The 288358-nt window shown below is 36.6% G+C and overlaps 4 long non-coding RNA genes and 1 other non-coding gene across 5 annotated transcripts; 4 read left to right on the top strand and 1 right to left on the bottom strand.

Annotated features, from left to right (window-relative positions):
- Positions 1 to 68502: 68502 nt before the first annotated feature.
- Positions 68503 to 202533, top strand: LOC145530933 (uncharacterized). The gene is made up of 3 exons (XR_014072105.1): positions 68503 to 68712; positions 200363 to 200535; positions 202425 to 202533. It is a non-coding gene; the product is annotated as an uncharacterized LOC145530933 (long non-coding RNA).
- Positions 92200 to 93798, top strand: LOC145539821 (uncharacterized). Its single transcript, XR_014077976.1, has 2 exons — positions 92200 to 93107; positions 93608 to 93798. It is a non-coding gene; the product is annotated as an uncharacterized LOC145539821 (long non-coding RNA).
- LOC145530938 (uncharacterized) lies at positions 169988 to 177698 on the bottom strand. The gene is made up of 2 exons (XR_014072108.1): positions 177495 to 177698; positions 169988 to 173637 (listed from the first exon to the last, which is right to left on the bottom strand). It is a non-coding gene; the product is annotated as an uncharacterized LOC145530938 (long non-coding RNA).
- TRNAC-ACA (transfer RNA cysteine (anticodon ACA)) lies at positions 173235 to 173306 on the top strand. The gene has a single exon. It is a non-coding gene; the product is annotated as a tRNA-Cys (tRNA).
- Positions 202534 to 276203: 73670 nt separating the features above from the next.
- On the top strand, positions 276204 to 282354 carry LOC145539681 (uncharacterized). The gene is made up of 2 exons (XR_014077901.1): positions 276204 to 277524; positions 279003 to 282354. It is a non-coding gene; the product is annotated as an uncharacterized LOC145539681 (long non-coding RNA).
- The last annotated feature ends 6004 nt before the right edge of the window (positions 282355 to 288358 follow it).

The following is a 288358-nucleotide window of genomic DNA, read 5'->3' on the forward strand; positions in this document are numbered from 1 at the left end:
GAGCCATGTCATGTAGGACATCATAAGACAGATGGGTCATAGTGAAGAGTTATGGCAAAACGTGGTCTTCTGGAGGAGGAAATGGTAACCCACTCCAGTATTCTTGCCTGGAGAACTCCATGAACATTATGAAAAGGCAAAAGTATATGACAACGCGAAATGAGCCCCCCAGGTCAGAAGATGTCCAATATGCAACTGGGGAAGAGCAGAGGGCAATTACTAGTAGCTCTAGAAAAAATTAAACAGCTAGGCCAAAACAGAAACAACAGTCAGTTATGGATATGTCTGGTGGCGAAGGTAAAGTCCAATGCTATAAAGAACAATATCACATTAAAACCTGGAATGTTAGGTCCATGAATCAAGGTAAACTGGATGTGATCAAGCAGGAGACATCAAGGAAGAACATCAACATCTTAAAAATCAATGAACTAAAAAGGACAGGAATGGGGGAATTTAATTTAGATGACAATTGTATCTATCACTGTGGACAAAATCCCTTAGAAGAAATGGAATAACCCTCATAGTCAACAAAAGAGTCCAAAATTCATTCAGTTCAGTTCAGTTCAGTCGATCAGTCGTGTCCGACTCTTTGCGACCTTATGAATCGCAGCACGCCAGGCCTCCCTGTCCATCACCAACTCCCGGAGTTTACCCAAACCCATGTCCATCGAGTTAGTGATGCCATCCAACCATCTCATCCTCTGTCGTCCCCTTCTCCTCCTGCCCCTAATCCTTCCCAGCATTAGGGTCTTGTCCAATGAGTCAACTCTTCCCATGAGGTGGCCAAAGTATTGGAGTTTCAGCTTCAACATCAGTTCTTCCAATGAACACCCAGGACTGACCTCCATTAGGGTGGACTGGTTGGATCTTCTTGCAGTCCAAGGGACTCTCAAGAGTCTTCTCCAACACCACAGTTCAAAAGCATCAATTCTTCGGTGCTCAGCTTTCTTCACCGTCCTACTCTCACATCCATACATGACCACTGGAAAAACCATAGCCTTGACTAGACGGCCCTTTGTTGGCAAAGTAATGTCTCTGCTTTTAAATATGCTATCTAGGTTGGTCAAAATCTTCCTTCCAAGGAGTAAGCATCTTTTAATTTCATGGCTGCAATCACCATCAGCAGTGATTTTGGAGCCCAAAAAAATAAAGTCTGACACTGTTTCCACTGTTTCCCCATCTATTTCCCATGAAGTGATGGGACCAGATGCCATGATCTTAGTTTTCTGAACATTGAGATTTAAGCCAACTTTTTCACTCTCCTCTTTCACCTTCATCAAGAGGCTCTTTAGTTCTCCTTCACTTTCTGCCATAAGTGTGGTGTCATCTGCATATTTGAGGTTATTGATATTTCTCCCAGCAATCTTGATTCCAGCTTGTGTTTCTTCCAGCCCAGTGTTTCTCATGATGTACTCTGCATATAAGTTAAATAAGAAGGGTGACAATATACAGCCTTGATGTACTCCTTTTCCTATTTGGAACCAGTCTGTTGTTCCATGTCCAGTTCTGACTGTTTCTTCCTGATCTGCATACAGGTTTCTCAAGAGACAGGTCAGATGGTCTGGTATTCCCATCTCTCCCAGAATTTTCCACAGTTTATTGTGATCCACACAATCAAAGGCTTTGGCATAGTCAATAAAGCAGAAATAGATGTTTTTCTGGAATTCTCTTGCTTTTTTGATGATCCAGCGGATGTTGGCAATTTGATCCCTGGTTCCTCTGCCTTTTCTAAAACCAGCTTGAACATCTGAAAGATGAGGAGCTAGCCTGAGCCCGAGGCGGTGGTGGGGTGGGGAGGCGAGAGGAGTTACCCCAGGTCCAAGGAGTGGCGACTGCGTGGGTACAGGAGGACCGAGAGGAATTACTCCACATTCAAGGTCAGGAGGGGGCTTCGTGAGTAGATACCCCTTGTCCAAGGTAAGGAGCAATGGCTGCACTTTGCTGGAGCAGCCGTGAAGAGATACCCCACGTCCAGGGTAAGAGAAACTCAAGTAAGATGGTAGATGTTGCAAGAGGGCATCAGAGGGCAGACACACTGAAACTATAATAACAGAAAACTAGCCAATCTGATCACATGGACCACAGCCTTGTCTATCTCAATGAAACTAAGCCATGCCATGTGGGGCCACCCAAGACGGATGGGTCATGATGAAGAGATCTGACAGAATGTGGTCCACTGGAGAAGGGCATGGCAAACCACTTCAGTATTTTTGCCTTAAGAACCCCAAGAACAGCATGAACAGCATGAAAAGGCAAAATTCATTACTTGGGTACAATCTCAAAAATGACAGAATGATCTCGGTTAATTTCCAAGATAACCAGAATAACAGGAAAGTTTGGTCTTGGAGTACAGAATGAAGCAAGACAAAAGGTTACAGAGTTTTGTCAAGAAAACACACTGGTCAGAGCAAATAGCCTTTTGCAACAACCCACGAGACAACTCTATACACAGACATCATCAAATGGTCAATACTGAAATCAGATTGATTATATTTTTGCAGCCGAAGATGGAGAAGCTCTATATAGTCAACAAAAACCAGACCTGGAGCTGACTGTGACTCAGATCATCAGCACCTTATTGCAAAATCCAGGCTTAAATTTAAGAAAGTAGGGAAAATCACTAGGCAATTCAGGTATGATCTAAGTAAAATCCCTTATGATTATACAGTAGAGGTGATGAACATATTCAAGGGTTTAGATCTGCCTGAAGATCAATGGATGGAGGTTCATAACATTGTACAGGAGACAGTGACAAAAACCATCCTAAAGAAAAAGAAATGCAAGAAGGCAAAGTGAGTGGCTGAGGAGGCTTTACAAATAGCTCAGGAAAGAGGACAAGTAAAATGCAAGTGAGAAAGGTAAAGATATACTCAAGTGAACGCAGAGTTCCAAAGAATAGCAAGCAGAGATATGAAGGCATTCTTTTTTTTCTTTTTCTTTTCTTTCTTTCTTTCTTTTAGTTGGGGGCTAATTACTTTACAATATTTTAGTGGTTTTTGCCATATATTGGCATGAATCAGCCATAGGTTTACATGTGTTCCCCACCCTGAACCCCCTTCCCAACTCCCTCCCCATCCCATTCCTCAGGGTCATCCCATTGCCCCAGCCCTGAGCATTTGTCTCATGCATCGAACCTAGAATGATGTTCTGTTTCACATATGATGATATACATGTTTCAATGCTATTCTCTCAGAACGTCCCACCCTCACCTTCTCCCTCAGAGTCCATAAGACTGTTCTATGAATCTGTGTCTCTTATTCTGTCTCACATACGGGGTTATCATTACCATCTTTCAAAATCCATATATATGCATTAGTATACTGTATTGTTGTTTTTCTTTCTGGCTTACTTCACTCTGTATAATGGGCTCCAGTTTCATCCATCTCAATAGAACTGATTCAAATGTATTCTTTTTAATGGCTGAGTAATATTCCATTGTGTATATGTATCACAGCTTCCTTATCCATTCATCAGCTGATGGATATCTAGGTTGCTTCCATGTCCTGGCTATTGTAAACAGTGCTGCGATGAACACTGGGGTACACGCGTCTCTTTCAATTCTGGTTTCCTAGGTGTGTATGCTCAGTAGTGGGATTGCTGGGTCATATGGCAGTTCTATTTCAGGAAGGCATTCTTAAATGAAAAATGCAAAGAAATAGAGGGACACAATAGAATGGGAAAGCCTAGAGATCTCTTCAAGAAAATTAGAGATACCAAGGGCACATTTCATGCAAGGCTGGGCACAATAAAGGACAGAAATGGTAAGGACCTAACAGAAGCATAAGAGATTAACAAGAGGTGGAAGAATACACAAAAGATCTATACAAGAAGGGTCTTAATGGCTTGGATAACTGAGAATGGTGTGGTCACTCACTTACACTCAGACATCCTAGAGTGTGAAGTAAAGTGGACCTTAGAAATTGTTAATACCAACAAAGCTAGTGGCAGTAATGAAATTTCAGTTGATATATTTCAAGTCCTAAAAGATGATGCTGTGACAGTGCTGCACTCAATATGACAGCAAATTTAGAAAACTCAGTTTTCATCCAATCCCAAAGAAAGGTAATGACCAAAATATTCAAACTACTATACAATTGCATTCATTTCACATGTGAATAAGGTTATGCTCAAAATCCTTCAAGCTAGGCTTGCTTCAGCAGTACATGAACCGAGAACTTCTAGACTTACAAACTGAATTTCAAATAGGCAGAAGAACTGTGCACAGATCATATTGCCAACACTCACTGGATCATGGAGAAAGCAAAGAAATTGCAGAAAAATGTCTACTTCTGTTTCTTTGACTATGCTAAAGCCTTTGTGTGGCTCACAACAAATTGTGAAAAATTCTTAAAGAGATAGAAGTACTAGACCACTTTACATGGCTCCTGAGAAACCTGTATGTGGGTGAAGAAGTAAGAGTTAGAACTGGACATGAAACAATGGACTGGTTCAAAATTCAGAAAGGAGTACAATAAGACTGTATTTTGTCATCCTGCTTATTTAACTTATATGCAGAGCACATCACACTAACATCCATACTAACCATACACCATACTAACATCCATCCATCATACTAACATAGCATACATCCATGCTGGGCTGGATGAATCACAAGCTGGAATCAAGATTTCCAGGAGAAATATCAACAACCTCAGATATACAGATGATACCACTATAATGGCACAAAATGAGGAGGAACTAAAGAGCCTATTGATGAGGGTGAGAGAGGAGAGTGAAAATGCTGGCTTAACACTCAACAATCGAAAAACTAAGATCATGGTTCCCAGTCTCATCATGTCATGGCAAATAAAAGGGGAAAATGTGGAAGCAGTGACAGATTTTATTTTCTTGGGCTCCAAAATCACTGCAGACAGTGACCACAGCCATGAAACTAAAAGATGCTCTCCCTGCTTGGAAGAAGAGCTGTGACATACACTCAAAGTTTCACTCAGGTAAAACTATTTCTGATTTTATTTGTATGATCTTGAGTTTTTAAGCCTCCTTCATATGCTATTTTCACAGTTTAAGGACTACAATTAAATGTTTAACCATTTGCACTTCCTATATGTAAACCAGATCTTGAAATTTAATCTCCTAATTTTATATATTTTAAAATTCTATCTCAGTTGTGAAAATCTGTAGCACAACAAGCTTTATTAGACTTTTCATAGACTGTTTTAACACTATACAAATTTTATTTTCAAAGGAAATTTTATCTCCTATAGGATTACACATATCTTGATAGCTTAAAGGTATATTCATGTTGTAAGTACCATGTTCAATAACTAATGCCTTGATATGCCCTCATACCAAGGGCATGGTATGAGGGCATACCTTGGTATCTCCTGGAATGAATTTGGGTGAAGGAATACAAAAAAAGGTGAAGAAATACAGCACTACTTGAAAAAGATATAGAGATTTTGTAGCTCATCCTTCAATTGGGATATTAAATAATTCAGATCACTATTAAGACAGCAGAAACTGTAAGTTTATCCTAGTCAGATGTTGTTTGTGGTAAATTCAATTTGTTGACAGGAAGAAGGTATAATATTTCACTTTAAAATAAAGAAAGTCAGATTTTTTCTTGTTAAATCAATAAAATGAGCCATTAAATGACATATTTCACAAAAGACTATGATTGCTTCTTCTACATGTCTCTCCTCTGTATTTGAACCTAAATGATAGAAGCAGCAGGAGTCTAAGGAAAACTATAGTCAAGGATGTGCTCTGAGAAATCAGTGGACTGCTTTGACTGGTCAGGTCAATCAAAACAGCCTGTGCATAGTGAAACATTCTAAAATAATTGTAGAGAGACTGGCAACTTGAGGATTATAATTGCCAAAACATGTTCTGTTGTTAATTTTATATTTCTTGAAAGGAAAGAGAAGAGAGAATTTGGCCACAACTTTAACCCTCAATCCAGGAAGGGATTAAGATATGCTGTTCTAGCCAGTAATTGAAGTCTTGAGTCATCAGACCTTTTGCAATCAACTATTGATATATTGCTCTTCAATTTTCAATCAGACTATGCATCTCTTTATATTTGTTTTTTGCTTTAATAGTTGTGTTAATATTTCCTTATGTTCCATTTAATTCAATGGAAGTCTTGTTAGTTGGAGACAGCAATTAAATCGTTGCTGGTTGATCTTCACTTAATTCAGATATAATGATTGTTCAATATGCCTGATAAACTTCTACTGTGATAATTAAACATTCAATCATGTGAATTATATCAAACTTTAAACTTATTATAGTTATATGTTTAATTTCTTATGGTCCCCTTGAGTACTCTTTCCACAACAGACAACTCTTTGGTTTCTGAATTAGTAGACATGCTCTGAAAATTAATTCAATTTCTTTTCAAAGGGAAGAAGATAGCTCAACTTTTGAGCACCAGTGTTACTTTTAGGGCAAGAGTGACACCAAATTAAAATTGATTTTACATTATTCATCTAATGAAATATATATATTTCTAAAGGTTTTTGCTGTAAAACTTGAATGCTCCAATTATTATTACTGATAGTTAGATGATAAAGTGCTATGTGGTGTTTATCCAAATCCATAACATGACGCAGTGCTTTTAAAAATCACTTTGCTTGTTGCAATACTAGCTGTCAATTTAGTAAGTGGTGTGGATACCAACCACTAATTTTTGCTCATCTCATTATCTTTGAAACCGAGAACCTACTTGAGCACAGAGCAAGGTATTTTCTACTGTTAAATTGGGCATAGACAAGTCTGTGACTTGTTTCACAAGTAGAAAAAATGCACCAAATGAAAATGAATGATTGCTAATAGTTTCTCTCTGTTGTTCCCCCCATTCACATTCCTTGAAATAAGGTGTGTGTTACATCCAGAATGAACAAAAATCCTGTGGGTCAGGAGCTAGTAAACTGTTTAACCAAAAGACTTGAACTAAATAGTTTTTATTCATCATTTGAATTTTAGGTGACAAAGACTCAAATTATTGGTTATTATAGAGGCCTCACGATATGGTAGAGATCACGTGATGCCTTACCAAATAATTATATTTTACTTCTGGAAAATCAGAGCGACCAAGTTTCCCATACTTGCATCTAGGTAGAGCTGTAAGAAAAATTCTAATCAATGGAATAAGAGCAGAACTGATCTCAATCTTCCATCACAGATGTCTAAAGGCAAGAGATGTATTTAAGGATTCTGAGGTCCATGTAAGTGAACCCCTTGGAACCTAATCACTGAATCACTTTATGAACATCCAGATGGTTCAATGCATGCTTCTTCATGATTATTACCAGAACCATTGAATGTGTATCTTCCAATATGTCATTCCTTTATAAGTAGTCTATATTTAATTAAGAGATTAAATTAAAAAAAACCAAACAACGACAACCCGCGTATACACTTGCATAAAACATAGAACTAATATCATACGCTTATGTACACTTTGAACATTATTAGGCAAACAAAATCTTTAGGTATTCATTTATTGTACTATAACCAGGAAGCTATAGTATATAACTGATATTAAAGGAGTATATACTATTCCTCCTTTTGTTATTTACTTATGAGTATATAATGAACATATAATGAAAGAGTATATACTATTAATCTTTTTGTTATTTACTTATGACTTACTGTTAGAACTTGTTTTAGGGATAGAACATTTCCCAGATCTTACAACCTCTCATTTCCTCAACTTGCTCACCACTTTATTAAATATCTGATTTTTGTTCTGCTTTGAGTTCCAAACCCAGACTATAATTAGGAAGGGACAATTGGTACTGTGACCTAGTTCACCTAAATTTAGAGGGTGCAGGCATGAAAATAATAATTCTAAAGTGTTAGTACCTATTTAGCAAGAATGATTAGCTAAAATAGGAAGTTACCAGATGGCACACATGGTTAATAACAACCATCTGTGAGCCACATCATGAATAATCGAGTTTATTTGAGGGCACATTAGTGCTGCTTATACCAACATTAAAATAGATTGTCAAACCTCTGTTGGGCCATGCTCTACCTGAAGTGTGTTACACACTTATTCCTTAAGTCTAACCCTAGCATATAGCCCAACCCTATAAGTTTCTATTCTTGGAGGAAGGAGGAACAAAACATAAGATTTATGGGAACAGGGAAACCATCTTTTCACAACCTCTGTTGGCCCTGCTTTGTATTCTTTCTTATGACTACCTGTGTTTAAATCTCATCTCTATTTCTTGCCATCTGCGTGACTTAGACAAGCAAGTTAATGTCTCTGCAGTCAAATCACTCCCTCTTATGCCACATAGAAAGTGGGGTTGATGATAATTATATTGCCTACCTATGAGGGTAGTCGGGAAGTGGAAATATTCAATTTTAAGATATTTAGAACAGATTTTTGAACATAATAAACATCATGTTGGTTTGACTGACTTAAAATCTGTGATTGGCTTTATTCTACTTCTAATATTTAAATAGAATAGTTGGCTGTGTGAAATCTGTAATATTTTCTAACAATGTGATGAGTTAAAGCTAACTTTCAAGTGCACTCTACAATATAACAAAATGCATTAGCATGTAACTAATCTGGTGTACATTGGCAGAACAATATAATTTGACCCATTATCCAAGTGAAACAAGCTTGGAGACCATGGAATCTATAAATTTATATATATTTCATAATAGAGATGCAGATTTATTTTTATCCTGGTTATGATGTAAGCAATAGCCTCTGTCACTACAGTCCATTTGATTTAGTTCCTGCCATGAAATACACTAGAAGCGACGAAAAGGTGAATGCTACCTAGGTTAATTGCCAAAGCCTTCTTCAGGTTTCCAGAATAACTTAACCTTGTGATACAACCAGAAATATCAATATCACCTTGTTTTCAACTACAGAGTATCCCCATTACCATAAAAAAACATAGACTGAATGTGCGTGCAGGTAGAAATTTTTTTTGTTTTAAGTTTGGAAGACTATACTCTATAGCCATTCATTATAACTGTAAAAGTGAAAGTGAAGTCGCTCAGTCGTGTCCGACTCTTTGCGACCCCATGGACTGTAGCTCGCCAGGCTCCTCCATCCATGGGATTTTCCAGGCAGGAATACTGGAGTGGGTTGCCATTTCCTTCTCCGGAGGATCTTCCTGACCCAGGGATCGATCCAGGGTCTCCTACATTATATGCAGACGCTTTACCGTCGGAGCCACCAGGGAAGTCTATAACTGTAAAAGAGACTATTAAAATAAGTCATAAAGCACTCATCAGATTTGAATAAACTTAAAAATTTTTACTAAGGGGTATATATTAGAATAGTGTTTTAGGGTAATATTTGTCTTTTACTTGGAAATTGCATTTAAATTTGTTTTGATTGCATGCTGCTTTTTGCCTATAAATATATTAAAGTTATTACTTTAATTTTATATGTAAAATCACACATTTTGAACTTTGAAATTTTCAAGTCTATAGAACAAAATGAAAAGTAGTCTCTCCTTTTTAAAGCAAATATGGGTCACTGTTCACTTTGTGATTTTGAGGAGTAACTTCTATTTTCTTACTTTAAGTATGAAGTTTATAATTTAAAAAGAGCATAAACAAGTGATCTGGGTTCATTTAAGGTACATATTATGTAGAAAGAAAGTATTGGATCTTAGGTAAAATAAATGTAAATATATCTGTGAGAGAGTGCATGTATGTGTGTATGTGTGTGTATTTAAATTCACTATTCAGGTTAAGTGAAAATCACTTCTATAGCTCCTCAACTCATTTTCTTCTTTCTCTTTCTTTACCTAATTTGCCCCTATCTTTGCTGTTCCACCATAAAAAGATTATAACTTGGACATATTCATTACAAATATTTTGTGGCATATTGCTACTGTAACTTTAGCATAAGTGGATGGAAATGTACCAAAATGTGTTCTCCATATATCCTCAAGAGATATTTCTAATTGCTCTATTTGGTAAGGTTAGAAAATCATGGTGGAGCAGTAAGATGGGATTCAATCTGACTATGTTTATAAGAGAATTGGTTTTATTTCCTAAAACATTAAGAGAGAGGTGAAAGGAAAAACAAGAAAGCCAACCAAAGTATCTAATTAATATAAAAGAAGTTCTATAATATGGGATGAATATTATAGTCAAATTTAAGGTAGGAGGGAGGATAAAATGCTTTTTTATTCAGTGACCTGGTATAAGTGAGGAGAGTATCGGTTATAAACAACCCCAACACCTTGCTCACTTAATGTAACAAAAGTTTATCACTTACTTCTGCATAGCCAGCTACTGGGTTTGGTGACTCTGCAGGGCACTGCTTTCAAAACATGCTTTCATAGTGACTAAGAAAGAAGAGAAGTCCGGGGAGATAAGCATCAGCTTTGAAACACCTACTTGGAAGTAACACATACCACTTTGTTCCTTGAACAAGTAGGACCAAAAGCTTTTATTAAAGCAAGAGGTTAAAAGGATTTCTTTGTAAAAATCTAACCAAATTTTGTGTGTGTTTGTTGCTGTTGTTGTTCAGTTGCTAAGTTGTGTCCAAATCTTTGTGACTCCATGGACTTCAGTACACCGAGTCACTGATGCTATATAACCATCTCATCGTATGTAATCCACTTCTTCTTCTGCCTTCAATCTTTCCCAGCATGAGGGTCTTATCCAATGACTCAGTTCTTTGCATCAGGTGGCCAACGTACTGGAGTTTCAGTTTCAGCATCAGTCTTTCCAATGAATATTCAGGACTGATTTCCTTAACGAGTGACTGGTTTGATATCTTTGCAGTCCAAGGGATTCTCAAGAATCTTCCCCAGCACCACAGTTCAAAAACCCCAATTCTTCATCACTCAACCTTCTTTAAGGTCCAACACTCACATCCACACATGACTACTGGAAAAACCATAGCTTTGACTAGATGGACCTTGGTTGGCAAAGTGATGTCTTTGCTTTTAGAGATGCTGTCTATGTTTGTCATAGCTTTCCTTGCAGGGAGCAAGCATATTTTAGTTTCATCGGTGCAGTAACTAACCAAAGTGATTTTGGAGCCCCCCCCCAAAAAATCTGTCATTGTTTCCAAATTTTTCCCCTTCTATTTGCCATGAAGTGATGGTACTGAAGGCCATGATCTTAGATTTCTGAATGGTGACTTTCAAGCCAACTTTTTCAATCTCCTCTTTCACACTCATCAAGAGGCTCTTTAGTTCCTCTTCACTTTGTGCCATTAGAGTGGTTCAGTTCAGTTCTGTCACTCAGTCGTGTCGGACTCTTTGTGACCCCCATGGACTGTAGCATGCCAGGCTTCCCTGTTCATCACCAACTCCCAGAACTTACTCAAACCCATGTCCATCAAGTTGATGATGCCATCCAGCTATCTCATCCTCTGTTGTCCCCTTCTCCTCCTGCCCTCAATCTTTCCCAGCATCAGGGTCTTTTCCAATGAGTCAGTTCTTCACATCAGGTGGCCAAAGTATTGGAATTTTGGCTTCAACATCAGTCCTTCCAATGAATATTCAGGACTGATATCCTTTAGGATTGACTGGTTTGATCTCCTTGCAGTCCAAAGGACTCTCAAGAGTCTTCTCCAACACCACAGTTCAAAAGCATCAATTGTTTGGCACACAGCTTTCTTTATAGTCCAGCTCTCACATCCATACATGACTACTTGAGAAGCCATAACATTGACTAGATTGACTTTTGTTGGCTAAGTATTGTCTCTGCTTTTTAATATTTTTTTTTAATATGCTGTCTAGCTTGGTCATAACTTTTCTTCCAAAGAGCAAGTGTCTTTTAATTCCATTGGTGTAGTCACCACCTCCAGTGATTTTGGAGCCCCAAAATATAAAGTCTGTCACTGTTTCCGTTGTGTCCCCATCTATCTGCCATGAAGTGATGGGACTGGATGCCATGATCTTTGTTTTCTGAATGTTGAGTTTTAAGACAACATTTTCATTCTCCTCTTTCACTTTCATCAAGAGGCTCTTTAGTTCTTCTTTGCTTTCTGCCATAAGGGTGGTGTCATTTGCATATCTGAGGTTATTGATATTTCTCCCAGCAATCTTTATTCCAGCTTGTGCTTCATCCAGCCCAGAATTTCTCCTGATGTACTCTGCATATAAGTTAAATAAACAGAGTGACAATATACAGCCTTGATATACTCCTTTCCTGATATGGAACCAGTCTGTTGTTCCATGTCTAGCTCTAAGTGCTGCTTCTTGACCTGCATGCAGATTTCTCAGGAGACAGGTCAGGTGGTCTGGTATTTCCATCTCTTGAAGAATTTTCCACAGTTTGTTGTGATCCACACAGTCAAAGGCTTTGGAATAGTCAATAAAGCAGAAGTAGATGTTTTTCTGTAACTCTCTTGCTTTTTCAATGATACAGCAGATGTTGGCAGTTTGATGTCTGGGTTCTTCTGCCTTTTTTAAAGCCACCTTGAATGTATTGACGTTCATGGTTCACATACTGATGAAACCTGGCTTAGAGGATTTTGAGCATTACTTTGATAGCATGTGAGATGATTGCAATTGTGCAGTAGAGTTTATGCGTTCTTTGGCATTGCCTTTCTTTGAGATTGGATTGAAAAAAGACCTTTTCAGTCCTATGGCCCCTGCTGAGTTTTCCAAAGTTGCTGGCATATTGAGTTCAGCACTTTCACAGCATCATCTTTTAAGATTTGAAATAGGTCAACAGGAGTTCCATCACCTCCACTAGCTTTGATCATAGTGATGCTTCCTAAGGCCCACCTGACTTCACATTCCAGGTTGTCTGGCTCAAGGTGAGTGATCACACCATCATAGTTATCTGGGTCATGAAGATCATTTTTGTATAGGGTGGTATCATCTCCATATATGAGGTTGTTGATGTATCTCCTGGCATTCTTGATTCAACTTGTGAGTCATCCAGCCAGGCATTTTGCATGATGTACTCTACAAAGAAGTTAAATAAACAAGCTGATAGTATATAGTCTTGTACTCCTTTCTCAATTTCTAATCAATCAATTGTTCCAGTAAGCTTCTAACTGTTGCTTCTTGACAGGCATGCAGGTTTTCCAGGAGACAGGTAAGTGGTCTGGTATTCCGATCTCTTCATGAATTTTCCACAGATTTTTGTGATCTCCACAGTCAAAGACTTTAGTGTAGTCAAAGAAGCAGAAATATATGTTTTCATGGAATTCCCTTGCCTTTTCCATGATGTAACACATGTTGGCAATTTGATCTCTGGTTCCTCTGCCTTTTCTAAACCCAGTTTGTACATCTGAACATTCTCAGTTCATGTACTATAGAAGCCTAGCTTGAAGGATTCTGAGCATAACTTTACTAGCATGTGAAATGAACAGAACTATACAGTAGTTTGAACATTCTTTGGCATTGCCTTTCATTGAGATTGGAATGAAAACTGCCTTTTTCCAGTCCTGTGGCCACTGCTGAGTTTTCCACATTTCCTGGCCTATGAGTGCCACACTTTAACAGTATCATCTTTTAGTATTTTAAATAGCTCACCTGGAATTCTATCATTTCCACTAGCTTTATTTGTAATAATCCTTCATAAGGCCCATTTGACTCTCACTCCAGCATGTCTGGTTCTAGGTCATTATCCCATTCATTAAGACTTTTTTGTATAGTTTTTCTGTGTATTCTTGCCACCTCTTCTTAGTATCTTCTGCTTCTGTTAGGTCCATACTCTTTCTGTCCTTCATCATATCAATCTTTCATGAAATGTTCTCTTAATATATTAAGTTTTATTCAAGTGATGTATAGTCTTTCTCATTGTATTGTTTCCCTCTATTTCTTTGCATTGCTCATTTAAGAACACCTTCTTATCTCTCCTTGCTATTCTCTGGAACTCTGCATTCAGCTGGGTATATCTTTCCCTTTCTCCCTTGCTTTCCACTTCTCATATTTCCTCAGCTATTTTTAAAGCCTCCTCAGACAACCACTTCGCCTTCTTGCATTTCTTTTTCTTTGGGATGGTTTTGGTCACCACTGCTTATACAATCTTATGAACTTCTGTCCATAGTTCTTCAGGCATGTCTGTCTACCATATCTAATCCCTTGAATCTATTTGACACCTCCATTGCATAATCATAAGGGATTTGATTTAGATCATACTTGAATGGCCTAGTTTTCCCTTTGTTTCTTTAATTTTGCAATAAGGAGCTGACAATCTAGCTCCAGGTTTTGTTTTTGATGACTGTACAGAGCTTCTCCATCTTTGGCTGCAAAGAATATAATCAATCTGATTTCAGTATTGACCATTTGAAGATGTCCATATGTAGAGTTGTCTCTTTTGTTGTTGGAAAAGGCTGTTTGTTATGACCAGTGTGTTCTCTTGAAACACCTCTGCTAGCCCTTGTCCTGCTTCATTTAGTAGATCAAGGCCAAAGTTGCCTGTTACTCCAGATTTCTCTTGAATTCCTACTTCTTCATTCCACCATCCCTATGATGAAAAGGTTATCTTTTTGGTGTTAGTTCTAGAAGGTCTCATGGGTCTTCATTGAACCAGTTAACTTCAGCTTATTTGCAATCAGTGGTTGAGACATAGACTTAGATTACTGTGTTGATGAATGGTTTTCCTTGGGAATTAACCTAGATCATTCTGTCATTTTTGAGACTGCATCTCCATAATGCATTTTGGACTCTTTTGTTGACTATAAGGGCTACTCCATTTCTTCTAAGGGATTCTTGTCCACAGTAGTAGATATAATGATCATCTGAATTAAATTCACCCATTCCCACCCATTTTATTTCACTAATTCCTAAAATGTTGACGTTCACTCTTGCCATTTCCTCCTTGACCATGTCCAGTTTACCTTGATTCATGGACCTAACATTCCAGGTTCCTATACAATACTGTTTTTTTACTGCATCAGACTTTATTTTCACCACCATAGACATCGACAATTAGGCTCATTTCCACTTTGGCCCAGGTGCTTAATTCTTTCTGGAGCTATTAGTAACTGCCCTCCACTCTTCCCCTGTAGCATTTTGGACACCTTCCAACCTGGAAGGCTCATCTTCCCATGTCAGATTTTTTTTTTTTTTTTGGCCTTTTCATACTATTCATGGTGTCCTATTGGCAAGAATCCTGGAGTGGTTTGCCATTCCTTCCTCCAGTGCACCACTTTTTGTCAGAACTCTCCACTATGACCTGTCTGTCTTATGTGGCCCTGCAGGTGGCCCTGCACAGCCTGGCTCATAGTTTCATTGAGTTATACAAGCCCCTTCACCAGGAGAAGGCTATGATCCATCAAGAGATTTGTGTTTGTAAACATGTACATATACATGCACATATTCATATATATATAGCTTTGAACCCTCCTTAGGAGATTCCCTGGATAAAATCTAAACTGGCCCCTGTGCAGGAGGGCAGGGAAAGAACAAAGGAAAAAGGCAGACCCCTCCAGATTGGTAAATGGCATTAATAAAAAGGACAACTTACTTACAAGGTTTGTCTTGAATAGCAACAAGACGAGCAGGTTTCTGTGAACACTACCAGTGCCATACAAGTTTATATAAAGGTGTTAAATGTCTGTGTTCATTCACTTATACAGGAGATTTTAGCTGAGTTCAGTCACATAACAGTCCAGAGATCCTCAACATCACATTTCTATTTCAAGGCTGTATTCATGGAGCAGTATTGTGGAGCAGGAAAGGCAGATAGGTCACATCTTCCAATGACAGAGGAGAAAGTGCAAAGCCTCCAATTGCTTGGGTTCAGCTTGCAAGTCAAGCTGATGATCACGTGATCACTGGTGATCACGCCTTTTTGTTGGCCTTCTCCAACAGTGTGCATGCATGCATGCTCAGTTGTATCTGACTCTGCAAACCCAAGGACTGTAGCCCTGTAGGCTCCTCTGTCCATGGAGTTTTCTAGGCAAGAATACTGGAGTGGGTTCCCATTTTCTCCTCCAGAGATCCTTACTCTGGGACTGAACCCGAGTCTCTAGTATCTTTTGCACTGGCAGGCAGATTCTTTATTGCTGTGCAACCTGGGAAGCCCCTCCAACAGAGTATATGCATATGAATGTACATATATATATACTATTGTACATATATGTATACAATCTCTGTGTGTATATAGAAAAAAACATTATATATAATATAAATCATATACTCTATTATTTATATACTGTATGTTATGTAAAATTTTAACATGTAGATTTATTCTTTTATTTATCTTTGAATTGGAATTTAAAAAAGAAAAAAAAATATTCTTCTGCTCCTAGACTAACAAGAGCAGGGATCAACAGAATATGCTCTTAAACATCGAATCTTTCAGTATTATGAAAATGTAATCTACAGTTATGGGCTCCCCTGGTGGCTCAGATGGTAGAGAATGTGCCTGCAATGCAGGAGAACCAGGTTTGATCCCTGAGTCAGGAAGATCCCCTGGAGAAGGGAATGGCTACCCACTCCAGTATTCTTGCCTGGAAAATCCTATGGACAGAGGATTCTGGTGGGTTACAGTCCATGGGATCACAAAGAGTTGGACACAACTGAGTGACTAACACACTCTACCCATGTTATTTCTATCACTTTCTTCCAAATGTTAATGTATGATAGTCTCATTCATGTTTCCTAGTGCTATAAAACCTAACCCGTGTTTCTTTATTCCCCATTGATTGGACTTCTCTGACAGTTGACATATTTGACCACAACTTCTACCCAAATCTTTTTCTTCCCTTGATATCTTTGACCCTGACATTTTTGCTTCTTCTTTTACCTCTTCAGTTTCATTCTCTGACTACTTTTATATTTAGAGTTAAATCTACCCCAGAATTATTTTAAATCCCATTCTCTTCTCATTTATCATTTTTTGTTTTTATTTTATTCACTAAGATGTGTCCGATTCTTTCATGACCTTATAGACTGAAGCCCACCAGGCTCTGCTGTCCATGGAATTTCTAAGGCAAAAATATTGGAGTGAGTTGCAATTTCCTTTTCCAGGAGATCTTCCTGATCCAGGGAGAGAACCTACATTTCCTGCATTGGCAACTGGATTCTTTATCACTGAACCACCAGGGAAAACCATTATTGGCAGCGGGGCTTCCCTGGTGGCTCAACAGTAAAGAATTCACTTGCAGTGAATGATACATGGGTTCTATCCCTGAATCAGGAATATCACCTGAAGAAGGAAATGGAAACCCACTGAAGTATTCTTGCCTAGGAAATCCTATGGACAGAGAAGCCTGGGGGACTACAGCCTTTGGGGTCACAAAGAGTTGACACAACGGAGCACGTATCCAAAATTGGCAGTACCTCCAAATAAGACATGAATGTTTCCACTACTAAAGATTACAAATAGCCTCTCTTCATATTTTATCATGGGTTGATTTTGCAATAAACTTTCAGAAAACAAATAAAACAACAAAATAAAAACTCAATTTTCAGAACTGTGAACTTTAGAATTATAGAAAAGTTATTCTCACCTAAATATTTTCATTTTAGGGTGTCCTTGGTGATGCAGACTGTAAAGAATCTGCCTGCAATGCAGGAGACCCAGGTTCAATCTATGGGTCAGAAAGATGCCCCGGAGAGGGGAATGGGTACCCACTCCAATATTTTTGCTTGGAGAATTTTGGTAAAATATTAAATCACTATTATTACTATTAAATCACTACTATCATTATTATTATATTTATAGACTAGAAAACTAGAATGTAAAGAAAATAATCTACAATATGTAAGTAGCATATGACAAAGATAGGGTTTGAATCTAACCTCTTAGCAGTCCATTCTTTCCATTATCCCCTCACTGTAGTGCCTCAATGAGGACATCCCAAGAAACATGAAAGCTTTTAAAGCAAATCTCTATAAACTATATTGTAAAAGTATCTAACTGCACACATTTGAACAATCTTTATAAACCTGTGACTTCTAAATCCATCTATGGATATTCTGTCTCACTGAATGTCTCTAGGCCCATATTGCTAATTTCCTAGGTATATATCCATCTGCATGAATCTTCATGCTCCTCTAAGCCCATAAGTTTGAAACTCTACCAGGACTTTTGCTGCCATTTGAGGATCTTCTTTATCTTCTTTATCTTATATCTTGGTTAATACATTTTCCAATTTTGAATCTCAGACTTCCTTTTGATTGTTCCTTCTAATAAAGATATTATCCTTTTGTGGTTGGATTATTTCAGTTAAGGATATACTTCTTCAAGTTTTCCCTCTTTAATTACTACAACAATTTTGTTTAATTACACTCTTTAATAATTAATAATTATATAGGAATAGCATTAGCTTCCAGTATCTACAGGAGAAATTTAAAATTCCTTAACAAGCCATAAAATAGGTTTTTAGGTCTTATACATTTTGCAATTCTAATCACACATCATATCATCCCCACAATCTCCTCTATAATCCAGTCATACTGAGCTTCCAGCTGGTTTTTGCTGTCTGTGCTGTTTTGAGCTGTTTTGGGCCTGGGTATGTTAGTATATAGTTCTGTGGTCTGGATTTTCTCTCTTCTATTCTTCCTGATTAACCCATTTCTCAAAACCCAGGTCATATATCACTTCTGGCATCCTCATAAAGCCCTGGGATAGAGATAATGTTCTCACTTTTAGGCTCAGAGGGCACTTTATTCAATATTTGAGATAAGAATTATCACACTGCATTTTACTTATTCAAGTGTCTTGATCACTCATTATTTGAGTTTCTAGATGACAGAGATCAGTGAAAATCTAGACTTTCATAATCTTTGCTCACAGATAATTAAAAATATAGTACATGTTTGCTAAATAGATGAATTACAATTTTAATTTAAATTATGCTATTATGAATTATACCAGCTAGAATCCATAGTCCACTCTCAATTACCTTTGATAATTAAACAAGAAAAAAGAATTAAAAAAAAAAACCAAACAAACAAGAGTTAACTATAGTAGATTTTAGACTACTGTGACCTAAAGAAATCTTAGAAATTCTCAGGAAAATAACTCTCTGCACCTGTATGTTCCTATTCTCATCTCTACTTTTATCAACATGAAAGCTACCTAGGTATGAGGGTAATGGATAGTTCAACATGGAATTATCTAGAGTTGCAGTGTATTACATAAAATAGATATTTAGTTAAATTTGCAAAACTAAAAGTGGTAGATTTGCTTTTAATAATTCAAAGCAAGGCACTGAAATGCCTTTTGGGTAAAAATTAGTGACAGTACTTTAAATTTATATGAACTAGTTTCACAAAATTTAAGATATTCAATATGAGATGAGGTAGTCTACTTTTGCTTATCATACAGGGAAGAAAGTGATACTTCTTTACCATTTCAGGAGCATTTTCATCTTATGTTAGTAACTCTTCTACCATGATGTTAAAATGAAAGCCATCAGCATAGGCTTAAAGAAAATAAGTACTAACACAGAAGTAAATTTTTAAAAAAGTAAAGCAAAATTAAATATTTATTTTTTTTGGTGAAAATTTCTATTGAGGAGGGTTAATCACAATTAAAATTTATTCAAAATGAAGTTTTATTTTAGAAAAATGGTTATTTTGTATATAAAGAAGAACAAAATTAAATTTTAAGGCGATTAATGTATTAGTACATATGACATATGACAGTCTATTATTACACAATGTATTTTATTACAAATAAAATCTTCTAAAAGTAAACAGTGTGCCATTTTTACTATATGTTCTGAGATATACATATATATATATATATATTAGTCTAGGTCTTGTTAGAAGCTGACAAAAGGATGGGTTTATTGGGCAATCATTATATTTGTGCAAAACCTAAGGGTTTGTGAGAAGAAATGTGGAGGGGCTGAAAATTCTAGGACAGTCATGAGATCATGATGCAAGTCTATCCCCAAGTAAAGGAGAGAGGAAAACAATAGAATGGGAATGTCTATAGATCTCTTAAAGAAAATTAGAGATACCAAGGGAACATTTCATGCAAAGACAGACACCATAAAGGACAGAAATGTATGGGCCTAACAGAAGCAGAAGATATTGAGAAGAGGTGGCAAGAATACACAGAAGAACTATACAAACAAGATCTTCAAACACAGATAATCACATGGTGTGATAACCAACCTGGAGCCAGACATCCTGGAATGCAAAGTCAAGTGGACCTTGGGAAATATCACTACAAACAAAGCTAGTGGAGGTGATGGAATTCCAGTTGAGCTCTTTCAAATCCTAAAAGATGATGCTATGAAAGTGCACTCAATATGCCAGCAAATTTGGAAAACTCTGCAGTGACCACAGGACTGGAAAAGGACAGATTTCATTCCAATCCCAAAGAAAGACAATGTCAAAGAATGCTCAAACTACCACAAAATTGCACTCATCTCACATACTAGCAAAGTAATGCTCAAAATCCTCCAAGACAGGCTTCAATAGTATGTGAAGCATGAACTTCCAGATGTTCATGCTGGATTTAGAAAAGGCAGAGGAACCAGAGTTCAAGTTGCCAACATATGCTGGATCATCAAAAAATCAAGAGAGCTTCAGAAAAGCTTCTTCTGCTTTATTGACTATGCCAAAGCTTTTGACTGTGTGGACTACAAAAAACTCTGGAAAATTCTTCAAGAGATGGGAATACCAGACCACCTGATCTGCCTCTTGAGAAATCTGTATGCAGGTCAGGAAGCAACAGTTAGAACTGAATATGGAACAACAGACTGGTCCAAATAGGGAAAGGAGTACATCAAGGCTGTATATTGTCACCGTGCTTATTTAACTTATATGCAGAGTACATCATGAGAAACGCTGGGCTGGATGAAGCACAAGGTGTAATCAAGATTGCTGGGAGAAATATCAATAACCTCAGATATTCAGATGGCACCATAGTTATGGCAGAAGGTGAAGAAGAACTAAAGAGCCTCTTGGTGAAAGTGAAAGAAGAGGGTGAAAATGTTGGCTTAAAACTCAACATTTAGAAAACGAAGATTGTGGCATCTGGCGCCAACACATCATGGCAAGTAGATGGGGAATCAGTGGAAACAATGACAGACTTTATTTGGGGTGGGGGGAGGGCTCCAAAATCACTGCAGATGGTGACTGCAGCCATGAAATTCAAGGATGCTTGCTCTTTGGAAGAAAAGTTATGATCAAGCTAGACAGCATATTAAAAAGCAGCCATTACTATGCCAACAAAGATCCATCTAGTCAAAACTATGGTTTTCCCAGTAGTCATGTATGGATGTGAGAGCTAGACTATAAAGAAAGCCGAGAGCCAAAGAATTGATGCTTTTGAACTGTGGTGTTGGAGAAGATTCTTGAGAGTCCCTTGGACTGAAAGGAGTTCCAACCAGTCCATCCTAAAGGAAATCAGTCCTGAATATTCATTGGAAGGACTGATGTTGAAGCTGAAACTCCAATACTTTGGTCACCTGATGAGAAGAACTGATTCATTGGAAAAGACCCAGATGCTGGGATAGATTGAAGGCGAGAGGAGAAGGGGACGACAGAGAATTAGGTGGCAGATGGCATCACTGACTTGATGGACGTGAGTTAGAGTAAGCTCTGGGAGTTAGTGATAGATAGGGAAGCCTGGCGTGCTACAGTCCATGGGGGTCTCAAAGAGTCAGACACAACTATGCGACTGAACTGAACCACTCTAATGGCACAAAGTGAAGAGGAACTAAAGAGCCTCTTGATGAGGGTGAAAGAGGAGATTGAAAAAGCTGGCTTGAAAGTCACCATTCAGAAATCTAAGATCATGGCCTTCAGTACCATCACTTCATGGCAAATAGAAGGGGAAAAATTTGGAAACAATGACAGACTTTTTTTGGGGAAGGGCTCCAAAATCACTGTGAATGGTTACTGAAGCAATGAAACTAAAAGATGCTTGCTGCCTGAAACGAAAGCTATGGCAAACCTGGACAGCATCTCTAAAAGCAAAGACATCACTTTGCCAACAAAGTCCATCTAGTCAAAGCTATGGTTTTTCCAGTAGTCATGTGTGGATGTGAGTATTGGACCTTAAAGAAGGTTGAGTGATGAAGAATTGGGGTTTTTGAACTGTGGTGCTGGGGAAGATTCTCGAGAATCCCTTGGACTGCAAGGATATAAAACCAGTCACTCGTTAAGGAAATCAGTCCTGAACATTCATTGGAAGGACTGATGCTGAATTGAAGCTCCGGTACGTTGGCCACCTGTTGCAAAGAACTGACTCATTGGATAAGACCCTCATGCTGGGAAAGATTAAGGCCGAAGGATAAGGGGACAACAGAGGATGAGATGGCTGGATGGCATCACCGACTCAATGGACATGAGTTTGAGTAAGCTCCGGGAGTTGGTGACTGACAGGGAGGCCTGGAGTGCTGCAGTCCATGGGGTCGCAAAGATTCGGACACGACCGAGTGACTGAACTGAAAGGAGAGAGAGAGAGAGAAGAGTTTGAATGGAAGCATTCTCGGTTACTGCAAAATTTGAGGAAAATTCAACAGGGCCATCTGGAGGCCATAGCCAACTTCAGACATGATCTGTCAGTAATGAGCATGCCTCAATCTGTTTGCTGCACTCAGTCCCGGGGTGAGATCAACCTGTGCTCCCCGTATGCACAGGACTGTGAAGTGCATTCTCATATCCACTAAAATATCTTCCTCACTTCTGTTTCTTTGAGATGCAAGGCCACAGGTTGGAACAATAGAACTGGTAGTCAGATGTTCAGAATTCCACATTCCTAACTTTGTCAACTTGGAGAGATCAGTTTCTTTTTTTACAAAGTTCAGATGAGAAACTATCTAAGGCATCAATGAATTTAGTGAAATGTGAAACTTCTCTGCTCAGTTGACAGGGCAATACCTGGCAAAGGGAAAATTAAACTTTGGACGTTTCACTTAGAATCATTCTTATGTTTGTTTTCCAGTAGATGCCCTAGGATGGCAGCTCATCATAATCTTTTCATGATTCCCTACTTACCTTTCTCTTCTCCTATAGAGACTGTGGAGATTAATATTCTCTATCTCAGGTTCCCTTGCAGGCAGGGGAGATAGATGAAACAATTATGGAAAATGAAATATAAAGGAATTATATTTTGAAGAGAAGATTTAGGGCTGGTAAAAAGAAACACATATCCCTAAGTGCTGCCCCTTCCTCTTCCTTTTTGCTCTGAATATAGAAGGTATATCTCAAACTGCAATTGCCAACTTGCAGCCATAGTGAAAAATATGTTAACAAAAGTCACCATGCAAGGGACAGTATGATGAAAGATAGATCACTGAGAAGCCTGATACACATCCAAGTATTTAGCATTCATATTTCCTCCATACAGATACTTACCCCTACAAATTCTATCCCTGAAACAATTTAACTTTGTTCTCAACCAGTTGATATTTCTATGATGTTTTTAAATTGTTATTCACCACACCCAAAATTACCTTATAGGTGACTAATTCCTTCAATAATGTGTAGCATTTTGAGTACATAGCTAGCTAGTATGATACATAAATAAGTTAGGGTATTAAAAGATTATAGAGTTAATGTAATATATTTGTACTTTAGAGGGCCTTCTGAAGAATGGGCCTTATCTCTGAGACAGTTTTTAAAACAAGGAAGCATCATTTAAAAAATGCTTCACCTCCCACCAAGATGTAGTTGTATATTCTGTATTTACAAGGACTCATTCTAGAACCAAAAATATTTATCAGATTTCTGAGGCTTCTATGTTTAAAATAGTTTATTTATATGAGTTTTGCTTGGGTTGAGTACATTGAGTCAGAAATATGTTTCTGAAGGAATTAGAAATGGAAGTAAAAAATCATTCCAGAAGTTGTAGGTGTTATGTTGGAAGTGTTTTGTTTTTCTGATAGGAAATACTTTTTTATTTTTAACTGCAATTCAGGGTATTTTTATTTAAAAATTTTAAAAGTAACAAAGGACTAATTACACCATCTGCTTTAGTTTCACTCTAATGCAGATTTTCTCTCTATTTTTTTCTCTTTATATAGAAATTCTGTTTGACATCTTGTGCTTAAGTACATGTCTTTGAGTAAAAAATGTAGTTTGACTGACTTCCTGTCAAACCAATATTTGTTCACAAATATCTGTTTTGTTGCTTTCTTACATAAAATCATATAACACTTTTCCCATGTAAAGAGTTGGCTAGTTGGTTGTAGTATGAGCTGCCAGCTGGAGCTTTTACAATTTTTAGTATGCCAGCTGCTTTCATTCTGGGCAAATTGTTCCCTGACTTTAGTTTTACTTTTTCTTTCTTTCTTTCTTTTTTTTAATAGGAGTGCACTTCTTTTGCACTAATTATGAGAAGAGAGGATACTGCATCTAACATTCTACATTTACATGTTTTAACTGCTCACTTAATGATAACAATAAACTTCTTTTGAAACTATTATCCTTTGTTCCTGAGACAAAGGCCAGCCAAATACCTAATATGCATCTTTTTGTAAGATAAATTTCAAGTATCTTAGAATAGTTCATTGGAAGTTCTTGTTAAGATGTGACATCTTAAGAAGACAGATATGAAATAGCTGGACAAGTAGATGAGAATATTTTACTTAAAAATTTTCTCTAGAAAGATAGACCGTGGTATTTTACTCATGAAGGTATATTTTGTGTAGAATTATTGCTGTGTGATGGGGCTTTCCAGGTGGTACAATGGGACTTTCCAGGTGGTGCAATGGTAAAGAATACACCTGCCAGTGCAAGAGATGCAGGAGACAAGGAAAAGTTTCAATCTCCTGGTCAGGAAGATCCCCTGGAGTAGGAAATGGCAACCCACTTCAGTATTCTTGCCTGGAAAATTCCATGGACAGAGGAGCCTGGTAGGCTACAGTCCTTAGGGTTGCAAAGAGTTGAATATGACTGAGCATGTACACACATATTGCTGCAGAACTGTAACATTTTTACCTGTCCCTGCTGTTACTCTCGGAGAAGGCAATGGCACCCCACTCGAGTACTCTTGCCTGGAAAATCCCATGGACAGAGGAGCCTGGTAGGCTACAGTCCATGGGGTCGCTAAGAGTCGGACACGACTGAGCGACTTCACTTTCACTTTTCCCTTTCATGCACTGGAGAAGGAAATGGCAATCCACTCCAGTATTCTTGCCTGGAGAATCCCAGGGACGGCAGAGCCTGGTGGGCTGCCGTCTATGGGGTCGCACAGAGTCGGACACGACTGAAGCGACTTAGCAGCAGCAGCAGCAGCTGTTATTCTAAGAATATGAAGCTCAGACTTGCCTATCTTGATTCAGTTTTGGACTATGTTACAGTGAATCAGAATATTAGAAATTATTTGAATATATTTCTGAAAAAAACGTTTAAATATGAATTGTAAGTAAGAAAAACCCCAGTATACTCAAAATGTACCTAGTTTTCTTGTCTATTTATACGTCTTCTGTAAGAATGCTTCTGTTGCTGTCATTTAGTGACAGTTGGTACACAAACTAATTTTAACATTGATTAAATGGAAAATTCTTAGTTTTCAAATTCACAATATAAATACCCATTACCTTAAAGAGTCTTACAACTGTATCTATTAGCAATAACACTTCTATTAAGTTAAATCAGAAAAAAGTTAAAAACTAAATCAGATTATATAAATAAACTTGAGTTTGGAAATAAGGATATTACAGAGTAGCATATTGAAAATTTTAGAAAAAGATGTTTCTAAATCTTGCATGATTTAGAATATAAAATCTTATATGAATAAAGACACACAAAAAATGTACATTTTTGATTATGAAATATTTCTCTAATACATATGACCTAAATGATCTCCAAAAGAAATTGAAGAACTATTTCTTTCCCTTTAAGTGAAATTTTTTAGCCAAAGAATTTACCACAGGATACAGTATCCACAAAGTAATTCATTAATTCACTCCTGCATTCAGAAACACTGCTATGTAAACAGCTATGGACATCAACTGTGTACATACCCTCAAATAAGTTTTACTCCAAGGTTTTAGATGTTGCTTACATTGTGTTAACTTAAAAATTGGATACATGATTGGGATAATACTTTGGGGGGTGTGATGTTGTAGATCTGAATTTACCTCATATATACTTCAGATAATGAACTTAAGAGTTGATAGTCTTCTTTACGCTGCTATTCAGAAAATGAGATTAATATGATACTATCTTGAAAATTTCTAAAGATTATGAGAACTGATTAAATGAAGGTAAAAAAGAAAGTTACACCTAATGATACTTTATTCTCTCTTTACAAATTTTAAAATGTGGGATATATTACATTTGAAACTGTACTGAATCTGGCTGAATGTGCGACAAAAGATTGTTTACATTTATTTTGCTAGGAAGGAAAGTATGCTCTGAAATGATCCACAGTTGCAATGCAACTTTATGACTGTTGTTGCTGTTCAATTGCTCAGGTGTGTCCGACTCTTTGTGACTCCATGGATCGCAGCACGCCAGGCTTCCCTGTCCTTTACCATCTCCAAGAGCTTGCTGAAACTCACGTACATTGAGTTGGTGATACCATCCAACCATCTCATCTTCTGTCATCCCCTTCTCTTCTTGCCCTCAATCTTTCCAAGCATCGGATCTTTTCCAGAGAGTCAGCTCTTCACATCAGGTGGCCAAAGTATTGAAGCTTCAGCTAAGAATCACTCTTTCTAATGACTATTTAGGATTGATTTTCTTTAGGATGAACTGGTTGGATCTCCTTGTAGTCCAAGGGACTTTCAAGAGTCTTCTCCAACACCACAGTTCAAAAGCATCAATTCTTTGATGCTCAGCCTTCCTTATGGTACAATTCTCACGTCCATACATGACCACTGGAAAAACCACAGCTTTGACTATATGGATCTCTTTAAGCAAGGTAATGTCTCTGCTTTTCAATATGACTCTTACAATTATATATTCCTTACATATACATACATGTACATGTATATAATATAACTGCACTTGCATTTTGATTATCTGGAATTTAATAAAAGAGTATTTATGGAGTATTATTCTTGATCTAATTAATGGATTATAATTGAATGTATTTTAAAAATTGTTATCTAAGTACCCATGTGAAAATATCTATCTAGACATAGATTTAGATATGTTTTATTTTTCCTTCATTTTTGAGTCCATAATATACAAATATCAAACCTGCATTAAAAACCAAGACTTTAAGAACTATTATCAAATTATTTGAGTTAATATTTAAATTTATGTTGGCAACTATATAACACTAATTGTACTTTTGAATGTTTAGACTTGCAGTGATAAATTGCAGAACAAATATGTATTACTAAGACAAAAATGACATTTGCTACCAATTTATACATGAACAAAGCAAACACTGAGATAGAAGTAAATTGTTATAAATCCTGTTTCCTGCAGACTCAGCATTTGTTGTCACCATTTATCCAACTTCTATTCTTACAAAAAATCATGCATAAAAAGAAAAGAATCATAACCCAGGTATCTTGGTTTATAATTTATTTATGTTTGATTTAAATATACTTTCAAATTTGTAACTGCTATGGAACAAAAAAGCAGAACCCACACCAGGCTAGGAAGACACTTTCTCTTAGTTTATCATTTTGAAATACTTTATATATTAATTAATTGGTCTAGTTAAATATGCTGCTCTGATACACAACACTTTTGGAGAGACATATAAATTAATTTTAAAGATATATATAACATATATATCAGAAGCTTATCACAGAAGGGTGGCGGCTGCGATGGTTTGTGCAGAAGCGTGGAGGTTGTGACGGTCCACGCAGAAGCGTGGCTGAGAGGAGCTACCCCATGGCCGAGGCCAGGGGCGGTGGCCGAGAGGAGTTAACCCAGGTCCAAGGAGCGGCAGCTGCGTAGGCACAGGAAGGCCAAGAGGAGTTACTCTACATTCAAGGTAGGAGTGGCGGTCGTGACTTGATACCCCTTGTCCAAGGTAAGGAGCAGTGGCTACACTTTGCTGGAGCAGCCATGAAGAGATACCCCATGTCCAAGGTAAGAGAAACCCAAGTAAGACGGTAGGTGTTGCCAGAGGGCATCAAAGGGCAGACACATGGAAACTATAATCACAGAAAACTAGCCAATCTGATCACACGGACCACAGCCTTGTCTATCTCAAAGAAACTAAGCCATGCCGTGTGGGGCCACCCAAGACGGATGGGTCATGGTGGAGAGGTCTGACAGAATGTGGTCCACTGGAGAAGGGCATGGAAAACCAATTCAGTATTCTTGCCTTGAGAACCCCATGAACAGTATGAAAAGGCAAAATGATAGGACACTGAAAGATGAACTCCCCAGGTCGGTAGGTGCCCAATATGCTACTGGAGATCAGTGGAGAAATAACTCCAGAAAGAATGATGGGATGGAGCCAAAGCAAAAACAATACCCATCTGTGGATGTGACTGGTGATAGAAGCAAAGTCTGAAGCTATAAAGAGCAATATTGCATAGGAACCTGGAATGTTAGGTCCATGAATCAAGGCAAATTGGAAGTGGTCAAACAGGAGATGGCAAGAGTGAATGTTGACATTCTAGGAATCAGCAAACTAAAATGGACTGGAATGGGTGAATTTAACTCAGATGATCATTATATCTACTACTGTGGGCAAGAATCCCTTAGAAGAAATGGAGTAGGAATCATGGTCAACAAAAGAGTCTGAAACGCAGTACTTGGATGCAAACTGAAAAACGACAGAATGATCTCTGTTCATTTCAAAGACAAACCATTCAATCTCACGGTAATCCAAGTCTATGCCCCGATCAGTAATGCCGAAGAAGCTGAACTTGAACGGTTCTATGAAGACCTACAAGACCTTTTAGAATTAACACCCAAAAGAGATGTCCTTTTTATTATAGGGGAGAGGAATGCAAAAGTAGGAACTCATGAAACACCTGGTGTAGCAGGCAAATTTGGCCTTGGACTACAGAATGAAGCAGAGTAAAGGCTAGTTGAGTTTTGCCAAGAGAACACACTGGTCATAGCAAACACCCTCTTCCAACAACACCAGAGAAGACTCTACACATGGACATCACCATATGGTCGACACCAAAATCAGATTGATTATATTCTTTGCAGTCAAAGATGGAGAAGCTCTATACAGTCAGCAAAAAAAAAAAGACCAGGAGCAGATTGTGGCTCAGACCGTGAATTCCTTATTGCCAAATTGAGACTTAAATTGAAGAAAGTAGGGAAAACCACTAGACCATTCAGGCATGACCTAAATCAAATCCCTTATGATTATACAGTGGAAGTGAGAAATAGATTTAAGGGACTAGATCTGATAGACAGAGTGCCTGATGAACTATGGACAGAGGTTCGTGACATTGTACAGGAGATAGGGATCAAGACCACCCCATGGAAAAGAAATGCGAAAAAGTAAAATGGCTGTCTGAGGAGGCCTTACAAATAGCTGGGAAAAGAAGAGAAGTGAAAAGCAAAGGAGAAAAGGAAAGATATTCCCATCTGAATGTAGAGTTCCAAAGAATAACAAGGAGAGATAAGAAAGCCTTCCTCAGTGATCAGTGCAAAGAAACAGAGGAAAACTGCAGAATGGGAAAGACTAGAAATCTCTTCAAGAAAATTAGAGATACCAAGGGAAAATTTCATGCAAAGATGGGCTCGATAAAGGACAGAAATGGTATGGACCTAACAGAAGCAGAAGATATTAAGAAGAGGTGGCAAGAATACACAGAAGAAGTATACAAAAAAGATCTTCACGACCCAGATAATCACGATGAAGTGATCACTCACCTAGAGCCAGACATCCTGGAATGTGAAGTCAAGTGGGTCTTAGAAAGGATCACTAAGAACAAAGCTAGTGGAGGTGAGGGAATTCCAGTTGAGCTATTTCAAATCCGCAAAGATGATGCTGTGAAAGTGCTGCACTCAATATGCCAGCAAATCTGGAAAACTCAGCTGTGGCTAGAGGACTGGAAAAGGTCAGTTTTCATTCCAATCCCAAAGAAAGGCAATGCCAAAGAAAGCTTAAACTACTGCACAATTGCACTCATCTCACATGCTAGTAAAGCAATGCTCAAAATTCTCCAAGCCAGGCTTCAGCAATACGTGAATCGTGAACTTCCAGATGTTCAAGCTGGTTTTAGAAAAGGCAGAGGAACCAGAGATCAAATTGGCAACATCCGCTGGATCATCGAAAAAGCAAGAGAGTTCCAGAAAAACATCTATTTCTGCTTTATTGACTATGCCAAAGCCTTTGACTGTGTGGATCACAATACACTGTGGAAAATTCTGAAAGAGATGGGAATACCAGACTGTCTGACCTGTCTCTTGAGAAACCTGTATGCAGGTCAGGAAGCAACAGTTAGAACTGGACATGGAACAACAGACTGGTTCCAAATAGGAAAAGGAGTCCATCAAGGCTGTATATTGTCACCCTGCTTATTTAACTTATATGCAGAGTACATCATGAGAAACGCTGGGCTGGAAGAAACAGAAGCTGGAATCAAGATTACCAGGAGAAATATGAATAACCTCAGATATACAGATGACACCACCCTTATGGCAGAAAGTGAAGAAGAACTAAAGAGCCTCTTGATGAATGTGAAAGAGGAGAGTGAAAAAGTTGGCTTAAAGCTCAACATTCAGAAAACTAAGATCATGGCATTTAGTCCCATCACTTCATGGGAAATAGATGGGGAAACAGTGGAAACAGTGTCACACTTTATTTTGGGGGGTTCCAAAATCACTGCTGATGGTGATTGCAGCCATGACATTAAAAGACGCTTACTCCTTGAAAGGAAGGTTTTGACCAACCTAGATAGCATATTTAAAAGCAGAGACATTACTTTGCCAACAAAGGTCCATCTAGTCAAGGCTATAGTTTTTCTAGTTGTCATGTATGGATGTGAGCGTTGGATGGTGAAGAAAGCTGAGCACCGAAGAATTGATGCTTTTGAACTGTGGTGTTGGGGAAGACTCTTGAGAGTCCCTTGGACTGCAAGGAGATCAACCAGTCCATCCTAAAGGAGATCAGTCCTGGGTGTTCATTGGAAGGACTGATGTTGAAGCTGAAACTCCAATACTTTGGCCACCTGATGCGAAGAGTTGACTCATTGGAAAAGACCCTAATGCTGGGAAGGTTTGGGGGCAGGAGGAGAAGGGGACGACAGAGAATGAGATGGTTGAATGGTGTCACTGACTCGATGGACATGGGTTTGGGTAAACTTTGGGAGTTAGTGATGGACAGGGACACCTAGCGTGCTGCTATTCATGGGGTCACAAAGAGTCGGACAGGATTGAGCTAATGAACTGAACTGATATATGCTTAAAATGAATTTTCACCAAAATAAAATACGTGCATGGTAAAAAATAAAATTTCACGAAGGATTTTATGGAAAAAAAAAAACCGCCATGTTCTTTCAACTTTACTTTTCCTATCTTTGCCCACTCCTATGAGTTAAATATTTCATATTTTTCTTATTTTAGTTCTAATGATCACCTGCATAACTCTTGAAAGTATACTTAGTAGTTCCTTACTAATAAATCAAATTCAGACAGTACATGCCTATATCCTGATTTATAGATAAAAGTTATATTTAACTTTTACCACTTCTTTTCTTCTCAGCTTTCATATTTATATTTTGAGTTTTCCATTACTAGGAGAGTAGCCTTAATTAATGTAATGAATCTTCTTTGTCTGTTTCACATACTTTTGACAGTATTTTTAAGGCTTTACTTTACCAGAAATTCTGTTAGAAACTCTGCCCTTTGCTCTACCATTCCTGACAATCTCAAGTCTCACCTCTTTATACTCTACTTTGCAGCTGCAATCAAATCTTTCTGTTTAGGGGACTTCCCTGGTGGTCCAGAGGTTAAGAATCACCTTGCAACGCAGAGGACACAGATTCTATCAGTGTCCGTAGAGCTAAGATCCTACGTGCCACAGAACAACTAAGTCTATCTGCTCCAACTACTAAGCGTGTGAGCTCTCCCATGAGCCACGACTATAGAGTCCATGAGATGCAAGGAAAGATCCCATAAGATGCAAAAAAGACCCTGAGTGCCGCAACTAAAATCTGACAACCAAATAAACAAATGAATAAATATTTTAAAAGATTTTGTTTATCCTTTTGTTGTTTCTTACATTCAAAAACTAAGATATTATGATTATTCCAATATTGTCAAGTATGTCACTAAGATTGCATTCCTTCTCACCTATGCATTGTCTTAAACCTGAGTCATACTAACTGAATATCTATATTCATTTTTCAAGCTCATTATTTGCTAAAAGACATGACATAGTTTCATTTTTAAAAAAATGGCAAACGTTTTTGTGTTGCCTGTTTTGATATAGTTTGAGTTTTTAGTTTAAGAGTGTGTGTGTGTCTTAATCATCATATCCTCAAGCCAGTTAACTTTTTGTACTGCTAAGCATACTAGATCCTGTTTCATGGAACTCTGCATTCTCCTGGTATGTTATTCCTGGTATATTCATCCTTCTAAGCAATGCTTGAAAGCACTTATTAGGTGTAAATATTTTAGGCACTTGAGTTATATGAGTAGCTGGATGTTTACTCCATCTTCATTTTAGGACTTATTTTTAACTGCATTTATAGTTTAGATAATGCTTTTCAAGATTCTGTGCCTTCTAACTTCATGACTTTTGTTTCACTTTACTGGAGAATATCCTGAAGTAAGGATTGGTTTATTGGAGTTCACAATTTTGAACTCATCAATATTTGAAAGTAGTTTAATTCCAACCTCACAAATTAATTTGTATCTGTGTCTTCTAGCCTCCAAACTATCCTTCAGAAACACCAAGACATTTCTCAGTTGTCTGTCTTCTCACATTAGTTTTTTTTTTCTGATGGTTAGTTTGCTAGTGCTTTGTAGTGGACTTATTTTCTCACATTTAGATGGATTTTAGGATCCTTTATTTAGAAATATATTTCAGAAATTTTATGAGACTAAAGTTTTCATCCCTTATTTGCTTTTGAAAGCTTTGTTTAGTATTTCTAGTAATTACTAATTTCTATTGTATAGTAATTATCAATTACTTCTGTCTCTTTTACTGCTCTCTTATTCAAGGACTTTTTATCATATTTTAAATTCTAAGTATTTGTTTTTATTCTCTGGTATTTACTCCTATTTATTAAGATACTAATATTTTATGTATGTCTTACATTGTCAAAAAGCCTGAAAATAACATGTAGAGTTTAAAATATGATTGTGAGAGTTGGACGTTGAAGAAAGCAGAGCGCCGAAGAATTGATGCTTTTGAACTGTGGTGTTGGAGAAGACTCTTGAGAGTCCCTTGGACTGAAAGAAGATCCAACCAGTCCATCCTAAAGGAGATCAGTCCTGGGTGTTCATTGGAAGGACTGATGTTGAAGCTGAAACTCCAATACTTCGGCCACCTCATGGGAAAATTTGACTCATCATAAAAGTCCCTGATGTTGGTAAGGATTGGGGGCAGCAGGAGAAGTGGATGACAGAGGATGAGATGGCTGGATGGCATCACCGACTCGATGAACATGAGTTTGGGTAAACTCTGGGAGTTGGTGATGGACAGGGAGGCCTGGCATGCTGCGATTCATGGGGTTGCAAAGAGTTGAACACGACTGAGTGACTGAACTGAAATTAACTATGGGAGAAACTGATGAAATTTCTCAGAGCATGATTAAGATTTAACAGGAAAAGAGGTTAAAAGACTACTAGCTAGAATAGACATATGTGTATGGGAACAAAACATGTTGTGTAGAGAATAATAGACAGTACATTCATGTGTACTGGATACAGAGAAATGTGGCATAGGTTGTGAGGTTGGCATTATGAGCAAGGCTAAGTCATGGGGCCCTTCGCCTTATCTAATTAGATTGGAAAAATGAACTCTGTTAGAATATCCTATCATTTTCCAGGTGGAAACTGGCATGGAGCTGAGCTATAATTAGTAAAGAAAAATATAAAAAGTATTACTGAACCAGGCAATTAGTAGTGAGAGATTTAACTTAGGCAGGTTGATAAGGAGGCTAAGCCTAAGGCCCCTTTAAGAAGGAGGTAAATTTTCTTTCCTTTTCATTCTTTTGCCCTAGACACGTAGGCCTCATAGGCAGTAGTATCTCTTGTTCAAGGACATGCTCTTCGAGCTCAGAATGTATGTTATGAGAGAAGGTCTGGGTAAAACTTCCACAGGCTTGAGCTCTGGGTTAACCCATTTCTTCTGGCTAATTTGTGCTGATGTCATCCCAGGGTGTATGTTATGAGAAAGGGTCTGGGAAAAATTTTCAAAGCCTCAAGATTTTTTTTTTCTATGCTCAACAGTTAACACAAAAGTCTATAATGCCCTGATTGAAACTAGCAAGACAGGTAATCTTTCTACCTCCTTCTGATGTCTATGTCAGAAACTCTTTTTCTGTCACTATTACTTGGATAAAATTTCTACTACACAAAACTCTGAGTGACTGAGGCTATCTTTGGTCCAGGAGTTAATTTTTTTCCTTTGGAGATCATGAATCTGGGGAAACACCACAAGCTTTAATCTATCAGTAGCATGTGATGGAAACTGAAAAAGAAAAAAAAAATACACACATCATGGAGAAAAAAAAAATGACTAACAAGAGGAAAAGTGGATCAGTAATAACTTGAGGTGTGTAACTTGGGTACTTGAACAGTTAGTTTTGCTATTGATGATTATTGTCTATTCATGAAAAGAACTTATTAAGGATAAAAGATGATTGATTCATATTTGAACATGTTCATATGAGGGAACACTGAGGCATTCAGGTGGGATATATAACAAATACTGAATTTTAGAATTTTGAAATGTACTAAGAGTAAATGTATATACTTTAAATCTTCTCCTGTGAGAACTCCAAAATTGCAACTCACTGCTGAACAACTGTCAACAGGAAAATGTTAGATCCCACTAAAAAAAGATACCACACATCCAAGGGCAAAGGAGAAGCCCCAAAAAGATGATAGGAGGGGTGAAACTGCATTTAAAATCAAAACCCATACCTGTCAGAGATGCTCAGAGGGATCAAACAAAATCTTGTGCATACCAGCACCCAGACACTGCACAGAGACTGAGCCAGACTGGCCTTTGAGTGTTTGAGTGTCTCCTATGGAGGCATGGGTCAGCAGTGGCCTGACATGGGGACAGGGACCCTGGCTACAGCAGACCTGGGACATGCAGTGTATAGCATAAGCCCTCTTGGAAGGGGTAGCCATTAGCCCCACCATATAGCTACCAAGCAGACAACCCACAAATTGCAGAACAACTATACAAAGAAATTCTCACACTGTTAAGAAACACACTGTTAAGACCCAAAACAGATTCCAAACCTGGGGATTGGGCAAAGAGGAGAACCCCCAGGGAATTTGACTATGGAGGCCGGTGGGGTTTGATTATAGAACTTCCACAAGCCTGGGGAAACAGACTCTTGAAGGACACAAACAAAACCTTGTGCACACCAGGAGCCAAGAGGAAGAAGTGTCACAAAAAGAGACTGAACCAGACTTGCCTGTGAGTGTCTAGGAGTCTCCAGTGGAGGTGTGGGTTGAGGTGGGCTGCTATAGGTCCAGGAGCCCTGAATTCAACAGTGCTGGCCTAAATTCTTTGGAAGAGGGAGGGAACACAACCCCACCTATCAACAGAAAATTGGATTAAAGATTTACTGAACATGGTCCCACCCATCAGAACAAGACCCAGATTCCCCCACAGTCAGTATCTCCTATCAGGGGGCTTCCACAAGCCTCTTATCAGTATCCGTCAGAGGGCAGAAAGAATGAAAATCAAAATCACAAAAAACTAACCAAACAGACACATAGATCACAGCCTTGTCTAACTCAATATAGCTATGAGCCATGCCGTGTAGGGCCACCCAAGATGGATGAGTCATGGTGAGAGTTATGACAAAACGTGGTTAACTGGAGAAGGGAATGGCAAAACAATTCAATATTCTTGCCTTTGAGACTCACGGATAGTGTGAAAAGGCAAAAAGATATGACATTGAAAGATGAACTCCCCAGGTTGGTAGGTGCCTAATATGCTACTGGAGAAGAATGGAGATATAACCCCAGAATGAAGAGCTGTAGCCAAAGCGAAAACAACGCCCAGTTGTGGATGTGACTGGTGATGGAAGTAAAGTCCGATGGTGTGAAGAACAATATTGTGTGGGAACCTAGAATATTAGGTCCGTAAATCAAGGTAAATTCGAAGTGGTCAAACAGGAGATGGCAAGAGTGAACACTGATATTTTAGGAATCAGTGAACTAAAATGTACTGGAATGGGCGAATTTAATTCAGATGACCAATATATCTACTAATGTGGGCAAAAATCTCTTAGAAGAAATGGAGTAGCCCTCATAACCAACAAGAGTCCAAAATGCATACTTGTGTGTAATCTCAAAAACGACAGAATGATCTCTGTTCGTTTCCAGGGCAAACCACTCAATATCACAGTAATCCAAGTCTATGCCCCAGTGTCTAATGCCAAAGAAATTGAAGTTGAATGGTTCTAAAATGAGAACCTACAAGACCTTGTACAACTGAAACCAAAGAAAAAAAAACAAGTGTCATTTTTCATCATAGGAATGCAAAAGTAGGAAGTCAAGAGATAACTGCAGTAACAGGCAAGTTTGGCTTTGGAGTACAAAATGAAGCAGGGCAAAGGCTAGCAGAGTTTTGCCAAGAGAAAACCTGGTATAGCAAACTGGTATACACTGGTAAAGCAAACACTGTCCACCAAGAACACAAGAGACGACTCTACACATGGACATCTCCAGATGGTCAATATCAAAATCAGACTGTTTATATTCTCTGCAGCCAAATACAGAGAATCTCTATACAATCAGCAAAAACAAGACGAGGAGTTGACTGTGGCTCAGATCATGAACTCCTTATTGTAAAATTCAGACTTAAATTGAAGAAAGCAGGAAAAACCATTAGACCATTCAGGTATGACCTAAATCAAACCCCTTATGATTATACAGTGGAAGTACCAAATAAATTCAAGTGATTAGATTTGACAGACAAAGTGCCTGAAGAATTATGGACTGAGGTTAGGGATATTGTACAGGAAGCAGTGGTCAAGGCCATCTCCAAGAAAAATAAATTCAAAAAGGCAAAAGGGTTGTCTGAGGAGGTCTTACAAATAGCTGTGAAAAGAAGAGAAGCAAAAGACAAAAGAGAAACAGAAAGATATACCCAACTAAATGCAGAGTTCCAAAGAATAGCAAGGAGAGACAAGAAAGTCTTTCTCAGTGATCAATGCAAAGAAATAGGGGAAAACAACAGAAAGAGAAAGACCACAGATCTTTTCCAGAAAATTAGAGATGCCAGGGGAACATTTCATGTAACGATAGGCACAATAAAGCACAGAGAGGGTATGTATCTAACAGAAGCAGAAGATAGTAAGAAGAGGTGGCAAGAATACATAGAAAATCTATACAAAAAGATCTTAATGACCCAGATAACCACAATGACGTGATCATTCACCTAGAGCCAGACATCGGAATGAGAAGTCAAGCGGGCCTTAGGAAGCATCACTACAAACAAAGTTAGTGGAGGCGATGGAGTTCCAGTTGAAATATTTCAAATACTAAAAGATGATGCCGTTAAAGTGTTGCACTAAATATGCCAGTAAATTTGGAAAACTCAGCAGTGGCCACAGGCCTGGAAAAGGTCAGTTTTCATTCCAACCCCAAAGAAAGTCAATGACAAAGAATGCTCAAACTACCACACAATCTTACACTAGTAAAGTAATGTTCAAAATTCTCCAAGCCAGGCTTCAACTGTACGTGAACCATGAAATTCCAGATGTTCAAGCTGGTTTTAAAAAAGGCAGAGGAACCAGAGATCAAATTGCTAGCATCTGTTGAATCATCCAAAAAGCAAGAGTTCCAGGAAAACATTTACTTCTGCTTTATTGAATATTCCAAAGCCTTTGACTGTGTGGATCACAACAAACTGTGGAAAATTCTGAAAGAGATGGGAATACCAGACCACTTGACCTGCCTCCTGAGAAATCTGTATGCAGGTCAGGAACCAACAGTTAGAACTGAACATGGAACCACAGACTGGTTCCAAATAGGGAAAGGAGTACATCAAAGCTGTATATTGTCACCGTGCTTATTTAACTTATATGCAGAGTACATCATGAGAAACGCTGGGCTGGATGAAGCACAAGCTGGAATCAAGATAGCCGGGAGATATATCAATAGCCTCAGATATGCAGATGACATCACCCTTAATGCAGAAAACGAAGAAGAACTAAAAAGCCTCTTGATGAAAGTGAAAGAGGAGAGTGAAAAAATTGGCTTAAAACTCAACATTCAGAAAATGAAAGTCATGGTGTCTGGTCCCATCACTTCATGGCAAATAGATGGGGAAACAGTGGAAACAGTGGCTGACTTTTTTGGGGGGGCTCCAAAATCAGATGGTGACTGCAGCCATTAAATTAAAAGATGCTTGCTCCTTGGAAGAAAAATAATGACCAAGGTAGACAGCATATTAAAAGCAGACATTTCTTTGCCAGCAAAGGTTCATCTAGTCAAAGCTATGTTTTTTCCAGTAATCATGTATGAATGTGAGAGTTGGACTATAAAGAAAGCTGAGTGTCAAAGAACTGACGTTTTTGAATTGTGGTGTTGGAGAAGACTCTTGAGAGTCCCTTGGACTGCAAGGAGAACCAACTTGTCAGTCCTAAAGGAAATCAGTCCTGAATATTCACTGGAAGGACTGATGCTGAAGCTGAAACTACAATACTTTGACCACCTGATGCATAGTACTGAGTCATTGGAAAAAACACTGATGTTGGGAAAATTGAAGGCAGGATTAAAAGTGGATGATAGAGGATAAGTTGATTGGATAACATCACTGACTCAGTGGACACGAGTTATAGCAGGCTCCAGAAGTTGGTAATGGACAGGGAAGCCTGATGTGCTGCATGCCAAGGGGTTGCAATGAGCACAAACTCTTTGACTGAACTGAACTGAACTGAAATGTACTAAAATAGCTAAGGTTTAAATTATAGAGTATGGAGTCAGTTCCACGGAGATGGTAATCAAAATCCTAAAAACATCTGAGTAAACACAGTAGGGACTAAAAGAAAAAAAAAAAGAATTTGATGGAGAAATCCTAAAAAAAAAAAAAAAAGTTGAAAAAGTGGAGAAAGGTATCAGAAAACTGAAATATGAGTATCAGAAAGGAGTGATAATATAGGACATGAGTTTATGATAACTGAGTGAGAAAACAGTTTCAGATGGAGGATGTAGAGAACATTTTCTGATAGGAGTATTTTGTACCAATGGTCTCTTCTACTAGTATTGTTTTGGTACCTGAAAATGAAATGAAAGTGTTAGTCACTCAGTCCTGTCCAACTTTTTGTGATCCCATGGACTGTAGCCCACCAGACTCCTCTGTTAATGAGATTCTCCAGGCAAGAGTGGATTGCCATTCCCTCCTCCAAGGAGCTTCACAGCCAGGGATCAACCCCGGGTCTTCCACATTGCAGGCTTTACCATCTGAGCCACAGAGAGGTCTTCTACTACTACTCAGGCAAAAGTAAGACTCATTATTATCCATTTTGTAAAAACTGGATCTTTTATTTAAGTAAGTTTTCCTATCACAATGATTCTCATATGAATATTTAGTTGTTTCTTTCATTATTTGTTCACCATTGTTCCCTCTGATTAAAGAGTCATTGAGAAAGCAGGGTTCTTTATTTTGTTCATCATTATATAAATTTATCTTAATTTTTGACACCTAGTACTAATTTCTCATTAACTATTTATTGAATGAAAATACAAAATTATAGTATAGGGGAGAGGAAGATAGAGAATATATTTCCAATGGATTTGAAAAATAAGAGATTATGGGATACCTAATTAAGAGGGTGGCAGTTGGACTAATAGTAATAATAATGGGGGAAAATTCAGCTTTTACTGTCTTTCAGGCACTGTGTTAACTACTTCTTATATATTCTCTCATTTAGTCATCAAGGCAAGCTATAAGATTGTTATTACTTACATCTCAATTGAAAACATTAGATAACAATGGGCAGGAAAGTTTAAATTTCAACACTAAAGAAGTATTGAGCTCAGGAATCAAGTCTATGTTATCTTTGTAGATACCATGTCTTTAACATGCTTTGATTTTAGTGGATTACAAATTAAATGAGAAGCAGTGAAGAGACTGAGACTATCTGCTTTTGAGAGTCTTAAAGAAAGAATAAACACATGTTTATATTAAGGATTTGGAGAGGGTACATTAGAGAACCTGAACATATTATATGCTAAAACTAAGAAGTAGTCAAATTCTTGTCAGTAGATGTTGAAACAACAAAGTCAGTTAATGATGTAAAACTGGTGAGCTCAGCTGGCCATGAAATGATAAATAAAGATACCAATAAATACTCTCATATTGAAAAAAAAAACATATTGGGAGTGGGCGTGATAAATTTATAGTTGAAAAGGGACACCAAGTTAAAAACCTATGTTCATACAGACTTCAGGGAATTTCCTCGGGGTGGGTGGTGTGTAGAAGAAAAGGCCATATAATAGATGACAACACAATGGAGGAATAAAAATTCTGGTCTTCGCTAAAATGTTACTAATAAATAAATTATTGGTACTGAAGATGTGAGAAAGCAGCTGGTTGATCATCTCCCAAATTTCATAGTGTTGGGAGTAGAAATCAATTAAATTACACCTGAGATAAATAAAATGACCTTCAGAAGAGTTAATTGTTGTTTTTATGATCTTTCTATGAGATAAAATTTAGATATCACATTGTACAGTAGAGGACCTTGTGATTGATAACTATTACTGCTGCTCAGTCGCTTCAGTCGTGTCCGACTCTGTGCGACCCCATAGACGGCAGCCCATCAGGCTCTGCTGTCCCTGGGGTTCTCCAGGCAAGAATACTGGAGTGGGTTGCCATTTCCTTCTCAAGTGCATGAAAGGGAAAAGTGAAAGTGAAGTGGCTCAGTCGTGTCCAACTCTTAGCGACCCCATGGACTGTAGCCTACCAGGCTCCTCTGTCCATGGGATTTTCCAGGCAAGAGTACTGGAGTGAGGTACCATTGCCTTCTCCGATAACTATTAAGATATTAGAATTGTTTGATTTATAATGCTCTGTGATGTTATCATTCCCAGTATGTGGACTAGACAAAAACAAAAACAGAAAAAAATGAAGGAACTCTAGCATATGTTCAGTTAATTAATATTACAATTCTAATATAATGACATTTACGCAGCATTTTATATTCATAACTGTTACAAAACTAAATTTGAAGAGCTTTAGTAGTGAAATATAAGGAAACAGTAAATCAACATTTTTTATTGCTTTTTGCACACAGTGTGTGTTCTCAGCTTAACAGAAGTTACTATTGCAAATACATATGTGTGTATATGTTTGTGTGTATATATGTGTATGTGTGTATATATATATATATATATATATATATATATATATATATGGGCTTCCCTCATTGGTAAAGAATCTGCCTGCAATGCCAGAGACCTGGGTTTGATCCCTGAGTTGGGAAGATCCCCTGAAGAAGGGAATCACTACCTATTCCAGTATTCTTGCCTGGAGAATTCCATGGACAGAGGAGTCTGGAGGGCTACAGTCTATAAGGTTGCAAAGAAACGGATGTGACTGAGCTACTAACACTTTCTTTCACTTTCATATAGAATATAGAGCATCACATTTGCCTTCAAGAGGCTAATGATGCATCTGTAGTGACAGTAGAAAAATTATGAAATAATTAGGGAACATTCATGGGAAAAACTGTGAAACTGAATTACACATATAATAGAAGAAAAAGAAAGGAAAAGTAAGTAACAGCTAGAGTAATCAAAAGAAGGCTACAATGAAGCAGGTTGAACTTATTCTGGATCTTGGGAAATATGTAAGATTTAGATAAACAGAAGGTGGATTAAAATCACAATAGAATAATATCCAGAGTTGAGGGTTTAAGGTGTCAAAGGGCAAGGGTCTTGAAGGATGCCAAAGCTTCTGCAGGTAGCTGAAGTCATCAGATCACAATCAAAAGCAACTGCACAAAAATTCAGCAAGAAATAACCAGAGGCACTGTGGCAGATATTCTGGCTGTTTGCAAAGTGAAGAGTAGCAGATCAACCAGATGGGACTACAAAAACCAAGATAGGGTAGATATTTTTAAAAATAGGCATCAAGCTACTCATTAAATTGAAAAGCAGATCCTATGGTGGTGACAGGTTTTGAAAAGAATGGGTGGAAAGAAACATAAGCTGCAGTTTTGCTTTTCAAAGCCAAACTTTTACAGATGGAAAATATTTTCAAATATGAAAGATGAGAGTGCAGGACACATAACAGAGACCTTCATGTTGCAGTTTGAGTTTTCTCTGTGTTTTTACACTTAAAGTCTTAGATGGAATACCATTTATTATTTCAAATATTATCCTCTGATATTTGATTGTATATTTAACATCTCTAATGTGCTAAAACTTAAAAAGTTCACTTTGGATAATAAATCAGTAATAAATAATATTCATGAGAAAACAGTGCTGTTTAAGGTGACTGACATTTGAAAAATGTGCATCTACTCTGCGTATTTACAAATTTTTGTAGTTATTGCTATTTTATATCACGTATAACTTTTTTTGTGGCTTAGATATGACTTTTTTTCTTTTGAAGTTTTTCACTAATTTTGTTATCCCTTTCATGTATGGTTGAATTTTAAAATAGGTTATGACTGATTTTGTTGGCACTGCAATTAGATATATGTATGCCTACTTTATGTTATTGATAAGTCACCATGAAGTCGATTGAGAATTTCAAAGTTTCAATAGATTCTGTCACAAGAGATAAGAATAATGACTAAGTGTGTAGATTGATGGAAAAATAAATTTTATAGCACATAAATGTTTTTATGAGATTAATAACCTAATGCTAATGAAATATAAGTAGATTATAATTTTTTGCCATTTTCTTCTCTCCAAATGGGAAATTACAAAAATATATGAGACTATAAGTTTATTATTTGTTAGAGTGGTCTTCATGAGTGAGCCTTAATTTAAATGAATATTAGTCCAGAACAATGAGTAATTAAAGCCTTTATGCCAGAGTGATGAGAGGTTTTAGTTTTATTTGGTCCATACCTACACCCTAAAGTAAAATGAATAAAATTAAAATGTAATAATTAAGTATTTTATAGTATATAGAGTTAGTTAATGCTACACAGAGTTAGCAAATTTCCCTTTATTTGAATTATTCTAATGCTTGAATGAATTATAACTATTATTCAAAAGTGTTTTCTGCTAAACTCATTATAGAAAGCAAACATAATTTTGCTACTAGAACCTTACTAAGGTCAGAAGAAAACTATACAACAACTTCTATCATAATTACAGATAAAATATAAACCTAAAAGACATTAACAAATAGAATCCAGAGATATTAGAAGAGAACACTATATAATTTGGGTTTCCCTGGCAGTTTGGTGGTAAAGAATCTGTCTACCAATAGAGGAGACAAGGATTCTATCTCTGGGTCAGGAAGATCTCCTGGAGAAGAAAATGGCAACCCACTCCATTATTCTTGCCTAGGAAATCCCATGGACAAAAGGGCCTGGTGAGCGACAGTCCATGGGGTTGCAAAAGAGTCAGACATGATTATTGACTAGACAACAGCTATGTAATTCCTAAGCTGACTTTATTCTAATAATGCAAGGGTTGTATAATGTTTGGAAATTAATATAACTCACATTAATAGTATAAATAGAAAAATAACATATGCATAAAACATATTTCATAAAACTCAAAAAAATATAGTAGAAATGTTTATTAAATATATAATATTTAGGAATGTTTTATTCTGATAGAGTATCTCAAATAACTATACAGCAAATATGGTATTTTTTGATGAACTATTGAAAATTTTCCCTTTGAAACTGGCAATGAAACAAGGGTGTCTTCAATTACCACTTTTACTTAGCAAATATTGCTGGTAATACAGCAACAAAAAGCAAAAGTGGTGATAAAATATAATTGCCTCTACTATCAGGTGACATGAGAAAATCTCAGAAAATCTAAAATAATCTATAGGCTAATTATCAGAATTTAAAAGCAACTTTTACAAAATTGATAAGTCTATAAAATACCCAATCATATTTTCATATACTGGAATCAGACGGAAATAAAAAAATAATAATAAAAGATAACATTCTCAATAACAGCAAGATTTTCAATTACTTACGACATAATCTAATGAACAACACTAAAACATTCCACATATCAGGAAATGTTCATTATATTACCAAGAAATATCAAAGAAGATCTAAATAAATGGAAGGATTTGTTACATTTATTGATTGGATGATTAAATTTTCAAAAGCTGCCAGTTCTCTCTCTCTCTCTCTCTCTCTCTCTCTCTCTATATATATATATATATATACACACACACACACACACACACATTTATAAAGTGAAAAGTGAAACTGTTAGTTGCTCAGTCCTGCCCGACTATTTGCTACTCCATTGACTGTAGTCTGCCAGACTCCTCTGTCCACGAAATTATCCAGGCAAGAACACTAGAGTGGGTAACCATTCCCTTCTCCAGGGGATTTTCCCAACGCTGGGGTTAAACTGGAGTCTCCTGTACTGCAGGAAGATTCTTCCCCATCCAAGCCACTAGGAAAGCCCTATATATCTATTAAACCCAATGCAATTCTTGTTAAAATATAAGGGGTTTTTCTTTCTTTCTTCCCCCCAAGGGGAATTGATGGGTTGGTTCTCAGTTTTAAAGAAAATCAGAGGGGCAAGTGAAGCCAAGATAATTTTTGTTGTTGCTGTTCAGTTGCGCAGTCGTGTCTGACTCTTAGTGACCCCATGGACTGCAGTATGCCAGGCCTCCTTGTCCTTCACCATCTCCTGAGGCTTGCTCAAACTCATGTCCATTGAGTTGGTGATGCCATCCAACCATCTCATCCTCTGTTGTCCCCTTCTCTTCCTACCTTCAATCTTTACCAGCATCAGGGTCTTTTCTAATGAGTCAGCTCTTTGTATCAGGTGACTAAAGTATTGGAGCTTCAGCTTAAGCATCAGTCCTTCCAATGAATATGCAGAATCGATTTCCTTTAGGACTGATGTGTTTGATCTCCTTGCAGTCCAAAGGAATCTCAAGAGTCTTTTCCAACATCATAATTCAACAGCATCAATTCTTCAGCATTCAGCCTTCTTTGTGGTCCAACTCTCACATCCATTAATAATTTTAAGTTAGAACAACAAAATGGAGGCTGCCAGTGGCATTTGGCCTTCCTTGTAGATGCATCAGTCCAATCTTCACATGGTTTTCTTCTCTATGTCTCTGTGTGTACTTTTCTGATTTTTGTAAGTACACTTACTGAATTAGAGGCCACCAGAACACCATATGAAATCATCTTGATCCTTACATTAAATTTATCAGCAAAGACCCTATTTCCAAATAAAGTCACATTCCACCTTTTTTTTTTTTTCCCCTCGTCCATGCAGTGGGTGAGATCTTAATTCCCTGACAAGGGATTGAACCCACACCCCCTGTATTGGAAGCATGGGATCCTAACCATGGGGCTGCCAGCAAAGTCCTTAAGGTCACATTCTAATGTTCTGAGTACATGTGTACTTTGGGAGAGAAATTATTCCATCCATTACAGTTTTGCTTCAGTAAAGTATTTACAGAAAAAAATATATATTAATATACTATCAATATAATATTAGGTTAATACTCATGGGGTATATTATTAGTTTTAGCTAAATTTTTTTCATGAGACATTAAAATTTTATCTCAGGTCCCTTTTTATCAATAAAATTATATAAACAGGCATATATATATATATGTATATTCTTGTTATATATATGTGTAATATATACATATATATATTATTTTTACAAAACATTTCTATTGTATTGAAATATATGAGTGTTTTCCACTTTTTGTGTTATGTTTATTTTCCTTTGCTCTTAATATAATCAATTTACAATTTTAAATCTAATAAAATGAAAAAACAAAATGAATTTTGTGGATATTGATTGACTTCAAATAACTGGGTACATAAGCTTAAAGTCAGTGATCACAATATAAGTAGACTGTTAAGATATTGTTAATAATTCTACACCTTATTATGCTATGGAACTCTATAAATTTGAAATTCAAAAGTTAAAGAGGATTTATTTCTTATATTGCAACATGATTAAAAAAAATCTTCAAACAAATATCAGATTAAAGACAATAATCACATAAATGTATAATCACAGTAATCTTACTGATAGAGCCTGATTTTTAAAATCTAGAGATAGTTTAGGATTTAGTCCTCACTTTTTCACAAACCAATTTCTTTCTATTTTACATGCAATATGATCATCATGATTTTCTGTGTGATACATTAAAATAAAGAGTTCCATCTTTAATCCATACAGCTTTTAAAACAATCTCAATTTCTAAATTAAGAAAGGAGTGTTTTAGCATTGCTTGTTTATATGTAAACCAAAATATCTTCTTATCTTGGTTTTATGATGTTGTTTGTAAGCTCTGGAGATACTAAGGCTAATTTCATCTTTGTTACATTCTTGGATAATCTGTTCTGAGGCTTTGTGTATTGCTGACATACAATGTTCAGATTTTATTTTTCCTTAGTGGAGTTTGTTGTTTAGCCTTGCTATCACTAAATCTTGTTATTGTTTATCCTGCTCATTCAGCTACAAGGTTCAATCCCTGTTCATCATGCTCTCTAATGCTCAATGTCTGCAGTTTCTTGCAGCTTTTTTGTTTTTGTTTATTGTCATAAGCTCTTTTTCCTCTTTGGGAAGATCATAGCTCATCTTATGAATAAGAACCATTTAAAAATATTCTCTCATTTTCAAAATATAATTTAGCATTTATAGAGAAAGAAAAAAGGAAGTAAATATTTCAGTAACAATATATTTGAAATTAATTAGCAAAACCAATTAGAAAAGAAATTTAGTCAGTATACAGTTATAGCATTAGGGAAACAAACATAAAAAATGTTTTTAAAAATATCCAAAAAATGGCTTCTCTAGTCATCTACTAGGAGAAGTATTAAGACACAGAACTGTCTCAGAAAATCTACACCCCCAGTAGTATGAGGTCCAGTTAATAAGGTTTTGTGAAATAGACTCTGTCATCCCAAAATGCATAGATTAACAAAAAATATTTGATAAAACAACATGCTTCAGATACAGAAAAATCTTCCATTCTATACCATTTATGTATAATATAGCAAATGATAGAAGATAGTTGTAAGGTGAATGGCAGATTTTACAGGTATCCCATTTCATATCACCTTGGCACTCACTATAACAGACTTCCAGAAGTTGTGTTACTGCAAGAGCCTACACATCTACAACTGATGACTTTCTAATAAGCATTTAGCTTGACAGTAGGCTAGAAATGCTAGCCAAGTGAATGTCCATGGAGCATTCTTCATCCATTGACAGAGCAGGAGAAGAATTACAGCAGCTTCCTTAGTTTATGGTTGGGACAAAATATACGTACACACATTCAATGTGAGAGCTTCACACTGGCAGCATCAGCATTAGCTAGGGGCTGGTCAGAAGTTCTAGGGACCCATGCAAGAACTAATGAGTCAGAATTTCTGGGGAACAACCTTCAGAAACTGCTTTAACTAGATATTCAAATAGCCCTTGTATCTACTAAAATTTGAGAAGCATTAATTTATACGTAGAGCCAGACATCCTGGAATGTGAAGTCAAGTGGGCCTTAGGAAGTATCACTATGAACAAAGCTAGTGGAGGTGATGGAATTCCAGTTGAGCTATTTCAAATCCTCAAAGATGATGCTGTGAAAGTGCTGCACTCAATATGGCAGCAAATTTGGAAAACTCGGCAGTGGCCACAGGACTGGAAAAGGTCAGTTTTCATCCCAATCCCAAAGAAAGGCAATGCCAAAGAATGCTCAAACTACAGCACAATTGCACTCATCTCACACGCTACTAAAGTAATGCTGAAAATTCTCCAAGCCAGGCTTCAGCAATACGTGAACTGTGAACTTCCAGATGTTCAAGCTGGTTTTAGAAAAGGCAGAGGAACCAAAGAAAAAAAATTGCCAACATCTGCTGGATCATCGAAAAAGCAAGAGAGTTCCAGAAAAACATCTATTTCTGCTTTATTTATTATGCCAAAGCCTTTGACTGTGTGGATCTCAATACACTGTGGAAAATTCTGAAAGAGATGGGAATACCAGACCACTTGATCTGCCTCTTGAGAAACCTGTATGCAGGTCAGGAAGCAACAGTTAGAACTGGACATGGAACAACAGACTGGTTCCAAATGGGAAAAGGAGTACATCAAAGCTGTATATTGTCACCCTGCTTATTTAACTTTTATGCAGAGTACATCATGAGAAATGCTGGGCTGGAGAAACACAAGCTGGAATCAAGATTGCCGGGAGAAATATCAATAACCTCAGATATGCAGATGACACCACCCTTATGGCAGAAAGTGAAGAAGAAAAAAAGAGTCTCTTGATGAAGGTGAAAGAGCAGAGAGAAAAAGTTGGCTTAAAGCTCAGCATTCAGAAAACTAAGATCATGGCATCTGGTCCCATCACTTCATGGGAAATAGATGGGGAAACATTGGAAACAGTGTCAGACTTTATTTTGGGGGGCTCTAAAATCATTGCAGATGGTGATCGCAGCCATGAATTTAAAATATGCTTACTCCTTGAAAAGAAAGTTATGATCAACCTAGACAGCATATTAAAAAGCAGAGACATTGCTTTGTCAACAAAGGTTTATCCATTTAAGGCTATGGTTTTTCCAGTAGTCATGTATCAATATGAGTGTTGGATTATAAAGAAAGCTGAGCGCTGCAGAATAGATGCTTTTGAACTGTGGTGTTGGAGAAGACTCTTGAGAGTCCCTTGGACTGCAAGGAGATCCAACCAGTCCATCCCAAAGGAAATCAGTCCTGGATGTTCATTGGAAGGAATGATGTTGAACCTGAAACTCCAGTATTTTGGTCACCTGAAGTGAAGAGCTGACTCATTTGAAAAGATCCTGATGCTGGGAAAGATTGAGGGCAGGAAGAGTTGAGGACGACAGAGGGTGAGATGGTTGGATGGCATCACCGGCTCATTGGACATGAGTTTGGGTAAACTCTGGGAGTTGGTGATAGACAGGGAGGCCTGGGATGCTGCGGTTCATGGGGTCACAAAGAGTTGGACACGACTGAGTGACTGAACTGAACTGAATTTACACAAGGCGTCAGAAAATTTTTGTGTAAAGGGTCATGCATTAATTTCTTATTGCTGTCATAGCAAATGACCACAAACTTACATGGTTTAAAAACAATATACTTTTATTATTTTGCATTTCTGTAAGTCAGAAGTCCAACATCAGTCTTACTGGGCTAAAACCAAGATGTCAGTAGGGTCAGTTCTTTTCAGAGGCTCTAAAGGAGAATCTGTTTCTTTGCCTTTGCCAGCTTTAGAGGCTATATGTTTGCAGTCTTACTGGGCTAAAACCAAGATGTCAGTAGGGTCAGTTCTTTTCAGAGGCTCTAAAGGAGAATCTGTTTCTTTGCCTTTGCCAGCTTTAGAGGCTATATGTTTGCATTGACTTGTAGTCCTTTTACCTTCAAAACCAGCAGTGTGGGGTCATTATATCTGCTTCACTATTTTTGTTGCCACATGACCTTCCTCTAACTTTCCTGCATTCCTCTCATTAAGAACCCTTGTGATTGAATTGAACACAATGGATAATGAGGATAACCTCCACATCTCAAGATCCCTAAATTCATCACACTGTGAAGTCCCTTTTGCTAAGTAATGTAACCTATCCACATTTTCTGGGGATTAGGACATGGACATCTTTGGAGGGAGCATTATTCTGCTTTCCATAAGCCAGATCATAACTATTTTAAGTACTGTCTGCCAAGAGGCAAAATTGGGGATATTCTGTAGGAACCTGTATAACAAAAGAAAACTGTTTTCCACATTTTCCAGGGATGTGCTATCCACCCCAGATAGTGGGTCTACTTTGGTTCAGTTGAAGAAATCCTGCAAAGGAAGAACACCTGGGTCAAGAGGTGTATATGGTAGTGGAAAGCACTGGGTACACCCTTTTTAGTTTCATTCTCTACCCCAAGAATACTCAGGAATACTCCTTTCTCATCTCACAGAGTTTTGAAAATTCAATTTGGGCAGCTGGACAGAAATAATATTACTTTCTAAGTCCCTGAAACCCAGACTAAGATCCTAATCTTGGTGCCCAAACATTGCCAATAGAGGAGTGTCCAATGTGAAGCTGGCAATTGGCACAAGTCCTGTGTATCAATAAAGTGCAGTCACTGGCTGAGGAGGCAGGTGCTAGGAGCAGAGGAGAAATATGGGAAAAAGGGAACATCTAGACTGATCTCCATGGCTTATAGAGCTGGACTGCTGGAGTTGTGCCCCCGAGTGCCAGGAATATACAAACAGATGGTATGCCATACTTTACCCAAGGGCTGTAGTTTGTTAATCTATACTGCGCACCATCTCCTAGAAATCACATTGGAATTGAGCTCCAATTGCCCACAGCAGTGACCTGTATTCTCTATTCATTGCCTCCCTTTCCGGTCTCACTGCCTATTCCCTCCATGAATGCTTCCTGGAATAACTCCCCAAATAAACTACTTGCACTTAAATCCTTTCTTCAGGAGCATTGTTCAGATAACACGACTAGTACATGCTATGATCAAAGATGTTTTTTTAAAGTCAATTCCATTTGTCAAAAGTATACCAATTATAAACTTGACAATCACATATATTAATAATATCAGCTTTTTGTAGATAGAAAGATATGTTATGTTTTTCCCAAATATCTGTGCTTTCCCCACTTATTTTCTCATGTGTTTGTTTATTAACATGGCACTGTCCATAGATAGGAGAGTATGCATGAGTGCTAAGTCACTTCAGTCATGTCTGACTCTTTGCAATCCCATGCACTGTAGCTTGCCAGGCTCCTCTGTCCATAGGTTTCTCCAGCAAGAATAGTGGAATGGGTTGCCATGCTCTCCTCCAAGGGAGCTTCCCAAACTAGGGGTCAAACCAGCATCACTTACATCTCCTGTATTGGCAGATGGTTCTTTACCACTAATGCTACCTGGGAAACCTATCAGTTCAGTTCAGTTTAGTCACTCAGTCGTGTCCAACTCTTTGCAACCCCATGGACTGCAGCATGCCAAGCTTCCCTGCCCACCAGGGACACCCATAGGAGACTATGGTAACATTAATAAAGAAAAATCAATGGAGACCTCTAAGTGAAGCAACAAATAGAAGGGAACAGTATCCACGAATATCAGAAAACTATCAATGATGACCAAAAGACCATTCTGCACTGAAATTTGTTGCTTGACAACTAACACTTAAAAAATGTTTTAGAAGAATAAGGTGATAATCATGTTTTGCTCACTTGGAGGGGTATTTTCTAACGATACTAGTAGCCAGTTCTCTGCTGAAGGTGTGGATAATGTCTCTTTAGAACAAAGTTGAAATACAAGTTTGAAGTCAGAAAAAAAAAAAGTTTGCTTTCAACTGGATAAAATGAAGGACCATTTTAAAACAAACTTCATATTTATAAAAATAAAGTATTTTCCTGTCCTAGATCAAAATAAGTATAAAATACCAGAGATGAAATGTCCAAGAAGGTAATTCATACATTTCAGTTATGACAATTTGTTTTGAGTAGAAAATAAAAGTTGAAACTTAATCCAACACTAAAAGCACTATATTTTTCAAAAATAAGAAGCTCATGAAACAAGAATTCACATTTTACACGTTTTAACTAATCAAGCTAACAGTTTTCACAACATATCCTCGTCTAATATCATAATTAGGAAGGAACATTTAATGTAGTGCAATTGTCACCAGCTAGATTCTGGTTTAACTATAATAGCATTAGTGAGTAACAGGGCATGGAAATGAGTTCTACAAGCTGGCGACATAAGGAAAAGATTCTATATCCTCTCTCTGTTTAGCATGTGATCACTACCATCTTAGTGCCCCTGTGATTGCTCTGTTTCTCAGGTAAAAATAAACTTAACATGTTTAAATAGTTAACATTTAAAATGAAAAATCCAAGTCTATATAGAGTCAGAGTTTGAGGCAAGTGTACAATAATTCACATTTCCTTTACCTACACATCCTCATATACACATAACTAAAATCACATGAATAAGATCTATTGTCTCAATTAATAGTAAATTTCATATAGACTAAATTTCGTAAAGACTAAAATATTGATTGATTCATTCATTCACTCATTCAGTTTATTTTCTCAGATTTTCAGTGTACTTTGTTATATGTAGGTATAAAGATTAAATATTTAGATTAAGATAGAAATCTGTAATATAGGGATTTATGCAGGCATGAACAAAGATACAATGGTGGAAGTAAATATATTTAATAATTGCAATAACTATTGGACATGTGACACAGCATAATTCCCAGCTGGGAAACACTGTTGCTATTTTTCCAACCTGTGCATTCTGAGAGAGGTAGCTTTACTAGCATATCAACTGATAAAATATATTTGAGAATAAAATAAGTGAAATATTGTTTTTATAAATCGAACCATAAAAATTGAAATGTACTATATTCTCACCTGTGGTGAGTTATTAAAGATTAATACCTCTGTGTATCTCAATGGAACAGGAGTTGAATTTCAGAAAATTTGCAGGTGTGTAAGATATTTGCATTTTCACAAGGGATCACGAGGAAGAAAATAACTGACAAACACTTCTCTGCTCTAAGGTTTTTACGCCCAAGGAATCCTTAATTTCAAAAGGAGTCAAACAGTGTCTCTTGTTCCACAAGTACGACAGATTTGGCATGCTGATGTTTCTTGTAGTTTCTCTATGACTTGTCAGTAATGTATAAACACATGTGTCTTTGCCTTCACTTTTGGTGAACAGGCATTTTATTTGTTATTTCCATGATAACTCTTCAAATTATCCAACAAAAAGCTGTCTACACAAATGGGTACAGATAATTCTTTTAATCTCACTTAACATAATGCTTATTAATACTCAGTTTCTCTACCATTTTGCATAAAGAAATTGTAATTAGAGAAAGCATATAAGCTATGTTTCTTTTTAAAACATAATTTTTATTCTCTATAGTTTAAAATGGAATTTTAATATATCTACATTAATTTTTATGCTATTTTTATTTTTTTGAGATGTAATCAACTAAAATCTCAGTTCAGTCCATTCACTCAGTCACGTCCAACTCTTTGCGACCCAATGGACTGCAGCACGCCTGGCTTCCCTGTCCATCACCGTCTCCAGGAGCTTGCTCAAACTTATGTCCATCGAGTTGGTGATGCCATCCAACCATCTCATCCTCTGTCATCCCCTTCTCCTCCTGCCTTCACTCTTTCTCAGCAGTAGGGCCTTTTCCAATGAGTCAGTACTTTGCATCAGGTGGCCAATGTGTTGGAGTTTCAGCTTCAGCATCAGTCTTTCAATGAATATTCAGGACTGATTTCTTTTAGGTTTGACTGGTTTGATCTTCTTGCAGTCCAAGGGGATCTTGTGCACTATATAACTGTACACTATAAATATATACTAAAATATAGTCTATGTATTTATAGCGTACAATTTGAAAGGTTGCTCAGTGTATACAGCTATGTAAAAATGAACATAATCCAGATATTGAAATCACCTCCATAACGCAAGAGTTTCTTTTTGCCCGCTTGGTAATCACACTCTACTCGCCTATCCCAAATCTTTTCTAGGTAACAATTGATCTTATTTCTGTCATCATTGATTAGTTTGAATTTTCTATAATTTCATATACTTCATATACTACATACTCATTTTTATGTGTATGACTTCTTTTATACAGCATAATTACTTTTAGATGTATCTATGTTGTTGCGTGTATCAATAATTCTTAGTTTTTCCCTCCCCTTCTCTCGTTCCCTTCTTCCTGCCTTCTGTAATCAAGTAACACTCCATTGTTAGAATTTAAAACCATTTGCTCACCCACACATTTGTTTGTTCATATTTTGGTTATTATGAGTTTAGAATATTATAAATAAAGTACTCTGAAAAATCTGTGTACCTATTTTGCATGTTTTTTTTCTCTTATAAGAATCAGTTAAGTTCAGTTCAGTTCAGTCACTCAGTCGTGTCTGAGTCTTTGCGTCCCCATGAATCGCAGCACGCCAGGCCTCCCTGTCCATCACCAACTCCTAGAGTTTACCCAAACTCATGTCCATCGAGTTGGTGATGCCATCCAGCCATCTCATCCTCTGGCGTCCCCTTCTCCTCTTGCCCCCAATCCTTCCCCACATCAGGGTCTTTTCCAATGATTCAACTCTTCGCATGAGGTGGCCAAAGTATTAGAGTTTCAGCTTCAACATCAGTTCTTCCAATGAACACCCAGAACTGATCTCCTTTAGGATGGACTGGTTGGATCTCCTTGCAGTCCAAGGGACTCTCAAGAGTCTTCTCTAACGTCACAGTTCAAAAGCATCGATTCTTCGGCGCTCAGCTTTCTTCACAGTCCAACTCTCACATCCATACATGACTCCTGGAAAAACCATAGCCTTGACTAGACAGACCTTTGTTGGCAAAGAAATGTCTCTGCTTTTTAATATGCTGTCTATGTTGGTCATAACTTTCCTTCCAACTTTAGTCAGATCACATGGCAGTATATGTTTAACCCTTTAAGGCTTAAATCTATTTATTTACTTCTATTTTTCCACATGTTGTCTGTTGTCCTTTTCCTCCCTTCCACTTTAACTGATATTAACTGATTATTTATACTTCCATATATTACCTTTGTTGGCTGATTAGCTATGAGTTTGGTTATTTTAGTAACCAAATATAAACTCGTATTTATAGTATGAGTTTATAGTACATGTTGAAGGTTTATGGTACGTACCTTTACATTTTGAAAGCTTCAAGTGATATTATACCACTTCCTTTATAGCATAAACACCTTTTAATAGAATACTTCCAATTTTTTACTCCTAGCCATTCTGGTTCTGTCCTTATACATTTATTTCCTCAAAATGATATAAACTCCATTATGCACTGGTCTTATTTTTGTTTAAATAGTAAATTACATTTATATTTTTTCCAATTTTTAAAATAGTTGTAAAATAGTATAAAATTTAGCATCTTAGCCATTTTTAAGTGTAGAATTCACTGATAGTAAGTATATTCATATTTTTTGCAACCATCACCACTACCCAACTTCAGAGCTCTTTCACATTTCAAAAATGAAACTCTACATTCACCAAACAATAATAACCCATACCACTTCCCCTTGTTTCTACCAATCACAACTCTACTTTCTGTCTATTCCTATGATTTTGAGTACTCTAAGTACCTTATGTATGTGAAATTATACAGAATTTGTCTTTTTGTGAATGGCATTTCACTTAGCACAATATCCTCAGGCTTCATTCATGATGTGCCATGTGTTGAAATGTTCTTTCGTTTAAAGCTAAATAATATTCAATTATATATATATACCACATTTTGCTTATACATTCATCCATCAGTGCATACTTCATTTGCTTCCTCCTTTTAGCTAAACTGAATCATACTCTTAGGGACATGGTTGTGCAATTAAATTTGCTTAGGTATATGCCCAGAAGTGATATTGCTGAATCATAATCTAATTCTATTTTTAAATTGAGAAAAAGCCTACTGCTTTCCATACTGGTTGTACAATTTTGCATTTTGACCAACAGAGCACAAGGACTCCGATTTCCTGGAAAATCTCTCATACACAGTTGAGAAGAATGTGTATACTGCTTCTGTCAGGTAGAGTATTGTATATATGTCTGTTAGATCTAGTTTACTTATTTTCTATCTGGCTGTTTCTATCATTGTGAGAGAATTAAAAAGTTTCCAACCATTATGGTAGCCTGTATTCCTCCAAGGTTTCTACCTGTTTGCTTCACATATCTTGGACTGTAATTATGTGCACAATATTTTCTAACTGTTGTCTCTTGCTGTATTGAAACTTTTAAAATATATAATGTCCTTCTCTGACTTTTATTAAATTTTTTTCATTTAAAGTGTATTTTGTCTGGATATTACTACAGCTGCTCCTATTCTTTAAATATATATATATATATTATGAAGTATATTTGGCTTGCAATGTTTTAGGTGCACAGCAAGGCAATTCAGTTGTACAAACATACATATATTATTTTTGAAATTATTTTCCATCATAGATTATTACAAGATATTGACTATAGTTATATTGACTATAGTTCTCTGTGCTATAAAGAAAAACTTTGTGGTTTGTCGCATATCTATTTTTTAAAATTAGAAATCAGGCATTTTATTCATACTAATTCAAACATATGGAATCAAAATTCTTGCGACCCCATGGACTGTAGCCTTCCAGGCTCCTCTGTCCATGGGATTTTTCCAGGCAAGAATACTGGAGTGGGTTGCCATTTCCTTCTCCAGATAAATTTTTTAGTTAGGCAAAAATTCATTAGTTTTCTAATATATATATATATATTGTCTATATATATATATATTATATATATAATTTATATATATATGCATACAAGAGTTTTTCTACTATGCTTGATAAAGGCTTGAAAAAGAACATCATAAAAAAAAAGAGATGCAGAAATTAGAAAGCATTAACTAAATGAAATGTGAGCACTGGATATGAGGTAGAAAAAGTGAAACAAACTAGATAAAAGTAAAATATCCCCATATTAGTTCAGCTGTTCTTAAACATGGTTCTTCATTAGAAACATATCTGGAGTTCTGGGGAAAAAAAAGAAAAAGAAAAACAATACCTGGGCATCTGTATTTTTCAAAAAATTTCAAGCTAATTCTGATATGCCTATGGATTTTAAAAGAGTGATTACAGGATTTTCTATTAAATAATAGGTTTGGTAATATAGAATTATATTATTTTCCTGTTGACCAATTATGATACAATAGTATTAAGTGCAAAGCGGTTAAATAGTCACAATAGTAAAATGTTTATCACTTTTCACAATTAATAACCTGACAAAAAATAAAATATAATTATAATTTCAAGCCATAATGGGAATATGATTAACTTAACAATATTAAATAATTACAGACAATTTGGGAGGATCAAGCAGAGTGATGTGATAAGTGGAAGCACATACATACATGTTTTCATCCACCCAAGAAGTCTGTGTCTTTTGGTTTGTGCATCTAATCCATTTACATTTAAGTTATGATCCTATTAAAATTTTCTTAATTGCTTTGGGTTTATTTTCTGTAGGTCTTTTCTTTTTCTTTTTTCCTGCCTAGAGAAGTTTCTTTAGCATTTGTTGTAAAGCTGTAAAGAATTTCTCTTAATTCCCTTATCTTGTTATTCCACCCAACCCCTGTCCCCTGTCCCCTGTGGTAACAGTTAGTACATTTTTCTATATCTGTAAGTCTGTTTCTGTTTCATTATATTTATCCACTTTTTTATTATAGATATAAGTGAAAACATACAGTATTTATCTTTTTCTGACTTATTTCATTAAGAAAAAGACTCTCCATATCCATCCATGTTGCTGTAAATGGCAAACTTTCATTCTTATTTATGGCTGAGTAATATTTCATTATGGCGGTGGTTTAGTTGCTAAGTCATGTGCAACTCTTGCGACCCCATGGACTGCAGCCTGTCAGGCTCCTCTGTCCATGGGATTCTCCAGGCAAGAATACTAAAATGGGTTGCCATTTCCTTCTCCAAGGAATCTTCCCAACCCAGGAACCCAGAAATCGAACCTGGGTACCCTGCATTACAGGCAGGTTCATTATACATGCATATTACTTTGAAGTAAGTCAGAAAAAGATAAATACTGTATGTTTAATCTTCTTTACTCATTCATCTGTTGAAGAACACTTTGGTTGCTTCCATAATTGGCTATTATAAATACGCCATTATGAACATCAGGGTGTATCTATCTCTTTAAAAGTGTTTTCACTTTCTTCTGATAAATAACAAGGAGTGGAATTGCTAGATCATATGATAGTCATGTATTTAATTTTTTGAGATACCTTAATACTGTTTTCCACTGTGGCCATATCAATCAATACTTACTTCTTGTCTTTTTTTTTTTTTTTTGTCATGCTGTACAGCACACAGGATCTTAGTTCCCTGATGAAGGATCAAACCCATGCTCCTTGCAGTGGAAGTATGGAGTCTTAACCACTGGACTTCCATGGAAGTCCCTTCTTGTCTTTTCAAATACGGAAATTTTGGCAGATGTGGGGTGCTAGCTCACTGTAGTTTTGATCTGCATTTCCCATTTAGATCTTCAATCCATGTGAGTTTATTTTAGTATATGATGTAAGAAAATGGCCTAGTTGCTTTTTTTCTTTTTTTACATGTAGCTATTCAATTTTCCCAACACTACTTCATGAAGAGAATGTTTTTACCCATTGTATATATTTGCCTCCTTTGTGGTAGATGAATTGACTATATGAACGTGGGATTATTTCATGGACCTCTATTCTGTTCCATTAATTTATGCGTCTGTTTTTGTGTTGGTACTGTTATGTTTTGATTACTATAGTTTTGTACTATCGTATGAAGTCAGGCAGGGTGATATTTTCAGATTTGTTCTTTTTCCTCAAGATTGTTTTGGTTCTTCAGTGTCTTTTGTGGCTCCATATATAGGATTATTTGTTCTAGTGCTGTGAAAAATGTCATGGGTATTTTGATAGACATTGCAATAAACTGTATATTGCTTTGGGTAATCCAGACTTTTTAACAATATTTATTTTTCCAAACCATAAGCATGGGGTATATTTTCATTTATTTGTATCAGCTTCAATTTCTTTTATCAGTGTTTTATAGCTTTCAGAGCACATGTCTTTTACCTCCTCTGTTAAATTTATTCCTAAGAGTTTTATTTTATAAATTATTTTATTTTACTTTTTGATGAAATTGTAAATGAGATCATTTTCCTGTTTTCTTCTTGACCTTTCATTATTAATATATAGAAATGCAACAGATTTCTGTATATTAGTCTTGTATCTTGCAGCTGTACTGAATTCATTTATTAGTTCTACCAGTTTTTTTGTGACGTTTTTAGGGTTTTCTATATATAGTATCACATCATTCACAAATCGTGAGTTTTACCTCTTCCTTTACAATTTAAATACGGTTAATTTATTCTTCTTGTGTGATTGTTATGGCTAAAACTTCCAGTACAATGTTAAATATAAGTGCCTGGAGTAGATACCTTTGTCTTGTTCATTATGTTAAAGAAAAAGCCTTTAATATTTATGTATTATTTTAGCTATGAGTCTGTCATAAATGGCCTTTGTTACACTGAGATATGTTCCCTCTATGGGGCTTCCAAGGTGGCTCAGTGGTAAAGAACCTGCCAACCAATGCAGGAAACACAGGACACGTGGGTTCAGTCTCTGGGTTGGGAAGATCCCTTCCTTGGAGGAGGAAATGGCAACGCATTCCAGTATTCTTGCCTGGAGAATTCCATGGACAGAGGAGCCTGGCAGGCTGGGAGGTAGGAGCCTGGGATTGTAAAGAATTGAACATGACTGAGCACACATTCTTCCCTCTATAGCAACTTTGATGATAAAATTTTCCAAGAATCAATGATTAATTTTGTTAAATACTATTACCACATCTATTGAGATGATCACCTTGTTTTTACCCTTCCTTTCATTAATTTGATATATCACATAGATTTGTGGACATTTAATCATTCTTGTATCCCTGGAATAAACCCTAATTGATTTTAATGCTAAATTATCTTAATAATGATTTTTACGTAATGCTGACTTCAGTTTGCTCAGTTTTTTTGAGAATTTCTGTGGCTATCTTCATTACGGATAATGGCCTATAATTTTATTTTTTAAGTCTTTTGGATTTTACATCAAGGCAATGTTGTCTGCAATAGAATGAGTTGGAAAGTATTTCCTCTTCTTCAGTTTTTTTGGAGTGGTTTAAGAAATATAGGTATTAACTCTTATCTAAATGTTAGAAAGCATCACTACAAACAAAGCTAGTGGAGGTGATGGAATTCCAGTTGAGCTATTTCAAATCCTCAAAGGTGATGCTATGAAAGTGCTACACTCAATATGCCAGCAAATTTGGAAAACTCAGCAGTGGCCACAGGACTGGAAAAGGTAAGTTTTCTTTCCAATCCCAAAGAAAGGCAATGCCAAAGAATGCTCAAACTACCACAAAATTGCACTCATCTCACATGCTAGTAAAGTAATGCTCAAAATTCTCCAAGCCAGGCTTCAGCAATATGTGAACCGTGAACTTCCAGATGTTCAAGCTGGTTTTAGAAAAGGCAGAGGAACCAGAGATCAAATTGCCAATATCCACTGGATCATCAAAAAAGCAAGAGAGTTCCAGAAAAGCATCTATTTCTGCTTTATTGACTATGCCAAAGCCTTTGACTGTGTGGATCACAATAAACTGTGGAAAATTCTGAAAGAGGTGGGAATACCAGACCACCTGATCTGCCTCTTGAGAAACCTGTATGCAGGTCAGGAAGCAACAGTTAGAACTGGACATGGAACAACAGACTGGTTCCAAATAGGAAAAGGAGTACATCAAAGCTGTATATTGTCACCCTGCTTATTTAACTTATATGCAGAGTACATCATGAGAAATGCTGGGCTGGAAGAAACACAAGCTGGAATCAAGATTGCTGGGAGAAATATCAATAACCTCAGATATGCGGATGACACCACCCTTATGGCAGAAAGTGAAGAAGAACTAAAGAGCCTCTTGATGAAAGTGAAAGAGGAGAGTGAAAAAGTTGGCTTAAAGCTCAACGTTCAGAAAACTAAGATCATGGCATCTATTCCCATCACTTCATGGGAAATAGATGGGGAAACAGTGGAAACAGTGTCAGACTTTGTTTTTTTGGGCTCCAGAATCACTGCTGATGGTGACTGCAGCCATGAAATTAAAAGACGCTTACTCCTTGGAAGGAAGGTTATGGCCAACCTAGATAGCATATTTAAAAGCAGAGACATTACTTTGCCAAAAAAAGTCCGTCTAGTCAAGGCTATGATTTTTCCATTGGTCATGTATGGATGTGAGAGTTCGATGGTGAAGAAAGCTGAGCGCTGAAGAATTGATGCTTTTGAAGTGTGGTGTTGGAGAAGACTCTTGAGAGTCCCTTGGACTGCAAGGAGATCCAATCAATCCTTCCTAAAAGAGATCATTCCTGGGTGTTCATTGGAAGGTCTGATGTTGAAGCTGAAACTCCAATACTTTGGCCACCTCATGCGAAGGATTGACTCATTGGAAAAGACCCTAATGCTGGTAGGATTGGGGGCGGGAGGAGAAGGGGACGACAGAGAATGAGATGGTTGGATGGCATCGCCGACTTGATGGACATGGGTTTGGGTAGACTCCAGGAGTTGGTGATGGACAGAGAGGCCTGGCGTGCTGCAGTTCATGGGATCGCAAAGAGTCCGGCACGACTGAGCGACTGAACTGAACTGAACTGAAATGTTTGGTAAAATTCCCTTGTGAAACTGGTCCTGAACTTTTGTCTGGTGAGAGTTTTTTGATTACTGATTCAATTTTATTACTGGTAATGGTCTGTTCATGCCATTCCCTTCAGGCCTACAAAGTTTCTGCTGAAAATTCAGTTGACAGTTTTATTAGGTGTTTCCTTTTATGTGGTTCTGTTTTTCTCTTGCTATTTTTAAAATCATTCCTTTATTTATTTATTTATTTTGACCATTTTAAGTATGTCTTGATGTAGTTCTCTTTGGTATCACGTTGTTTGGGGCTCACTGTCCTTCCTGGATCTGAATATTTGCTTCTTTTTTTCAGATTAGGGACATGTTCAGCCATAATTTCATCAGGTATTTTTTCTGCCGTTATCTCTTTTTTCTCTTAATGCCTTTTAATTTTATGGCTGTAGTCACTGTCTGCATTAACTTTGGAGCCCAAGGAAACAAAATCTATCACTTTTTCCACGTTTTCCTCATCTCTTTTCCATGAAGTCCCAGTGATGAAACTAGATACCATGATCTTAGCTTTTTGAATATGTGAATTTGAATCCAGCTTTTCACTTTCCTCTTTCACCCTCATCAAGAAGCTCTTTAATTTCTCTTCAATTTCTGCCATTAGAGTAGTATCATCTGCATATCTGAGGTTACTGCTATTTCTTCTGGTGATTTTGATTCCAGCTTGTGAGTTATACTGCCTAGCATTTAGTATGATGTACTCTGCATATAAGTTAAATAAGTAGGGTTAGGATTTGAAATAACTTAACTGAAATTCCATCACCTCCACTAGCTCTATTCGTAGCAAGGCTTCCTAAGGCCCACCTGACTTCACATTCCAGGCTGTCTGGCTCTACATGAGTGAGCATACCATCATGGTTATCTGGGTCATTAAGACCTATTTTTGTACAGTTTTTGGATGACAAATATTGCTATGCAGAGGAAAAAAATCTAGGACATTTGAGAAGGGCTTTAATGGGTCTTCTGGATTTGGAGAGATGGAGATGTACTATCAGTGCATTTGTAGAGACATTATGAGAAAATCTTGATTGAAAGAAGTCACAGAGAGAAATTGTGATAAAGCCTGGAAGTAGAAGAAAAATTGCTAATCACAGATTTGGTTATAAGTTCTAAGGTATGTGATCATAGTACAATTCTCTTTTGAATCATGAGTTAAATATGCCGAGGACTAGGAATTATATCAGTTGATCTCAGAAGGTTACTCTTAATTTTCCTTTTCTGTTAGAAGTGTTCCTTAATATCCAATGAAAATCTCCACCTATTAATTTTATCCCAGTGATTTGTTTTAGTAGGAAGAGGATTATGAAAGACTACAAGAAAACCAAATCAAACAGTGAAAAGAAATTAATAAAACACAACCTTGTTTGAATTTAACAGTTACATCTGATAGTTTCAAAAGCCTTTGGGATTTTAAGCAAACTAAACTGAAATAGTTCTACAGGCCCATGAAGTAGAGGCTGGCATTATAATCTCTATATTACAGCTGGGAACCTTGAGGCACAAAGCCATTTAAGTGATATGTCCAAGGTCACTGAGCAAGTCACTGGTGAGGCCAAAAATAGAATCCCAATTCTTCAGCTAGTTCTTTGTTCAGGAGACCGTATTGGTTCTTTTATTACTCTGAGGATAAAATTTAGCCTTATATCAGAGGCTTTTTTTTTTTTATATGCCAACCTAAAAATCAACATTTAAAAAGACCATTCAATTGATATTAAATCAAATCATATTTCATGCTTGAGATTTTCAAGTTACTGTTAGAAAAAGTGTTTTCTTCTTGTTTAAGAGGAAAATATCCATAGGCAGCTTTTCACTGTTATCTCTCAATTCATAAAACTTTTCTCCTGCCCCTAAATATTTAATGGCTCTATTTAACAATGAATATGTTCTGGTTTCTGCACAAGGAAATGCAAGCCATAGTAATTGGCTTTGCCTTCAGACAGCTGAGTTAGCAAGAAATCAGGCAGCCTATAGAAACCTTTTAATTTGCTATCAGATTTTCAGAGTTTCAAGCCATTGAAATGTATTGAAAAAATCTGGAGTCAACTAAACCAAGCAAATTAACCTTACATCTGCTTTATACAACTCTTGAACTCCCAGATTTGTAATTCCTTATCTGTGGCTGCTCAAACAATTTTCTGGTGCATAATGCCGCCTGTGCAATGGTAGGAAAGGAAAGTGGATTATAGTCTCTGGTATATATTTGTCTAAAAGTACTTGTATTTTTCCAGTTATAAAAAAATATTTTTCCCCTCTTGTGGGTATCCTTGAGAGCTAGAAATTCTACTTCTGAACTTCATATCTATACATACAGATTTCGTGGAAAGTGATTTTACAAAGTTCAAAGTTGTTAAATATTTCTAAAGAAATACACATTCACATACACTAAAGAGGACTAGAGATATACTTATCTCTATATGTGTATGTGTGTGCATGTTAAGTTGCTTCAGTTGTACCCGACTCTTTGCAATCTGGATCATAGCCCGACAGGTTCTTCTGTCCATGAGATTCTCCAGGCAAGAATATTGGAGTGGGTTGCCATGCCTTCCTCCAGCAGATCTTCCCAACCCAGGGATGGAACACGTGTCCCTTATGTCTCCTGCACTGGCAGGAGGGTTCTTTATCACTGTTGCCACCTGGGAAGCCCCTGCATGTGTATGCACATGTAAATATAAGAACTCACATGTATATATGTTTAGATACACTGTACACTGTTTTGTAATTTATGCAGTTATAATGTAATAACACACAATAATTTAATAATATAACATTAAATTATTAATTTAATAAATTATAATATTAATTTAATAATGTAATAAATACATAACATTTATTAAGCAACTACCTTGTTCCAGGCATTCTGCGAAGGTCTTTGTATATTATGTTTCATTTATCCTTATGACATTATAAAGTCATTATTATTTCAATTTAGTTACTGAGGAAACTGAGACACTAATAGCAGAAGTCAATTGCCCATATTAATACAGCTTTTAAGTGCAAGAGCAGGGTTATAAACACAGATGACCTAGTTCTCGTACACCATGTATGAATAAGAATTATTTGTGAACATGTGAGTATAATAAAAGTGTGAAGTCTAGAGGTTTTGTCAAAATTGACTAAATTCATAAACTGAGATGCAGATAAATGTCTTCCATAGGCTGTACAGCTAGCCAGTGTTCAACCCTGGAGTATGACTCAGGTAGTAGCAGTCCACTACAGCTTTCAGAATCAGTATCATTAGATGATGTCATAAATTGCAAACTGGGTAAGGCAGAAAATATCTTTTATGATAATCATGCAATAGATACCCATTTTTTAATGACATTTTCCCAGCTGAGATAATTTTTAAAAATAGGTAAAATATTTTTATTTTTAAATTTTCTGTTGATGTTTATGGACAGTTTTTTTTTTTTTTAACCACATATAGGGACTTGCATACAGTCTCATAGTTGGTATTCAACAACTTTTCTCCACCCTCATTCATTATTCAAAATACTTCTCTCTACATGTTGTGGAAAAATATTTTGCCAAGACACTTAGATCTCCGAAATACTACCTTCAATGGAACATCTTAGTATTTACCTTAGGGGGCTTTTTTTTTTTCTTTTTCTGCCTTCACTATTCCCTTCCTTCTTTGAGTTTGCATTCATGTGCTTGCTGTCACTTCAGTCAGGTCCAACTCTATGCGGCCCTATGGACTGTAGCCAGCCAGGCTCCTCAGTCTATGGGATTCTCCAGGCAAGAATATTGGAGTGGGTTGCCATGCCCTCCTCCAGGGGATCTTCCCAATCCAGAGACCAAACCCATGTCTCTTATGTCTCCTGCATTGGCAGCAAGAGTTTTGTTGTTGTTGTTGTTGTTAACCACTAGCGCCACCTGGGAAGCCCCCACTCTCAATTTGAAAGTGCAAATGAAGGTCACTCAGTCACATTCAGCTCTTTGCGACCCCATGGATTAGTCCATGGGATTCTCCAGGCCAGAATACTGGAGTGGGTAACCTTTCCCTTCACCAGATGATCTTCCCGACCCATGGATCGAACCCAGGTCTCCTCCATTGCAGGCGGATTCTTTACCAGCTGAGCCACAGTGGAAGCCCTTTAACCCTGTACTATTCTGATTCCAACTGTAACTCTTTAACTCTGCCTTCTCTCATTTCTCTATAAGAAATTCCTTTAACAAATATAGATTTATTTTTAATGTTCAGTCCATAGACTCTTTTCCTACTGTATAAACATTCCTTAGGTGAAAGTGAACATATCTCTTATGATAAGTGGATATTTGGATAATTCTCTATGTGTGTCTGAGCATTTGTGCACATATTTGAAAGAGAGAGAAGGCCAGTGAGCTTCAGATTCCTACTGTCTACTGTATTTTCTCAATTACCTGCAACTGATGCTACAAAACAGATATGATAGTAAGATGTATAGTGTGTAAAAACTAAGCTGAGAGCTTAAGCCGGAAAGGATCTAGTTATGTGAACATATCTGGCATAAATTTCTAAAGTTTTATTATTCAGTAACTATCCTCAAGTGGTTCTATGGTAAAATTTCCTGTTAAAAGTTCAGTGAAAGACCAGATTCATACTCTGGTATGAAACCATACTCTGGTCTTTGTTTTCAGACCAATCTCACCTTCCCATTTAAGACTTCAAGTTGCTGCAAGTTAAAGCTCAGTTTCATTCTCAATAGTAAGTTTTTCTCTCTCACTTTTCCAACATCCAGCATAGGTCAGACTTACTATGGACTATAGAAAAATGGAGTTAATGAGAAAAAATTATGGTCAATCCTTTACATATCTGCTTTTCCCACTTCTTTATGTAGTAGCTCCTCTTGTTTGTTAAGGCATGACAAGGAAAAGTCAAAACATCCAGTCTACCATTACCTCCCTAAGCAGAACTGCAGTCTTTTCCTTGTTTGGATATAACTGTTTTACCTGTGAGTGCCAAACACCATGATAATAAGGTACGCATTTGTATGCAGCTCCCCTAGGCATTTTTACACTTTCAAGGTCGGCCTTATCTCTTAGCTGGCCTTCAGCTAATGACTTTTATATTGCATTCCTCTAATACCTTCTTCCCTTTTTGTTCCTTTCCCCCCCAAATCATCAGGTGTAATGGCAAAGCTACATTCCCCAATTGCATCTGTCCTTGTAGGTCTGCTGAACCTTATACAGAATGCTTCTCTATATCCTTAGAGTAGAGGAAGGAGAGGTTCCTGGTTTCCTCTATGTCTTGTAGTCCACACACATATACACACACACACTCTCTATCTCTCTCTCACTCTTACTCACTCTCCCACTCTCTGCCCCATTTGTACTCCTTCCTATTCTTCTGTTCTGTTAGCACAAGACCATATCAGTAAGTCCTCCTAAGCAATGACACAAAGAATAAAAAACGTTTCCCCTACTTGAAGGTTTTACCAATTTTTAGAAAGAAAACTCATAGATCTGCCTTCCGTGTCTTCAAAGTGGGAAAGGCTCACTTTCTGTGTGCATGAATGGCTTTAAAACATCAATTGCAGTCTTATTTGCCAATTTGCATTCTGTAGTAATCGGTGGAGGTGAGTAGGGTTGACACACATACCTTCTGTAACTTCTACCTCTCAATTATTCCAACTTCGCGTGGCTCTCTGAATTTAGAGTGTGAAGTACTTAAGGTACTTCATTCTCAGCTTAAGCCACAATTATAGAACAGAAAAATCATCAACATCTTGTTCTATTTTTATTAACAGAATGATAACTCATGGGAGAGAAAGTAATAGTTGCAGTGACCACAAAGCAGGGAACTCATGTGGCATTTTAATAAACACTTTGACTTCATTTTTAACACTTAACTGCTGACAGCATTAAAGCCCAATCACTTTTTCCTTCTGCCCCACAACTGACTAAGCAGATAAGATAGGCTAGGTGTCCCCTTCTTTGGCAAGAGCCAGAAATTCAAACCAGGCAATCCCTAGTCCACTCACATGAACCATCACTCCAATGCTATCCCTTAATCTCAATAAAAACCAAACTAGTCTTTGTTTTCTCTTGCTCAAGCTGCCACTTTTGGACCTTGGGAGATGTCCCCACATAATGAAAGAAAGTTTCATTATGTGAGTAATAAACTATTCCATCCTTTTTCTTTTTTTTTTTTTTTTGGTAACAAATCATTTTTTTTTTTAATCAAAGTATAACTGACATATAATGTTATATGAGTTTTGGGTTATGACATAAAGATACCACATTTGTGTATAATGCAAAATCATCACCACAATACATGTCCCCAGTTGCATGCCCCCAAAGAAGAAAAATCTATACCTGAAGCTGGTTCAGAAAACGATCCTTACAATAGGATGTTATGTGGAGCCCAACTGAGGACATGTCTTGAGGAACATCATGGACCTACTGGATGCCAACGAGTTCCTGGGTAATAAGGGCATGGTCGCCACTTTTGAGTAAGCCTTCTACATGCAGGTGATGAAGCTCAGCATGAGCCCCAGTTGTCAGGAAGGCAAGTACTTGGCTGACCTGTCCAACTTGGTAGAGGGTATGAAGCAACAGTCCAGGCGGCTAACCCTCTGATACAGTGCATCATAGAGGAATCAGGAGAGCACACTGTCTCAGGGATAAGCAGCACCTGATGACCCACCTGAAGGATGTGGGGGATCCGAGCCTGCGAGTTCCCATCAAGATAAAGAACACTTTGTCTTGTGCAGTGAGACCTTCAGCGAGGAGTCCAACAGGAGAACATGCTGTTTGAGCAGGTGCCCCAACAAGCACATACAGGGGTGGCCCTTCCTTAACTGCCTGGCCAAGGACATTGAACAGGATGAGATTCCCCTTGCCAGGACCTCACACGGTGGACTCACTACCTGGAGGAGAAGTTCCAGGAGGAATGTGGCTGAGGTCCACAAGACAAGGTACTCTGAGTCCTAGGGCACCTGCACCCCTAGTCCTCACTGATAGCACAAGGGCACCGCACAGTACCTCAGTGAGTTCAAGTGCAACTTGAAGCTCAGCTTCTAGGGTGCCACCAAGCAGGGGGTCACTGCATGTGGAGAACCAAGAGTGTTCAGGAGGATCAACAGCGTGAGGAGGACCAGCAGCACGAGGAGACCCAGCAGCGTGAGGAGGATCACCTACATGAGGAGGTTCAGCAGAGTAACATGCACCCTGACGTCCACAATATGATGCTGTGTGCTGATGTCACAGAGTGTGGAGTGGTGTGGGGCAAGTTAGGCTGACAGCCCAGCCTCAGTCTCTGGAGCCCAACTGTCTGTGGGTACCCCTGTATACAACAAGTGATCAGTGGCTTCTGCTATGTCCTGAACTGGAAGCAGGGACACATCTTTGAGGACTCACAGGTGGCTGGAACCCCCATGATTGTGGCGAAGGTCTACGTGCCTAAGAGGTAAGCTTTGGTTTCACAGCCGGGCCTTCCAGCAGTACGTGTTTGACCATGGCAGAACCTGCTCTGAGACCCTTTTGGACAGAACTGGCAGGCGGGGGCTGAGACCCACAAGCACAGAGGCCTGATGGAAGGCACCCCAACCCAGGGCAACATGCTGGGCAAATTGTAGGTGGGACTCAGACCACCATGGGCTCCCAGCTGAAATACTGCTATCACCACAAACATTCATGCTCCCTTCACAACACCTTGGGAGGGTCCAGACACAGATTTCTGGAGCTTACTCCATGCCATCACTCAACGAGAACATTTGATGTGGTTCCTGATGAACTTCATTTCAAAATTCAGAGACAAGAGAAAGGCCCTCGCTGCAGGTATTTATTTGGTCTATGGAGCTGAGGGAGGGGATGGGACACTCAACACTTTGACTTTCATTTCTTCAAAGGGAAACTCAGGTGCCCTCTCAATTTTTAAAAATAAATGCATTAAATGTACAATTTTGTAATTGGACCATAGGAGATATTCCTCCAGAAAGGGGTTGGGGTGGTGGTGGGAACAGGCAGGTAGACATTCTCTTTGGATAGAAACGAGAAGGTAAGAAATCTTGTACAGTGTCACCATAAGCACCTCCAGGTGCATTAGTGCCATTGGAATAATACATTTGATACGATAGTGACTGTGAAACAAACAAAACTCTCCTAATTGAGTGTGACATAATATGTCTTAATATCATAACCAAAACTTTAGGGGGAGCCTCCAACCCACCTCTGTGAGGCCAATAAGATGTTTGGTGCTGTAAGGAGGATGGCCAGAGAGTGACCACCACAGGAAGGCCTTTCTTTTAATGCTTCTGCTTGCTGACTCATTTTGTTACCTGCTGGCAAGCATGCACTTTTAGCTGCTGCCTGCTGGCTTGTGCTTTGAGTTGTGTTGCTTTGTGCTGCATTTACTGAGCCCTCAGAATTTCTCTTATAGATTTAACTGATCTTAGTTGAAAAGTGTTCATAATTGGCATTTAGGGACAGTAATGTGGGATTGGAGACCTCCTTCAAAGGGCTGTATTCATGTGCCTTGGCTGGGAACTGTGGTCCTCAGAGTGAATCATGTCTTGATTCTGTCAGGGGAGTGTGTAATTTCCTCGGTTCTGTCTTGCCATGACCAAAATTTGAAGTGATGGACCAGCTCTCGGATGGACCACTGTTACAGCTCTGTGTTACAGCTCAGTTTTATTTAGAAAATAAAGGAAAATACATCCTTGAGGTGTGAGAGCATGACAACCCAAAAGATGCGAAGAGAAGAGAGAGAAACAGAGAGAGACAGAGACAGAGAGAGTGAGAGAGAGAGAGTGAGCGAGAGAGAGAGCCCCCTGGCCTTTTAGCTCCTCTTTTTACATGTTTTTTCTCCTCCCCCTGGGCATGCCCTATGTAAATTGGGCTGCCAGGAGTGCTATTTGTTTTACCTGAGGTCCCCACTCCGGTCCTCGGACCTTCCTTTATTCTATTTTTGTGGGCTTTTCCCTTCTTTGTCTTTTAGCCACCACCATTCTGGACTCCTTTTTCCTATTCTAACTACCTAACATTCCCCCCTCAAGAGATGGGAGGCCCAATTCTTTGGGAATAGGGGTGTCGAGGTCTTTCTGGCTACTTCCTGCTGAACTGGGATGGCGAGGGGCACTGGGCCTCCCCCTCTTGCTAGCCTCAGGCCTCAGAGACCTTATAGCAGTGTCCAACAAAGGGTGAGTGATATTTTCTGTGGTCGACTGTAGTTTTATATATCTTTGTTGAACTGGCACTTCATGTTGTAGCTTGTTGACCTGGGCAGAGACAAAAGAGGTTAGACAATTGATAATACATGGAACAGCCATAAGCAGCATCAATATGGTGCTGACAGGGACTAGTAGGGCCATTAGCCGACTCCAAATTCCCATCACCAGGATGGCTTAAGTCCCTCATCATTCAGGGATTAGATCTATCTCCTGTCTGTTTTGGAGTACAACTGCTGCCAAGCTGTGTTGGCTCTTTGGAGCTGTCCTGAGAAATCTTATTCCCAGAAACTAGATTTTGGGGTGTTCATTACAATGGCACTCATTTGTAACTCTGAATAGATATCCAAGATCTCCCAGGGGCTCACAGATGTGTTGGGTGTCCTCTTCTGTTTTCTTCCATGGCTTGACTCGTGAGTAGTGAATCCAGGAGTCATGTCCTGGTACCTTGACTGCTGTGAGGGTATAAAGTATTACAGGGTAGGGACCCTTCCATGTGGGCTGGAGTTGAGCCTTTGGGGACCCATCTTTCCAGACTTTAATTAGGACTTGAGTCAGTGGAGTGGTGACTCCTTAGAATCTTTTAGGTCTTGGTTGACACAAGCATATATCCTGTTGGAATTTCCCAATGGCCATGATATAAAACCAGAGCGTCTGAGCCTCTGGATCTAGGAAGAGATAATTGACATAAACAAAAGGTCTCCCCTATAGAATCTCATAAGGACTAAGACCAACCTGTTCCTTAGGGGCAATACAGGTGCAGAGGAGAGCTATTGGTAAAGCCTCCTTCCATCCCAGGGAGGTCTCCTGGGTAATCTATTTTATCTCTGATTTTAAGAATTGATTGGCTCTTTCTACCTTTCCTGAAGACTGAGGCTTCCAGGCACAATGGGGATAATAAGTAATGTCCAATGCTTTAGAGACTCCTTGGGTGACCTTAGAAGTAAATGATGTCCCACTGGCACTTTGTAATGACCTGGGCAGGTGAAATCTCAGAATGATTTCATGAAGCAGTTTTTTCTTTACCTCCTCAGCCTTCTCAGTCCGGGTGGGAAAGCCTTCAATCTATCCTGTGAATGTATCTGTCATGACTAATAGGTATTTATACCCTTGAGAAACTGGCATCTGGGTGAAATCCATCTGCCAGTCCTCTCCTGGCTATGTACCATGTCATTGGACAGGCTGGGCCAGCTGGGATCTTCAAGCTCCTTGAGGGTTGTTTAATTGGCAAGTGGGACAAGAGGAGACCACTTGCCTTATAGTCCTTTGGAGGCCTGTTCCTCTGAAGGACCTTTCTAGTAATCTTTGGAGGGCATTTTCCCCTAAATGAGTGGTGGCATGTAAGGAGTTAACCAACTTCCATTAGAGATTCTCAGGCAGAAAAAGGAGTCTCTCCTTTTGGAACCACCCAATATGATCTTCTTGAAAGCCCTCACTCTTAGCTTTAAGAGTCTCACCTTCAGTATATGAAGGAGTTTCTGGCAAATTAGTCTGTGGAACTAAGGTGGCAACCCCTATTAGGACATTGTTCTGTAATGCTGCTTTCTTAGCTGTCTGATTGGCTGCTTGGTTCCCTCGTGCCATTTCCGTGCTCCCTTTTTGGTGTCCTTTACAGTGGGAGGCTGAAACCTCAGTGGGCAGATAGACTGCCTCCAAGAGTTTAAGGATTTGATCACCATGTTTGATTGGGGACCCTCGGTTGGTCAAGTGGCCTCTTTCTTTCCAAATAACAGCACGTGGATGCAGCACCAGAAGGGCATACTTGGAGTCAGTGTAAATGGCTGCTCTTTTTTCCTTTTCCCAGCTCTAAAGCTCGAGTCAAGGCTATGAGCTCAGCTAATTGGACTGAAGTACCTGGTGGCAAAGGTTTAGCCTCTATGGTCTCAAAATTGGAGATGACTGCATATCCGGCTTTTCTTTTTCCATCCAAGACAAAGCTGCTTCCATCAGCATGCCAGATTTCCTCAGGATTGGTCAGAGGATCTTCCAACAATCCCTCTTGGGGTTTTGTCCAGTGGTCCAAGGTTTCTAGGCAAGAGTGAAAGGGTAGAGAGCCCTTGAAGGTAGGCAGGAGCATGGCAGGTTTAAGAACCTCACAAGCGGATACAGTCAGGCCTGGATTTTCCATCAGCACTGCTTGGTATCTGAGAATTTTTTTTTTTTCAACTTCAAAATTATTTCTTTATATTTTAATTTTTATTTTTTAAATTATGAAAGTATGATAACATATTTACAGAGGAGACTGGGAAAATACAGAACAAGGATACATATATAGTTCCACTGTATATTACAATCATTTTTTAAAGTAGATAAATTAAGATTTTTAGTTAGAGTCTCAATATCAAATATTAATAGAATGAATATACAGAGAAGTAGAATATGGATATATTCTGTATATTCTGTATATGAATATACAGAGAAGTAGAAGTAGGATATGGTAGACCCGAAAACACTATGAACCAATTCAAAATAATTAAGATTTATACACTTTTTACACAACAGGAGCAACAGGAGGATACAAATTCTATTGACGTTCCCATAGATTGTAAACTAGGAGACACTGGAACATATCCAGGGACATAAAACAAGGTGCAAAAATTAATGGTTTAAAAGTATTGAAATCATACAATCTATTCTCTTATCACATATTTTCAAGTGCAATGTGACATTTACCAAGAGAGATCTTCGACTTAGGTATCAAAAGCCTCAATAAAGTTAGACTGAGAAAAGCACAGACGGTGATTGCAGAGAAGAAGGCATTTAAATGAGAAATTAACATCAAAAATGAGAAATTAATATTAAAGATACTTCACTCAAAATCCCATGTATTTCAAAATTAAATGTCTACTTTTAAATGATGGGTGTATCTAAGAAGCTATAACAAGGAAAAAAATAGAAAATATTTGTAAATAGAATAAAAATGAAAAGAGAATTTACCAGAACTTGTTGCATGCAGCTGAAGCTGCTCAATGCAATTAAATACAATGTGGAGTCTTGAGTAAGGTATGGAAACAAATAATAGACACTAGTATAAAATTTTGTGAAATTTGAACAAAATCTGTACTTCAGTTAATAATACTGTATCACATGTTAAATTTCCGGTTTTTTTAAACACAGTATTTCTTTATATTCTCAGAATTGGATTAAAAGTTTCAAATGTCATTCAAATTATTTTTAATTCACAAAGATAATAAATTTTCTTGGTAATACTAGATGCCAAAATACATAGAAATATATGAAAGTTTTGTGCGAATATAAATTAGAAATCTAGCATTCTACTTATACTAAGTCAAACAAGTGTAATCCAAATGTCATGAATTTTTTTAGCCAGACAAAAATTCATAAATTTTCTTATATATATATATGTGTGTGTGTGTATATATATTATATATATTATATAATATTACATATATTATTACATATATATATGTATATTATATTATACATATTTTAGGACTTCCCAGATGGCACAGGTAGTAAAGAACCTGCCTTCCAATGCAGGTAGGTGTAAGAGACACGGGTTTGATCCCTGGGTCAGGAAGATCCCCTGGAGAAGGAAATGGCAACCCACTCCAGTGTTCTTGACTGGAGAATCCTATGGACAGAGGAGCCTGGCCAGCTACAGTCCATGGGGATGCAAAGAGTTGGACACGATTGAAGCGACTTAGCACATACACACTATACATACAAAAGCTTTTCTACTATGGTTGACAAAGGCTCGAGAAAAACAATAACAAAAAAAAGAGACAGAGAAATTGAGAAACATAAACTAAATGAAATGTGAGCACTGAATATGAAATAGAAAAAGTGAAATACTGAGATGGATGAAACTGGAGCCCATTATACAGGGTGAAGTAAGCCAGAAAGAAAAACAACAATACAGTATACTAATGCATATATATGGAATTTGAAAGATGGTAACGATAACCCTATATGCGAGACAGAATAAGAGACACAGATGCATAGAACAATTTTATGGACTCTGAGGGAGAAGGTGAGGGTGGGACGTTCTGGGAGAATAGCATTGAAACATGTATATTATCATATGTGAAACAGAACACCATTCCATGTTCGATGCATGAGACAAGGGCTCAGGGCCGGGGCAATGGGATGACCCAGAGGGATGGGATGGGGAGGGAGGTGGGTGGGGGGTCCAGGAAGGGGAACATATGTAAACCCATGGCCGATTCATGTCAATGTATGGCAAAAACTATTACAATATTGTAAAGTAATTAGCCCCCAACTAAAAGGAATATTGGAGTGGGTTGACATTCCTTTCTCCAGGGGATCTTCCTAACCTAGGGATCAAACCCAGGTCTCCTGTATTGCAGGCAGATTCTTTTAAGTTAAGCTAACATTTGCTCAAATGCACAAATTGGAAACGTTTCCATTATCTGGGGATCACACTGAACTTAATAAGCAAGTTATCCTTTTACTCTTAGAGAAGTTGTAAAATATAAAATAGAAGAAAAAAAAAAAGGGTAAGCTTCCCCCTAACTATCAGAACTATCACTCTGCTTAATTTCCCATGGTGAGAGTACCCATTACCCTGAAACACCCCAGATTGGACATGGGCTCCCTGAACCAACCAGTAGCATCAATAAATTAAAATTAAATGAAGTCTTTGGTACTAACAATCCTACTTTTAACCTTACATTACAGAATGTTTCTACATTTTGGGCTTGAGAAACAGATTACTGAGTAATGTACTTCTTTTTGCTCCAACTCTCCCATTCCATCTTCACTAACAAACTCAAGATGACAAAAAAGGAAGCAGGGAAACAGGCCATGAATGGGAGGGCCAAGGTAGATGAGGTGTGAAAGGGTCGTGTCTTTAGAGTCTTGAGTTATCTTTCAATATCATCATTTCAGCCTTAGAGGACCTCATCCTTTCTCCTTTCATAATACAGTTGTTCTTCAGTATCTGGAGGAGATTGTTTACAGGACCACTGTGGATGCTAAAATCCAGATTCTTGAGTCCCTTGTATCGAATGGCATAGTATCTGCATATAACCTACACACTTCTTCCTATATACTTGAAATCATCTCTAGATTACTTGTAATACCTAATACATTGTAAATGCTATGTAAATATTTGTAGATACAATGTAAATGCTGTGTAAATAGTTGAAGGCACATGGCAAATTCAAGTTTTGCCTTTGGGAGCTCGCTGGATTTTTTTTTTTTTTATACTGTGGTTGATCAAATACATAGATTTGAAATCCCCCACTGACCATAATTCAAAGAAGTCCGGATTTGGATGATGCTTGGATTTGGTGAGAACATTTGAGGTGTCTGTTGGGATCTGATGTAAATAGGAAAGGGGGAGGGTGAAAATTTCTAGGAATATCAGGGAAATAAAAGATTCCTTGTTTAAATTTATCTTTACAAAGGGTAATTCCTTAATGAGAGGCCTGAGACTATTCTAATTCTCTACTAGGACAAAGAGCAGGTTATAGCATTTGGGGAAGGTTCTGTTTTTGTTCAGCTGTCCTGTCTGTGATCCAGCTCTTTTTATCCTCAACCATTTGAGACTTGGCTTGATGAATTTACAGTGAAAAACACTTACTTAAAAAAAATACAGTGTTAAAAACTAAGTACAAAAGAAATAGCTGCCAGTAGAATAAGATTTGCTTTAAATAAAGTCACATATTTTCATGCAACTGTTTATCTGCTTCAAGATCTGAGAATTAAAATATTAAATTATCCTTCCTGAGTCACTGTTTTTTGATGCAATAAGTAGTAGAGCAGACTTTAAAGCATGCTTTTAGTTTTACAAATGATGTTTGTCAAGTAAAAAAATACCTTATTAATATTGTTTTTGTGCTCTTAATAGAACACAGGGATATGGTTTGATTGTCAGTTATTCAAAGATATTTAATTAATGTCTATTGCATTTCTATTCTAACAAAAGGAAAAAAAAGAGAGAGAGAGTAGGTAAGGTTAGAGGAAGAGGAATATTTAGGGGAAAACAAAAAAAACAAGGTAAGGACTATGATCTATACTCTCAAAATACTTTTAAGCTCTTTCTGTTTCCCCAGAGAGGCTGGATATACACAAATTGTAGCTTGTGTACTTTTCTCACAGCCATCATATTTTAATAAATTTGGTGATTCATTATGTCTTTGACATGAGTCTGTGAACATATTAAAAGACAGATACTATTGATTTCTTCTATCTTTCATTCCCACTTTGTGCTGCTAAATGATGAAATCAGTCAAGATTTGATAAAATAATTGTTTAGTTAATATGAGCCAATGAGAAAATAAGCCTATTAAATGGAAATATAATAGTGTGCAAAACAAAAAGAGAAAATAAAAGTAGTTTACATAGATATTTATTTTGATACCATTAAATGTATCTTCCTTGATAAGATATAAATATGATATCCAGGCTGTCTTGAGTTGGAGAAGCCTCAGCCCTTCATAGGTGAGATGTCAGCCTTGAACTAGGCTCTGAGGAAGAGCTGGTGTTTGGGGGAAAAAGCCAGATTATATTAGTGCCTATAAGTTCAACACAGAGGGTCATGTAGTTGGGAATTATTTAATCTGAAGATATTGACACCACCTTCTAAAGAATAACAGAATGTTTTCAGGAATAAAAAGATTTGGCAAGATTCTTGTTTAAAGTTATAAAACAGGAATTAACAATTTATCTGGCAGTTGAAACAATCTGAAGCTTCATCTTAACATTGGAATTTGCATCTTGAGCCCAGATGCCTTTGCAGAAACAGCTTTACAATTTCTATAATATGTCTTCACATGAGTACCTTGCAATCCAAAGTGTATCCTATTTTTCTTCTTTGCAATTGTTGCTAAAATACACTGTCATGTTATCAGTTGTTTGGGCTGAAATGTTAAAATCAGTGGCAGTTAATATTGAGTTTTCAAGATCTAGCAATTCTTCTCTTTCAGTAGCTGGTGCTCACTATTTCAGGGTAAGATTAGCTCTGGCCAGACTAAGACACAAAGTAGTGCTTCTCATAGTTAAAATCTTGGTGACATGTAGATTTTAGTTCAGGAATTCTAAGGTGGGTCCTGGAATTCTTCATTTCTGAAAAACCTGTAAGTTTGTTAGTGCTTCTGAGACAGGACCACATGTTGAGAAGTAAGGCTGTAGAAATCTTATTGGCGTCCCTACTTCTGCAATCCATATGTTACTCCAAATTAAAAAAAAAAAAAGTCCAGGAAATAAATCTAAGGGCATAGAATAAAATTCTAATTTTTCTCATATTAAAGAATACATTCTTTGGAAATTGCAGAATTCAAATTCAAATTCACACTTACTCTATTGAATAGTTTAAGTCAGTTACCACTTGATGCGTCTTTGTAAGAGCACCCCATTTGGTATTTGATCTTCTTCCTATAAAACTTTGCTGAAACTTATGTGACCAGTATTACATAAACTAGCATGAGTCTGATGCTAATAAAAAAACAGATACAGAACTTAAAATTTTTCATCCTTTTGGCCACAAACAAGTTAATTAGATGTCAAAGTTCTCCATCAACTGACTTCATCTAAAGCAACTGATGCAGTATTAACTTATTTTCCAACCTAAACTTTTTTTTTCATCTAAGATAACTCCATACTACTTCTGAAAAGATGTAAAGCTTACTGCATGTTCATTTATTCACTCATTTACGTACCACCAAAATACACTGACTCTTTACTTTCTTGGGTATTATTTTAGTCTCTTGGGCTATACTGTGCAAAATATACAGTTCTTGTTCTTGTGGGATTCAAAGTTCAGCAGGAGAATGGAAATATTTTTTAATACGTAGGTAACTTATTGAAGCAAAGTCCGATGCTGTAAAGAGCAATATTGCATAGGAACCTGGAATGTTAGGTACATGAATCAAGGCAAATTGAAAGTGCTCAAACAGGAGATGGCAAGAGAGAACATTGACATTTTAGGAATCAGGGAACTGAAATGGACTGGATGGGTGAATTTAACTCAGATGACCATTATATCTACTACTGTGGGCAAGAATTCCTTAGAAGAAATGGAGTAGCCATCATAGTCAACAAAAGACTCTGAAATGCAGTACTTGGATGCAATCTCAAAAACGACAGAATGACCTCTGTTCGTTTCCAAGGAAAACCATTCAATATCACATTAATCCAAGTCTATGCACCGACCAGTAATACTGAAGAAGCTGAAGCCGAACAGTTCTATGAAGACCTACAAGGCCTTCTAGAACTAACACCCCCAAAAGATGTCCTTTTCATTATAAAGGACGAATGCAAAAGTAGGAATTCAAGAAACATCTGGAGTAAAAGACAAATTTGGCCTTGGAATACAGAATGAAGCAGGGTAAAGGCTAATAGAGTTTTGCCAAGAGAACACACTGGTCATAGCAAACACCCTCTTCCAACAACACAGGAGAAGAGTCTACACATGGACATCACCAGATGGTCAACCGAAATCAGATGGAGAAGCTCTATACAGTCAGTAAAAATAAGACAGGAGCTGACTGTGGCTCAGATCATGAACTCCTTATTGCCATATTCAGACTGAAATTGAAGAAAGTAGGGAAAACCACTAGACCATTCAGGTATGACCTAAATCAAATCCCTAAAGATTATATAGTGGAATTGAGAAATAGATTTAAGGGACTACATTTGATAGAAAGAGTGCCTGATGAACTATGGATGGAGGTTAGTGACATTGTACAAGAGACAGAGATCAAGAACATCTCCAAGAAAAAGAAATGCAAAAAGGCAAAATGGCTGCCTGAGGAGGCCTTACAAATAGCTGTGAAAAGAAAAGAAGTGAAAAGCAAAGGAGAAAAGAAAATATACCCATTTGAATGCAGAGTTCCAAAGAATAGCAAGGAGAGATAAGAAAGTCTTCCTCAACGATCAGTGCAAAGAAATAGAGGAAAATAACAGAATGGGAAAGGCTAGAGATCTCTTCCAGAAAATTAGAGATACCAAGGGAATATTTCATGCAAAGATGGGCTCAATAAAGGACAGAAATGGTATGGATCTAACAGAAGCAGAAGATCTTAAGAAGAGGTGGCAAGAATACACAGAAGAAGTGTATAAAAAAGATCTTCATGACCAACATAATCACGATGGTGTGATCACTCACCTGGAGCCAGACATCTTGGAATGTGAAGTCCAGTGGGCCTTAGAAAGCATCACTATGAACAAAGCTAGTGGAGGTGATGGAATTCCAGTTGAGCTATTTCAAATCCTCAAAGATGATGAAGTTAAAGTGATGCACTCAATATGCCAGCGAATTTGAAAAACTCAGCAGTGACTTCAGGACTGGAAAAGGTCAGTTTTCATTCCAATCCCTAAGAAAAGCAGTGCCAAAGAATGCTCAAACTACTGCACAATTGCACTCATCTCACACACTAGTAAAGTAATGCTCAAAATTCTCCAACCAGGCTTCAAAAATACATGAACCGTGAACTTCCAGATGTTCAAGCTGGATTTAGAAAATGCAGAGGAACCAGAGATCAAATTGCCAACCTCCGTTGGATCACCAAAAAAGCAAAAGAGTTCCAGAAAAACTTCTATTTCTGGTTTATTAACTATGCCAAAACCTTTGTGTAGATAACAATAAACTGTGGAAAATTCTGAAAGAAATGGGAATACCAGACCACCTGATCTGCCTCTTGAGAAATCTCTATTCAGGTCAGGAAGCAACAGTTAAAACTAGACATGGAACAACAGATTGGTTCCATATGGGGAAAGGAGTACATCAAGGCTGTATATTGTCACCCTGCTTATTTAACATGTATGCAGAGTACATTTAGAATCGCTGGGCTGGATGAAGCATAAGCTGGAATCAAGATTGCTGGGAGAAATATTAATAACCTCAGATATGCAGATGACACCACCCTTATGGTAGAAAGTGAAGAAGAACTAAAGAGCCTCTTGATGTATGTGAGAGAGGAGAGTGAAAAAGTCTGCTTATAGCTCAACATTCAGAAAATTAAGATCAAGGCATCTGGTCCCATAACTTCATGAGAAATAGATGGGGAAACAGTGGAAACATTGACAGATTGTATACTTTGTGGCCCTAACATCACACAGGTTGACTGTAGCCATGAAATTAAAAAAAAAAAAAAAAAAAAAAAACCTCTTGATCCTTGGAAGGAAAGTTATGACCAAGCTAGACAGCATATTAGAAAGTAGGGACATTACTTTGCCAACAAAGGTCCATCCAGTCAAAGCTATGGTTTTTCCAGTAGTCATGTATGGATGTGAGAGTTGGACTATAAAGAAAGTGGAGAGCCAAAGAATCCATGGTTTTGAACTATGGTGTTGGAGAAGACTATTGAGAGTCCCTTGGACTGCAAGGAAATCCACCAGTCCATCCTAAAGGAAATCAGTCCGAAATATTCATTGGAAGGGCTGGTGTTGAAGCTGAAACTCCAGTACTTTGGCCATCTGATGCGAAGAGGTGACTCATTTGAAAAGATCATGATGCTGGGAAAGATTGAAGGTGGGAGAAGTAGACAACAGAGAATGAAGTTTTTGGATGGCATCAGACTCAATGGCCATGAGTTTGAGTAGAATCCGGGAGTTGGTGATGGGCAGGGAGTTCTGGCGAGCAGGAGTCCATGGGGTCACAAAGAGTCGGACATGAATGAGCGACTGAACTGATCTGAACTTATTGTGATTTGTTTTTCAGAATTCAATGAGATTTTAAATCAGTAGAAGCCACTGTAATCAGGGTTAATTCATGTTTCAGACTTTCCTGAAGAAGAGACATTAAATTAAAATATGAAGAATAAGCAGGATTTAGATAGGTGAAAGGTGAAGAGACTATGTGTGACAGGCTGCAGATGAGAAGGAACTGGGCATATTCAAAAAAATAAATGCAGATGTGGTTAAATTAGGAAATGTAGTTTAGATGACGTGGAAGTTGATAGAGAGTTGGGTAGAAACCAGATCATACAGGGGATGAAGGTTGTATAAAAAATCTAGTAAGTCTTAAATCACACTCTGTCCACTGCTTGTACTGCACTAGTTTTGCACATGTGTCTGTGCTAATTCTTCTTTTTCTCCAAGTCCCATCACCTGGAACTGAATTATAGTAGCAATATTTATTAAATGCTTATCATTTGCCAACCCCAGTAGGAAGTGTTTCACATGCAGAATCTAATTTGTTTCCCAACTTCATTATACACATTGGCTATATTTTTCTTTTTCAAGAAGGTCATCTGTAGAGAGACTGAGATTATCAAAGATTATATATGGCAGAATCAGGTTGAAAATTTAGGCTGATCCAAAGATTGTTAAAGTACCAGGTGATACTGACTCTTTAAAAAGAATTTTATTTCATTAGCCTCTGCTCTCTTTCTAAAATTCACCTGAAACTGTAAGTTTCTTAGTTGTTCAAATATATATGGTCCCAGTGCAATCCACAAACTGGCATTAATTTCTGTCATGAAGACATTATGAAAAGAATACTCAGACTAACAACTTTGTCTAGCACAGAGCTAGGTCTACAGAAGGCATCCTGTTAACATTTTGGAGTAAATGTCTCAGTGACCACATTTCAGTTGAATCTATGGTTTAACTTTACTGTGGCCTTCCAAAGGCACAGTTTCCCTGAGTCACTTCAAATTATGTTGAGACACAAGGAAGGTAGCAAATGTTTGTTCTAAATGTAGCAAAATCCATAGTGTTGCCCCAGGAACCTTACTAGACCTCCCAGTGGAGGAAAAAGAGACCCAGGGATAGTAGCTCTTCATTTAATACAAATATCCAAGTGCAGTTTTCCACCAGGGAAATGCAATAAGCTTAGTAGTCAGTAGAATTCAGACTGATAAAAATCCTGAATTCCATCATGCCCAAGTATTCAATAACAATGCCAATTAATCTTACATCCATTTATGAACTGTGGTGATGGCATTTAGGTCCAAGCTTGTTTAAAATAATAGTAATTTTTGCAAAATTCTGTGTCCTTGTTTTGTATCAGTATCAAGGGAGAATCTACTATGTATGTTAACATTTTCTTAAATAAAAAAGTTGTTGAAAATTAAAAATCATGCTTATGAGATTAAGAGAATGATTTAACCATGAGTTAATATCTAGAGACTCTCAAATTGAGATTTCTCTTCCATTCTTTGCAAGCAAGGGAGCTTAATTAACAGAAGCACATGGCATAACTTTTCCTATGTCCTATTAACTGGTATTCAGTGAATATAAGGAGAAAGGTTCATAGTTTGTTCAAAATCATGGTTCTTTGAACTAAGATGGTGCTAATTTATATCAAGTTAGTAATAGTAAATAGAAGAAATTTTAACATTTTCTGTCCCAAGAAAGACTTTTCCATTAAATAGAACTGCCCTAGGTATTGGGTCTGTGCACTGATGCACAGTTATGTAAAGACTGCTTCATTTTTGGTATATGTGTTTGTGGATGATATTCTGGTCTTTTGAATTTCTTTTGTCTTTTATATTTGAGTGTCTAATTGCTCACTTTTCCTTTTATAACTTCCAAAATATAGATTCAGTTCAGTTCAGTCGCTCAGTCGTGTCCGACTCTTTGCGACCCCATGAATTGCAGCACGCCAGGCCTCTCCGTCCATCACCAACTCCCGTTCACCAAACCCATGTTCATCGAGTCGGTGATGCCATCCAACCATCTCATCCTCTGTCGTCCCCTTCTCCTCCCGCCCCCAATCCTACCCAGCATTAGGGTCTTTTCCAATGAGTCAACCCTTCGCATGAGGTGGCCAAAGTATTGGAGTTTCAGCTTCAACATCAGACCTTCCAATGAACACCCAGGATTGATCTCTTTTAGGATGGATTGATTGGATCTCCTTGCAGTCCAAGGGACTCTCAAGAGTCTTCTCCACCACCACAGCTCAAAAGCATCAATTCTGCGGTGCTCAGCTTTCTTCACCGTCCAACTCTCACATCCATACGTGGCCACTGGAAAAACCATAGCCTTGACTAGACGGACTTTTGTTGTCAAAGTAATGTCTCTGCTTTTAAATATGCTATCTAGGTTGGCCATAACCTTCCTTCCAAGGAGTAAGCGTCTTTTAATTTCATGGCTGCAGTCACCATCAGCAGTGATTCTGGAGCCCAAAAAAATAAAGTCTGACACTGTTTCCACTGTTTCCCCAACTATTTCCCATGGAGTGATGGGACAAGATGCCATGATCTTAGTTTTCTGAACATTGAGTTTAAGCCAAAATTTTCACCCTCCTCCTTCACCTTCATCAAGAGGCTCTTTAGTTCTTCTTCACTCTCTGCCATAAGGGTGGTGTCATCCGCATATCTGAGGTTATTGATATTTCTCCTGGCAATCTTGATTCCAGCTTGTGTTTCTTCCAGCCCAGCATTTCTCATGATGTACTCTGCATATAAGTTAAATAAGCAGGGTGACAATATACAGCCTTGACGTACTCCTTTTCCTATTTGGAACCAGTCTGTTGTTCCATGTCCAGTTCTAACTGTTGCTTCCTGACCTGCATACAGGTTTCTCAAGAGACAGGTCAGATGGTCTGGTATTCCCATGTCTTTCAGAATTTTCCACAGTTTATTGTGATCCACACAGTCAAAGGCTTTGGCATAGTCAATAAAGCAGAAATAGATATTTTTCTGGAACTCTCTTGCTTTTTCGATGATCCAGCGGATATTGGCAATTTGATCTCTGGTTCCTCTGCCTTTTCTAAAACCAGCTTGAACATCTGGAAGTTCACGGTTCACGTATTGCTGAAGCCTGGCTTGGAGAATTTTGAGCGTTACTTTACTAGCATGTGAGATGAGTGCAATTGTGCGGTAGTTTGAGCATTCTTTGACATTGCCTTTCTTTGGGATTGGAACAAAAACTGACCTTTTCCAGTCCTGTGGCCACTGCTGAGTTTTCCAAATTTGCTGGCATATCGAGTGCAGCACTTTCACAGCATCACCTTTGAGGATTTGAAATAGCTCAACTGGAATTCTATCACCTCCACTAGCTTTGTTCGTTGTGATGCTTTCCAAGGCCCACTTGACTTCACATTCCAGGATGTCTGGCTCTAGGTGAGTGATCACACCATCGTGATTATCTGGGTCGTGAAGATCTTTTTTGTACAGTTCTTCTGTGTATTCTTGCCATCTCTTCTTAATATCTTCTGCTTCTGTTAGGTCCATACCATTTCTGTCCTTTATCGAGCCTATCTTTGCATGAAATGTTCCTTTGGTATCTCTAATTTTCTTGAAGAGATCTCTAGTCTTTCCCAATCTCTTGTTTTCCTCTATTTCTTTGCACTGATCGCTGAGGAAGGCTTTCTTATCTCTCCTTGCTATTCTTTGGAACTCTGCATTGAGATGGGAATATCTTTCCTTTTCTCCTTTGCTTTTTGCTTCTCTTCTCTTCCCAGCTATCTGTAAGGCCTCCTCAGCCAGCCATTTTGCTTTTTTGCATTTCTTTTCCATGGGGATTTTCTTGATCCCTGTCTCCTGTAGAATGTCACGAACCTCTGTCCATAGTTCATCAGGCACTCTGTCTATCAGGTCTAGTCCCTTAAATCTATTTGTCACTTCTACTGTATGCTCATAAGGGATTTGATCTAGGTCATACCTGAATGTTCTAGTGGTTTTCCCTACTTTCTTCAATTTAAGTCTGAATTTGGCAATAAGCAGTTCATGATCTGAGCCACAGTCTGCTCCCAGTCTTGTTTTTGCTGACTGTACAGAGCTTCTCCATCTTTGGCTGCAAAGAATATAATCAATCTGAATTTGGTGTTGACCATCTGGTGATGTCCACGTGTAGAGTCTTCTCTTGTGTTGTTGGAATAGGGTGTTTGCTATTACCAGTGCGTTCTCGTGGCAAAACTCTATTAGCCTTTGCCCTGCTTCATTCTGTACTCCAAGGCTAAACTTGCCCGTTACGCCAGGTGTTTCTTGACTTCCTACTTTTGCATTCCAGTCTCCTATAATGAAAGGGCATCTTTTTTGGGTGTTAGTTCTAGGAGGTCTTGTAGGTCCTCATAGAACCGTTCAACTTCAGCTTCTTCAGCGTTACTGGTCGGGGCATAGACTTGGATTATCGTGATATTGAATGGTTTGCCTTTGAAACGAACAGAGAATAAAAATATAGATTATGTATGTTTAAATATTAGGATAATAGTATCAGTCTTTTTCCATAAGGAAAAATAGAAAATAGATGCTGTTAAATTTTTTAAAATTTATGATTGTATTATATTAGTAACACAGTTTGAAAGCTGTGTTATTTGCAAGGTACAAAGGTCATAGTATCATGTTTGCTGCTCTGAAACATTAAACTGCCTTGCCTGCAGCTATTAATGTAATACATAACAGTCTAAGGAACTGGACAGGCATACATACCTGAATGGTTGCTACCGTTTTTATACACTTCTGCCATGAGTTAGGACTTGTTTAGCTGTCTATTTGAATCTCATATATGGCTCCTTTTTTATGGTTATTGCATCATCTATTCTTTCTTGGAAAGTTACAGTTACATTTAAAACTTTTCTGAATCCAGCCTCTTTGGTTAACTTTCCTTCTGTCCTCTTTGTGTTATACTCTTTCCCCTCTATCTAGAGAAACAAGGTCAAGGCATGTTCTCGGATGCCTATTCATTAACAGCTCTGCAGGTGCTGCTCCTAGAGAGGTCTGATGTGTTGTGTGATGTTCTCACACAAACTATGTTAATTTTTGATCAGTGATTATGAGTTTTAATTGTGTTTAGGTAACTGGAGGTTTGTTAAATAGGCCTCACTTTGAAATGCTAAGTTGGAGCTGTGAATCTTAAAACCAAGAAATCCCCCAACTTCTTATGCTTTATTTTTGCATATTAATTCCTGAAGAGGAAAAAGTGGTAGATTTGTAAGTTTTTATGCAAGGCTACAAATGTGAATATGAACATAACTCTGTAATTTTTTTTCTTTTAATGGCACGACTGCATTTTTTTTTCCTTGTCTTATAAACTCAACCTTTAAAAATAGAGTTACAGGAAGGATGGAGAAAAATGGGAAAGAGCATATATCTTAAGCCAAATTTGTTTCGCTGGTATGACCCAGAATTTGGATTCAGACTAAGGCAGTTTGACTTCCAAGCCACTGTACAAGTTAGACTGCTCAGAAACTCTGTTTAAAGTAAATATAGGACATTGCAGTGGAAGTAAACATCTATTTCTTTCTTTTTTTTTTTTTTTGTAACTTAAAGATCTTCATTTTGTTTTCAGCATTTAGATGTTTTGCATCAAAATTCCTAGTGGCTATTTGTCAGTCTTTTTTTTTTTTTTCAGCACTTAAGTAGTTTAATAGGACCAAGCACATATTCCTCAACGTTAAAGTAAAACGTTGTTGTTGTCAGTCTTTTATTAGTATTTTTTTTATAATTCCTTCATATTTCTATCTGCCTTTACAATCAGATTACGCACAGAAAATCACCTCTTTTGCCTCTCCAAACACTTTCACTGCACAATCTTCTTTTCTGTGTTTCTTGGAAGAAGAGAAAGGAAAAGATACTGCTTTTTCTTGAGAAAAAAATCATGCCTCTTCCTTTTTATATTTCTTCCTCACTTCATCCTATTATCTTCTTTTAGAAGAATTGATGAATCCTTTGATAAGTAATTGTTTGTTTGTTTGTTTTTTCCCTAATACCCTATTGTATTTGAAATGGTTTGAGAATAGTGGTTTAATAGCCAAGAAAAATTCTTTAGTAATGTGTTTCTATAATTTCTCTATCTTTTGATTATTATTTCTATCTCTGAAGTTGATTGTGACCACTTAAAGTCCTAATGCCTAATTTTTTATATTAATTTGATAGTACAAACATCAAAGTTACAGTAGAGTATATAGTGAACAGTCAGTTACCTTCAAACCTCTGTTTTCCACCCAACCTGTGATTTAAATTGTTTTCAGAAAAAAAGTTGTACGTACCCTCTAATGCCTCTCAAAAATATTTATTCTCTCTCCAAACTATATTAAGGATTTATTTTGTAATGATTATGTTAGGGGAAGCACACTGACTGAAACTGCCCATCCTGGCCAGGCACCATAGTAACCATTTGCCTGAGTTGTTTTACAACAGGAGGTCCTGGTAAGGAACACGGAACTAATAAGCCACCACCAGCTGGAAGAGTTCAGGAAAAGTCAAAAGGAGACACCCCAGTCTGAACACCTCCCAGAATCCTTCTCTCTGGCATCCATCTTGGCTGAACAAGACATGCATTTACTAGGAAGGACTCTGAGTCAGAATGATTGGCTACACACAATCCAGAAACTAATCCTATTACCATAAAACCCGAGACTGTGAGCCACGTAGCAGAGCTGTTCTCCTGGGTCCCCTTACTCTACTGCTCTCCACCCAGGTGCCCTTTTCCAATAAAATCTCTGGCTTTGTCAGCACATGTATCTCCTAGGACAATTCATTTCCGAGGGTTAGACAAGAGCCCAGTTTCGGGCCCTGGAAGAGGTCTTCCTGCAACAGTTGTATTCAATTATGTGTGTAGTTTGATCAGAATATAATTCCATCAGATCTCAGCCTAGTTCCATTATAAGATAAGTTTTCTTCAAAATCTAATGCCCACAAATTTCTGAACAATAATGGTTAAATTTAATTGTATCAACCACACTTTTTATCTCTTTAAGGTAGTCTGGACTGAACTACTTTAGAATTTATTTCTAATTCCAGAGTTGTATTCAGTAGGAAATTACTAAATTAGTTCAAAAGAATCGGTCAGGAGGTCAGGACCAGTCAAGGTGTTAATATATTAACAATTTTACCAGACAAGTTGCCAGTATTCAAGTTCCTTAGGCAGGACTATATAGGGACTCTTTGGAGTTCCAAGGTAAAATACTTGAATACATGAGTTATGTCAAGATTCTAAAAAGCTGCTTGACTTTTAATCTCACATCTCCAGAAGTTGGATAGCTTTCAGGTGAATGATAGTGATCAAAAATGGGTGATTTTGAATTAGAATTAGAGTATAAAGGATCTTTTCTTCCACTTGAGAGATGACTGAGTGGTATAAAGCTGGAATATGCAAAAACTGTATATTTCAAAGGCTGTCTTTCCCTTAAAGAATAAATTTTGTTAAGGTAAGTGTTCTTACTACCTGTATTGTTACCAAACCTAACATAGTCTGTTGGCCCCAGGCTTTAGCTTGGTGTAAGGTAAGGATTGACCTTGAAAAACTGCAGACCTATCCAAAGATTTAAGTTTCTTACAGACCAATTTTGTCTTTGGCTTCTGCATGAACTGGACCTCTCTTTGAGAGATCTCAGGGCTAGATGAGGCTTCCACATATGACAGGGCAGTCTCATTAGGTCACTCCGTTTCTTTGCCAGACGTTAGAAATTCAGTCTGCAAGTGTATGAACTACTATGGTGGGGGTGGGAAGAACTTTAAAGAAAACTGAGATTCTAATTTACAAAAGCATTAGTGTCAGCTCTGTGCATAACCATTTGGCCTGAAAATGAGTTCAGGGCTGCATATTAAGGCCTTATTATTCACATACATGGTCTAGGCAGTGAAGAGATTTAAAAGAAAAGGCATAATTCTTGACCTCAGATTTTAAAAACTTGGATTCTTGTTCTTGATAACTCCTTGACTGGGGCTTGACATTAAGTTTATGCCCTAAGTGAAAAAGAAAGTAAAGGAGGAGGAAGGAAGCGAAGGAAGGAAAGGAAAAGGAAGAAATAAAAACAGTAAGAGATATATCCATTACAGATCTGAAAGTTGGTTGTGCTTCTATTAAAAAACTGTATATAATTTTCCCAGTTCACATCTGTTTAACTTTGAGCATAGCATAACGAAGTTCTCTGGTTATTTTGTGATGAATTTACTAGAAAAATGCATCATTTTCTTGCACAGTAAAGTTTTAACTTTGGAGAGTGTACTGGCAATTTAGAGAAGCAGCAACTCATTAAATCTTTTTTAAATAGAATTATCATATACTTGAAATAATATGATAGATTATCATCTTCAGTAGTAGTATTTTAAGTAAGAGTTATATGACCAAAACATATCAGTAAGGCTTATTCTCTGAGACCATAAGAAAACCAAGTCAATATCCCCATAGCTACATCATATTGATCTTTCATTTGATTTAGGGAGGGAGAAGACAAATATGTTAGTGAAAGAGAGACAAATGAGTAGTATGCTTGGCCAACTCCTGACTCATTTGCAAAGGAAGCTAATGCAACTCTCTTACTCATTTATGGGGAATATGATAGATCTAATTGTGTAATTTATGCTTTCTCTCAGACTTTGTGCCCCCCACTAATTGTCTCTTTTCCTTTTTCTTCTCTATTTTTTGCTCAGATATTTGGCAGTTGTTACACTTTTTGCAGATTTTTCTTTTTAGGATGTTGTTATTAGTCTTTTGCCTGTATCTAAACAGTGTACCTATGAAGAAGATCCCGTTTTTAGCCTTATTATTTGCAAATTTCTTGAGAGGTAATTTGAGGGAAAATTAAGCATTCACCCACATATGTCACTGAAATTCTAACATTTTACCAAAAATTGCATAATCAAAGCCTACCACTATATTTTCCTTCATCGTGCTAAAAATAGCAAATTGGTTGCTTTAAATTAATTTTTCTTTATCTTTTGATGCAATGTTATTTTAAGTAATGCTAATTTTGACTGGAAATGTAAATCATAGTTTTCTAAGTTAAATACACTTAAAACTTTAGTTTTACATTTCACATTCTATGCATAATATGCTGAAGTTTCTGGTATGAAAAAGACACACACAAAGTTCTAAAAATTATATAGATGTCAAACGTGCTTAAAAGGTATGTGCAAATTAGTTGAAGATTTATAGATCAACTTTCTTTGAAATATATTTATTTTTAAAATTTAATGTAAATAATGCTTAGCTTGAATATGTGCTGTGTTTTGCTTAGTACAGACATTCAGATTATCATATCAAGCTGAATTTAATGCTTGTAACTTCGAAAGAATATGCAAACATATTTCCTAAATTTGAAATAAATGCTCTGTTAACACAAATTCTGAAGAAACTCACATGCAATATAGTTTATATTTTTGCTCAAGGTAATTTAGACTAGTGCTTCTCAAACTTCATTGTACATGTATGAATTTGATAAAAGTAGAATGTAACTCAGTCTTTGTGGGATAGGGCCTGAAATTCTGTCTGTCTAAAGAGCTTCTTTGTGTTACTGCCACTGATGTTCCCTGAACCATGTTTTGACAAGCAAGAATTTAGCTCACAGACCATATGGGGAATGTGTATTTGAGTTTCGGGATTAAAATTTCAAGAAAAATACTTTTTTTCATGATCTAATACATAATTGTGAAGATTGTGAAGTGAAGTCGCTCAGTCGTGTCTGACTCTTTGCAACACCATGGCCTGTAGCTTACCAGGCTTCTCTGTCCGTGGGATTTTCCAGGCAAGAGTACTGGAGTGGGTGTTCATTTCCTTCGCCAGGGGATCTTCCTGACCCAGGGATCTAACCCAGGTCTCTGACATTGTAGGCAGACACTTTACCATCTGAGCCATCAGGGAAGTCCAATATATAATTATATATTCTAAATCCTCCCTTCTAGACTGCTGTTTAGAAATCTCTAGAGGTGGTATACTCTGAAGGGGTATAGGCAACATACACATATGGGATTAATAACTTCTCTCTATCTCTGCTTAATTTGTTTTTTGGGTTTGAAAAATATAGGGTTAATCTGATCCTGGGTTTTGGATTTAGGAGGTAGTTGACTAGTTTAATTAAATTTGCTGTCAGCCATAGGTACAGGTTTCAACTTCAACTAACTATATTTAAGCAAGCATAAACATTGAGAGTCATGGTAATGGTTCCAGCCAAATTAGAAATGGAGTTTAAGAGTATCTCAACAAGACTAAACTTTATAGGGAATACAGGGAATTTGCTTTGACAGAACAAGCTTTGGAATTTTATGTTTGTGGTTTAGCACAATTATAATCATTCTAATATTCAAAGTAAATTGTTTTAATGGATGTGTTAAGTACTAAGTGAAAATTAATGTGTAGAAGTTTTGCATTTTCTGCTTTGTCATTCGATTTTCTAATGAAGAGACAAAACATGCATAGTTCTTCATATAAGGATTCTTGATAAAAATGGTGAGAATTTTCTTCCATGATAGCTAACAAGAAGACAATATATTTAATAAATTTATATTTAATTATAGTAATTTACATTTGTTCATGGGTTAGGTTAATGAAGACATACTTGATCATTTTACTAAAATTCTCAAACCTGTTGTGTGAATCAAAGTGAGACACACAGTTTGTTCTAATTAATCATTTAGGCAATAGATTTGCTTATAGTATGACCAAATTTAAAGAGATCCTATATGCTATATATGTAATTATATATAGTCCTATATATTGTATATATTCATGTACAAATATATTTAAAATATATTGTATGAGAAATGTTTAAAATATGGACAGAAATATTGCTACTTGGAACTATAGTTAGGTCTCACTCAATATTTTTTTTTTCCCAAAATAATAGCTCTTTAAGAGATTAACAATAAAATGAACAATAGAGCAGAGAAGAAATGTGCAAATCTTTGGCCTGCTTTCCAGGCCTATGTGACTTAACTGTTGCCTGAGTAAATATACTAACATCGCTGGGAAAAAAAAAAAAAAAAGAATGTTCTTACGGAGAGTTGGTCAGTGACAAAATCTTAGATAAAGGAGAGTAACTGGGATAAACTTTGGTAGCACTCATCCATGTCTCTTGAATGGAATCTTAATAACATGAAGACTCTGCACACATATCCTTTCTCCCCACTTCCATTCCCACTCCTCTTCCATCCATCCTCCTGTTCATGAGGCAGCCTTAACTGAGATAGATGATGACTCTCCTAGCTTGCTATCACTGAACATTTGATGTATCTGATTCTTTTCTTTTGATTCTTTTTTAAAAAGGGCATTTGTATTAGCTTCCCCTTATAAAGTTTACTGAAAGCACAAGCTGGAATCAAGATTGCCAAGAGAAATATCAATAATCTCAGATAGGCAGGTGATACCACGCTAATGGCAGAAAGCAAAGAAGAACTAAAGAACCTCTTGATGAAAGTGAAAGAGGAGAGTGAAAAAGCTGGCTTAAAACTCAACATTCAAAAAACTGAGATCATGGCATTGGGTCTTATCACTTCATGGAAAATAGATATGAAAACAGTGACAGACTTTGTTTTCTTGTGCTCCAAAATCACTGTGGACAGTGACTGCAGCCATGAAAGTAAAAGATGCTTGCTCCTTGGAAAAAAAGCTATGATGAACCTAGACAGCATATTAAAAGCAGAGGCATTACTTTGCCAACAAAAGTCCATCTGGTCAAAACTATGGTTTTTCTAGTAGTCCTGTACACATGTGAGAGTTGGACCATAAAGAAGGCTGAGTGCCAGTGAATTCATGCTTTTGAACTGTGGTGTTGGAGAAGACTCTTGAGAGTTCCTTGGACAGCAAGGAGATCAAACCAGTCAGTCCTCAAGGAAATCAACACTGAATGCTCATTGAAAGGACTGATGTTGAAACTGAAGCTCCAATACATTGGCCACCTGATGTGAAGTGCTGACTCATTGGAAAAGACCCTGATATTGGTAAAGATTGAGGCAGCAGGAGAAGAAGACAACAAAGGATGAGATGATTGGGTGGTATCACTGATTAAACGGACATGAGTTTGAGAAATCTCCAGGAGATAGTGAAGGACAAGGAAGCCTGGCATGCTGCAGTCCATGGGGTCACAAAGAATTGGACATGATGGAGTGACTGAACAACAACCAAAAGCAGAAACTTATCACAGTTTACATGGACTTGAGTATTTCATGCCTTGTGACAGCTCTTACTTTTTACTGTGAAATAACAAATAGGTATTGCAGTGCTCCATGTGTAAATACCAGATTAGGTGGTAGGCTTTGAATACCTGAGTGTAACTGAACACATCAAGTGTGCTTAAACTTCTTTTTCAAATTGTGCCATGTATTTATATATGTATATATATGTAATATATGTATGCTGCTGCTGCTGCTAAGTCGCTTCAGTCGTGTCCGACTCTGTGCGACCCCATAGACGGCAGCCCACCAGGCTCCGCCGTCCCTGGGATTCTCCAGGCAAGAATACTGGAGTGGGTTGCCATTTCCTTCTCCAGTGCATGAAAGGGAAAAGTGAAAGTGAAGTCGCTCAGTCATGTCCGACTCTTAGCGACCCCATGGACTGTAGCCTACCAGGCTCCTCCATCCATGGGATTTTCCTGGCAAGAGTACTGGAGTGGGGTGCCATTGCCTTCTCCATGTATAGTATAATATATATTTTACAATACACTCATGGTGAATTCATGTCAATGTATGGCAAAACAAATACAATATTGTAAAGTTAAAAAAATAGAAAATAAACTAATTAAAAATTAAAAAAAATAAGTACAAAGTTAAAAAGACTGTCTCACTACTGGCTTTATGTAATTAGAAGCTATCAATTTAGAAGCTATTTTTTAAGGGGTATCCAGGATATCTTTTATTCTATTATGAAAATAGCTAAAATAATCAGAAAGTTTAATACACAAAATTTTAATATATGCAAAAAATGCTTTCAACATTTTGGTTTCTTTGCCTAAACACTTAATTAAAACCTAAAATAGTATCCTGCTTTACAAGACACAAGTTAATGAAGAGACAAGTTGATATAACTAAAGTTTACCAAAAAATATATATATGTCCAATATATGTGATGGGCCAATAAAATCACATTTTATATTATGTTTTAATGTAATCTGGAAAACTGAAATGCATTTGAATTAAATTATCTGGGAACACAATGATACAAGAAAGTAGGGCTAATATATTCAGTGATGAAGATATACCCAGTGAAGGTCTACACAGTCATTAACTACTAAGATTTGGGAAACTTTAAAAAAGTAGCTTGTTATATTTCTCCTGTTTTTGTTGTTGTTGTTGTTGCTGTTTTTAATTTAGAGAGTGGGTCTTTATTCTGTTGAAAAATAATTTGGCACACGAAAAGGTTGTAGACAACTTGTGCTCATAAAGTATGTCACCACTGAAAGTGAATGGCTGGTAAAATTGGGGGATACTCTTACGATTTCATGACAGCTAACAGACTGTGATGTGAAAAAATTACACTTGTGGTAAGATAGAAGGGGTAATTTGGTTAAAAGTGGAAAACAAACATTAAAGAATAATAGCCAAAGGAGGGTTTAAGAACCCATTGCATTCTATAAACAGAACAATAGACTTTCTACTTTTATACATAGGTCTTGTTAGCTTGGTCAATATCTGGTCCTGAGACATGGATACACTTTGTATGTTCTGACAAAATCAGGTTTATTTATCTACAGTACTGAGAGGTAGAACTTTGACTAAAACAAATTTGCTAAAGTAATGAATACCGCTCCAGAAAGCTCCTCCTAATGGCCACAGGAAACATAACCTCTATGTGTTACTGTATTGGTTGAATTCTAATTTGAAACTTAGGTGTTCACTTTGCAAGGATACCATTGATTTGGAGATACATTGACTCCTTTGAATATAAAGTATGGGATATTACCTTTTACTTATGAATAATGCCATATATTATAATGAAATGCTGCTGCTGTTGCTGCTGCTACTAAGTTGCTTCAGTAATATCCGACTCTGTGCGACCCCATAGATGGCAGCCCACCAGGCTCCGCCGTCCCTGGGATTCTCCAGGCAAGAATACTGGATTGCCATTTCCTTCTCCAATGCATGAAAGGGAAAAGTGAAAGTGAAGTCTCTCAGTCATGTCCGACTCTTAGCGACCTCATGGACTATATAGCCTACCAGGCTCCTCCATCCATGGGATCTTCCAGGCAAGAGTACTGGAGTGGGGTGCCATTGCCTTCTCCAATAATGAAATGCATTTGAACCAAATAATTGAAGTTTCAATGATTGTCAGGTGAAATATTTTAAATACAGACACAGACTGATAATGACACTTACAAGAATTCATTGGTTCTTAAAACCTATAAGGGCATGTAAACCCACGGCTGATTCATGTCAATGTACGGCAAAAACCACTATAATATTGTAAAGTAATTAGCCCCCAACTAAAATAAAAAATAAATAAATAAATAAAACCTATGGGAGCAGTTTAGAGAGTTTATTTTGCAGATTTAAGATAGTTGCAGTCAAGATAACTATACATAATTAGAACCTGGAATGTTCTGTCCATGAATCAAGGCAAACTGGAAGTGGTCAAACAGGAGATGGCAAGAGTGAACGTCGAGATTCTAGGGATCAGCAAACTAAAATGGACTGCAATGGATGATTTTAACTCAGATGACCATTTTATCTACTACTTTGGGCAAGAATCCTTTAGAAGAAATGGAGTAGCCATCATAGTCAACAAAAGAATCCAAAATGCAGTACTTGGATGCAATCTCAAAAACAACAGAATGATATCTGTTCGTTTCCAAGGCAAATCACTCAGTATCACGGTAATCCAAACCTATGCTCTGACCAGTAACGATGAAAAAGCTGAAGTTGAATGGTTCTATCAAGACCTACAAGGCCTTTTAGAACTAACACCGAAAAAATATGTCTTTTTCATTATAGGGGACTGGAATGCAAAATTAGGAAGTCAGGAAACACCTGGAGTAACAGGAAAATTTGGCCTTGGAGTACAGAATGAAGCAGGGCAAACACTAATAGAGTTTTGCAAAGAGAACGCACTGGTCATAGCAAACACACTCTTCCAACAAAACAAGAGAAGACTCTACACATGGACATCACCAGATGGCCAAAACCAAATTCAGATTGATTATATTCTTTGCAGCCAAAGATGGAGACGCTCTACACAGTCAGCAAAAAGAGGAATGAGAGCTGACTGTGGCTCAGATCATGGACTCCTTATTGTCAAATTAAGACTTAAATTGAAGAAAGTTGGGAAAACCACTGAACCATTCAGGTATGACCTAAATCAAATCCCTTACGGTTATACAGTGGAAGTGACAAATGGATTTAAGGGACTAGATCTGATAGACAGAGTGCCTGACGAACTATAAACAGAGGTTCATGACACTGCACAGGGGACAGGGATCAAAACCATCCCCAGGAAAAAGAAATGCAAAAAGTAAAATGGCTGTCTGAGGAGACCTTACAAATAGCTATGAAAAGAAGAGAAGTGAAAAGCAAAGGAGAAAAGGAAAGCTATATCCATTTGAATACAGAGTTCCAAAGAATAGCAAGGAGAGATAAGAAAGACTTTCTCAGTGATCAGTGCAAAGAAATAGAGGAAAACAATAGAATGGGAAAGACTAGAGATCACTTCAAGAAAACTAGAGATATCAAGGCAATATTTCATGCAAAGATGGGCTCAATAAAGGGCAGAAATGGTATGGATCTGACAAAAACAGAAGACATTAAGAAGAGGTGTCAATAATACACAGAAGAACAGCACAAAAAAGACCTTCACGACCCTGTTAATCATGATAGTGTGATCACTCACCTAGAGCCAGACATCCTGGAATGTGAAGTCAAGTGGGCCTTAGGAAGCATCACTACAAACAAAGTTAATGGAGGTGATGGAATTCCAGTTGAGCTATTTCAAATCCTAAAATATGATGCTGTGAAAGTGCTGCACTCAATATGTCTGAAAATTTGGAAAAGTCAGCAGTGACCACAGGACTGGAAAAGGTCAGTTTTCATCCCAATCCCAAAGAAAGGCAATGCCAAAGAATGCTCAAACTACGCCACAATTGCACTCATCTCACACACTTGAAAAGTAATGCTCAAAACTCTCCAAGCCAAGCTTCAGCAATAGGTGACTCATGAACTTCCAGATGTCCAAGCTAGATTTAGAAAAGGTGAAGGAAATTGCCAACATCCACTAGATCTTTGAAAAAGCAAGAGAATTCCAGAAAAACATCTATTTCTGCTTTATTGACTATGCCAAAACCCTTTGACTGTGTGGATCACAATAAACTGTGGAAAATTCTGAAAGATATGGGAGTACCAGACCACCTGACCTGCCTCTTGAGAAACCTGTATGGGGGTCAGGAAGCAACAGATAGAACTGGTCATGGAAAAACAGACTGATTCCAAATAGGAAAAAGAGTACGTCAAGGCTGTATATTGTCACCCTGCTTATTTATTTTATATGCAGAGTACATCATATAAAACGTTGGGCTGGAATTAGCCCAAGCTGGAATCAAGATTGCCAGGAGAAATATCAATAACCTCAAATATGCAGATGACACCACCCTTATGGCAGAAAGTGAAGAAGAACTAAAAAGCCTCTTGATGAAAGTGAAAGAAGAGAGTGAAAAAGTTGGCTTAAAGCCCAACATTCAGAAAACTAAGATCATGGCATCTGGTGCCATCATTTCATGGCAAATAGATGGGGAAACTGAGAAACTTTATTTTGGGGGGGCTCCAAAATCACTGCAGTTGGTGATTGCAGCCATGAAATTAAAAGACGCTTACCCCTTGGAAGGAAAGTTATGACCATGCTAGACAGCATATTAAAATCAAAGACATCATCTTGCCAACAAAGGTCCATCTAGTCAAGGCTATGGTTTTTCGGTAGGCATGTATGGATGTGAGACTTGGACTATAAAGAAAGCTGAGCACAGAAGAACTGATGCTTTTGAACTGTGGCATTGGAAAAGACTCTTGAGAGTCCCTTGGACTGCAAGGGGATCCAACCAATCCATCCTAAAGGAGATCAGTCCTGGGTGTTCACTGGAAGGTCTGATTTTGAAGCTGATAGTCCAATACTTTGGCCACCTGATGTGAAGAGCTGACTCATTTGAAAAGTCCCTGATGCTGGGAAAGATTGAGGGCAGGAGGAGAAGGGGATGATAGAGGATGAAATGGTTGGATGGCATCACCAACTCAATGGACAGAATTTGGGTAGGCCCGGCCGTTGGTGAGGACAGGGAGACCTGGCGTGCTGCAGCTCATGGGGTCGCAAAGAGTCAGGCACGACTAAGCGACTGAACTAACTGAAGAAACGTGATTGAAGGTATGTGATTGAGACTGTTGAAACAAAGAAACAAGTGGAATATGAGATAAGATAGAATGGAATTAGATATAACCATGTATTTTAAAAGTATATATTTGTGTAAATATATATATATGTGTGCGTGTGTGTGTGTGTGTGTATGCATACATACATATTGTAAAAATACATAACACACCTTTTGTATTAAATCATTGGGAAAACCTTTGTATATCAATTATATATAATTTTTTTTCAAGAATCAAACTTTCAGGAAAAATGCTCTGAAGTATGGCCAGTAATGACAACAAGTATTGAATTGGCCAAAGAGTTCCTTTGTTTTTTTGTTTGTTTGTTTGTTTTGAAAATTATTTTTAAAATCGATTTTTATTAATGCTTAGGACTGAATTGTTTCTCAGAGACTGTATTACCACAATAAAATATGAATGACATCCTTGATGACCTATCAGATATAAGAAATTGGTGAAAAAGAGAGAATTATTGTTAAAAGTGTGAAAATCCTTTCTACAAGCATATTGCAGTTAGTTTTGTTTTGTTTTTTTTAATACATTTATTTATTTTAGTTGGGGGCTAATTACTTTACAATATTGTAGTGGTTTTTGCCATATATTGACATGAATCAGCCATGGGTTTACATGTGTTCCCCATCCTGAACCCCCCTCCCACCTCCCTCCCCATCCCATCCCTCTGGGTCATCCCATACATGTTTTTCGTTTTCACTAAGAACTTTATTGAACAACACATTCACTGTTTTGTTCTAGTACTTTCTGCCATTTTTCATGCAACTTCATAATTCCTTCCCAAAACATTATCTTTTTGAGCGAAGAACTGTTCCAGGTATCTTTTACAGTCTTCTAGGAAACTGATTTTTTTTTCCCCGTTAAGAGAATTTCATATTACTGAAAGAAATATGCATCCGAATATTCAGTGTCTGGTGAATATGGCAGATGATCAGAACCTCTCAGCCAAGCTGCAAAAATTTTTGCCTGATCAACAAAGAAACATGTGGTCTTGAGTTATCCTGATGGAAGGTTATGTGTTTTCTGTTGACTAATTCAAGATGCTTTTCATCCAGTGCTGCCTTTGAGTGAGAGTGTGATTGCTCAGTCACTTCAGTCGTGTCTGACTCTTTGCGACCCCATGGACTGTAATCTGCCAGACTTCTCTGTCCATGGGATTCTCCAGGCAAGTGTACTGGAGAGAGTTGTCATGCCATCCTCCAGGGGATCTTCCTGAGGGAGGTATTGAACTCATGTGTCCTGTGGCTCCTGCACCGTAGGCAAAATCTTTATCGCTGAGCCACCAGGTAAGCCCAGTGCTGCCTTTAGTTGGTTTAATTGGGAGCAGTACTTGTTGGAATTAATCCTTTGATTTTCTGGAGGACCTCATAATAGAGTATTCCCTTCCAATATCACCATGTACAGATCACCTTCTTTGGTTAAAGACCTGCCTTTAATGTGGTTGTTGGTGGTTCATTTCACTTGTCCCACAATCTCTTCCATTCCACATTATTGTACAGTATCCACCTTTGATTTGCCCATCACGACTTGATTTAAGAATGGAACATCTTCATTATGTTTCAGTAGAGAATTGTATGCATAAATACGGTCAAGAAGATTTTTTTTTTTTTTAATTTCCTTGTGTGGAACCCAAACATCAAAGTCATTAACATAACGAAGCTGATGCAAATGATTTTTCAATGCTTGATTTGAATATTTTGAGTATGTTGGCTATCTTCATGATATAGTGATTAACCTCAAATAAATTCTTGATCTGATAACTGTCAGCTTCAACTGGTCTAGCCAGCCATGGAGAATTGTCCACTGAGAAATCTCCAGTATGAAACTTCGCAAACTACTTTTGACAAGTTCAGTCAGTCATAGCGCTTCCTACATTCACTGAACAATTTTTATTTTATTTTTTTTTGAGTTTCAGTTGTGTTTTTATCTTTCTTTAAATAATAAAGCATAATATGCTTCCATCATCAACTCTAAAATGGCTACACAAAAATTCACATATTTTAATAAGTTTTTTAATGCATGCTGATGAGACAGTCACAATCAGTTCAGTTCAGTCACTCAGTTGTGTCCACTCCTTGTGACCCGATGGGCTGCAGCATGCCAGGCTTCCCTGTCCATCACCAACTCCTAAAGTCACCCAAGTTCATGTCGATCGAGTAGGTGATGCCATCCAACGATCTCATCCTCTGTCCTCCCCTTCTCCTCCTGCCTTCAATCTTTCCCAGCATCAGGGCCTTTTCCAATGAGTCTGTTATTTGCATCAGGTGGCCAAAGTATTGGAGTTTCAGCTTTAGCATCAGCCCTTCCAATGCATATTCAGGACTGATTTTCATTAGGATAAACTGATTTGATTTCCTTGCAGTCCAAGGGACTTTCAAGAGTCTTCTCCAATACTAGAGTTCAAAAGCATCAATTCTCTGGTGCTCAGCTTTCTTTATACTCCAAATCTCACATCCATAGATGACTACTGGAAAAACCATAGATTTGACTAGATGGACCTTTGTTGGCAAATTAATATCTCTGATTTTTAATATGCTGTCTACGTTGGTCATAGTTTTCTTCCAAGGACCAAGCACCTTTTAATTTCATGGCTGCAGTCACCATCTGCAGTGATTTTGAAGCCCCCAAAATAAAGTCTCTCACTGTTTCCACTGTTTCCCCATCTATTTGCCATGAAGTAATGGGACCAGATTTAGTTTTCTGAATGTTGACTTTTAAGCCAACTATTTTCACTCTCCTCTTTCACTTTCATCTAGAGGCTCTTTAGTTCTTCTTCACTTTCTGCCCTAAGGGTGGTGTCATCTGCATATATGAGGTTATTGATATTTCTCCCAGAAATCTTGATTCCAGCTTGTGCTTCTTCCAGCCCAGCATGTCACATGGTGTACTCTGCATATAGCTCAAATAAGCAGGGTGACAATATACAGTCTTGACATACTCCTTTTCCTATTTGGAACCAGTCTGTTGTTCCATGTCCAGTTCTAACTGCTGCTTCTTGACCCACATACAGATTTCTCAGGAGGCAGGTCAGATGGTCTGGTATTCCCATCTCTTGAATAATTTTCCACAGTTCTTTGTGATCCACACAGTCAAAGGCTTTGGCATAGTCAATAAAGAAAAAGAAGATTTTTTTCTGGAACTCTCTTGCTTTTTTGAAGATCCAGCGGATATTGGCAATTTGATCTCTGGTTCCTCTGCCTTTTCTAAATCCAGCTACATCTGGAAGTTCACAGTTTACATACTGTTGAAGCCTGGCTTAGAGGATTTTGAGCATTACTTTGCTAGTGTGTGAGATGAGTTCAGTTGTGTGGTAGTTTGAATTTCTTTGGCATTCCTTCCTTTGGGTTTGGAATGAAAACAGACCTTTTCCAGTCCTGTGGCCACTGCTGTGTTTTCATTCCAAATTTGCTGGCATATTGAGTGCAGCTCTTTCACAGCATCATCTTTTAGGATTTGAAATAGCTAAACTGGAATTCCATCACCTCCACTAACTTTGTTCTTAGTGATGCTTTCTAAGGACCATTTGACTTCACATTCCAGGATGTCTGGCTCTAGGTGAGTGATCACACCATAGTGATCATATGGGTCGTGAAGACCTTTTTTGGTACAGTTCTTCTGTGTATTCTTGCCACCTCTTCTTAACATCTTCTGCTTCTGTTAGGTCCATATCATTTCTGCCCTTTATTGAGCCCATCTTAGCATGAAATTTTCCTTTGGTGTCTCTAATTTTCTTGAAGCGATCTCTAGTCTTTCCCATTCTATTGTTTTCCTCTATTTCTTTGCACTTATCACTGAGGAAGGCTTTCTTATGTCTTCTTGTTATTCTTTGGAACTCTGCATTCAAATGGGTATAACTTTCCTTTTCTCCTTTGCCTTTAGCTTCTCTTCTTGTCACAGCTACTTGTACGGCCTCCTTAGACAACCATTTTGCCTTTTTGTATTTCTTTTTCTTGGGGATGGTCTTGATCACTGCCTCCTCTACAATGTTACAAACCTCTGTCCATAGTTCTTCATACACTCTGTCTATTAGATCTAAACTCTGAATCTATTTGTCACTTCCACTGTATAATTGTAAGGGATTTGATTTAGGTCTTACCTGAATGGTCTAGTGGTTTTCCCTACTTTCTTCAATTATAGTCTGAATTTGGCAGTAAGGAGTTCATGATCTGACCACTGTCTAAGAAAGTTTTTACAAATAAAGTTAAAGACTAGTAAGCACGACTAGAGCATCTTATGGGGAAAAGAAAAAAGGAAGAAACCTTTGGCCAGTGTAAGAAAATATTTTAAAGCAGACAGGAAAGTGTAATAATTATGCTTTCATACTTTGTTCTATTTGTTAATCCAGATGTTCATTTAAATCCCATATTCTGAGGGAAATCAGAGGACTCATATTTTTGCTAGGGAAGCAAAGTAGACAATATTTGTCCTTCCTTCTTTCTACCCTATGTCAACATCCTCTGATCTAATCTCTGGGAAACTTCCATTTCTAAGTTTTACTGAGAAATAGTAACCCTATCTGGAAAGAGGTGTTCTTTAGAGAAGAGGTTCTTATTTAGGGAAAATGTAGTACAGCACCATATGTTCTAGACTATGTCAACCTTAGCCAAAAAAGAAAAAAAAAGCAACACATTAGATTCATCTGCCATAATATGCTGTATCTTTAATGTATTATTCTTATGCTAGAATAGTTGAGAGGAAGCTCTCTATCTTATGTCTCAAGAATCTTTTGCTCTGATTTCATCACTATGCTAAGAAAAATTATGTATGAAGCAATCCCTGCAGAGCATCACCCCTTAGAGAGCATCTGGGAATGGCATATATCCTGTGGTCAGTTCACTGTACCAGGTAATAGAGGTGGAATAGCTTAAGTAAAAGATGGGTTCAAAGCAACAACAACTGATTTTTTACATTAACACGGAAAATCTAGTAATAAATGAATATCAATGACCGAGGCAATTAGGATGGGTGACTTTGGGAGAGGACTGGGCTGGCCACCTCTTAGTGATAACAGCAGTGACAGCAACAGTAAGAATAATATCGGTTGCATCATTTTTTGAAACTCTTATATCTGGGAATATATTAGCTTTTTAATATTACAACTTATAATTCTTACCAGGGCTTCCTGGTGGCTCAGTGGGAAAGAATTTACCTGTCAGTACAGGAGACACAAGTTTAATCTCTGAGTCAGGAAGATCTCATGGAGAAGGAAACGGAAACCCACTCCACAAATCTTGTCTGGGAAATCCCACGGACAAAGGAGGAGGGTGGCAAAAGAGTTGGAGTGACTTTGCAGCTAAACAACAATTCTCACCAGAAACATACATGTTAAATATTATCATTTACAGTTTAAAAATAAGAAAGCTGGGCATCAAATAAATTTAGTAATCTTCCAAATACACAGAGTCATAGTCAGATTAAGTAAGTTACAGATTTCTGATTTGAACCCAACTGAGTCAGGTTACAAAGCCTTTTCTGTTTATTTGTTTTAGTTATGGTCTCTAGTACCATAACAGCCAGAGCATAGCTGAATGAAGCTTTATCATTTTATTGTAGGCATAAATTTGAGTTGATCATACCAAAATTGATGTACTATGGAATGTTTTGATGCATTAAAAACTTAAGAAGAGAAACTCAGACTATTTAATTATTATATCTCAAATACTTATATAAAGAAATGATATCATAAACAGTGAAGAAACATGCTATGGAATATCAGCAAGAAAGCTAAGAAACTACAATACAAATGAATATTTGATGAGACAGTTTCAGATTTTGCACATACCATGATGTTGTTTATTAAATTTCAAAGTAAAATCACACTTACACAATTAAACATTCCTTAGTAATTTTCAGAGACTTCCCAGGTGGCTCGGTGGTAAAGAATCTGCCTGCCGATGCAGGAGATGCAGAACACACAGGTTTGATCCCTGTGTTGAGAAGACCCCCTGGAGGAGGAAATGACAGCCCATTCCAGTATTCTTGTCTGTATAATTCCGTAGACAGAGGAGCCTGGTGGACTAAAGTCCATGGGGTCTCAAAGAGTTGGACATGACTGATTGAGCACACATGCTTGCGAGTAATTTTAGTGAGTCTGTGTCAGACTTTTTATACTTTCATGTCATAATATAAAAATATGATTTCTTAGAATGGTTGAGTATTGAAATGTTTAATAACACAGAATCTGGATTCTGACTGCCTGAATCCAAATTAGGACATTGCCACCAGCAACAAATAAATTACTTGTCCAGTTCTCAGTTTTTCCTTTTAGTGAATGAGATGTAACAACATTATCTCACTTATGAGATGATTTTAAGAATTTGATAGAATAAGTACTTGCTCCTGTAATTGGCACATGGTAAATGCTCATTGAAATTTCATTGTTTTTATAATCATATTTTGTTCAGTCTAAGTCATATCCGACTCTTTGTGATCCCATGGACTGCAGCACTCCAGGCTTCCCTGTCCTTCACTGTCTCCTGGAGATTGCCCAGATTCATGTCCATTGAGTTGGTGGTGCTATCTAACCATCTCATCCTCTGTTACACCCTTCTCCTATTGCCTTCAATCTTTCCCTTTCCCAGCATCAGGGTCTTTTCCAGTGAGTTGGCTCCTTGCATCAGGTGCCAAAGTACCAGAGCTTCAGCTTCAGCATCAGTCCTTCCAGTGAATATACAGGGTTGATTACATTTAGGATTAACTGGTTGGATCTCCTTGCTGTCCAGGGGACTGTCAAGTATCTTCTCCAGAACCACAGTTCAAAAGCATCAGTTATTTGGCTCTCAGCTTTCTTTATGGTCCAACCCTCACATCTGTGCATTACTACTGGATAAACCATAGCTTTGTCTATAAGGACCTTTATTGGCAAAGAGATATCATTGAATATAACTCCTGTATTTATACTTACAACATAATCTTCTACCCTTCTGAGTTCTTTAACTTTTTTTTTTTTTTGCTTGATTCTTAGCACAAAATATCCTTTCATTTTTTCTCTTCTATCTGGAATCATTTTTCTTTATTTTTACTCTGTAGGTACCTGGTCATACTGTACCAGACTCAAGTGCAACTTCTTCCCAGTGTCTTTCCCACATTGTCCACACACTGCCTGGATTTTAGTTTCTTTTCTTCTCTGTATACAATATTGCACTTACTTAAATTAGAAAACTAAAATCTTGTCAGGTTGGAAAAATAGCTTGTAAGGATTTCTTTTCTTCTTTATTGTTTTAAGGCCATTGATAAGAAAGTGTTTAGCCTCTTTCGCAGAGTCCTTTGCAACAGGTAAAAAATTTAGGTCACCGAAACAATAGATTGAGGAGATAGATTGGGAAGCATTTTTCCTGAGCTTTACTTAGTGCTGTAATTTATTTTTAAACAATGCCTACCGTATCAAAATTGAAAAGTCTCATTTTAAATTAAATTGCCAAAATTCTCTGAGAAATTTGAAGTATACTCTCTAAATATGTCTTATTTATATCATTGTCTGTATTCTTCAGCCGTGTAAAGAAAGAATGGAAAACTGGCATAAATGAGGACAGGCCAAGTTGATGTCCCTCAGAAAAATTCTTAAGACAAATTTACACTTAAAACTGCATTTCTAGAGTGTACAGAAAATAAATTTACTATGTAGATCAAACTCATGTTTTTTGTTAAATCTTCTTTATGGTATTGTATTTTGTATGAGATTGTACCATGTAAGAGGTAGTATTCTATAAAATGCAATCAAATGTAATGTCTGTAGGACAAAAATATGAAAATAGAATCAAAACAAAAAGAAACCTTTAATTTGAGTGGTTGTGATAGAAGTCATTGTACAGAATTGGAAGGTCTTTTTTAATCACATGTGAACTGACATAATTATTAATGCTTTGAAAAAGGGCAAATGAGATGAAATTATTTTCTGATTTCTTAGTACTGAATTTAGAGACAGCAGTAAGTATGATAAGCAAAAATGAAATTGTTAACACTCGTTTTAATAGTTTTTCAAACCTTACATTATGGAATGCACTCTTGGGGCTGTGTCTTTCTGTGACAGGTCAGTGTCATATGGAACCAGGTATTTAGGTATGTAAACTTACCATTTTACATTGACAATGAAACCCTGAGAGCTCTGTTTAAACTTCTTGCAACACACTGCTTTGTGAACTGAGATACACGAAGTCCTACTAATTTAACAGAGCCATTCTAATGATGTGTTTGTATCTTGGTTGTCCTATTCATCATCTAACCATTATTTTTACTTTTCAACTGGCTGGAAAATTTCAGTGAGAGTTATGTAGCATTTATCTAGAAACATTCTTTAGTTTCTAGTGTCTCCCATCAATGTCAGGAGTGATCACTTGTTTACTGATGGTGGTGATCTTATTAATATAGTTCTGTTGATTTAAAAAAAAAATTATAACTAGGTTAAATAAGCAAAATTGTGAAGTCATTATAGTTTTTACCATTAGCACCACACAACTCCCAGATTTATTTCTTCAGGCTTAACTGCCATTTTATGCTTTTGCCTTCCAAGAAAACCAAAATATTTGTAGTGTCGAAGTTTCTCCTGTTGGGGAAAATAGAAGATACACCTCAAATACACATGTTCTTTTTCTAATGTCACTGCTAATTCTTGGCCTTTGTTCCTCAGCATATGATTACCAAAGAGTTTTTCGGTGTCTTATGTCTATAGCTCTTCTCTCACACTGGTATTCCATCTCCAGGTAGGAAATATGATTATGACTCATTGCTAGTATATTTCCAAAGGAAATAATATATATAACTAATATTTTTTATCAATGTTTATGTTTCATTTTCGGAGAAGGCAATGGCACCCCACTCCAGTACTCTTGCCTGGAAAATCCCATGGACGGAGGAGCCTGGTGGGCTACAGTCCATGGGGTCGCTAAGAGTCGGACACGACTGAGTGACTTCACTTCCACTTTTCCCTTTCATGCACTGGAGAAGGAAATGGCAACCCACTCCAGTGTTCTTGCCTGGAGAATCCCAGGGATGGCAGAACCTGGTGGGCTGCTGTCTATGGGGTTGCACAGAGTCGGACACTACTGAAGCGACTTAGCAGCAGCAGCAGCAGCAGCATGTTTCATTTTATTTTTGTGCAACAATTTTTAATCCTATCACCACCTAATTTCTTCTCTTCTTGATTACTTTTGTTATCAATGCTGATGTCACACGATAGATATTGGAAGATGATAAACGCTGGAGTTCTTTCAGTGTAACATTTTGCTAATTCACATATTGGTTGGATATTGAATTATTCAAAATTGACTAAAGATTTTCTGTATACAATATGATCCTAATGAAGAAAAGGTAAATTTAATTTTTGACATTGTCTGGGTAAGTTTTCAAAGTTGGCAAGTCTTTACTAACGAGAGGAACTCATAATTTTAATTAGCATACTCTTCTTAGATTTTACTCCACTCTACCTCATTTCCACCTTTCTTTGTATTTTTATTTTTTTATAATAGTAGACTGTGATATTTGTTCATTTGTTTGTAAGTTTTTATCCATAATGTCTACAGTCTCTTATGTCATTAATCATTTCTTTAATTTATAAAATATGTACCCTTACAGCAAATCGGTAGATTTGAAAGTATTCAAAAACATTTTTGTGATTTCCTAGATTTATAAATAACATGATTCTCATGTTAAAATGCTAAGTACCATGGTTCAATAGATAAAATGTTAAAATCTTATTGTTTTTCCATGTTTTTTCATTCACTTTTTTTTTATTCTATTAAACTGTAGTGTAAAATGTGACTTTATTAGGACATCATGTATATTGGTTATATTTTTACTAAAATATGGATATGCTAACTTGTCTCTTTTACTTGTGTCTCACAAAGCATGACACAATTTTATCTTTTGATAAAGTATTTAGGAAGAGAAACCAAAACTTAAAAAAGCATTTTGTGTATAGCTATTTTGCCAGTAGTGTAAAAGATACTCTAGATGCTTCTTATAAAAATAGCCTCTAAATTGGTAACTTTTCATTACACAAATAAAGCCAATGTTGAGACAAATCTTTTTAATTGCCGGTTTATGAAGAGGGAAGATATATTTATTATTAGAGAGAGAGGTAAGACAAAATACGTATTCAAAAAGAAGATGTACATCCTTTACAGTATCCACTATTTGAGTGAGAAATTTTATAATGCTCAGTTAAAATACACAGTGTTGACTGGCATTGCTAAGTATATATTGGATATGTTAGGATTGTCTTGATGGATGGAATAAACAAATCCCAAATTCATTAGTGTAATCCAAGAATTTTATTTCTAGTTCATGCAAATCCATTTCAGACTTTCTTGATCAGGTACATTGTGGGCAGCCTTATTTAGGCAGTGATCTCAGGATCTAGTCTCTTTCTCTCATGAGACTCCCCTTTCTCTCAGTCTTTTCTGTTCAGTAGTTTGAGTAGGGAGGATTCATGAGAGAGGGTGAGAAATATTAAATGGCTTGGCATACCTATGGCACAAATCATTTTCACCAAAATTTCACCAAGCCAAAATTACCTTCCAGCTCTAGTCTATAAACATGAAGACTGGGAAAGGTAGTAATTTTTCTTGCCCAAGTGGAATATTAAAAATAAAATAAAAAATAAAAAAAAAACATATAATGGGAAGGTGACTGATTTTTGCATATGAGGATGTTAACTGATGTGTAAGTTATTTAAATAGCTGCCTCTCAGAAACTTGATCATATATGCTGATATAGTCTCACTAACATCACTAACTGAGCTAGCTTAACTGCCAGCCTTTTCAAGAAGGCAGCCCATGGAGACCAGTGCACCTCCTCAAGATGATAGCATCTGAGGATGATTTGGGCCACATTATAGGAAATGGTTACAGTGAAAGCTGAATTTTTGGCTCCACAATTCTCCTGCCATGTTACAGCTGTATAGGAGGGTGGTGAATCTCATGATGAATTTTTGCTAAACTGAAAGTAGAACTTGTAAACTCTGAGCATACTGGTGATGAAATAAACTTAATTCTCATAAGCTGCTCATAATTAAGTGTTCAAATAGAATGTTGTAAAGAAACAACATGGAATGGAAGATTCATTGGGCAAGATGACCTTTAGGGCTCCTTTCAGCCTTGAAAGCCCCCATGATCCATTGATTCAGCTATAACTCACTGGAGCCCTTATTTAAGGAAAATCTATTTTGCTATTCCATAATTAGCTGGCAGGACTAATTTAGTTCAATAAATATTTTCAAAAAGCTTACTGTGTATGGCATCTTGTACTGCATGTAAGAAGTACAGATGCTGTCCCTAATCTTTAAGAGTGAAACCAAAGAAATCTGCAAATTGATTCATCACTGTATGGTAGGGAATGCCCTGTGATAGAGGATAGAAAAGAGGATCAAGGAGAGGAAAGCAAGAAAGGATTACATAGAAAAGAATGCTTGACTTGGATTTGTATGGTGAATGAGGTCAAATGACAAGAAAACACTCTTGTATTCAAAATATAAGATTTAATTTAGGGTGATATACTGGATTCAGCCCTATATGCTTCAACTTTTCTGTTAGATCTCAACTTTGACCCTTGGAGTACATGATGATGACACCACAGCCAAACAAATCCTCCAGCACTGTTTTCAGGATTTAGACGTTTTGAGGCATTGTTGCCATAATATTATGAAACATTACTGTCTTTCTGCTATTTATTTAAAGAAACATTAGATTTACTTTGTCCCTGTGTTTCCCAGCCAGTATGGTTGACCAGTAGTCGATGAAGTTTGCATGATCTTTTGTTAGACAAAACTATCTTTTCCGAATGTTACCTCAGACTTCGTGGGGGGGTGGGGGGTGGGTGAGAATCTAATCAGTTTTCTGACCTTTGCTGGTTGAGAGCATTGTAAAACACTTATTTAGGAGATCCAGGCTTGGTGGTCAGAGATACTGACTTGGAGCATATCCATTCCACAGGTGTCCTCTTCTACTTTCTTAGTTTTGCAAGACAGTCTCATCTTACTCATAATTCAGAAACACTTATTGATTACTTGCTCAGTTCTAGGCATAAATGCTAAGCAAGACAGACATAGTCCCAATTGCTTATGAAGCAAGAGTGTTGAAATCTGTGTAAGTAGTGAATATATATAAAGAGATTAATAAAACAGAATTGATATGTGAAGACATAAGGCAATGGGAAAATGAAAGGTTATCCAATAACTTATTTTCTAGTAGATCGGAAGGAAAATAAGAGACTTGTTTTATAATATACTTCAAAATTATTCATATATGAATTAAAGATTAAATTGTGAAAAGGAAAAGCAAAAAAAAAAAGAAAACTTAGAAAAAGGCTACTAATTATTAAATTATTAAATGAGTAAAATAAATTAAAAAATAAAACATGTACATATTTGATATTATAAATGTCAGCATTATAAAATTCAAAAGGTAAACTGGAAAATAGTATTTGCAATAATATTTTCAAAACAAAGAAGAGAGAAGATAAAGATGAATGGCCCTTTAGAATGAAATGAGCAATGATGAAGAAAAATCACAAAATACACAAAAATCTCCAGAAAGGTTAAAAAAAAAAAAAAGTCAAATTTCATTTAATAATGGAAAAAATGAGATTATCAGCTCCTATGTGAATGCATTTATTTTGTTTTGTTTTTGCATTTATTTTAATAGATAGATTTGTTCTGGGCGGGACGAAGCTTGCATTTAAGTATTATTTTAACAGGAGAAGAAATTAATGTAAATTTCTTGGTGGACATTTGATCTCATTTATCAAGAACATTTGAAATGTTGAAACCCTTAGACTAGTAATTCCACTTCTTAGAATTTATGGTGTAAAAAACTGAGGTGCTCATGAAGATATATATTCCAGATATTTACTGCAACAAAATGTAAAACGAAAAGCTATAAACAATTTAAGTGTTCAACAATTATAGTAATTATATAGTGGTTCATCAAATAATTTCAAAATTGTAGCAAAATCATATTGTCAAAATAAAAATTTTGCCTCAGTTAAATGCTATCATCTTGTTTTTCTCCTCACTGGTTGTTTGAAGTTCGTTGAAACCACTTTTAACCAATAGTTCAAATAAATGCAATAATTTCATCCCTTTATGCATTTTATAAGGCTTTATTTCTGGTTTATTATGTTTTTGCTTTTGTACAGCTTGCATTCTAGAGGTTGAGACATAAGCAAATTACTCCAGGTGATAACATATTATGGAAAGTAAATCATAAGAAATAGAATAGACAGGGGGCAAAATGGAGAAGTCAAGATGGCAGAATAGGAGGTTCTAGAATTTGCCTCTCTTCACAAGTATATCAAGCATACATCTACAAATGGAACAATTCTCATGAAGCACCCTCTAAACACTAGTGGAAGACCTCAGACAAAATCCCCATACAACTGGGTAGTATGAAAAAAAAAAAAGCGGAAAGGGGAAGGGACCGGTACCCCTGGTGGGGAATTGATGTGAGGAGAGGTTCTCACACTCAGAAAAGCCCACTCATGGTAGAGAAATCAACTGGGGCAGAAAGGGACCTTTGGGAGACTAGAGAAAAACACAGCAACCAGTCTGTGGAAGGCAGGACAAAGAAATAATTTCACACATGGTGCATGCCACTGCCTTGCACACCCTAGCTTGAGTTGTGTGTCTTCTGGTTCAGAGAAGGGCTGGGTGCTAGATAATGGATGAAGCAGCTGAGAAGTGGCTAATACCCAAAATATACAATTAGTTCATGCAGCTTAACATGAAAAAAAAAAATCAAAAATTTATTCCTGTTCCTTGGTCCCAGGCCAGATTACAGGGAGGGAACACAGCCCCACCAATCAGCAGAAAACTGGATTAAAGATTTACTGACCATGGCCCTGCCCACCAGGGCAAGATCCTGTTTCTCCCACAACCAGTCCCTCCGATCAGGAAACTTCCATTAAGTCTCTTATCTTTATCCATCAGAGGGCAGACAGAATGGAAACCACAATCAAAGAAAACTAACCAAACTGATAACATGGAGAGCAGTCTTGTATAGCTCAATGAAACAGTGAGCCATGCCATGTAGGGCCACCTAAGACGAGTGGGTCATTGTGGAGAGTTCTGACAAAATGTGGTCTACTGGAGAAGGAAATGGCAAACCATTTCAGCAATCTTGCCTTGAGAACCCCATGTGTGTGCTTAGTCACTCAGTCGTGTCTGACTGTCTGCAACCCCATGGACTGTAGCCCACCTACAGAGGAGCCCAGGCTCTTCTGTACATGGGGATTCTCCAGGCAAGAATACTGAAGTAGGTTGTCTTTCCCTCCTCCAGGGGATGTTCCCAACCCCAGAGATCAAAACCAGGTCTCCCACATTGCAAGTGAATTCTTTACAATCTGAGCTATGAGGGAAGCCCCATAAATACTGGAGTGGGTAGCTTATCCCTTCTCCAGGGGATCTTCCCAACCCAGGGTTTGACCCAGGTCTCCCACATTGCAGGCAGATTCTTTACCAGATGAGCCACGATGAGAACCCCATGAACAGTATAAAAAGGCAAAAAGGTATGACACTGAAAGATGAACTCCCCAGGTTGGTAGGTGCCCAATATGCTACAGGAGAAGAGTGGATAAATAGCTCCAGAAGGAATGAAAAGGCTGAGTCAAAGTGGAAACAACACCCAGCTGTGGAGGTGTCTGGTGGTGAAAATAAAGTCCAATGCAGTAGATAAGATATTACATAGGAACCTGGAATGTTAGGTCCATGAATCAAAGGAAACTGTAAGTGGTCGAACAGGAAATGACAAGAATGAACACTGACATTTTAGGAATCAGTGAGCTAAAATGGACCAGAATGGGAGAATGTAAATCAGATGACCATTACATCTACTACTGTGGGCAAAAATCCCTAAGAAGAAATAGATTAGCCCTCATAGTCAACAAAAGAGTGCAAAATGCAGGATTTGGGTGTGATCTAAAAAATGACAGAATTATCAGTTTCCAAGGCAAACCATTCAATATCACAGTAATCCAAGTCTATGCCACAACCACTAATGCCAAAGAAGCTGAAGTTGAATGGTTCTGTAAAGACCTACAAGACCTTCAAGAACTAATACCAACAGAAAGATGTCCTTTGCATCATAGAGGACTGGAATGCAAAAGTAGAAAGTCAGGAGATAACTGGAGTAACAGGCAAACTTGGCCTTGGAGCACAAAATGAGGCAGGGCCAAGGCTAACAGAGTTTTGCCAAAAGAACACACTGGTCATAGCAAACACCCTCTTCCAATAACACAAGAAATGCCGCTACACACGGACATCTCCAGATGGTCAACACCAGAATCAGATTGATTATATTTTTTGCAGCCAAAAAATGGAGAAGCTCTATACAGTCAGGAAAAACAAACAAACAAGACTAACAGCTGACTACAGCTCAGATCAGGAACTCTTTATTACCAAAGTCAGACTTAAATTGAAGAAAGTAGGGAAAGCTACTACATCATTCAAGTATGACCTAAATCAATCAGTTCAGTTCAGTTCAGTCGCTCAGTCGTGTCCGACTCTTTGCGACCCCATGAATCGCAGCACACCAGGCCTCCCTGTCCATCACCAACTCCCAGAGTTTACCCAAACCCATGTCCATCGAGTCGGTGATGCCATCCAACCATCTCATCCTCTGTCGTCCCCTTCTCCTCCTGCCCCCAATCCTTCCCAGCATTAGGGTCTTTTCCAATGAGTCAACTCTTCGCATGAGGTGGCCAAAGTATTGGAGTTTCAGCTTCAACATCAGTCCTTCCAATGAACACCCAGGACTGACCTCCGTTAGGGTGGACTGGTTGGATCTTCTTGCAGTCCAAGGGACTCTCAAGAGTCTTCTCCAACACCACAATTCAAAAGCATCAATTCTGCGGTGCTCAGCTTTCTTCACCGTCCAACTCTCACATCCATACATGACCACTGGAAAAACTATAGCCTTGACTAGACGGACCTTTGTTGGCAGAATAATGTCTCTGCTCTTAAATATGCTATCTAGGTTGGTCATAACCTTCCTTCCAAGGAGTAAGCATCTTTTAATTTCATGGCTGCAATCACCATCAGCAGTGATTTTGGAACCCAAAAAAATAAAGTCTGACACTGTTTCCACTGTTTCCCCATCTATTTCCCATGAAGTGATGGGACCAGATGCCATGATCTTAGTTTTCTGAAGGTTGAGCTTTAAGCCAACTTTTTCACTCTCCTCTTTCACTTTCATCAAGAGGCTTTTTAGTTCTTCTTGCTTTCTGCCATAAGAATGGTGTCATCTGCATATCTGAGGTTATTGATATTTCTCCTGGCAATCTTGATTCCAGCTTGTGTTTCTTCCAGCACAGCGTTTGTCATGATGTACTCGAAAAAGCAAGAGAGTTCCAGAAAAATCTCTATTTCTGCTTTATTGACTATTCCAAAGCCTTTGACTGTGTGGATCACAATAAACTGTGGAAAATTCTGAAACAGATGGGACTACCAGACCATCTGACCTGTCTCTTGTGAAACCTATATGCAGGTCAGGAAGCAACAGTTAGAACTGGACATGGAACAACAGACAGGTTCCAATTAGGAAAAGGAGTATGTCAAGGCTGTATGTTGTCACCCTGCTTATTTTAACTTATATGCAGAGAACATCATGAGAAATGCTGAGCTGGAAGAAACACAAGCTGGAATCAAGATTCCTGGGAGAAATATCAATAACCTCAGATATGCAGATGACACCACCCTTATGGCAGAAAGCAAAGAAGAACTAATGAGCCTCTTGATGAAAGTGAAAGAGGAGAGTGAAAAAGTTGGCTTAAAGCTCAACCTTCAGAAAACTAAGGTCATGACATCTGGTCCCATCACTTCATGGAAAATAGATGGGGAAACAGTGGAAACAGTGTCAGACTTTACTTTTGGGGGCACCAAAATCACTGCAGATGGTGATTGCAGCCATGAAATTAAAAGACGCTTACTCCTTGGAAGGAAGGTTATGACCAACTTAGATAGTATATTTAAAAGCAGAGACATTACTTTGCCAACAAAGGTCTATCTAGTCAAGGCTATGGTTTTTCCAGTGGTCATGTATGGATGTGAGAGTTGGATGGTGAAGAAAGCTGAGCGCTGAAGAATTGAAGCTTTTGAACTGTGGTGTTGGAGAAGACTCTTTTTTTTTTTTTTTTTAAGTATATATGTATTTATTTTTAGTCTACAGACAGTTGGAATGTTTATTGGGGTATGTTTCTGCTTTACTTTTTTTTTTATATAAATTTATTTATTTTAGTTGGGGGCTAATTACTTTACAATATTGTAATAGTTTTTGCCATACATTGACATGAATCAGCCATGGGTTTACATGTGTTCCCCTTCCTGGACCCCCCACCCACCTCCCTCCCCATCCCATCCCTCTGGGTCATCCCATTGCCCCGGCCCTGAGCCCTTGTCTCATGCATCGAACATGGACAACCCAGATGTTCATCAGCTGGTGAATGGATAAAACGTTGTGCTACGTTCATAAAATAGACTTCTATTCAGCAGTTAAAAAAAAAAAAAAAAGACTTTCTCAAAAAAAATAAATAAATAAAAAAGAATAAGTTATTGCTGCATACAGCAACATAGAACTCAGAATAATTATGAGAAAGAAGCCAGACAAAAAGTGTACACATCATAATATTCCATTTATATAATATTCTAAAACACACAAATGAAGCCATAGTAGATCAAGTGTTATCCACGTATTGAAAGGAGGTTGGAGTAGGGACTAAAGGAGAGATTGCAAAAAGACACAAAGAAACTTCTATGGCTGTAAATACCTTTATTTATCTTGACTGTGGTGATAGTTTCATCGGTATATACCTGTGTCAAAACTCATCAAAGTCTACATTTTAAATATATGTATTTAATTGTATGTCAATTATATGTCAATAAAACTTAAAAAAAATAACAAAACAAAACTTTAAAACACCATTATTCTTGGCTGTCAAATTTACCTCCAGGTACCAATATTTCTAAATAAGTTTTTGTTTGTTTGTTTTTCCCTAATTCTAAAAAAAAAAAAAAAAAATTAAAAAATGGGTATAGTCTTGCATGTTTCTTTCCTGATGAGAATGATTCAGGAGGAGAGAAATTGATGACTCAAGAGAAAAAGGGAGATAATCAAATCAACGACAATAGCAAAATCACACATTCCATTATTCCTGTAAAAGCAGGTATCTTTGACATTTTTCACATTTCATGTCTTTGACATTCAAAGCAGAAACGCAGAGGACCAGAGCGTGAATGCTCTGTCTTATCAATCAATAATTCCCTATGAAATAAAGGGCCACAGCATCATCAACATCCTTAGCTATCTGACTCTTCCTTTCAAAAATAACCATATCTACCTTCACTGTTACTTCCCATTATCTAATTTTAGTGGAATAAATGTCTTTCTTTCTACTCAAAGATAATCCTTTATTTTGCGGATCTGTTTACAAACAGCTAACTCAAATTGTTTTCTATTCTGTTCAACCAAAACAGCATTGACAAGGACACACTGAAAATATATTTTACAATTGAGGAATAAATGAATAAATCTAAACAAATTTCTCACACCTATTGTATGTGCTTTAGACAGTGAAATAATGATATCAAAATATAAAAGAAAGCATTTTTATCTAGCCTTTAATTTTTCAGAAATTTCAACTGTAAACTGTAAACAAATTACTGAAGTTAACTGTATTGAACTAAAAATTAATTTATGTCAGAAGCAATAATATGTTTGTGATAACAGACTTTAGAAGGGACCAAGGAGCAAAAATCAACCACATTCTGGTAGAAGAGTGTTTCTTAGTCTGCTGCCATCACAATAACCCCATCAGATACTTGGTATTTGTTGCTTCTTGCTGAATTCAGTTGTTTCTGAATTCCCATTGTCCATCTCAATGCCACTGTTGTCATGGATATTCTCTAAATGATTGACAGAGCATAGATCATGTGACTGTTCTCTAGTTGAGAAGGAAGAGAAAGAGGATCATTTTCCTGCTTTCAGTTTTCATAAAAACTTTATGATAAAACTTTCACATAACACATATTAGGAAAAACAAAAAGAACTGACCATTGATTTGAAATCTGTGTTGGACTAAAAACATATCTTTAATTACATGAACTTATGAAAACATACAGTCTATCCAATGAAATTAACTCATATTGCAGTTTTGTCTCCATCAGTGTTTTTGTTTCATTAACAGAACCCATCATGAAATAGGTTGTCAAATTTGCTTCTTGGAAGATATGCTCTAAAGCATGATTGTCATCCAGCACATATTTCTTTGGAAGTCAGACAAAAAAAAAAAAAAAAAAGGCAATTTGCAATGGCTATAGTTTTTCTAATTTTGTTATTGGATATGACATTTGGTTTTTACATTCATCTTTCTACTTGTGGAAGGATTATCTCAAGTCAGCACTAGATGTGCCCAAATACCATACAGTGTAAAAAAACCTTTTGAAAACACGCATTTTTGAGTTAAAACTTGATTTTTTAAGATTTTCTATCATTATCAGCTGTTGGGAGATGGTCATGTTCTCTAATTCTGCTGTCTTCATCATAAAATTGTTAAAATGATACTTCACTTCCAGCATCAAACAATATTAAACATGGAAAGCATAAATATACGTAATTTGAGTGCTCCCTGGTAGCACAGTGGTGAAAAGTATACCTGAAATGCAGCGACATGGGAGACACAGATTCAGTCCCTGGGTTGGCAAGATCCCTGGAGTAGGAAATGGTAACCCACTCCAGTATTCTTGCCTTCTTCCATGAAAAGAGGAGCCTGGTGGCTACAGTCCATAGGGTCACAAAGAGCCGGACATGAATGAGCAACTGAGCACACATGCACACATTTAAAATATATACAAATTATAGATTTTATTTAAAAAGCTATGTTTATTTCCTCAGACAGACTAGTTTTAGAAAACAATGTTAGAGTAGAGAAAGTAAGCTAAATGGTTAGAATTCTTCACATTGTATGAGTTATGATAAAGAAAGAATCTAATATGATTTCTTATATGAGAAATATAGTTTATAACATACTTTTTTCTTCATTATCTGCTTTGGATTTTAGCCTTAACAGTCTCCTATTCCCATTACAGGTACAATGTTAATGAACACTGGAAATACTTGTAACCTCATGGTCACCAATTTTTATGAAATCATCCTAGGAAGGAAAAGTGCACTTTCCTTGCTGCTACCGCTAAGTCGCTTCAGTCGTCTCCGACTCTGTGTAGCCCCGTAGACGGTAGCCCACCAGGCTCCGCCATCCCTGGGATTCTCCAGGCAAGAATACTGGAGTGGGTTGCCGTTTCCTTCTCCAATGCATGAAAGTGAAAAGTGAAAGTGAAGTTGCTCAGCCGTGTTCGACTCTTAGCGACCCCATGGACTGCAGCCTACCAGGCTCCTCCATCCATGGGATTTTCCAGGCAAGAGTACTGGAGTGGGGTGCCATTGCCTTCTCCAGCACTTTCCTTAGTAGGACCTAAAATGGTGGCACTGAACTCTGTGAGAGCTCCATGAATACTTAATGATAATTCAGGAGGCCACATGTTCAAATCCACAATCACTGATACCTTCGGCTCACGTGTCAAAGAATGGCAATAATGGCAGCTTTGTATGCTGAATTGATGCTGGGGATTGTTCATCTTAATTAAGAGTTGGAGTATCTTGGAATAAAACACATAGAGAACCTAATGAGAAATTGAGTAAGGAATCAGAAAATCTGGGTTCTAGATCATGTTCTGCTTATCAAGTATTAAATTTACATATTTAATCTTTCATATACTAACAAAAAGACTATAAGTAATGCAACAAAATGCTACATTATAACCCAAAGATACATTTTCACAATAAGAGTACTCTCTAATTTACTAGCTGTACAAAACTTATGCCAATATATAATCCATTAACCTTTATATATTTCAGTTTTTTAAGCCCCATCAAGTTGTGAGGATAAATAATATAATAAATACTTAATCTCTTTGAAAATTCTAAAGGACTATGGAAATAAAAAGTATTATGTTTATGTTTATAACTATATCAGTGTCATTTTTAGCAGTGGCTAAGAGTGAGGGAGAACATTTTCATGGCATGCACTGAACTGATTTTTGAATCAATGACTCTCTATCTCAATAACATTTGTTTTAAGAAGTATCTCTTGTGTGGTATGGGGCTTCCCAGTTAGCTCAGTGGTAAGGAATCCACCTGCCAAGCAGGAAATGCAGGTTTGATCACTGAGTTGGGACTATCTCCTGGAGAAGGAAATGGCAACTCACTGCAATATTCTTGCCTAGGAAATCCTATGGACAGAGGAGCCTGATGGGCTACAGTCCATGGGGTTGCAAAGAGTGGGACACAACTTAGTGACTGAACAGCAGCAGCAACTTGTGTGGTATACGGAGGAAACACAGAGAAGTTGCAGGAGTCTATCATCCACCATCATCTAACATTAAGCTAGTATATCAGGATTAGTTGAGAAATACCTCGGCTTTAAAAAAGCTCTGTGATTCTGGAACAAAGGCATGCAACTAAACGAAAGCTATTGTTTGAACCAGTACTGTTCACTCATATAGGAAAATGGTTTGATATCTAGCCTTATACTAGAGAAATAATTTAAGCAGATATCTCTCATCCTGATATATCTCCTTCTACTAGAAATAAAGATGAAATGCCTTAATCAGGCTTTAAGAGAGTAGAATATAGGTCCCCAGTGGGAACTGTCCTCATCCCTTTGGAATGCCTGTTATTTCCACAGACTTCTTTTAAGAAAGTGGTCTTGGGAGGCTACTTCAAATGAGAGAAGAATACACTTCCTTTAGGATGTGGTGACACTGAGGGGCATAAAAGAAAATATACAGCATCTTAAAAATACAGCACCTTAATTTCCTTCCATTTTATTATTTTGAGGTAGGACATTTGTTCCTTGAAGGTGTAGCACAGTAAGACTTATCTGTCATTAATAAATTGTTTATCAGAACATTCACAGTGGAAGACTACTGGAAATGAGATTTTTTTACTGGGTAGGTTGGAAATCCAAGATCTAGAACATGGCTTGGGAATGGAGAAGCTCAGAAGATAGAGAGAGGACACTGGGTTTGAGAGAATTGAGTTTAGAGCAGTAGAGATAAACATGCATTATTGAGTGGGTGATCGGTCATAAAGAGGAAGGGAGAGGTAGGCAGCAGTGATTTCTGAAAGGAGATTTTCTTCCCTTGTAAAGAATCTGCCTGTAGTGTGGGAGACCTCGGTTCAATCCTTGGGTTGGGAAGATCCCCTGGAGAAGGAAAAGGCTACTCACACCAGTATTCTGGCCTGGAGAATTCCATGAACTGTATAGTCCATGGGGTCACAAAGAGTTGGACACAACTGAGCAACTTTCACTTTCACTTTTCACTTTCAAAATTATGTACAAGGAAAAGCTGTAATTTCATATATACATTGCTTTGGTTATCACTGGGGCAAATCTGGTTGTAAAAATTACTATGCCCCGTGTTTTGGCTCTGATAAACTATGTTCCTGATATTTGGTAGTTGCTACTTGGGTATGATCCTTTCAGCTTGTGCCAGGTTGGCTAATCAAACAGATATGAAGGCATTAGTAAGAAATACTTAACTGTTTTATTTACCAGTTCTTACCTTTCCTTACAATAATTTCAGCACTTCAGTCTAGAAATGCCAATCATCTGTTCTGATGCTGGAAGAAATGTTTTGTGATAATGCCATAAAATGTGCATTTGATACAGGGAAATCTGCAAATCAGCTTTTCACATTAGTTACTGCTACAACAATTCACTCCAGGGGTGCCATTTCTAGGCCAAACCATACATAACTATTACTCAGTAGCAAAACAAAAGAGAAATGCTGAGTCCAGGAAATAAGAATGCATTTTTGAAATCGAGAGAGAAGGGTTCCACAGAAGAAACAATCTGAAACAGGTTTTCTCTGTGGAAGAGTCACTTGCTGCAAGGTACTGCACATCCCAGACATGTATATGCTGATAGAATATGGTGTGAAAATCAGCAGTTGTGTAGGGCCTTAAATGCTGCTTCTGCAGCCCAAACTACTACATTCTCCCTTCATCTCTGATTTGAAGCAGTAGGTCTTCCCTGAGCATCATGTTTTCTTTTCATTTTTCTTTTTTAAAATTTCATTTTTCTTCCAGTAAATTCTGTGGGGATGGTAACTGATAGAAAGCAGCAGACACAGTGAAAAAAGAAGCTGTGTGCTAGTTTAATTGTGTGCCTCAAAGTCATATTCCAATATTATCAATTCAGTCACAGCCCATCCTGCATTTCAGATGAAATCTAAGAGGATAAACAATTTGAAATAAGTTTTATGTGCTGCTTGTGGAGAGCAGACAGATCATTACATCCATCAAATTCCTGTTTACATCAGTAGAGATTGGCATGATCTTAAATTAGCAAAAACTGCTCTTGCTTTGTTACAATTAGTATTCTTAGCTGCTTCATGATCCAAGGCCAGCAGCAGGAGATCACTTAGGTGTCCATCACCCATAGTGGTTCTTACAAAATATAATTCCTAACTCACTTTGGCACAAAGAAGTGCCTTTTGTTCTGAAGTGCAAAAACTGGCAAAGTGAACACAATGTAGTCATTGACATTGTGGCTGATAAACTCTTGATAATTTAGTAGAGGGCTCAGGTTGTTAATCATCATTCAATTAGAATTTTTTAGAAGATATGACTGTTTTGACTACTTTGGCTTCTTGGGTTCAAGCAGAGTATTATTGAACAGAGTGTCAAATAATGACAAAAGAAGCAGAAGTAAAATTTAAAAGTATTGATATGTGGATACAAATGGATTGGAATACAGAATTCACAGGTATTTCTCTGTCAATAGTTTGTTAAAAAAAAAAAAGTTCCTTCAATGCACAGTACCTCTATATCCTTTACTTACATGCTCTTTTGTGTGGGTATAATTTAATTGTCATCACATCTTTTTGAGATGCAAAAACATTAAAAACTGCACCATAGACTAAGCAATTTAAAAGCCTGCAAATTGCTGTTTTAAGAATCATTGCCTTCATTCTTCAATGATTTTTATCATCTACTATAGGATAGATGTTATCATTCAGCTATCATATGAAACTATTGCTTAATTTCATGTTAACAGCTATCTCAAGATGATTAAAATAATGTCTGATATTAATGAAATGTTCAAGATATAAATTTACATAACCACTTTTATTTCTCTAAAGTAGAAATAAAAATGAATTCAAATTTCTAATGCAAAAATACTACACTTTAAAAAGTTTATTTAAATGTTTGTGACAATTTACCATGATGTCAAGTGCTAATGAATCACAGCTTTTTCATATAGGCTAGTCTGGGGCTGATTGAGTTTCTTCATATGGCCTTTTTCTAAAATCAACTCCAGTGATGAAATATAAGTCAATTTTCTATATATACTAGAGTTAAGACAAAGAACTAAAGTTACTCTTTGTTTTTTTTAATTAATTAATTAATTAATTAATTTTTGCTGCTAAAATTAAGGTGTGATAGTTAATTTGTCCCTATTGGTTTCATAATTGCATTAAAATTATGCTATAGTATAGATTGATATAGACTCATGCAATACTCCTAATCTTTAGCAAAACTGAAAGCTAATAATACTTATTATCACAACCGTGGACAAGAATCAGTGTAAAATGCTTGGCTTATGTTTTATAAATGAATTCACTTTGATGGGATTGTGTATTTTACTACTATTTTCACTGGGGAGACAAATTTATAATTGACCATATCTGATCATATCTTGGAAAGAAATTATATAAATATTGAACATGTTAAGGACAAATGACAGTCTTCAACGGAACATGAAATAGCAAACAAATTCAACTATTTAGATAATTTTTACACCACTGTCTGAAATCTTTGCTTAATTCCTCAACCATCAGTAAATGTGTCATCCCAGACATCTTTTTCTTCTCTGCAAGTTTCTGAGAAAAGATTCAACCATGGTGCTTTTTGGATCAAGCTGAACCCTTAAAAGAAAATTTTATCTATGCCCTGGCTTTATCATCCTAAATGTAAATTTTAATTTTTTTACTATGACAGAAACATTTTGAATATTAAGATATGAGCAGACTCATTTTCAATAAACTAAACAAATGATGTGTCACTGACATAGGATAAATCACCAATATATTTAAAAAATTTTTATGATACTCCACAGGATATGGACAGATGATCATCAAGTCAGAATAGGATATCTCGGGCAGACACACACACACACACAGATATCATTCAGTCTTTTCTCTTTATAGTGCTTTATAGAGTAAATAATTCATGTCCATTAGAAAATAAAGCTGATGCAGTTAATTTAATTTCTTGCTTTTCATATGCTGCCTAAACAGTTGAGGATATGTATATTGTCTCAAAATATTTAGTTTCTGAGAAGGCTGTGAGAACTTGTCATTTAATCAAGTCATTGAAGTTGCCCTAATAATAAAAAGTACTTTTCTTAGAAGTCCCTGAGATTGCTATGCTGATACCAGGAAAATAATTTACTATTCCATAAAATTTTTAAAAATCCAGTAAGTGAGTATGGAGAAGAAAAACCAAATCTTATGAAGCTCATTATTTATGATAAGATTATTAATGTAAAATAGTTACTGTGTTATATTTACTTTTGTCCTTTTATATTCGGATTTATATCCCTACAGAAAAAGGTGATTTTGGGGTATTCTGGGAATACATTACTTTTATTAGAATAGGCTTTAGAAAATGTTCCTTAATCACTGAAATTTCTATATGTATATAATTAACAAATAGAACAGACTCTCATTCCTCAAATAATCATGTTCAAAGTTGAAATAAATCTTCTACCCAATAATGTATGACAAAACGATAGCAGGTATGTGAAAGTATAACAGGAGAATCCTAGGCATGATTCAGAGAAGGACATGAATATCAGAGTGATAGACTAAGGAAGAGGTGGCAGAGGTATCATATGAGTCAGAACAACGTGAGTCAGTGACGTGGAATGTAAGCATAAAAAAAAAAATTGGGGGGAAGTAGAAGGTGAAAAAAATCAGATGGATAAGGGACAAGGGTGTTACTATTAAAAATACATTCGAGGCATCTTTTAAACCTCTTTTACCTAGTCACATAGAATTTCTTATCCCTGGGCATGGGCTAATCTAGGAAACCAACTACTTTTTCTTCCAGTCTATTTCATTCTATTGCTAAACATAGTATCCTTGTCAAAGTGTGTAAGTTCTAAAGTGTAGCTACTGTATACATTTTAAACAGGCAATAAATATTAATTGATGTGACACATTTTATACAACTAGCATCTGAACATTTCAAAACATTTTGCAAACTGCTCTTACAAAGCCCCTTTAATTAATATTGGTGTCAGGGATGATCAGACTGAATATTTATTGAGGGGCATCAGTATGAGACATTTCATAGACATTGATTTGATCTAATAAAGCAGACAAGGCAATAAAAATATGAAAATAGGTGACTTACCCAGAAGGGATTTTTCTGGCATTCACTTCATTTTATAATGAGGATATGGACCCTCTCCAAGGACTTTGGGGATCAGGGGGTGAAACTGCCTTGATTAAATAAAAATGCATGTTAAAAATAGATTTTAAAGAAGAAACCAAAGTGTCTGACAATTGAGGAGTAGGCTTTAAGAAGTCAAAAGGATTGTGTGGAGTCATACCTGAGGGAGACATAAAAAAAAAAAGATTAAGATCTTCCTAGAAAGCACTAATAATTCCAAAAGAATGAATACTTTCTCCCTCTCTACTTTTCTCCCTCTACAAGGTCTTCAGATTTTCAGATCCCAGTGAAGAATGTTATCTTATAAATTGTGAGACATACGGTAGCTTTTTTTCCACTCTCTAAAATTCTATCCTATTGACTCACTGAAACTTAGTGGATAATAGAGTGTGTGATTACCAGCTCTGTAAAAGTTTTGCCAAGACTTGGAAGTCAAATTGAAGAGTCTTCTTTGTAGATGTTGCTCTCTTCTGAAACACTGTATAGCTGACATTGCTATTTTAAAATCATGTAGTCATGTTTTAAAAATTATCTTGGCCTTTGTCCAGTTCCACATACATACCTTTAATTATGAAACTCTAGGAGGAATTTAGTATAGGTAGCTCCAAACTCACTAAAGGTCTGAGCATCAAAATTTCTGATAAAAGCCAGTTGTTTGAAACACACAAAGAAAACATTTTGCTGAGGAAATTATATATATTACTTCATATCTCTCAGAATAATACACAAGAAATCCTTTCAGTTTATAATGCCACTAAAATAGAGTGAGCTACCATTTAAAACCTAGTAACAATTTAAATGTTGGTCTCTATGCAAAATCATGCCCAATTTTTCTCAGCTTGAGACATTATGAATGATATTTTCCCTTTTTTTCCATATTTCTCTTTTTGTGTATACTTTAGGAAAAGAAAGAGTTTCCTTGAAGCTCCTGAAATGCAGAGTCGGATCTACTTCCAGAAATTTTGAAAAGGAAAAGGAGTTTTTGATAGGCTATATGGAAAGTGCAATCCCCAGTTAGGGTGCTGTTTAGAGAGCATATTCATTAGTTGTGTACTTGTGGCCTGTGGATGGATTACTTATAGTGAAATAAACATCTGATATGTGCATGGAATAGTGTGAAGGTGATGCATATATTCGTATGCTTTTTATTTAGGAAATATGTTTTTTATTTCGTTGATTTTTTATATGTGAGTTTTAGATGTGTTAAATATCAATCAACATTTATTTAGTGTGCTCCTGTTGAATAAAAATCAGTGGGTAGTACGGTGAATTAAAAAAAGAAAAATAAACAATCAGACCTAATTCCTGTCCAAAGGCAGATGCCACATATACGATTAATGATAAAAGGTATTTAATTTTAAGTATCAAACAATGTATTTGGCTATAAACTGTGAAGATTCCAAGCAAGAAGGTATTACTTTTATTTGAAATGATCAGAGAAGAATACATGGAGAAGGTGAAAGTGCAATTGATATTGTTTAAGAAAACATAAGGTGCAGTAGATATAAGTATTTTGAATTTATTTTGATTTATTAAAGTTTTTCAAAAAATGTGAGAAGAGTAGATTAAAATAATTCGGAAAAGAATAGAAGGGAGCATTTTGAATTTTCTTTCTTTTCTGTTTTTTAGTCTTAGATAATTAAATATACTCAGAAGAGAGTTCTCCAAATTTTACCATTGTAATTTAACATTCTGAATACAAATATGCTGAGTCAGTATCACCGTTTTTTAATTAACTGTAACAACTAATTGGATTTTTCTCAAATAAGTGAGAACAGTTATTTAGCCTGTTTCTGATAGAGTGTTATTGATACAAAAATGTAAAGAGCCAAGCTATTCTTCTGATTTATTAGTTATGAAATAGACCTATTTAGTTTATAGGGTCGCAAAGAGTTGGACACAACTGAAGCAGCTTAGCATGCACATACAGGAGTATTTAAAGAATTTATCTGAAAGTAGAAGTGGAAAAATTTAGACTCTTGGGAAAAAATAATTACACACACATCACAAGATATATGAGTTAATAAAATTTATTGTTTATTTATGTCATGAGCTGCTCCATTCAAAGCAAAAGCTATTTTTTCCAGAAAAGATTAAAAGTGAATTATGAATTTATTTCTAGTATTTAAAGCTTTATTTTCCTTTAATTTTACTTTTTTAAAATTTATTTATTTTAATTGGAGGCTAATTACTTTACAATATTGTAGTGGTTTTTTTGATACATTAACATGAATCAGTCATAGGTGTACATGTGTTCCCCCTCCTGAAACCCCATCACACCTCCCTCTCCATCCCATCCCTCTGGGTCATCTCAGTGCAGCAGCCCTGAACACTCTGTCTCATGAATCGAACCTGGAGTGGTGATCTGTTTCACATGATGATATACATGTTTAAACGCTATTCTCTCAAATCATCTCACCCTCACCTTCTCCCACAGAGTCCAAAAGACTGTTCTATACATCTGTGTCTCTTTTGCTGTCTCGCATATACGGTTATCATTACCATCCTTCTAAATTCCATATATATATGCATTAGTATACTGTATTGGAGCTTTTCTTTCTGACTTACTTCACTCTGTATAATAGGCTCCAGTTTCATCCACCTTATTAGAACTGATTCATATATATTCTTTTTAACGGCTGAGCAATATTCCATTGTGTATATGTACCAGAGCTTCCTTATCCATTCATCTGCTGATGAGCATCTAGGCTGCTTCCATGTCCTGGCTATTATAAACAGTGCTGCAATGAATATTGGGATACACGTATCTCTTTCAATTATGGTTTCCTCGGTGTGTATGCCCAACAGTGAGATTACTGGGTCATATGGCAGTTCTATTTCCAGGAATCTCCACACGGTTCTTCATAGTGGCTGTACTAGCTTGCATTCCCACCAACAGTGTAAGACGGTTCTCTTTTCTCCACATCCTCTCCAGCACTTATTGTTTGTAGACTTTTAGATAGCAGCCATTCTGTCCAGCGTGAGATGGTACCTCATTATGGTTTTGATTTGCATTTCTCTGATAATGAGTGATTTTGAGCATCTTTTCATGTATTTGTTAACCATCTGTATGTCTTCTTGGAGAAATGTCTGTTTAGATTTTTGGCCCATTTTTTGATTGGGTCGTTTATTTTTTTGGAATTGAGATGCAGGAGTTGCTTATATATTTTTGAGATTAATTCTTTGTCAGTTGCTTCGTTTGGTATTATTTTCTCCCATTCTGAAGGCTGTCTTTGCACCTTGCTTATAGTTTCCTTTGTTGTCAAAAAGCTTTTAAGTTTATTTAGGTCCCATTTGTCAAAGCCTTTGACTGTGTGGATCACAATAAACTGTGGAAAATTCTGAGAGAGATGGGAATACCAGACCATCTGACCTGTCTCTTGAGAAACCTGTATGCAGGTCAGGAAGCAACAGTTAGAACTGGACATGGAACAACAGACTGGTTTCAAATAGGAAAAGGAGTACGTCAAGGCTGTATGTTGTCACCCTGCTTATTTATCTTATATGCAGAGCACATCATGAGAAATGCTGAGCTGAAAGAAACACAAGCTGGAATCAAGATTGCTGGGACAAATATCAATAACCTCAGATATGCAGATGACACCACCCTTATGGCAGAAAGTAAAGAACTAAAAAGCCTCTTGATGAAAGTGAAAGAGGAGAGTGAAAAAGTTGTCTTAAAGCTCAACGTTCAGAAAACTAAGATCATGGCATCTGGTCCCATCACTTCATGGGAAATAGATGGGGAAACAGTGGAAACAGTGTCAGATTTTATTTTGGGGGGCACCAAAATCACTGCTGATGGTGATTGCAGCCATGAAATTAAAACACGCTTACTCCTTGGAAGGAAGGTTATGACCAACTTAGATAGCATATTTAAAGGCAGAGACGTTACTTTGCCAACAAAGATCTATCTAGTCAAGGCTATGGTTTTTCCAGTGGTCATCTATGGATGTGAGAGTTGGACGGTGAAGAAAGCTGAGTGCCAAAGAATTGATGCTTTTGAACTGTGGTGTTGGAGAAGACTCTTGAGAGTCCCTTGGACTGCAAGAAGATCCAACCAGTCCATCCTAAAGGAGATCAGTCCTTGGTGTTCATTGGAAGGACTGATGTTGAAGCTGAAACTCCAATACTTTGGCCACCTCATGCAAAGAGCTGACTCATTGGAAAAGACCCTAATGCTGGGAAGGATTGGGGGCAGGAGGAGAAGGGGACGACAGAGGATGAGATGGTGGATGGCATCACTGACTCAATGGGCATGGGTTTGGGTAAACTCTGGGAGTTGGTGATGGACAGGGAGGCCTGGCGTGCTGCAATTCATGGGGTCACAAAGAGTAGGACACGACTGAGTGACTGAACTGAACTGTTTATTTTTGCTTTTATTTCCACTACTCTGGGCGGTGGGTCGTAGAGGATCCTGCTATGACTTATGTCGGAGAGTGTTTTGCCTATGTTTTCCTCCAGGAGTTTAATAGTTTCTGGTCTTACGTTTAGATCTTTAATCCATTTTGAGTTTATTTTTGTGTATGGTGTTAGAAAGTGTTCTAGTTTCATTCTTTTACAGTTGGTTGACCAGTTTTCCCAGCACCACCTGTTAAAGAGATTATCTTTTCTCCATTGTATATTCTTACCTCCTTTGTCAAAGATAAGGTGTCCATAGGTGCATGAATTTATCTCTCAGCTTTCTATTTTGTTCCACTGATTTCTGTTTTTGTGCCAGTACCATACTATCTTGATGACTGTAGATTTGTAGTATAGCCTGAAGTCAGGCAGGTTGTTTCCACCAGTTCCATTCTTCTTTCTCAAGATTGCTTTGGCTATTCGAGGTTTTTTTTGTATTTCCATACAAATTGTGAAATCATTTGTTCTAGTTCTGTGAAAAATACCATTGGTAGCTTGATAAGGATTGCGTTGAATCTATAGATTGCCTTGGATAGTATACTCATTTTCACTTTATTGATTCTTCAGATCCATGAACACGATACATTTCTCCATCTATTTGTGTCCTCTTTGATTTCTTTCATCAGTGTTTTATAGTTTTCTATATATAGGTCTTTTGTTTCTTTAGGTAGATTTATTCCTAAGTATTTTATTCTTTTTGTTGCAATGGTGAATGGAATTGTTTCCTTAATTTCTCTTTCTGTTTTCTCATTGTTAGTGTATAGAAATTCAAGGAGTTTCTCTGTGTTAATTTAATATCCTGCAACTTTACTATATTCGTTGATTAGCTCTAGTAATTTTCTGGTGGAGTCTTTAGGGTTTTCTATGTAGAGGATCATGTCATCTGCAAACAGTGAGAGTTTTATTTCTTCTTTTCCAATCTGGATTCCTTTTATTTCTTTCTCTGCTCCAATTGCTGTGGCCAAAACTTCCAAAACTATGTTGAATAGTAGTGGTGAGAGTGGGCACCCTTGTCTTGTTCCTGACTTTAGGGGAAATGTTTTCAGTTTTTTACCATTGAGGATAATGTTTGCTATGGGTTTATCATATATGGCTTTTATTATGTTGAGGTATGTTCCTTCTATTCCTGCTTTCTGGGGGGTGGGTGCTGGTTATCATAAATGGATGTTGAATTTTGTCAAAGTCTTTCTCTACATGTACTGAGATAATCATATGGTTTTTATCTTTCAATTTGTTAATGTGATGTATCACATTGACTGATCTGCATATATTAAAGAAGTCTTGCATCCCTGGGATAAAACACACTTGGTCATAATGTATGGTCTTTTTAATATGTTGTTGGATTCTGTTTGCTAGAATTCTGTTAAGGATTTTTCCATCTATGTTCACCAGTGAAATTGCTTGTAGTTTTCTATTTTTGCATGTGGCATCTTTGTCTGGTTTTGGTATTAGGGTGATGGTGGCCTCATAGAATGAGTTTGGAAGTTTACCTTCCTCTTTAATTCTCTGGAAAAGTTTGAGTAGGGTAGGTGTTAGCTCTTCTCTAATTTTTTGGTAGAATTCAGCTCTGAAGCCGTGTGGTCCTGGGCTTTTGTTTGCTGGACGATTTCTGATTACAGTTTCGATTTCCATTCTTATGATGGGTCTGTTAAAATTTTCTCTTTCTTCCTGGTTCAGTTTTGGAAAGTTATACTTTTCTAAGAATTTTTCCATTTCTTCCAAGTTGTCCATTTTATTGGCATATAGTTGCTAATAGTCTTTTATGATCCTTTGTATTTCTGTGTTGTCTGTTGTGATTTCTCCATTTTCATTTCTAATTTTGTTGATTTGATTCCTCTCCCTTTGTTTCTTGATGAGTCTGGCTAGTGGTTTGTCAATTTTATTAATCTTCTCAAAGGACCAGCTTTTAGCTTCGTTGATTTTTGCTATGGTCTCTTTTGTTTCTTTTGCATTTATTTCTGCCCTAATTTTAAGATTTCTTTCCTTCTACTAACCCTGGGGTTCTTCATTTCTTCCTTTTCTAGTTGCTTTAGGTGTAGAGTTAGGTTATTTATTTGACCTTTTTCTTGTTTTTGAGGTAAGCCTGTATTGCTATGAACCTTCCCCTTAGCACTGCTTTTACAGTGTCCCATAGGTTTGGGGTTGTGGTTTCATTTTCATTCATTTCTATGCATATTTTGATTTCTTTTTTGATTTTTTTCTGTGATTTGTTGGTTATTCAGAAGCATGTTTAACCTACATATGTTGGAATTTTTAATTATATATATATTTTTTTTCTTCTGTAATTGACATGTAATCTTACTGCATTGTGGTCAGAAAAGATGCTTGGAATGATTTCAGTTTTTTTGAATTTACCAAGGGTAGATTTATGGCCCAGGATGTGATCTATCCTGGAGAAGATTCCGTGTGCACTTGAGAAAAAGGTGAAATTCATTGTTTTGGGGTGAAATATCCTATAGATATCAATTAGGTCTAACTGGCCCATTGTATCATTAAAAGTTTGTGTTTCCTTGTTAATTTTCTGTTTAGTTGATCTATCCATAGGTGTGAGTGGGGCATTAAAGTCTCCCAGTATTATTGTGTTATTGTTAATTTCCTGTTTCATACTTGTTAGCATTTCCCTTACATATTGCGGTGCTCCTATGTTGGGTGCATATATATTTATAATTATTATATCTTCTTCTTGGATTGATCCTTTTATCATTATGTAGTGCCCGTCTTTGTCTCTTTTCACCACCTTTGTTTTAAATTCTATTTTATCTGATATGAGTATTGCTACTCCTGCTTTCTTTTGGTCTCCATTTGCATAAAATATCTTTTTCCAGTCCTCCACTTTCTGTCTGTATGTGTCCCTTGTTTTGAGGTGGGTCTCTTGTAGACAGCATGTATAGGGATCTTATTTTTGTATCCATCCAGCCAGTCTTTGTCTTTTGGTTGGGGCATTCAACTCATTTACATTCAAGGTAATTATTGATAAGTATGATCCTGTTGCCATTTACTTTGTTGTTTTGTGTTTGAGTTTATACACCCTTTCTGCGCTTCCTGTCTAGAGAAAGTCCTTTAGCATTTGTTGAAGAGCTGGTTTGTCAATGCTGAATTTTCTCAGCTTTTGCTTGTCTGTAAAGCTTTTGATTTCTCCTTCATATTTGAATAAGATCCTTGCTGAGTACACTAAGCTGGGTTGTAGGTTTTTCTCTTTCATCACTTTAAGTATATCCTGCCATTCCCTTCTGGCCTGAAGAGTTTCTATTAAAAGAACCGCTGTTATCTTTATGGGAATCCCCGTGTGTGTTATTTGCTGTTTTTCCCTTGCTGCATTTAATATTTGTTCTTTGTGTTTGATCTTTGCTAATTGGATTAACATGTGTCTTGGGGTGTTTTGCCTTGAGTTTATCCTGTTTGGGATTCTCTGGGTTTCTTGCACTTGGGTGACTATTTCCTTCCCCATTTTAGGGAAGTTTTCAACTATTATCTCCTCAAGTATTTTCTCATACTTTTCTTTTTGTCTTCTTCTTCTGGGACTCCTATGATTTGAATGTTGGGGCATTTAACATTGTCCCAGAGGTCTCTGAAGTTGTTCTCATTTCTTTTAATTCCTTTTTTTTTTTTCTTTTTTCCTCTCTGCTTCATTTACTTCTACCATTCTGTCTTATACCTCACTTTTCCTACCTTCTGCCTCAGTTATTATACTGTTGATTCCCTCCAGATCGTTTTTGATCTCAGTTATTTCATTATTAATTATTGATTGACTCTTTTTTATTTCTTATAGGTCCTTGTTAAACATTTCTTGCATCTTCTCAATCCTTGTCTCCAGGCTATTTATCTGTAACTCCATTTTGTTTTCAAGATTTTGGATCATTTTTACTATCATTATTCTGAATTCTTTTTCAGGTAGACTCCCTATCTCCTCTTCTTTTGTTTGGTTTGGTGGGCATTTATCATGTTCCTTTACCTGCTGAGTATTTCTCTGCCTTTTCATCTTATTTAGATTGCTGTGTTTGGGGTGGCCTTTCTGTATTCTGGCAGTTTGTGGTTCCTCTCTATTGTGGAGGTTCCTCCTTGTGGGTGGGGTTGGACGAGTGGCTTGTCATGGTTTCCTGGTTAGGGAAGATTGCGTCTGTGTTCTGGTGGGTAGAGCTGGATTTCTTCTCTCTGGAGTACAATAAATTGTCCAGTAATGAGTTTTGCGATGTCTATGGGTTTGGTGTGACTTTGGGCAGCCTGTCTATTGAAGCTCAGGGCTATGTTCCTGCATTGCTGGACAATTTGCGTGGTATATATTACTCTGGAAGTTGTTGGCTCTTGGGTGGTGCTTGGTTTCAGCATAGGTATGGAGGCTTTTGGATGATCTCTTATCAATTAATGTTCCCTGGATTCAGGAGTTCTCTGGTGTTCTCAGGTTTTAGACTTAAGCCTCCTGCCTCTGGTTTTCAGTTTTATTCTTACAGTAGCCTCAAGACTTCTCCATCCATACAGCACCAATGATAAAACATCTAGGTTAATCGTGAAAATATTCTCCACAGTAAGGGACACCCAGAGAGGTTCACAGAGTTACATAGAGAAGATGGGGAGGTAGATAGAGGTGGTCAGGAGGAGAAGAGGGGGAATCAGAAGGGGGGAGTGCTCTAGGCTGTAATCAATTCCCTATGTGCTCTCCACAGTCTGGAACCCTCAGAGAGGTTCATGGAGTTACAGAGAGAAGAGAAGAGGGAGGAAGAAGATAGAGGTGACCAGGAGGGGAAAAGGGAGCATCAAAAGGAAAGAGACAGATCTAGCCAGTAATCAGTCCCCTAAGTGTTCCTCACAGCCTGGAACGCACAAAGAGATTCACAGAGTTGGGTAGAGAAGAGAAGCGGGAGGGAGGAGATAGAGGTGACGTGGAGGAGAAAAAGGAGAGTCAAAAGGGGGAGAGAGTAATCAAGCCAGTAATCACACTCCTAAGTAAAAATGGGTACTGAAGACTGAACTCTTAAAGATACAAAATTGATAGCAAATATCAAAAAAGAATGATTAAAAATCGAGAGTAGAGGTTAGATGCTCAAAAATACAATATTAAAAAAAAAAGCAAAATCACAAAAATTATAAAAAATATATATGAAGTTTGCTTAAAAATAGGGTCTTATTTTTGCAATGTAATAGGTTATAAAAATGAGAATTAATAGATTAATTAATTAAAAGGATTAATAGAGGACTTCAAAATAAAAAAAATTAAAAATGATAATAGTAAAGATATATCTAGGAATTTCTCTGGAGCTGTTGTGGCAGTGTGGGATCAGTTCAGTTTCAGATAGTTCCTTGTTCCATCTTATACTTCTCAAGATCTATAGGCTCCTTCCAATGTAGTTGGTACTAACTACAGGGTTTTAATCTGTTGCACCTGTCACTTCAAAAGGGGTTCCCTCTGTTTATTTTGGTTTCTTCTGTTTGCAGGTCTCTTCAGTGTCTAATTTCCGCCCTGACACAAGGGGGCGAAGGTGGTCACTTACTTAGGCTCACTTGTTCAGTCGTGCTGTGGGGAGGGAGGAATACTGCAAGCAAATATCACTGGGGTGTGTGGGGAGTGCTCGCAGTGTCTGGGCCACACTGGGTTTGCCTCCGTTCACGGTGTGTGTGCTTTCTCAGTCTACACTGCTCAGTCTCCAGGTCGCTCTGCCGGGGAACTGTCTGAGATGGGCCCTGTGTTGCATGCACTTCCCAGGCCTAAGCCCCTCAGGTTCAGGTTCTTGGGTACTCCACAAAGGTTCAGACTCGGTTGGGCCTGCGTTTTGTGCCCTTCCCAGGTCAGAGCAGCTCAGGAGACCAGGTGCTTAGCAAACACACTCTCCCCAGGTGGAGGGGTGCGTCTTATCGCCTCCCCTGTCCCAGCTGCTCGGTTTTCTGGATGCACAGCGGGCACACCTTCTCAGGTGTGCCGTGTGTCTCTTCTGGGGAGCTGATCTCTGGCTGCGACCTTCACGGAGGATGTCAACCATTCAGAATCCCAGGTCTTGGTTAGCAACTGGGAGCCTGCTCGCAGTTTGGTAGAGGATGCCATCTCTGGGGCTGAGATTGCCCCTTTCTGGCTCTGGCTGCCTCTGGCAGGGGATAGGCCAGTCTGCAGCTGGCTAGCTCTCCTCTGGTATTTGCTCAGTCCTTTGTTCTGAGAGGGGGCCCGGCAGTGCCCTAGGTTAGCGCTTTTCACAGGATAGTTGTCTCTCTCTCTCTCTTTTCTCTCTTTCTCTCTCTCTCTCTCTCTCTCTCTGGCTATCTCACAGTTTGGGTTGCTATGTCTCATTAGCTCCCTCAGATTGTCCTCAGGGCATTCAGGTCCAGTCCTTACCCTAAGCAATGCAGCCTGCACCTCCCTGTCCAGCTCCCGCTTGCTGGTTGTGGACGTGAGCGTCTGGGCTACTTCTCTGCTGGGAGTTGCTGTTAGGCATGTAATCTGTGGATTTTATTTATTTATTTATTTATTTATTTTTAAATTTCTTCCTCCCAGTTCTGTTGTCCTCTGAGATTCCAAAACTCCCCACAGACCCGTGGGTGAGAGAGTTTCCTGGTGTTTGGAAGCTTCTCCTCTTGTAAGACTTTTGTCTCTCTTTTTATCTTTTATATTTAGTCCTACCTCCTTGTGAAGACAATGGGCTGCATTTCTGTGTGGCTGATGTCCTCTGTCAGCGTTCAGAAGTTGTTTTGTGGAATTTTCTCAGCGTTCAAATGTTCTTTTGATGAATTTGTGCGTGGGGGGGGAAGTGGTCTCCTCGTCCTATTCTTCCGCCATCTTAGGACCCACCCCTTCTTTAATTTTACAGTGAAGTTTCTTTCCTGTCTCTACATACATGACACGCAGCCCATATCTGTTTTTGTTGTTGTTGTTGTTTGTTTGTTTGTTTTTAAGGATCCAAATAATTGTTTTTTTAATTGCCATTGTTATTGAGATAATTGTAGATTCACATGCAGTTTTAAGGTATAATACAAAAGATTTCTTATGCACTTTGCTCTGTTTTTCAAATGGTAACATTTTTTTACAAAGATAGTACAGTATCACAAGGAGAATATTGATATTGATATATTCTGTCTTATTCAAAAATCCCCAGTTTTATCTTTTCTTTTTTAGTGTGTGTAAGTTCTGAACAGTTTTATCACCCTGTGTAGCTTGTATATCCACCACCACAGTCAAGATACAGAGCAGTTCCAACACCTTAGTACCCTTTATGTTATCATAACCTACATCTCCCTAAATTTCACTCAGTTCCTAACCTCTGGCACCTACTAATAGAGCATATATTTTTTATATTTTGGATTTCAAAAATGTTGTATAAATGGAATCATACGATATATAACATTTTGAGAATATTTTGCATTCATTGTAATTCTCTATAGATTCATTCAACTTTTTGTATATATCAAGTTTGTTTCTATTTATTTCTGAGTAGTATTCCATAGACTGGACATACCATAGTTTAACTATTATTCCATTGAAGGACATATATCTGATTCCAGTTTTGGGCTATTGCAAGTAAAGCCACTATGTATGCAGGTGTTTGTGTGAACGTAAATTCTCGGCAAAATAATGTCTAAGTTTGCAAATTACCGAATCCTGTGATAGTTGCATGTTTAGTTGTGTAAGAAACCTCACAACACACTATATTAGATTGGCTGTGCGATTTTAGATTCTCACCAGCAATGTATGAGTGATCCAGGTGCTCTGTATCCTTGTCAGTAGTTGTTTTTGCATACATGCACACTAAGTCACTTAAGTCATATAGGACTCTTTGTGACCCTATGGACTATAGCCTGCCAGATCCTCTGTCCATGGGATTCTCCAGGGAAGAATACTGGAGTGGGTTACCATGCCCTCCTCCAAGAGATCTTCCTATTCCATGGATCGAAATCACATCTCTTACATCTGCATCTTCTGCACTGGAAGGTGAATTCTTTACCACTAGTGCCACCTGGAAAGCCTATTTGGTTTTATCAGCATTTTAAGATCAATGAATTTTGTCTTGTGTGTTGTTGTTCTTCAGTTGCTCAGTCATATCTGACTCTTTGCGACCCCGTGGATTGCATCACAGCAGGCTTCCTTGTCCTTCACCATCTCCTGAATCGGAGCTTGCTCAAACTCATGTCCATTGAGTGGATGATGCCATCCAGGCATCTCTTCCTCTGTCCTCCCCTTCTGCTTCTGCCTTCAATCTTTTCCATCATCAGAGTCTATTCTGATGAGTTGGCTTTTCACATAAGGTGACCAAAGTATTGGAGGTTCAGCTTCAGCATCAGTCCTTCCGATGAGTATTCAGGATTGATTTCCTTTAGGAGTACCTGGTTTGATCTCATTGCAGTCCAAGGGAATCTCAAGAGTATCCTCTAACACCACAGTTCAAAGGCATCAATTCTTCAGCATTCAGCCGTCTTTATGCCAACATTCACATCCATACATGACTACTGGGAGCTTTGACTACATAGCTTTGACTATTCGGCAAAGTGATGTTTCTGCTTTTTAATATGCTGTCTAGGTTTGTCATAGCTTTTCTTCCAAGGAGGAAGCCTCTTTTAATTTCACCATCTGCAGTGATTTTGGAGCCCAAGAAAATTAAATCTGTCACTGTTTCCGTTGTTTCCCATCTATTTGCCATGAAGTGATGGGACAAGATGCCATGATCCTAGTTTTTTTGAATGTTGAGTTTTAAGCCAACTTTTTCACTTTCCACTTTCACTTTCCCCAAGAAGCTCTTTAGTTCTTCTTCCCTTTCTCCCATAAGGGTGGTGCCATATGCATATCTGAGGTTATTGATATTTCTCCAGGCAATCTTCATTCCAGCTTGTGCTTCATCCAGCCCAGCATTTCCCATGATCTATTGGAATATAAGTTAAATAAGCAGGGTGACAATATATAGCCTTAACACTCTCGTTTTCCAATTTGGAACCATTCCATTGTTCCATGTCCATTTCTAACTGTTGCTTCTTGACCTGCATACAGATTTCACAGGAGGCAGGTACGGTGGTGTGGTATTCCCACATCTTGAAGAATTTTCCACAGTTTGTTGTGATCCATACAGTCAAATGTTTTAGCATAGTCAATGAAGGAGAAGTAGATGTTATTCTGGAATTCTCTTCCTTTTTCTGTGATCCAACAGATGTTGGCAATTTGACCTTTGGTTCCTCTGCCTTTTCTGAATCCATCTTGAACACATGGAAGTTCTTGGCTCATGTACAGTTGAAGCCTGGCTTGGAGTATTTTGAGCATTAACTTGCTAGCATGTGAAATGAATGCAATTGTGTAGTAGTTTGAACATTCTTTGGCATTACCTTTTTTTGAGATTGTATTAAATACTGACCTTTTCCAGTCTTGTGGCCAGTGCTGAGTTTTTCAAATTTGTTGGCATATTGAATGCAGCACTTTGACAGCACCTTCTTTTAGGATTCAAAATAGCTCAGGTGAAATTCTATCACCTCCACTAGCTTTGTTCATAGTGATGTTTCCTAAGGCACACTTGAGTCTGCACTCCAAGATGTCTGGCTCTAGCTGAATGATCACATCCTTGTGGTTATTTTGGTCATTAAGATCTTTTTGTATAGCTCTGTGTATTCTTGCCATCTCTTCTTAATATCTTCTGCTTCTGTTAGGTCCATACCGTTTCTGCCCTTTATTGTGCCCATCTTTGCCTAAGACGTTCCTTTGGTATCTCTGATTTTCTTGAAGAGATCTCTAGTTTTTCCCTTTCTATTGTTTTCCTCTACTTCTTTGCATTGATCACCTAGGATGGTTTTCTTCTCTCTCCTTGCTTTTCTTTTGAACTCTGCATTCAGCTTGGTATATCTTTCTTTTTCTTCCTTGCCTTTTGCATCTCTTCTTTTCTCAGCTATTTGTAAGGCATCATCAGACAACCATTTTGCCTCTTTTTTTTTTTTTTTCTTATGGTCAGGCAGTTATTTTGCTAAGTCCCTCTCTTCAAATTCATCCCTGTTATATTCAGAGAAATTTAAGAAATAATATATCCACAGACTCTGATTATTATCTGCTGTCTCAGGCTGAGTTCTGAATCTAGTAAAATGTCTTTACTCTCCCTGTGAGCTCACTATACATGGTATTGGTTACTGGGAATGTTTGGAATCTCTCATTATGTTTATAGTTCCATTGCATTTCTACTTATCTTCCCAGAACTCTCTCATATGTTACTACAGTCATGTGAAAGACAAGGCCTCAACATGTAAGATGACCTTACATATCACTTAGAGAAGTAAAACAGATTGATAATATAGTGTAATATGATTTCTATTAGATATAACTGTTCTGAGACCACTGTTACTAGCTATGGATAGATTCATGATGAGTTCTTCTCTTCCCATTTTGAGCAGATCAGCTTCTGCCAAAGATAGCACTGTATATCATGTCCTTTCTCCCTGGAGTTCCAGTTTATCTCTCAGATTCCTCTCACTACAAATAAACACAGGCTCCATGCATTCTGAGTGGTTCTTTGGACTCTGCTCATAATTTCCCTGTGAGCAAAACTGACTCACAACTGCACCCAAACTATCTAAGCCCAAGCAACATTTTCCAGAGAAAAACCACGCTAAACTGATAGTTAAAAAAAAAAATCAACAGTTCCTAGAGAAACAATAATGTTTATAAAGCTTTCCAAAAACTCAGACACACATACATATGTTATTAAGCAGAACATTTAGTTTTACACACTAAACCATTTATTTATAGTGGTTTCAGAAATTTTACCAAATGAACAGATCTATTTTAGGATCAACTGAGTTTCAACATTGCAAGTCCTAAGCTAACAACAAATTTAAAGTTTACATGCAAAATATATAGTGTAAATTCCCTCTAAGCATACACATATCTAGAGATTCACAAAATATTTTCAGGACTTCTTTTTCTCTTCCTCTTGACTTGGCTCATCTTGGCATGGCTTAATTCATAGATTTAGTCTCTCCACATAGATAAAGTGTCTCTTTGGGTGTTCCCAAACTTACTAGATTTTATAGCCTTTGATACCAGTAAAGAAATATTATAGATTCTAATCAAAGGAAGGACTCATTACATGGAAACTTGAACCATACTAGTGGTCAAGATGATAAGACTCCTTGAATGTTTATCCCGAGGTCAAAGGTTAGATCCCCTGGAAAAGGAAATGGCAACCCACTCGAGTATTCAGTTCAGTTCAGTCCCTCAGTCGTGTCCGACTCTCTGCCACCCCACGAACCGCAGCACGCCAAGCCTCCCTGTCCATCACCAACTTCCAGAGTCTACCCAAACCCATGTCCATCGAATCGGTGATACCATCCAATCATCTCATCCTCTGTCGCCCCCTTCTCCTCCTGCTTTCAATCCTTCCCAGCATCAGGGTCTTTTCAAATGACTCAGTTCTTCACATAAGGTGGCCAAAGTATTGGCGTGTTAGCTACAACATCAACCCTTCCAGTGAACACTCAGGACTGATCTCCTTTAGGCTGGACTAGTTGGAACTCCTTGCAGTCCAAGGGACTCTCAAGAGTCTTCTCCAACACCACAGTTCAAAAGCATCAATTCTTTGGCACTCAGCTTTCTCCATAGTCCAAATTTCACATCCATACATGATTAACAGCAAACCCATAGCCTTGACGAGGAGAAGGCAAGGGCACTCCACTCCAGTATTCTTGCCTGGAAAATCTCATGGACGGAGGAGCCGGGCAGGCTGCAGTCCACGGGGTCGCTAAGAGTCGGGCACGACTGAGAGATTTCACTTTCACTTTTCACTTTCATGCATTGGAGAAGGAAATGGCAACCCACTCCAGTGTTCTTGCTTGGAGAATCCCAGGGATGGCGGAGCCTGGTGGGCTGCCATCTATGAGGTTGCACAGAGTCGGACAAGACTGAAGTGACTTAGCAGCAGCAGAAGCAGCATAGCCTTGACGAGACAAATCTTTGTTGGCAAAGTAATGTCTCTGCTTTTTAATATGCTGTCTAGGTTGGCCATAATTTTCCTTCCAAGGAGGAAATGTTTTTAATTTCATAGCTGCAGTCACCAATGCAGTGATTTCTGAACCCTTCCAAAAAAGTCTGCCACTGTTTCCACTGTTTTGATCTTAGTTTTCTGAAAGTTGAGCTTTAAGCCAACTTTTTCACTCTCCTCTTTCACTTTTATCATGAGGCTCTTTAGTTCTTCTTTGCTTTCTGCCATAAGGGTGGTGTCATCTGCATATCTGAGGTTATTGATATTTCTCCTGAAGATCTTGATTCCAACTTGTGCTTCATCCAGCCCAGTGTGTCTCGTGATGTACACTGTACATAAGTTAAATAATCAGGGTGACAATATACAGCCTTGATGTACTCCTCTTTCTATTTGGAACCAATCTGCTGTTTAACTTCCAGTTCTAACTGTTTCTTCCTGATCTACATACAGATTTCTCAAGAGGTAGGTCAGGTGGTCTGGTATTCCCATCTCTTTAAGAATTTTCCACAGTTTATTGTGATCCACATGGTCAAAGGCTTTGGCATCTTCAATAAAGCAGAAATAGACGTTTTCCTGGAACTCTTTTGCTTTTTCAATGATCTAGCAGATGTTGGCAATTTGATCTCTGGTCCCTCTGCCTTTTCTAAAACCAGCTTGAACATCTGGAAGTTCATGGTTCATGTATTGTTGTAGCCTAGCTTGGAGAATTTTGAGCATTACTTTACTAGCATGCGAGATGAGTGCAATTGTGTGGCAGTTTGAGCATTCTTTGTCATTGCCTTTCTTTGGGATTGGAATAAAAACTGACCTTTTCTAATCCTGTGGCCACTGCTGAGTTTCCCAAATTTGCTGGCATATGGAGTGTAACATTTTAACCGCATCATCTTTGAGGATTTGAAATAGCTCAACTGGAATTTCATCACTTCCACTAGCTTTGTTCACAGTGATATTTCCTAAGGCCCATTTGACTTCACATTCCAGGATGTCTGGCTCTAGGTGAGTGATCACACCATCGTGATTATCTGGGTCGTGAAGATCTTTTTTGTACAGTTCTTCTATGTATTCTTGCCACCTCTTCTTAATATCTTCTGCTTCTGTTAGGTCCATACCATTTCTGTCCTTTATTGAGCCCATCTTTGCATGAAATGTTCCCTTGGTATCTCTAATTTTCTTGAAGAGATCTCTAGTCTTTCCCATTCTATTGTTTTCCTCTATTTCTTTGCACGGATCACTGAGGAAGGCTTTCTTATCTCTCCTTGCTCTTCTTTGGAACTCTGCATTCAAATGGGTATATTTTCTTTTCTCCTTTGCTTTTCACTTCTCTTTTTTTCACAACTATTTGTAAGGCCTCCTCAGACTGCTGTTTTACCTTTTTACATTTCTTTCTCTTGGGGATTATCTTGCTCCCTGTCTCCTGTACTATGTCATGGACCTCTGTCCATAGTACATCAGGTGCTCTGTCTTACAGATCTAATCCCTTAAATCTATTTGCAACTTCCACTGTATAATCGTAAGCAATTTGATTTAGGTCATACTTGAATGGTCTAGTGGTTTCCCTCACTTTCTTCAATTTAAGTCTGAATTTGGCAATAAGGAGTTCCTGATCTGAACCACAAACAGCTCCCAGTCTTGTTTTTGCTGACTGTATAGAGCTTCTCCATCTTTGGCTGCAAAAAATATAATCAATCTGATTTTGGTGTTGGCCATCTGGTGATGTCCATATGTAGAATCTTCTCTTGTGTTGTTGAAAGAGGGTGTTTGCTATGATCAGTGTGTTCTCTTGGGAAAACTCTATTAGCCTTTACCCTGCTTCATTCTGTACTCAAAGGCCAAATTTACCTGTTACTCCAGGTGTTTCTTGACTTCCTACTTCTGCATTCCAGTCCCCTATAATGAAAATGATATATTTTTTGGGTGTTAGTTCTAAAAGGTCTTGTAGGTCTTCATAGAACTGTTCAACTTCAGCTTCTTCCACATTACCTGTCAGGGCATAGCCTTGGGTTACCGTGATATTGAATGGTTTACCTTGGAAATGAACAGAGATCATTCTGTTGTACTAGCCTTAATTTTTATCTGAAAGAGAAGATGCTAACATCTCTTTTAGACCCCTTAGTTGTCCACACATATGAAACTGATGGCTTCTGCCTCAACTGCCTCAAGATACTCCTGAAGCTGGAGTCTAGACTTCAGAGCATTGTGGGGAGCCCCTGATAGTTATATAATCCATGATCTTCTGGCTGTAAGTAACTGCAGCATGAAAATGATCTGTGCCTCAACTCATCTTCCACAGCTTTAACAAATTCCTTTCATTTAGTTCAGTTCAGTTCAGTCACTCGTTTGTGCTCGACTCATTGTGACTCTATGGACTACAGCACGACAGGCTTCCCTGACCATCACCAACTCCTGGAGCTTGCTCAAACTCATAAACATCAAGTGCATCAATTCTTCAGTGTTCAGCCTTCTTTACAGTCCAACTCTCACATCCATATATGATTATGGCAAAAACCATAGCTTTAACTATACAGACCTTTGTCGGCAAAGTAATGTCTCTACTTTTTAACATGCTGTCTAGGTTTGTCATGGTTTTTCTTCCAAGGAGCAAGTGTCTTTTACTTTCATGGCTCCAAGTCACCATCTGCAGTGATTTTAGAGCCCAAGAAAATAAAGCCTGTCACTGTTTCCATTGTTTCCTCATCTATTTGCCATGGGGTGATGGTACCAGATGCCATGATCTTATTTTTTTGAATGTTAGTTTTAAGTCAGTTTTTTCACTCTCCTCTTTCACTTTCATCGAGAGGCTCTTTAGTTTCTCTTTGCTTTCTGCCATAAGGGTGGTGTCATATGCATATCTGAGGTTACTGATATTTCTCCTGGCAATCTTGATTCCAGTTTGTGTTTTATCCAGCCGGGCATTTTGCATGATGTTCATTGCATTGGAAGTTAAATAAGCAGGGTGGCAATATACAGCCTTGATATAATCCTTTCATAATTTGGAACCAGTCTGTTGTTCCATGTCCAGTTCTAATTGTTGCTTCTTGACCTGCATACAGATTTCTCAGGACACAGGTAAAGTGGTCAGGTATTCCCATTTCTTTAAGAGTTTTCCTCAGTTTTTTGTGATCCACACAGTCAAAGGCTTTAGCATAGTCAGTGAAGGAGAAGCAGATGTTTTCCTGGAATCCTTTTCCTTTTTTTGTGATCCAATGAAAGTGGCAATTTGACCTCCGGTTCCTCTGCCTTTTCTAAATCCAGCTTGAACATCTGGAAGTTCTCAGTTTATATACTGTTGAAGCTTGGCTTGGAAAATTTTGAGCATTACTTTACTAGCATGTGAGATGAGTGCAATTGTGCGGTAGTTTGAACATTCTTTGGCATTGCCTTTCTTTAGGATTGGAATGAAAACTGATCTTTTCCAATTCCGTGGCCACTGCTGAGTTTTCTATACTTGCTGGCATATTAAATGCAGCACTTTCACAGCATCATCTTTTAGAATTTGAAATAGATCATCTGGAATTCTATCATCTCCACTAGCTTTGTTCATAATGATGCTTCCTACAGCACACTTGACTTCGTACTTCCTGTTGTCTGGCTCTAGGTGAACGATTACACCGTTATGGTTATCTGGGTCATGAAGATCTTTTTTGTATAGTTTCTGTGTATTGTTTCCACCTCTTCTTAATATCTTCTGCATCTGTTAGGGCCATACCTTCTGTGTCCTTTATTGTGCTCATCTTTGCTTGAAATGTTCCCTAGGTATCTCTAATTTTCTTGAAGAGATCTCTAGTCTTTCCCAATCTATTGTTTTCCTCTATTTCTTTACCTTGATCACTTAGGAAATTTTTCTTCTCTCTTCTTGTTTTTCTCTGGAACTCTGCGTTCAGATGGATATATCTTTCCTTTTCTCTTCTCCTTGGTGAAATCTAAATTGAACCTATAACTCTAGCTTGAAGGAAGTGTAAATTCTATAAGATGTTTCTATCCATATCTCAAAATACTGAAAGGCTGGTATAGAGGTTCATGAGTATTAGTCAAACATACAATATGCAATATAAGTAAATGTATGCGTTTATATACATATATACATAATACATATACATATGCAATACATTTCTAGAGCTGTTGGGTAAATAATTTCAATTAATGACGTTAAGGTAAATGTATTTTACTATTTTTTATGTACAGTTTGAGGACATATATTAGTTTTCATTTTATTTATGAAGAGACATAAAATCTTTAGTCAAGACAATTTGCTATGCACTATGTAGCAAATAGTTATTTTTGAAACTCTCCTCCATTCACTATTGCTACTTCTATGAGTTGACGTAAGGAAGAAAATGGCATAATGATGCTGGACATCATTTTATGGCACTGTAATTGAGATTGATCTAAAATCACAGCAATTTTTGAATCAGTACTTTAAAAAATCAGAAGATTTTCTTGTGGAAGCAATCTATATATTTTCTTTCTCAAGTATGTCTTTTCTCTAGGCTCACACAAGAAGGCATAGTGATTATTTCTCACATTTTTATTCTTATTCTCTATTGTAAAATAAATTTTCTTGATGGACTTCATGAACTTTTTTTTCTCTTTCTTTTCTTTTTCTTTTTTAAAGAGACTTCAGCATAACGGAGAATAAGAGTGTTTTGTAATCGATGAACTGGCTAACACTTTCTTCATACAGAGAGGAATTCTTGACAAGTTGTATACTATTTATACCTGCTTTGCAGTCTATTCATAAGATTAAGTTTAGGAAGAAAAATGGATTATTGTTTGGTAGGAGAATCAAAGGTTTCATTAATATACAGCAATCAATGTCTTCACCGGCATTCTGGAGTTAAAATTATTTAAAAGATTTCAACCTGGTTATTCAAGCTGTCTTATACTTTGTCTAATTCATTGTGGCAGTTGAAAGAAACCTGTTTTGAAGCACAGTTACTTGACATTGTTTTTAAGTTTATATATTTATTCTTTTCAGTAAAACTATGCTGCTGAATGTTTAAACCAAGATGCATGGGCTTTTAGGTTTTCTAAAATTTCTTATGCATAGTGTTTTAGCTGGTATATTCAAGGAGTAATGTTGATGACGTACATTTTTCTTAGTGGATGAACTGAATACAAACATAGAAAAGAGAATGTAATGAAAATTGTGGAGAAAGTTACCAACATATTAAAGCATTTGAACTGGTTATTTAAAGGCATTAAAATTTTTACACTTTAGCCAAATTTAGGCAGGAGAAATGGAGAAGGCAATGGCAACCCACTCCAGTACTCTCGCCTGGAAAATCCCATGGATGGAGGAGCTTGGTAGGCTGCATTCCATGAGGTTGCTAAGAGTCAGGCACGACTGAGCGACTTCACTTTCACCTTACCTTTCATGCATTGGAGAAGGAAATGGCAACCCACTCCAGTGTTTTTGCCTGGAGAATCCCAGGGACGGGGGAGCCTGGTGGGCTGCCATCTATGGGGTTGCACAGAGTTGGACACGAATGAAGCAACTTAGCAGCAGCAGCAGCAGCAGCAGGCAGCAGAAAAATTTCTAACGAAGACATTATTTTTTTTTAAAAAAAAGTTCATCAACTTTTTTATCACTTAACATTATTTCCTATTAATAATTATTCTGTTAATAATGATACCTTCCAATCTCAAGTAAAAATATTTTGTGTTAAGAGATATACACAATAATGGAAATGTCTTGAAAACAGAATTATTTTCTCAATGCCTTTCAGAGTAATAATTTGATTTGCACCATGTCTTTCTTAACTTGCCACATGATTTAAAAGATATTAATTCATTTATTTTGATTATATATGGAATCTGTTGCAGTCAAGAACATGAGATGACTTTCCTTTGGAAAAAGAAAAGAAAAATAGGCTCTGCTTCATAGTATCAGCTGTAGGGTTTAAATGAGATATGAGGATGCTGACAATAGAAAGATGATAAAACTAAATCACGTTTGTACACAAGGACATTAAAATCCCAGAATCCTCCCATTTCTAAAGCCAGTTAATTATGAGGCAAATTCTTCTGGTTGTTGTATATCAAGAAGAATTTTTAACCTGAGAAAAAGATTCCTAAGCCATAGAAAAGAGCGCTTTACACCAGTGTTTCCTTTCTTTTTTTTTTTCTTTTTTCTTTTTGCATTTGTTTTAATGCTAGTTCCTCCTTTCTATGATGAATAATCTTTCAGCTTCACTCTACCTATATTACAGACAAAGAAAAATCAATATGGATGACAGCAGTAGAATATCATTACAGATGGGTAGCCTAAAGGAGAATTTCATAAAATACATATCACAGACTGGCTTTGGTAGTTTCAATAATAGAGCTCATAATGGATATGCAGGATTCCCAGCAATTCAGGTCTACAGTTAAATTTCAATTCTCTGTTTTTCCCAAATTGTTCCTATTTACTTATTAAATAAATATACCTTTTATTACTCATTGATTAATACCAAGTGTAACAAATTTTTAAAATATTTGAAATATATTTTGAACTTCATTGGTCCACATTGCAGTTTTATTTGCTCTTGGATGGTTATCTTATGGTTTGATATAATTGAGCTATTATTTCACATACTTAAAAATCACTGACATTTATATTTTCTCAATGAAATGAATGTCAGAAAAACTTAGGAATTTTTCCACGTTCATAAATTCCAGGGGTTCCTAGATATTTATCCATACAGTCTAACTTCTGCAGTAGCTGTTACCCAAATCTAAAAACTTGGAGTAAAGTGGAAATAGCAGAATGAGACTCACTTGTACTTCAGTAATTGGTAGAGAAATGAACATCTCCTCACTTTCAATTTGGGCTACCCTGGTAGCTCAGCTGGTAAAAGAATCCACCTGCAAGATGAATGGATAAGGAAGTTGTGGTACATATGCACAATGGAATATTACTCAGCTATAAAAAAGAACATATTTGAGTCAGTTCTAATGAGGTAGATGAAACTGGAGCCTATTATACAGAGTGAAGTCAGAAAGAAAAACACCAATACAGTATATTAACACATATATATGGAATTTAGAAAGACAGCCTTATATGCAAGACAGCAAAAGAGACACAGATGTAAAGAACAGAATTTTGGACTTTGTGGGAGAAGGTGAAGTTGGGATGATTTGAGAGGATAGCATTGAAACATGTATATTACCATATGTAAAACAGATATTCAGTGCAAGTTCAATGCATGAAACAGGGAACTCAAAGCCAGTGCTCTGGAACAACGCAGAGGGATGGGGTGGGGAGGGAAGTGGGAGGGGACTTGGGATGTGGGGACACATGTACACCTGTGGCTGATTCATGTCGATGTATGGCAAAAACCACCACAATACTGTAAAGTAATTAGCCTCCAATTAAAAAAAATATTTAAATAAATTAATTAAAATTATTGTAATGATTTCATTGTAAACAAATTAATTTATAATAAATCAATTAAATAAATAAATTAATTAAAATAATTTTAAAAAGAAGAGTTAAAGACAGAGACTGTATTCCAATTCAAATATGTTCTGCTCCAGAATGAACACAGCCAATAAGAATAGTTCTTGAAAACAAGTAAACTTTCCACAGTCAAATAAAAAAACAAAAGAATCCACCTGCAATGTGGAAGACCTGGGTTTGATCCCTGGGTTGGGAAGATCCCCTGGAGGAGAGCATGTCAACTCACTCACGTATTCTTGGCTGGAGAAACCCCATGGACAGAGGAACCTGGCAGGCTACAGTCTGTGGGGTTGCAAAGAGTTAGACACGACTGAGAAACTAAGCATAACACAGCACTTTCAATTTAAAGATGGAAAATTTAATTTCTGCATATCTTATTAAGAAACATTTACTTCTAATTTAGTTTAAAATTATTTTTATATAGAAAGTCTGAAGATTACAAAGAAATATCTCTGTATGTGTGCTAAGTTGCTTCAGTCGTGTCTGACTTTTTCAACCCCATGGACTATAGCCCACCAGGCTTCTCTGTTCATGAGGTTTTCCAGACAATAAAACTGGAATGAAATCCTCCTCCAGGAGATATTCCCAAACCAGGGACCGAATCTACATCTCTTAAGTCTCCTACATTGGCAGGTAGGTTCTTTACCACTATCTGTCTGTAAATATGTGTTCATCAATGTACCTACTTATGTAATTTTAGCTGAAAATATGACAAAGCATATATTTATTACCTTGGAGAAAATTTTAATAGCTTTAAAAACTTAAACAAGACACTCAAACTAGGTTTTTAACTGGTAACTTCTAACCACATAAAGTCAAAAAACATTTTGTAAGGTTTCATTTTTTCTCATCCGTCTTATGTGTTCATTATCAAATAGGTGTGATCATACTATATATATATGAAATTTTAAGCCTTATTATTCACTTATCTTTCAATTATAATTGTATCTCAAATCATTAACTACACAAAATTGTTTTCCAGGAACAGAGCACTAAAAACTATTAAGCACAAATATGTTCATCAGAGTATCTACAGAATGTCAGTTGTTACATAGCATTGTTATCACTTCTGAGCATATTGTTTACTGGAAAGCTTTCTAGACAGGGAGGGTGTCAGGAGACTCAGGTTTTGAATTAACTGTCTCTCAGTTAGTGAGTTCTGTATTTCTACATCCAAGTGCTGATGCTGACTACTGTGATGGCCATCTCTGTTACTTTGGAATCTGTATTTACATAGTAACACTTGGTTAACATTTTTTTCTCTTCTGTCTTTCTTTCTTCTTTCCTTCCTTCCTTCCACAGCTAATTCATTTACCCAAACAGCCATGGACTTATTTAATCATTCTTTTATACATTAAAAAAAAAAATGAGACTGTCATCTACTAATTTCCAGGCATTTGTCCTAAGTTCTGGGCATAAAAGTGAAGTTGCTCAGTCATGTCCAACTTTTTGTGACCCCATGAACTGTAGCCTGCCAGGCTCCTCCATCCATGGGATTCTCTAGGCAAGAATACTGGAGTGGGTTTCCATGAGCAAAAACAGAAAGGTCCTTACCTTTGTGAATCTTACTATCTCTAGTGAAGGAGGAACCTTAAATAATCACTCTATGGAAAATGTATTGAACTAGATTAAAAGTGCATGAGAACACACTAGTTAAAAATCTGTTGAGGAGAACCAGTTTGCCCAGCCATTGTGCATCTCTTTCTCTGACATAATTAACAGTGGCCTTTCACTTTCAAAAATGTCACCCTCAAAATATTTAGGTAACAGATGATATAGGTAACAGCATGTATCTGAGTTTTACAAGGTAGCAGCCCTCTACCTCCCACTCCTTATTTTACCAATAAAGAAAATAACATTCTGATTGGTTTGATGATGTCCCTATGATAAAATACCAATTAATGGTAGAAATGCTCAGCTTCATGGGACAGGCAAAGCTGGACTTAGAATGACATAGAACATGGATGATAAATTACCCTAATTCCCTAAGCCTCAGAGTCATGATCATGCAAATTCTAATATCCTCCTCAAAGAGTGTTTTAAAACTTAAAAGAAATAATGTTCTTGACAGGCCTAGAACAGCGGTCTTAAAGTGAGCTCAAACAATGTTAATCTCTCTGCTAGAAGAAGATGTGTTCTCACTCACTGACTTTTTTAAACTTCATTTAATTGTTTACTTTTAATACCAAAAACATTTTGCTTTGGGGTATAGCCAATTAACAATGTTGTGATAGTTCCAGGTGAACAGTGAAGGGACTCAGCCATACACATACATGTATCCATTCTCTCCCAAACCCCCTTCCATCCAGGCTGGTACATAACATTGAGCAGAGTTCCATGTGCTATACAATAGGTTTCTGTTGGTTATACATTTTAAATATAGCAGTGTGTACATGATCTTCCCAAAGTCCTTAACTATCCCTTCCTCCTAACAACCATGAGTTCATTTTCTAAGTCAGAGTAACAGAGTTCTTACAAGGTCTTTAAACATGATAAAATCAGGGAAGACTTTTTTGAATTTTCAGTGTGCTGGTGCTGAGATTATTCTCAATTAATCAAAAGTCAAATAATCAAAAGATAATGTAGGCAAGTTTCATACATGAAAAGAGGACTAATGTGAACCTGAGGGACTGACATGGTTATCTTTCAAAGTCTGCTACACCCAGGAGAGGTGTAATGGCTAACCCTGTTTATATTACAACTTCTAGCTAGAAGTTCAGGGAAGAAGTTAAGCAATAGTTTACTACAGTAGTGAAAAAGTTGTCAAATAACTCAGGTGAAGAAAAATGGAGATAATGTGTGTTTTATGGATATGGGAACAGATAAAGGCCAGTTTAAACTCTTCACCTGCTTTGGTGTTTTTTTATAACATATATGTCCTAGGCAATAACTTTATATGACATGTTGGATACCTTTAATGATGTGCAAATCTGCATAGAGACTTTGTGTTGAGGAATCATCTGAGTTTACTGCAAGATAATAGCCTAGCACAATGTGGAGAACACATTCTGAGCAACCTTATCAGGCAGATCTTCAGTACAGCATACTCTGATGTTTAATGATTTACTTAATGTTTTAAGTAGTATCTTATGTGCTTTAGTTACTTCATAAATTTTTAACATAGTTTTGTAATTTTACTAAAAAATTATTTTTAAATAGTTTACATAAATTTGAAATGTTTGAAAGTTTATTCCATAGTCATTAACCTAGGAACTTTGCCAAGTGTGATTTTTGTATTTTCCTGTGGACTCATATGGTGCTAAATATTTCTTCATAGTAAGTCATAATAGAAAGAATTACATGTAACATTAAATAAGACAGGGATACATTTCAGATAGCATTTCTGATAAGCAAAAATCATCACTTTTACTTTAAAATTATAATTTTAGCTGAAAATATGATTAAAACATATTTTTAGATGATTTTTGGAAGAGCTTTCTAACAGCTTTTGGAAATTTAAATAAGAGACCTTAACTAGGTTTTAAATAAGTAGCCTCTAATATTTTGGGAAGAAACAAATTATGAATAATAATAATAAGTTAACAAGTAGTAGACTTTGTCATATTATAAATTGTCATATTAATAAATGTATTATGAAACTGACTTTAACAATTTCATTCTGCTTTTATATGTCTTAAAGAATTTATTGAGTTCATATGCTGGGCTCTATCCCATTTCTCTCTGTTTTAACAAGTACATACATCAGAAATATACTCTAATAAAGGCTTAACTCATAGATGATATGAGAAACACTATTGTTTTATACTTTTTCACACACTCCTCAGGAATGTATGCAGATTTATTTTTCTAGTCTGCTTATATAGAGTTTCTTTACTCAATATATACATATATATTGAATTAGACTATGATATCTTGAAATTGTATTGGAATAAACGTTTGGAAGGTGGAAAAGGGTTGGACATGTTTCATTTTAACTTCATTTTGGTTTCACTATGTGAAGAAATCAATTGATTCTTGAAGGAGGAAAGTTGAGGTAGTAGTGGTAGAAAGAAACTTTTACTAAATATTTCTGTGCTGCTTCTAACTTAACAGATACCTGAAGGGACTTCCCTGGTGTCCTGTGGTATTCTACTCCAGTGGTCCTGAATTGACCTTGCAATGCAGGGGATGTGGGTTCGATGCCTAGTCAGGGAACTAAGATCCCATATGCTGCAGAACAACTAAGCCCATGCTGCAACTACTGAGACCACATTCTCTGGAACCTGTGTGTCACAACTAAAGAGCCCTCATGCCACAAGAAAAGATCCCACATGACACAGCAAAGATCATACATGTTTTAACTAAGACCCAATGCTGCCAAATTAATTAATGTTTAAAATTACCTGAAACAATTCAAGGATACCCCGTTTAATTAACTAGGCAATCTGTCTCTGATTTTAGCCCTGCAGGGCTGTGTTTCTAGTCTAACTTGAATTGTGTCCCACAAAAGGTGTTGAAGTCCTAACCCCCAGTATCTGTGAATATAGCCTTATTTGGAAACAGAGTCTTTGCAGACCAGTTGCTTACATTTTACTAGCATATGTGGAGCACAATGAACACCAAGTGATCTTGGTAGAATCAAATGACAGTTAGATTCTAAGGATCTTATAAGCCACATTTGTCACCAGGCTACTAAGAAGGATTTAGGATAGAAATCACTGTTTTCTAGGAGGGAATCAACAAGGATATGTGTTGGTGGCCCATACTGCTCACTTGTGGGAAAGTAAAGGAAACCTGATTTAAAATGGAATTAGGAAACACTGAAGGGGAAGCTTTCACATTTGTTGCAACTACATAATCAGCAGAAAGAAGGAAGATAAAAATTACTTTGACAAGGAAAGACATTTTTCACAAAGAAATGTTAAAATGTTATCTCCTGCTTTTTAAGAAAAGGGAGAAAGTTCTCTCCCAGACCCAACAACAATGCACTTATCACCACACAGAGCCAACAGCAACAACAACAACAAAAAAACTGTCACAACTTTGAACTCTTGGTTTTATCCAGTGAAATTTTATTCAAAACAATCCTCCCCAATTCCCTCCTAAAACCTCAGTCAGTTCAACTAACTCAGTCATGTTTGGCTGTTTGCGACCCCATGGACTGCAGCACGCCAGGCTTCCTTGTCCATCACCAACACCCAGAGCTTCCTCAAAGTCATGTGCATCGAGTTGGTGATGCATCCAACCATCTCATCCTTTGCCTTCAATCGTTCTTCTCCTGCCAATCCAATCGTTCTCCTCCTGCCTTCAATCTTTCCCAGCAGCAGGGACTTTTCAAATGACTCAGTTCTTCACATCAGGTAGCCAAAGTGTTGGAGTGAATATTCAGGACTGATTTCCTTTAGGATTGACTGGTTTGATATCCTTGCAGTCCGTGGGACTCTCAAGAGTCTTCTCCAGCACCACAGTTCAATTCTTCGGCACTCTTTATAGTCCAACTCTCACGTCCATACATGACTACTGGAAAAACCATAGCTTTGATTATATGGACTTTGTCAGCAAAGTAATGTCTCTCTTTTTTAATATCCTGTCTAGGTTGGTCATAGCCTTTCTTCCAAGCAGCAAGTGTCTTTTAATTTCATGGTTGCAGTCACCATCTGCAATGATTTTGTCCAAGAAAAAAAAGTCTCTCATTGTTTCTCCATCTATTTGCCATGTAGTGATGGGACAGAATGACATGATCTTTGTTTTATGAATGTTGAGTTTTAAGCCAGCTTTTTCACTCTTCTCTTTCACTTTCATCAAGAGATTCTTTTGTTCCCCTTCACTTTCTGCCATAAGGGTGGTGTCATCTGCGTATGTGAGGTTATTGATATTTCTCCCCGCAATCTTGATTCCAACTTATACTTTATCCAACCCAGCATTTCACATGAAGTACTCTGCATATAAGTTAAATAAGCAGGGTGACAATATACAGCCTTGACGTACTACTTTTTCTATTTGGAACTAGTCTGTTGTTCCATGTCCAGTTCTAATTGTTGCTTCTTGAACTGCATACAGATATCTCAAGAGATAGGCAATTCACTAAGGAATAAAGGACAGAAATGGTATGGACCTGACAGGAGCAGAAGATATTAAGACGATGTGGTAAGAATACACAGAATAACTGTACAAAAAAGATCTTCATGACCGAGTTAATCACAATGGTGTGATCACTCACCTAGGGCCAGACATTCTGGAATGTGAAGTCAAGTGGGCCTTAGGAAGCATCACTACAAACAGAGCTAGTGGAGGTGATAGAATTCCAGTTAAGCTATTTCAAATCCTAAAAGATGATTCTGTGAAAGTGCTGTACTCCCTATGTCAGCAATTTTGGAAAACTCAGCAGTGGCCACAGGAACGGAAAAGGTCAGTTTTCATTCCAATTCCAAAGAAAGGGAATACCAAAGAATGCTCAAACTACTGCACAATTGCACTCACCTCACACGCTAGTAAAAGTAATGCTCAAAATTCTCCAAGCCGGGCTTCAGCAATACGTGAACCGTGAATTCCAGATGTTCAAGTTGGCTTTAGAAAAGGCAGAGGAACCAGAGATCAAATTGCCAGCATCTGCTGGATCATCAAAAAAACAAGAGAGTTTCAGAAAAAACATCTATTTCTGCTTTATTGACTATGTCAAAGTCTTTGACTGTGTGGATCACAATAAACTGTGGAAAATTCTGAAAGAGATGGGAATACCAGACCACCTGATCTACCTCTTGAGAAACCTGTATGGAGGTCAAGAAGCAACAGTTAGAACTGGACATGAAACAACAGACTGGTTCCAAATAGGAAAAGGAGTACATCAAGGCTGTATATTGTCACCCTGCTTATTTAACTTGTATGCAGAGTACATCATGTGAAATGCCAGGCTGGATGAAACACAAGTTGGAATCAAGATTCCCAGGAGAAATATCAATAACCTCAGATATGCAGATGACACCACTCTTATGGCAGAAAGTGAAGAGGAACTAAAGAACCTCTTGATGAAAGTGAAAGAGGAGAGTGAAAAAGCAGACTTAAAACTCAACGTTCAAAAAACAAAGATCATGGCATCCCGTCCCATCACTCCATGGCAAATAGATGGAGAAAGAGTGAGAGACTTTATTTTCTTGGGCCAAAGTCACTACAGATGGTGACTGCAGCCATGAAATTAAAAGACGCTTGCTGCTTGGGAGAAAGGCTATGACCAACCTAGACAGGATATTAAAAAGAAGAGACATTACATTACTGACAATGAGTCAAACACGACTGAGAGACTGAACTGACTGACTGAAATAAACCAATATTACTTCCTGTTTCTCAGAGTACTAAATGTGACTGTTGTTAATTAAGATATATCCAAGTAATACAGGCACACGACTGGGGTTACAAACCCAGGTCTCCTGCATAGCAGGTAGATTCTTTACCTCTGAGCCACCAGGGAATACTATAAACTAGTGAGTATTTCACTGTACTCAGCTCAGTACTTCAGGTTGTGATATTACCCCCTTGCAAGTGTGAAAACATAGCTCTCCTGTATGTTTACAAAGAAACCATGATCCACATTACCTAACTAGTGACTGTTGAGATTTCATTCTCCTTGGGGTTTCTCTCTTCATTCATTACTGCCAAGTTCCTAGGGATTCTTCACTGTAGCATATCCTCTATTCATTTTTTATTCTACTACAATCTTTTGAACACTCTTGCTAACTTCTTTAATCATAACTCTTTTTTGCCATTGTCTACTTTATCAAGAATTTTCTCCTCTAGGAAGTTTACAAAATAATAACTGCTCCACTGATAACTCTGGGGTATATATTGCTTAATTAATAAAGTTGTTTCCAGGCTTTAAAAAATATATTTTCCTTCTATCAGAAACTTTTAAGTCATTAGCTTCAAGGAATGATTATCATAGGATATATATGCAACATATGCAGTTTTTAAGAATACTACTTTGGGCATGCATTCTGTTCCAGAGCCCTGAAAGGATTTGATCATGTTCTATTGCCCCATATGTAAAATTGACTCTGTGTATTAACTGTTTTATTTTTCTTTCATCATAGTATTAGGATGTTAAATCATTTTTCTATTATATTTTCTATGTTTTTGAATAATATGTGTTAACTTTTTATATTTGAAGCTGACTTTTCTGTTTTCTTTTTACAATTGAACTTTTTTACCTCTCTAGAGCCAGAGTTTCAAACAAAATGTGACCAAATAAACACACATACACACAAAAAGCACTTGTCAAAAAACAAAAGCACATTCAACTTTGATCTTAATCTTGTGCAAATATGCCGTTCTTAGATATATACCTTCTAAGAAATATTGTAAATCTTGTTCTTCTAAAGTTTTAATGAGTATTTGAAAAAAAACATGCATACACCCACACACACATATCTGTAAAGAGTATAATACATTGCATAATTGAAAGGACTCATAAGCTACCATAGAATATATTAATATAAGTCTTTTAACAGAGACAGAAGGTACTATAAGCTGCAAGGTAAAAAGGAAGAAAGATAGCTTATACAAGAAGTAGGGGCACCAAAACTTCCAGAAGCATCCCCCTTAATTTCTTACTAAGATCATAAGGAGGTATTTTGTCTATAGATTGCATCACCAGAATTTATACAATTAATATTGATTTGGGGAGAGCTGCTGGAAAATTCCCAGTGGGTTTTTAATGACCCTTTTTTTGCATGGTTACTTCAGGTGCAAGACATCAATAAACCAACTGAGTCTGGGTACCACAAGGGAGTTTCATGTGTGAAACACTACATGATCAATCATTAGCCCAGTGCCTTTATCCTGATCAGGAGTCAGTGCCAGATTTCTAAGCATTCGCAGAGATAAGCATCGAGCTGTGTTAATCCAATTGAATATCCTGAATGCTAACTATATGTTAGTAATCATAAGTTTTATAAAAAAATAATAACATTAAAAATTAAAGTAAATTCAAATTTATATTTTTAAAAGTATTAAGTATGCTTATATAGTTAGATAGTTTTTGCTGTATGAAAAATCATCTCAAGGATTTTATGTCTTAAAAAATCAAATTATTTATATAGCTTCTGATTCTGCTACGTAAACAGTTTGGGTTGGGCTCAGCTGAGCTGTTCTTCTAACCTAGGAAGGGCTTATTCGTGTCTACAATCAACTGCTTGGGTCATTTGGTGCCGATTGTTTTGCAATACCTCAACTGAGGTGATTTGTTTCTGCTTCACATAGTTTCTCACTTTCCAGCAAGCTATTCAGGACTTGTTTGTATTGTGCATTGATAACATTCCCAAATAGAGTAGGAATCTGGGAGGTTTTTGAAGTGTAATCTCAAAGCTGCTAATCTCACATTGTACTGGCCAAAACAAATACATAGGTTGTGTTTTTCAGAAGCAGATACTGTGATGGTATTGGGGTTATAAGTTATTTATTATGAGACAACATGTGTATAAGGGAATGAGAGGAAATATGATAAGACTGAAGAAGAAATTGATCTGCAGTACAGGTTCAATAGTATCAGCCAATGTGGTAAGCTCTGAAGTAAGGCTTCAGTGTCTTATATTGCACCATGACCACTGAGCCCTTATTCACCTTTCTTTCTCAGGCACTGAAATTAGGCAACCTGGAAAGAAAATGACTTTAAGTGCTATGGCTCTCTGTAAGACAGAGTAACAGCTGTAAGCTCTCTAATAACTGTATACTTCACAGATGTACCATAACTCTTTCTTTGAAGGGACATCTAGGCAGAGAATTCTGAAATAAGGAATTCAGCAAGTCAAAGGACAAATACAGATTCAAGGATTCAATTTCTCTCCAGGAAAGAGACTTAACATCTTTATGCGAGGAGCAAGTTGTGTCAACTGTGACCATGTTTGCAACCTTTCATAATGTTCAAATATACCTTGAGTACAATTTGTACTTAAGTTTACCTAATTGAATGAACTTCTAAAATCAAAGGAAGACAAAGAAGGTTATAAAGTAGGTATGTTTTGTTGTAAGCAGATATATATAGGGTGACTCATACAGTAAATAATCCACCTGCAATGTGGGAGACCTGGGTTCAATCCCTGCTTTGAGAAGATCACCTGGAGGAGGGCATGGCAACCCACTCCAGTATTCTTGCCTGGCAAAGCCCCAGTGACAGAGGAGCCTGGCACGTTGCAGTCCATGGGGTCGCAAAGAGTTGGATACAACCGAGCAACTAAGCACAGCACAGATATATAGTAGCATATCTACCTACTTGTTCCAAGATGTAATTGTATGATTCCTCTGTTCCTGGGTATAACTCTTGTCAACTGTAGATTCAGCATAAATAAAATTCTTATAACGTTAATTCATTTCATGTTAGAATTAATGGCCTTATCGTTTCCCCATTCTACACAGGAACTTTGATGTAATTTCACTGTCTGAAATATTTGATTGCCAGTCTTCAGTTATTAAAATTTGATGTATCTTGGTCTACTGAAATAAGAGAAACTTGGACAGGAGTCCAAGAGGACTGAGATGTAACCCAAGATATTCAATTGAATTTTCTTATGATTATGAGCAGAACATTTCTCTTTGTGGCCTTGTCAAATGTATAATAGAGACCTCATCTAAGTTCTTTGTGCTATCTACCAAACATCTCTTTTGTAGCACAAGTTTTGTGACTTGTCTTTTCAAAATATTTTTCCTTTGAGACTTGCTCCATTTGGTAAATACTTCCTGTTAATTCCTTCATTTATGCATTTTATTTAATGAAGTTAGAGATTTTACTTATCCACTTTTATTCCACATTGATTTTTTACCAGAGTATCTTTCATGAGTCTGCATCTTGGTTATCAGCTTCCTTCTCATTTTGCAGAAGTGAGCTATCATATAGCAACTGCTCTACATATCAGTCTACCTTATATATGTTCTTCAAGTCAGCAAAAATCATTGTGGAGGAGTAAAAGAAAACCTGACATTCTTTCTGGAAAAAAAAAAATCACTTAAAGAATCTATTCTTCACACTGGGTAATTCCTGGTAAGCAGTGACTTACAGTGAATGACCCTGACTATGCAGACTTCACAGAGATCTTCTCCGTTCCTAGTGATGGGTCTCCATTGTCACTGTGACAGTCAGTCACTTGTCACAAAATCCCCCAAAACTTCACATTCTGAATCTAAGCATTATGCCGCCAACATCAGTGACTATGCTCTGGACATGACAAATACTGATAAGAGAAAGAGATTTTACAGCTATTTAGACAAAATTATCAAAGCAGTACCAACATCTAATGTGGTAATCATAGTGTAAGATTTTAATGTGTGGGATAGAACGGTTGTCAATGTGTTATGTGGAAAAATATCTCACTAGAAAGAAAAACACAAAATTATGAGTAAATACACCATCAGTAAGAATGTTTTGAAGAGTGATTGAGAATGCTCTGGATATGATATTATTTATTAAAATTAATATATAGAAAAAGTGTCTAAGAGCAATTAATAGGAAATAAAAGTACAAGAACACTGAGTAAATTTGAGCTATTCTATGAATTGCTGCTTGATTTGTGATTATAAATGAAGACTATTTTTTAAATTATGAAATAAACTTTTACTTAATATATTCGGGTAGGCCCAAATGTTGTTCCAAAACATCAATAAAAATCCACCTTCATTCTTTCACTGAAGTTCTAGATGAATTTATCCAAAGGAAAATGCTTTCAAACTATACTATGTATACTCAGAGTGTGTGTTAGTCGCTCAGTAATGTCCTGACTCTTTGTGACCCCATGGATTGAGGCTCACCAGGCTCCTCCTTTCATGGGATTTTCCAGGTGGAGATACTGGAGTGAGTTTCCACTCCCTTCACCAGGGGTTGCAAAGGGTTGGACACGACTGAGAGACTTTCACTTTCACTTTCAAAATTTTCCAAGGATTTTTTTTTTTTTGCTTCAAAAGGCAAGAAAGATTGTTTAAAATAGTTGAGGTTGGAACATACCATACTGACAGACTGTTTATTCAGAAAATTTTTCTTCTGAAAACAAAATTGGAGCAAGGTTTGAAATAATGTAAATAAATGAATAGAAATACTTAATGGATTCTGGTAACAGTGGATGCAGAAGTCCCTACCACATTGACTTTTCTCCTTTGTCTTGAAGTTCCTTGCCTATCTTGCCATTTACCATCTTCAACAATAAATACAAATTATTGAAGGAAGTTTTTTGTTTTTAGATCCTTGGAGCTCAGATCCATCTTGGGCCTAATATTGAGCAAATTTCCATATTGACTATGGAAAATAAGAAAAACAGTTAAAAGAATGAGAGATTATCACTCGATGTCTTCTTCACTGAATAAATTCTGCAATATTGATTAGTTCAGAATGGCAAAGTACAGAAATATCACCTCATGGTTAAATAGGGATACCCTGATTGAATTGAGGCATTCAGTGCATTTACTTTTGTCAAAATCTTTATAGTATATAGCTTAAATTATTCTGCATATAACATTTTAAAATTTAGCATTTAGAGGAAACTTCATACATAAGTGCTGGGTAACTCAAGCTGCCATATTTAAAAACTATTTTTGTCCTCAAACAACTTAATTCTCTGTTTTCCATAATCCCTTAAAATGCATTACTTAGAAATACAAAATATGTTTCGCCAAGTGGCTGTTTAAATTTGAAATTTTACCACTACCAGAGTCAAATAGGGAGCAACTTGGCAAGTGCATTTTTCTAATTTTTAAGGTAAAGAAACTAAAACGAGGCATAATATAGGAAAGATCACTAATTGCATACACAGAGAATCTTGCGTTATATCTGGGTTGTAATCTTTAACGTTTATAGTTAAGTCAGCTAAATTCAGTTTTGTTTTTTATTTTTGGTCTTTTCCTAAATTTTTGAAATGGATAAAGCAAAAGCAAGAAAATATATTCATCAACACACATTGCTGTGAATTGTAAATATAACATTACTTCTTTATATCAGAACTAAGCCACAGTTGGCTACCCACTCCCTCTGACATTGAGTCATGGCCATGTTCTCCACTTAGCTCCGAAATAAAATGGCAGATTTTCAAGGATGGAACAAGAAAAGCACAGGTGGTACCACCTACTGTAAATCCTTTCCTTCATCTCAGCTCAGTAACAGCTGTTGGTCTTTTCACAGTCTGTTAAAAGCAAAACAAGGCATAGAATGTGGGCTATTGACATTGTGCAACAATACTATTTGTTTGCTCAGATCATGACAACTGATGGCAACCGGAAGAGTATTTTCCTTTCAGGCCTCACTGCCTACCTTGCAAATACCTTGCAAATGTTGATCTATTGATTAATTCTCACACTGAAAATTATGTAACTACCATGCATTGTAATCTCACAAATCTGAGAATTTATATTATGTATTTTAAAGAAATTTTAAGAATTAATGAGCATCTGTTTCATCCTGTCTAGGCATATGGGGGAGAGGTGAGGAAAAAAAGGGAACAAACTGTTTTCAGGCTTCGTAATGTTGCCTTAAATGCCCTTTTTGGTGAAGATAGGACTTCCCTCTCTCATCATCCACAAAATATAAATAAATAAAATAAAAATGGCTTTCAACTCATAGAGTCTTAATAAATAAAGGAAGAGGTAGATGCCTTAGACCTGGACGGGGCTGCTAAATAGTCTTAGATAAAGGGCTGTCCCAAATGAGGGAGTGACAGATTTGGGCTGGATTCAGGATGTCTTTGAGATAAAAAACGATTCCTCTTGATCAATAAATTTTGCAATAAGATACTCTAGACTGTAGCATTAAACATAAAAAAGTATGTTTCCATCTGTTCTGTTTTGAAGCAGGATCCTAGTTAAGATAAAAGTAAATGCTAGGAAGTTCTCAGAAAGTTGCTCTTGAGGAACAAGGTTTATAACTAACATCAATGTGCGGAGACTGATGAGTCTGAGGATATGCTGATAGTCTGAAAATGCAATCAAAATGAAATCAGCAACTGAAACGGTCAAAAAACTAAGATCATGGCATCCGGTCCCATCACTTCATGGCAAATAGATGGGGAAACAATGGAAATAGTGACAGTTTATTTTATTGGGTTCCAAAAAATCACTGCAGATGGTGACTGCAGCCATGAAATTAAAAGATGCTTACTCCTTGGAAGAAAAGCTATGACAAACATAGACACCATATTAAAAACCAGATATATTAGTTTGCTGACAAAGGTCCATCTAGTCAAAGCTATGGTTTTTCCAGTAGTCATGTAGGGATGTAAGAGTTGGACCATAAGGAAGGCTGAGTTCTGAAGAATTGATGTTTTTGAACTGTGGTGTTGGTGAAGACTCTTGAGAATTTCTTGGACTGCAAGAAGATCAAACAAATCATTCCAAAAGGAAATCAGTCCCAAATATTCATTGGAAGGGCTGATGCTGATGCTGAAGCTGAAGCTCCAATACTTTGGCCACCTGATGCAAAGAACTGACACATTATAAAAGACCCTGATTCTGGGAAAGATTGAAGGGGGGAGGAGAAGGGTATGACAGCATGAGATGGTTGGATGGCATCATTGACTCAATGAACACGTGTTTGAGCAAGCTCTGGGAGATGGTGATGGACAGAGAGTCCTGGCATGCTACAGTCCATGGGGTTGCAGAGTCGGACATGACTGTGTGACTGACCAACACAGCAAGAAAAGTCTGAGGCTGTGGTATTGGTAATAATTGAACCAACAGTTGACAGTATTTGGAATGAAACACGAGTAAATAACTTACAGAAGTGATTCTGTAACACTACATAACTGCAAAAGTAGAGTTCAGCATATTATACTGAAAACAATTTAAAGATCATCATAGTTCTACACTGAGGTCTAGGAATTTACATTTTAAAACTCCAAATTATTTCAATGTAGAATTTCACCTCCTCCCTTGGAATTTTATAAGCATTGGACTAAACAAGCATGATAATTGATAAAAAAAAAATGATACATTGTCATAAGAGAAGCATGGGCATCAGGGAAGGCTTTAAGATTGTTTTGAGTTGATTTTGTCTTCAAGAACATTCATCAGGAATTAAAGAAGGAGAGAATCTCATACAGATGGAGGTCATATGCTGATGTGTGGAGATGGGTTCTCTCATGTCATATTCACCCTAAATATCTATTCCAGAGGAATAGCTTCTGTAAAGTCACAGGATGTGGGGGGAGGCGGTCAATATCTAAATCATAACACTGTGCAATAGTGAAACTTAAGAGATGTTAGAAATCACCTCATCAAACCTCTTACTATAGAGATAAGAAAGCATGCCTAGAAAGCTATCTAATTGTATCTTTAGAAAATCTTCACTTTTCATTCATGTTAACAAAATGTAGCACCTTAGTTTTCAAACACTTATCTGGAACCTATACTCAGGAATCAGGATCTAATTGGTCCACCCTGTTTCTTAGAAAGTATTCAAATATTTGAAGACACTTAAAAATCCTATTGCTGGGGCTTCCCTTGTGGTCCAGTGGTTAAGAATCCAACTTGCAGTGCAGAGGGTGGGTTCTATCCCTGGTCAGGGAAGTGAGATCCCATGTGCTGCAGAGCAACTAAGTCTGTGTTAATTGGGATCTACTGTAATCCTGTGTGCTAAAGCTAAGATGCAACACAACCAAGTAAATAAATAAATATTTTAAAATTTCTGCCATTTTTTTTTCTTTCTTTTATATGGCTGCTAATTCTTCATCCCTAACTCAAATTATTTTTTCTGTATTTATTTCTATTATTTTATCTTTATATTTATGCCAAACTTTATCCCATACATATTTTTCAACAACTTTCAAGGTTGTGTTTATTTTAAATATTAAAATATACAAGATTATAATAGGATAACTTTGACCTTTTTCAATATTCTTTCTTTGAGTATGCCTTTCTTGGAGATGGGCCTTCCTAAAATGTAGTGAATGAAGATCAACTCCAGAAAATTAAGAGGAAACAAAGTAGTGAGCCTGAAACTATGCTCTGATTTGATTTCATTGGCTTAGTAATGTCTCAAGAAAAGTATATTATGAACCATTATAGAAATAATGGAGGGATGATATCAGTTTACCATACACAATATACTCTAATGATTTTGTACGGCATAGTTCCAACCTAGAAGACCAATATCAACACGCTCTGGTTTATAATCACTTTGACTTTAGAGCCATCTTTACCGGGTGAAGTAGCATGCATACTCGTTTTTAAATTAAAAAAAATAGTTATGTGTGATGGCACTTCCCTGGTAGTCCAGTGGCTAACACTCCATGCTGCTAATGCATGCAGCTCAGGTTGCTCCCTGGTCAGAACTAGATCCCACATGCCACAACTTAAAAAAAAGTTCCTGCTGCAACTAAGACCTGGTACAGTCAAGTATTTTTTTTTTAAACAAATTAAATAGTTTTGAGTAAAAAAAATACAATAATTTGCATGTGCCATATATTTGTATTATTAAAGTAGAAAGCATTTTCTAGAAAATAATTTCAATGAGTTGAGGAAAAAAATTAGAGAGAAATGGAAATATGGAGGAAGTGGATTTGTGCTCATCAGCAACAGTTTCATGAGCTTCAGTCTCCTTATTAGTAAAATGAAGAAATCAATCAATTAATTTTTACAAAGATGTTAGGATGATTAAATAAAAAGCACAGTATAAATTGTACTATAAAATCAATGTTATCAATATTATACCACTAGAGTATAAGGATAAAATATATTCAAATATAATAATATTAAATTAGTATCCTTCTTCCTTATGGCTATTGCTTGATGATTAATATGGGATATTTAAGTATATTTTATTTTGTGAGTCTAAAACTAGGTCAGAAAAATAGAAGGGTTTTAATATTCACAGTCTTTGGTTTTAGTGAGAATCATTTTCTCTGAGGAGCCAAATGACATGTAATCCTTTAATGGTATGTTTTACAGAAACTTAGATCTTTTTGCATCTATTTTGGTCTCTTAAGGGAAAGAAAGAACTATTGGAAACTTTTAATAAGTAAGATCGCTGATAGATTGAAGTGTCAAAATCATGTGGATAAAGATAAAATAGATTATATTTAGCATGTTATACTGCACCAATGAAATTAAAAAGACGCTTCCTCCTTGGAAGAAAAACTACGACCAACCTAGGCAGTATATTAAAAAGCAGAGACATTACTCTGCCAACAAAGGTCCGTATAGTCAAAGCTATGGTTTTTCCAGTATTCATGTACGGATGTGAGAGTTGGACTAAAAAGAAAGCTATTATAGTTATAGTTCAGTCTCTCAGTCATGTCCGACTATTTGAGACCCCATGGACTGCAGCACGCCAGGTCTCCATGTCCATCACCATCTCCCAGAGTCCACCAAGCCCATGTCCATTGAGTCAGTGATGCCATCCAACCATCTCATCCTCTGTCGTCCCCTTCTTCTCCTGTCCTCAATCTTTCCCAGCATCAGACAGAGTCTTATCAAATGAGTCAGGTCTTTGCATCAGGTGGCCAAAGAATTGGAATTTGAGCTTCAACATCAGTCCTACCAATGAACACTCAGGACTGACCTCCTTTAGGATGGACTGGTTGGAACTCCTTGCAGTCCCAGGGACTCTCAAGAGTCTTCTCCAACACCACAATTCAAAAGCATCAATTCTTCGGCATTCACCTTTCTTCACCGACCAACTCTCACATTCATACATGACCACTGGAAAAACCATACCCTTGACTAGACAGACCTTTGCTGACAAAGTAATTGGTCTCTGCTTTTCAATATGCTGTCTAGGTTGCTCATAACTTTCTTTCCAAGGAGTAAGCATCTTTTAATTTCATGGCTGCTATCAGATCTGCAGTGATTTTGGAGCCCAGAAAAATAAAGTCAGCCACTGTTTCCATTGTTTCCCCATCTATTTGCCATGAAGTGATGGGACTGGATGCCATGATCTTAGTTTTCTGAATGGTGAGTTTTAACACAACTTTTTCAATCTCCTCTTTCACTTTCATGAAGAATCTCTTTAGTTCTTCAATTTCTACCATAGGGGTGGTGTCATCTGCATATCTGAGGTCATTGATATTTCTCCCGGCAATCTTGATTCCAGCTTGCGCTTCATCCAGCCGGCATTTCACATGATGTACTCTGCAATAAGTTAAATAATCAGGGTGACAATATACAGCCTTGGCGTACTCCTTTCCCAATTTGGAACCAGTCTGTTGTTCCATATCCAGTTCTAACTGTTGCTTCTTGTCCTGCATACAGATTTCTCAGGAGACAGGTAAGGTGGTCTGGTATTTCCATCTCTTGAAGAATTTTTCAGTTTGTTTTGATCCACAATGTCAAAGGCTTTGGCGTAGTTAATAAAGCAGATGTTTTTCTGGAACTCTCTTGGTTTTTCAAAGATCCAATGGATGTTGGCAATTTGATCTTTGTTTCCTTTGCCTTCTCTAAAACCAGTTTGAACATCTGGAAGTTCATGTTTCACATACTGTTGAAGCCTAGCTTGGAGGATTTTGAGCATTACTTTGCTAGCGTGTGAGATCAGTGCAATTGTGTTATAATTTGAATATTCTTTGGCATTGCCTTTCTTTGGAATTGGAATGAAAATGGACTTTTTCCAGCCCTGTGGCCACTGCTGAGTTTTCTAAGGCATATTGACTGCAGCACTTCCACAGCATCATCTTTAAGGATTTGAAATAGATCAACTACCATTACATCATCTCCACTAACTTTGTTCATAGTGGTGCTTCCTAAGGCCCACTTGACTTCACATTCCAGGATGTCTGACTCTAGGTGAGTGATCACACCATCATCATTATCTGGGTAATGAAGATCTATTTTGTTTAGTTTTTCTGTGTATTCTTATCATTTCTTCTTAATATCTTCTGCTTCTGTTAGGTCCCTACCATTTCTGTCCTTTATTGAGCCCATCTTTGCATGAAATGTTCCCTTGGTATCTCTAATTTTCTTGAAGAGATCTCCAGTCTTTCCCATTCTATTGTTTTCCTCTATTTCTTTGCATTGATCACTGAAAAAGGCTTTCTTATTTCTTCTTGCTATTCTTTGGAACTCTGCATTCAATTGAGTATATCTTTCCTTTTCTCCTTTGCTTTTCACTTCATACCATTGCTGTTAAGATTCCCCATAAGCGCAGAATCCCAGTAGACCAATCTATGGAATCATTTTGTCTGCTACACTAGCCTGGTATAGAAGACTATATCTTCTTAATATCGTTTTGTAAATGTATATCAATTTCTTATATCCACACTTACATTTCAAAACCATAATCTGAAAAGAGATGCTTAAATGTGAACTGAAAAAGCATTTTCTGTCTTTTTCTACTCAGGTAATCAAATTAATTAGAGATTCACTCCATACTCATTTAAACATGTTATTCTTTCTTACAGATATCTGGAAAGGATTTGAATTGTCCTAGGAGTCACTGTAGCACGTCTCAGATACATGATCCATTAGGAAATTATGTATTTTTCCAGGAGGAGCCTTTAAGCACACATACCCACACTTAAATGCTATTTTATTTATTTATTTATTTACATTTTAGCAATCTTTTTCTGGAGCTACTGTTCACGTTGGAGGAATCTAGTCACTTTTTCGAAGAAGCCTGTGTCTGCAAGTAAATTCTACCTACTACATAACGTGACTATTGATTTTCTGTTCCTTGGTGGCATGTACTTCTTCATTTTATGATGAACTTTGTTGCATTGTTTTTCATTTTCTTTGGGTCATTTAAAAATATTTTCCTACTTGTATTATTTTTTTTCAAATGCCCTAGAAACTCATCATTCTTTCTAATAAGATGGAAGGTGAAGAGGTATTTCTTACACCTTTAACCTTTTCGACTAAGAGAAAATTCAGTTTGTACTTAAAACTACTAAATTGATATTCACATCAAGTAGGAATGTATCAGTTGAGTTGAGTTCAGTCACTCAGTCGTGGCTGACTCTTTGCGACCCCACGGACTGCAACACACCAGGCCTCCCTGTCCATCACTAACTCCTGGAGTTTACCTAAATTCATGTCCACTGAGTCATTGATGCCATCCAGCCAACTCATCCTCTGTCGTCCCCTTCTCCTCCTGTCCTCAATCTTTCCCAGCATCAGGGTCTTTTCCAATGAGTCAGCTCTATGCATCAGGTGGCCAAAGTATTTTAGTTTCAGCTTCCACATCAGTCCTTCCAATGAACACCCAGGACTGATCTCCTTTAGGATGGACTGGCTGGATCTCCTTGCAATCCAAGGGACTCTCAAGAGTCTTCTCCAAAACCATAGTTCAAAAGCATCAATTCTTTGGTGCTCAGCTTTCTTTACAATCCAACTCTCACATCCATACATGACTACTGGAAAAACCATAACCTTGAGTAGACAGACTTTTCTTGGCAAAGTAATGTCTCTGCTTTTTAATATGCTGTCTAAGTTCGTCATAACTTTCCTTCCAAGGAGTAAGCGTCTTTTAATTTCGGCTGCAATCACCATCTGCACTGATTTTGGAGCCCCCAAAATAAAGTCAGCCACTGTTTCCTCATCTATTTCCCATGAAGTGATGGGACTGGATGCCATGATGTTAGTTTTCTAAATGTTGAGCTTTAAGCCAACTTTTTCACTCTCCTCTTTCACTTTCACACAGAGGCTCTTTAGTTCTTCTTTGTTTTCTGCCATAGGGGTGGTGTCGTCTGCATATCTGAGGTCATTGATATTTCTCCCAGCAATCTTGATTCCAGCTTGTGCTTCCTCTAGCCCAGCATTTCTCATGATGTACTCTGCAGGTAAGTTAAGTAAGCAGGGTGACAATATACAGCCTTGACATACTCCTTTTCCTATTTGGAATCAGTCTATTGTTCCATGTCCAGTTCTAACTGTTGCTTCCTGACCTGCATACAGATTTCTCAAGAGACAGGTCAGGTGGTTTGGTATTCCTATCTCTTGAAGAATTTTCCACAGTTTGTTGTGATCCACACAGTCAAAGGTTTTGGCATAGTCAATAAAGCAGAAATAGATGTTTTTTTTTTCTGAAAGTCTCTTGCTTTTCTGATGGTCTAGCAGATGTTGGCAATTTGATCTCTGGTTCCTATGCCTTTTCTAAGACCAGGTTGAACATCTGGGAGTTCACGGTTCACATATTGCTGAAGCCTGTCTTGGAGAGTTTTGAGCATTACTTTGCTAGGGTGTGAGATCAGTGCAATTGTGCCGTAGTTAATATATACATAGCACTAACCTGAAGTTTATTGGAACATTTCCTTCAGTGTCTCTACCTAATACTTCATGGGGGGAACAGCAGCCTTTTGTTAATCCCATTGAAATGGTTTCTGAAAATAACTTTGGAGATTGTTCACAAGTTCACACCAGCTGTTCTTGAGCTGGCTTGATTTTCTTTTTTTTTTTTTCTCTTCATCTTTTCCTTCAGTAGAATCTAACATACCAATTTAATGGTGAATGGTTACAATAAGGTTTCAACTATTTAATATACACAAACTAAACTGCATAGAACCCAACAATCTCCTATGTCTTCTGAAAACAGTACATCAATATTTGAAGAAAAATTATTAAAATTATATTTGTACTTAATACTAGAAGAAACGAAAGTATTTTATTCTAAGTTCAGAGGATATGATTTCTAAATATGTAAACAACATGTTTACTGCATGATTCTATATTAATCATACCACCTGCTATATTTCTGAGGGAGATTCCATTCATTCTTTTTAGTACAATTCTGTACACAAAGAATAAATGTGCCAGAAAAAAAAAAAAAGGTTGGAATGTAAACAACAGCAGGTTACATTTGAAATATAATACTTGAAAATTTTGGCATGAAACTTCCAGTGACATTAATGATGATGGTGGAATTAAATCTCCCTCTCCTTTACTAAATCTACCTTTATATGTAAGTACATAGTCAAGACTAAGAAATCTGGCCTCAATTGACATCATTATGCTGGGATATTTCAGGAGAAGTGGTATGATATGTATTTATTGTAATTCCGTGTAATACTGTGTCTTCCACTGTCATACAATAAAGTGATTCTTCCAGATGCAATGTGTGAATGTGTGTTTGCGTATGAGTGAGAGAGAGTCAGAGAGAGACAACCAATGTGAATAGCTACAGATTATCTCAAGATAGCATGATACAATCTTCTGACCAGTAGATTACATGTGACAACATTCACTGAGGAGGGAGGACAGTGCTTCTTCATAGTGACGCCAGAGCTAAACGAATACCTACAACAGGTACTGAAACAGGAAGCTTCAAGGGAAAAATACTCAGTACTGTCACACTGCTGCTGCTGCTGCTAAGTCGTGTCAGTCGTGTCCGAATCTGTGTGACCCCATAGACTGCAGCCCACCAGGCTCTGCCGTCCCTGGGATTCCCCAGGCAAAAATACTGGAGTAGGTTGCCATTTCCTTCTCCAGTGCATGAAAGTGAAAAGTGAAAGTGAAGTCGTTCAGTCGTGTCCGACTTTTCGCTACCCCATGGGCTGCAGCCTATCAGGCTCCTCTATCCATGGGATTTCTCAGGCAAGAGTACTGGAGTGGGGTGCCATTGCCTTCTCCACTATCACACTAATAAAGTTTAGTTTAGTGTGCTCTACTTTTTATCTCTAATCCCAGTTAATATGTTATCTGCTATGGCAGAAAGTATATATTTAATTTTAAAAAATGTGCCTCTTAATGATTGTTCCTCAACCTTTCTTTTATAACCTACCCTATATGGTCAGAGCCAGTCTGAAGGACATACAGCAATATGGATTGGCTTTTTCTGACAGACTGAAAAAGTAGTTACATGCTTTATATGTATATCAGCTGTGGTACTAGTGGATAGAATATTACAGTCTAGATATTTTAACTGGTAAAGAGTTTACTTGATTAGCTTTACTCCTGTTTTCTTTCCATCTGTATTTTTTCCACCTCCCACTGGTGGCTCAGTGGTAAAGAACCTGTCAGCCAATGCAGGAGGCATGGGTTTAACCTCCAGGTCCAGATTTCCTTGAGAAGGATATCAACTCCAATATTCTTGCCTGGGAAATCCCATGGACAGAATGAGCCTGGTGGGCTGTAGTCCATGGACTCACAAAAAGTCAGACATAACTAACTAAACAAAAGAAAGCTCTACTCTGACCACCAGGGGGCACTGTATGCATGGTCGCCCATTGGTACCTTGAATTTGATCAAGTGTTTTGTCTAGCAGAGACAAAGGAAATAATTTAACAAACTAGAATTTGGTTACTGAAACACAAAAAGATTGAGGAGACAAGAATAAAATAACCATGAAAATACTTTTTCATGGAAAACTGAGTTCACGTGTGGTTCAGTTCAGTTCAGTTAATTCTGTCTTGTCCGACTCTTTGGGACTCCATGGACTGCAGCACGCCAGGCTTCCCTGTCCATCACCAACTCCCAGAAATTGCTCAGACTCATGTCCATTGAGTCAGTGATGTCTTCCAACCATCTCATCCTCTGTCATATCCTTCTCTTCCTGCCTTCAATCTTTCCCAGCATCAGTGTCTTTTCCAATGAGTCTGTTCTTCACATCAGGTAGCCAAAGTATTGAAGCTTCAGCTTCAGCATCAGTCCTTACAAAGGATATTCAGGACTGATTTCCTTTAGGGTTGCATGGTTTTATCTCCCTGCAGCCCAAGGGACTCTCAACAGTCTTCTCAAAAATCACAGTTCAAAAGCAGCAATTCTACAATGTTCAGTCTCTTTCTGGTTCAGCTCTCACATCCATATATGACTACTGGAAAACCATAGCCTTGACTAGATGGATCTTTGTTGGCAAAGTACTGTCTCTTGTTTGTAATATGCTATCTAGGTTGGTCACGGCTTTTCTTCCAAGGAGCAACTGTCTTTTAATTTCATGGCTACAGTCACCATCTATAGTGATTTTGGAGCCCAAAAAAACAAATCTGTCTTGTTTCCATTGTTTTCCCATCTATTTCCGTGAAGTGATGGGACCAGATGCCATGATCTTAGTTTTTTAATGTTGACTTTTAAGCCATCTTTTTCAATCTCCTATTTCACTTTCACAAGAGGCTCTTTAGTTCCTCTTTGCTCTCTGCCATAAGGGTGGTGTCATCTGCCTATCTGAGGTCATTGATATTTCTCCCAGCAATCTTTATTCCAGCTTGTGCTTCATCCAGCCCAGCATTTTGCATGATGTACTCTGTATATAAGTTAAATAAGCAGGATGACATGCAACCTTGACATACTCCTTTTCCAATTTGGAACCAGACTGTTGTTCCATGTACAATTCTAACTGTTGCTTCTTCACCTGCATACAAATTCCTCAGGAGGCAGATAAGGTGGTCTGCTATTCCCACCTCTTAAAGAATTTCCCAGTTTTTTTTTTTTTTTTTTTGTGATCCACAGTCAAAGGCTTTGGCGTAGTCAATAAAACAAAAGTAGATGTTTTTTTCTGGTATTCTCTTGCTTTTTCAATGATCCAACGAATGTTGGCAATTTGATCTCCGGTTCCTTTGCCTTCTCTAAATACAGCTTGAATATCTGGAAGTTCTCAGTTCACATACTATTGAAGCCTAGCTTGAAGAATTTTGAGTATTACTTTGCTAGCGTACCAGATAAGTGCACTTGTGAAGGAGTTTGAACATTCTTTGGGGTTTCCTTTCTTTGAGGTTGTTGACTTCCCTGGTGGCTCAGATGGTAAAGCATCTGCCTACAATGCAGGAGACCCAGGTTCAATCCCTGGGTTGGGAAGATCTCCTGGAGAAGGAAATGACAACTCACTCCAGTATTCTTGCCTGGAAAATCCCACGGATGGAGGAGCCTGTAGGCTACAGTCCATGGGGTTACAAAGAGTCAGACATGACTGAGCGACTTCACTTCACTTCTTTGATGTTGGAATGAAAACTCACCTTTTCCAGTCTTGTGGCCACTGCCGAATTTTCCAAATTTGCTAGCATATTGAGTGCAGCACTTTAACCAGATCATCTTTGAGGATTTGAAATAGCTCAACTGGAATTTCATCACCTCCTCTAGTTTTGTTCATAGTGATGATTCCTAAGGTTCCATTCCAGGATGTCTGGCTCTAAAATCAAATGAAAAATGATCAGCTTGGAAAATGTTTAAAACTTATTATCGTAGACACTAAAATTTAAAGATCCTCTCTATATCATAAAAAGATCACCTGCAAAATAACAGCTATCTTCTAATAAAATGGGAAAATGGGAGAAGACTTAAAAAAACAAACAACAACAAAAAACATATTTACATATATTATATGCTGTCCAATCTCATTTATTGAAAGAGAAACAGAAAAATAAGACTACATTGAAATATACCATTTTCACATAAAAGATTAACAAAATTTCAAAAGCTTGATAACTCACACTATTGGAAATAATGTACAAAATGTATCAACTTTCATTCATTGCTGGTTGGCGGATGAATTGGCATGACCCTCATGGCACAACTCACATGAAAAACAAGTTGGCAGTTTCTAACATCTCTAATGTACATACAAATGTACTTTTGACCCAGAAATTTCAAGAATATTTTCTTACAAATTGTATTCCATGTATAGAAAGATGGCCTGCAATTTTTTTTTCACTCATAGTGTTATTTCTGGAAAATTCTTAAAGAGATGGGAATACCAGACCACCTGACCTGCCTCTTGAGAAAACTCTATGCAGGTCAGGAAACAACAGTTAGAAACGGACATGGAACAACAGACTGGTCCCAAATAGTGAAAGGAGTATGTCATGGCTGTATATTGTCACCCTGCTTATTTAACTTATTACATCATGAGAAACGCTGGGCTGGAAGAAGCACAAGCTAGAATCAAGATTTCTGGCAGAAATATCAGTAACTTCAGATATGCAGATGACACCACCCCTATGGCAGAAATTGAAGAACTAAAGATCCTCTTCATGAAAGTGAAAGAGGAGATTGAAAAAGTTGTGTTAAAACTCACCATTCAGAAAACTAAGATCATGGCATCCAGTCCCATCACTTCATGTCAAATAGATGGGACAATAATGAAAAGAGTGAGAGACTTTATTTTGGGGGGCTTCAAAATCACTGCAGATGGTGACTGAAGCCAAGAAATTAAACACACACACACACACACACACACACACTCTTTCTCTTTTGAAGAAAAGCTATGACCAGCCTAGACATCATATTAAAAACAGAGACATTACTTTGCCAACAAAGATCCATCTAGTCAAGCCTATGGTTTTTCCAGGGGTCGTGTATGGGTGTGACAGTTGGACTATAAAGAAAGCTCAGTGCCGAAGACGATAGTTTTGAACTGTGGTGTTGGAGAAGACTCTTGACAGTCCCTTGGACTGGAAGGAGATCCAACCAGTCCATCCTAAAGGAAATCAGTCCTGGGTGTTCATTGGAAGGACTGATGCTGAAGCTGCAACTCCAAAACTTTGGCTACCTGGTGGGAAGAGCTGACTCATTGGAAAAGACCCTGATGCTGGGAAAGATTGAAGGCGGGAGGAGAAGGGAACGACAGAGGATGAGATGGTTGGATGGTATCACTGACTCAATGGACATGACTTTGAGTAAACTCTGGGAGTTAACAATGGATAGGGAGTCCTGGTGTGCTGCAGTCCATGGGGTTGCAGAGTCGGACACGACTGAGCAACTGAACTGAACTGAACTGTGTGTTACTTGTTAAAGGACAAAGTTGGGATAGTATCTAAAATGTAATCCACAGAGGCATCTGTAATTTTTTTTTTGATCATTCATACAAGGTAATGTTATTTAGCTGTAGAAAATGTATTTTATGATCTTATATGAACAAATTTCTGAGATATATTATTACATGAAAATATGCATGATCCAGAACAGTACGTACAATTAACTGAAAAAGAGAAGAGAAAAGCACCCAAATTGTATATTTATGTATATGCATAAAACTATTTGAAAATACAAATGAGAAGTTAAACAAAATTATATAACAAGAGAAATAAAATTAGAGGAATATTTAAAATTAATTCATCAGAGGATATTTCCATTTTCATCAGATTCTTATGCCAGTAGTAAACACTTGTAGTAGACACATATGTATCAATAGTTGAAAGAAACTATATAATGGATACATTCATTCCTTTCTTTAACAAATATTTAGGGAGGATTTGTTATATGCTAAGCACTGGCATACACAGTAGGAATATAGAGATATATCAGATAGACTTTGTCCTCTAGAAGCTCACAGTCTAAGACTGGAAATGGGAAAGGCCAACCATGTTATTATAATTCATCGTGATCAATGTTAGGAAATCAATATGTACAAAGTGATATGGGATATGGAAGAATTTTTTTTTTTAATTAGTCAGCTGCACTCACATGCCTCTTGTATGATATGTTTCTTTTAAAATGAAACTTCATTAAAAAAATAAAAGCAGCATCTAGTTGGTTCCTAATATAGTATTTAAGATACAATTTAGTAAAATTATGCTTGTTGTGTCTTTATCCTCCCAAAGTACTGAATGACAGGATTATTAAGAACTTTATCTAAAAGAAGCTACTAAACATTGTAGAAGGCTGTGAAGAAACAAAACAGTAAGGACAAAAAGTAGCAGTGTGATGACAAAACAAATTCTTTAGTTAACTTGAAAAGAAAGTGTCTTAAGGAAGACCTTGCAATTTTTTTTGACTCTTTTGTCACAAAGAAGTATATTTATAAAAATAAAATACTACTCAGTTTCTTAAGAAAAAATTCTTAGACTATATGCTGCAAGCCATTGTCAAATTCAGAACTACTCTTTTTACTAAAGAGCATGACTGCAAATAAAAATGCTTCATATTCTTCATATTAGTTTATACTTTTTATGATAACTGGTTATTGGCCAACTCAATAGATTAGGAATAAAATATTTTCATTTTCATTGTTAAATATCTATCAAAGTTATTAGTACTGGCATGTGTCTAGTTAATGAATGTGATGATGGGATTAAAACTATGCTCTGAAAGGGTGAAATAATCCTTGCCTTCTTGGACGCCATTCTCAGTATGCATTGTCAGCTTTAGATAATCACATCACGTAAAGAATCTAGAGACTTTACATCATGTGTCAGTTCTTATGCTCAGCACACAGAAATTATGTACTCTATCTGATATGGAAGATCTAGACCAAAGTATACTTTGATACTTTGCTCTTTTGATTTTTATGGGAAACAGCTTCTCAAGAGTTCTCCTTGAGGCTAAACTGCTCTGCTTTTGTTTTGTTTGTTTGTTGTTTGAGAACAGGTAAGATTCAGTTTGAATACTCTGCTGATAAAAACCAGAGATTGAAGATAAGTCAGTCATTAGAGTTAGCAATGCATGAGTATCAACCGAAGACAACTGGTACAGAACGTCTGTGTGCCCACAAAATGTTTATGTGCCTGCAATATGATGATATTTTGAGGTTGGTCCTTAGGAGGTAATTAAATCAGAAAGTAGCCTTTGAATGGGATTAGTGCTTTTATTGCTTTTTTTTTAATTTTTATTTTTAATTGGAAGATAATTACTTTACAATATCATAATGATTTCTACCATTCATCAACATGAATCAGCCATAGGTGTACATGTGCCCCCTCCCTCTAAAACCTCCCTCCTACTACCCTCCCTATACTACTCCCCTAGATTGCTACAGACCACAAGTTTTGGGCTCCCTGTGTCACACAGCAAATTTCTACTGGCTATCTGCTTTACACATGGTAATATATATGTTTCAGTGCTACTCTCTCAAATCATCCCACTTTCTCTCTCCCTCATTGTGTCCGAAAGTCTATTCTCTATGTCTGCATCTCTATTGTTGCCCTGTAGATAGGTTTATTGGTACCAATCTTCTAGATTTCATATATATATATATAAATATATATGTATTAGTATACAATATTTGTCTTTCTGACTTACTTCATTTTGTATAATAGGCTCTAGGTTTACCTGTCTTGTTAGAACTGACTCCAGTGCATTCCTTTCTATAGCTGAGTAGTATTCTACTGTGTATATGTACCACAACTTCCTTATCCATTCATCTGCTGATGAAGGGACCTAGAGAGTGTTATACTTAGTGAAATTTGTCAGAGAAAGATAGTCACTCTGTGTTTTCACTATTATGTGTAATCTAAAAAACAAAATAAAAGAACAAATGTGACAAGAAAGAAACAGTTTTACAGATACAGAGAACAAATAAACGGTTGTGCGTATTTAGTCACACAGCAGTGTTCGACTCTTTGTGACCTCATGGACTGTAGCCCGCCAGGCTCCTCTGTCCATGAAATTTTCCGGGCAAGAATGCTAGAGTGGGTTGCCATTTCCTACTGCAGAGGATATTTCCAACCCAGGGATTGAACTTGTGTCTCCCATGTCTCTTGCTTTGGCAGGTGGGTTCTTTACCACTGAGCCACCTGGGAAACCCAAACTAGTGTTTACCAGAGAGAAAAGTCATTGTGAGATGGTCAAGATGGGTGAAGGGGATTAAGAGGTACAAATAACCAGTTATAAAATAAATTTGAGGGATATAATGTATGGCACAGGGAATACAGTCAGTATTTTACAATAACTTTATATAGTATATAATCTATAAAAAGATTGAATCACTATGTTGTACACATTAAGCTATTATGAGCTCACTATATGTAGGTAAGTTAAAAATGTAAGAATAAAAAGGAGCCACATTTGTTCAATATACCAGAAGAATCTATTTCTGTTCTAAACATCACAAGTAAGTGAAAGATTGTTGCTGAACCATGAAAGATCCCGGGATTCTTGGCCTCTGGAGAAGAATTCAATCTGGGGCCAGAGATGAGGCTTGATTGCTCAGAGCTTTTGTGTAATAGAGTTTTATTAAAGTATAAAAGAGATAGAGAAATGTTCTGACATAGACATCAGAAGGGGGCAGAAAGAGTGCCCCCTCGCTAGTGTTAGCAATGGAGTTATATACTTTTTAATTACTTATTACAGTGAATCAAAAGAATGTCTGGAGGTTGTAAAGACCTTACTAGACCCACCCCCATAATTTACATTTTAAGATAACAGGATTATCCAGAAGGTTTTTTTTTTCCCAGAGACTGTCCTCAAGCAGCATACATTATTGTTATATAATCCTAAGGAAAGTAGAGGAAAAATAAAAAGTTTATCCTTTCTTCCTCCCTGAGAATTCTAGACCCTTCTCTCCTTGGGGACCCCTGGACTTCTTATCAACCTGCCTAGGAATTGACTCTCTCATTAGGAAGTCCTGAGGTATACTGGAGTTTGATGAAGAAATTCAAAGTAGTTTAACACACACATATATAGTACTCACTCTGTAGTGTTTTATACTTATTACTGTTCTAAGCATTTTGGAAATGATAATAGCCCTAATATGTAGATATTTTCATTAACTCTATTTTATAGAAGACTTAACTGAGACATAGATGAGTTACTCTGTTTCCTTAGACTACACAGCTAATGAGTGGAGAGATACCCAGAGTTTAATCAAGGCAATATAGCTCCCAGAGTCTGTGATATTAAATAACACACAATACTACAAGAATATCTCTTGTTTCATTTGAAAATAAAATAATTTTTTGTATTTATTTGCAATATGCAAATACTGTGCCACTGCCTGATAGAAGAAAGCCAATATTGATTCAATATATCAAATGGGATCAAATTGAAGACCATGGGTGGAGGCATATTTGGACTCAGGATATAAATAAATCTTCTAAGTCAAATGACTATAAAATTTTATATAGAAAGTTGTGTTTTCTACTTTAGAGAAGTTGCCATGCTCACATGGAATTACCAGTGATTCATTCTATAGCTAGAATTAGCATGGTTTCTGGTATTAACATGGATCTTCATTTATAAAGAAGTAAAGGTCTTTTTGGTCTTGGTTCAGGTATAGACCATTTCCACTATTTTATTTTCCTCCTTTTACACCCACATCATATAGTAAAATTCAGGTTGATTATGTGCCAAGTATTTTTATGTTCATCGATTTACTCTCCTTCTTTTCCTTAAAAGGTTCATTTTGTCTTTCTCTAAGAAAAATTCCGCCCAATAACTTTTCCTGTTAAGCTTAGCCCTGTATTCAGTGTATAAGCCTGAATTGAAAACCCTTTTCTTTCTCTCTCTCTTTTTTTTTTTTCTATAACTACAGAGTGTTGTTCTGAGTATCTTCTCAAGCTTTGGTAACAGTGCTCTAAAGCACAGAAATTTTCTACAATAGCAGAGCCTGGAAAGGATCTATAGCTATAATTTATCAATAAGACAGACACTGGCAAAGAACCAGTCAGAGTTTTTATGGAGAACTCTGTATGCAAAAATTGGATTGGAAAGGAATGGAAATGCTAAAACACAGAACATGTACATAAAGTTCAAATCTACATGCTGTAGTTGAAATTTTTAAAAATTTGGCAATTGTTTTTTCTGAATATAGATTTTAAAAGGTATGAAGACATAAGTAAACTTTTTAAAACAATTTATAAAATTAACTGTGAACTAGATCTTCTATTATTTGCCACGAGAAAGCTCCCTTGCTATATACAAAATTGCAGTGGCTAAAAAGGTTAAATAAAATTAGTGAAATGCTTTAGTTTGAATTCTTAATAATATCATGCTCAAAAGTATGAACTTGACTCATGTACCATTCTCTCACCACACTTTATTTTACATCGTATTCACTCTCCTTTATGACTGAATTCCACCCATTGAAATAGTCTGAAAGTTCTCAGCTAAACTGTGTAGGCAGATTCCATTTCACTCAAAGGAAATTTTGCAAAACACCATTTGGAACTCTGCTCACAGAAAACAGAGACCGATTCTGATTGGACTATATATGTTATTCTTCTTAGAAAAGACATGAGATTTTTAAATTGGATTTCTTATTTTAATCAGAAAAAAATGCACTTAAGTAACATTACAGGCTTATATCAATCCAAACATATGAACTTAGTATCATTTATGACCTAGAGTCTCTGTCTATGTTACAATCCGAGGAAATCTATGAAGTATATGGAATACTCAAGAGGAATTTAGAAAAGTTTCATAGACATACTTTTTAAAGAAGTCAGCATCAGGTAAGGAAAGAAAACTGTAGAAATTTGATATTTTGGGAATAGCAGTAGTAGAGTGTTTTGCTACTTTTAGTACTGAAGATATGAGGAAGGGAGCATACAGGAGAACCTAGAGTGTAAAGTTCACCAAGAGCTGATGCTTCATACAGTGAGTCAACCAGTCTATGGAGGAATATTTGCTTGACTCTCACTTATTTCTGCCCTTCAATGTACTATTCATGATACCGATATATATTCACATATTTTGTCTGTTTGTTAATCAGAGTTTTTGTTTTGTTTCCAGGCAGGAGATTAAATCCTTTCCCCACTACTCAGTCTTGTTTGGAAGTAGATTTTCCATTAGATTCCCTTTTAATCTATAATGTGAATGTGTGATTTTATTTTTCCTTTTTTAAAAATATGAAGCGTTTCAAATATGATTAAAACTATAGGGACTTCCCTGGTAGTTCAGTGTTAAGACTCTGTGTTCTGAATACAGATGGTTTGGATTCAGTCTCTGGTGGGGGAGCTAAGATTCTGTATGTTGCACAACACAGCCAAAAAATAAATAAATAAAATAATACTAAAATAAAATGGTGAAGGAAAGTAAATATTCAAAAAAAAAAACTAAAAATACTAAACAAATACACTAGTTTCTTCTATTTGGCACTAACAAATCATAATTTTTTTCACAACTGGTACATTTATTTTGAAAATAAATTATAATAATACAGATAAATAGTTGATGAACAGGCTTTTCGCAAATGTAATATTCAAATGGCCACCAAGCACATTAAAAAGTGTCCAAGTCCTTTACTCATCAGGGAAAAACAAATTAAAATGACAGTGTGATACCATTAAACAACTTTCAGAGAGATAAAATTTAAAATATTGAAAATATCAATTGCTAGAGAGGATGTGAAGCAACTGGAAATCTTATAACCATAAGACTGGGAAATAACTGCAACAATGATTTAGGTAGTTCAGTTCAGTCGCTCAGTCATGTCTGACTCTTTGTGACACCATGAATTGCAGCACGCAAAGCCTCCCTGTCCATCACCATCTCCCGCAGTTTATCCACCCCATGTCCATCGAGTCAATGATGCCATCCAATCATCTCATCCTCTGTCGTCCCCTTGTCCCCCTGCCTCCAATCCTTCCCAACATTAGGGTCTTTTCCAATGAGTCAACTCTTCTCATGAGGTGGCCAAAGTATTGGAGTTTCAGCTTCAACATCAGTCCTTCCAATGAACACCCAGGTCTGATCTCCTTTAGGATGGACTGGTTGGATCTCCTTGTAGTCCAAGGGACTCTCAAGAGTCTTCTCCAACACCACATTTCAAAAGCATCAATTCTTCGGCGCTCAGCTTTCTTCACCGTCCAACTCTCACATCCATACATGACCACTGGAAAAACCATTGCCTTGACTAGACGGACCTTTGTAAAGTAATGTCTCTGCTTTTAAATATGCTATCTAGGTTGGTCATAACCTTCCTTCCAAGGAGTAAGCGTCTTTTAATTTCATGACTGCAATCACCATCAGCAGTGATTTTGGAGCCCAAAAATAAAGTCTGACACTGTTTTCACTGTTTCCCCATCTATTCCCCGTGAAGTGATGGGACCAGATGCCATGATCTTAGTTTTCTGAACGTTGAGCTTTAAGCCAACTTTTTCACTCTCCTCTTTCACTTTCATCAAGAGGCATTTTAGTTCTTCTTCACTTTCTGACATAAGGGTGGTGTCATCTGCATATCTGAGGTTATTGATATTTCTCCTGGCAATCTTGATTCCAGCTTGTGCTTCTTCCAGCCCAGCGTTTCTCATGATGTACTCTGCATAGAAGTTAAATAAGCAGGGTGACAATATACAGCCTTGATATACTCCTTTTCCTATTTGGAACCAGTCTGTTGTTCCTTGCCCAGTTCTAACTGTTGCTTCCTGACCTGCATACAGGTTTCTCAAGAGACAGGTGAGACGGTCTGGTATTCCCATCTGTTTCAGAATTTTCCACAGTTTTTTGTGGTCCACACAGTCAAAGGCTTTGGCATAGTCAATAAAGCAGAAATAGATGTTTTTCTGGAACTCTCTTGCTTTTTCAGTGATCCAGCGAATGTTGGCAATTTGATCTCTGGTTCCTCTGCCTTTTCTAAAACCAGCTTGAACATCTGGAAGTTCACAGTTCACATATTGCTGAAGCCTGGCTTGGAGAATTTTGAGCATTACTTTACTAGCGTGTGAGATGAGTGCAATTGTGCATTAGTTTGAGCGTTCTTTGGCATTGCCTTTTTTGGGATTGGGTTGGAAACTGACCTTTACCAGTCCTGTGGCCACTGCTGAGTTTTCCAGGTTTGCTGGCATATCGAGTGCAGCATTTTCACAGCATCATCTTTGAGGTTTTGAAATAGCTCAACTGGCATTCCATCACCTCCACTAGCTTTGTTCATAGTGATGCTTCCTAAGGCCCACTTGACTTCACATTCCAGGAGGTCTGGCTCTAGGTGAGTGATCACACCATCGTGATTATCTGGGTTGTGAAGATCTTTTTTGTACAGTTCTTCTATGTATTCTTGCCACCTCTTCTTAATATCTTCTGCTTCTGTTAGGTCCATACCATTTCTGTCCTTTATCGAGCCCATCTTTGCATGAAATGTTTCCTTGGTATCTCTATTTTTTTTGAAGAAATCTCTAGTCTTTCCCAATCTGTTGTCCTCCTCTATTTCTTTTCATTGATTACGTAGGAAGGATTTCTTATCTCTCCTTGCTATTCTTTGGAACTCTTCATTCAGATGGGAATATCTTTCCTTTTCTCTTTTACTTTTCGCTTCTCTTCTTGTAGTACTACATACAAAGTCTCAACACATAAACCCTATGATGAGAAAATTTGCTGTTATGTATGTGTGTGTGTATATATATATATATTTCAATACATATTTACCAAAAGATGTGTACATAAATATTCTTAGGAACACTATTTTTAATAGACAATGATTGAAATCAATGTAAATATCTATTGAGAGTACAGTGATTAGATGAATGAATCAATAAATGTATACATTAAAAACTCTAGCAGATTGAAATCCTTCGAAGTATGAATATTAATAAAATATTGCTATTGGGAACAGTAAATATAAACCTTCTAAATATAAATAAACTTTAGTAAAAGCAGCCAGGCACAAAAGAGCACATATTTTATGATTCCATTTAGATAAAATTCAACAAAGGAAAAACAAACCTATGGTGAATCAGAAAGGTTGATGTTTATCTTAAGAGAGAATTTTGGAAACATTTTCAGTGCCTTTTGTAATCCTTATACTGCTACTGAAATAGCTGATAAGAGGAGACAGATGAGAGGGCTTTTGAATATTGTTAATGTTCTATATCCATGTAATAGATGTATGTAGTACTACCTAAATCGTTGTTGCAGTTATTTCCCAGTCTTATGGTCATAAGATTTCCATAGATCTATTCATAACATAGATGTATTCTGTTTATGTAAGTTTATTTGTACATAAAAAATAAATTAGTCACTTAGGACTTAGAGTGTATCTTCTTAAGGTATGTTTAATTTCATATAATAAAAATATAACCAAATATAATTGATAAAGTTAAAAACTCATATTTTTTCCTCTTTCTAATATATAGTTATTCTGAATTTGGAGTTTGTGATTTTCATAAAGGTTTTTATACTCTTGGTATATACTGACTAACATAGATGAAAAAGTAGTATGAGTGTTTTTGGATTTCTAAAAAAATTATTGTAAATGAATAAAGCTACATGTGTCATTTAAAAATAATTTATTCAATATATTTTGAAATGCTTTCATATAGATATGTTTATATATTCATTTATTTTAATTACTGTATAATTTTTCATTGGTGAAAAATACCTAATGTATTTATCTCTTCTTTTCTTATAGATATTCATGTTGCTTAAAACGTTTCCTTACTATTGTGTTATTGCATTGAACATTCTTGAACACGAGTATCCATGGATTTCTCATACTAAAGATACTTAGAATAAAGATCCTGAGTTATAGGCTATCACATTTTAAACTATTCAGGCTTTACAAGTTTATCTCTAAAGATAGTATTCCAAGTCTTATATTTTAAAACATTTAGGTTGAAATTATTAAACCCCAATGCTACAAAAAACAATACTGCATAGGAACCTGGAATGTTAGGTCCGTGAATCAAGGTAAATTGCATGAGGTCATACACAAGATGACAAGAGTGTACATTAACATCTTAGGAATCACTAAAGTAAAATGGACAGGAATGGACAAGTTTAATTAAGAAGACCATTGTATTTATTACTGTGAACAAGAATCCCTTAGAAGAAAAGGAATAGACCTCAGAGTCAACAAAAGATTCTGAAATAAGTACTTGGGTGCAACCTCAAAATGACAGAATGATCTCAGTTGGTTTCCAAGGCAAACCATTCAACATCACAGTAATCCAAGTCTATGTCCCAATCATTAATGGTGAAGAATCTGAAGCTAACCATTCAAGAAGACCTAGAGGACCTTCTAAAACTAACACTAAAAAAAAAAAAAAAAAGTTATTTTCTTCATAGAAGATTGGGATTCAAAAATAGGAAGCCCCGGGATACTTGGAGTAACAGGCAAATTTGGCCTTGAAGTGCAAAATGAAGAAGGGTAAAGGTAACAGAGTTTTGGCAAGGGAACACACTGGTCATAGCAAACACCCTCTTCCAACAACACAAGAGACAACTTTATACATGGACATCACCAAATGGTCAATTTCAAAATCAAATTATCTTCTTTGCAGCCAAAGATGGAGAAGCATTATACAGTCAGCAAAAACAAGATCTGGAGATGACTGTGGCTCAGGTCATGAACTCCTTATTGCAAAATTCATACTTAAAGAAAGTAGGGAAAACCATTAACCCATTCAGGTATGACCTAAATCAAATTTTTATGATTATACAGTGGAGATAATGAATAGGTTCAAACTACTAGATCTGTTAGACAGAATGCTTGGAAAAGTATGGACAAAGGTTGATAACATTATACAGGAGGCAGTGACCAAAACTATCCCAAAGAAAAAGAAATGCAAAGGCAAAATGGTTGTCTGTGGAAGCTTCACAAGTAATTGAGAAAAGAAGAGAAATGGAAGGCATGGAGAAAGGGAAAAATATACCCAAATGAATACAGAGTTTCAGAGAATAGCAAGGAGAGATAAGAAGGCCTTCTTAAGCGAAAAATGCAAAGAAATAGAGGAAAGCAATGTAATGGGATAGACTAGAGATCTCTTCAAGAAAATTAGAGATATCAAGGAAACATTTCATGCAAGGATGGGCAAGATAAAGGACACAGAAGAGATTAAGAAGAGATGGCAAGAATACACAGTAGAACAATACAAAAAAGGTCTTCATGACTTGGATAACCACAGTGGTGTGGTCACTCACCTAGAGTGGAACATCCTAGAGTGTGAAGTCAAGTGGGCCTTAGGAAGCATTAATTCAAACAAAGCTTTGTTGTGGTGCACAAAGTCAAAGGCTTTAGTGTAGCCAATGAAACAGAAACAGATGCTTTTATGGAATTCTCTTGGTTTTGAGCATTGTCTTGCTAGCAAGACATGTAAAATGAGGTAAATCTGGAGGTGATGAAATGCCAGGTGAGTTATTTAAAATACTGAAAGGTGATGCTGTTAAAGTGCTGCACTCAGTATGCCAACAAATATGGAAAACTCTGCAGTGGCCACAGGACTGGAAAAGGTCAGTTTACATTTCCAATTCCAAAGAAGGGCAAAGCCAAAGAATGTTCAAACTACCATACACTTGTGCTAAATTTACATGCTAGCAAGATAATGCCCCAAATCCTTCAAGCTAGGCTTCAACACTATGTGGACTGAGAGCTTCCAGACGTATATGCTGGGTTTAGAAAAGGGGGAGGAATCAGAGAACAATTGTCAACATCCATTGGATCTTAGAAAAAGGCAAGAGAATTCCAGAAAAGCATCTATTTCTGCTTCATTGACTGTGCTAAGGCCTTTGACTTTGTAGACCACAATAAATGGTGGGAAATTCTTAAAGAGATGGGGATACAAGTCCACTTTTCCTGCCTCCTGAGAAACCTGTATGCAGGTCAAGAAGCAACAGTTAGAACCAGACAAGGAACAACAGAATGGATCAAAACTGGGAAGGGTGTATATCAAGGCTGTATATTGTCATCCTACTTATTACACTCATATGCAGAATATATCTTGTGAAATTCTGGGCTGGATGAAGCACAAGCTGGAATCAAGATTTCTAGGAGAAATATCAATAACCTCAGATATACAGATGACACCACCCTAATGGCAGAAAGTGATAGGTGAAAGTGGAGAGGTCAAAAGTTGGCTTACAGCAAAGGAAACTATAAGCAAGGTGAAAAGACAGCCTTCAGAATGGGAGAAAATAATAGCAAATGAAGCAACGGGCAAACAATTAATCTTGAAAATATACAAGCAACACCTGCAGCTCAATTCCAGAAAAATAAATGACCCAATCAAAAAGTGGGCCAAAGAACTAAACAGACACTTCTGCAAAGAAGACATACAGATGGCTAACAAACACATGAAAAGATGCTCAACATCACTCATTATCAGAGAAATGCAAATCAAAACTACAATGAGGTACCATTTCACACCCATCAGAATGGCTGCTATCCAAAAGTCTACACGCAATAAATGCTGGAGAGGGTGTGGAGAAAAGGGAACCCTCTTACACTGTTGGTGGGAATGCAAACTAGTACAGCCACTGTGGAGAACAGTGTGGAGATTCCTCAAAAAACTGGGAATAGAACTGCCATATGACCCAGCAATCCCACTGCTGGGCATACACACTGAGGAAACCAGACTTGAAAGAGACACGTGTACCCCAATGTTCATCGCAGCACTGTTTATAATAGCCAGGACATGGAAGCAGCCTAGATACCCATCAGCAGATGAATGGATAAGGAAGCTGTGGTACATATACACAATGGAATATTACTCAGCCATTAAAAAGAATACATTTGAATCAGTTCTAATGAGGTGGATGAAACTGGAGCCTATTGTACAGAGTGAAGTAAGCCAGAAAGAAAAACACCAATACAGTATACTAACACATATATATGGTATTTAGTCAATCAGTAAAGATAACCCTATATGTGAGACATCAAAAGAGACACAGATAAATAGAACAGTATTATGGACTCTGTGGGAGAGGGCGAGGGCGGGATGATATGGGAGAATGGCATGGAAGCATGTAAATTATCATATGTGAAATGAATCCCCAGTCCAGGTTCAATGCATGATACAGGGTGCTCGGGGCTGGTGCACCAGGATGACCCAGAGTGATGGGATGGGGAGGGAGGTGGAAGGGGGGTTCTGGAAGGGGAAAACATATACACCCATGGTGGATTCATGTCAATGTATGGCAAAACAAATACAATATTGTAAAGTTAAAAAATATAAAATAAACTGATTAAAAAAAACACAAACTCAACATTCAAAAAATGAAGATGATGGTGCTGAGTCCCACCACTTCATGGCAAAAAATGGGGAAACAATAGAAACAGTGACAAACTTTATTTTTGGGAGCTCCAAAATCACTGAAGATGGTGACTGCAGTCATGAAATTAAAAGACACTTACTCCTTGGAAGAAAAGCTATGACCAACTTAGGCAGTATCTTAAAAAGCAAATACATTAATTGCTGGCAAAGGACTGTAGAGTCACAGCTACGGTTTGATCATTAGTCATGCATGGATGTGAGAGTTGGACCATAAAGAAGTCTGAGCACTGAAGAAGTTGATGCTTTTGAAAATTGGTCTTGGAGAAGATTCTTGAGGATCACTTGGACTGCACGGAGATCAAACCAAACAGTTCTAAAGGAGGTCAATGCTGAATATTCATTGGAAGGACTGATGCTGAAGCTGAAGCTAAAGTTCCAATACTTTGGCCACCTGATGTGAAGAGCTGACTCATTAGAAAAGACCCTTATGCTGGGAAAGATTAGAAGCAGGAGGAGAAGGGGACAACAGAGGATGAGATGGTTGGATGGCACCAATGGACCTGAGTTTGAGCAAACTCTGGGATGGTGAAGGACATGGAAGCCTAGTGTGCTGCAGTGCATGGTGATGGCAAGAGTCGGACACAATTGATTGAGTGAACAACAACAATAATATTTTATAGTTCCCACTCAGAGGCAGCCTTTTATATGTCATTAGGGACTACAAAACACCATTATTTTCCTCTGTGCCTATAGAGAACACCATGCATTTTAGTTTTGATGGAGTTGAAACAGTATTCCATAGCATAAGAGCTAACATAAGAATCTTTTTCACACCTTTTGAAATTTAATCATTTATTCTAAATCTGCCCATATAATGGTTCAATATATGTACATGAGTCATTCTCCCCAGAACGTAGAAATATCATGTCTTGTATAAATATTGATTGCTTATCACTTCCCAGGGATATCTTACAACTAACTCAACTTCCAGTTGATTCTCACCCATCCTTTAGGACTAAAGAAAAACCCAGTCTCAGAGTTATTAAGTCCTCTTTCCTTTAGAGTCATTTGAAGGTCTCAGTTATCACATACTGTGAAAGCTCTGTTGCCTGGCTAACCTGAGAATGCCTAGCTTTCTAGCCTTGAGATCCAGTGATTCTCAGCCTTATAGCAAGCTTGGAGCCAGGGAACATTGACAAAATCAGACACTTTATTGTCTAGGGCTCAGACTTCCTGGAAAGCTCCTCACATAGCTGTTATGAGGTCTTTAAAACTCGCCAATGAGCCTGGGCTGTGCTGTGTGCTGTACTTAGTTGCTCAGTCATGTTGGAGTCTGTGCAACCCTGTGTAGTCTGTCAGGCTCCTCTGTCCATGGGGATTCTCCAGGCAAGAATACGGGAGTGGATTGCCATGCCCTCCTCCAAGGGACCTTCCCAACAAAGGGATTGAACTTAGGTCTCCCGCACTGCACTCCCACATTGCCTGTTAATTCTTTACTTTCCGAGCCACCAGGGGAGCCCAACATGCCAGTACTGATGCTTAGTAGGTTCCCCTCTCCAAGGATCTCTTCCAGGTTTGAGAGAATCTTCCTGTCTCCATTCCTGCTCCTCTAAAAATCACCTGTTGCTTTGCTTTTACTCTTTGAAGTTCCTAGCATATTTAGTTTAGTCAGTTTAGGTATTTTGATTTTTTACAAATCACGAAAGAATCATTAACTTGAACCAACTTATGAAATTAGGACAACAGGATTCTCTCAGACAAATAAATGCAAAGTTATGGCTAACTTCTTGAAAGAGAGAGCCTAACATATTAAATTCAAAGTAACATCTGAATAAATTATCTTGCCTCATTTATATTTATTAAATTAGTCCCTATTTTGTAGTGTATAAGTTATCTATTTTATAGATTTCTCATGGAGCAAAATCACAGAGTTCTCTAAAAAAAGAAGCACAAACCTTTAATGCTTTCAAACAAGCAAAAAAAAAAAAAAAGCTTCATTTGTTTTTAATGTTAAGTTGTTTTTTTTTTTTTTAATGTTTGGTGCATACAAGAGATGATATTTCATGCCCAGGAGTTTTCTATATTTCTAGCAAATACCTTGTGGACTTATCATGCTGCTTCCAGTAACACTGAAGAAGTGGGAAAAGCTTCTCTCCTTGTCTCTAATCCAATTCTTCTTCATTGTTTTCTGTACTTTAACATTGTGAACCATATTTCTCAAATAAATGACACCTATTACTCTGAAAGGACACTCCTCTAATTCCATTTGAAAGCTATAACACAAACTTACTTTCTTTTTACAACTTATATGATTCAAAATAAAGTAATAACTAAATCAGTAAGGAAAATCTTTAGAGTTTTACTGAAAGTATACCACTAGGGTCTGCATTTAAAACCCTGAATATCATTCATGAAAAAGTTATATATCGACCATAAAATATACTACTAAAATAGTCACAGATCATGATTTTCTCTGTAATGTCTACTGTCTGTCATTTAATTTGGTCTCAGTTGTCATCACTTCTTATGATGAAAGCATACATATTTAAATGATAGCTCATTTTTAAAAATACATGTTTTTAGCATATTTAGGAGTGTTACTTGCAGCACCCAAAATCGATTTGGATTGGAATCATATTTTCTATTTATTTCTATTGCTAATCAAAATGAAGGCATGGACTTAATTATACTTCCCATCTACTGTGTAGTGGTGTTTGTCTCTCTTACAGGGGAAGGCAGAAAGCAGCTAGGGAGAAGGAATCGGAAATGAAACAGAAGCCACAATTTTGAAAGAAACTGGTACCAACTCACAAAACAGATAAACTGAACAAGGAGCCTGAGTTCAGTGGGGTTTTTGGTTTGTTTGTTTGTTTTTAACAGACTCATTAAGGCCATATTTTCCAGGATGACAATATAGACTGATTTAATTCTCACATTGTAGACTCATGTCCCAAGGATGAATTCACCAACTTTTCTAGAAAATTGTCTGTTTTACCAAATCTCCCCCAAATCCTGCCAGATTGCTCCTTTTGATACATTTATGTAACTGATGGAGCTCTGTGTTTCAATTATCATAAAGTCAACTTTGCTTGAAAAATAATATGGTTTTCTGAGGAGTCTTTACAGTGGAAGTGAGAAATAGATTTAAGGGACTAGATCTGATAGAGTGCCTGATGAACTATGGAAAAAGGTTTGTGACCTTGTACAGGAGACAGGGATCAAGACCATCCCCATGGAAAAGAAAGGCAAAAAAAGCAAAACGGCTGTCTGAGGAGGCCTTACAAATACCTGCGAAAAGAAGAGAAGCAAAAAACAAGAGAGAAAAGGAAAGATAGTCCCATATGAATGCAGAGTTCCAAAGAATAGCAAGGAGAGATAAGAAAGCCTTCCTCAGCAATCAGTGCAAAGAAATAGAGGAAAACAATAAAAAGGGAAAGACTAGAGGTCTCTTCAAGAAAATTAGAGATACCAAGGGAACATTTCATGCAAAGATGGGCTCGATAAAGGACAGAAATGGTATGGACCTAACAGAAACAAGATATTAAGAAGAGGTGGCAAGAATACACAGAAGAACTGTACAAAAAAGATCTTCACGACCCAGATAATCACGACGGTGTGATCACTCACCTAGAGCCAGACATCTTGGAATGTGAAGTCAAGTGAGCTGTAGGAATATTCAAAATACTTCTGCACTCAAAGGGCTTTTGTCCCTGCTACCTGTTTTTCCTGGTATTTTTCATATAAAGACTTCTCATTTCAGTTCAGTTCAGTCTCTCAGTCGTGTCTGACTCGTTGCAACCCCATGAATCACAGCATGCCAGGCCTCCCTGTCCATCACCAACTCGCGGAGTTTACCCAAACCCATGTCCATCGAGTCGGTGATGCCATCCTGCCATCTCATCCTCTGTTGTCCCCTTCTCCTCCTGCCCCCACTCCTTCCCAGCATCAGGATCTTTTCCAATGAGTCAACTCTTCAGATGAGGTGGCCAAAGTATTGGAGTTTCAGCTTCAACATCAGTCCTTCCAATGAACACCCTTGGACTGATTTCCCCTAGGATGGACTAGTTGGATCTCCTTGCAGTCCAAGGGACCCTCAAGAGTCCTCTCCAACACCATAGTTCAAAAACATCAATTCTTCAGCAATCAGCCTTCTTCACAGTTAACTCTCACATCCATATATGACTACTGGAAAAACCATAGCCTTGACTAGATGGACCATTGTTGGCAAAGTAATGTCTCTGCTTTTTAATATGCTATCTAGGTTGGTCATAACTTTCCTTCCAAGGAGTAAGCATCTTTTAATTTCACGGCTGCAATCACCATCTGCAGTGATTTTGGAGACCAAAAAAATAATGTCTGACACTGTTTCCACTGTTTCCCCATCTATTTCCCATGAAGTGATAGGGCCAGATGCCATGATCTTAGTTTTCTGAAGGTTGAGCTTTAAGTCAACTTTTTCACTCTCTTCTTTCACTTTCATCAAGAGGCCTATTAGTTCCTCTTCACTTTCTGCCATAAGGGTGGTGTCATCTGCATATCTGAGGTTATTGATATTTCTCCCAGCAATCTTGATTCCAGCTTGTGCTTTCTCCAGCTCAGCGTTTCTCATGATGTACTCTACATATAAATTAAATAAGCACGGTGACAATATACAGCCTTGACATACTCCTTTTCCTATTTGGAACCAGTCTGTTGTTCCATGTCCAGTTGTAACTATTGCTTCCTTACCTGCATACAGATTTCTCAGTAGGCAGGTCAGATGTCTGATATTCCCATTTCTTTCAGAATTTTCCACAGTTTATTGTGATCCACACAGTCAAAGCATTTGGCATAGTCAATAAAGCAGAAATAGATATTATTCTGGAACTCTCTTGCTTTTTCAATGATCCAGTGGATGTTGGCAATTTGATCTCTGGTTCCTCTGCCTTTTCTAAAACCAGCTTGAACATCTGGAAGTTCACAGTTCACATATTGCTGAAGCCTGGCTTGGAGAATTTTGAGCATTACTTTAATAGCATGTGAGATGAGTGCAATTGTGCAGTAGTTTGAGCATTCTTTGGCATTGCCTTTCTTTGGGATTGGAATGAAAACTGATCTTTTCTAATCCTGTGGCCACTGCTGTGTTTTCCAAATTTGCTGGCATATTGAGTGCAGCACATTCACACCATCATCTTTCAGGATTTGAAATAGCTCAACTGGAATTCCATCACCTTCACTAGCTTTGTTCATAGTGATATACTTTGAATATACCAGTCAAGCATATATATTATAGGATAAATAATTTTTTTAAAGAAAAATGGTAAGAGGAACATAGTTGTAGCAATTTGTGTAAACTACAGTCATTTTGTCCAAATATTAACAGGAATGACCTCCTTTAAAAGTGAGAAAAGTTAAAGTAATCAAATGGGAGAGAGTGTAAAACTGAAGAAGAAGGAAGAAAAAAAAAACTAATGTGAAAAACATTCATGGAAATGAAAACAGGTTACCTACATTTCAAAGTGGTTTTGGCTATTTTATCATTTTTTGTTATTGTTTCTATATTTACATCAAACATACATGTGAAGTTTATAGAAGGTGATAGAAAGCCAAAATGCTTATACTGTTTCTTTGGAGGGACAAGAAAAGTAAAATCATTAACAAGCTGATTCTAGCCCTCATGGGTGACTTTGAGGGCTTCAAAACATCAATGGAGATAACTGCATATGTGATGGAATAGCAAGAGAACTAGAAATAGATTCTGAAGATATGACTAAATCTTCAAACCTACAATAAAACTTAAAGAAATGAGGACTTACTTGTTATGGATGAGCAAAGAAAGTATTTTCTTGAGATGGAATCTCCAGCTGGTGAAAATTCTATGAAGATTGTTGAAATGACAACAAAGAACTTAGACTATTACTTACACTTAGTTGATAAAGCAGCAGCAGAGTATGAGAGGATTAACTCAAATTTTGAAAGAAATTCCATTGTGGGTAAAATTGTATCAAACAGCATTGCCTGATTGCCTGTGTTGGGTTGATTTGCTCCTCTTCTGTTCTTGTCTGGTGGTAGCAAATATTTGGAAAGACCAGCCACATTTAGCTCAAACAGGCAGGATTTCATTAGGGAGGAAGCAGGTAGGATTTGTAACAGCAAACTCCTTACAGCTCAGTCACAGCTCAAGGCGGGAAGCAGACAGCAGACAGTGCACTCCCAAGACTCAAGGGGGATCCAATCCCTGAAGAAGCTCCAGTCCCTCTTGGCTCCTCTTTTGATACTTTATGTCTCTTGCCCCTGGCATCTGATTGATTCAGCCCTATACAAATAGGTGATTGCACTGTCCCTGGGGTCTGATTGGTTACACATTATGCAATTAGGAGATTGTACCAGCATTCACCTGACTGGTTATGCCCCAGGACCAAACAGGGAATGTAGTGTGTTTGGGGCTTGTTTTCTTGCCAGGGAGTCTTACATCGGTCCTCAATCTACCCTTTTGGTGTTTCTTTCTTTTTTTTTTTTTTAACCCTCTGCATGATTCCACCATCTTGGACTCCGTTTTCTATTCTAACTACCTTATACTTGCTATAGAAAAGTCATTCTTGAAAATAAGAGTTCATCAATGCAACAAACTTCATTCTGTTGTCTATTTCAAGTAACTGTCATAGCCACATCAAGCTGCAGCAACCTCCACCATGATCACTAAACAGTCATCAATATGGAGGCATGACCTTGCATCAGCAAAAACATTAAAAGGCATTAAACTAAAACATTGAAAGGCCAGGAGATGATTAGCATTTTTAAGTAATAAAGTATTTTTTAACAAAGGTATAGACGTTGTTTCTTTAAACATAATTCATTTTCAACTTAACAAATCCCAGAATAATATAAGCATAATTTTTATATCCACTGAAAAACCAAACATTTTGGGTAACTTGCTTTATTGTGATAGTTGCTTTCTTGTGATTATCTGGAAAAACACACACACACACACACACACACACACGTATGTATATCTATCTATCTATCTATATCTATATATAATATCTATCAATTATGATGATTTCTATAAATGTAATCTGTACTACAACATTAATAGCAGTTATCTTTGAGAAATGAGATACTAGATTTTTTGTTTCAGTTAATTATATGTTTGAATTTTTCTACAGTTAAATACTATTCAGTCAATGAATGAAACAAAAAAATCAAAGAAAATATCTAAACTGATTACTAAAAGGAAGTAGAGTACATACAATTTTTGGAGAAAAGTTAATCATTTGTTATGGATTCATATATTGGGTAATTAAATATGTATCATACTTATTACATATTAATTCTATTTATGTAATTATTAAGTATAAATTATATATAAGCATGTATTATAATTACTCAATTAGAAACATCATGGTCTTCCCTTATGGCTCAGCTGGTAAAGAACCTGCCCGCCATGCGGGAGACCTGAGTTTGATCCTTGGATTGGGAAGATACCCTGGAGAAAGGAAATCATAATTATAGAGTTTGGGCTTTAAAAAAAAGAATGTAGTTTACATTCATGAAAATTTGCCATTAAGTTATTTAACAAAACTAAAACTTTAGTGTTACAATCTTTACAATTGTATGTTATGAAACCTTTTGAAAATTTATTTGGAAAGAAAAATATTGAAACACACTTAAACAACTAGAAATTATTTGTCTGTTAACCCAAGTATTTATAGGGCTTCCCTTGTGGCTCAGCTGGCAAAGAATCCACCTGCAATGTGGGGACCTGGGTTCAATCCCTGAGTTGGGAAGATCCCCTGGAGAAGGAAAAGGCTACCCACTCCAGTATTCTGGCCTAGAGAATTCCAAATTCCATGGGGTCGCAGAGTCGGACATGACTGAGCGACTTTTACCCACTCACTCCAAGTATTTAAGCCGCTAATTAGAATTTTTGCTTAAACATATTTTGTTAAAGACATTTGTTTTTGCGTGATTTATTGCATCAAGATTATCACAAATGACACATACTGTTACATAACGTGATTCATTTTATACATCACCTTTATTTTTTATTTTTTTTTAAATTTTTTTAATTTTTTATTTTTATTTTTATAAATTTATTTATTTTAGTTGGGGGCTAATTACTTTACAATATTGTAATAGTTTTTGCCATATATTGACATGAATCAGCCATGGGTTTACATGTGTCCCCCTTCCTGGACCCCCCACCCACCTCCCTCCCCATCCCATCCCTCTGGGTCATCCCACTGCCCCGGCCCTGAGCCCTTGTCTCATGCATCGAACATGGAATGGTGTTCTGTTTCACATATGATAATATACATGTTTCAATGCTATTCTCCCAGAACGTCCCACCCTCACCTTCTCCCTCAGAGTCCATAAAATTGTTCTATGCATCTGTGTCTCTTATTCTGTCTTGCATATAGGGTTATCGTTACCATCTTTCAAATTCCATGTATATGCATTAGTATACTGTATTGTTTTTCTTTCTGGCTTACTTCACTCTGTATAATGGGCTCCAGTTTCATCCATCTCAGTAGAACCGATTCAAATGTATTTTTTTTAATGGCTGAGTAATATTCATTGTGTATATGTACCACAGCTTCCTTATCCATTCGTCTGATGATGGACATCTAGGTTGCTTCCATGTCCTGGCTATTGTAAACAGTGCTGCGAGGAATATTGGGGTACATGCGTCTCTTTCAATTCTGGTTTCCTCGGTGTATATGCCCAGCAGTGGGATTGCTGGGTCATATGGCAGTTCTATTCCCAGTTTTTTAAGGAATCTCCACACTGTTCTCCATAGTGGCTGTACTAGTTTGCATTCCCACCAACAGTGTAAGAGGGTTCCCTTTTCTCCACACCCTCTCCAGCATTTATTGCTTGTAGATTTTTGGATAGCAGCCATTCTGACTGGTGTGAAATGATACCTCATTGTGGTTTTGATTTGCATTTCTCTAATAATGAGTGATGTTGATTGAGCATCTTTTCATGTGTTTGTTAGCCATCTGTATGTCTTCTTTGGAGAAATGTCTGTTTAGTTCTTTGGCCCATTTTTTGATTGGGTCGTTTATTTTTCTGGAATTCAGCTGCAGAAGTTGCTTGTATATTTTTGAGATTAATTGTTTGTCTGTTGCTTCGTTTGCTATTATTTTCTCCCAATCACCTTTATCCCATCACCCAATCACCCAGTCACCAATCACCTATACATTACCTTTATAATAAATATCTTTAACGTAATGATGATATTTCTTTTTTTTTTTTTTTTTTATAAATTTATTTATTTTACTTGGGGGCTAATTACTTTACAATATTGTAATAGTTTTTGCCATACATTGACAAGAATCAGCCATGGGTTTACATGTGTTCCCCTTCCCGAACCCCCCACCCACCTCCCTCCCCCTCCCATCCCCCCGGATCATCCCACTGCCCCGGCCCCGAGCCCCTGTCACATGCATCGAACATGGAATGGTGCTCTGTTTCACATATGACAATACACATGTCTCAATGCCATTCTCCCAGAACGTCCCACCCTCACCCTCTCCCTCAGAGTCCATAAAATTGTTCCATGCATCTGTGTCTCTCATTCTGTCCCGCATACAGGGTTATCGTTACCATCTTTCAGATTCCATATATATGCATTAGTATACTGTATTGTTGTTTTTCTTTCTGGCTTACTTCACTCTGTACAATGGGCTCCAGTTTCATCCATCTCAGTAGAACCGGTTCAAATGTATTTTTTTTAATGGCTGAGTAATATTCCATTGTGTATATGTACCACAGCTTCCTTATCCATTCATCTGCTGATGGACATCTAGGTTGCTTCCATGTCCTGGCTATTGTAAACAGTGCTGCGATGAACACTGGGGTACACGCGTCTCTTTCAATTCTGGTTTCCTCGGTGTATATGCCCAGCAGTGGGACCGCTGGGTCATATGGCAGTTCTATTCCCAGTTTTTTAAGGAATCTCCACACTGTTCTCCATAGTGGCTGTACTAGTTTGCATTCCCACCAACAGTGTAAGAGGGTTCCCTTTTCTCCACACCCTCTCCAGCATTTATTGCTTGTAGACTTTTGGATAGCAGCCATTCTGACTGGTGTGAAATGATACCTCATTGTGGTTTTGATTTGCATTTCTCTAATAATGAGTGATGTTGATTGAGCATCTTTTCATGTGTTTGTTAGCCATCTGTATGTCTTCTTTGGAGAAATGTCTGTTTAGTTCTTTGGCCCATTTTTTGATTGGGTCGTTTATTTTTCTGGAATTCAGCTGCAGAAGTTGCTTGTATATTTTTGAGATTAATTGTTTGTCTGTTGCTTCGTTTGCTATTATTTTCTCCCAATCACCTTTATCCCATCACCCAATCACCCAGTCACCAATCACCTATACATTACCTTTATAATAAATATCTTTAACGTAATGATGATATTTCTTTTTTTTTTTTTTTTTATAAATTTATTTATTTTACTTGGGGGCTAATTACTTTACAATATTGTAATAGTTTTTGCCATACATTGACAAGAATCAGCCATGGGTTTACATGTGTTCCCCTTCCCGAACCCCCCACCCACCTCCCTCCCCCTCCCATCCCCCCGGATCATCCCACTGCCCCGGCCCCGAGCCCCTGTCACATGCATCGAACATGGAATGGTGCTCTGTTTCACATATGACAATACACATGTCTCAATGCCATTCTCCCAGAACGTCCCACCCTCACCCTCTCCCTCAGAGTCCATAAAATTGTTCCATGCATCTGTGTCTCTCATTCTGTCCCGCATACAGGGTTATCGTTACCATCTTTCAGATTCCATATATATGCATTAGTATACTGTATTGTTGTTTTTCTTTCTGGCTTACTTCACTCTGTACAATGGGCTCCAGTTTCATCCATCTCAGTAGAACCGGTTCAAATGTATTTTTTTTAATGGCTGAGTAATATTCCATTGTGTATATGTACCACAGCTTCCTTATCCATTCATCTGCTGATGGACATCTAGGTTGCTTCCATGTCCTGGCTATTGTAAACAGTGCTGCGATGAACACTGGGGTACACGCGTCTCTTTCAATTCTGGTTTCCTCGGTGTATATGCCCAGCAGTGGGACCGCTGGGTCATATGGCAGTTCTATTCCCAGTTTTTTAAGGAATCTCCACACTGTTCTCCATAGTGGCTGTACTAGTTTGCATTCCCACCAACAGTGTAAGAGGGTTCCCTTTTCTCCACACCCTCTCCAGCATTTATTGCTTGTAGACTTTTGGATAGCAGCCATTCTGACTGGTGTGAAATGATACCTCATTGTGGTTTTGATTTGCATTTCTCTAATAATGAGTGATGTTGAGCATCTTTTCATGTGTTTGTTAGCCATCTGTATGTCTTCTTTGGAGAAATGTCTGTTTAGTTCTTTGGCCCATTTTTTGATTGGGTCATTTATTTTTCGGGAATTCAGCTGCAGAAGTTGCTTGTATATTTTTGAGATTAATTGTTTGTCTGTTGCTTCATTTGCTATTATTTTCTCCCATTCTGAAGGCTGTCTTTTCACCTTGTTTATAGTTTCCTTTGTTGTGCAAAAGCTTTTAATTTTAATTAGGTCCCATTTGTTTATTTTTGCTTTTTGATATTTCTCTTCTATGTGCTATGCTGCTATACTGAGCTGCTGCTGTTCTGTGGAAGTCATTCAGTAATGCAACAACAACAACAAAAAAAGTCTGAAACTCACCTAATATTTATTTTGTAATGACAAGTAGCAGCCTCTAAACATAAAATATGGCGACTGAACAACCAATGGATTTTTTTTTAAATCCAAATTCACAAGGCTTATTACATTTTTTAGAGAAGAGTGGCAATATAACATTTGATACTTCAGGTATTAAAAGTAAAATATGCAAAATGTTCAGCTGTTTCTAATATTGCTTAATGATAGTTTGTTCTTAATCCTTGTTGGTTAAGAGAATTCACATTTGTATTTAAATTACATTGAAATCAGATACATTTTCTGAAAATCTGAAAATTAAGCAGCCTTATTAGAGAAAATATGAAGGGTTTTCCTTGGAAAAATTAGCTTGGGAATAAACAGCCTGTATATAAACAAAGAAGGGTGGTGCAGTGTAGGATATAAGACCAATAAAGCAAACCTTCAGTATCTCAAAGCAAATTTTGTGAAGTGTGAAGCTGTTAAGAAAATAAGAGAGAAAGCATGGTTAGTATATAGGTTGAAGTATGTTGAAAACACTGCTGTTTAAGCTGTATAAATAATACTTTATTTATTTACTTTTATTTTCTTTCTTTTTATTTTTTATTTACTAGAACTGCACTGAGAAGGCAATGGCACCCCACTCCAGTCCTCTTGCCTGGAAAATCCCATGGATGGAGGAGCCCTGGTGGGCTGCTGTCTATGGAGTTGCACCGAATCAGACACGACTGAAGAGACTTAGCAGCAGCAGCAGCAGAACTGCACTAGAAAATGGGGGTAATTGGATGTAAGACTGAATACTACATTTTAAAAAATTTCATTGGAATATAGTTGATTTATAATGCTAATTGATAATGCTGTGCTCATTTCAAGTGTGCAACAAAGTGAATGTTATCCATATACATACATCGACTCTTTTTTTTAAAAATAAATTTATTTATTTTAGTTGGGGGCTAATTACTTTACAATATTGTAGTGGTTTTTGCCATACATTGACATGAATCAGCCATGGGTTACATGTGTTCCCCATCCTGAACCCCCCCTCATCTCTCTCCCCATCCCATCCCTCTGGGTCATCCCATTGCTCCAGCCCTGAGCATTTGTCTCATTCATCGAACCTGGAATAGTGTTCTGTTTCACATATGATAATATACATGTTTCAATGCTATTCTCTCAGAACGTCCCACTTTCACCTTCTCCCTCAGAGTCCATAAGACTGTTCTATGCATCTGTGTCTCTCATTCTGTCTCGCATATAGGGTTATCATTACCATCTTTCAAATTCCATATATATGCATTGCTGCTGCTGCTGCTAAGTAGCTTCAGTCGTGTCCGACTCTGTGCGACGGTGTTTTTCTTTCTGGCTTACTTCACTCTGTATAATGGGCTCCAGTTTCATTCATCTCAATAGAATTGATCCAAATGTATTCTTTTTAATGGCAGAGTAATATTCCATTGTGTATATGTACCACAGCTTCCTTATCCATTCATCTGTTGATGGACATCTAGGTTGCTTCCATGTCCTGGCTATTGTAAACAGTGCTGCAATGAACATTGGGGTACACGAGTCTCTTTCAATTCTGGTTTCCTCAGTGTGTATGCCCAGCAGTCAGATTGCTGGGTCATATGGCAGTTCTATCCTTGATTCTTTTTAAGATTATTTTCCCATATAGGCATTGCAGAGTATTTTAGTAGGGTTCCTTGTGCCATACTGTAGGTCTTTATTTGTTATCTGTTTTATATATAGTAGTATTTATATGTCAACCCCAGTCTCCCAAATTTTCTGTACCTTTTTTACCCCTTGGCAACCAAAAGTTTGTTTTCTCCATCTATAACTCTATTTTTGTTTTGTAGATAAGTTCATCTATATCTTCCTTTTTTTAGATTCCACATGTAGGCAATATTGTATGATATTTGTCCTTCTCTGTCTGACTTACTTCACTCAGTATGACAATTTCTACGTTTATCCATGCTGCCGCAAATGGCATTATTTTGACTGAGTGATATTCCATTGTTTATATTTACCACATTGTTTATGTTTACCACTTCTTCTTTATCCAATCTTCTGTTGATGGGCTTTTAGTTTGCTTCCTTGTCCTGGTTATTGTGAAAAGTGCTGTTATGAGCACAAGGGTGCATGTATCTTTTCAAATTATGAATTTATTTGGATATATATGGAGAAGTGTGGTCATTGGATTGTATGGTAGCTCTATTTTTACTTTATTGTTGAACCTCCATAGCTTTTCCATAGTAATTTTACCAATTTACCTTCCCACTAAGAGTGCAGGAGGTTTTCCTTTTCTCCATACACTCTTCATCATTTTTTGTTTGTAGATTTTTTGATGATGGTCATTCTGACCAATGTGAAGTGATGACTCATTGTAGGTTCAATTTGCATTTCTCTAAAAATGAGTGATGTTGAACATCTTTACATGTGCTTTTTAAGCATTTATATGTATTCTCTGGTGAAATGTCTATTTAGATCTTCTATCCATTTTTACTGGGTGTTTTATTTATTTATTTATTTATTTATTGAGCTATATGAGCTGTTTTTATATTTTGGATCTTAATCTCTTTTCTGTTGTTTTGTTTGCAAATATTTTCTCCCATGCTGAGGGTTATCTTTTCATTTTATTTATATTCTATAATGATTTAGACAATGTTTTTATTTGACTAGGTAACTGTTCCCTTCTCCAGGGGATCTTCCTGACCCAGAGATTGAACCCATATCTCTTGCATTGACAGAAGGATCCTTTACCACTAATCCACCAGGTAAGTCCTAAAAACACACAAAAGTTGGGAAAAAGAAAGCTCTACCCTACACTAAAATTCCAACTAATACATTCAGAAGGAAAAATGGAAACTTAAAAATCACCAATTAGCAAACTTCAGAGTAATAATTCATAGAAGATTTGAAATGGATACTAAAACTGTAAATATTTGATGAGGAGTAAAATATTATATACCTTCAAAGTATTTCCCCATATATTATGTATTCAACAAAATGCAGGAAACATAATTTTGCCATGGTAAACTTAATATATATGATCATCATAATCAAGTGATCAAAATTAGTATCAATATTAATGGGAGAAAGTCAATAAAATACAGTAAGAAGTACATACCATTATTTCTGTGATACTCCTACCAAAAATTCATAACCTGATTCTGCACATAAAAATGTCAGACAAATCCAAATTGAGTGACTTTCTATAGATCATTTGAAGATAAAGATTTGAGAAACTCCCAGTTTGAAGTACACTAAAGATACAAGATAAAAAAAATCTTCACATGATACAGGGTTGGATCATATTGGTTTAAAAGAAATTATTAAAACTTGAATAAGATTTATAGAATAGACAGTAATAAAACATCAGTCTTAGTTAACTGACTTTGATGTTTGCACTCTAGTTATATAGGCTAATGTTCTGGTTTGTAAAATATATGCACTTTAAATATTTAGGGAGTTAGAGAGCATCATGTCTGTAACTTACTCTCAAATAGATTTTCTTTTTAATGTTCCCTGAAACTTTGTAGTTATATTATTTATGTAATGATTAATTACAATTTAGAATTTGAGATACTGACATTACTATTACCCTGATATGTTCAGGGAAAGCAGTATATCCAAGTAACATATGTAATAAAAATAATGTACGCAATTGGTCCCCTTCATAGACCACAGCCTTGGTGTGACAAAGGGGTTTTGTAACTCAGAGTAGCTCTGAGCCATGCTGTGCAGGGCCATCCAAGATGGACAGGTCATAGTGGAGAGTTTTGGCAAAATATGGGTAACTGGAGGATGAAATGGCAAACCACTCCAATATTTGTACCACAAGAACCCCATGAGCAGTATGAAAAGGCAAAAAGATACAACACTGCAAGATGGGCCCCCCCGGGTCAGAAGATGTCCTATATGCTACCAGGGAAGAGCAGAGAGCAATTACTAGTAGCCCCAGAAAGAATGAAGTGGCTGGGCCAAAGCAGAAACTACACTCAGTTCTGTATGTGTTTGGTGGTGAAAGTAAAGCCCGAATGCTGTAAAGAACAATATTACATAAGAACCTGGAATGTTAGATTCTTGAATCAGTGAAATAAAATGGAAAGGAATGGATGACTTTAATTCATAGGACCATTATATCTATGACTATGAATAAGAATCCCTTACAAAAAGTGGAGTAGCCCTCATAGTCAATAAAAGAGTCTGAAATGCAGTATTGGGTGGAATCTTAAGGACGACAGAATGATCTTGGTTTGTTTCCAGCGCAAACCAATCAAGTTTGCCATTCAAGATTACCATTCAGTAATCCAAGTCTGCCGTAACCGCTAAAGTCAAAGAAGCTGAACTTGACTGGTTCTAAGAAGATGTGCAAGAACTTCTAGAACTAGCACCAAAAAAGATGTTCTTTTCATGATATGGGTATTGGAATGCAGAAGTAGGAAGACAAGAGATACCTGGAGTAACAGGCAAGTTTGACTTGAATACAAAATGAAGCAGGCCAAAGGCTAACAGTTTTGTCAAGAAATCATGCTGGTCAGACTAAACATCCTTTTCCAACAACACAAAATTCAACTCTACACATGAGATGTCACCAAATGATCAATACCAAAATCAGACTGATTATGTTCTTTGCAGCCAAAGATGGAAAAGCTCTGTACAGTCAGCAAGAACAAGATCTGGAGTTGACTGTGGCTCAGATCATGAGCTCCTTATTGCAAAACTCAGTCTTAAATTCAAGAAATAGGGAAAACCACTAAGCAATTCAGGTATGACTTAAATCAAATCCATTATGATTATACACTGAAGGAGATGAATAGATTCAAGGGACTAGCTCTGTTAGACAGAGTGCCTGAAGAACTACAAAAATAGGTTTGCAACAGTCTATAGGAGGCAGTGACCAAAACCATACCAAGAAAAAGTAACGCAAGAAAGCAAAGTTGTTGTGTAAGGAAGTTTTATGACTAGTTGAGAAAAGAAGAGAATGAAAGGCAAGGGAGAAAGGGAAAGATATACCCAACTGAATGCAGAGTTCCAGAGAATAGGAAGGAGACCAAAAAAGGTCTTCTTAAGGGAACAATGCAAAGAAATAGAAGAAAACAATAGAATGGAAAATATCAGAGATCTCTGTAAGAAAATTGGATATATCAAGTGAACATTTCATGCAAGAATGGAGACAATAAAGGACAGAAACAGTAAGGACCTAACAGAAGCACAAAAAACTAAGAAGAGGTGACTATTACAAAAAAGATCTTAATGACCCTGATAACCATTATGGTGTAGTCATTCATCTAGAGCCAGATACCCTGGAATTTGAAGTCAAGTAGGCTTTAGAAAGCATTTCTATGAACAAAGCTAGTAGCTGTGATAAAATTTCAGCTGGGTTATTTAAAATCCTAAAATGATGCTGTTAAACTGGTGCACTAAATATGTCAGTAAATTTGAAAAAGTCTCAGCAGTGGACACAGTACTGGAAAAGGTCAGTTTTAATGAAACTTTCAAAGAACAGTAATGACAAAGAATATTAAAACTGTTGTACAGTTGTGCTCATTTCACCGCTCAAAATCCTTCAAGCTAGGCTTTATCAGTACGTCAACTGAGAACATCCAGATGTATGAGCTGGATTTAGAAAAGGTGGAAGATCCAGAGATCAAATTGCCAATATTCATTTGATCACAGAGAAAGCTAGCCCATTACAGAAAAACATCTACTTCTGTATCATTGACTACACTAAAACCTTTATCTGTGTGGATCACAACAAACTCTGGGAAATTTTTGAAGAGATGGGAATACCATACCAAGTTACCTGTCTCCTGAGAAACCTATATGCAGGTCAAGAAGCAATAGTTAGAACCAGACTTGAAAAAACACAGCAGTTCAAAATGAGGAAAGGACTAAGACAGGTCTGTATATTGTCACCCTGCTTATTTAACTTATATGCAGAGTACATCATGTGACATGCTGGACTTGGTAAATCACAGGCTGGAATCAAGATTGCCAGGAGAAATATCAGCAGCCTCAGATATGCAGATGATAACACCCCTAATGGTAAAAAGTGAAGAGGAACCCAAAAGTCTCTTGATGAGGGTGAAAGGGGAGAGCAAAAAAGCTGGCTTAAAACTCAACATTCAAAAAATGATGATCATGGTATCTGGTTCCATCACTTCATGGCAAATAAATGGGAAAAAAGTGGAAACAGTGGCAGATTTTATTTTATCAGGCTTCGAAATCATTTCTGATGGGGACTGCAGTCACAAAATTAAAAGATGCTTGCTCCTGGGCAGAAAAGCTATGGCCAACCTAGACAGCATATTAAAAAGCAGACACACTGCCAACAAAGGTCTCTATATTCAATGCTATGGTTTTACCAGTAGTCATGTACAGTGTGAGAGTTGGACCATAAAGAAAACCGAGTGCCAAAGAATCGATACTTTCACTTTGTGGTGCTGGAGAAGACTCTTGAGAATCTCTTGGACAGCAAGGGGATCAAACCTGTCAATCCTAAAGGAAATCAACCCTGAATATTCACTGGTAGGACTGATGCTGAAGCTCCAATACTTTGGCCACCTGATGCGAAAAGTTGACCCATTGGAAAAGACCCTAACACTGGGAAATATTGACAGCAGGAAGAGAAGGGAGTGACAGAGGATGAGATGGTTGGATGGCATCACCAACTCGATGAACATGGGTTTGGGTAGACTCCGGGAGTTGGTGATGGACAGAGAGGCCTGGCGTGCTGCAATTCATGGGGTCGCAAAGAGTCGGACACGACTGAGCGACTGAACTGAACTGAATTTCTAGATAATACTAGCTCTTGAAAGTCTATGATTCTAAATTCACTATGTCAGTAATAATAATAGTCTTGCTTCTATTTTGTTCAAAGATCCAAATATGATTTTCTTTTCCCTTTTATGTTTGCTTTACCAAATATGTTTACTTTTCCCTTTTAACTAGAGTTTAATCAGCAGTTCAGGCATGGTGCTCAGTAATGTTATAAAACCTTTTAAGTCTGACCGCTTTTCACTTTTGGAGCTAGTGGTATTTCATACACTCACATTCAGAGAAAAGGAAAAGTTTTTTGAGTAAGGAGAAAGATGAGCTATTACCAACTAACACAGTAGTGTGCAGCTTTTATTTCTACCATCAGAGACACCTACAACTTCCTGCTAAATGGCTTTGTGTTCAATACACATTTGCTGGGGTGAACTGTGCTATAATTAGAGCTATCACTAAATGATTATCACATTAGGCCACTTTCTAAGGCCCTGTCCAAACCCTGAAGGGTAATTCCACCTCTCCTCTCCTGATGAAGAGCCACCATAATTCCCTGCAAGTTGGTGCTGTTCAGCTCCTACTTGAAAACACTCTGAAAAGCACTCTTTGATAGAAGAAAAATTGGATACTTGAATGTAGAGATGATTCCTGATCAGTAAAGGAAAAAAAAAAAAAACTTTAAAGAAACTTGAAGCAGCTTGGGGCAGTCTCTCATTACTCAGGAGGGCAGGTGTTGAGGATATAGGGAAAAGGAGAGGTTGATTTTATGTAATTTGGGAAAGAAAGTATAAGATTAGGTGTTTGGAGTGTTTTAGAGTGGAAAAAGCTCAGTACCTGACGAATGAAAAGCCAAAAAATAATTTTTTTAAAGAATTATCTGCTAGGGCAGGGTTTTGTCTCCAACAGAAATAAAAGCAAACTATAGTACTAGGTGGCCTGGTTTTACTTTCTCAGCACCTCCCTCATTTACTACAATTTTAGAATGTAGTCCTCTCTCTTCATTTCATTCTCTAATCTGGCCTTCCCTACTTATACCTGTATCTTCAAAACTATATATATATCCTCAAACTTCTATCTTAAACTCCTATCTTAAAACTGACTCTTTTCAAAGAGCCAGAAATCAGAATGCAGTTGCCCGAATAACTAAAGTGTAGGGCTCAGAGTTTCATTAAAGTCATATAAAGCGTTTAAGTTGGCATAATGCTGTGTAAATAAATCTGTATGGGAATGAGAAAAAAGAAATGAAATTCAGTATCACAACCAATAGCAGCTGTGATTCTTCGTTTTTCTTACTTGTAAATTAAAGATATTAATAATAGCCCTTCTGCTTCAAAGAAGTGCTATAAGTGTACAATGGTCAAAGTAAGAGAAGCCTTTTAAAGTTCAAAATTAATGTACAAAAATGAGATGCTGTCCTAGTGAGAAAGACAGTGAAATTATGTCTACTAAGACAACTTTTTTTTAAAAAAGATATAAAATATAGAGATACTGATTTAACATAGAATATGTTTTATGTACAACATTTTTATTTAGTTAAACATTTTTGGCTTGTTTTCACCTTTGCAGCATGGAGTTCACCTATGTGTTAAGTCCTGCTGACATTTTCAGTATTTCGCACTAGGAAACAGCTGAATGTTCACTATCCTCCTTGTACAGATGTTGACTCATCTGGAATGAATGCACTATAAGAAGGAGAACTGGGATTTTAATTTACTAGGCAGGGAGGCAAATTATGTAATTAGCTGATAAGCAGTTAAGCAGAAAAGTAACAGAAGTAATCTTATAGGGAACATGTTGGAATCACATACGATTTATAAATATTTGTGTGACATAATTTCTGAAATTGATAAATTAATGCCATGCATAGACTTAGTGAATTATATGAAGAATGGAAAACACTAGAAACTAAAGTTTTCCATTGTTCATCTTTATTTTTTAGAATATACTTTTTTTTTTCTTTTAACTAAACAGCTTATCTTCTTTCTGTAAGGACATTTTTCTTGGGGAAAAAACTGAAAACATCTTTCATCAAACAGTTATTATGTAAAATTACAAGATCTCTTACTAGGTCATAATTTACAGAGAGAGGGAGGATTATTTTATGAGAGTTGTATAATAAGTTGTTTATAAGCTAGCAGAAGCTAGGGAGAAATCATCTCTTAAAGAATGTGGCCCCAATACTAGTTATAGATAACACAGTTCATGTGTAGAAAAGCAGTTGGTAAACCCTAGCGGTCTGAATAATTATATTTAGTATTTTCATGGGTCAGAAGTTTTCATGTCAATATCCAGGAAGATGTAGAGCATTACATACAGTGCAATACTATTCCAAATTCATGCTTCACTGTCTTTAAAAAAATTAATATGCCTACTTTTAGAAATGTCCATTATTTTAATACTCTGACTATAATTGAATTAATTTTAATCTTGAAAAATCTAGCATAGGTACTCATGTTTTCTTTTAAATGAAGCTGGGTGTTGTTGGCTTTTAATATCATTGGCTCAAAATGCTCCATCATTAATGACTATATGCAATGTGATGGAGAGTAGTTAGACATTTAACAGTGGGACTTGCTTTAAATACAAACTCAAATCAGTGGTCCTGGAGAATCACTGAAGGCTCTACAAAGATTTTGAAGGAGAGTCCTGTTCTCATTCTGATGTTATTTTTATTTAGCCCTACCTTACTCCCAGAGATCAGAAAATGATGAGAAATGCAATTGCTGTGGAGCTCAGTGTCACAGAATTCTGACCCTGAGAGTTAAGGGCTCAAGTTCTAATGGATTGTGTGCGTTTCTGTGTGTTTTATTAACATTATTTAGGACAACGGACATTTTCTAAATGGATGACAATAAGTTAGTGCAGGGAACTCATGATGGCGATTAATTTTGATTTTATACAGCAGATGTTTGCTCAGTGCCAAATAAACCTGTTCAATTTACCCCATGTCTTAATGTACCCTATCTATTATTTACATGTGAGCACATGCACCACTGAGAAAAGGAATAGCAAGAGCATGGCAGGGGTGTATCAAGACATCTGGTGAGGTGATTGCTTACAAAATCAAAATTCTTGGCTGCAACTCAAGGTTGAAAATAATTTAGAAACAACACCTCTATATTTTTCTCTGTCTTCATTGCCTTGCACTTAAGATTTTATAGTATAAGGTCTCTGGTTATCAATGATGGTATAATATATTTTTGACAAAATACATTAGGAAAATGTGGGACAATAAAATTAATATTTATTTTCTCATCCTTAATATTCTCATTGTAAGTAGTAGGCATAATTCACCAAACACTTTGTAGCATTTATTCTTCGTAATTTTAGTAACACATTCAATTTCCCCCCATTTAGTATAAATTGATCGGTAGTTTCTCTTCTACTTGGATGGTAATTATAATGTGAATGTAACCTAGTTCAAATGAGCAGTAGAATCGAGAGTTTACATATCAGAAATTGCAAGTGAGTAGGTGGAAATCATAGAGAGATGATTTTTTTTAATGAAAAAAATTGAAGGAATTGCAAAGGAAGGGTAATAAAAAAGTAGTATGCTGACCTTAATTATTGGTAATGTTTTTCTACCAGTTGCTAACTATTTCTCCCACCTGGTATAACTAATTCAAAACCCCTTCAACTCTAGACCAAAATATCTTTTTTTCACCCTAGTCAAAACAAAAGCACAACAGAGAAAAAGCATATTAATATTTTGTTTCTTTTACAATTAAATTTTAATAGCATTTATGGAGACTAATATGTACAGAATCTTGTGTTAAGTGCCATGATGGATACAAAGATGGTATTCCTATCTCTTGGAGGGTACAATGCAAACATATGAAAACTCAAGTATGCTACCTGCAAAAAGGAAGTTATCATTACCAAATAGGAACTGTTCCTTTGATAACAAGAAACAGATTTTTATAACATATTTTATAACATTTAAAAATGGGGGAAAGAGAGGACCAAACAGAACTTGAATATCAAGCACTGCTTGGAAAAGGCAGTCCTGGCTTTTATCCCAGGTCTTGGTTATTCAGAAAATGGTAAATTAGATCAAGTAAAGATAGAATAGAGATTATGAAAAAAATCTGCAAGGCCCTCTAGGCCACCTAGGTAAAAGAGGTGCCCCAGAAATTCAGTTATTAGCATATAACTTTCCTATAACTCAGTCTTCCTTTTAGAATATTGCTGCTTTGAATAATGAATAATCCTGGTAGCAAAATTTAGTGGAAAATTGTACAGTTTTCATTAAGTTGTATTTTCCAGACACTTTTCTCAAAATGTATTATGTCCTACAACAGATTTTTAGAGACTTACTTCCTGTATGTCAACTCCCTATTATGAAAGCATATACACGCATCTTTAATTTGTGAACTTGAGAATGCTCTGTTTTTAGAAGAGTTAACAGTGTATTTAAAAAAAAAAAAGAGTGTATTTTAATTTTCAGTTTGTTTTGAGTCAACCAGAAACATTTAATTCAATCAGAAGATGTTACTTTTACATCATCTCTGAGCAGAGTTTTATTAGCTGATCCAGAATGGGAATGCAATGCCATATGTCTCAATTAAATGCAGCCTTTCTAACAGCATAAAGATTATTAATATATGGTATTTTGAATATTGTAAGTTGTAAAATTGTACTTAGTTTGTGGGGGATTGTAATTTTTTCTTTCACTGAAAATTCATCATGCAGACACTTTTGAGCGTTTACAACTAATATAATAAAGGCCAGTCTTGATTGTGAAATGCAGATTTATAAAACATGTTTCAACATAATATCAGTTATAAAAAGTCTTATTATTTTATTATTATTATTTTTAAATTTCACACAGATGCCTAACAGCAGCTGTGAGTCTAGCAGAAGTGAATCAGTTTAGCACTGCTGAACTGTTTCATGTTTTGTGCTGTGACTTTTTATCTCCCAAAATGGAAAGAGCTTCAGTGCATATTTAGTCTGGCAGGAGTGACTACTGAAAGGCTCCACTGGTAAAATTGATGGAGACCTGTTTTGTCCGCGGCATTTCCACTGAAATTCGGAGTATGAACAGGAAGTACCAATGTTCTATGTATCTTTCCTTATAAAGCAACTATACTATTACTATTCAAAATCTGATTTTGATAATTGTCTTACTTTTCACCATAGTAATGATTCACATTGTTTTGTTATTTGCTTACTTTAAAAGAAAAACTTTAGATTTAGCATCATGAAATATTTAAACGCTCTAATTGAAAACTGCCTGTATCGATGACTTTTGGTTTCTAGTTCCACATGCAAGTAGACAGAAAGTTGACTCCATCCTAAACACAACAGTAAAAAGCTGAACAGACTGAAAAATCAACAGCTCTTCTAGGATCTGTATAGAGATGAGGACACAAGGCAAACCATGGCCCTCAACATTTGAGAGAAACTCACCAAAGATAGGGATTTGTGGCTTATAAAAATGGAGTCTCACTAGCTGAAATCTCCATGGAAACCAGTGCCAGACAGGGTAGAAAAATCTGAGCTGTAATTGATGAATAACTGGAGGCTTAGGGTGACAATTCTGAAATTTAAAACTCCAAGGGAAACCAGTCATAGGGTGCCCCACAGTTTTGTGAGCTCTTCCTTTAAGAGCTCAGCCAAGTACTGAAAAAAATGCCCTCATGCTTCTGTCAGGGAGAAAGAAAGGGCCATTTTTAAATACTCCAGGGTACTGTTCTTAAATAAGGCTTACCTTCAGGGGAAACTAGCTAACCAGAACCTGGGATTCTTTTTTCTTGTAGTGACTTTATCTGTATTTGATAGGAAGCTAATGCTGGCCTTATATAATTAGTTTGGGAGTTTTCCTTCCTCTTTGATTTCTTTGGAAGAGTTTGAGAAGGATTATCATTAATTCTTCTCGAAGTGTTTGGTAGAATTCATCTGTGAGGCCCTTGTGTCCTGAGTTTTCTTTATTGGAAGATTTTGATTATTGTTTAAATCATCTTACTCATGATTGGTATGTTCAAGTTGTTTTTATTTTCTTCATGATTCAGTTTTGTTAGGTTGTATGTTGAAAGTAAATTTTCCAATTCTTCTAGATACTCCAATTTGATTGTGTATGATTCTTGATAGTAGTCTCTATGATCTTTTGTATTTCTGTGATATCAATTGCCATGTCTTCTCTTTCCTTTATAAATGATTTACCTTAGTCTCCTCTTTTACTCTTGGTTGATATAAATATTAATATTTCCTGATTTTGCTTTTCTTTTCAAAAAAACAATTTGTGTTTTGTTGATCTTTTCTAGAGTCTCTCTAGTCTCTAATTTATTTATGCTCTAATCTTTGTTTTTTCATTCTTCTGTTAATTTTATGTTTAACTTATTCTTTTTTTTCTAGTTTAGTTTACTTTTCTAGGTGAAAAATAGTCATTTGAGATCTTTTCTTTTTCTTAATGTGGGCATTTATCACTGTGAAATTGCCTCTCAGAACTGCATTTGCTGCATCTCATAAGTTTTGGTTTGCTTTGTTTCCAATTTCATTTGTCCGAAGGTGTATCTTTTTTATTTATTTATTTTTTTTGATCTGTGAATTGTTTAGAATTATGTTGTATAATTTTCACATATATGTGAGTATTCCATTTTTCCTCCTGTTAGTGATTTCTAATTTCATATTATCGCTGTCAGAAAAAAAACTACTTGGTATAATTACAGTCTTCTTACATTTTTAAGAGTTGTATTTAAGCTCAACATATGATTTATCCTAGAGAATATTCTGTATGCACTTTAGAAGAATGTGTGCTCTGCTGCTGTTGAATAGAATGTTCTGTATATGTCAGTCTAGACCATTTGACTACAGTGTTATTCAAGTCCAAATTCTATCATTTGCTGAAAGTGGAGTATTGAAGTACTCTATTATTATGGTATCACTGTCTTTTTCTCCTGTCAGTTCTGTTCATGTTTCCTTAGTGTATTTAGGTGTTCTGATGGTGAGTGCATATATATTGACTAGATAATTTAATCCAATTATATTTTAAATATATTGATAAGTAAAGTCATACCATTGCTATTTTAAAAATTATTTTAATTAATCCTTCTATACTATATTTATTATTTTCTTCTTTTGTTGTCTTTTTCTCTGATTTTTTATTTTATAGTGGTATACTTCATTTTTTTTCTCTTTAGATTTCTAGTAAAGAAACTTCTTTAGTAGAGGTTTCTTCTTTGTGGTTATCATATTGCATAAAACATCTTAGAGTTATAACAATTGATTTTATACTAATGGAAGCCTAATTTCAGTCTCATACAAAAGATGTTCATTTTTATTTGTCCTTCCCACATTTTGTGCCATTGATATCACACTTTACATTTTTTTATATTGAATGTTCATTAATAATTATTGAAGCTATAGTTATTTTTAATTTTTTGTCTTTTAATTCTTATATTAGAGGTAAAATGGTTTATATGCCACTATTAGAGTATTAGAATATTCTGAATTTGATTATATATTTACCTTTATGAGTAAGTTTTATACTAATATTCTCTTTTTATTTTCATGCTATTACTCAGTATTCTTTCATTTTATCTTGAAGCATTACCTTTATAATTTCTTGTAAGGCAAGTCTAGTCATGCTGAACTCCCTCAGCTTTATTTTTCTGGAAATATCTGTATCTCTCCTTCATTTCAGAAAGACACCTTTGTTGGGTGTGGTATTCTTATTTGATAGGGTTGTTTTATCTATTTATTTATTTGTTTATTTAGTAATTTGAACATATCATCCCATTATCTCCTGAATTGCAAAGTCTCTGCTTGAAAATTTTTAATAAACATATGAAGTTTCCCTTATATGTGATGTCTCTTTCCTCTAAATGTTTTAAAAATTCTATTTTTATCTTTGAATTTTGACACTTTGATTATAATATATCTCAAGGTAATATTTGAATTAATCTTGCTTGTGGTCCTTTGAACTTCTTGTGGCTAAATGTCCATATCCTTTCTAAAATTTGGAAAGTTTTCAGATGTTTCTTTATTTAAATTTTCTTCCCCTTTGTCTCTCTTTCTCCTTCTGAGATTTCCATGCTGTGATTTTATTTCACTTGGTAATTTTCTGTGTTTCATATGCTTTCTTCACTCTCATTCTTGTTTAATTTTTCTTTTCTAAATGGCTAATTTCAAAGGACCTGCATTCGGTTCACTGATTTCCAACATCCCCCTCAAGCGGTCAAGTCTGATGTTGAATTTCTGTTGCATTTTTTGGTTCTGTTGTTATACGCTTTAGCTCCAAGATTCCTGTTTGGTTCTTTTTATGATTTCTATTTCTTTACTAAACTTCTCATTTTCTTCATGCATTGTTTTCCTGATTTTCTTTAGGGGTCTCTCTGTTCATTTGCATGTCATTAAGTTTCTTTAAGATGATTATTTTTAATTCTTTGTCAGACAATATGTAGATTTCCATTTCTTTGGAGTTGGTTACTGGAGTTTATCTCCTTTGGTGATGTCATGTTTGCCTAATTCTTTGTGTTCTGTGCAGCCTTCTGTTCATGTCTAAGCATTTGAGGGATCAAAGACCTCGTCTGACTTTACAGACTGATTTTAGTGAGTAATAGTCTTCATTTACCAGGCCCCTCTGTTGATAATATTGTCTCTGGGATCACAGTCCAGCAGGTTGCTGCTGGTTCCACAACAGGGTTTACAACTGGGGGCCTGGTACCAGGGGCACAGGTGACCATGAAGACTTTTTGGTCTTTGAGTGGACAGGACTATTTCCAGAACCTTAGTCATTAGGGCTGGTGTTGAAACAAAAGTCTGCTTCATGAATTACAGTGGGCCTATTACCAGGTGTTCAGATGGGTGTGTCTACTTCCTGGTCTCTGGGAGAGCTTCTAACAGGTCATTTGGCTGATGTCTGGGTGGACAGAATTGGGGTCACATTATGGCTGATAGGGACTGGAATGAAGTAGCAAGCCTGCTTCAGGAACCACAGTCTAGACCAAGATTTGCAGACTGAGAGCACGGATAACCTCCTCACAGGCTCTTGGGTGGGCAGGACTGCTCTGAGCACAGCTGAGTAGAACTTGAGCTGGGTCACAGAAATGCTTTAGGATCCTACCTGAATCAAAGTTGTTAGGTATGCATTCCTCTGGGTCTCTGGGAAGCAGAGCCATTCCTGGACAATAAGCTTGAGGGGCTGGAGTTAGACTACAGTGCCACTTCGTGATTTACAGTTGGACTGAGTTTGTCAAGCTGAGCTCTGAGTAATGGACAGGTGTATCTCCAGTAGGCTCCTGAGTGGGCTGGACTATTGCCTCATCATGGATGTGAGAGAATGGAGCCAGTTTACAGGGCTGCTCTAAGACTCACAGTTGTATCAAGGTCACATGGCCTGGCGTAGGGGTATGAATGAGTATGTCTTTTACCAGGCTCCTGAGTGGGCAGGAGTGTTTTCAGTCTATGACTGAGCAGGGCTAAAGGTGAGTTACAGGTCAGTATCAAGATCCATAGTCAAACTGAAGTCACAAGTCACAAACTGAAGTCACACCTCAGAGCATGATTGGCATGTCTTCTTGCAGAGCCTTAAGTGGGCAAGAGGGTCCTGGGACTTGGCTGAGAGAGCCTGGAGCCCCAATACAGGGCTGTTTCTGGACCTGCAGTCAGAACAAAGTTATAGGGACCAGATGTGCAGGATACCCTCCTGTACCTAAATGAACAGAACTACCAGCTAAGAGGGGCTGGAACTGAGTATGGGCTGCTTCAGAGTCCACAACCAAGACTGTGTTGACAGGACTATTACAGGTAGGTGTGACAACTGCCATGACCCTTGGTAGATTGTGCTGGTAGCTAGAATAATATGAAATGGGGCTGTAGTAGAGTCCACAGGGGGATTAGAGTGTTTCCTATCTGTAGTCAGGAGAGCAGTTGGAAAATATTCACCTTGGTATGGGCTTGCCTTTGCACAATGTCCCCCTTATTTTGTGCTCCACCAAGGTCATAATATCCTACTTGTTTCTCAAAGCTCCCACAAGTGTACTTTCATCCATGGATGGCTGTCAAATTATTGTTGCTAAGGAGGGATATAAGCAAAGAATCACCTATTCCACTATCTTGCCGACGATTTGATATTTTAAATTCATAGAGATTCATTTTATTTTCCACAATATAATCTGTCTCTGTAACTGGTTTGTATACATTTAAAAACAACTCTGCTATTTTTGCATAAAGTCTCTCATAATTCTTAGTAAGGTAAAGGTGGTTGATAGTTTGTTCAAATCTTTGTTGTGCTTACTGATTTTCTATTTAATTTTTCTCTTTATTATTGACAGAAGGATTTTAAAATATTTGACTATAATTGTGAATTTACCTATTCTCCTTGAAGTTCTATCAGTTTTTATTTCATGTAGTTTAAAATTTTATTAGTTGTATCTGTTATCATCCTCTTGGGGAATGTATCACTTTATCATTGTGAAGTGGCCTTCTTTATCCTTGGTAATATTTTTGATCTGAAATCTACTCAGTGTGATATTAATATAGCCATCCATTTATTTTTGTTTGTGTTATCATAGTATATGCTTTCCATCCTTCTACTTTCTGCTTTTGTAGTTAAAGTGTTTGCTATAGGCAGCATATAGTTGAGTCTTGCTTACTTAATCCATTTTGACAAATTCTTACTTTTAACTATAAAATTTATATTGATTTGATTTGATTAAGTTAGGTTAAATATATCATCTTATTCTCTTTTTTTTTTTCCCATTCCTATTGGTATTTGTTTTCAGTTCCTCTTTCCTTAATAATTTTGAATTAATTATTCTTTGAATGTTTATATTTTATCTTTTGTCCACTTGTTAGTCATAAGCTTTGTTTTGTTATTTGAGTAGTCATCATAAAGTTTTAGTATATAGCTCATTATTTTAAAATTTGACAATACAAGGAGTGTATTAAAAAGCCTGGCATTATAATTCAAACAGTATTAGTTGTCTTCTAAGTAACTTATTTTGGTACAGCTTTTACATAGAAGCTTGTTTTGCCTTATAAATTTTCAGATTTATTCAGGAACATAATCAGCTATTTATGGAAAATAAGAGCTAATTCTCAGAGCAATTCAATATTCTTCATATTGATTGGGAGCTTCCCTGGTAGCTCAGTTGATAAAGAATCTGCCTGTAATGCAGGAGACCCCAGTTTGATTACTAGGTTGGGACTATCCCCTGGAGAAGGGATAGGCTACCCACTCGATTATTCTTGGGCTTCCCATGTGGCTCAGATGGTAAAGAATCCACCTGCAATGCAGGAGACCTGGGTTCGATCCCTGGATTGAGAAGATCCCCTGGAGGAAGGCATGGCAACCCCTTTCCAGTATTCTTGCCTGAAGAATCTCCATGGACAGAGGTGCCTGGCGGGTTATAGGTCATTGGGTCACAAAAAGTTGGACGCGACTGAGTGACTTTCATTTCACTTCACTTCAATATTGGTTGAGGTTGTTACTCTTATTCATAATTTTGGCTTTAAACTTTAAAAGTCACAATGAGACTTTACCACTTCTAAATAACCAAACTGTTGTTTGGTAGGGCAAGTCAGGATGTTCATTTTCTTTTCATTACAAGCATTTCTGTAACTGATGATGCTTTAAGTCTTTGAAAACAAATAAAGGTAATCATTGACACAACTGGCTCAATTATACCTAATTATTGACATTTTTCTACAAAATACCTGAAAATGAGTAATATAATGGATAATCAAAACTTACATTAGTACAAATTTTGCAAATTCACTGAATTAAAATGTTTTCTTTTTCAAAATATATTAATACATCTTAGTATATTCCACTTCAGATTGTATTGCATTAATATTTCCTCAATTTTTTTGAAAGTATTTTCTCCAGTAGTTGTTCTATACAGATTGTTCATAGAGGTTGATTTATCAAGCACTTTAAATTCTGCATTGACTTCTTGAATATCCAAAAAATGATCAGTATCAGAAATATTTGTTAACTTTTCAAGAGCAGAGAAACAACTTAAAATCACTTGCTTCATTTTAACAGAATATTGATATTGTTCTCAGTGTCCGCAGCAGTTCTAGTGGCAGTTCTCACTGAACTGCTAGTAATGTTAAACATAGAGCTATCATGTGATCCAGCAATACCACTCCTGGGCATACATTAGGAGAAAACCATAATTTGAAAAGACACTCTCACCACAATGTTCTTAGTGGCACTATTTGTAATAGCCAAGACATGGAGGCAACTTAAATGTCCATCAACAGATGAATAGATAAAGAAGATATAGTACATGTTTGCAATGGAATATTACTTGAGACGCTGAAAAGAATGAAGTAATGCCATTTGCAGCCCCATGAATAAACTTAGAGATTGTCATACTGAATGAAGTAAATCAGGTAGAGGAAAAGAAATATCATATGATATCTCTTATATACAGAATCTAAAAAAAAAGAAAAGAAAAGAAATTATACAAATGAACTTATTTCCAAAACAGAAACAGACTCATGGATTTAAGGAATGAACTTTGGTTGCTGGGGGGCAAGTATGAGGGAAAGGGATAGTTAGGAAGCTTAAGACTGACATGTACACACCACTCTATTTAAAATGGATAACCAACAAGGATCTAATGTAGAGTGCATGGAACTTTGCTCAATGTTATGTGACAGCCTGGATGGAAGAGGAGTTTGAGGGAGAATGGATACATGTATATGTATGGCTGAGTCACTCTGCTGTTCACCTGAAACTATCACAACATTGTTAGTCAGCTACAATTCAATATAAAATTAAAAAATTTTTAAGAATGTTCATTTTCTCTGGACACATTTCTTTCACTTCTCTATGCTAACATGATTTAATTCAGTGACCATCAGTAAATGGCTTTACTTGTTTGGCCAGCTACAGGGTACTCAGGAAAATTGTGTTGGTCGTATTTTCTTTTTTAAAAAAATTTGGGGAAATTCCCTTTTGTTGAAATATTACATTTTACCTTTTATGATTCCCCTGACTATTGCTTTTCTGGGAATTGAGAACATAATGGAGAGTATCTCTCTGTTTGCTTTTAGATGAATTATTTTTAAAAATTTTATCTCAACAATTTTATTATTATTTATACTAACCTTTAAATATTGTAGTTGTCTTCCTGGGTTTAGCAATACACATATTTGATTAATCACAGTATACCTTCAAATAATTTTTTTACTAATTCATATGTAGTTGAATAACTTCATTAGGATAACATATTCACAAGCTTTCCCTTCCATCTTTTGTACTATTTAAAAAAAATTTTTTTCTATATATAGTATAAACTTGAAATGAATTACTACTATATATTCTTTGGTGAGTCAATAATCTATATAGCCTTTAAAATTATAAAAATATGTCTTTTATATTTGCCTTTTTTAACCACTTATGGAAACCTTGATTTCATTGAATAGATGCAAATTTCTGTTTGGTATCATATTTATTCCATAGAAGAACCTCTAATATTTCATTTTCTAAAATGCTTTTTATATTTCCATAATTGTGCTATATTTTCTCTTTTGTTCATGTATATTGTCTACGTTGATGAGATGGCTGGATGGCATCACCGACTCAATGGACATAGGTTTGGGTAGACTCCGGGAGTTGGTGATGGACAGGGAGGCCTGGCGTGCTGTGATTCATGGGGTCGCAAAGAGTTGGACACGACTGAGCTACTGAACTGAACTGAACTGAACTGAACTTTCAATTAAAGATTTTAACAGTCATAATTATTTTAAATTTCTTATCTGATATTTCAGACATCTAGGGCCTATTTGCCTCTATTTCTTTCGATTAGTTTTATCTTACAAGTGGATTTTTGCTCATGGGTTGTGTGTATATATATTAATGCCTGTTTCGTACATTTATAGTTGGAGGATTGCCAGCATCTGTAGGGCTATTGAGACTGAGGTACTTAATATTTATGCCTGAAAACTTGCATGCTCCTTCTCCTTCTTCTAGATCTTTATTTTGGAAAGTTTGTTAGGTATTAGGGGCAGTTTTCATGTGTCCTGTGTCTTGGTCTAGTCTCATTCTTAGGCAAGTTTAGTGTCTTTCAGTTTGAGAGGGCTTTCACAGTGATCTGTCCCCTTTGTAACTTTGGGCAATCACTAATTGTCTGGGTTCAAGATAGTTTACTACTTCTCATTCAGGGGTTAAAATTGCCCACATTTCTCCTCTCCAGTTTTCCTTTGCTCAGCAACAGTGGTTCTTAATCTGCGCTCAGAAAGAGAAAAGGTTTGCAGCCCTTTATCCAGGGGCTTAAGACAGCCCTGTCTTTTTTCTTTCTTTCTTTCTTTTTTTCTTTTGGTGAAAAGTTTTGAACAGAGCTCCTGCCTTTCCTCCACAAGCAGCACTTTCCTCTCTCAGACATGTGCCACTGAGAAGACACTGTCTCTGATTTCCTATCCTGCTTTCCAAAATTATTATGAGTTTGTCAGTGAAAGTCCATGAAGTGGGGCCATTATAGTAGTGCAAATGCCTTTTTTTCCCCCTGTGATTCCCTGAGATTCTATATTCTTGTGAAAGACATTTAGCCTCTAACAGCTAATTAAAAATTTTATCTGAATTCTTATTCACTTGCAGCCCAGAGATTATTCTACTATCTCAATAGAACAATGTACCAGGTTTCTTATTTAACCAAGATGGGTACTTCTAAGGCTATTTAGGTGTCTTAATCTTAGCTCTCAGATGGGTTCAAGAGAAGTTTTGATTTTGAGATCTTCTGACTCTTTATGGTTGTTAGATTTAAAGGAACACTTTTTTCTGCTTTTAACAACCTAAGAGTAAGCAAGAAGTAACCTTTTAGATATATTTTAATGTCCTTAATTGCAGTTTGCAGATGGCATACATTTGTCATTTGAACTTTGAAGGAACATTTGGAAGTTTAAATGTCTCTTCAGGACACCAAGAAAGAATTGACATTTATTTAAGGAAGCAGACATCATGAAGTCATTCTCAAAGATAATTTTGGTTTGCCTTTATATTGAATCTGAAGACTGGCTTTCAAACCTACATAGCTTGTATCTCAGATAGGCTTAATATATGTTTATATCTCAGCGAATGCTCAAATGAATTTTCTCCAACGCTAACGTTAAAAACAGAAAAGAAAAGAAAGTTCCAATTGGAGATCATAGCATGGTATAGAAGAATGCAAACTATTTGAGTCTCTCTTCTACAGTTATTAGATAGCCAAGTCTCCTAACCTTTCTCTCCGCATCAAATACAGACAATAAATACTATTTTCAGAGGTGTGATGGTGGTTTAGTAGCTAAGTCGTGTCTAATTCTTGTGACCCCATGAACTGTAGCCCGCTAGGCTCCTCTATCCATGGAATTTTCCAGGCAAGAATACGGAGTGGGTTTCCATTTCCTTCTCTAGGAGATCTTCCTGATCCAGGAATTAAACCTGGGTCTCCTGCACTGGAGGCAGATTCTTTACTGACTGAGCTTACATGAATTCTTTTTTTTTTTTTTTAACATCAGATAATTAAAAAAAAAAAATCACAAATCTATTTCAGGGTGCACAAAAGTAAAAATTATAGAAAACAACAATGTTAGGTGAGATTTTTGCTTTTAAACAGTTCAATTATATGTCTAGTTAAGATACTGATTTTGAATATTTCATCCAAAAATATTATCAATAATGTTTCTGGTATAATCACTCAGGCATAAGGAATATTTTTTTTTTCAGTTATAGAATGGTGGTATTAAAGAGAAACTTTCTATGTCTATATTTCAAAAATAATCCAAAATCTATAATGTTAATTCACCTTCTTTATGCCAAGAACTACCATAAATGTATTACAGGGACTTGAAAGGAAACATTGGCCACTTGGAACCTTCATTGCTGGAACTGTACACAAAGGTGAGGACAGGGTTAAAATAACCATAAAGTGACGTTGAACTAACCAAGAGAGTATTAAAAAAATAGGTACACTTTACCAATCCCCCAAAGTTCAATAATCCTTATCTGCTGAGAGATTCAGTCTTTAAGTTCAGTTCAGTCACTCAGTCACATCTGACTCTGTGACTCCATGGACTGCAACACGCCAGGCTTCCTTGTCCATCATCAATTCTTGGAGTTTACTCAAAATCATGTCCATTGAGTCAGTGATGCCATCCAAAAATCTCATTCTCTGACATCCCATTCTCCTTCTGCCTTCAATCTTTTCCAGCATCAGGATCTTTTCCAATGAGTCAGTTCTTCGCATCAGGTGGCTAAATAATTGGAGTTTCATCTTCAGCATCAGTCCTTCCAATGAATACTCAGGACTGATCTCCTTTAGAATGGACTGGTTGGATCTCCTTGCAGTGCAAGGGACTCTCGAGAGTCTTCTCCAACACCACAGTTCAAAAGCATCGATTCTTCGGTGCTCAGCTTTCTTTATAGTCCAACTTTCACATCCATACATGACGATTGGAAAAAAAACATAGCTTTGACTAGATGGACTTTTGTTGGCAAGGTCATGTCTCTGCTTTTTAATATGCTATCTACATTATTCATAACTTTTTTTCCAAAGAGCAAGTGTCTTTTAATTTCATGGCTGCAGTCACCATCTGCAGTGATTTTGGAGCCCCCAAAAATAAAGTCTGTCACTGTTTTCAGTTTCCCCATCTATCTGCCATGAAGTGATGGGACCACATGCCATGATCTTAGTTTTCTGAATATTGAGTTTTAAGCCAAATTTTTACTCTCCTCTTTCATTTTCATCAAGAGGCTCTTTAGTTATTCTTCATTTTCATAAGGTTGGTGTCATCTGCATATCTGAGGTTATTGATATTTCTTAGGATATTGATATTTCTCCCAACAATCTTGATTCCAGCTTGTGCTTCATCCAGTCCAGCATTTCTCATGATGTACTCTGCCTATAAGTTAAATAAGGTGGGTGATGATATACAGCTTTGATGTACTCCTTTCCTGACTTGGAACCAGTCTATTGTTCCAAGTCCAGTTCTAACTGTTGCTTCTTGACCTTCATACAGATTTCTCAAGAGGCACGTCAGGTGGTCTGGTATTCCCATCTCTTTCAGAATTTTCTGCAGTGTGTTGTGATCCACACAGTCAAAGGCTTTGGCATAGTCAATACACCAGAAGTAGATGTTTTTCTGGAACTCTTTTTTTATTTATTGATGATCCAACAGATGTTGGCAATTTGATCTCTGGTTTCTCTACCTTTTCTAAATCCAGCTTGAACATCTGAAAGTTCTTGGTTCATGTATTGCTGAAGCCTGGCTTGGAGAATTTTGAGCATTACTTTGCTAGTGTGTGAGACGAGACAATTGTGCTGTAGTTTGAGCATTCTTTGGCTTTGCCTTTTTTGGGAATTGGAATGAAAACTGACCTTTTCCAGTCCTGTGGCCACTGCTGAATTTTCCAAATTTGCTAGTATATTGAGTGAAGCACTTTAATAGCATTTTCTTTTAGGATTTGAAAGTGCTCAACTGGAAATTCATCACTTCCACTAGCTTTTTTCATAGTGTTGCTTCCTAAGACCCACTTGACTTTGCATTCCAGGATGTCTGGCTCTAGGTGAGTGATCACACCATCATGATTATCTGGGTGGTGAATTTTTTTTTTTTTGGATAGTTCTTCTATGCATTCTTGATACCTCTTGTTAATATCTTCTGCTTCTGTTAGGTCCCTACTGTTTCTGTCCTTTATTGTGCCCATATTTGCATGAAATATTCCCTTGGTATCTCTAATTTTCTTGAAGAGATCTCTAGTCTTTCCCATTCTATTGTTTTCCTATATTTCTTTGCATTTATCACTGAAGAAGGCTTTCTTATCTCTCCTTGCTATTCTTTGGAACTCCACATTCAAATGGGCATATCAGTCTTTAAAGAACACCTATAATACAGAAACATGGTGTTAGTTGGAAGTTTGGGGCAACTCACAATCTACAAGCCCCAGTGAACACTAAGAGAACAAATATATCACTTGTTTCTCCTCTTATTCTTTGATTTCCTGTCCGTGAATCCCATTGGATTAAAACAATGGGAAGTTAGAGGTCAACAGACCTCAGATAAAAACGTTTGTAGAAGTTAGGCTCTTATAATACAGAAAAGGACCAAGAGTGAATCTCTAAGGAAACAAAATATATCTAGCTCACAGTATTTACTAGTAACCATTTCTTGTTCAACATCAGCTTTTCAAAATTCACTACTAATTATCTATAATCTTTTCTCTAATAAATTAAGAAAACATTATCTCATCTATATTGAGTAGTCATTTCCATAAATAATGACCTTAATTCTTCAAAATTTCATTTGAAACATTTTAGTCTGTTTTAAATTTTAAGATTAATGAAGACTTCAAGAACTCCTGAAGACCCAACAGATAGCCATATATCACTCAACTCTCTCACTTATACCTCAGTTTACCCCAATTTGTTGAGAATGCTAAATTACTTATTTGGAACCTTTTCCAAGATCTCTTATCCTGTGAGATCCCCCTCTATGATTTGTGCATGTAGGGGAATAATGTAGAAAGAAAATCACTGCTTACATCCTTACATTCTAGTAATATGTTTAAAGGAAGCAAACTAATCACTTTTTCAGGCATCAAGTCGGAATATAAAGAGGAAGGGATATAAATGGAATAAGGCATCTGACTGGAAAAAAGTTAAGATGAAAAACAGAGTATCACTACTAAGATCCTAAAAAATAAGTTGCAATATGAGAACTACAATGTCACACTTAAATTTGAATTAATATTTTTCACAGGGCAGTGAGCATTTCTGAGCATTCTCCTAAAGGAATAGATTTAAATGTGACTCTTAAACTGCCAAACACAAAAACTTTTTTCCCCCAAGTCAAACTCACTTTGCTTTTCAATACCATAAAAGAAAAGAACAACATGGATTTCAAACTGGTTCTTTTTTTTTTTTTTTTTTTTATAAATTTATTTATTTTACTTGGGGGCTAATTACTTTACAATATTGTAATAGTTTTTGCCATACATTGACAAGAATCAGCCATGGGTTTACATGTGTTCCCCTTCCCGAACCCCCCACCCACCTCCCTCCCCCTCCCATCCCTCTGGATCATCCCACTGCCCCGGCCCCGAGCCCTTGTCACATGCATCGAACATGGAATGGTGCTCTGCCTCACATATGACAATACACATGTCTCAATGCCATTCTCCCAGAACGCCCCACCCTCACCTTCTCCCTCAGAGTCCATAAAATTGTTCCATGCATCTGTGTCTCTCATTCTGTCCCGCATATAGGGTTATCGTTACCATCTTTCAGATTCCATATATATGCATTAGTATACTGTATTGTTGTTTTTCTTTCTGGGTTACTTCACTCTGTATAATGGGCTCCAGTTTCATCCATCTCAGTAGAACCGGTTCAAATGTATTTTTTTTAATGGCTGAGTAATATTCCATTGTGTATATGTACCACAGCTTCCTTATCCATTCGTCTGCTGATGGACATCTAGGTTGCTTCCATGTCCTGGCTATTGTAAACAGTGCTGCGATGAACATTGGGGTACACGCGTCTCTTTCAATTCTGGTTTCCTCGGTGTATATGCCCAGCAGTGGGATTGCTGGGTCATATGGCAGTTCTATTCCCAGTTTTTTAAGGAATCTCCACACTGTTCTCCATAGTGGCTCAAACTGGTTCTTAAAGCAGTTCAGCTGTTTAAATCTTCATTATATAAAAGATCTCCTCATATCTTATTTGATTTTGAAAATTATACAGTTAATAATAGAAACTTTTTTTTAAAGTATAAACAGTATCTTATAAAATATGTGCTCAACAAGAATTGTGTTTTTAAATATATTCATGTGGAATATTTCCCAGATTATCCATCTGTGTTTCTAATTTATTCCACTAAGGATAAAGATGCCAGGATTTTAGAGTAGGAATAATGATGGCTGAGTTGGTGAGCAATGGTTGAACTACTCTTGAAATACTTACAGTCAATGTCCCTTCAAAAATATCTGGCGGTAAACAAATACAGCTAGAAACAGAATTTTGGAGTTAAGTTTTTAAAAAGCAAAATACAAATATTATTTGATAAATTACAGGATAGAATGGATTGATAGAATCATCATTTGAAATGAGTACGTCCTATAGGTAGCAAAAACTATTTCATCACTTGGAAGGAATTGTAAATTTTCAGTTTCTAATAAAATATGAGGCTAATAGAGAACTATAAAAATACAGTAAGGCTTTCATTAAGTATGTAACTTTAAAAGGGAAGGGAACAAGATTAATGCATGTAGTTAAAGTCTTCTTAATACAAGGAAAATGTTTAAAAAATTTGGTTTCACTACTATTCTACTATTATTTAAATTTCTATTTATATCTGGGAACAAAGGTGACAAAAAGCAATGAAACTTGTTTCAAGGTAAACTATAATTGTATCTACTTTTGGTGAGGTCCATGAATAAGGTTCAATGCTCACAGATTGCTTGATTATGAGATTTTACCTATAATAAAGGTCCACAACATGGAAGCTAAGCCTCCTACTATTATACCAGGGAATTTCTTAAGATAGTTTAGTTTAAGTTTTCTAATTATGTTTGAGATTTAGTATACCTTTGGTGATCTATTCCTAAGAATGTTATAATAATATGATTAAATATCTCTAAGAAGTTTTTTGAAATATATACCTGATTTATATCTTCTGAAACTTAAAATCTACTCACTAGGGGAGAAAATATATTATTTTTGAAAGCTCATTAACCAAAGTACAAGTGAGAACACATAAAGCAATTAAAGTATATGTTTAGTTCAATGTATCTGTAAGTAGGAAAATTTTTCAAGGATATTCTTATGTGCTTTTAGTGTGATAACAATAAGAGATTCACATTAAATTGTCTTAATTTTTATTCATACATGCCTAGGTAGGAACAGAACTTCAGTTAATTGTCCATATATTTCCTATTGATTTAGAAGGGACATCTTCTACAAATTAGTCCCCAAAGAATCAAAATCACTGTTATAACACTATAACTATGATTTACATGAATATGCCACCTATACAGACCTGTTTGTTTTTTTTTTTATGTAAGAAACATTTGCCTACTGAATCCATTGTTATCTCAATAAACTTTGCTCTGAGTGAATTCAAGAGGTGAAAAAAATTGTAATTTTTCTATTTCATCATTATTTTAGTATATAATTTTTTTAACATTTAAAGTTGAGAAATATTTATCCTATATATTCAAATGTAACCTAGATATAGTGATTATGAAAATATTTCTTAATATTTCTAGAATATTATCAATATGAGTAAAATAATGTCATCTTAATGAATTTCTAAAACTATATGAATATAAGTCATCTTGCATGCATGAGTACTAATTCACTTCAGTCCTGACCGACTCTTTGCAACCTCATGGACGGTAGCCCACCAGGCTCTTCTGTCCATGGGATTCTCCAGGCAGGAATACTGGAGTGGGTGTCTATGCTCTCCTCCAGTGGGCTCGAACCCACCTCTTCTGTCTCCTGCATTGCAATGGATTCTTTACCACTGAGCCACCTTTTGGACCTAATGAGTGAATTTGCCTGGTTACAGGAATTTTGGTCAGTTACTATGGTCACAATAAAGATATAAAACAAATTATTGCATAATATAGTTTGCAGTTGTTAAATGTATGTATATGCACATTAATATGTTTGTATATATGCTATATATGTGTTCAGTTCAATTAAGCCTCTCAGTAGTGTCTGACTCTTTGCGACCCCGTGAACCGCAGCACACCAGGCCTCCCTGTCCATCACCAACTCCCGGAGTTTATACATATATTTCATTATTACATACAAGAACACATAATATTTAATGCATCAATATGTGATTATAGAGTTGAATTATCTTTATAAAATCAATGATCAACCACTTTTCTGCTTTCTAAAACATGCAATCAGATCTGTCATAAAAACCTAATACCTATTTTAAAGAAACAAAAAGATTGATGTAAGAATTAATGATATCTTTACATATCATTGAAAGTTCATTTTTCCCCAAATCTCCTTAATATTAGGAAATTAATTGTGCATCAAAGTTAAAGTCAGTTATTATGTTTTAAAATGCTCTATTGAGCAAAGCCACTAAAAGTGGAAGGGGCAGTGGAACTAACTGCTCAGAACAGTTGTCTTTGTATTAATACTTGGCATAATAATAAAAATATGACTACTTATGGTAGCATTTATCTGTTATCTCTAGGGACATTTTATTTCTGGAATAGACTTATTTTTTCATGTAATAATCTTAAAATATAAGGAAAGCTGATTAATTAATTGGGAAAATATAGGTATAAAAACTGACTGGCAATAGAAAAATTATGATAATTTATTTATCATATTTACTAACAACATTTGCTATTAAGTTTATTAAAGAGAGTATTTCCATCTCCCAGTCTAATAAAAGCAAGTTTTATTAGATTTTTATAAATAGACTTTTATATTAGACTTTTACAAATAGACTTTTACCTTATATTTCTATAAAATATTCTGAAGAATGAGCAGAATCAAGAAAATCAAATTGATTCTTGAAAAGTCATATGATAAAGGTGTCATGTAATATATGTTAATTTTTCCTATATATTTACAACATTTTCTTCATTCATTCATTTGTCAATGGGCATTTTAGTGGTGGCACATATACACATAGAATATTACTCAGCCATTAAAGGAACAAAATTGAGTCATTTGTAGAGATGTGCATGTCAGGAAGCAACAGTTAGAACTGGACATGGAACAACAGACTGTTTCCAAATAGGAAAAGGAGTATGTCAAGGCTGTATATTATCACCCTACTTATTTAACTTATATGCAGAGTACATCATGAGAAACGCTGGGCTGGAGGAAGCACAAGCTGGAATCAAGATTGCTGGGAGAAATATCAATAACCTCAGATATGCAGATGACACCACCCTTATGGCAAAAAGTGAAGAAGAACTAAAAAGCCTCTTGATGAAAGTGAAAAAGGAGAGTGAAAAAATTGGCTTAAAGCTCAACATTCAGAAAACTAAGATCATGGCATCCGGTCCCATCACTTCATGGCAAATAGATGGGGAAACAGTGGAAACAGTAGCTGACTTTATTTTTGGGTGCTCCAAAATCCCTGCAGATGGTGATTGCAGTCATGAAATTAAAAGACGCTTATTCTTTGGAAGGAAAGTTATAACCAAACTAGACAGCATATTAAAAAGCAGAGACATTACTTTGCCAACAAAGATCTGTCTAGTCAAGGCTATGGTTTTTCCAGTAGTCATGTATGGATGTGAGAGTTGGACTATAAAGAAAGCTGAGAGATGAAGAATTGATGCTTTTGAACTGTGGTGTTGGAGAAGACTCTTGAGAGTCCCTTGGACTGCAAGGAGATCCAACCAGTCCATCCTAAAGGAGATCAGTCCTGGGTGTTCATTGGAAGGACTGATGTGGAAGCTGAAACTCCAATACTTTGGCCACCTCATGTGAAAAACTGACTCACTTGAAAAGACCCTGATGCTGGGAAAGATTGAGGGCAGGAGGAGAAGGGGATGACAGAGGATGAGATGGTTGGATGGCATCACCAACTTAATGGACATGAGGTTGGGTAAACTTCAGGAGTTGGTGATGGACAAGGAGGTCTGGAGTGGTGCAGTTCATAGGGTCGCAAAGAGTTGGACACGACTGAGCAACTGAACTGAACTGAACTGACTGAGATGGACCTAGAGACTATCATACAGAGTGAAATAAATAAGAAAGAGAAAAAATATTGAATATTAACACATACATGTGTAATCTAGAAAAATGGTACTAATGAACCTATTTGCAGGGCAGAGATAGAGATGCAGATGTAGAGAACAGATGTGTGGACACCAAGTGGGGAAGTGAAGTGGTGATGGGATGAATTGAGAGATTGAGATTGACATATATACAGTACTATGTATAAAATAGCTAGTGTGAACCTGTGGTATAGCACAGGGAAATCAGCTCGGTACTCTGTGGTTTTCACCTACAAGGTTGAAACGGTGGGAGTGAAAGGGAGATCCAAGAGGAGATTTGTGTATACATATAGCTAATTCACCTTTTTGTACACCAGAAACTAACACAACATTGTGAAGCAACTATACCCCAATTAATAATATATATATTGTAATGACTATATATTTTTGAAATTTATTGATGTGTGGTTCAGTAATTAAGACATGTTATTCTAAGGCTAGGGATATTACAGTAAAAAAGAAGAACAAAGCACACATTTCTAAAAACATCAGGTGGATAAATGTGCATTTAAATCAGCAAGGGTGGGTTAGCATTAAGCAAGTAAACTACATTTTGAATATATGTAGAGATATATATAAAATCTAAGCGTCTATGACAGAATCTATTGGGTTTATGAGCCAATATGTGTGGGAGTGACATGATATGAAAATGTAAGATGATAGGGCTTCTCTAGTGGCTCAGATGGTAAAGCAACCACCTGCCAGTGCAGGAGTTGTAAGAGTCATGAGTTTGATCCCTCAGTCAGGAAGGCCCAGGAAAAGGAGACACACTAACCTACTCCATTATTCTTGCCTGGGAAATCATGTAGACATGGGAGCCTGATGAGGTCCATCGGGTTGCAAAGAGGAGTACATGACTAAGTGCACATTTGCACGCACGCGTGCACACACACACATACACACACATATACAGTGTTATAACTGTAGGGTCTTCGTACATCTGGTCCTACATCCTTCTTCTTAATTATTATGTCAAGTTAAAAAGTCAACAAGTATTCACCATCTCACCTGGATTTTTCAACATTCAGTTGATTAGTTAGGGATTATTATATGATAGATATGTGAATGAATTGTGGATACAATGGTGTATGTTAATTACAGGACAAAACAAAAATGTGCTGGCACATTCCTCTCCAGTTGATCTTATCCATATGCATAGGTCCAGGAGACTAGATGTTCCAGAAGATGCAAGTAGTTTTCTGTGTTACTATGTGGAACAAGCCCTGCAGCCTAATTGTGGTGGATGGGTAGCATGAAGTATAAATCTTTGTTTTGTTGAGTCACTGCATTTTGGTTTTTTTTTTTAATGAGACACAAACTTATCTTTTAATTACAAAATACAGTAAGTCCTCAACATATGAATGAATTCCATTCTGAGAGTATGTTTATAAGTCGAACAAAATGAGCCTAGGTACCCAACTAACACAATCATCTATATAGTACTGTACTATTAATATAATGGGATTATAACACTGTTCACATAAATAGTACATAAAAAACAAACACAAACATTAAAAAAAAGAATTAATATTACTGCACAGTACCTTGAAAAGTGCAGTGATATAGTACAACAGCTGGCATACAGGGGTTGGCATTGAGTTTACTGTCAAGAAGAGTTGTTGACTAGAGGAGGGAGAGGAGATGGGAGATGGTAGAGCTGAAGGATTGTCAGCAAAAGGAAATGGAGGACAAGCTGTAATTTCATATGCACTTGATGATGATGGCACTGGTTCCTTGATCATTAGGTAGTGCCTTTCCTTCTCGCTTGTAATATTCTTTACTTTAAGGACTATTTTGTCTGATATGAGGACTGCTATTCCAGCTTTTTTTTGAATTCCTTATGCATAAAATATATTTTTCCATCCTATCACTTTCAGTCTGTATGTGTCTTTAGGTCTGAAGTGTGTTTCTTGTAGATAACATATATATATATGGATCTTTTTTCTATGTCCATTCAACCAATCTGTGTCTTTTGGTTGGAGCATTTAATCCATTTAACTTAAAGTAGTTATTGATATATATGTGTTCCTATTGCCATTTTCTGAAGTGTTTGGGGTTTCCTTTTGTATATCTTTTTCTATTCTTGTATTTACTGACTATGTAAGTCCCTTTAACATTTTTTGTAAAGTAGTTTTGTGGTAATAAATTCTCTTAACTTTTGCTTGTGTGCAAAATTTTTGATTTCTCCATCAATTTTGAATGAGATTATTGCCAGGTAGAGTAATTTTGGTTGTAGATTTTTTTTCTTTTTCATTTCAGTACTTTAAATGTATCCTTCCATTCTCTTCTGGCCTTTAGAGTTTCTGCTGAAAGATCTGTTAAACATATGGGGTTTCCCTTGTATGTTACTTGTTGCTTTGACCTTACTGCTTTTAATATTCCTTCTTTATGGTTAATCTTTGTTAGTTTGATTAGTTGTGTCTTGGTGTATTTCTCCTTGGGTTTTTCCTGTATGGACTCTTTGTGCTTTTTGAAATTGATTGCCTATTTCCTTAGCCGTGTTGAGGAAATTTTCAACTATAATATCTTCAGAAATTTACTTACACCCTTTCTTTTTCTCCTCTCCTTCTGGGACCCCTATAATTCGAATGTTGGTGCATTAATATTGCCCTAATTGTCTGAGACTATCCTCAGTTCTTTTCAATCTTTTTACTTTATTCTACTCTTCAGCAGTTATTTCTCCCATCTACCTTCCAGTTCACTAATCCTTTCTTCTGCTTCAAATATTCTGCTATTGATTCTTTCTAGAGTATTTTTAATTTCAATAATTGTGTTGTTTGTCTCTAAATGGTTATTCTTTAATTTTTCTAGGTCTTTGTTAATTGATTCTTGTATTTTCTCCATTATATTTTCATTTTGGATAATATTTACTACAATTATTCTGAATTATTTTTCAGGCAATTTGCCTATTTCCTCTTAATTTATTTGGACTTGTGTCTCCCTAGGATTTTCCTTCATTTGCGCAGTACTCCTCTACCTTTTCATTTTATTAAAAAAAAAAACAAATACAAAAAAAACAAAACTTTGAGGTCTCCTTTTTCCAGGCTTCAAGGTTAAATTTTTTTTCCATTTGATTTCTGCCCTCATAAGGTTGATCCAGTGGTTTGTGTAAGCTTCATGTAGGGTGGGATAAAGTGAGTTTTTTGTTTGTTTGTCTTTCCCTCTGATGGACAGGGCTGAGTGAAGTGGTAATCCTGTCTGCCGATGATTGGGTTTGTATTTTTGTCTTGCTTGATGTTTGGATGAAGTATCCTGCATAGGGTGCTACTGGCAGTTGGGTGATGCCAGGTCTTGTATTCAAGTGGTTGCCTTTGTGGGAGTTCTCGTTATTTGATACTCCCTAGGGTTAAGGGTTCTCTTGTAGTCTAGGGTCTTGGAATCAGCACTCCCACTCCAAAGGCTCAGGCAGGGCTTGATCTCTGACCAGGAATGGAGATTCCACAGAATGCAGGTTTACTATGGCATTAAACGGGATTAAAAGAAATATACAAAAAGGAGAAACAAGAGATGCACCCCAGACAAATGGCAATTACAAAATCGGGCAAATAATAACTAAAATAATGGAATATATACACATATATATACACCTATAAACAAAATAAAAACAGTCCAAAAAAATTAAAGTACAATAGACTTACCTGGTAAAGAAAGAAAATCAAAAATGATATCCACCAGTTAGGAACAAAAATAACTATAAGCACAAACTGGAAAACAAAACTAATGCAAGCTACCTACTGGAGAATAAAGTAACAAAAACAAAGCAAACAAATGATGAGGGGAAAAAAGTAAAGAAAGAAAGAATAGAAATGCAAAGTTAAATAGAAGTAGATAAAGAAAATTTATATATATTAAAGATTAGTCCCAGTGCAAAAACAGTAAGAAAAGTAATCAAAGGAATAAATGTATAACAGATAATAAAATTTAAAAATTTGAAAATTGAAATTAAAAAAAGAGAAAAAGAAACAAAAGAAAAGAAAAGAAAAAAAAACAAGACAGCAAAAGGCCAATTTAGGGGCAGAAGTATATAACAGAATGGATAAGAAAGTTGTGGTACATATACACAATGGAATATTGCTCAGCTATTAAAAGGAATGCATTTGAGTCAGTTCTAATAAGGTGGATGAAACTGGAGCCTGTTATACAAAGTGAAGTAAGTCAGAAAGCAAAACACCAATACAGTATATTAATGCATATATATGAAATTTAGAAAGATGGAACAACAACCCTATATGCAAGGCAGCAGAAGAGATTCAAATAAAAAGAATAAACTTTTGGACTCTGGGAGAAAGCGAGGGTGGGATGATTTGGGAGAATAGCACTGAAACATGCATATTACCATATGTGAAATAGATGCCAGTCCAAGTTCGATGCATGAAACAGGGCACTCAAAGCCGGTGCACTGCGATAGCCCAGAGGGATGGAATGGGGAGGGAGTGGGAATGAGTTTTGGGATGGGGAGACACATGTACACCTGTGACTGATTCATGTCTGTGTATGGCAAAAACAACCACAATATTATAATTAGTCTCCAATTAAAATAAATATATATATATATATTTTTAAGGAGTGATGTGAGCAAGTGGGAAACTGTGTCAAACTAGAGAATATGGTTATGATATTTTTAAAAAGAAAAAAAAAAAAAGAGGCAAAGCTCCTATTCAGCTCCACTAGATCTTTATATGTGAAAACAATGCCAACTCTTCTGATTTGTAAAGAGCTGCCTGAAATCTCAGAGAAGGCACTGGAAACCCACTCCAGTACTCTTGCCTGGAAAATCTCATGTTTGGAGGAGCCTCTTAGGCTGTGGTCCATGGGGTCCCTAAGAGTTGGACAGGACAGAGAGACTTCACTTTCACTCATTGGAGAAGGAAATGGCAACCCACTCCAGTGTTCTTGCCTGGAGAATTCCAGGGACAAGGGAGCCTGGTGGGCTGCCATCTATGGGGTCGCACAGAGTCAGACATGACTGAAGCGACTTAGCAGCAGCAGCAGCAGCCCCAAATCTAGATTTCCATTTGGAATTCTTCAACTTTTAAAACTCTGATATCTAATTCATATATTTTAAAACATGTGCAGGTCAAACATGAAGGTCCCCAGTTTGAGGCCTCTCAATTACAGTATGTCCCCTTCATACGAACCTTCAAGATGCAAACTTTCAAAGATGTGAGTGTGCGTTCCATCAACATCAGGCAAGAGTGGAATTGCAGCTTACTCTCCATCTCCTATTGCTGATAATCCTTCAGCTCTACCATCTCCCACTTTCTCTCCCTCCTCCTGTCAGTAACTCTTCTTGCTTGGCATGCCAGCCCCTGCATTCCAGCTGCTGTACTGCACTAATGTACTTTTCAAGGTAGTGAACTATGAGATTAAAAAATGTTTTCCTAAAAAAATGAAAAAGAAATTAAAAAATGTGATTAAAAAAATCTCCAAAGCTTAAATAGATTTAATAGTACTTTAATAAAATACTTTAATAAAGTTGACAACTACAGCAACGGGGGTTGGGGGGAGAAAAAGAAAAAAAAAATCCAGAAGAAGCTACAGAGCAGGTCAAAATATAAGAATAATAAATGTTTTTCTTAAGTCTCTTCTGTCAGTGCCCTTTCCCTCGCTGGGAATCACAGTCCACCTTGCCTCCCTAGGATGTCCTTCAACACTGTGCTGGTCTCTGGACCTGCTGTGGGGGCAGCTCAGACTCTAATTTGTTTCTACTCCTATGTGTTCTTGTCTCCAATATCCACTGCTGTCAGAACCAGTGTGTTTTCTTTTGTGAGAATTCTCAATGTCCTTTTGTATATTCCACAGACACAGATTCTGCCTAGTTAATCCTGTGGATTTAATCTGCTACTTGTATAGCTGGTGGAAAGGTTTTGGGTCCTCTTCCTTAGCCACACTGCCCCTGGGTTTCAACTGTGGTTTTATTTCCACCTCTGCATGTGGGTTGTCCACTGGGGTTTGCTCCTGAGGCTGCCCTGGAGAACTTGCATCTGGCCCAGTGAGTACCAGGTGTGGAGGTGGTGTAGCTGCTTGGGTTGCAGGGGTTCTGGCAGCACCAGGTACTCAGGGGAGTTGGCGGCTAGGGCAGCAAGAAATATGGTGCTCTAGAAGGGTATGGCAACCCACCAGTATTCTTGCCTGGTGAATCCCCCGAACAGAGAAGCATGGCAGGCCACAGTCCACAGGGTCACAAACAGTAGGATACAACTGAAGCGACCCCACAGGCACAGACTCAGGCCTTTTTCTAGCGTGTGGCAGCTCTACCCCAGTGAGGATTGAGCATGAAGGTGGCACAGCTGCTTGGATTGCGGGGACCCTGGCAGCACCAAGTATCCAGGGACATGGACTGCCTCTGCTACAGGAGCTATGGCCCTATCAGTCTTCTTTTAGCCTTTGGCAATCAAAAGGCCTTTTTGGCTAGTCCTCCCTTGCTCCGCCCATTCAAGCTCTTAGAGGGCTCCCCTGCCTGGGGTACTTCTCTGTTGCTCAGCACATCAGGCACATGAAGGGGACCCCCCCCGCCCCTGGCTGGGGACCTACTCTGTCACCTCAGACGCTTGGAGGGCCAGCCTCTCTATTGTTCAGGTGCCAGTGCTAGAGTGTGGGAAGGAGAGGCTATGATGATGGCTCCACCCACTATGCATGACTCAGCAGCATCGCCTTGCTTCCATGGTTGCCTGGCTTTCCTGCATGGGCATTTCCCATCACAATCTCCTCCCTCATGTCTCCTCGGCTGTCTCCCCACAGTCAACAGCAGACCTCCCGCTGGGATTGCTCCACAATCCCTAAGCTCCAGCTCCTAGCCTCTGTGCCTTTTAGGGGACCCATGTCCCTGTCCATGGGCATACATGGTGGTGGCAAAGATTGTATGATTCTCATTCCATTTAGGCTGTCACAGATCAGATGCTTCACTTTCAGCCTCAAAAGTTTCTCCTCTGACCCAAACTATTGCCCTGAAGTGGGGATTGGACTCCTGCTTCAGTTCCCCCACCTGCTGAGGGCCGGCCCTGTCCTACTAACTCTCCTATTTTTCGCCCTAGTTCCTATGACCTACCAAGTTTTACATGGTACTATGTATTCTTTTTTGGTGGTCTTGTACTCCTGCCCACTCTCAGATGGTGTTCGGCAAGCCCTTCTGTGTCTGAAGGTGTATTTCTAATGTATCTGTGGAGAGAGACGTACTCCACATCCACCTGCTTCTCCACCATCTTCCTCCATGATCCATCGATCATTTCTTGAAGCATTTTAGGAAATACCTGAGCAGCTACCACATCTGCCCTTGCTACCTTGTCACATTTACATTGCCAAGGTTGACTCTAGCTGTGAACTGATGAAACCAGCTGTGGCTGGCATTAAAAGATGCACCCTGTGATTCTTCATTGTTTCTGCTTCAAGTTTTCATAAAGGATTTTAGCTTTCTCTCGAATCAGCATTAAGCTGAGCAGGACTTGACACTGATGCTGATCCTGCATCCACACACTGAGAAGTTCTCCATCTCCTCTATCACTTTTCCACACTTCTTCAACATCATTTTTGACATCTTTGTCACAGCAGGTTTCACGTGTTCCATGAACTTGTCCTTCTTTTTTAGACTCATACAAATAGTTGGATGATTCATGTTATAAGAATGAGTGATGTCTACCATCTTTTTTCCTTGCTCCACTCTCTCAATTACTTTCACTTTTGTTTTCATTGTTATTGGTTGGTACTTCTTAGCAGTACCAGCTGCATCACTGCTGCTTTTATGCTTGCTTCTGGACATCCTGGGCTTGAAATACAGATACTATATTCTATACAGCACTGTACAGTAAAGAACACAGAAGCACAACCACTTTTAGAGGATGCAGGCACACGACAATATACACCAGACCTGTGAACTAATTTACATAATTAGACACCCAAATACAAGTTTGAATCTTTGAAAGTTCATAACTTGAAAGTTTGTATGTAGGAGACTTAGTGTATAGATGAATAAATGGTAATAAGGAGAAATAAAATTATAATTTTCCTGTCTAGTTAGCAAATTACCAAGCAAATGTTTTCAAGGACAACTTTAGATAATTTTTTTTTCATATAAAGTAATATCTTACCTGATATTTTTAAGAATGCAAAGTTTGTAAAATCAAATAACATCTTTGCCAGTCACAGATGATATACTATAATGCCTTTTTGGTTCATTCTTTGGAACATCTTTTGAGTTCAACTGACTCTTTACCAAATTTTCTTCCAAAACTTTGTTTTCAGTCATTTTTTTTTCTAAAGATCTCTTGGATTCTACTTTTTGAGAAATTGTAAAAATGATTAGGTCATAGTGTCTGTAAGAAATCAGAAATGTGTTTGTTATTAACGAATAGTTTATAGAAGGCATGAATTGTATTCTTGTCATTTAAAACATCCGATGCATATTCTTTACAAAATATGAGAATATTGAAGGTACTCATAGCAATAGTACTGAAGTCAAATGATTTCATAAATATTTGTTACAGTTTTCTACTATGCCCAAAATAAATGGCTTTTGAAAATAATAGTTGAAGTGAGGCTAAGGCGTTTAATCATTCTGAAAACCTATTTATTGTGTACATATCACATAACAGTAGAAATGATTTCTATTATAACACAAACCAAAACACAATTAAAAACAAATAGTTTTCTTCCCTGTGAGTCTGAAATCCTTGCTACCCTTTCATTTCTTGAATCATCTTCTCATGCAGGCGGTGAATTTTGCAGGGCTTGCGTACGAGAAAAATTACTGGGATCCCCTGCAGCCTGCAATTCAAGCAATCTCATATCCTTGAAAAGACAGTGAAAATGAATTCTGTGATAAAACCTATTCCTGGGGATTTGAGGTGACAATTGTAGGCTACACAAATGGTTGCTGCTTTCTTTGGAGCATCAGGGTGGGAGGTATTCTGCATGCCTTCAATGAGAGTTAACCTGCTTGTCTCAATTTTGTAATGCAGAGTAATACCTAGATAAACGGGGTCTTAAAGTAAAGAATGGATATAATTTTTATGTAAATTGGATATCCCTGATGGATATCCATCTCATGTCATTTGGTATGTATAGCTAAGATATTATGTATTGAGCAATAATGAAGGGATGATCAATAAAGATAGAGGTCCTGTGCTTTATCTAAAACTTGTTGATTTAAGTTGAATAGGAAGTTGTCATCAAACACTGTTTGATGACTACTATACAAGCAATGCATATTCTGCTACACACATGAAAAAGTGAGCATTTTGAAGGTTTGCTGCATTGAAGACATCATGGATCTCATTTTAAAATATCCCTTAATGATTTCAAGGTTCAACAAAAGCAAAATCAGCAGATAACTCACACAGAAAGTTTTCTTAAAGATTCCACTTGTGCCTTGTGATTGGTGGAATTCAAAATATTCATAAGGATTTCTTCATTCCTCAAAAAGCTTTTAGATTTGGCAGAAATTAATTTGTAATTTAAATTAGAGATAAGGTTTCATGACTCACAAAATTCTGAATGTTCTTCTTATCAGAATACTTGATAGTGAATCAAAATTTAGGTATATTTTTCCTTTAAAATCTTATGCTTTCAGTGCTTTCCTTTTATGTAAGACATGTCCCTCACACCTTTTGTCAAATTTGGGTTGATATTTTAAAATATGACTCTATAATGAAATTACAATTGTAAATATCTTAATTTTTAGTATCGTGTGTAGCAATTTAAAAAAATGCACAGTTGGAATACAGATTCCTATTTTGATATATACTGAACTAATTTCCCACCAGGGATCCCCAGGTGGCACAGTGGTAAAGAATCTGGCTGTTAATGCAGGAGACACAAATGAAGTGGGTTTGATCCTTGGTTTCAAGAAGATCCTCTGCAGTAGGAAATGGCAATGCACTCAAATATTCTTGCTTGGAAAATTCCGTGGATAGAGGAATCTAGTGAGCTACAGTCAATGGCATTGCAGAGTTGGATATGACTGAACAACTGAGCACTCATGCACCAAACTCATTTCTATAATTTTCCCATATATGATGCCATTAGATCTAGTGAGTCTAATAATGAACATTTGAGAAAACATTGAATAAACCCAGATCTCACTCCATTTGCCCACAACTTCTTCACTATTTGCCTACATGTTAGTTGTTGTTTTGTTCAGTCTCTCAGTCATGTCTGACTATTTGCAATCCCATGAACTGCAGCACACCAGGCTTACTGATCCTTCACTATCTCCCTGAGTTTGCTCACATTCATGTCCATTGAGCCTGTGATCCCATTCAACCTTCTCATCCTCCATCTCCCCCTTCTCCTCCTTCAGTGATCAGCCTTCTTTCTGGTCCAACTCTCACATCCATACATGACTACTGAAAAAATATAGCTTGAAATATACAGACTTTGGTCAGCAAACTGATGCATGGATACTATCCAAATTTCTCCTCATTCCAAGTTCACAGTAAAATTCCAGTATGGGTAAGCATATTTACAGAGGCAGAATATCATAACAACATATCAGTACATATCAAGAATATTTATAAAAATATTATTCCACTAATTAAATTCAATTTACTATGAACTCATTCTATTCCAATGTCTGCCTAATACCTCTAAACTTTATCCTCCAATCTCTGCTGTCATCTATCTTCTGAACTATCACCATTGAATTATTAGGGGAAACAACTAATAGTTCTTCTGAACTATTGCCAAATTAGGACTTCTTCCTAACTATGATTTTGATCACATCATCCCATACCTAAATAATTTTCAAAAAGCAGTGTAATGTTTAAAATTCTCCAAGCAAGGCTTCAACAGTACGTGAACCGAGAAATTCAAGGTGTTCAAGCTGGATTTAGAAAAGGCAGAGGAACCAGACATCAAATTGCCAGCACCTGTTGGCTCATAGAAAAAGCAAGAGAGTTCAAGAAAAACATCAACTTCTGCTTTATTGACTATGCCAAAGCCTTTGACTGTCTGGATAACCACAAACTGTGGAAAGTTCTTAAAGATATAGAAATAACAGACCACCTTGCCTTCCTCCTAAGAAATCTGTATGCAGGTCAACATAGAATAGTTAGAACTGGACATGGAACAACAGACTGGTTCCAAATGGGGAAAAGAGTATGTTAAGGCTGTATATTGTCACGTTGCTTATTTAACTTTTATGCAGAATACATCATGTGAAATGCCAGGCTAGAGGAAGCACAAGATTCCAGCACAAGCTGGAATCAAGATTGCCAGGAGAAATACCAATAACCTCAGATATCCAGATAACACCACCCTTATGGCAGAAGGGGAAGAGGAACTAAAGAACCTCTTGATGAAAGTGAAAGATAAGACTTAAAAAGCTGGCTTAGAACTCAACATTCATATGACTCGGATCCTGGCATCTGGTCCCATCATTTCATGGCAAATAGATGGGGAAATAATGGAAACAGTGAGAGACTTTTATTTTTGGGGGGCTCCAGAATGCAGATCCAGAACCACTGCAGTCATGTAATTAAAAGATGCTTTCTCCTTGGAAGAAAAGCTATGACCAACCTAGACAGCATATAAAAAGCAGAGACGTTACTTTGCCTAAAAAGGTCTGTATAGTCAAAGCTATGGTTTTTTGAGTAGTCATGTATGGATGTGAGTGTTGGACCATAAAAAAAGATGAGCACCAGAGAATTGATGCTTTTGAACTGTGGTGTTGGAGAAGACTCTTAAGAGTCCCTTGGACTGCAATTAGATCCAACCAGTCAATACTAAAGGAAATAAGTCCAGAATATTCATTGGAAGGACTCATGCTGAAGCTGAAGCTCCAATACCTTGGCCACGTGATGTGAAGAACTGACTCATTGGAAAAGAACTTGTTGCTGAGAAAGTGGAAAGCAGGAGAATGTATATGTATACGCATACATACATATATGTGTATGCATATATATATATGTGTGTGTGTGTATATATATATATCTCACATATATATATTTCAATAACAAAGTTACAATATTATAAAAATATGTATATATTTAATGCAAATTAGTATTATTTTCAGAAAAAATATTTTAGATATTGTTCCCACCCTGCTTATTTAACTTATATGCAGAGTACATCATGAGAAACGCCGGGCTGGAGGAAGCTTAAACTGAAATCAAGATTGCCGGGAAAAATATCAATAACCTCAGATATGCAGATGACACCACACTTATGGCATAAAGTGAAGAAGAACTAAAGAGCCTCTGGATGAAAGTGAAAGAGGAGAGTGAAAATGTTGGCTGAAAGCTCAACGTTCAGAAAACTAAGATCATGGCATCCGGTCCCATCACTTCATGGCAAATAGATGGGGAAACAGTGGAAACAGAATCAGACTTTATCTTGGGGGGCTCTAAAATACCTGCAGATGGTGATTGCAGCCATGAAATTAAAAGACGCTTACTCCTTGGAAGGAAAGTTATGACCACCCTAGACAGCATATTAAAAAGCAGAGACATCACTTTGTCAACAAAGGTCCGTCTAATTAATGCTATGTTTTTTTCCAGTGGTTATGTATGGATGTGAGAGTTAGGCTATAAAGAAAGCTGAGTGCCGAAGAATGATGCTTTTGAACAGTGGTGTTGGAGAAGACTCTTGAGAGTCCCTTGGACTGCAAGGAGATTCAACCAGTCCATCCTAAAGGAGATCAGTCCTGGGTGTTCATTGGTAGGACTGATGTTGAAGCTGAAACCCCAAAACTTTGGCCACCTGGTGCGAAGAGCTGACTCATTGGAAAAGATCCTGATGCTGGGAAAGATTGAGGGCAGGAGGAGAAGGGGACGACAGAAAATGAGATGGTTGGATGGCATCACTGACTCAATTGAAATGGATTTGGGTGGACTCTGGGATGGTGATGGACAGGGAGCCTGGCGTGCTGCGGTTCATGGTGTCGCAAAGAGTCGGACACGACTGAGCAACTGAACTGAACTGAACTGATGCATGTATATATACATACACACACACATAGAGAGTCAGAGAGACAGAGAAACAGAAAGACAGAGACAGAGAAAGAAAGAGGGAATATCTGATTTGAATGACTCTCCGACATTAAAGGAAATTTGAAGTTTACAAAGTGTGTGGTAGTTTTGTTACTTCAACTTTAATAAAAGTAGAATTTTTATTGTAGGTTTTATGTCATATACAGCTCTAGTGGTTGTGTTTTAGACATTCTAAGTTTCACAGATATGAATTAATTGTCTTCTCATTTGTGTGTTGTTTGTATTCGATTTTTTCTAAAATAGAGTATATCTGTGGGGGAAATTTGGCAAAAGGACTGCAATTCAATCTAACAAATGAGGTCATGATGTTAATGAAATATTTTATGCAGTAGCTGGCAGTTTCAGCATGCCTTTCTAGTTCATACATGGTAACTCATCCAAACAATAGATAGAGCCATTCCAATTATTTTACAACTAAATAGCAATCCAAATAAATCTCTCATATAAAGTCATGTTGTTGAGATATTGGTGAAGTTCAACGCTGTTTTAAAATTAGGCACATGTTTATAAAAATGCAACAGGCTGAAATGCTTAACAAAAGTCTTCACAGTCTGTTGGTACATGTTTAAAATGTAAATGAATTTTTGATTTATTAGTTTTCTTAATTTTCTTTCCTTATGGAGTATTCTACTTGCCACTGCCGTAGTTTTACTAAGAGTCAGATGTATGAATAATTCTGATTCACTTTTTCTTCTTATGTGGTTCTGTTTATTTAAAGGAAGAAACATATGATTTGATAAAAATAAAAAAGGAGAACATTGGAATTCTAATGCTGTTTTATAATGTTGAGAAAACTTTTTTATTGTTGAATCCCTTCTTTAAGGAAGAAATTTTACATTTTACTTTGTGTATGAACAATATGACAAAAAATTAGAATAGTCACTCCTAAAATCGCTCTACACATCTTAGAGAAACACAGATTGTGACTAGATAGATATTCACTTATATGCTTATGTAATCTTATATTTCACTCTTTTTGTTTACAAACAGCCTATTGTGTTATTTTTGAGAGTCTATTTTTAGAACTGGAATTATTAGAAAGAAACATTAATTTAAATTACATATGTATTCTCATCTATCAATTCCTCTAATACATTTTCCATAACACACACAAGTTACAAAGAAACAAGTTCCTAAAATCATATACCAAGCCTGAACTTGGAGTTCTATTTTCCCACCTGTACCTCACAGAAAACGTCTCTCAAAATAGTGAATCTGTATTCTTTTTTTTTTTTTTTAATGGCTGAGTAATATTCCATCGTGAATATGTACCACAGCTTCCTTATCCATTCGTCTGCTGATGGACATCTAGGTTGCTTCCATGTCCTGGCTATTGTAAACAGTGCTGCGATGAACGTTGGGGTACACGCGTCCCTTTCAATTCTGGTTTCCTCGGTGTGTATGCCAAGCAGTGGGATTGCTGGGTCATATGGCAGCTCTATACATTTGAATCAGTTCTATAGAGACGGATGAAACTGGAGCCCATTATACAGAGTGAAGTAAGCCAGAAAGAAAAACACCAATACAGTATACTAATGCATATATATGGAATTTGAAAGATGGTAACGATAACCCCATATGCGAGACAGAATAAGAGACACAGATGCATAGAACAGTCTTATGGACTCTGAGCGAGAAGGTGAGGGTGGGACGTTCTGAGAGAATAGCATTGAAACATGTATATTATCATGTGTGAAACAAAACACCATTCCAGGTTCGATGCATGAGACAAATGCTCAGGGCTGGGGCAGTGGGATGGCCCAGAGGGATGGGATTAGGGGGGAGTTAGGAGGGGGGTTCAGAATGGGGAACACATGTAAACCCATGGCTGATTCATGTCAATGTATGGCAAAAACCACTACAATATCGTAAAGTAATTAGCCCCCAACTAAAATACGTAAATTTATTAAAAAAAAAGTGAATCTGTTTGTACTCTTTCTTTTATGTGGGCCTAATCACTGGCTGTATCTAAGAAAATCACTTTCTGGGGGTACAAAGCTCATATTTTATTAAAAATCCAGAAATTCATATTTTGAGGTAGTTTTCTATTATCAGTATAGTATTTTAATGTCTAAATATTAATCATTTTTATAAAAGATGTATTTGGATAATTTTTCAATACTTTTAATAAGTTTTAGTAGCCACCAATCAGTGAACTATGTTTATCTGTTGTAAGTCTTTGTTTGAAGACATGGTATATAAAACTTTTTAGTCTAAATTAAATAATGATTTTGGGGAAACTTGACTTGATTAAAAAAATTGTTATTGCAACTCTTCATATTCATATTACTTTTTTGTCTCCTCTGCTTTTGCTCCTTGTAGGCTTTTAAGTAATTTTTTAAATTAGAAAACATGAGTATTTTTCTTTGCTAGATACATTGAGAATCCCCCCATAGGTTGCCATAAACACCAACATAAAGAGCTTTGAAAAAGACAAGCAGCATATACTATTTCATTCCACCTACTTCCTTATCCTCTTGAGACTCTTTACCTTTTTTCATTAGGCTGCCCTGATTTCTTATGAACCTAAATACATGGTTCAGTGATGATTTTCATGGCTGGACTGATTCACATATTTCAATATAATTAACAACAATGAAAACTAGTTTTGAATTAAAAAAAAAAAAAAAACTACCAGTACAACGTGTTATTGGCATAGTTAATGAAATTTTTTTTTTTCTCTAAAATCTTATCTAACCATAAACTTGTTTAGTGATAACATTTGAGAAGGTTTTCTAGCCTAGGGTGAAGTGATTATTCTTTACTTACTATATGATGCATACTTGTTTCTAACCCATAAGAAAGTCACTTTTGTCAAAATATTTTTTAGTAATTTTATATTAAATATTAGAATTAAAATGCTAGATTCCTTTTTTTTTCCATTCCAGAGCACAGTAGACAAGTTATGAAAGGAATTGATAGTCCAAAAGTCTTTCCATTATTATTTAAACATAAGAATATTGTGCTATATTAAGTAATGTATCACACACACTAAAATATTAACCTATATGAATTATTTACATCTGCTTGTGAAAGTCTTGACATAGTTAAAATGTGGAAATAAGTAATATTGGAGACAAAGCCATGAGAAATTAGAAATAAAAAGTGTTATTAGATGAGCAATTTCTACTCTATTTCGAGTTCATAGTCATTACCTACATTTTCTAGGCTAGTTGCAAGCTCTTTAAAACTTGATAGTTCCTTAAGAAACTATCCCAGGTTAGAAAGAAAGGAAGAAAGAAATAACGAGAGTGAAAAGGGAGAGAAAGAAAGACATTCCCTTGAACTGTTGGGTTTTTCTGTATAATAAATAAAAATATGAATGCAAATTTATAAGGAATTGCTGCATTTCATACCTTAAAATTAGCAGTTCATTACCCTGTGATACTGTATTGGCAAAGCTGAGAGATTTTTTTACAAAATTGCGTGTTTTATTGAGAGCGTCCATGTCTACTAAGTAAATCCCTACTAGTAAAACATATCATCTGCACACATACATAGTATTTTGCAAAAAAGCATTTCTCCTGTTTAAATGAGACAGCTCTCTCTGAATTTACTTAAGCCATATCATGTAGAATACAACTTCTATACTATGGTGAATGAAGTTGGGTTAGCTGGTTAGAGGTATTACTTAGTAGACCTGCTTGAAGAATCCCATGGACAGAGGAGCCTGGTGGGCTATAGTCCACTGGGTCGTAAAGAGTCAAACAAGACCGAGTGACTAACACTTTCAATTTCATTACATTTTAAACCAGATGTTCGTGTTCTTACTTTTTATTTTCTTTATCAAGCTATTTTAAAATTGTATTATTGTTTTAGACTGAATTTGTTTGTTAATTAAGGTCATATCTATATTTCTCTTTCTCCTTTGGAACCAAAAAAAAACACAAATCAGATTTTAATAATTCCTGAAGATCCCTCACCTCTATTGAACCACAGAAAAAAATTCAATATTTATTCAAAAGAAATATAACTAATGTATGAGATTGGATTTTATTCATGATTTTACATAGACTTCACAAACTTAGCAAACTAAATTTGTTAACATTTTGCCATTTAATACCTTAATTTATTTCTATCCCAGTTAGATCTCATTGTAATACCTTTCCATTTTTAGCAAATCCTAACTTAGCAAAACTTAAGATTTAAAATGATGTGCTATTTATTTTTCTCTTATTTCATTAGTGAAGAAGTTAGAAAATACAGCTTAGACCATATTCCCAGGGTAACTCATTAGAAAGCTAGATATGACTAAAAAAAAAAAAGTATCACTTATTTTGATGGTTCAATTATAGACCTTCAAAATATTTGCAGCTATTTTAACTTTTAAAAGATTTACATGTGGTAATTATACATAGAATTATCATAAATTTAAAATATTTGACCGTTAATTTTAAGGCAAATATACCATGAATTTGTGTTTACACATTTATTATTCTATAGATATTTTCCTCTCTTCCTAAATAGCAATTTGTTACATATCTATGAAAAAAATAACTGAATTATTTTGTATAATTTTCCTACAATGTTTAATGCCTTGTTTGCCTGGTTTAAAATAATATGAAGTTGAAAGCCTGAGTTAACACTTGAAAATAATTTTAATTTTATAACTCTTACAGACTATCATTCTTTGTACTGGTGATCCTCTTTTTTTTTCTGATATACTTGTTAAAACCACTTCTATCACTTTTGAAAGAAATAACTGACAAAGCCTACTATTCCTGTCTTTATCTTTTTCCTGCATGCCTTAATTGGTTCTTTATAATTTAAATTCCTTCTCTTATGTACTTTCATGATAACCATTTTATTTTTTAATGTACTTTTGTTTAAACTATTGTTTATAAAATCATTTGTTGCTTGTGTTCTTATAAAACTCATGTCCTATTCCACTTTCATATGATGTGCATTTTATTTAAAAAAAACACAATGGTAATTTTAAGATACTTTAAAATACATAACTCAAAACAAACAAATATAAATTAAAATGTATCCCAGAAAATTATTTTGTTAGCAATAGTTAAACCTTTAATATCTGTAAATATAATGTACCCTATTTCTTTACTGTCTTGTATAAAATACTTGCAGTAGAGTATTATTAACAGATATTAACTGTACTAAGTTTGGCTAAATGACACACATAATTTGTTTGCATGGAAAAGACGACAAATCCAGATTCAATCAGTAATCATTATGGGAACAATCACTCAAGGGTAATCTTTGATGTGAAAAGTATCTTTATTTTTATGATTTTTTTTGTTGTTTATTATCACTTGGAAAGACAGCATTTATACACAATTACTTGCAGTAAAAGCAAAAAGTCAATTAAAACCAAGGGATTTATTTCTGTGTTTATTTGTTCTGCTTAAAATCATCACTCACAATCTTAGAACAAAAACTTTTACCAGAGAGAAAAATTTAAATTGTATTCATACTTAAAAGGGAAAAATACTATGAGATACATTTCTTGTCAGCATTGTAAAAATTAGTTTTAAAGTACAAAATGCATTATAAAAGTTAGCAGTTAAGAATATTATATTGTATCAAGAATCCATATGCTGAAGAGAATAAAACTGTCATAAAAAGGATAATATAATTTTAAACATAGCCATGAATATTGTTTACAATATGGCAATTTATTTTATGTTGTTATGTTTTGTTTGGCAATCAGAGTTATATTTTTAATATTTATATTAAAGTTAAAATCAAATATTTTAAAAATTTGGGAGTAAATTTGAAGTGCAGTGGTCATCTCATTGATCCTATTTTAAAACTTAGTAATTTTTGGTTCACATTTATCATTTCAATTTCACATATATAATTAGCTGTATATCTTATTATACACTCTTTGGATAAATATGAGCTTTAGATCAATTAATTTTGTTGCTTGTTTGTATATGCTGCACATTTTAGACAATATTAAAAATTATGGTTGCTTTGTGATGCTGAAATTATCTGAAAAAGGAATACTTTTGAAACAATAGTAATTTCTATTTATAGTGACATATTTAGTAGGATGAAATAAATTGTATCAATCTAACACTAGTTTTTCTCAGGTTTTTTTGGATTACAGTTATACTAATATAAAACATTATGACAGAATCAACCCTTAAACTACTTTATGTCACATTTAGTCCAACCAATTATTGAGGAGCAAATACTACTTTAGTGGTGACTTAGATTTATATACACATTTAAATACGGAACGTTTAGAGGTAGTATAGTCAGGGTAAGTCTTCCCTGGTAGCTCAGTTGGTAAAGAATTTGCCTGCAATGCAGAAGAGCCTGGTTCAGTTCCTGGGTCAGGAAGATAAGCTAGAAAAGGGACAGTCTACCCAATCCAGTATTCTTGGGTTTCCCTTGTGGCTCAGCTGGTAAAGAATCCACTTGCAATGCTGGAGACCTGGCTTCGATCCCCGGGTTGGTAATATCCCCTGGAGAAGGGAAAGGCTACCCACTTCAGTATTCTGACTTGGAGAATTCCAGGGACTGTATAGTCCATGGTGTCACAAAGAGTTGGACATGACTGAACAACTTCCATTTTCATAGTTAGGCAAAATTTAATATATTTGTATGGACTCATTTATTTGCCTTGTTATTATGCTATATTTCAACGTATGAAAAAGTAGTCACTTTATTCCTTCTAATTCATTAAAAATATTGAAAGAGTATACTGAGCTCCATGTTTATGTTGGTGATTCTATCAAAATTTAATGCAGAATGCTTTATAATGAAAACTAAATAAGTTATATAAATCAATCAATCAACATTTTAAATAGTCATAACATATTCAGTTAGCTTCATCGTAATATATTTAACAAAACCTCTTTTTTAAAATATTTTAATTAGTTTATTTTCTATTTTTTAACTTTACAATATTGTATTTGTTTTGCTATACATTGACATGAATCCCCCGGTGCACCAGCCCGGGGCACCCCGTATCATGCATTGAACTTGGACTGGCGATTCGTTTCACATATGATAATTTACATGCTTCCATGCCAAAACCTCTTAAATATTTTGTTTGCTTTCAAGATTTGGCTATTAGAATCAACACAATAAAGCTTTTGCACAGAAAAGGAAACTATAAACAAGGTTAAAAGACAACCCTCAGAATGTGAGAAAAATAATAGCAAATGATACAACTGACAGAGGATTAATTTCCAAAATATGTAAGCAGTTCATAGTCAATACCAGAAAAAATAAAGTAAAAAAGTGGGAAAAAGACCTAAACAGACATTTGTCCAAAGAAGACATAGACATACAGATGGCTAACAAACACATGGAAAGATGCTCAGCATCACTCATTATTAGAGACAAATCAAAACTGCAAGGAGATATTACCTCATACCAGTCAGAATGACCATCATCAAAAAGTCTACAAACAATAAAAGCTGCGGAGGATATGGAGAAAAGGAAGTCATCTTGCACTGTTGGTGGAGATATAAATTGATACATCCACTATGGAAGAAAGTATGCAGATTCCTTTGAAAAAATTAGGAATAAAACCACCATATGACCCCAGTCCTGCTACTAGGCATATACCTGGAGGAAACCAAAATTGAAAAAGACACATGTACCTCAGTGTTCATTGCAGCACTACTGACAATATCTAGAATATGAAAGCAGTGTAGATGGCCATCAACAGATGAATGGATAAAGAAGCCGTGGTACATATACATAATGGAATATTACTGAGTCATAAAAAGGAACACATTTGAGTCAGTTCTAATGAGGTGGATGAACATAAAGCCTATTATATGAAGTGAAGTAAGTCAGAAAGAGAAAGATATATATAGTATGCTGTGCTGTGCTGTGCTTAGTTGCTCAGTCATGTCCAAATCTTTGCAAACCATTGAGCTGCTACACACCAGGCTTCCCTGTCCTTCACCATCTCCAGAAGCTTGCTCAAACTCATGTCCATTGAGTCAGTGATGCCATCCAACCATCTCGTCCTCTGTCGTCCCTTTCTCCTCCTGTCCTCAATCCTCCCCAGCATCATGGTCTTTTCTAATGAGTTAGTTCTTCACATCAGATGGCCAAAGTATTGGAGCTTCAGCTTCAGTATCAGTCCTTCCAATGAATATTCAGGGTCGATTTCCTTTAGGATTGACTGGTTTGATCTCCTTCTAGTCTAAGGGACTCTCAGGAGTCTTCTCCAACATCACTTTGAGAGCATCAATTCTTTAACACTCAGAGTAGCCATTCCCTTCTCCAGGAGATCTTCCTGAACCAGGGATCAACCTCGTGTCTCCCACATTGTAGGTAGATTCTTTACCACCTGAGCCACAAGGGAAGCCCAGTAGGTAGTGCAAAATATAATGTTTTGTAGTAGTAAGTAGTATAAGATATAATATTTTGTCCTTTATTTTGAAGGGGTATTTCAGACCACTTGACACTTATGAATTTCCTGGCATGACATGCTCCTGAATTTTTGTAAGGTTTATCTTCCATTCTATGGAGAACAGTAACATTATCAACACATCAAAATCAGTTTTGGACTTTAATTTCTTACAGCTGATTTCATGGTAGTATCAAGGTCATCTATCAGTGGGATGTTATTTGGAATTCTGTGTGCTTCCTAAGCCAGGCTTCAGCAATACACGAACCGTGAACTTCCAGATGTTCAAGCTGGTTTTAGAAAAGGCAAAGGAACCAGAGATCAAATTGCCAACATCCGCTGGATCATCGAAGAAGCAAGAGAGTTCCAGAAAAACATCTATTGCTGCTTTATTGACTTTGCCAAAGCCTTTGACTGTGTGGATCACAATAAACTGTGGAAAATTCTGAAAGAGATAGGAATACCAGGCCATCTGACCTGTCTCTTGAGATACCTGTATGCAGGTCAGGAAGCAACAGTTAGAACTGGACATGGAACAACAGACTGTTTCAAAATAGGAAAAGGAGTACGTCAAGGCTGTATGCTGTCACCCTGCTTATTTAACTTATATGCAGAGTACATCATGAGAAACGCTGGGCTGGAAGAAACACAAGCTGGAATCAAGATTGCCAGGAGAAATATCAATAACCTCAGATATTCAGATGACCCCACCCTTATGGCAGAAAGTGAAGAAGAACTAAAGAGCCTCTTGATGAAAGTGAAAGAGGAGAGTGAAAATGTTGGCTTAAAGCTCAACGTTCAGAAAACGAAGATAATGGCATCTGGTCCCATCACTTCATGACAAATAGATGGGGAAACAGTGTCAGACTTTATTTTTTGGGGCTCCAAAATCACTGCTGATGGTGACTGCACCCATGAAATTAAAAGACGTTACTTTGTTGGCAGAGTAATGTCTCTGCTTTTAAATATGCTATCTAGTTCAAAAGCATCAATTCTTCAGTGCTCAGCTTTCTTTATAATCCAGCTCTCACACCCATACATGACTACTGGAAAAACCATAGCTTTGACTAGATGGACCTTTGTTGGCAAAGTAATGTCTCTGCTTTTTAATATGCTGTCTATATTGGCCATAGCTTTTCTTCCAAGGAGCAAATATCTTTTAATTTCATGGCTGCAACCACCATATGCAGTGATTTTTGCCTTATTTAAGAGAATAATCTTATTTCAACTTTCTCCTAGCTGTTGATTGTCTCTCAACCTTTGTGAATTTCTAAAATAGCCTGACTTATTCTTGACAGGTCCCAGTAGTTGAGAGACAAGACCTGTCAGTGTTCCAATGGGAGAGATCTCAGTCAGTACCTAGTTTCAGGCTGATAGGGAGTCAGCTACTCAGGCAGTAACTTTAAAACATGTAATTACATATAGTCATGTGGAATTGCAATGATAACTCAGTTGACTTCTAGACCAGGAGATCTGGAGGTATCTCCTGGGTAATAGTTGCAAAAATTGAGGTTTTTGTGTACAAGCTCCTTTCTGGAAGGTACCAGTAATTTGTGGTAAGGCCAGTGAAGAGCATAATAATGATGTCTCCCTGTCTACATTTCCTGGGAGTTTCTCTTGACCCTCCAGATGTATGGCAAACCTGAATCCTGTTCCTCAGGTTGACACTCTAGGGCAAGTAAATTGGCCTTTATCATGAATAGCCTGGGTTTGTGTTTCAGTCTGTTGTCTGTGAAGTGCTCTCGGTGTGGTAGCCTGCTAGAACTGTCTTTCTAATTGGTACAGTCTCATGAACCCCCAGAGTGCAACCTTTCTGGCCACCAGTGCCAAGTGAGCAAGGCACATCTCCTGTGTGTACTTTTCCACTCACCATCTATAGTGAGGCTTTGGGAGAGTACTAAGGGTGGGGCACATTCACAGCCTTAGGAAGACAGGGAAAGTGCATTGGGGGTGGGCATGTTCACACCTTTAATGGATCTGTGTCTGTGGGAGCCTACCTTAGCCAGGTTTAAGGACAGTGCAAAAATGGTATTTTCTAGGGCCTCTAACCCCAAAGAAATCCCATCTCTTTCCTTCTGGTAAGTGCTTTAGGATTAACAAATAAATCTCCTACACATTTAGTTCAAGCACTTCTCTAACTGTGACATTTGCCCTGGGTCCCAGGACAAATGATATTGTGCATGATCCCCTCCAAATGGATATCCCCCATCTCCATAGCCCCCCATCATGTCTCCTGGATATAAGCCCCATTGGTTTACAAAACTGGATGCTTTGGGGACCTCATTTCTCCAGTGCACTCAAGTATTGAAATGTTTGGTGTGGAGCATAATCCCCTTGCTCCCCAGGGAATAGCTCTGAACCCTTGAGATTTCTCCTTTTTGTGGTTATCATGCTGAGGGTGAGGTTTTTGGTAAGAACACATCTTGTCTCTGATACCCATCTCTATGTTGCCCTTTCACACCCTTTTGTTTAGAACCTGTTCAGCTAATTTTCAGTTCTTTCTCTGCAGTAATTTTTCCTTGTATACCTGTAAATTCGGTGTGTCCATGGAAGAATGTGAGTACAAGATATTCCTGTGCCACCATATTGGACCACATCCAACTCATTCATGTGATGGATTATTGGTGGTTTTCACTTTGGGATTAGTGTGAATAATGCTGTTATGTATATCTGTATACAAATTTTCTTATGCTCAATTCTCTTGTGCATGTCCTAAGAATAGGATTTCTTCATTATAGTAATTCTGCATGTAAAAAATTTACTGATTCCACAGCAGGGCACCATGTTACAATGTAGTTTATGAGGATTCCAATTTATGAGGATCTATTTGGAAGCAATTTATGATGATTCCAATTTCTCCACACCCTTGTCTACATTTATTATTGTTTCCTCCTCCCCTTTCTACTATTTCTTCTTCCTCTTCTATTTCCTTATCCTTTCTTTTTCTTCTTTATTTTCCTGTTTTTTTCTTATTCTCTTCCTACTATCCTGATGATCATGAAGTACTTTTAAATTTCCATTTTCTTAATGACTATGATATTGAGTATTGTTTACTGTGATTATTTTTTGTTTGTAAATCTTTTGGAGAAATATATAAGACACTTGCCTAGTTTAAAATCTACAGTTCTTCATTGTTGGTGAGTTATGAGAGTTCATGATATATTCTGGATAGTAAACATGTATTGGATATATGATTTGGAATTTCTCTTATTTTGTGTGTGTGTGTGTGTGTGTGTGTGTTTCAGTTTGCTCATGGTATGTTTTGAGGCAAAAAAGTTTTCATTTTGATGAAGTACAATTTATCTCTTTTTGTTGATTTGTTTGTACCTGTGTTACACTAAACAAACATTGTCTAATCCAAGGTGACAAAACTTATACAGTATGTTTCCTTCTATGAGTTTTGTAATTTAAACTCTTAAAGTTTACATCTTTCATCCATTTTGATTTAGTTTCTATATAAGATATGAGGTAAGTGTCCAAATTCATTTCTTTGTGCATTTTCAATTGTCTGAGCACCATCTGCTGAAGACCATTCTTTCCCTCATTGAATGTCTTAGAAATCTTGTTAAAAATAAATTGACCACAGAGGTATGGGTTTAATTTTAGACTCTTAGTTCTATTCCATTTATCTAAATGTCTGTATGTTTTTATGCCACATTGTTCTGATTACTAAAATTTTGAAATAAGTTTGCCATTGGGAAGTCTGAGTTTCCTAACTTTGTTCATCTATTTCAAGATTTTTTTTTTTTTTTTTTTTTTACTTTTCTGGATTGCTTGTGATTTCATATGCATTTTAGGATCATAGTTTTTATTTCTTCAGAAAAGGAAACTAATGTTTTGAAAGTATTACATTAACCCTATAGATTAATCTGATAAGACATGATTTTTTCAGTGATATTATCTTCCAATAGATGAACATGTGGTATATGCTATTTATTTAGGTGAGTATTATTTAGTTCAGCATATTTTTCATTGCAGGTCTTATATTTTGATATTTTTTATTGCAAGTGTTTTATATTTTTAATTGTAAGTCTCATACTTTCTGCTTAAATTTCTTTCAAAGTATTTCATTTTGAAACTATTGTAAAGGAATCATTTTCTTAGTTTCATTTTTCTGTTGTTCATTGCAAGTTACAGAAATTAAACTAATTGTTGCATTTTGGTCTTCCATTTTGCAACTTTGCTGAATTAACTTTTTACCTCTAACATCTGTAACTTTTTTTGGATTATTTAGGAGATCTATGGCTATATCCATCATATAGATATATGTGAATAGGAATAATTTTTCCTCTTTTTGTCCAACTTAGGTGCTTTTATTGCCTTTTCCAGCCAAATAGAAGAGGCTACAACTTCCAGTATAATACTGAATGGAAGAAGTAAGAATATACTTTCTTGTCTTGTTCCAGGAATTAGGAGAAAAGCTTTATCTATCTTTATTGAGTGTTTTTTTTTCCTTTTTAGCATGAAATATTGTGAATTCTGTCAAAGTCTTTTTTTCTGTCTGTTGATATAATCATGAGTTTTCTTTATGAAAAAATAAAATTCTTATTAATGTGGTATATTTTATTGATTGATTTTCATAATCACATCATCTTTGTATTCCTAGAATAAATCCCACTTTGAACTTTGGTGAAGAATACTTTTAATAAGCTCTTGTATTCAATTTACAGTATTTTGTTGAGGATTTTTGCAATCATAGTCGTAAAATATATTGGTCTGAAGTTTCCTTATATCTTCTTTATTGGGCTTTGACATTAGGATAATGTTTGCCTCTGGCTTCCCTAGTTGCTCAGTGGTAAATAATCTGCTCGCCAATTCAAGAAACATGGGTTTAATCCTTGGGTCAGAAGGATGCCCTGGAAAAAGAAATGACAATGCACTCCAGTATTCCTTCCTGGGAAATCTTATGGACAGAGGAACCTGGTGGGCTACAGTTCATGAGGTCTCAAAAAAGCTGGATAGGACTTAGTGACTAAACTGCATTTGCCTCATTGAAAGAATTGTAAAGTGTTCTCACCTTGACTAAATCATGGGATGCCTAGATACTTGGTTAAACATTTTGGGGGTGTGTCTGTAGCATGTTTCTGGATAAAAGCTGTATTAGAATTTGTTTACTCAGTAAAGCAGTTGTCCTCCTCAGTGTGGGTGTGGTTTATCCCACCTCTTGACAACCTGAAAAGAACAAAAATGTAGAGGAAAGAAGAAATTGCCTCTTTCTGTTTGGTTGTTTGAACTGGTCCATCAACCTCTTCCTACACTCAGTGTTCCTGTTTCTCAGGCACTCAGATTTAGTTTGGAATCTACATCATTGGCTACGCTGATTCTCAGACTTTCTAATTCACTGTGAATTACACTACTGTCTTTTGGGTGTCTCTACTTTGCAGACAGCAAATCATGGGATTTCATAGCTTTCATAGTTGCATTAGTCAATTCCCCAAAGTAAATCCATTCCAGTATTCATCCTTCTAGTCTTTTTCTCTAGAGAAGCCTGACTAAAAGATCACATTGTATGGTTTTGTAATTAGTAAGAATATACTACATGTTAGATAAACATTCATTTAATTTTGCCTTTGAATGACTAAAATCAACCAAAAATATTTCAAAACTAGTGGCTTCATTTTGTGTTCTCCAAATGTAGGTCTTGAGAAAGGATTTGTTATAAGTAGATTGTTTTGGAAGGTGATACCAGAAGAAATTTTGAGGGAATGGGCAAGGCAAGAAAGGGGGAAAGCCAAGGAAGTGTATATGTATGAGTCAACTGGCATTTAATCCCACTAGATGTCTTCTGAGAAACCTTGTGGAACATATTTCAAAATTACAGTGAAGGGTGAGGCTATTGGGGTATTTACCCACCAGCCCTCATCACACATTTTTAGTATTGTCCCTGTTGCATTATTCCCTGGCATAGCTGAGCTACTTGGTGTTTAGGCAGAGCATACTCTAAAGACCAATTACATTCTCAGAGTAACTGGATATTGTCAGCCTATATGGGAATAGCCTGTGATAAAATAAAGGGAAATGGATAGGAGGTGCTAATGACATTTTTTGAAGCTTTGGTATTGTAAGAATAAGAATATTCAGTATTATAAATAAGAAATGATACTTTTCTTTTGAAGAATTTTCCCTTAGTGGCATCTAAATAGTTATCCACAAACTTGATGTATCAAGGAAATTAAAATTGTAAGAGACCTTGACAATATAATTAAAGTTAATTTGATTCTGGTTATAAAACTAGTTCAGGAGGTTCTTGCTAGATCAATGCTAAAGTTCACTATGTGGGAAGAGTGAATGCAATTAAAATGATATTGACACTTCAGTTTAATTACATAACACAAATACTTCCATCAGATAACACAAAGCTTTCTAGTGATGTACAAATAGTTCTAACATTTCTATTTCATAAAGAAAGCTTCAAATTGCTTTACCAAACTAAAGTTGAATGAGCTTTAATTGCAATATTTAAAAAGTGATGTTTTGTCATATGGTTAATACAAAAATATTTATTTTGGCCACTGGAATAAGAATTATAACCACTGTTGTACTGAAAAATTTAAGAAAAAATAAAACATATTTTTAACAGAGAGATATTAAGTAAACATGATGGCAAATAATCATCTTCAAGAGATAAGTCACCCCACAAAGATTAATACTCCATTTTTAAAAGGCTATGTATTTTATCCCTCTTATTTCTCTGTATGTTTGATTCTCATGAGACTATTTTTCAGACATTTATGTTTTAGTAAAATAAAAGGATTATAAATCATATTATTTCCTCATGGACATCATCTTAATATTTCAAACTCGATGATCCAGCGGATGTTGGCAATTTGATCTCTGGTTCCTCTGCCTTTTCTCAAACCAGCTTGAAATCTGGAAGTTCACGGTGCATGTATTGCTGAAGCCTGGCTTGGAGAATTTTGAGCATTACTTTACTTGTGTGTGAGATATCCTTGTAATTTGCTTATTTTATACCTAGTAATTTGTACCTCTTCACTCCCTTCACTTATTTTGCTCCTCCCCTCACCCTTCCCTCCTGTGGTAATCACTAGTTTGTTCTCTGTATGTGGATTCTGTTGTTGTTTTGGTATAATGGTTTGCTTTATATATTTTATATTTGTGTTATATATATATATTTAAATATACTTTATATATTCATATGTATTTGTATTTAATTTTGTTTTCAGATTCCACATATAAGAGATATCATACTGTGTTTGTCTTCATCTTAACAGTTTGATTTAATATCAAAATGTTACTAAAAATGACAATTCTCTCCATATTGATGTTTATATTCAATGCAATACTAATCCAACCCCAACAGGCAATTTGTTTAAAAGGACAAGCATATTCTAAATTCCATTTGTAATTACAAAGGACCTAGTATACCCAAAATTATTTCCAAAGAATTTTGGAACTTACAATAATTGCAGATAGATTATAGCCACAAACTTAAAAATTACACTCAATAACTCCTCGTAGAAAGCATAAAAAGTTATCATGATCTTTGTGTAGGTTGCAAAGATATTTTGGACTGGAACAGATATCTAGATCATCATTCTTAAGAGAAAAAAATGTATAATGATTTCCATAAAAATTTGACAATTTCAAGAGAAAATTTTAATAGTGATTTATGAAGCAACACTTTGAAAAGCTGTTTACAACATGTATCTCCGACAAATCAATCTTTTTACTCATAAAATATAAAAAAATCATACAACTTAATTACAAAATATGAAAAAATAAAAAATATGGATAAATGATTTGAATATACACTTTACAATATGCACATGAAATTTTTTCAACATTATACTCATTAGGGGCATGATACTTAAAACTTCAGGAAGATACAGTTACATACACTCTTTGCAATGCCAAATGTTTAAAAAGGCATTGACAATCCAAAATATTGGCAAGTTCAGTTCAGTCACTCAGTCGTGTCCGACTCTTTGCGACCCAATGAATCGCAGCACGCCAGGCCTCCCTGTCCATCACCAACTCCCGGAGTTTACCCAAACCCATGTCCATCAAGTCGGTGATGCCATCCAACCATCTCATCCTCTGTCGTCCCCTTCTCCTCCTGCCCCCAATCCTTCCAGCATTAGGGTCTTTTCCAATGAGTCAACTCTTCGCATGAGGTGGCCAAAGTATTGGAGTTTCAGCTTCAACATCAGTCCTTCCAATGAACACCCAGGACTGATTTCCTTTAGGATGGATTGATTGGATCTCCTTGCAGTCCAAGGGATTCTCAAGAGTCTTCTCCAACACCACAGTTCAAAAGCATCAGTTCTTCGGCACTCAGCTTTCTTCACCATCCAACTCTCACGTCCATACACAACCACTGGAAAAACCATAGCCTTGACTAGACGGATCTTTGTTGGCAGAGTAATGTCTCTGCTTTTAAATATGCTCTCTAGGTTGGCCATAACCTTCCTTCCAAGGAGAAAGCATCTTTTAATTTCATGGCTGCAATTACCACCAGAAGTGATTTTGGAGCCCCCCAAAAATAAAGTCTGACACTGTTTCCACTGTTTCCCCATCTATTTCCCAAGAAGTGATGGGACCAGATGCCATGATCTCAGTTTTCTGAACGTTGAGCTTTCAGCCAACTTTTTCACTCTCCTCTTTCACTTTCATCAAGAGACTCTTTAGTTCTTCTTCACTTTCTTCCATAAGGGTGGTGGCATCTGCATATCTGAGGTTATTGATATTTCTCCTGGCAATCTTGATTCCAGCCTGTGTTTCTTCCAGCCCAGCATTTCTCATGATGTACTCTGCATATAAGTTAAATAAGCAGGGTGACAATATACAGCCTTGACGTACTCCTTTTCCTATTTGGAACCAGTCTGTTGTTCCATGTCCAGTTCTAACTGTTGCTTCCTGACTTGCATACAGGTTTCTCAAGAGACAGGTCAAATGGTCTGGTATTCCCATCTCTTTCAGAATTTTCCACAGTTTATTGTGATCCACACAGTCAAAGGCTTTGGCATAGTCAATAAAGCAGAAATAGATGTTTTTCTGGAACTCTCTTGCTTTTTCGATGATCCAGCGGATGTTGGCAATTTGATCTCTGGTTCCTCTGCCTTTTCTAAAACCAGCTTGAACATCTGGAAGTAAGAGCGGGAAGCAAATGAAACTCATATGTTACTGTGGAAATAAGTAATGGTTAATTAACATTATAAAACTAAGGTAACATTTTTCTCTATGATACAACAATTTCACTGCTAGGTTTTGATTTAATATACATGAAAATATATGTATACAAAAAGGTATGTGCATGAATGTTGCTGTTTTCATAACAGCAACAAACTAGAAATTATCAGAAAATGGATAAACAAATTGTAGTATATTTAGTCAATGGAATATCTTCATAAATAAAATGAGCAAATTATTAACACATGATATATAGTGAATTGCTGCAACACTACTAAGTGAAAGGCAGGCAGGCATAAAATAATAATGTTGTAATATTCCATTCATCTGTATTTTTGAATAGGCAGAGAATGATAATAGAAACTAGGACAGCAGTTGTCTTCAAGGAGGCAAAAATTAATTGGCAAGGGACATGAGGAAAACTTTGAGAGTAATTGATGTGTTCAACGTTTTGATTGGAGTGTGGATTACTCCATTTATCAAAAGTCACCAGGCGGTGCACTTAAAAATATAGCCGAACTTATTGTAATTTACCTAAAATTCTATTATAGCAAGATTATAATGTTTTTCTGAAAAAAATCCTAGAAAAAACAATGGAAATACATTTGAACAACATTTGTTGTTCAGTCACTAAGTCTTGTCTGACTCTTTGAAATCCCGTGAACTGCAGCATGCCATGCTTCCTGTGCTTCACTATCTCCTGGAGTTTGCCCAAATTCATGTCCATTGTGTTGAAGATGCCATCCAACCATCTCATTCTCTGTCACCTCCTTCTCTTCCTGCCCTCAATCTCCCCCAGAATCAGTCTTTTCCAATGAGTCCACCTTTGCATCAAGTGGTCAAAATATTGGAGCTCAGTTTCAGCATCAGTCCTTCCAATGAATACTCAGAGTTGATTTCCTTTAAAATTGCCTAGTTTGATCTCTTTTCAGTCAAAGGAACTCTCAGAGTCATCTCCAGCACCACAACTTGAAAGCATCAATTTTTGGTGCTCAGCCTTCTTTACTGTCCAACTCTCAAATCTATACATGACTGCAGGAAAAACCATAGCTTTTACTCTATGGACCTTTGTCAACTAAGTGATGTCTCTGCTTTTTAATATCTGTCTAGGTTTGTCACTGCTTTTCTTCCAAGGGGCAAGCATCTTTTAATTTCATGGGTGCAGTCACTATCCGCAGTGATTTTGGAGCCCAAGAAAATAAAATTTGTCACTGTCCATTTTTCCCCATTTGTAAAATATGCTGAGAATCAGCCTTAAACCATTAGCTTTAAGGCTCTTTATATAAGTGCATGTACATATACACACAATATTATATATATTAAAATATGTAAAATATAGTATAAAATATGAATTTGGATAAATTTTAACCTGTTAACTACAGGGGAAAAAAATAGAAGTAAAACAAAAATATACATATTCTATCAATGATATGTTATCACAATGGTTTAAGCCTACAGTCAATTTTTAGTTGGTATAAGAATTTTTATTTGCATTCTATGCTATCAATTTTCAAAAGTTTTCCACTATGAATTATTTTGTAGTTACTCTAAGAATACAACCACCCTAATTGATCAAACAATATTTGGTGGCAAAATATCCAACTGTGCTTGCTTAGAACTATCACCTATAAATATTTTCTGAAACCAGATTTTCTTATGTCTACACGCATTCACAAACTAGTGTTTTTCATTGAATTGTATTTACCCATAATATTTTATTCACATCAATAAGCATCATTAGTTGCATTACTAATAGTACTCATTTGTACATAAATTGATTATATTTTTGACATTTGTATTTGTGTCCCATAGATATGAAAATAGGCTCCAGAAAAATCATTTATAATCTCTTTACAAACCTTTTAAAAAAATTGTAAAATAGAAATAATCTTTTATTTTTGTTATATAATATGTTTTTTACTGCTCTTATAAGAAAAACAATAAAGGCTATACAATGCCAAATGGATTAAAATATAAATAGTAAGAAAATAGTTATCAATATAGAACAGTAAAGTTGTATTTATGATTCAATCTAGCTTTGTCAGATGAAGTTTTCCTCTTCATTTAGAATATTTTAAAACAGAAATACAGAAATTTCACAATTTTAGGTGCTTCCTTTACACAGTTTATTGGCAGTTAAAGGCATTTAAATACATTCAATACAAACAGATATGTGATGGGGTAAATGTGCTTTTAATACACGAACATGGCAATTAATCTAGATGAGCTCTAGGAAAAGACTTCCTTGTGGAGACAACTTGCCAGATTTAACAAATAAGACACAGAATGAATGATATTTTAGCGTAAGAATGTTGCAAATATTACATGATACATATTGTACTGAAATATTATTTATCTAAAGTACAAATTTCATGGGGAATTCTGCTTTTTTTCTGGAAACCTACTAATGAGATAAGTCAGAAGTTGAGTTTTGAGAAATAAGTTAAAGATATGGGGCTGAAGAATAAGGGCCCACACATTTCCTAATGAGATTAAAACAGAATTTCCACAATTGAAATTATTCAGAGTAGACTACAAAATGTAGGGAAGGGGAATAGCAAATGATGATGATGGAGACCAAATCAAATACAGACTCTGTATGCCATGGAAAGAGGTCTGAACATTTTGTTGAAGGTATGTAGCTAAGAAATCAGGGGAGAGATGCTGGCATTTGGAAGATAATTCCAGCCTCAATGAGAATAAGGACATTGAGAGGATATGATTGAAAATAGTATAGTTATTTATCAGTCTGGAACATTAAAAAAAATCACTTAAAAATGATGAGAAGTAGTTCATAAAAGACTTGGAAAGAAAGAAACATTTGTTTATTACAGAAATATAAATTAACCAGCTTCATTTATTAATACCAACTAATTGTAGAGCAATAAAAGTGAGGGAAAAATGAAGAATCTCTTCTGGTGTCTAATTTGGGTAACAAAGGAAGCAATGGTGCCATTTATGAGCTCTGGATGTAGACTAAGGGTAGTGTTGAGAGGGAGATGATGAGTTTAATTTCAACATTTTGAATTTGAGACAGCTGTACAATAACCAGAAGAACTGTGGAGTATGGCGTTGTATTTATGGTATTGGAATTTAGTTCAGTTCAATCCAGTTGCACAGTTGTGTCTGACTCTTTGTTACCTCATGGACTGCAGCACACCAGGCCTCCCTGTCCATCACCAAGTCCCTAAGCTGGAGCAAACTCATGTCCATTGAGTCGGTGATGCCATCCAACCATCTTATCCTCTGTCGTCCGCTGCTCCACCTGCCTTCAATTTTTCCCAGCATCAGGGGCCCATGAGTCAGTTCTTCGCATCAGGTGGTCAAAGTATTGGAATTTATTAATAGGAAACATTTGCTGAAGATAAAAGTATTGAATTATTGGCATGGAAACAGGAGTTTAATTCATGAGAGAAGATGCAATGATTCAGCATATATATATATATATACACACATATATATATGTATATATATAATATATATAGTGTGAAAAGATTATTTCATCAACTCTAAAAGATAACTATTTTCCAAAATTCATTTACCTCATTTAATAGTTTAAAATTTTAAAAATGAAGATATTGTATGTTTAAATAACTTAATCTTCTTTTAAACAACCATACAGGGTAGATGTTATAATCCCCATTTTCCAGAGGAAAAAACTCAAATTAGTTGAGGGTAGACAATTTGATCAAGGTTATGTATGTAGTAAGAAAACAGAAGGGCAGTGATATTAAGTCAGATGACTCCAAACTTTAGAATGTTTTGATTCAATATTTTTTTACCTTCATCTCCATAAACACTATTATTAAGCATATGTTATTCAAAAAAATAATGGCCTAGTTACATTTTTGAAGGTAATAGTTTGTATGTAATACATACAAAGGTATGTATTACATAAGATAATAAGATATGCCTACATTTAGTAAAAACATTAAAATTTGCAAGTTGCCAAATTTTAGGTTAAAATAATATATCACGACAAAAAATATAAGAAAATTGTCAAATATGTCACGATTGTTCTAATCATGGCCACCAATGGAGTCAGATGATAAGACTTTTAATTATGGTGTCCATGGGTCCAAATTTGCATGGTGCCCTCCTAGGTTATGTCTATTTTTCTAGTGTAATTGTTTACAGCATCCCCTTTCCTTCCAATCTATTCCTGCTAAACGATAAGTTCTGTGGTTTCCATACCTATCAGATATGGTGATATGCCAGAGTTATGATAAGGAGGAATCACTGGGTATGGTCATGCAGCAATATTAGAATCCAATTTTTTCACTCTACATTTTCTAGCTAGGTACTTCTCTGTCTATATTTATCCTCTCCTCTATGTTGTATCATAATATTTTAGCATCAGGAACTATGTGCTGCTTATAATCTATGTTAACTGCTGAATTGTCTACATTATTTCTTTTAATTCTCGTGGCAAACATATTTTAGTTTCATTTTTAATTAAATGATAGGAGAATTGACTCTCAAAATTATTTAATCTCTAATAATCCTAAAGTCTTCTGCAGAAAAATAGGGATTTAAACATAGGTCCTCAATATATATCAGGCAACACCCATGTCCCCACAAGAAGCTCAAGCAAACTGATTGCCTTTATCTCATTTTTAGTGAGAACAAAATCTGAAGAGGGGATGCCTTGTAAACTCTTTAACAAATAAAGTAATTCAGAGTAAGTATGCCCAGTCCTAAAAGAGAGAGAGAGAGGATGAAGAGACTTGGCTGAAATTTCATATATGAAAACAAGAAGTAAGATCAGTGGTTAGCAATTCCTCCATACTCTGTATGACTAAACGGGCATTGTGGTATAATGCTTGATTGTGGGATATTGGTGCTTGGAAGCATTAAGCAAATACGTGAGTGCTAAGTTTCTTCAGTCGTGTCTGACTCTGCAACCCTATGAACTGTAGCCTGCCAGACTCCTCTGTCCATGGGGATTCTCCACGCAAGAATACTGGAGTGGGTTGCCATTTCCTTCTCTAGGGAATCTTCTCGACCCAGGGATAGAACATACTTCACATGTGTCTCCTCTGTTGGCAGGGGGATTCTTTTACCACTAGCATCACCTGGGAAACCCCTAAATAAATATAGGGAGCATTTTTATTTCTCATAGTGATTGAAGGATACTTGTACTTAATAGGCTGGCAAAAATGTAGTCTTCAACCATTGTCATGCATGGGGAATTGCTCCTTGCTTCATATGTGATTTTAATGTCCAACAGTCATAGAGATGAAAAACATGTTTATGATAAACCGGACATAGAATTTAAATTTCTTTACATATGAATACATTTTTTTCAGTTTTAAGATACAAGTTTCCAGGGAACACAAATGCTAGTAGTGAGGAAAAAAAGATTTCAACTTGTTTTGTTCAGGAATTTAGAGTTGTCCTTAATTTTAGGTACTAGACCATCAATAGTAATCCCTCTACTGGTATTTGATTTTCCAATGCAGGACACCATAAGGCTGTGTTTGTTGTAGTCAACTTACAGTGCATGTAGCTGACTATATAATTTCTTCCAATTTTATCACACCTGAATATTTACATATTGAAATGCATGTTATTTTTATTATAAATGAATTTTCTCTTATTTCTCCTTATAGTTGTATCATATTCATCCTTTGAAATTATATTTACAGATGGGCTATATTATCTATGAATTTCATTTCAAAGTAATAAAAAAGGCATTAAGATTATTGTTATTTTTTAATGAAAAGGTGTGTTGTGTCTATGAAAACTACTTCCTCAAAGGAATAGAGGAATCTAAACTTTATAAATTCTAAGGAATTTATACCATAACCAAACTTAAAATAGGAATTAGCTTGTCATATCATACCTCACTGATGGAGTTGGTTATTTTGCGAAAAGAGCTTTGAATACCCCAGTTATTACTGCTCACACCCTGAATATTCAAGGAGATAGATGAATCTCTTTGAAAAGCTGGAATACCTCAAGTGTTGTCTGTATCAGGACACTGTGCTGCAACTTACAGATCCCTTTTTCAGGTCTGAGGGTCTTATCCAAACTGTTGAGAAGGTTCTTGTCTGCCGGTTCTAGTTCTTGAGGAATTTCTTCAGCTGGAAATTACTTTTTTAAAGACATGTCCTCTGCCCTGGCAGTCTGTATTTGTTGTCTTCTAAACAAAGGGTATATAGTCCTGGCTCCCTTGCTCTGAGTTAGAAACTGGTTGAAGAGCCACTTTTGGCACCCCCTGTGCGGTCCACTTGGAGAAGGCAATGGCAACCCACTCCAGTACTCTTGCCTGGAAAATCCCATGGACGGAGGAGCCTGGTGGGCTACAGTCCATGGGGTCGCTAAGAGTCGGACAGGACTGAGCGACTTCACTTTCACTTTTCACTTTCATACAATGGAGAAGGAAATGGCAACCCACTCCAGTATTTTTGCCTGGAGAATCCCAGGGCGGGGGAGCCTGGTGTGCTGCCATCTGTGGGGTCGCACAGAGTTGGACACGACTGAAGCGACTTAGCAGCAGCAGCAGCTGCAGTGGGGTCCACTAATGTCTTATATCTGTGCCTTAAGTCCCACTCTTTGTTTAATCTTGCTACACTGCCTTCTCCCCATGAATATTGATCCCAGGAGCACTAAACTCTATGTTAGCCTTAGCTTTCTAGGGAAGCCAGCTTGTGACACTCAGATCCTATATATACAGGCATATTTAGAGTAGGGATTTCAGGTGTATAAGGATAGATATTTAGAAAAATATGTAGTAGGTAGGTAGGTGGATGGATAGATTAACAGGTCATCTTTGTTAAATTGATCTAGTAGCCATATAATATAATTACTTCACACTGGAAATGAAGAAACAGTTCTCAAGCCTTGTTACTCATTTGAAGCCAAATGTGTGGCAGTGAGTGGCAGAATTCCAAGTGTCCAAGGAAAGCAGAGCTTTCTGCCACAGCATAGAGCTGTGATATTTAAATCAACAACTTATTCTTTTGATCAATTATGTTGACTGTTTCTCAGCTTGAATCACTATTTAATCACTATTCTATTGTCTCTGCATTCACTGTATGTTAATTTGCAGATCTTTTTAATAATCTGTTGCATGTAATGTTGAGTCATTTCATCATGTCTTGTTTTGTTTACTCTATCATTTATTATCATTTTATTATTTATGAAGATCAATAATTTAGTAATACATAATATATATTCTTAGTGTATAAGCATATTAACAATTTATTATTATTATTTAGAGATGATTTCTATTCCTTAACGGTGATCATATTAAAATTTATGTATGCCTAAGTTCACTTTCATCTTCTTTCCAACAAAGATATTCTACTTCATTGTAAGCACACACTATAATTGTGTGCTAGATGACATACATTAATGTAATAAAATATACTTCATAAACTTATGCAACTCCACTATTTCAGTTATATGTGGCTTCAATTTTTTATTTTGGTTTTAGAGTCTAAATAATGCATTTTTCTCTGTCCCTAATCATTTTTTGCATGTGCTCTTTTGTCTTCATTTCTGTTTTTCTCTTTCTTTACATCTGATTTTTTTAATTCCAGTGTCAAAAAATGAACTTCCCTGGTGGCTCATGTGATAAAGAATCTGCCTGCAATGCAGGAGACCCGGGTTTGATTCCTGGGTCAGGAAGATCCCCTGGAGAAGGGAATGGCTACCCACTCCAGTATTCTTGCCTGAAGAATTCCATGGACAGAGGAGCCAGGCAGGCTACAGTACTATAAAATATGAAATTTTATATAAAAGAAATACATTGGAAATAATAGACTTAAGCATAATCCCTACTAAATTGATAGCATAAGAAGTCACGATATCATATTATTATGAATTTGTCATTACTGAAATTTGTAAATTGCCCAGGGGTTGGAAAAATAAAAATAGGAATACAAAGGCAATTATGATAAAATATAAATTAATTGGCATTTGTGGAAAGTCAGTATAAACAAGTGTTAATTGTTGACCTCATACAAATTAATATCAAGGGAATTGAAAAAAAATAATGAAGCAACTTAATCATTAAGTTTAATTAAATATGTGAGAAAATATATATTTATACACTATAAAATTAAGTACAAATGTCTACATTGTGTATATATTTTGAAATACATAAGAAAACAACTGCATTATGTATTTGTATTTAATCTAAGCCTTTTCTTTGGTAAGCATTTTCATTTATTTGGTATCTGTGTTCAACAGACTGCTTGATAGCAAAATTATTTTATAGTACAGAGTTAATATTTTTATAGCATTTTCACATAACTGTACTTCTGAACATGGGATGAAATGAATTAAATGAGGAAAAAGAAAAAACACTACTTTCTATATACGTGTTTCAGGGTGAATTTTACCCCCAAATTTAATAGCTCAGAATCATCATCATTAGTTAATAGCTTTATTTAACATTTTTGAATGCTATTTTTCTCAAAACAACTAGATATTTAGTTTCAGTGACAGAACATATTTTTTAAAAAATCACTTAAACTTAATATGAGAGACTCAATGGTCCGTCTCCAAAGACCCACTAAAACAAAATAATCTTCCATGACAACAAAAAAGAGGTTTTCCATATTTTCATGCTTAAAAGTTAATATTAAAGGAAAATTGAAGAACAACAACAAAGAGAATCAATACAGACATTTAGAGTAGCTTGAAGTTTTACTTGCTCAGTCATGTCCAACTCCTTGCTACCCCATGGACTGTAGCCAGCTAAGCTCCTCTGTCCATGGAATTTTCCAAGCAAGAATACTGGAGTGGGTAGCCATACCCTTCTTCAAGGATCTTCTCTACCCAGAGACTGAACCCAGGTCTTCTGCACTGCAAACAGATTTTTTATTGTCTGAGTCACCAGGGAAGCCCACCAGGGAAGTACAGTAGCTTAAAGTTCTGTAAATGTTGTTTACATGTATTATGTAATATTCACTTCTACTAGTGTAGGAAGATAGTTACCATGCATATTTTTCAGGGCAATTCTCAGGCTTGGGGAGGTTAACATGCCCAATGTTATATAGTACATATAAGGAAAAGATGAGCCTCAGATACTGAAGACTCAAGAATATCCTATCATGTTTCTAATAGGATTTCTCACTCAATTTTTAAAAAGCCACCCCCTTTTTTAATAACACATTCTGATTCAATATAACTATTTAATTTGTAAAGAAATTTATATTCCCCTTACTGAAAATTGTATTATGACCTTTAATTTTGCATGCCATCACAAAGGTTATATTGTATTTATAAAAATCTCTATCCACTGATAATAGAATAGTTATTAGTATTGTTTTTATAGTATTCAAATTTGATAATAATGTTTAATTAACTTTAGAAGGAACTGTTGTATTGTTATTGATAATTTTGAACTGATGTTATGGTTTTAAGCTATTTCTTTAAAGTACTATATGCAGAAGCAACAGATATTATTTTTTACTATTTGTAGCATTTCCTCACTAGATTCATTTTATATCTATCATCAAATGCAAATTTTTGATTAACATGTTTTTTTAATTGATTAGGGATAATATATGATTACTCAAAACCCCATTTCTATGCATGACCAGCAGCTGGCAGCCTGTTGCTTCTCTGTATATTATTCAATTTTAGTGTAATTTGATGTACATTTTAAAAGGTACACTTCGCTTGGTAAAATATTTGATGAGATGTAAAGTATTTGCCAAGGCCTGATGATTGAGGAGAGTGCAAATATTGTTGTACTAGGCATTCTTCAAAGATGTCTACAGTGTAGTTTGAGATGGAATGGAGATGTGTAATCACTGTCACTAATGTCATTTTTTTCTTATAATGAAAGACTACAGTGAAGATATTATGAGATATGTGCTGTGTCTAGTCACTCAGTCATGTCCAGCTCTTTGCAACCCCATGGACTATATAGCCCACCAGGCTCCTCTGCCCATAGAAATTTCCAGGGAAAGATACTAGAATAGGTAGCCATTTCCTTTTCCAATTATCAGGTATAGTAGTTAAAAAATTTGTTCTGCATCTGTTGACAAGTTATTTCTTATAAATGGCTGCAACAGCACTTCTGGAAATTGAGGTTTCTAAACTTTAATTATTTTAGGGGAAAAAGGTATCTGGTGAGAAGCCAGTAAAGAAATCAGAAGAGGGTGAAATTAGTAAAGCTTTAATTAAAATTACAGTAATTTATATGCTTTCAGAATTCACTTAAACTGTGTTACTTGGATTAAGCACTGTTAATTTCAGTATCTGGATACTTTTTTTTTTAATTAGTTTATCTATCTATTTTTTAACTTTACAATATTGTATTTGTTTTGCCATACATTGACATGAATCCACCATGGGTGTACATGAATTCCTCTTCCAGAACCCCCCTCCCTCCTCCCTTCCCATCCCATCCCTCTGGGTCATCCCAGTGCACCAGCCCCGAGCACCCTGAATCATGCATTGAAACTGGACTGGCAATTCGTTTCACATATGATAATTTACATGCTTCAATGCCATTCTCCCATATCATCCCGCCCTCGCTCTCTCCCATAGAGTCCATAATACTGTTCTATTTCTCTGTATCTCTTTTGATGTCTCACATACAGGGTTATCTTTACTGATTGACTAAATATCATATATATGTGTTAGTATACTGTATTGGTGTTTTTCTTTCCAGCTTACTTCACTTTGTATAATAGGCTCCAGTTTCATCCACCTCATTAGAACTGATTCAAATGTATTCTTTTTAATGGCTGAGTAATATTCCATTGTGTATATGTACCACAGCTTCCTTATCCATTTGTCTGCTGATGAGATGCATTTTTAAAAATCAAGAGAAAACCCTAATAATGGTTACATTGGTAACCAGGAAAACTTAATTTCTGCAGAATATATGGTTACACAGAACAATTCATTTAAGACTGGTAATAGAGAAGTCTATATGCAGAAGCTGGAGTAGAGTTGTATCTATTTCATTAGCATATATAGCTTGCAAAATAGTTTTAACATGTTTTACATTATTTTATATTCAGTGTTACTGTCTAGACTTGATCATATTAGTTAATATGTTTGAGCCTTTGTTTACTCATCAGTAAATGGTAGCAATATGTTCTCAATACAAACCCCAACATGTAGAAGAATCAAATTAAATGGAGGAGATAAAGCAAGTGAAAGTATTTTATAAATTTTGTAGCCGTACAGACTCCAGCTGTTATGCTAATTATGTAAATACAGGTTTATTATGTTAATACCATGTTTCCTGAACTAGCAAATCAACAGCATTTAACTTAAAGAACTTAATATTTAATATTTAGTACCATAAATTAATTGCATTCATCTCACACACTAGCAAAGTAATGCTCAAAATTCTCCAAGCCAGACTTCAACAGTACGTGAACCGTTAACTAGCAGATGTTCAAGCTGGATTTAGAAAAGTCAGAGGAATCAGAGATCAAATTGCCAACATTTGATGGATCATATAAAAAGGAAGATAATTCCAGAAAAAAACATCTACTTCTGCTTTATTTATTACACCAAAGCCTTTGACTGTGTAGATCATAGTCTGTGGAAAATTCTTCAGGAGATGGAAATACCAGACCACCTTACCTGCCTCCTAGAAATCTGTTTTTAGGTCAAGAAGCAACAGTTAGAAACAGACATGGAACAATGGACTGGTTCCAAATTGGGAAAGGAGTACTTCAAGGCTGTATATTGTCACCCTGCTTACTTAACTTATTTAACTTACATGCAGAGTACATCATGTGAACTGCCAGGCTGGATGAAGCACAAGCTGGAATCAAGATTTCTGGGAGAAATATCAATAACTTCAGATATGCAGATGATACCATCCTTACAGCTGAAAGTGAAGAGGAACTAAAAAGCCTCTTGATGAAAGGGAAAGAGGAGAGTGAAAAAGTTGGCTTAAAGCTCAATATTCAAAAAACTAAGATCATGGCATCCGGTTGCATCACTTTATGGCAAATAGATGGGGGAACAATGGAAACAGTGATAGACTTTATTTTCTTGATTTCCAAAATCACTGCAGATGGTGACTGTAGCCATGAAATTAAAAGATACTTGCTCCTTGGAAGAGAAGCTATTACCACCCTAAGCAGCATATTAAAAAGCAGAGATGTTACTTTGCCAACAAAGGTTCATCTAGTCAAAGCTAAGGTTTCTCCAGTAGTCATGTATGGATGTGAGAGTTGGACCATACCCGGAGGGATGAGATGGGGAGGGAGGTGGGAGCAGGGTTCTGGAAGGGGAACACATGTACACCCACGGTGGATTCATGTCAATGTATGGCAAAACAAATACGATATTGTAAAGTTAAAAAATAGATAAATACACTAATTTAAAAAAAAAAGAAAGGAAGAAAGTTCAGCACCAAAGAATTGATGATTTTGAACTGTGGTGTTGGAGAAGAGTCTTGAGAGTCCCTTGGACTGCAAGGAGATCAATCAGTCCATCCTAAAGGAAATCAGTCCTAAATATTCATTGGAAAGACTGAAGCTGAAGCTTCAATACTTTGGCCACCTGATGCAAATAACTGACTCATTGGAAAAGACCCCGATGCTAGGGAAGATTGAAGGCAGGAGGAGAAGGGGATGACAGAGGATGAGATGGTTGAATGGCATTACCAACTCGATGGACATGAGTTTGAGCAAACTCTGAGAGTTGGTGATGGACAGGGAAGCCTGGTGTGCTGCAGGCCATGGGGTCGCAAAGAGTGAGACATGACTGAGCAACTGAAGTGACCATAAAGTCCCAGAAAAGCCTTCAAATATACTTTCTTTCAGAACTTCCTTGTAGCTCAGATGGTAAAGAATCTGCTTGCAACCCTGGAGCCCACGTTTGACCCCTGGGTCAGGAAGGTGCCCTGGGGAAGGAAATGGCAACCCACTCCAGTATTCTTCCCTGGAGAATCCAATGGACAGAGGAGCCTGGCAGGCTACAGTCACAAAGAGTCACAAAAAGTCAGACACAACTGAGCAACTAATACTACAATTACTTTACTTTCTTTCAGTGTATTTGACTCAAGAAATAGTCACTCCATTGTAGCTACAACAGCAATAATGGAGATATTCACTACCTCAATCTTATCTTTGACATCTAGAACTGGCAAAATTAATCACTTCTAAATAACCTTCGATGTACTAAGTGCCATAGTACTAAGTATCAGAGTAGGTTCATATCAGAGAAAGAGGTCATGTAGGTACCAAACACTACTTCACTGAGATCCACCTACCTCCTCCACTAAATCCTCATGCAAAAATCTGATAAGGCAAATAGGAGAAACAATGGAATGGTCAAAAGAATGCAAAATTTAACAATCACTGTATAAATTAGGAAATATGTCTCCACAAATGTAAATGATGGCAAATTGTTTCCACAAGGCAAAAAATAGTAGGTTCCATTTATTGAGTGATTCCCTATAAAAGCAAAATATTTTGTCAAATTAAACCAACACTTCCTATTTCTAAATCCCTGCTACCTAATGAGTGAGGAAATAGAGTTCAAACGTTTCACCTAGAAGGTAAGTATTTACCTTGAAGGTAATCTATCTGGGTATCTTAGTCAACTGTATGTGTACGAGGTCACTAAGTCATGTCTAACTATTTGCGACCCCATGGACTTTAACCCACCAGGCTCCCTTGTCTGTGGATATTCTCTAGGCAAGAATACTGGAGTGAGTTGCCATGCCTTCGTCCAGGGGATCTTCCTGACCCAGGGACTGAACCCACATCTCTCATGTCTCCTGAGTTAGCAGATGGGTTCTTTACCACTGAGCTACCTGGGAAACCCTCTTAAGTCAACTACTTGGAGGCAATGAATAATATTACAACTGCACTCTACTCACTAGATTTTTTAAATGTTTGACCTAGGAAGGCAACTCAGGAATATACTTATGGTTGGCTGATGCCACAATGAGTGAATATAAGTTTAAGGAAAATTTTTGGCAACAACCCAGGACATTGAACAAGACCCTGCTTCCTTCCCTCTGCTTCCTCTTTGAGAGAGATAAGTAGGAAAGATTCTCCAGGATGTCAATGTTTCACTTTATCAAGAGTTTAGAACAATACTTCATTCCTGAGCTTGAAATGAAATGAAATGAAATGAAATGGGGAAACTGGGGAATGATCATGGTACAACCAACAAAAGGCAGTGTGTCCTTAGGTTGGCAGCAAAATATGATATTAAAGCATTCAGAGTGGCTGAAAACCCATACTTGATTGTGGTATCCCAGATCCTGAGCTAAAGTGTGAAGTAGCAGGAATGTACTGGTTGGTTCCTAAGTTTTGCTGGTGTCAATAAGTCCATGATGTGTTTCTTGATTTTTTTCCAGACTATGTCATATTGGATGGCTAATAAACTAGTTCTACAGGTTGGATTCTTCAATAAATAAATCTTCAGACAGCTGAGAAAGGAAAATGGAGATAAAATGAAGACAAGAATCACAGTTGTTTTGTTTTGTTTTGTTTTGTTTTTCTTTTTCCAGGTGATTTTGGATCAAATTTAGTGGTGAGAAATGCTTACAAGCACTACAATGCAAAATAAGCAATACATAATGGTCATTGCTTCAGCCTGAGTAATGATCTCTCAGAAATGCATTTGGTGTAGATACTGAGAGTTCAGGGCTTCCTAGGTGGTGCTAGTGCTAAAGAACCAACCTGCCAATTCAGGAGATGTAAGAGACACAGGTTCGATCCCTGGGTCAGAAAGATCCCCTGGAGGAGAGCACGGCAACCCACTCCAGTATTCTTGCTTGGAGAATTCCCGTGGACAGAGGAGCCTGATGGGCTACAGTCCATAGGGTCACAAAGAGTCAGACACGACTGAAGCAACTTAGTATACGTGCACTGAGAGTTCAATAATATCAAGGGCATCAAAACCAAAGGGACCAGCATGGCAATGTTCTAACTTGTACCTACAAGTCAAATAATTATGTATTGTTTTCCCCCAAAATGTTTGTTTCTCTTTATTCAAATTTATCCACCTTAATTTTTTTCTTTATAGAATATAACTTATTACTCCCTCTCTAATGAAGAGACTATAGAATTCCATACTTCTTTTAAGATTGCTGTGAATTTTTCACTAATTTTTCTCTTCCATGAAATCTTTCAGTCTAGCAGTTCCTGTTTATTCTTTATTACCTCCTAATTAAAATTTGACCAAGGTTAATAGTTAACTCTTTTGTATTGATTAGTGTTTGTTTATGGTTAGTGGAATTATACTAAGATTAAAAATATTGCTGAAGGTTTTAATTTTCCTCTCTTTTCCCCTTTTTACACCCTGGTAGTTCCTGGGCGTATAGACAAACAATAAAGGTTGAATTGGTATAATTATCATTAAAACATTATTATATTAATTTTTATATTTAAAAAGGAGAATTTCAAAAGAGTTCTAGTGTTAACATTTTCTTGCTATAAAAGGAGATAATGAGATGCTGAAATAAACATTCAAAGTATAATTTAGATTGACCATTTCTGTCTTAATTTTTCACTTTAGTGGCCACTGCAGTTTCAACAAAAATCTTTCTTAAGTGTTTTTGACTGTATCAATTTTTAAAGTGGAGTGACCTAAAAAGACATATTTTGCTGCTATAAAGTGGAAAATAGAACACTAAAACGTGCCTCTTAACTTTCGATATGTTACATGTACTACTTTGTATATGTTGACATATACCAACCAATATAAAACCTGCTGATTAATGTGATTGCACAAAGCAATCAATTTCCCCTCATCATCTCAGCAAATGTCCGCTACAGTAGTCAATGGTCAGCTGACCTATAGATATGTGGGCAAGTGCTGTTTATAACAGCAGACTCACATATCTAACAATCCAAGATTCATGATCAGTGGATGCTATTGTTGTATGTCATTAAAAATTTATTATAGGATATTATCATGGCAATAAATACTTAATACAGTGATATAAATTATAGATTAAACTTTGTGGAAGAGTCTGAAAATATAGGTTCCTGTGAAGACTGAATCAGAAAATGTATGTGATAATCCTGCACTTAATAGTCTTTCAATAGCTGTTTATCATCTCCTTATCATTCCCAAAGAATTTCTTTAATTCAAGATAGTTATGTCTGAAGGCAAAGAAGAGAGATAGTTAAGTCGATCATAAAGAGCTGTGTTTGTATGAGATAATCATTGCCACAAACTCACTTGTGGCCCATGGACATAATAAGGCGCATCTATATCACCAATTTTCCAATTTTTGAGGATACATTTTCCTTCAGTTTAGATAGAATTTCACAAACTCTTGTTCTATACAGTCCAAGCAGTTGCACACTGTCCCTCCATATTTCTAAGAGACCTAGGAGGAAATAGGGCTGAATGACTAAAATTTCTCCTATTTGGTTCATTCAACCTCCTGCTTTTCTGACGATGATGATCTACTGGCAATCTGGTTTTAGTAATCCCTGACCATGGTTGTCATCTTCTCTTGCTTCTTACTTCCTTCTTCATGTTGTGGATATATCTCTTTCCTTCATCCCCTCATAGTGTCCTTGTATGTATAAAACATATTGAGTGATTCTGGACGGCAGAATATAATTACAATGCAAGACATACCACAACTTTAAATTCTTCCCATTCTAGAAATATGTCTGTATTTTCGTATCACAAAAATTATCTTTCTTTCCTATTCCTCTGTTATCTTATTCTCTCATTTTCTTTTCTCCCTTTATCCTCATAAATTTCCTCATCTAACAGATGTATCATCTCCCAAACCACATACCCAAATCTTCAGCTATTATGATCAATTCCCCAAGATGGCTGGTTACTTTTTATACCAAACAATTTGTTATTCTCTTTGTTCTTTTTTTCCTTTCCTTTCAGACTTTGTCCTGGAGTAAGAGTGATTTGGTGAGTAATTCAGTTCACTTGTCCATCAGAATATTTCTAGAACAACAGCCATAACAAAAGTGTCCCTTATTTCTTCCTAAAATTGTAAGTGACTATTTAAACAGTTTATGCAGCTGCTACATGTATATAGTATCAAAATTTATACATAATACCCAATGTGTTTATGGTATCAACTATTACAGTACATAGTGACTAAGTTTAAACTGTTGATAAAATATTTAAGAACATATAGTTAAGCAAAACAGTCTTCCATGGTACTATTTAGATATATTTGGCTGCCATAATCACATTGTGTTTTTGTTGTTTTCTATCTCCATCTCATTCTATATAGAATTTTTGTTTTTATTTATTTGCATGTGCTTTAAATTTCAAATGCAAGAATGTGCCACATCTATTACTTTATTCTTTCAATTTCAGATGAAGAATGTAATGTAACCTATACTTATTCTAGGAGCAAATGAGGATTGATCTATCATAAGACTTAGCTTAAGACTTTTATTTTTAAAAAGTTAATAAATGAGAATTAGGGAAAATAGCTTGAATTATAATAGGCCAATGACATATTAGAACATATTTAAACCTAATTTTGATTTTCAGTTACTTAGAAAAAATCTGGTGTATTGGACATTGTACATTTTAAATTTTGCTGTCCTTCCTTTGACTTCACTTTTAATTTTGTGAATTTCCAATCTAAATAGTTATTGGGAAGGTCTTCCTTCCCAATACAAAAGCTCAAAATAATAATTTATTATAATACTTCCTTTTAGTTTTCTCTGTGTGTCGGTATCTGGCTCTACGTTACAATTTATTCTAGAGTGACAGAAACCAGTTCAAGATGTCATAAGGTAGAATTTTCTAGGTAAGATAGTTGATGATGAGGCTCCCAGTACTTGAAGAATAAAAAGCAATTAAGGAGGTTTGTGAATAAGTGGATGGGACACTTAAAATAATTTTGATTCTGAGTATTAAAGAAGCTGGTTTTGTGAAAGAACACTTAATATCCACATGAAGATAAAAGATCCACTCTATGAGTATCCATGGTTTTCAGTCCATTCAGCTTTCTCTAACAAAATATCATAGACTGGGTAGCTTATAAACAATAGAAATTCACTTCAGACACAGTTCTCGAGGCAAAATCAGAGTGCCAGCAGGGTTGGGTTCTGGTGAAGGCCCTCTTTTGGGTTATAGATGGTCAGTTTATTAGTGTGTTTTCACATAGTGAAAGGGAATCTCTCTTTGATCTCCTTTATAAAAGCACCAATTCCTCCTGTGAGAGCTTCCCCTTCTTGAACTAAGCACTTCCCAAAGCCTCCACACCACAGTCTATCACATTGGGCTTTAGGATTTCACCATGAGAATTTGACTGGGTAGGGGACACAAATTTTCAGACAGTAGAATATAACCATTCTTTTTCTCAAAGCAGTCTTGGTTCCAGAGATCCAGAATTGACATATATTCAATACATTTGGCTTCACCAGGTCAACTCTGGCTGCTGCTATGACTAAGGGCCCAATATGCCAGCATCTGCATTCATGTCGCCTTGGTAAAGGACCATGTCTTGCAGGAACCAACCAGCCACCTAGTGTCAGGTTGGCTATACCTCACTGAAAAGGCAAGTAGTTTGGATTTTGGTTTTATTTTCTTTCTGCCTTGCTTCTGCTTACATCAGTATTGTGGATTCCTTCGGTTTTTTCTTTGCTTTTATGTTGTACTTTAACATTGATTTTTCAGTCTCAAATACGGCATCACCTGAAAGACAACACACTTTGAGTTTGGCATACTCTCTGCAGAATGAGGTATGTGCTGTGAAAATATTTTACCTTCAGACATAGCATGTGGGTCCCAGATCCATGGGACAGAAGAGCAAACATCAATTCTTCTTATTACATATGAAAATACATTTCACAGTCTCATGGTTCTCGAGTCTTAAATTTACCTATTTTAAGAATGAATGATGCTCTCAACCCTTCACAATAACCATTCTACAGGATTTTTTTAGTTATAGTCATTTCACCATTTCTTAATTCTCATAACACTGAGTGAATGAAAAAAAACATATTGCAGTTATGTTATTATCTAGTAAAGTTTTTTCTCGACTACCAAGGGAGTTCTGGGGAATGGCTTAACAGTGTAGCTTGTGATAAGCATGGATAAGACCAGAGGATGTGAATGAGAGGAAGAATGTTATCTCAGTGCTCTGTCCAGTGAAAACAACAGAAGAAACATTATAGCTGTTTCATACAATCAAGATAGCTATGAATTTGGATCCCTCAAGATTGATAATTTGGATAAATTACCTTTAAATGTATTCAGTATGATAAACTCTGAGCCATAATCTGGTACAAAGCAAGAAAACATGCACATTAATGATATCTTGTCACACTGAAAAACCATGGCTTACTGCAAAGAAGTCCAGCAATACATAGGAAAAACAATGTGGCTCAGTATGGCAAGACATAAAAATGTACCCTACATAGATGTGTAATATCTGGATCGTAAGAGGCATCCGATACCTTTGCAAAGAACCAATTTGCAAAGTATATTTTATAAACCAGTGTGCTGCATTCTCGATATTACATATCAATCAATATACATTTTTTTTCTTCAGGAGACTAAATTTGCTTCTTTCCATTCTATTTAAGGAGTCTTATACTGTGGGTTCATTCCCACATTTTTAGGATAAATTTCCTTATTAAAGGACAAGGCATTCCTTGATTTGTTCAAATTCCTTAAATGCTTCCATTCAGTGATTTTACTTTAAAAATAAAGAGAGGTTAAAAAAAAAGAAAAAAAATTAAGACAAAGAGATACAAACACTTTTCTGTATCATAAGGATTATGAAATAGCTTCATTAAAAAAACAAGAAAAACTTCAGTAACATGCCTGCTCATGAAAAATATTTTTAGGTTTATTATGAGATTTATAAAAATCTGTAATATTTGTACAAATAAATAAGAAATATGTCTTAAGAGAATGGCATTTGTCCACTATTGGTTGTTCCCAAGGAGAGAACATTTCTTCACAGCCTCTAATGGTCATGGGTGAACTCTGCTGTTAATGGTCTGTGAATAACATCATGGATACTCTCCTGGGGACAGGCCTAGTTGCTAATAATTCCTACCATGCAAATATGCTCATTAACCTACAATGGGGATGAAAGTGCAGCCTTCTGGAGCTGTTTGCAGTAGTTAAAGTCATCGCCCAGGGTGGATAACTTCTACCATCAGAACAAAAAGAGTGGCTAATGCTGAGCTCCATCTTTGTCTCACATCCTGTTGGCTTCTTGTTGCCTTCTCACATCTTGTTGCGTTTCTCCTGAAACTCCATGTCAAGTGACTTCTAGTGAGGGATTCCAGCAGTATCAATGTGTCTGCACTGTCACATATATGACATATATGAAATAAGGCAGTTCAGAACATAGTAAAACTATGAGGAGTATGAGGTATGGGGGGTATGAGATATATTTACTGTACATTAATGCCTGTGTTTTTGATGTACTTTGACTAGAACCTGCAGGTGTATAGGTGGAAAAGACAGCCTAATAGAGCTGTATAAGGGTTGTAAGTTGGGAAAGAGCCAGGGAAAAAGTCAGAGAAGCTTTTTTACCCTCACTACATGAACTTACTATTATTCCTCCTTGAGGGATACTAATATACAATGATAATTATGTATCTGGTTTTGAATGTTTGATAGAGTGATAATATACTCCTCAAACTCCAACCCCAAATTGGAGAATGAAGAAAAATGTCACCACTTCTACCACAATAACTAAAAAGCATGAGACAAAGGGGTATATATTTCTAATTCCTGTTTTCTCTTCGATCAGAAGAGACTGGCACAAAGAGCCTCAAGTGTATTTGTTTCAACTATATCATTTAACTGCCAGAAATTGCACCTTTTTAAAAAACATTTTTTTAACAGTTTTTACTAACAGAGATCAATAGGTAATTTTAGAGTAGAAAACAAAAATTAGCTTCACTGTCTGAAAAAAAAAAACAACTCTCTACCTGAAACCTATGACAAAGTTGTTTCTTTGAGTGACTGGGCAAGATATCAGCATATTTTAAAGCATATTTGTTGATGATTTTTTTCTTTGTGAAATAGTGCATTTAAATAAATAACAATTGTTAGAAAAGGGATTCAGTTCAGTTCAGTCACTAAATCGTGTCCAACTCTTTGCGACACCCTGCAGCACACCAGGCCTCCCAGTTCATCACCAACTCCCAGAGTTTGCTCAAATTCATGTTCATCGAGTTGGAGATGCCATCCAACCATCTCATGCTCTGTCATCCTCTTCTCCTCCCACCTTCGATCTTTCCCAGCATCAGGTTCTTTTCAAATGAGTAAATTCTTTGCATCACATGGCAAAAGCATTGGTATTTCAGCTTCACCATCATATATTTAGGAGGGATTTCCTTTAGGATTAAATGGTTGGATATCCTTGCAGTCCAAGGGATTCTCAAGAGTCTTCTCCAACACCACAGTTCAAAAGCATCAATTCATCCATGCTCAGCTTTCTTCATAGTCCAACTCTCACATCCATACATGACTACTGGAAAAACCATAGCTTTGACAAGATGGACCTTTGTTGGCAAAGTAGTGTCCCTGCTTTTTAACTTTCTTCCAACGAGCAAGTGTCTTTTAATATCATGGCTTCAGTCCCCATCTGCTGTGATTTTGGAGCCCCCCCAAAATAAAGTCTCTCACTATTTCCATTATTGATAGGAACTAATAGTCTTTAAATCTTTTAAATTTTGCAATAGATGAAAATCTGATAAGTCTCCAGAACATAAACACAAATACAACAATGTCAAAGAAAAAAAATAAAAAGAAGAGCCTTGAATAGTCATTAAATATAAGCCTGAATTTTGGTTAAAATTTCTAATTTTCTCTAAGAAAAAACAAACTACATTTCCAGAATTTCAGTTTGGAAAAGCTTTTTTTTGGTTTTGTTTTGTTTCTCTTTTTAATTAGCAACATCATTGGTATTTGAGATGGTGAAGTTCAACAGCTCTCAATAAACTATTTGAAGCAATATTTTGCATGCATATTTAAAGAATATGCTGTCCATGAATTCCCTAGAGAAACCATATTGTATTCTTAAGACAGATGATTGTTTTCACATTTTATGTTTTTATCTATTTCTAATCACAATCCAGCATACTTTATGTTTATTGCATTTATTGTTTTCCTGTCATTCTAAAATGTAACATTCATGAAGGCTTGGATTTTGCTAAGTTGTCAAATTCTATATCCAGGAACCAAGACCAATTCCTGGCACCTGATGAGTGCTCAATATACGCTTTCATGGAGAATGAATTAGTCAGTGATATTCTTTCAGATCTCAGGCGGCTTTTTATTTTATACCACAGACACTAGGGCTTCCCTGTTGGCTCATATGGTAAAGAACCTGCCTGCAATGCAAGAGATCTGGGCTTGATCCCTGGGTCAGGAACATCCCCTGAAGAAGGGAATGGTTACCCACTCCAGTATCCTTGCATGGAGAATTCCATGGGCAGAGGAGCCTGGCAGGCTGTAGTTCATGGGATCACAGAGAGCCAGGCACGACTGAGTGACTGACACTTTCAGAGACACTATGGGTCTTATAAAATAACTTCTTTCCTTCCTTGAGTATCAGGAGACTCAAGATCAAATAGTTGTTATATACGTAGCTATTAGAGCATACAAGTTTAATGTCTTTTGGGTTTGACATAGTGTTGTTGATATTATTTTCTTTTTGTTTTAATTCTCATAAATAGTTAATGTACCTTTCTATTTTATTATTTATGACTATTATATAAAATACTGTTTTATAAATCTGGAAAGTAAGCAAAAAAAGATTAAAGAAGGAAGATGTAATACTAAGATTACAGAAATGAAAAAAAGAAAGATATAAAAACAAGAAGAAAGGGAGGAAAGAAAGAAGGGAGGGAGGGAAGGAGGGTTATGCAAAAAGGAAGCAAATTAGAATAGAAATATTAATAGAACAACTCAATGTGAGGAGTGTTTAAAGAGAAGGAAAAAACTGAAAGGAAATGACCTTGGTAGTGAGGAAGAAAGGACTTGGAAAAACAAAATGAAAAGACTGAAACTACAGAATAGATTACAAATATTTCTGGCTTAAACATATATTCTGGGTAAATATAAATCATGAGTAACTGTACTTTGCTTAAAAGTTGGAAGATTTGTGAGAGTTTTGAGCTCTTACTCAGTCAACCAACCAACCAATGAGATGAGATGAAATAAAAGTTTTGCATTTAGGTGATGAAGATGACCTAATGTAGTGATTGTTTCAAATTCTGAGTAATAGTAGGAATAATTTAGTTGTTTTATAGATAAATCTTGAGGGGATAAAGTTAGGCAAAATGCAGGCTGCTTCTGCAGTTAAGAACTGAATGAGAACTCATATACTCTGAGAGCAATGAACACAGTGAATAGCCAAGCATTGGGCTGATAAGAAGAGTGAAATTTGTTTGCCAAATATATCCATCAGTATCTTACAAGAAGAATAATTTATGATATGTTTGGAGATAGAAAACACAACTGAACAATAAGCTAATCCAAAACACTGGAGTTGGTTTTCCCTCAGCAGTTAGGTCATAGAGCAATACCAGCATTTGATGAAATATGGTTACAAGTTAACACACTAACACAGGAACCACATTCAACTCTTTTCTCTAAAACCTTCCTTCAAAATTATTTTAGAGAAAGTAAGAACTGTTTCTTATCATTCAGTCCCTCACATAAAGTCTCCTCTTTCTGAAATCTACTAAAGATACGTGTTTTATGAGAACTGAACAGTTACTGAACTTATATATTGTTGGATTCCTGTATCTGTGAGTTCTGTATAACCATGACTAACAGAAGGCCTGCTGTGCTATACCATTTTATATAAAGCACTTGAGCACCTGCAAATTTTGATATCCCTAGAGGTCCTGGAACCAATCCCCCACAGGTACCGAAGGATGGCTGTACTCTTTCATATGAATATGTCATGTACTCATAAACTCTTGCATATAGGTATGTCAACACTATACCATCCCACTCCTTTTCCCAGTTGGCCTTGTCTGGATTACCTTGCATCACAGTACATAGTGGTGTTGGACTGAAAAATGTCTAGTTAACCTTCCTTCCCTCCTTTGCCATGCTCTGCGTTTGGGGAGACTGACTATTTTGGACTGCATCGATTAACTGTCCTTGCCTTCTGGCTTCAAGTTGGATTTGACCAAAGAGCACAAATGGCAGGAGTTTAGAGAGTAGAGGGAGAACAGAGATAGGTTGTTTATTTACTCACTTCTAGTTTGAGTCTTAAAGGGATATCTTCTACTGAGTAGTCTTCCTTCCTATAACCAGCTCTCACTGGGCTTTAGTTAACATCTCTTCTTCTCTTTGCTCCTTCAGGGTTAGGGAGGTAATGATTTTCTGCAGTTGATAGAGCCTGTGTGCATTAACATCCTTTATTGGTTACTCTACCAAGATCAAATTGTACTAAAAAGAGCCTATTAATGTGCCTTCAAATGATTGGCTTCTGAAACCTTCCACAAAGCAATGACACTGTGTGTCAAAAAATCCATTCTAACCTTGCTATCTCAATGTCATGGAGGGCTTAACAAACTGAGATTGGAAATAAGTTCAGGTAACAATAACCATTTCTTCAGCTCCACAATATCATTAACAAAAGAAAGTGATACTATTAGTTTTATAATTTTGAAGTGACTTATGCACCATGGCTTTCTACCCAGCTGAAAACTGTGAGATTCCAAACTTGATTATTTGCCTCTTAACTGTGGTGATGCAAATTCAAAGAAACACTTTAGAACTACTTAATATGTACAAGAGTATATGATTCCAAAAACTGTTGCTTCCTTTAAAGTCATTTTATTTTGGTTTCATCACTTATGATACTTATCTACTTTCTAAAATATTTGAACATTGGCTGATTTCTCTTTACTTGATAGAACATATCAGAGAATGTTCAGAGTTAGACTCTTTCTCTCTCTTCCCCACCCCACCTCCTACTTTAAGTATTACATGAGATCCTTTAGAAAGATCTAAAGATCTTATAAAGAATGTGTCTTGGCTCATATCAACACTACTGAGAAATTATGTGCCACTACTGTGCCTAAGGTGTGCAGGAATTCTTCATTTGGCTTCCCTCCTGTTCACAACAACCTCAAACCTGTCCTCCCCATGACTCTGGTAGTTTAGAGATTTAAGCCTTATGCCCTAAGCTTGGGATCTATGGTAATATTAACAGATTTGTGGTGTTCAGCTTTTTATTTCATGTTTCTGAACTTTGCTTTCATTAGTTATAAGGGAATAATAATAATAATCAGGTACTACATTTTTAAAAAGGAAGAAATTCTAGATGAAAATAATTATCACCTAGAAAGTATTATATAATTATTAGCTATTGTGTTTATTATATTCCTATAAGGATAAACTATATAACACAGTAGAGAGAATGTCTGAATTGTTAAAGAGCTTTTTTTTTTTTTTTTTAGAGAATCAGGCCTTAAATCTGGCTTTGAGTCCACTACCTTCAGTTTACATTTCTAATAGCATTTTCAAAATGACTGCCATGGTTTATCTATACCTATTGGCTCAGAATCTCTTTCACTTTTCTAATACATCTAAGTTCTTTAAAATTGTTTAAACAAAATGGTTTCTTTATTTATATTATGATAGAAATCATCTTTTAAATTATAAGCAATAGAGAAATATTTTGAACCTTTTTATGTCTTTTGATGTTTATTTTTCCTAATTTAGTAAAAAAATATTTTTTCTGTCAAAATTCTGTCTCATAATTAAAAATTATTATAGCTTCCTGTTAATTCACTTAACAAATATTGAAACCAGTTTGAGTGCTGACTAGGAAGATATTTATTTCCTTGCTGATTTATTGAATTTTTTTTCTTGAAGAAAATGCTTATCTTAAATAAAAATAAAATATAAATATAAATTAGTCAACTGAAGGGACTCAGTAGAAATAAAAAAGAAATGTGCAGTCTGGTTGTTTGCATTTTATGAAATCATTAAATATTTATTAAGCCTCTTAATTTTACTTTGAGAGTTAGCAACAATTATGGGTAATAAAACCAATGATATGTCATATGAAGGTGAGGTTTTGTGTGGAATAAAAGCCTTACTGGATATTGAAAGATAGCCTGACCTAGTTATGATGCAAAACATTCAAATAAAAGAAGGAATAATGTTTCAAGAGAGAAGGCTGAGGATTTAAAAGATCACCTTTGAATTTTCCAGAATAATGACTTTTCCTGAGAAATATTATTATGTCACCATCACTTCATGGGAAATAGATGGGGAAACAGTGGAAACAGTGTCAGACTTTATTTTTTTGGGCTCCAGAATCACTGCTGATGGTGACTGCAGCCATGAAATTAAAAGATGCTACTCCTTGGAAGGAAGGTTATGGCCAACCTAGATAGCATATTTAAAAGCAGAGACATTACTTTGCCAACAAAAGTCCGTCTAGTCAAGGCTATGGTTTTTCCAGTGGTCATGTATGGTTGTGAGAGTTGGACGGTGAAGAAAGCTGAGCGCCAAAGAATTGATGCTTTTGAACTGTGGTGTTGGAGAAGACTCTTGAGAGCCCCTTGGACTGCAAGGAGATCCAATCAATCCATCCTAAAAGAGATCAATCCTGGGTGTTCACTGGAACGTCTGATGTTGAAGCTGAAACTCCAATATTTTGGGCACCTCATGCGAAGAGTTGACTCATTGGAAAAGACCCTAATGCGGGGTAGGATTGAGGGCAGGAGGAGAAGGGGACGACAGAGGATGAGATGGTTGGATGGCATCACCGACTCGATGGACATGGGTTTGGGGAGACTCCGGGAGTTGATGGACAGAGAGGCCTGGCGTGCTGCAATTCATGGGGTCACAAAGAGTCGGACACGACTGAGTGACTGAACTGAACTGAACCTTGTTGGAAGATTAGAATAAACAGAAGCAAGTAAGATAGAATATTTAGAAGTGCTTTAGGAAAAAAAAAAACAACAAACACTTTACTTACGTATGACACTTATTTCTCTTTTAGAATGCAAATAAGTATAATTTCAGTATACTGTGAAAGGTGATTTTAAAATGATGCACAAAACTAATTTCTATTGAATTGGCAGACTATATTTAAACCCAGAAAATATTTTTTTCACCCACATAAGACATCATGAGTTAGATTTCTTCTGGGGTTTTCACCAGCAAAATTTTCCTTGTGCCCCTTTGTAACTCTTATCTCTCATCCCACTTTATCCCACTCCCCCAGGTAAAGACAACCCTAGTCTGCTTTCTGTATTTGTAGATAAGTTTCAGGGCTATAGAATTTTTTGGGTCAAATCATAATCAATATAATGATTTATTTCCAGATTTATTCATGCAGCATAATTGTTTTAAGATTATTTCATCTTGTTTCATGTCATTATTTCATTTTGTATTAAGTTGATGAGTAGTGTTTTCCTAAAAGAATATGCTATAATTTGTTGGTTTGTTAACCTTCTGATCGACGTTGCGTTGTCTGCAGTTTAACTGCCATAAACTTTCTTGATTAAGATTTTATATGGATATAACAGTTAATTTCTCTTGTGTAAATATCAAGGAGTAGAATCACTGGGTCATTTTTAAGAAACTGACAAACTTTTTCTTCAAAGTTGTTATACCACTTTACATTTCCATCATCACTGCTTGAGAACTGGGTCTTGTTTTAAGCTTTGTTAAAGCAAGAAGAAAGCCTTTAGCCTTGGGTTATTTTTGCCCCACTACTGAGGGAAAATCCACCTGAGCACAATCAATTATGAGTTTTTCTATTCTGCCTGAT

The sequence above is a fragment of the Giraffa tippelskirchi genome, chromosome 2 (genome assembly GCF_054371585.1).
Source record: "Giraffa tippelskirchi isolate mGirTip1 chromosome 2, T2T-mGirTip1v1.2.pri, whole genome shotgun sequence".
Classification (NCBI taxonomy): domain Eukaryota; kingdom Metazoa; phylum Chordata; class Mammalia; order Artiodactyla; family Giraffidae; genus Giraffa; species Giraffa tippelskirchi.